Source organism: Dromiciops gliroides, chromosome 4, assembly GCF_019393635.1.
Source record: "Dromiciops gliroides isolate mDroGli1 chromosome 4, mDroGli1.pri, whole genome shotgun sequence".
NCBI classification, from domain to species: Eukaryota; Metazoa; Chordata; class Mammalia; order Microbiotheria; family Microbiotheriidae; genus Dromiciops; species Dromiciops gliroides.
Window position 1 is genome coordinate 245962757 of NC_057864.1, and position 214296 is coordinate 246177052.

Genomic DNA, 214296 nt, shown 5'->3' on the forward strand with positions numbered 1-214296 from the left:
GTAGGTATGTGATTGGATGAGTATGACTGAATCTTCATTCTGACTGAGCTGAGAGCTGATTGGTGGGGTTGCTCATGTCCTGTTTCCTCACCTTCCATCTCTCCCTGGGAGACCTTTCAGAACTCTGAAAGGACTTTGTTCACACATCTCTTATGCATTTAGTATACTCTAGTTTCTATTAGAAGCAATACAGGTAGAGTGCATTCTAAAAGCCAGCCTTGGAATCAGGAAGAACTTAGTTTAAGTATGGCTCCTGTGACCCTAGACCCCTTGACCCCAAACAAGTCACTTAACCTCTCAGTGACCCACAGAACTCTCTAAGACCATGAGTTACAAGACAAGTTACTAATTTGTATTAGTGGGTAGTTTCCAGGCTAGGCGTCCTCACACTGATGAAATCATAGGCCTGGACCCTGCCCTTCCTGCCCTCCCTGCCCTCCCCACAAAAGGCCAACACCAAGCTTCATATTAGTTTTTTTTTGGGGGGGGGTGAGGCAATTGGGGTTAAGTGACTTGTCCAGGGTCACACAGCTAGTAAGTGTCAAGTGTCTGAGGTCACATTTGAACTCAGGTCCTCCTGTATCCAGGGCCGGTGCTCTATCTGCTGCACCACCTAGCTGCCCCTGTATTAGTTATTTTCATACTGGTCTTATCATCCTCCATTAGACTATAAGCTCTTCAAGAGCAGAAACCTCCCTCAGTTTGCTCATCTGTAAAATGAGGGGTTTAAAACTCAGAGATCCATTCTGTGATTTATGTTTATAATTTCTCCTGTAGAATCTAGCACACATCCTTGTACACAGTTGGCATTGAATGAGTATTTGTGGAATCCAACTGAGCTAAATTGAATTGAACTGTTTGTTGTTTGTCCTTCATTTTCCAAGAGGACCAGTGACATCTCGGGTGATGTCTTGACTCATGAGTGAATTGGATTTGAGTGAGGCAGAGTTGCCATGAGCATCACCTTCTATCGTGATTGGAGTCCAGTGGCAAGACAAAGTCAAGACAACTGATGATGGCTCAGGATGCAGTGGATTACCGTGGATTACCTTCAGTGTCTGATCAAGCTCTAAGCTCCACAGCACCTGCTCCAGTCATCTGCATGGCCATTGGAACAAATTGTTGTTATCTGCCCATTCTGCTGGGTCTTCACATGCTTGGGGTAGATACCCCCCAACAGGTTTGAGACCCCAACCTGCTTTAGCTCATCCGTCAGTTTATGTCCCTGTATGCTGCAGCTTCTTCGACCCACGAGTGAGAGTTGGGTAGCAGGTAGACACCAAAGGTGGATGAATAGCCCTGAAAGGGCCTGGCAAGCCCTCACATCAGAGGTGCCAGTCCTCCTGCAAAGCAGATACCTCCTGCACATACCAGTGAACCACTCGAACCTAGCTGGGAGGGCCCAGGAGTACAGAACTAGTTTGGCAAAACGGCCAAATCAGCCCGGAAGAAGGAGACCAACACAGTGACTTCTTCTGTCCCTGTAACCCCTCTTCTCCACTTAAGGAAAGAGAACCATATCTGAGCAGTCACCTTCTCTCTGTAGCTGAACTAGCTCTAGGGAAAAGCTAAGGGAAGAGCTGAGGTCCAGAGAGGTGGAGGGATTTGCCAGAGCTCACACTGGTCAGCATTCAAACCCGGGGGCCTCTACCCCGCTAGCCAATCCTCTTTGTATGGCACCATACCATCTGAAGTGAGCCCTGTGTTATGTTTTGAGCACCTCCATGATAGGCAGACACCTTTCCTTTCTCTACGGAAGGCAAGGGTATAGTCATTAGGGGTCAGAGCCTCATTCTGGAGCCATTTGATGGTTAAATGGTCATTTCTAATCAATGAGGTCTAAATTAAATTGTTTCTAGGGCAGAAAACAAACAAAGCCAGCTCCCTTGTCTGGGAGGTAGGGGGGTGGGTGGAGGAAGAGGGAGAGGATAGTCCATGGCCTTGCCCCTCCAGCTGAGTCTTGGCTCTCGGGGCTGGTGTCCCCAGTGAAAGTTAAAAAGAAATGTGCCTCCCTTGCATCCCGGCTAAAAATAGCCCCAGGCAGCAGTAACAGCAGCAACCACGTTGTTGGAGCTGAAATGAAAGGAGGAAGAGAGAGATTCAGATGTTTTTCTTTAAATCTAAAAGCAGTTCAGCAGTTGGAGGAGAGGAAGGGGAGGGAGGAGGGATACGGATAGGGGAAGTGAATGGAATATATAGAAATCCAGAGTACCGTGGGGGTGGGTCTCTCCTACTGTCACTCTAGATAGGGCAGCTGGCCATCCTGGGTGTGTCTCAGGGTCATGTGGATTGTGGGGGGAGTTCTATTCAGGAATCTCTAGTAATTGGGGATGGGGATGGGGGTCTTTGTAGCTCCAAGAAGAAATTGAGGGGGAGAGAGGGGGACAGGAGGGAACAGAGTGGGGCAGAGTGTCCACTTCCATGAGTCTTCCCACTTCCTCCATGAAACCTTCCCTGATGACTCCAGCCCGCAGGGACCTCTCCCTCCTCCTAGACCACTTTCCCATACACAGCTATGTATTGCTGATTGCCTCTTTATGTGTGTATCTCCCTCAACTAGATTGTGAGTTCCTTCCTTTGAAGAGGCAGGCAAGACAGCTGAGAAATTTCCCTGGAAATTGGAAATGTAAGGACAATAATTTAGCATGTAAATATGATTCACACTGAACAAGGAAATTGAGAGAGAGGGAGAGGGAGGGAGGACAAGGAAGAAGAGGGGGGTTGGGTTTGGGGAAGGGAGGAGACATTTAACTATAGCAACTCACTGTGATCTCTCTCTTCTCTGAACTTATAGCCTAAACCTGTTTAAGCCCATTCAGTCCAATAAACATGTATCTAGACAAGGCTTGGTGCTTGTTGCAAGAGATAGAGAAATGAAAAAAGACAAAACCAAAAAAGACAAAACTGTTTAAGTGGGCTAAGTAGATAGAGCCCTGGAGCTCTACATGTGTGATTTAGCATTCCAAAGTGGCTGGCTATCCCATGCAATATGGGTGGTAATTGGCACCCTGACTACTTCTGGTGACACAGAATACATATATTCTGTTTGGGGCTCTTTCCATTAAGGAGAGGAAAAGGAAGGAAGGAAGGAAGGAAGGAAGGAAGGAAGGAAGGAAGGAAGGAAGGAAGGAAGGAAGGAAGGAAGGAAGGAAGGAAGGAAGGAAGGAAGGAAGGAAAAGAGAGGGGGAGAGAAATGGTCAAAGGATATGAACAGGCAGTTTTCTGATGAAGAAACCAAAGCTATCTATTCCCATATGAAAAAATGCTCTAAATCTCTAATGATTAGAGAGATGCAAATAAAAACAACTGTTAAGGGCTAACAATTTTAAATCTCACACAACTCTGAGGTACCACCTGACACCTATCAGATTGGCTAAAATGACAAAAAAGGAAAATAATAAATGTTGGAGAAGCTGTGGGAAAATTGGAACACTAATCCATTGTTGGTGGAGCTGTGAACTAATCCAACCATTCTGGAGAGCAATTTGGAATTATGCCCAAAGGGCGATAAAGCTGTGAATACCCTTTGACCCAGCAATACCACTTTTGGGTCTTTTTCACAAAGAGATCATGGAAGGGGGAAAGGGACCCACATGTACAAAAATATTTATAGCTGCTCTTTACGTGGTGGCAAAGAATTGGAAGTTGAGGGGGTGCCTATCAACTGGGGAATGGCTGGACAAGTTGTGGTATATGAATACAATGGAATACTATTGTGCTGTAAGAAATGATGAGCAGGAAGAGTTCAGAGAAACCTGGAGGGTCTTACGTGGGCTGATGATGAGTGAGATGAGCAGAACTAGAAGAACATTGTACACAGTAACATCAACATTGAGTGTTGATCTACTGTGATGGACTATATTCTTCTCACCAATGCAGTGGCACAGAAGAGGTCCAGGGAACTCATGATGGAAGAGGATCTCCAAATCCAGGAAAAAAAAAAAAAGAACTGCGGAGTATAGATGCTAAATGAACCATACTATTTCTTTTGGTTTTGAAGCTGTTGTTTTTTTCTATTTTGAGGTTTTTCCATCATTGCTCTGATATATATATATATATATATATATAAAACCTATATCAGATTACCTGCTGTCTAGGGGAGGGGGGAGGGAGGGGAGGGAGGGAGAAAAATCTGAAATTGTAAAGCTTGTATAAACAAAGGTTGAGAACTATCTTTACATGTAACGGAAAAAAATAAAATACTTTATTAATTAAAAAAAGGAAAAAAAAAGAAAAGGGGGAGAGAGAGAGAGAGAGAGAGAGAGAGAGAGAGAGAGAGAAAGAGAGATTGCTGTCCATTCTTGAAGAGGATCAAAATGACATCTCTATGTTGAAGCCAAGGTACAATGTGTCTGATGGTGGCTGATAAGACCAATACTAGCTTGGAAGGCTCTGCCACAGGTCATTTGGAATGGGGATATCTCTAAATTTGTACATCTTACATTTCTTTTGAGCTACTGCAATTCTGCTTTGCTCATAGAACACAGTGACTTCTTTGATGTGGGCACACCATGCTGAGCAGTCCTATGCTAGCATCTCCCATGGCACATAATCAATTCCAAAGAGACCTTGAGAGTGTCCTTGTATCACTTCTTCTGAGTACCATGTGAGCATCTGCCTTGTATGAATTCTCTGTAAAATAGTCTTTTAGGCAAATATACATTTGGCATTTGAACAATGTGGCCAATTCATAGATGATGAGGTTGATGCATGTATCACTAGAGCTAGCTCAGTGTTTGGAAGGCTCCAAAAGAAAGTTTGGGAGAGAAGAGATATGATCAACTCATTGGAGTTGCACTCTCTGCAGCAGAGTTTGAATGCTTAGCAGTTTAGCTCAAGAGAGGAGGACCTCAATGTCCAGTACCTTATCTTGCTCAGTGATCTTCAGAATCTTCCTAAGACAATTTCCTGGAATGGCACTAGTAGACTGTCCAGGTTTCATAGGCATACAACAATGAGGTCAGCACAACAGTTCTGTAAACCTTCGGTTTGGTAGGCAGTCTACTACCTCTTCTTTCCCACGTTTTCCTTCAGAGCCTCCCAAACAATGAGCTAGTTCTGGCAATGTGTGTGCTTCATCATCTATGTGTACACCAAAGGAAATTATATTGCCAAGGTAAATGAACTTATCCACAGCATTCAAAAGTTTTCCATTTGCTGTAACTGATGGTTCCATGGATGGATGGTGTGGTACTAGTTGATGGAGAACCCATATTTTCTTGGTGTTAATTGTTAGGCCAAAATTACCACAAGCAGTAGAGAATCCATCCATACTTTCTTGCATCTCAGCCTCAGAGGCCCCATTGAGTACACAATTATCTGCAAACAAAAAAATCATTCACCAACCCTCCCTCTACTTTAGTCTTGGCTTGTAACCTTTTCAGGTTAAATAATTTACCATCAATGTGGTAGCTGACTTTGATGCTGTTTTCATCCTCATTGAAACATCATGCTAAAAAGTATGGAAGCAAGCACGCATCCCTTCACTCCATTGGTCATTGGGAAAGTTCAAGAGCATCATCCATTATCCATGCAAGCATGCCATCATGAAACTGACATAAAATACTGATAAACTTCTCCAGGCAACCAAATTTTGCCATAATTTTCCACAAGCCCTCATGACTGACGGTATAAAAGGCCTTGGTCAGATCTACAAATGTTGTATACAGACCCCTGTTCTGTTTCTGGCATTTTTCCTGGAGTTGTCAGGCAGCAAACAACATATCAATCCTTCCTTGACCCTTTCTGAAGCCACGCTGGCTCCCAAGTAGATTATCATCTTCTGGTTAAAGGATCAGCCTATTAAGGAGGACTCTGGCAAGAATCTTGCCAGCAATGACTAAGAGAGAGACCCCACCTTGTGATCGTTACAGGATGACCTATTTCCTTTTCCTTTATGAAGATGGACAATGGAGGCATCCTTGAACTCCTGGTGGATAGCCTCTTTTTGCCATATACCCTGGAAAATTTCATTTAGCTTTTGTATGAGCAGTGGACCCCCCCCCCCGCCTTATAAATCTCAGCTGGAATAAAATCAGCACTAAGTGCTTTGTCATAAAAGAGGAGCCTAATGGCATTCAAAATCTCTTCTTCAGTTGGAAGTTCAGCTAGACAGGGATTGACTTCAATCTGAGGTATATGGTCAATGGCTTTAGCATTGATTATGACGGTCTAAGGAGAAAGCAATGCAAGTGTTCAGCCTATCTCTCCAGGAACATGTCCTTATCACTAATCAATGTGATTCCATCAGCACTGGGTGATGGAGATACATCATAGGTATTTGGCCATAAATAGCCTCCAGGGCATCATAAAAGTGTTTTGGATTGTTATTATCCATGCAAAACTATGTTTTGTCTGCCTTCTTACTGAGCCGAGAATCCTGCATCTCTCTAAGTTTTGCTTACATTTTCCTTTTGATGAAGTTAAATGCTCCCTTCTTAAAGAAGGATGAACTACCCTGCTGATAAAACCTGTGGAGATCTTGTTTTTCATTTAGCAGCTTCTGCATTTCCCCATCGTTTTCATCAAACTAGTCTTACGTTTGCAAGTGTTCTGGGCCAGATGAGTAAGTGTTGTACACCAAGCCTCTGAAAGCTGCTCACTTCTTTCCTACTCCACTGTTTCCAACCTAGTGTTGGCTCAGCTTTCCCTTCAAGTTAGCAAGGAACTGTTCCTACTTAGAGAAGTGCTCTAATGTGTTGACATTAAGTCATCTGGTAGTTGTCTTGCCTTGCCATATTGCCTTGTCACTCTCATATCCTGTCTATCTCTTCTCCTTACAATAACATAGTCTATTAAATGCCAATGTTTGCTGTAAAGGTACATTCATGAAGTTTGTTGCATTTAGGTAAATGGAAGACAGTGCTGATGATAAGGTCATGAGAGACATAAGTCTTCAGTAATAAGTGACTGTTGCTGTTCCTGTTTCTGACTTCATTCCTCCCAAGGACTTCCTGCCATGTTTGCTAATCTGTGCCTACTCTGGCATTAAAGTCACCCAGAATTATAAGTTTGTCTTCTTTTGGCATATTGATGGTGAGGATCTCCAGGTCTTCAAAAAATTTTTCTTTGACCTCATCAGGGTTCATCATTTTGGGAGGATATACACTGATGATGGTAGCAAGGTGCTTTCCTGCAAGTGAAAGTCACATTGCCATGAGCCTATTATTCACTCCTTTTGATAAGCATACAAGCTTTTTGAGTAGATTAGTTTTGATTGAAAAACCTACACCAGATTCATGGTGCTCCACACCACTGTGACCACTCCAGATCCAACTTCTGTAAGCTGGCTTCCATTTGCCAGCCTTGTTTCACAGGGTTGCTATTTGGATGCCATACCTGCTGAGTTCTCTTGCAACAAAAGCTGTTTATCCTTCAGGTCTACTAAATTTTGTGTTGTCCATAAGTGTGAGCACATTCCATGAACTGATGATAAGTGGAATCATCTCCATAAAAGTTTTTGTACATTTGTTGGTGTTTTGACAGCAGGGTGGGATTCCCCATCTGCTTGCCTTCAATAAGCAAGTCAGGGTTGGGTGAAGCAAACAAATTTTAGAGCACCTTTTCTAGTCCCTTCCTCATGACAGGAGGTGAGCAATGTGGCCTTTAAAAAAAAAGTTGCTATTTGGGGGCAGCTAGGTGGCACAGTGGATAGAGCACCGGCCCTGGAGTCAGGAGGACCTGAGTTCAAATCCGGCCTCAGACACTTAACACTTACTAGCTGTGTGACCTTGGGCAAGTCACTTAACCCCAATTGCCTCACCAAAAAAAAAGCTGCTGATACACCAAGGAGGCTGCCAAATCCCATTTCTGCCTCAGTCTAGTGAGAAGATGACCCTAAGGCCTGGGCTCCCTGTGTGTAGAGTGGTGAGCACAGTTCCCAGTGTATCTGCGCCTGCTGTTTCATTACTTGTCTGTCACCACAGGGCTTTGAGGTAGGTAAAAATGGTAAAATGGTATGGATTATGTCTTTTGATTTAAGCATAAATTAGATTTAGGTGAGGCAGACAGAGTAGTCTGAAGTCATCTACCTCATTCTCTCTTCCAGAGTCATTGGAGTCCAGTGGCAAGACAAAGTCAAGACAACTAGTGATGGCTCAGGATGCAATGGATGACTTTGGCATCTTCAGTGTCTAAGCATTCCATAGCACCTGCTTTAGCAGCCTTAATGGCCTTTGGAACAAATTATCCTCATGTACCCATTCCACTTGGGGATGTCTTCACATGCTTGGGATAAACACCCCCCTACTTCACCAAAGGATTTAAGACCCCTCAGTTACCCTCATCCTGGTTTAGCCTGTCTGCTGAAATGGTTTACTGGGGTCCATGGCTACTACATGCTGAAGCTTCTTGAAGCCACAGATGAGAGCTGGGTGAATCAGGTGAACCCGAAAGGTGGAAAGCAGCCCTGAAAAGGGCTCAGCAAGTTCTCATCCCAGAGGTAGTAGTCTTCCCTGAACACACCCTATATCCCTAAAAAAGAAGGAAGAGAGAAAGGAAGGAAGGAAGGAAAAGGAAAAGGAAAAATATACTAGAAGGACCAGGTGCATCACTTGCTGCAAAAATTTTTATAATTTTGTTCTAATTTTCCTATCTGCAAATTCACTTTAAATACAAATAATTACAAACATTCTAATTTTACTTTGAAATAAAAATTTTCATCTTCCTATCTCCTTACCTTACAGATAAAAAAATAAAAACACACCCGTATCAATCCTTCAAGGCATTCTTAAATTCCAGTCCTTAAGTATTTCTACGTGCCAAGCACTGTGCTAAGAGCTGGGGATACAAATAGAAAATTGGTTATAGTTCTTGCTTGCAAGGAGATTACATTCTACTATGGGAAGACCACATGTACAAGGAAGTGGGAAGTTGTGTCTAGGAAGTACTATTTCTGGTTTGGAAATGTATGTGGATGGTGAGTGGAGCTGGTTGATTGGCATAACCTTTTCAGGAGCAATGGGGATATTAACTTAATTTTGCTTCTAGAACTGGAAAGCAGGGTAGGGGTGGGGAGGCAAGGGGGTGCTTGAGAAGAGAGCCAGGGGAGTAAATACAGCATGGTGAAGCATGGTTAGAGTCAGACTGATATAATGGCCATTCAACAATCAGGAAAATAGGGTCTCATAAAATACTGAGCTCTTCACCCTGACTACATCTGATAGCACTTAGAGACCCACCAGAAGTCTCTGGTTGCATGTCTTCTATCAAGAAGCCAAAGTGCCTAAGTGACCAGGCTGCAAGCTCAGAACTCCATGAGAAGTACTTCAGCCACAATGCACTATTGTGTGATCACTATTATCTGGTGCCAGGGAACGTGAGGTACAGTGAAAGGAAGCATGGATTTAGAATCAGAACCCCTAGGTTCAAATCCTACCTCTGATATTTTCTACCTGTGTAACCATGGACAAGTCACTTAACTTCTCTGGGCCTTAGTTTCCTCATCTGTAAAATCAAGGGTATGGACTAGATTGCCCCTAATGTTCCTTCCAAATGTGTGCTTCTAATTCTGAATGTGCTGCATAAAACCTGCATGAGCCTTGGTACATCACCTCTCTGAACCTCCATTATGTACACTGGAAAGCCCAATGGATGAAGAATGCCTGTTGTATACACTATTATATAAGCTGAGAGATAGTTTGCACATTTGTTGGTATAAAATAAGTACTTGTTGATTGACTGACTGACTGCATAGTAAGTCTGATCTCAAAGTTGGGAAGATCTGAGTTCAAGTTGTGATCCTGGGCAAGTCACTTATCCTCTAAGTGTTTAAGACTATAAATTGTTGGGTTTTTTTTTCTCCTTTTAAGTAGTATTTTATTGTTCCAATTATATGTAAAGACAATTTTTAACATTCCTTTTTAAAATAAAATTTTGAGTTCCAAGTTTTCTCCCTCTTTCCTCTTCTCCCTCCCCTCGTCCCTAAAATGATAAGCAATTTGGTACAGGTTATATATGTGCAATCATGGAAAACATTTCCAAATTAGTCATGTTGTGAAAGAAGAAACAGAGCAAAAGGAAAAAAAATAAAGAGAAAATAGTATGCTTCAATCTGCATTCAGACCATCACTTCTTCCTCTGGATGTGGAGAGTATTTTCTATCAGTCACTTGGAATTGTAAGATATAAATTGTAAAGAAGGTCCTTGCCTATCTGTATAGTTTCCTTAACTGGGAGTTCCCAATGCAAATAAAATTACAGGTCCAGTCCCTCACCCTATCATATGGGATGGATATACAATTCATATAGTTGGTCTGTGCATTTATCTTGGGCAGGCACTGAATATGGATAATGAATGGACATAGGCATTTTAGTCCCTTTCTTAGCATAATTCCAAATTGTTTTCTAATTGTTAATTAGATTATTTAATTAACTAATAATTGTTAAACTAAGTTCTACCAACAATCAATTAATATGCCTATCTTCCTATATCTCATCCAACATCAACTATTCCAATCTTTTATCACTTTTGCCAATTTATTGAGTATGATATGAAACCTCATGGTTGTTTTGATATGCTTTTTTCATATTATACATGACTTAGAGTAATCTTTCATTTGGTTTTTAATAGCTTGCAATTCTTTCGAGAACTGCTTATATCCTTTTTGATCACTTGTCTTTTGGGGAATGGCTTCTAGTGTTATATATCTTATATTGTATATCTATGTCTCTATGTATGTATACTTGTATATATATGCATATGTGTGTGGATGTATATGTATATATACACACATGCACAAACACACACACATATGTATCTTAGATATCAGACTCTTATTAGAGGTATTTGATACAAATGTCTTTTGCCAATCAACTATTGCCTTTCTTATCCTAGTTGCATTGATTTTGCTAGTGCTTTTAAATTTCATATGATGGAAATTATCTATTTTTTGTATGTGTGGGTACCAAGCAAGTGAAGAGAATATGACAACTCCCACCAAAACCAATGATTCATCTCAAATTTCATCTATGCTTGCTCATCTTGTGGAACTCTTGATTGTGTACTCCCATTATTCCTCCATATTGGATTTACTTAGTGGTTCTTTGGTACATTGGGTGGACTCCCCCTGTGAAGAATTTACAAAAAAAAATTTAGAAAAAAGTCATCCAGGGGGCAGCTAGGTAGCACAGTGGATAAAGCACCGGCCCTGGATTCAGCAGTACCTGAGTTCAAATCCGGCCTCAGACACTTACTAGCTGTGTGACTTTGGGCAAGTCACTTAACCCCCATTGCCCCGCAAAAAAAAAAAAAAAAAGAAAAAGAAAAAAGAAAAAAGTCATCCACATTAGAGAATTTGAATTGATTGTGACTGGCATAGTTGGAGAAAGAATCTACTTTCTTATTTGTTTGTTTTTGTTTTGGTGAGGCAATTGGGGTTAAGTGACTTTCCCAGGGTTACACAGCTAGTGTCAAGTGTCTGAGGCCAGATTTGAACTCAGGTCCTCCTGAATCCAGGGCCAGTGCTCTATCCACTGAGCCACCTAGCTGCCCCAAATGTATCTACTTTCATGAGATCACAGGTCCATTCAAGTATAAGTAAAATGAAAGGACTGAATTAGATGATATCTAAGGTCTTTTCCACCTCTCAGTCTTATGATAAATTTACAATCTGGTAAACTTAAGTTTAAGATAACTGAGTTTATGCTGTCTTATTTTCATTAATAATATTTTCATGTGTGTACTTTTACTCTTCCATTTTAACTGTATGTGCCTTGGAGGCCAGGACTCTGACTCCTACTTCTCTGTATTCCCTAGGTTACCCAATATTGTGCCCAAGACATTGTAGGTGGTCAATAAACATTTCCCAATTGGTACATCTGACAGTAGAAATAAAGCTAAAATGGGCATTAGAGGTCATTTGGTGCAACCCCCTTATTTTATTTTTAAAAAATCCATTTTATTGATTTCTTTGGTGGTGTTGACATCAGCCATTTCCCACCCTCTGAGACCTCATTTGAACCCTCCCTTTTTAAAAAAGAAAAACAATTGAACAAAGTTATCTGATACTGAAATCTTGTCTAACAATGTAGACAATATCCTGTCCCCCATCTCTTTGCAATGAAGAAGAATGTATTCTTCCTTCTATTTTCTTCAGGACTTTTACCGTTTTATTTTTTATTACTCAGAGTTCTACTTCATTTTTTGGTAATCTTTTCATTTACATTGTTGTAGTCACTGTATAAATTACTCTCTCCATTCTGCTTTCCCTGAGAACAGTTTGTGTCAGTTCATGCAAATTTTCCTAGGTTTCTCCAGATTCCTCATTTCTTACTATACAATACTAACCCATGGTATTCATGTACCATCATTTTCTCAGCCATTTCACAGTAGAAGGGCTCATACTTTATTCAGCCCCTTCATCTTACATATGGAGTCTCATTCTACAGCCTATTCATCAAAGTGAACAAGTTTCAGAGGCCAATGCGGGATACTGGGGATAAATAAGATGTACCTGGGGCCAGAGGCTGGAGTTTGGGGTTTGGGCTGTCCCCTACAAATTAATTGTCAGGGCTAGTTTTATTAAGGTTGGAGATAGTAGATAGAGTTATAGAGGCCTAATGTTGTAGGGCATAGAGAGCCAGGCTCAAAGCCAGGAAGAACTGAGCCTCCTCCAACACATACTGATTGTGTGGGTCAAATAAGTTCTTTTTTTTTTTTTTTGGCGGGGCAATGGCTTGCCCAGGGTCACACAGCTAGTGAGTGTCACGTGCCTGAGGCCAAATTTGAACTCAGGTCCTCCTGAATCCAAGGCCAGTGCTTTATTCACTGCACCACCTAGGTGCCCTCAAATAAGCTCTTAGTGATTTTGACAACTCTTTAAGACTAGACATTAGAGAGAAGGTTTTTAACTGCATTGCTAGAAAGTTTCCTTACCTGGGAGTTTTCTGTATCAGTGAAATCATAGGTCCAATCTATGGAGGAATTATTAACAGTGGCTGATTGGAACAATTGGCAATTTCCCTGGAAACTAAAAAAAAAATTGAAAATGGAAGAATAGAAACATGATACATAATTATGACGAGGAGATGGGAGATAGGGAAGAAAGAGGAAGGGAAGAAGGAAAGGAACCTTATCTTAATGGGAACAAAATGAGACTTAGAGGGACAGGAAATCAAAATCTAGGTCTGTCTTGCCTAATACAGGATGTCTGCTGACCTTACTCCATATCCTCTTGGGGTGGTTAAGTGTTAGTTGGTGTAGTTTCATTCCTAAGAGTCAGAGGACAGGAATGACCCAGTAGAAGGGAGACTTACTCTAGTGTTTTTGTTGTTGTTCAGCCATTTTTCACTTGTGTCCAACTCTTTGTGATCCCATTTGGGGTTTTCATGGCAAAGATACTGGAATGATTTGCCATTTCCTTCTCCAAATAATTTTACAGATGAGAAAACTGAGGCAGACAGAGTTAAGTGACCTGCCCAGGGTCACACATCTAATAAGTGTCTGAGGACAGATGTGAACTCAAGGAGATGAGTATTCCTGACTCCGGGCCAGTTACTCTATCCACTGAACCATCTAGCTGCCTGCTGTAGTCTTAGAAGTCCTGAATTCAAATCCTCCCTCTGATGCATGCTACCTAAATGGTTTTGGACAAATCACTCAATCTCTCAGTTTCTTCTTTTTTAAAATGAAAAGTTTTATTAAATGGCCTTTTAGGTCCCTTCCAGCTCTAGATCTTTGATCTTTTGAATCTGCCCCACTTAGTGGATATTATAAAGATCAAATGAGATTATGGTTATAAATATGAAAAGCATAAAGTACTTTTGTAGTGGCAAAGAAACAGACACAAAGGAGATGTTAATTGATCAGGAATTAACTAAACAAATTATATGATGGAATATTACTGTGCCTGCCATAAGAAACAATGAACATGAAGAATGCAGATAAGCTTGAGAAGACACATGAACTGATACAGAGCAAAATAAGCAGAACCAGGAAAATAGTAGATATGACTATAGAAATGGAAAGAATGAAAAAAAAATTAAAAACTGGATGCTACATAATCATAATGACCGACCTTAGCCCTGAAGAAGAGATGAAAAGACTCATATCCCTCTCTTCTTTGTAGACCATGGGTGTGGAACACTGTCCAACTCAGTCAATGTATTAGTATTGCTGAATTGATTTTTTTCTTTCTTCCTTTTTAATTCTTTGTCACAAGTAGTAGCTGTTTGGGCAGGAAAGGGGGAAAGGACACATTGGGAAATGAAGGTTATGTAAAAACCAAAGGTATACATATGTAATAAAAACATAAAGTGTTATATAAATACAAAGAATAATCAATAGCATTATGATTTTCATCTTAATGAGCCTGCATGTCCATGAAGGGTCAATGCCCTGGTAACTCTGGAAAAACACTGCTGACAAACTCGAGAACATGGCAATGTGAACAGGCTTAGCCTCCCCACCCAAGCACATCAAATTTCTGGCATCCCAGTCCTAGATCAATATCATGAGGGAGGCCAAGTTTGTTTCTGGGTGAGAGGTGAGATGGGAGGTTGGGAAGGAGGAAGTGGGTAGGAGGTTGAGGGAGACAGGAATCCAAGCTATCTGGGATGAGAACAAAGGCCAACCACTGTATAGCAACTCACAAGGCCTGAGCAGAGCAGTTCCACCACTCTCATTGTGAATATGGGTCATTTAATTACTCTGGACCTTATGCATTCAAGATATGAAATGGGTGTTCAGGTCCCTTCGCCTCCGCCTGATATGGAAAAAGGATTCCTGGAGGAAAGGGCCAGTGGAAATTAGAGGGTAAGGAGAGTGAAGTAAAGGAAGAACTAGTTTTGGGGGCCTGGAAAATGAACATGAGGTGCTCTCTAATCCCAGAGGTCAGCATAAAAGCAGGAGAAGAAGTTCATCTAATTTTGAGTATCAAACTGATCTGGTCAAGAGAAACCACAAACTTCTGGAACTAGCACAGTTTTCTAAATTTCTAAATTATTAAAGGTAGCTGAATCAAATTTTTTTTTTGTGGGGCAATGAGGGTTAAGTGACTTGCCCAGGGTCACACAACTAGTAAGTGTCAAGTGTCTCAGTTCAAATTGGAACTCAGGTCCTCCTGAATCCAAGGCTGTTGCTTTATCCACTGCGCCACCTAGCTGCCCCCCTGAATCAATTTTAAGACTCCAAACTGGAATGAATATGTGACTGTTCTTGGGGTGGGTAGATCTTACCAGGTTTCCCTGTTACACTGACTTCTGAGTCACATCTTTCAGGGGTGACTTAAATAGTGCCTGATTCAGCTTTAGATCCTCAGGCATCATGGTCTAGGGTTGCTCGAGGAAGTCACCAGGCTCATGCCAGGGGCTAGAAAATGAAGTGAGACCATACTCATAGTCAGAACTGTACTTTGGGTTAATTCAGTTCAGGTGGGTGAGCTGGTATTTGAAGAAGACCCTGTAAAATGAGGAAGATGGGGGCAGCTAGGTGGCGCAGTGGATAAAGCACCGGCCCTGGAGTCAGGAGTACCTGAGTTCAAATCCGGGCTCAGACACTTAACACTTACTAGCTGTGTGACCCTGGGCAAGTCACTTAACCCCAATTGCCTCACTAAAAAAAAAAAAATGAGGAAGATGGATCTTCCAACAATGGAACCTTGGGGGTGACGGTTAGTGGTAGTTGGGACTTGTCTCTGGTGTACCTTGAAGTAAGATGTGGGGATACTGATCACTATGGGGAGGAATCTCACTCCTGGGTGTCAGTGCCCTAATCATCTAATCAATCAATAAACATTTATTAAGTGTTCAGTAGGTCGCTGACCCATTTCCAAGTGCTAGTAATACAAACAAAAAAGCAAAAACAATACCTGCCCCCAAGGACCTTCCATTCTATTTTTTAAAATTTTATTTAGTATCTTATTTTTCCCCAATTACACATAAAAACAATTTTTAACATCTATTTTTAAAACTTTGGTTCCAAATTTTCTCCCTTCCTCCCCCCTCCTTTGAGAAGGCAAGCAATCCAATATAGATTATACATGTGTAGTCATGCAAAACATTTCCATATTAGTCATGTTGTGAAAGAAAACAGACAAACAAAACCTCAAGAAAAATAAAGTAAAAGAAATATGCTTCAATCTGTATTCAGACACCATCAGTTCTTTCTCTGGGAATGGACAGCATTCTTGATCATAAGTCTTTCAGAGCTGTCTTGGATCACTGTATGGCTGAGAATAGCTAAGTCATTCACAGCTGATCATCCCATAACATTGCTGTTACTTTGTACACAAAACATTTTACTTTAACATCAGCTAAGGTAAGTCTTTCCAAGTTTTTCTGAGAGCATCCTCCTCCTCATTTCTTTTTTTTGGGGGTGGGGGGGGCAATGAGGGTTAAGTGACTTGCCCAGGGTCACACAGCTAGTGTCAAGAGTCTGAGGCCGGATTTGAACTCAGGTCCTCCTGAATCCAGGGCTGGTGTTTTATCCACTGCACCACCTAGCTGCCCCCCTCATCATTTCTTATAGCACAATAGTATTCCATCATAATCACATACCATACGTTGTTCGGTCATTCCCTAATTGATGGGCATCCTCTCAGTTTTCAATTCTTTGCCACCAGAAAAGAGCTACTATAAATTTTTGTACTATATGTCCTCTTCCTTTTGTTTTTTCTTATCTTTTTTTTTTGGATACAGACCTAGTAGTGGTATTGTGATATCAAAGCGTATGCATATTTTTATGGCCCTTTGGGTATAGTTCCAAATGGCTCTATAGAATGGCTGAATCAGTTCACAACTCTACCAACAGTACATTTTCTCCGTATTCCCCTCTAGTATTTGTCATTCCCCTCTTCTGTCTTATTAGCCAATCTAATAGGTATGAGGTAGGTCCCCAGAATTGTTTTGATTTGCATCTCTCCAATCAATAGTGAGTTAGAGCTTTTTAAAAAACATGGCTATAGGGGCAGCTAGGTGGCACAGTGGATAAAGCACCAGCCCTGGATTCAGGAGGACCTGAATTCAAATTTGACTTCAGACACTTGACACTTACTAGCTGTGTGACTCTGGGCAAGTCACTTAACCCTCATTGCCCTGCAAATATATTTATATATACACATATATAATATGTAGTGTGTATATATATACACACACATGGCTATAGATAGCTTTGATTACTTCGTCTGAAAGCTGTACTTATCTTTTGATCACTTATCAATTGGGGAATGGCTCTTACTTTTATAAATTTGACAGTTCTCTATATATTTGATAAATGAAGCCTTTATTAGAGAAACTTGCTTCAATTTTTTTTCACAGTTACTATTGCTAACTGTATTTCCTTCCATCCTGCTTTCTCCGCGCTCCCTGTTTATCCTTTTCTCTCCTTTCACCCTGTCCCTCCTCAAAAGTGTTTTGCTTCTGACTACCCCCTCCCACAATCTGCACTCCACCCCCTCTTATTCCCCTCCCCTCCTACTTTCCTGCAGGGTAAAATCGATTTCTATACCCAATTCCCTCTTTGAGTCAATTGGAGCTTCAATTCTAATAGGAAGTCTCAGAACCCAGTGCTAAGAACAACTCTGCTCCTACCTTTTGCCACTTTCCTATAAATTATGACATCTTCTAGATTTCCTCTTACTCTTCTCTGCCTCCACAGATGTAAATAAATAATTTCCAACTGTCATAAAATCATATTCAAAATAAGACATTATGTTCTTTGAAAAAGAAAAGTATTAATCATAGCAGTAGTAGTTGTAGCTGGCCAGCATTCACAGCTTTATGTGACATTATCTCATTTGATATTCATAACACCCCTTTGAGGTAGATGCTATCATCATCCTTATTTTACAAATGAGGAAACTGAGGCTAAGAGACATTCAGTGACTGGTCCAGACTAGTAAGTCTGAGGTAGAATTCTAACTCAAGTCTTCCTGATTCCAAGTCCAAACACTTTGCCTGCTGGAGATTCCACTCCCAAAGCAGAAGAGTCATCCTTAGGTGTTTCAGAGATGGTCCAGAGGCTGGCTCCATACTAGGGAGGTAGTAAGAAAAGGTACCAGAGGCTGTGGACTTTTATTCTTGTGTAGCCTGACTCCTAGTTTGGGGGTGGAGGGATGGGGGAGAATGAGGAGATGCACCCACTTTGTCAGCCATCTTCTGTACTGTGCCACTAGCTACTGAGAAGGTTTGGAGGGCTGTTCCTGCTCCATAGTGGCCTGGGACTCCGATCCATAGTGGGCAGATGAAAGCTTGACAGATTGACAGCAGGATGCCATGGAGTCTAGGTCTGGGAAAGGATAAATATAAAGTGGCCGGCACAGTACTGGACAGAGGCCATATGAAACACAAAGTACATTCCGGCCCCTGCATAACAAACTGTACCAGTCTTTTCCAGGGTTGGGAGGACTGGATCAGGGTGGCCAGCGAACAAGGTTCTTGCTAGGATGGCTAGAGACTCCTCCCCTCACCCCACTCCAGTCCCAGGCAGAGCAGGTCCTGCTGTTCTCTCCTCCCACACCAACCCCGCCTCACTTCACCCTCAGACTGCTGTGGTCCCCTGTGGGGCTCCAGCATTTAGACAAACCATGACCTAGGTGGTAGAGGAAGGGAAGGTGAGGAAACAGTAGCTAGGGCCAATGAAATTCAAAATAGACTTAGTAAGTAGAGCTGTCCAAAGGCAGAGTGGGCTATTGTGATCTGTCGGCCTGGCCTCTTACACACACACACACACACACACACACACACACACACACACCCCTGCCATCTTTACGCAGCCTCTGCACTAGCTATCCCACATCCCTGCAATGCCTTACATTTTACACAAGTCTTAGATCAGTTGCCCTAATTCTGGTGTGAGTCTTACTCTGAGGAAGGGGGCTCTCATTTTTCTTCTCTGCCTTCTTTACTTTCCTCTGCCTCATAGAATCTCTCTCTTTCTTTAGGGAAGCTCAAGTTCATGCACTGCTTTTTACATGGAGCTTTTCTGGATCCTCCCAAATGAGAATCCTCCATCCTAAATGACCTTGGATTTGACCACTTTCTAGATGTTTGTTTTTATTCGCCTTATAGTTGTTATTGAATATATTTAAATAGGTAACTGTCTCACCCATTAAAATTTAAACTTCTTGAAAGAAGGGATTGTTTCATTCGCATATAGTCAGCTCTTTTTTTTTTTTTTTTTTTGGTGGGGCAATAAGGGTTAAGTAATTTGCCCAGGGTCACACAGCTAGTGAGTATTAAGTATCTGAGGACAGATTTGAACTCAGGTCCTCCTGAATCCAGGGTCTGTGCTTTATCCACTGCACCACCCAGGTGCCCCAGGAGGCTCTTAATAGTTGTTGATAACGTATCTTGCCACTGGACCCAGATGGCTTGGGAGTAGAAAGTGAGCTGGTGACTTTGAACAGCCCTTCCTCAATTCAATTCAGTGCAAGTCATGGTATTTGTCATGGTCCTATTCAGGAAGGAAGGACAAACAACAATAGTTGTTGACTGATTGATTTGCTGTTACTGGACATGTTTGAACAGAGGATGGTTGACCAGTTTTTAGAGATAATGTAGAGGGGCTTCCTATTTGAGAATGTTAAATTACATTGTATAAAGTCCTTTGCCCGGACTTACATCTGGCCTCAACTGCTTACTAGCTGTGTGATTCTGGGCAAGTCACTTAACCTCATCTGCCTCAGTTTCCTCAACTACAAAATGAAGATAATAACAGCACCTACCTCCCTCCAGGGAGGATCAAATGAGATCAGTGCTTTGTACCAGTGCCTGGCACATGGTAGGTGTTTAAAACATACCTGCTTTCTTCTTTCCTCCTTAAAATGCTATGATGCCAAAAGCCTAATATAGCCATAGTACTCTGGAAGGTGCTGAGGATACAGAACAAATTGGAGAAAAATGAGAGGACCGGGCCTTAGAGTCAGAGTATGCATGACTTATTTACACTAGAGTAAGAGTGACTGATCTAAGACTTGTTTGAAATCTACCTCTGCCATATGTTCTGTGGGACCTTAGCCAAGTCACTTCCCTCTTGGAGTCTCAGTTTCCTCTTCTGTGAAACTAGGGGGTTGAATTAGGTGATCTTTAAGGTCCCTTACCATCAGAAAATCCTGGATTTGGGTAATGTAGGCACGTGGCAGTGCTGGCTATTGAGAATATAGTAGCAGAGGCCAGCCAGGCCAGGGGCCAGGTTGGTGCTAGAGCTGAGATTTTGTGGGACTGGAGGACAGAAGCATTGAACCTAGCTTAATCCATCCTGATTTTCATGACTAGCTCAGGTCTTTTCTCAGAAGCCTTTCCTGCCTATTCTTCTTAATTCCTCTGAGTGTCTATAAATCTGTCTGGGACCCTCTTCTTTATCTCTGTCTCTGTCTCTCTCTCTCTCTCTTTTTGGTGAGGCAATTGGGGTTAAGTGATTTGTCCAGGGTCACACAGCTAGTAAATGTCAAGTGTCTGAGGCCAGATTTGAACTCAAGTCCTCCTGAATCCCGGGCTGGTGCTCTATCCACTGCGTCACCTAGCTGCTCCCCTCTTCTCTTTTTATATATATATGTCTCCCCCATCCATTGGTTCTTGAGCTTCCTGAAGGAAGGTACCCTGAGTCTGTTTCCTCACAGTATCTAATGTGATGTTGGGCACATGGTTTTGTGTTTAATTGATACTTCCTGATTTATTTTCTTGGTTTGGAGCAAATGGACCCTGAGGAGGTCAAGGTCCCAGGCACTCTTTCCCTAATTACTGAGTTCTTGTTCAACACCCTCTCTCTCCCCCCACTCCCCACTCCCCCACCACAGGATCTCTGGCCCAGAGCCCAGGGAAAGGATGAAAAAAAGTTGGTGCTGTCTCACTCCATGAATATGTCTGGGTTTTTAGGAATGCCCATCTGATTTAGAGGCAATGGGTGGTAGGGGTGTGGGGGTATGTGTCTGGAGGTGGGGACTATTCTAGCATAGTCCTTTCTAAAGCCTTACAAAGAGCCAGCTCTCCTTTTGGCTAGCGGTAGGGGAGAGGGAGTGTCCCCAAACCCTTCTAAGGGGCCTGAGTCTGGGCTGCCAGATACTTCTCCAAACCTCTACCCATGCCCCAGAGAGAGGGGAAGTCCATGATTTTCACATGGGCTGAAGACATTGTGTATGAAAGAGGAATTTTGAAGGGGATTTTAGGAATGGCGATGACAGAAATTAGAGGCCTAGAAATGGCTCATTCTACCCACCCCACCCCCCACTGCTGCCCAATCTGATTTCCCACAGATAGTCATATTGTTGTTATACCCTATTATTCCAAGGCTCCTCAGCCCAGAGCTGAAGAATTCCTAGTCTTCCTCCCACCCCAACCTCTCCAGTACCCTTCCCCATATTCACAGGGAGAGTTGGGGATGAGTGGAAGAAGGCAGCCTTTATAGAATCAGGGAAGGATAGAGCTGCAAGGGACCTTCAAGATATCTAAGGTAGGGGTTCCTAACCTTGGGTATGTGAACTAGTTTGTTTTTTTTAAGACTGATAATTTTCCAATATAATTGGTTTCCTTTGTAATTCTACATATTTTATTTTGTACATTTTAGAATATGATTTTGAGTAGGAGTCCAAAGATTACCAGAGGGGTCCGTGGAACAAAAAAAAGGTTAAGAACCACTGATCTATCACAAGCCTTGTGTTTTACAGGTGAGGTGCTGAGACCCACAGAAGGAAAGTGTCTGGTCCGTGGTCATGCAGATTAATTATAACCAAGTGGCATCAGGCCTAGCACCCAAGTCCACAGATTCCCAGTCTTCCATACTTCCTTCTCTCAGCAGGTCTGCTGTGGCCCATCTGTTCTTGCCCCAAGTAACGCCTGCAGCCTACAGACAATGTTAATCTAATACAAACAGGCATTTGGCCCCCATGATGCCATGGGCTCCTTGCCACCTAAGAGTAGGGATGGAGTTGGGGGAAAGGGAATCTCCCAGTGAAAGGCTAGAGCTTAGGGTCAAATAGGTAGGAGGAGAGAAGTGGGGCACCTCCTGTAATTCTCATCTACCCCTCCCCAAACTGGCTCTTCGACAAGGCTGCCAGGACTACTCTGCCAGGGTTAGAGTTTCCTTGTGGGCCGAGTGCCCAGGCTCCCCTCTCCACATCCCCCACCCCCGTCACCACCCTCTGTTCCCCCACTCATCTCCTGCCACTCCCCGCTCCCTTACTCCCCCCCCCCCCCCTTCAGGGCTACAGTGCCGTGGGGGCGGCTGTACTCTGAGCCAGGCACAGTGCAAGCTGCGAACACAAACAAGTGAGAAGCTGATGTGAGCAGCTGGGCTCGGGGCCAGGGAGCCAGGGCTGGAACACAATGTACCGAGCAGGGAGCGAGTGCAAGAACAGCCTGACTCAGCAGCTGGGGAAGCGGGTGTGCTCGCTCACCAGATAAACCGCTCCTGCAGCCTGCGGTCAGCTCAGCTCCTAGACCCAACATACACACAGCAGTCACAGGCGGAGCTGCCGGGTGCAAGTTCCTGGACCTCCTCTGCTCTGTTCCCCGGTACCTTCTTGGAAGTCCGTCGTCTAACCCCCATCCCCCCCCCCCCACTCCACCGGGGTTTGCTCCCCGCCCCTCTACCGGACGGTCCCCATGTCCCCCGCCCAAATTCTCGTGCTAGTATAGTATGTACCTACAGACACCTCAGGAATGTACAGTACTCCCTACCTGAAAGGAAAACACATAGGTGCAGGCCATCGTCCCCAGCCCCCACCACTCCCTTACCGTCCCCCGCCCCCTCCTCACCAATCAGTTTTGTTTACCAGCTTATCGGCAGGCAGCTTTGGGCCACCCAAGGCTACGGGGTGGTCGGGGTCTCAGCACAGACTGATCTACCTGCATCAATGAGAGCTGGGCTGTGCCTGGGTGGAGGTGATCATTCCGGTGATCTTAGTTATGACTTAAAGGAACCTAGGATAGGAGCACACAGTTCCTCTGTTTTGGGAAAAGAGAAAGAGGTAGAGATAGGGAATAAGAGAGGGGTTGCTCTGGGTAATGGGATTATGCTCCATGGGCACTCATTTGAGTCCGAAAAAAGGACAAGAAACCCAGATCCAGGAGACCTCGCCTCTTTCCCTTCCCCCCTCCCCCAGTCTTCTGATTACGCTTGGCTTAGAGGTTCTCCCCAGGTCTCAGAAGCTTATGGATTCTCCTGGAAGGGAGAAAGAGGTAGAGGGGTGTGGCAGAGCTGAGACACTCTACTCTTTTGACTTGTCCATGGTCCCTTCCCAAGGCATATGAAGAGCCCAAGACGTGTGACACCCCAAAGGACGTTCATGTTGTCACTTCCCTCCTCCCCTCGCCCTCAGCCCCTGGAGTTCTCTGCGGTCTGGCAGAAGGACAGAACCATTTTGAGCATAACAAGGGGGTAAGAAGCTAGCTGCTCAAGAGGAGCCTTTGGGCTGCCAAAGGCAAGGCCAAGGACACACATGGGCAGACAGAGGGATAAGGAGGAAGGAACTGCCCTATGGTACACCTAGGCCTGCTGGGGTGTCTGCAGGGTGCCCCAGGGGACATGCTGTACTCAGAGAGGTGCCAGGGCTGGGTAGGGAGGGGCTCCCTTCTCTGCCGAGTTCCAGGAAAGGTGCTGGCTTGCTCTTGGGCCTCAAAGGGTGGGACTGGAGAAAGGACAACTTTCAGAGACTATGGAAGAGCTTTATTTCACCTCTGGCCCCTGAACTTGACTTTGTACTGCGTCCTCCTACTCTTTCTCCTCCTCAGCAATGATAGTGGTTCTACCTGACCTGGGTATCCAATAACCCTGAATAGATGGCAGAGAAATATGTGACTATCCCTCCTTTTCATCTGACCTTCCATCCACATGTGCATAATCACAGACACCTATCATAGATTTAGAATTTTAAGGATCATTTATTCAGAGTTGAGTGGGACCTCAGAGACAGCCTAGTCCTGTGCCCTCCTTTTTACAGATGAAGCCCAAAGAGGGAGAGTGATTTGTTCATGATCTCTCACAGAGCAGGGGGTTGGAACCCAGGTCCTCTGACTCTTGTCCTTTCTTGCTTAGAGATCATCTAATCCAAAACCTTCCTTTTACAGATCAGGAAACTGAACCCCAGAGATAATCTCCAATTCTCACCTTTGCTCCTCTTTCTCTAGTTCCTTTGGGCAATTTCTTAACAGACTTAGTCTGGCTTGTTTAGTCCCTTGTTACTGCTGATAGCCAGTGGATGGGGGATCCCTTGTTCACTCCTGCCATTTGCATATCAATCAATAAGCATCTATTAAGCACCTACTATATACTGGGCACTGTGCTAAGTGCTGGGGGTACTAAAAGAAGCAAAAGATAGTCCTTGGTGTCAAGAAGCTTAACAGAGGGAAGGTGCTGGAATTAAGAAGAGTTGGGGAAGGCTTCCTGTGGAAAATAGGATTTTAGTTATGACTTAAAGGAAGCCAGAGATGTCAGTGGTCAAAATGGAGGAGGGATAGTGGTCTAGATATGGGGAACAGTTGGAGAAAATGCCTGGAGCTGAGAGATGGAGTATTTGTGGAACAGCCAGGAATTCAATTCGTGAAGAGCAAACTCTCAAGGAATAAGGTGTAAGAAGGCTGGAAAGGTAAGATGGGGTTAGATTATGAAGGGCTTTGGATGCCAAACAGAGCATTTTGTATTCCATCCTGGAAGTAATAGGGAGCCACTGGAGTTTATTGAGTAGGAGGAGTGAGTCAGATCTGAGCTTTAGGAAAATTGATTTAGTGGCTGAATGGATTGGAGTGAAGAGAGACTTGAGGAAAGCAAACCCACAAGCAGGCTATTAAAATGGTGCAGGGTGGGGGGTGCAGCTAGGTGTTAAAGTTGATAAAGCACTGGCCCTGGACTCAGGAGGACCTGAGTTCAAATCCGACCTCAGACACTTGACAGTTAACTAGCTGTGCAACCTTGGGCAAGTCACTTAACCCTCATTGCCCCCACCAAAAAAAACCAAGTGGTGCCAGGAGTGAGGTGATGAGGTCTTGTACCAGAATGGAGGCAGTGTTAGAGGAGAGAAGGGGGTGTATTCCAGAGATGTTGCAAAAGGGAAATTGACGGGCTTTGACAACAGATTGGATATGGAGGGGTAAGAGAGTTGAGTGAGGAGTTAAGGATAACTGCTAGATTGGGAGCATGAGGGACTGGGAGGATGGTGATGCCTTCTATAGCAGTAGGGAAGATAGGAGGAGGGTAGGGTTAAGGGAAAAGATAATGAGTTTGATTGTGGATGTGTTGAGTTTAAGATGTCTACCAGGGGGCACCTAGGTGGTGCAGTGGATAAAGCACCGGCCCTGGATTCAGGAGTACCTGAGTTCAAATCCGGCCTCAGACACTTGGCACTTACTAGCTGTGTGACTCTGGGCAAGTCACTTAACCCCCATTGCCCCACAAAAAAAAAAAAAAAAGATGTCTACCAGACATTGAGTTTGAGATGTCTGAAAGGCAGGTGGAATTTGAGATACCTCTTTGCAGCAGAAGTGCTAAGTGTTTCCTTCTTTATGGTTACTAGAAAGCCCCCTGAGACCTTCTGTCTTTCAGTTCTGTTATTTCTCTTCAGAGTGCTGCCATTTGTCATCTAGGGCTGTGTGTATTTGAGAATCTACCAATCAGAATTTAATTTCAGGCTCCCAGCCACTGGCCAAGCCTGTCTCCCTTTGACCATACTTTATTTCAAAGAGGACTAGTCACATGACTTTGGCATAATGGAATTGGTTCCCCAAGGAGATAGATAGATACATATCCTAGCTGGCTACTTACAGTGTTTTTCCTCATCATAGAACCAAAAAGTAAATAGGATATAAATAATGAGACAAAGCATAATAATTTTAAAAAGCAGCTACAAACCTTCCAATCTCCTAGATCCTGGAAGTTCCTTAGATTTAAGATTGCTATGGATCCAAGAGTTCTGGACATATATGATTTGAGTCTTCCCATGAGAAGGTGAAAAAGTATAATCATACAGTTCCCACAGGATGTTCGATTCACATTTCCCTAAGGACGAGTCATAGGTCATAAATCCCAAACTTCTGGAGTCAGAAGCTTAGCTCATTCATGTCACAGGAGTGTGGATCTGGTTCCTAGTTCACAACTAGGACTCAGGACAGATAGTACTTCCTCATCTCGACTTACTGGTCATCCTCAGGGTCCTCTGGCCTTGTCTGGCCACAACTAAACCACCACAGGGTGGGGGAGTTGATTTGGCAGTTGATCCTAGCCAGCAGCCATGTCACCTTTCACTCTCTGGTCCCTTCTTTTTTAATTCTCTTAACACAAAGATCTTGATGCTACTTGAGGTAGGAGAGAGGGGTAGCTGAAAATCAAGAGGGTATTGCACTTATGTGTCTTGAAACTAATCAAAAATAGAATCACAAAACCAGAAGGGACCTTCCCCCCCAATTGTCTCATTTTGTAGAAGAGGAAACTGAGGAATACATAATGAGAGTTGCAGGGTTGGGACTAGAAACTGAGTCTCTTTACTGCTAAGTACCAAAGTCTCTCTCAGAGCATCACCCAGTCATAAATTTCCCACCAAGATCAAGAAGTCTCAAGAGTCATAACCAAAGTCTCTTTTGATGTCCATGGGGTGGGGGCAGCTAGGTGGCACAGTAGATAGAGCAATGCCCCTGGAGTCAGGAGTACCTGAGTTCAAATAGGGCCTCAGACACTTAACACTTACTAGCTGTGTGACCCTGGGCAAGTCACTTAACCCCAATTGCCTCACTTTAAAAAAAAAAAAAAGGCCTGATGTCCATGGGGAGAAGTTGGGGAGGTAGGGGCAAGATGATAGTACAACTAAATAGATTCAGAGCTGGCTAAACACTCTGACCAAAAGAGAAGTTATTAAGGGGTTGATGTCAGTCTAGAGAGATGTCTCTACTGGAAAACCCCAGGGACCTGAGTTTGGCTCCATTCTATTTGATCAGATTGATCTCCCTAAGGTGCAAGTCTGATCATGTCACCTACCCTTCCGCTATTTAATCAACTCCGGTGGCTCACTATTGCCTCTATGAATCAAATCTAAAACCCTCTGTTTAGCTTTTTTTTTTTTTTTTGTGGGGCAATGGGGGTTAAGTGACTTGCCCAGGGTCACACAGCTAGTAAGTTACAAGTGTCCGAGGCTGGATTTGAACTCAGGTACTTCTGAATCCAGGGCCAGTGCTTTATCCACTGTGCCACCTAGCTGCCCCCCTCTGTTTAGCTTTTAAAGCCTTTCATAGGCTTCTTACACCTTCCACCCCTACCATACCCCCTAGACTATGTGTTCCAGTGATATAGCCTTCATTGAGTACCTTGAACACAACCATCCCTCCACTCTGGACATTTTCACTGGCTAGGCCCTAGGCCGAGAATCCTTTCCTTATTTCCACTTCCGGGCTTTCTTGGATTCCTTCAGGTTTCAGCCCAAGTCCCACCTTGTACAAGAAGCCTTTCATGATCCTCTTTAAAACCAGAACCTTCCCTCTGTTGGTTATCTCTAATTAATCCTATAAATATTCTACTTGTACGTAGTTGTTTGCATGTTGTCTCTTTCAGGTAAGACTGTGAGCTCCTGGAGAACAGTGACTCTTTTTTCTTTCTTTTTTTTAATTTGGCCTTTCTTTGTGCTTAGCATGGCTCCTAGTATATAGTTGGCACTTAGTAAATGTTTATTGACTGATTGATTTGGCTGAAGGCATAGACGATATGTTTAATCAGATTTATAGATGGCATAAAACTAAGGATTATAGCATAACACATTGGATGGCACAATCAGAATCTAAAAAGATTTTGATGACCTTTAAGTATGGGTTGAATCTGAGGATATAATGTAATAGATACATATGTATGTGTATTCATAAATGTATAGAGATATTCATGTGTCCATACACATATGTATGCATCTGTTTATATATATATGTAGATACATGCATTATGCAAGCCTACATACACACAAACAGATACACACCCTTACACTTGGATTCAAAAAACCAGCTGCACCAGTACAGGATAAAGAAGGCATGGCTAGACAGCAGTTCATGTGAAAAAATCTGGGGGTGTCAGAAGACTGTAAGCTCAACATGAGTCAACAATATGATGTGGTAGCCAAAAACATCTAACGCGATCCCAGGCTGCATTAAGAGAGAGGCACAGTGTTCTGAACATGGGAGGTGAGAGTCCTGCTGTCCTCGGCTTTGGTCAGACCACATCTGAAGTCTTGTGTTCAGTTCTGGAAGGCATATTTAGGAAAAACAAAGACAAACTGGACCGCATCCAGAACAAGATGACCAGGATGCTGAGAGGACTGGAAACCAGGCCACGGGAAGATCAGTTGAAGGAACTCATGAAGTTTAGCCTGGAGAAGAGACTTAGGGGGAAAGGATACGATAACTGTCTTTCCATATTTGAAGGGCTGTCATGTGGAAGATTCACTCTGCTTGCCCCAGAGGGCAGAGCAAAGAGTAAAATTTTCAGAGAAACAGATTTTATCTCCTTGTAAGGGAAAACTGCTGACAGTGAAGTCTCTGAGCTAAGAGGGGGCTGTCAAGTCCCCTCCACTGGGGAGACTGGACACCAGCAATAATCTTCTCCACTGAGAATCCCAGCAAAGTAGGGGTGGGGGGAGTGGTTGTGGTGCACTGTGGTGGGGGGAGTGGTGAGGAATAGCAGCCAGAAACCAACTTGGAGATGTACCAGGTAAGGCTTTGACATTATTGACCCATACCTCCTGATCTACTGCTTAGGGACTGATCCCCTTGCCCTAACAAATTCCTGCTTTCCATGCAGGAATTCCTTTCCTTTTTTTTTTTTCCTCTCTTATTACAAACGATCAGAGCACAGTTCATTACTTATCCTTGGGACTGAATTTTATCACTTAGCATTATCTGTATTTCATCTCTCCCAACTAGACAATAAGTTCTTTGAGGTGCTGAGCACAAAGAAAGTGGTCATTTCACAGATACTGCTAAATGCAGGGCTCAGTACTCCATGCTCAGGTGCTCCATGAAAGACTTATTTGAAAGATTACAGTCTTTAGTAGTTGGGAAAGACTAACACCTCCCGTTTATCATCGGGCAGGGAGAAACACACCATCCTGGCTGATACAGGCCTCCTAAGAGCCTTGGAAAGAGCCTTGGAAAGGGGGAAAAAAAAGTTTGTGAGTCAGCCGCTTGCCCCTCCTCTGCTTCTCCGGCAATCTCAGTATGGACAGGACCAAATGAGACCCCCTCACTGTGACCTTCCCAGTCCTGAAGGCCACCCTGATCTTGAACCCTGCTCCTGCTGATCTCAGATCCTTGTGGGAGTTGCCCTCAGTTCTCTATCTGTGTTCTTGGACAGAAAGCTTTGCCTAGGAGTTACAGAGGGAGGGGCACAACAAATAGCTTACTCCTTCCTCCAACAGCAATTTGATCCCTTATGCTGGTGACATGGACTTCTGGGATCTGATTCCCAGGTTAACCTTTCTGGGACTCAGTCCCTGCCTCAATATCCCCACAGCAGAAACGAGTAGAAAAGTGCAGGAGAAAGGTGTCCTCTAACTTGTGACTTCCAGCCTCTCTTCTTCCCTGGGTTCCCTCCCACTTTCCACTCTAGGTCCCCTACCCCCACCCCCTAGAGGTTGCCATGACAACAGTGAGGTCAGAACGAGGGGTGGGACCTTTCTCCATCCTCCCTTTCTAAGAGAGACAAAGTTCCTTTCCCCACTTCCCCACCAGCCTCTCCCCAGTCATTCACTCAAGACACTGAGGGTGGGAGTGGTCTGCCTACTTAAGGGCCCCTTCCTTGGTTCCCTATTAATTACACTGTGGTGTAGGAGGTCCCTGCCACAGCAGCTGTGGCCGTGCAAATTGACTCTGCCAGGATAGACCAGTTGGGACTGCTTCTTGCCTCAGTTTCCTCATCTGTAAAATGAGAATAGTAAAAACCTACAGTACCCGAGTCACAGAAGTGTTGTGAGAACAAATGAAGTAATGTTTGTAGTCAAGATAGTTGTTGTGACCCGAAATATAAATGCCATCCTTTTGCTTCCCGAAGCAAGTCCCTTCCCCCTCCGTGGGCCTCAGTTTCCTGAAATGGAAATTTCTAGATTCTCAACCAGGTCTAAATCCAATGAACCTATCTATGAAAACTGGGATAGTGGGGTGGGTAGAGTTGTACCTATGGGGACACTGGGTTTGGGGGTCCTTCCACGTTCTTCTCACCGCCCCCTCCACTCTCCAAGTCGGTAGACTTGCCAGAACCAAACTGTCCCCGAAGCACCCCTAACCACAGAAACCATTCTCCTAACCCCAACTCTAATTGGGGCACGAGCTACACTCCTGTGGGACACACCCCACACACGCCCTAGCACTGGGGACACTCGAGTTTCCCCCTCGGGCCTCACAGCCAGGCCAACAGGGAGTGGGAGTGGGGTGTGTGCGGATGGGGGTGGTAGGGAGGGGTGCCGTGCCCGCCTGGCTCCCTCTCCCTCACTCCCACCCCTGGCCCCTGACACCATTTCTCCCGAGGGGATGGAGCGTAGAGTGGAAGGAGTTAAACAAGGTGAAGGAACTGGGCGCGGGGGATGGGATACAGTGAAGGGGGGAAGGCGGAGGGGACGAAAGAGAAAGTGTGAGAGCGGGGGCGGGAGGGGGGGTGGTGAGCAGAGAGAGACAGAACATCCTGTGCCCGTCGCCGGATACAGCGCTGGAGGGAGGAGGGGGCGCGGAGGCGGAGGTAGACAGAGACTGGGGGGTGGCGGCGACTGAGAGATGGAGGGGGCAGGGGGGGGGGCCACAGCCACCCGGGGCTGGGAGGGGAAGGCGGGAGGCCTTGGGGCCCCGGAGATGCCCCTCCAAGCCCGCCTTCCCACCCCCGCCCCATCCACACACTCCACACCACACCCTCGGCTCTCCTCTCACTGTAGGCTCCTACCCCCACCTCTGCGCTTACTCCCCCATCCCCTGCGGCTCCCAGTCCAGAGCTGCCGCCTCCCTCCCCATTTCCCCATCCTGCCTCCTCCTTCCTCTGTAAGGAGAAAAAGCTAGAAAGCGGGCCCCAAAGCCTGGCTTCCCTGGGAAACGGGTTGTTGAGTTGAAGGGCAAGTGCCAGCTGGAAATTTGGCTCTGCCGCTTAATTACTCTTCACCTTGAGCAAGTCTCAGTTTCCTCGTCTGTAAAATGAGGGGATTAGCCTAGATGACCTTCCAGGTCCCTTTTGGCTTTAGAACTTTGATCCTTTGATATGTGAGGCTGAAATAGAGTATATATCGTTATACCCACTCTACAGATGAAACGGACTTTTAGCAAACAAGCAGCTTTCAAAGATTGGCCGGGTAGTAGTAAGCTTTGGTGGTGGCTTGCAAGCCAGGTCTTCTGACTCCACAACCCCAACCAATAAATTGGTTAATTACCCCCCCTCCTCCCCCTCCCCTCCCCCCCACCCCTGCCTCCGACTTTATTCTCTGGCCCCCATGGACTCATGTGCTCATCCTTCCTGGATTTCAGTGGCTATAATACCTAAAATCTGTTGATTCATTGATGAACTGAATTGGCCCGCTAGCCGGAGGGGGCTTGGAGATTGGATCTGAGTTAAGGTACAAGGAATATAGGAAAGGATTATATAGACAAAGAGAGTCATAATCTAGATATGTGCTAGTGGGGTTGTCCTGTACAAAAGAAAGCAGACCCAATAATGGGTTTTATGGGAGGAGGTTTTTGGAGGAGCCCTGTGGTTACTTTTCTGTCAGGCTGAGTTGCCTTAAAATCTCACAATTCAAGGGGTCTTCTGAACTCCCCAATGTTAGAGGTATGTGGGGTTCTGAGCAGAGAGGCATGGAAATGACCCAGTAACAACAGATGGGTTAAAGGAATTGGGATTACTCAGCTCAGGGAACAGAAGGCTCCCAGGAGCCTTCTGGGATCTGAATGCTGTAAAGAGTCTTCCAGTCAGGGACATTCCTGAAAGGGGAGAAGGGCTCCCACCAGCCCATCATATTCTAACTTTACTCAACAGTGGTATACTGAAAAGAATACTGGGGGGCAGCTAGGTGGTACAGTGGATAAAGCACTGGCCTTGGATTCAGGAGGACCTGAGTCCAAATTCAGCCTCAGGCACTTGACAGTTACTAGCTGTGTGACCCTGGGCAAGTCACTTAACCCTCATTGCCCCACCCCCCAAAATAGGTAAAAAAAATATTGGATTTGGGGTTAGAGGACTTGGGTTCTAATCTTGCATCCAATTAAATTGGTTGACAAGCATTTATTATGCCTTTTTTTTTTTTTGGTGTACCACCTGCTTGGGTCTCAGTTTCCTCTGTAAAATGAGGATTAATGATTGATACCTGCTTCCCACCTCATAAAGCTCTTTAATTATATTGGAAATGTAAACTATTACACAAATGGAATTTGCTTAAAATGAAGATGAAGGGGGAAAGAAATCCCAAAAGAATATCCTGAAAGTCTTATAGATAAGAAAAAAAGAGGCTCCCCTTTTACCCTGGTGATGTGGAGTGGGTGGAAATGAGCTGGTTTATGGGGGTAATTGCTGATAAATATTTATATGGGCCTTAGGCATTTGCCCCTTTTCCCTCCCTGGCTACTACCCAGAGTCTCTGCCTAGTGGTTAGCCAGAAGAAAAAAAGAGGGGGGGCAGGGAAAGGAGAAGTGGGTGGGAATGTGGGAATCACAGGGACATTGGGGTGTAGGGTGGAGGAGACAGAATTGGACTGCATTTGAAAATTTCAGGAACAGTGTGTTACTGTCCACCGGAGGCTCTGAGCCTCCCTTGTAACACATAAGACTTTAAAGCTCTTCACAGTCTGGCTCCAGCCTACCTTTCCAGGCTTATTGCATATTACTCCCCTTCGTGGACGCTATGTTCCAGCCAAATTGGCCTACATTCTGTTCCCTGAACTTGGCAGTCCATCTCCCCCCTCCATGACTTTGCACAGGCTGTCCCCCTGGCCTGGAATGCCCTCCTTCTTCAGTTCGGATCCCTAGAATCTCTAACCTACTTCAAGGCTTCTATGGGGGACTCTTCTTGATCCCCCTAGTGCTACTGTCCCCTCCCTCAAGTCCTAATCTGCATATATGCAGGCATCTGCTTCAAAGTGCCCAGGCAGAGTATAGCAGTAGAGAATATTCTAGACTTGGAGACAAAGGACTTGAATTCAGATCCCACTTGCCGCTGTGTGACCTTGGGTAGATCACCTCTCTAAACCTCAGTTTTCTCATCTGTATAATCTGGGGATCAGACTAGATGGCCTCCAGGGTCCCCCGCCCGTTGCTGTGTTGTTCCTCCCTGGTAGAAGATGAGCTCCTTGAGGGCAGGGGAAATTTTTCATTTTGATTTTCTATCTCTTGTCTAGAGGCAGTGAGGTGGCACCATGGATAGAGTCCCAAGGCTTGGAGTCAGGAAGACTCATCTTCTGAGTTCAAATCCAGCCTCAGATACTTATTAGCTGTGTGACCCTGGGCAAGTCACTTCACCCTGTTTGCCTCAGTTTCCTCATGAGCTGGAGAAGGAAATGACAAACCACTCCGGTATCTCTGCCAAGAAAACCCCAAATGGGGCCACAAAGAGCAGGACATGACTGAAATGACTGAACAATAAAAACAATCTCTAACATAATAGTAGGTACTCAATAAATGCTTGCTGCTTTGGACTCAAAGTGACAGAGTGAAATCTCCTGGAATTAAACATGTGTACACGTACAAAAGATAATATCAAAAAAGTGTTTCTCCTCGTGCTTCATTGTATGTTTTACCCTAGTTGACTGTTCACCTTACCTAGAGTTCTAGCTCTGTTGGGACAGCTCTGCTCCCCGGTCCCTCCCAGGTTCTGATCAGATGCTTTGCCTTGTCCCTTGAAGGAAGAAACAGGGCAAAGGGGCTTCAGGTACGGAGAAAGGGACTCTGGAGCGCATCTGATCTAATCTGTCTCCTTTAAAGAAGGGGAGACTAAGGCTGAGCAATATTAAGGGACTAAACACAGGTCTCCAGACTCAGCACCCACTCATTCTATTTTTTTAAAGTTTATTTTAATTTTATTTTTTCGGGGCAATGAGGGTTAAGTGACTTGCCCAGGGTCTAGCAAGTGTCTAGCAAGTGTCAAGTGTCTGAGGTCAGATTTGAACTTGGGTCCTCCTGAACCCAGGGCTGGTGCCACCTAGCTGCCCCACCCACTCATTTTATCATCCAATCTTAGCTCTCCTCTCCTCCAACTTCCCACCTCCCCAAGGCCCACTATGATATGGTGCAAAGTCACCTAAAGAGAAGCTTGTAAAGGTCAGGCAGGTGAAACTCTACCTTGATTCAGCAAAATTCTTACATTTTTTGGTGGATGGCAGTGACTACTATGCTGGGAAATTGGGCCTTAAACTTGACTCCATCCTGTTAGTGTGGTTCATCCCATAGTTTACAACTGCTAACAACAACTGGTTTGACCTTGGGCAAATCACTTAACCTCTCTCAACCTCAATTTTTCTTATCTGTAAAATGGGGATAATGATAACATTTACCTCACAGAGCTATTGTGAAAATAATATATTCAAAGTACTTTGCAAACCTATTGTTGCTGTTCACTCCTCTTTGACCCTGTTTAGGGTTTTTTTGGGGGGGGCAGGGCAATGAGGGTTAAGTGACTTGCCCAAAGTCACACAGCTATTAAGTGTCAAGTGTCTGAGGCTGGATTTGAACTCAGGTCCTCCTGAATCCAAGGCCAGTGCTTTATCCACTGTGCCACCTAGCTGCTCCTTGTTTGTTTGGTTTTGGGGGGGGGGCAAGGAAACTGGAGTGGTATGTCATTTCTTTCTACAGCTCATTTACAGAGAAGAAACTGAGGCAAACAGAGTTAAGTGACTTGTCCAGGGTCACATAGCTAGGAAGTGTCTAAGGCTGGGATTTGAACTCAGGTCTTCCTGACCCCAAGCCTGGCTCTCTATCCACTGGGCCACCTAGCTGCCTTTGCAAACTTCTGTAAATAGCTGTATAAATGCTAGCTATGATGAAGCTGTTTGGCCTTTCAGTGTCTTCATCTATAATTGAGGGGGTTGGACTGAATGGCTTCTAAGGTACCTTTCAGTCCTAAATCTCTGCTGCTGTGATCACTGTCTCACCAGCAGGTGATTTCGCTGTTGTCTCCTCTGCCCCAGACCTAGTTGGTTTGGGGTTGGCTGGTTAGGGATGCTCAGAGCTGCTCATCCTCCCCCTCATGCTGCCCTAATGGGAGAGACCAGCTCAAGTTTAAGTTGATCACCCTCAACCCAAACCTTACCCACTGCTTCCTCTCTTCCCTTCCTTCTCAAGCCAACTCTTCCCTCTTCTCCTTTCCCCTTCCCAAACACTCTGGGAGGGGTCCTCTTCTTCCACAGTGCCACACTGGCAGCCTAGGGAGTGGGAAGGAGAAAGCGGAATGACTACAACTGAAGGAACCTATGAGTGGCCCTGGGAGCTCCCACCCAGTCCGCCAGCCCTTGGGTGTGAGTAGATGATGAGTACCATCAAGAGCTTATGGGGCTCTGCTGCCCTCTAGTGGCAACAGACCAGGAAGACCGAGCTGGCTATGGCCCTATCAACTTCTAAAAGGAAGAGAGATTGATAATAGGGCCCAGAGCTGGGAGGGACGCTATGATAGAGACCATCTACTTCACATGCCTTATTTAATACAGAGAAGTAAACAGAGGTCCATGAAAAGGAAATTACTTGCTCAAGGTCATACAGGTGGTCATTTGTGTTATGTCTTTAAGATTCCCCTGGGTCTAGTCCATTGGATCCTCCCTCTGCCTCCTGTAGATCTTAGCTGGCCCCACCAGCTCCTCTCCTCTTCCCCAGCCCATGGTTCCCCACCCTTTAGAAATCATTACCCATTGATTTCCCTAATTTCCAAGTCCAGGTTTCTTTCCCACTCACTGCGGGGTGGAGGGGAGGCAGAGTCCCTCCCCTAGTTCCCTTTGTTGCCTGAGTTCCAGGTTCCTGGGTTCTGGGTTTCACTGGAGGTTCCGATTCCGGAAGCCTCTGCCTGGGGTGCCTGTGGTCCAAGCTCCCCACCTGAGGGGGAGCTGGCAAGCATGGATCTCATGGACTTTAGACTCCGAAAGGGTGTGGTGGGCCTGGCCACAGGTGCCGGTGCCATCTACCTGCTCTACAAGGCCATCAAGGCTGGCATGAGCAGTCATTCATCTGTTTCAACATCTTCACCCGTCTGCATTGCCCGTGAGTTCTAGGGGCTCCTGGGAAAGGGCTCTGTCCCAAGGGGGACCTTCAAACACAGCCGCCTTCTACAAAGGGAGATCACCAAGGTGACTCCTCCAAGCTCTCGTCTTCTCCCTTTCTCCTTCCTCCTTTTCTCTGCTGGTACCTGCCCCGCAGCCCCCCAGGCACAAGTTCCCATAGAAAAGGCTGGCCAGGGGTCCCCAACAACTAGAGCCAAATCAACCAGGGGATCTCAAAGCATGACCTGGTAGGTCTCTCCAAAGTGGTTACCACCTAATATGTGCAGCCCTCCCCCTCTGCCTAGTTTTGAGCTTTACTGAGATTTCCATTGGAGAATTGGCACCAGCAACTGCTCAGGAGAATCACTGCTTGCACCATCACCTATGTTGTCTGTAGGCTTTGGGGAAAGCACTAAAGAGGAGTTTCCTTTACCAGAAAAGCCAGCGCTTCCCCCAACCTAGTTCAGATCAGGTGTATCCTCCCTCCTTCTCCCAGACTCCCTCACTCATCCTAAGGCCTGGGGTTGGGGGTGGGGTGGGGACTTCCTAGGCCTGGCCATTGAGCGGGAGCGGCATGGAAAGGACTCTGGAGAACTTCGAAGACTCCTCAACTCCTTGGAAAACAAACAGGATGAGTACTCCAAGGGAATGATTCTTCACAGCATCACCCGGTGTGTCTACTTGTTGGAAGCCGAAGTGAGGAGCGACCCAGGGAGAGGATGGGCAGAGGGAGAGAGAAGGAGGGAGAAAGCTCTCACCCCGGATGTCTGGGAGTGGGTGGGACCAGGATCCTGAGTGGCCTCTGCACTTCTGGCCACTGGTCTGACACCAATTGGGACCACATCCCAGGAAACCAAGGTGATGGGGGCAGAGGTTAAGAACCGCAATTCCTCCCTCCCAGGAGATGAGGGGCAGGATTCCATTTTGGTCCCTAGTCTTTGCATTAGGGAATGGGAGTGGCTGGACCTGGCCTCAGGCTGCCCCTTTCTCCCCTCCTCCTTCCATGCCCCTCCCACCTTTCACCCAATACAGGCCTCCACCTGCACCTTTGAGGACATCAGGTTGGTGGGCTCCCTGCTTGATGACAAGGACAACAGCGTCAAAATCCAGGCTCTCAATGCTCTGAAGGCTTTCTCTGGCATAAGGAAGTTCAGGCTTAAGATCCAGGTGAACCCAAGGGCAAGTGATGGAGGGCAAGTCTTGGGAAGACTCCAAATCCCCAGAATGCTTGGATACGTGGCTTGTTTAAACACTATAGATTTATACAGGCAGTCCACCCCTGTACCTTTTTTTTTTTTTATAAAGCTTTATAAAAAGCTTCATAGCCTTAATAAAAACTCTTGCGTTCCCGAGGCCTTTGAACCTGGGCTTAAGGTGGATCAGAGTCTCCCATGGCAACACTGGGGAGGGTGAATAAGGACCATAATGACAGGGATGGAGGGCAGGGTGAGAGCTCCAAATAGCAGCAAGGATGGTGAGAATAGACTGGAAATATGATTGGGGGTTGGCACTGGTGCCAGGCCCTTGTATGAGTCATACTAAAGTCAAGCATTTTTTACCCGTCTCCAGGATATTAAATTCAGCTCAACAAGTGTTTTTCCAGCCTGCATGTATGCTCAGCATTGTGTAAGGGTCTGTGAGAAACATAAACGAAATCTAGGACACTGTTTATTGCTAAGAGCACTTGAGGGAGACGGGATATAAGCTAATGAAGCAGAGAACAATAAATAGGAAGGCCTGCTTAAGTGGTCTTCAACCTTTTGGAATATTGTAGAAATCTTTCACAGTTCACTCATTTAGGCTGTGTCAGACTCTTGGTGACCCTATTTGGGGTTTTCTTGGCAGAGACACTGGAGTGTTTTGCCATTTCCTTCTCCAGCTCATTTTACAGATGAGGAAACTGAGGCAAACAGTTTAAATGTGAGTTGCCCAAGGTCACACAGCCAGTTAAGTGGCAGAGCCAGGATTCAAATCTAATTTCTCTTGACTACAAATGGAAACATTGTGCCACACATGCCTCTTAATACTTTTAAATTAATTTGAATTTTACTTGTTATGGCAGCATTAACTAACATATGTTGGAAAAATGTCCATACATTTTTGTTGTTCAGTTGTTTCTGACTCTTCATGTCACCATGTGGGGTTTTCCTTGGCAAAGATCCTGGAATGGTTTGCCATTTTCTTTTCCAGCTCATTTGACAGATGAAGAAACTGAGGCAGACAGGGTTAAATGACTAGTCCAGGGTCACAGAATTAGCAAGTGTCTGAGGCTGGCTTTGAATTCAGGAAGTTAAGTCTTTATGCTTCCAGGCCTCTGCCCTCTATCCACTGCACCACCTAACTACCATACATATAGGTGTTTATATATTACTCAATCTACAAAAGGTATGCTTCCTTATTTATTATTCTGAATCACAGGGTGTGGTTTCTGGACATTAAAATAAGACCAAAATATCATATGAATTACCTGACTCCTTGCAATAGTTTCAAGCCTTATAGGGCTTCCACTGTTCAGGTTGGGAACCAGGGTGCTCTTATTTAAATGCCAGTTGATCAATTCGTACAGATTATGTGTGGCCATGGTGGGGGTCAGAGAAGAATAAGATCAGAATGGGCTGGTGTACTCAAGGGAGACTTCCTGGATGTGAATAAGAACCTGAAGGGATGGCTACGACTTGAATAAGCAGAGAGGATGGGAAGGAAATACTCGGGGAATTGCAGGGTGAACAGAACTTCAGAATGTCTGGGCTGGAAGGGGCTTTTTAGGATTATTCACTCCAATCCCTTCATTATATGCGTGAGGAAGCTGAGACAAAGGTTACCATTGATTTGGCTAAGGGCACTCAGTGAGTTAGCGTCAGTGCCAGGATTGGACCCCAGCTCTTTGGATTCCTAGAAGAGTATAAAAGAAGTATATGTTTGTGAGGTGATCTATTTATATCAAAAGGCACGTCTCAGGAACTAGTAGGGCATTAGGTTTTATAGATGGGACAGCCTTGGATAGAGTCATAGTGGATAGAGTGCCAGGCCCAGAGTCAGGAAGATCTGAGTTCAAATGTGACTTTAGATACTATTTGTGTGACCCTGAGCAAGTCCTTTAACCCTGTTTGCCTCCGTTCCTTTATCTGTCAAATGACTGAAGAAGGAAATGGCAAACCACTCCAGAATCTTTGCCAAGAAAAATCCCAAGTGAGATCACAAAGAAACTTGAAACGACTAAACAACAACAATATTTTATAGAAGAGTATACAAAATATTTAGGGATTGGAATGCCAAGCTGATCCTGATAGGACTAGGGCATTTTGCTGAATTTTTGAGCAAGTGACAGGATGAAAACAGTGTTTTTAGGAAGATTAATTTGACTGTGAATGATAATGTGGACTAATGGCTAGAGAGCTGACCTCAGTTTCAGGAAGACTTGGACCACCTCTGACACAAACTGCCTATGTGACCCTGGGCAAGTTGTTTAACTTCTAAGTGCCCCCAGACAACTCACTACGACCAAATGCATTAGTAGGGGGATCTCTCTCTCTCTCTCTCTCTCTCTCTCTCTCTCTCTCTCTCTCTCTCTCTCTCTCTCTCTCTCTCTCTCTCTCTCTCTCTCTCCAGTGCAATGAGTGATTTGCCCAGGGTGACACAACTAGTACGTGTCAAGTGTCTGAGGTTAGATTTGAACTCAGGTCCTCCTGAATCCGGGCCTGGTGCTTTATCCACTGCTGCCCCCTGGGGATTTTTCTCAAGGGGAATTCCTTTTACCAATGAAATCACACACATGCTAGATGCAGAATTTGGTTGGGGTGAACCTCTTACTCTCTGCTTATCTAACTAGGGGGGCAGTGTGATACAATGGAAAGCCTCAGGACACAAATGACCTAGCTTCAGATCTTGCCTCTTCCTACCAACATGACTGTGTCCCAGCTTCTCAGCTATAAAACGAGGGGACTGGGCTGGTTGGTTTTTGTTGATCTATGATCCTCTCATTCCCACTCATCCTTCAAGCACCATCCTAAATCTCACTTCTCCTTTCCTGCCCACTTCAGTCCTTATGTATCCCTCTGAGGGACTTAGTGGTCTGCATCTACATTTGCCATTTAGAATCCATTGTCTCAGGATGTGATCTGCTTCATATATATGTGTCCTGCTTTCCCAGTTGGACTGGGACTGTTATAACTCTTGGTATTCCCCCACTGTCCCAAACATAGTATTGAGCATGTGGTTACTGAATAAATATCTCTCTGTTCATTTAAATGGTCTGTGTCATTATATTCCACTTTAGATGTTTAATTTTGAAAAGATATATATGTATTTGTATTTATTTTGTTAAATAGTTTCTAATCACATGTAAAAAGTTTTTTAACATTAGTTTTAAAAATTTTAACCCCTCTCCCATGCCTTGAGAAGACAAGCAATATGATAATGATTACATGTATGAAGTCATATAAAACATATTTCCATATTAGCTATGCTGCAAAAGAAAACACACACAGAGAAAATCCAAGAAAAAATTTAAATTAGGCTTCAATCTGCACTCCAAGTTCATTTAGTTGTCTCTCTTTGGAGGCAGATCTCATTTTTCATCATGAGTCCTCTGGAATTAGACTATGAATTCTTTTTTTTTTGGTGGGGCAATGAGGGTTAAGTGACTTGCCCAGGGTCACACAGCTAGTAAGTGTTAAGTGTCTGAGGCCGAATTTGAACTCAGGTTCTCCTGAATCCAGGGCCGGTGCTTTATCCACTGCACCACCTAGCTGCCCCCCTAGACTATGGCTGACTGTGTGAGGTTCCTGTGTCCTGCACCCAGAACTGTCAACATACAGTAGAGAGTCACCGGGGTGGGACTAATAGTAGATTTTGAGACAGAAGACCTGAGTGGGAATCCCTGCTTGATTGTTGGCTTTCTGATCCAGGAGAGGGAGTCTGCCAAGTCCTGCTTTAAATCTGCTCCCATCAATTGCTCCGTTTTCAGAGTGAGCATTTACACCTCCAAAATGGGCTAATGTTACAAACTAGGGCTTGATTTGGTGTAGATTTAATAAAATAATGAAGAAAATATTAATAATGCAGATTCAACTTAAAAGTATCTCCTATGTATATTTTCATTTTGGGAGAGCTGGTTATTCAACATCCATCGCACACCCTTGCCTTGGGGGCCTTAGTTTCTTTGATCCTAAGAGGTTGGATTAAATTATCTGTAAAGTCTTTTCCATCTGTAAGTACTGTGATCCTTCCCCCCCCCTTTTTTTTTTTTGGTTCAGACATGATTTCTCCATGTAGGAAGTTGCCTGATGAGGTAATTCCTACCAATGCAGATGGGCAACTGTCTTGTAACTTAGAGACTTAGAGAGTTATTTGGGCAAGGTTAAGTGACTGGCCCAGGATCACACAGCCATTATAAGTCCAAAGTGGATCTTGAAGTCTTCTGACTCTAAGGCTGGCTCCCTAACCACTAAGTAGTACTGACTCTCTATGTGTGATCTTATAATAGTTATAATGTAATAATAAAATATAATAGCTATAATAGTAAATTGTAATAGTTACAATGTAATAATAATAATAAAAAGGCTGGGGTGTTCAGACACTGGAAGACTGTTTAGAGAGATGTATGCATATTTGTATAGTCAGGGAATGGAGTGGTCCAAACAAGAAAGATTGGGAATGAAGACCCCAGTGGGATTTGCTCACCCATTTGGGCCTCAACTCCCTTTTCACCTAGCTTCTGATGTTTTGCCTTGGCCTTGCCTTTCTCAACAATACCTTTTAGCTTAGACATTTTGGTCCTACTAACTTAACTTATGGGAGACTGGTAGGATGGATGGCTGGGGTAATGGAGTGGAAAGTGGTAACTTGGGGAGGCATTGAGGGCATCAAGAGTTGGAAGATCTGATCTCAGAGTCAGATTCCTCTTTCTTCTCCCCCAGGAGCATTCCATCAAAGTCTTGGAGCTGATCTCCACCGTGTGGGATTCTGAGCTGCACATCGCAGGCCTGAGGCTACTCAATGGATTGCCTCTACCTGACTTTGCTCACCCACAACTCCGTCGGGTAATGCCTGCCCTCATGGAGATCTTGCAGACAGACAGCATCCTGGCCCAGGTACCTGAGGACCACAAGCGTGAATGGCACCATCTGCCCTCAGCCAGCCCCTCCCTGCAGCATATGCGACAGGCACTTACTTATGACACATTCCCCACCTACCCTGTGGCCTTTCCCTCAGTGGTAAACTGAGTCACTTCTCCTTTCACTCTCCCCAGTTCCCTCTGCCCACTCCAAACTCTCACACTCAAGTGTATCTCCCTTTCTCAGAGCAGTGGCTTTGGAGTTAAGAGGACCTGGATCCAAATTTGCATGTGTCACTAGCTCTGTAAACTTGAGCAAACTATTTACATCTCTCTGAGCCTTGTTTTCCTCATCTGTAAAATGAGAGAATTGGATTAGATGGACTCCAAGGTCCTTTCTGGGCCTAAATCAATGATTCTATGATGATAATAATAGCTAGCATCCAAATAATGCTTTAATTTTGCAAAGCACTTTACAAATATCTTATTTGATCCTCACAACAACCCTGTAAGGTAGGTGCTATTATTATTCCCATTTTACAGATGAGGAAACTGAGGCATGAAGAGGTTAAGTGGCTTGCCCAGGGTCACACAGCCAGTAAGTAACTGAGGCAGGATTTGAACTCAGAGCTTCCTGACTCCAGGTTCAGCGCTTTATCCACTGCTCCACCTAGCTGCCCTAGGTGATATTCTCCCCTCCCCCTTCAGGTCCAAGCAGTTCGACTCCTGAGTCATCTGGCCCAGAAAAACGATCTATTATATGACATCCTTAATTGCCAGGTAAGTCTATTCTCAGCCCCATATGGGAGCAGGGCAGGGAGTGAGGTTGGAGGAGTCAGGGAGCAGGAGGATGGATTGTAGATTCTATGGGTGTGGGAGGAGAGTTGAACAGATCATTTTGCCCATCCCTCCTCTCCCCATAACGCACAGTACTAAAACCATTCTGAAGAGGAAGTCTTGTTTAGAAGGAGTTGCCGCTGAAGGCCTAAAACTTGGGAGTTTTCAGGTGGAAAAGAGAGATGCTTTCTCCCCCATAGCTAAAGCTCTGTGAAGATGGAATAAGGGAACAGGGGCTAGACTTACTCTATTTGTATTTTATTTTTCCCAATTACATTTAAAACAAAAAATTTTTACATTCATTTAAAAAATGTTCTTCCAAATTATATTTATATTTTATATATGCCACATTTACATAATATTGTAATGTATAATTTTATATACATTATATATAAATTATATTTTTATAGACTATAACATTATATAATATTTTATAGATTGCATATTCCCTGCCTCTTCTCTCTTCCTCCTTGGAGAAGGCAAGCAATTTGATACAGATGAAACACATGCAGTCATATAAACATTTCCATATTAGCCATGATAAGAAAACTGAGGCAGGCCGAGGTTAAGTGACTTACCCCAAAGTCATACAGCTACTAAGTGTCTGAGGTTGATTTGAACTCAGGTCTTCTGACTCCACTTCAAAGGGCTTTATCATGAGGAAAGCCCAGCGTAAACCTTCAAAGACTCTAGAAATATGACCTAATTCTTTGCCCTTCTCTCTAACCTTTCCTTCCCACTCCACCCTCCACCCCCATAGGTGCATAGTAATTTCCTGAACCTGTTCCAGTCCACACAACCTGGGAGCCTGCTGTTTGAGGTGCTAGTGTTTGCAGAGCGACTGAGTGAGGGTCGGAGTTCTCCCCATTACCGAGCAGTGAACTGCAGTATAATGAGCAGTCTTTGCATGAAGCGCTGTTTGGGGATGAGTCCCGCCTGGCTGACCGGCTGCTGGCTCTGGTCATTCATCCAGAGGAGGAGGTGCAGATTCAAGCCTGCAAGGTCATTGTCAGCCTGCAGTGCCCTCAGGACTTTAGCAGCCGACCCCCTTCCTGCCATGCAACCTCTTCCTACTTTAATGAAGGGGACGCCAGTTAAGGAGAAACCAATAAATGTCATATGGGAGAGAAAGAGAAAAAACAACCAACAACAAAGAAAGTGGGGTGGGGAGCGGGCATACTCAGAAGAGGCAGCATTTGTTCCGAATCAGAGCTGGAAAGAGCCTCTCAGAATTCATCTTGTCAGACTCCAGTCCCCAGGGAAGAACAACACATGTCATCCCCCTAAACATTTTTCCTCATTAGCACGAAATACAAAGAGCACTGGATTTGGAGTCAAAGGACCTTGGTTCAAATGTCGGCCCTGCCCCTAACCTTTGGGTGATCTTGGGCCTGAGGGTGGTACAGTGGACATGGGTTCCAGTCCTAGGTCTATCACTGTGTGTGTATGTGATCATGGGCAAGTCTCATCATCTCATCTGTGAAAGGAGGGGCTTGGTCAAAATGGCCTTTTGGGTGGTCACCAAGTAAGTCTATAATCTTGATATTTTCTCCAGGAGGGAGGGAAAACTAGGAACTCCAGTGGTCCCCAAGTAACTCAGAAATTCATAGATAAGAAAGTACCCTCCATCCCCTCCCCCAGCTCCCAGACACACCCTTGTGGACAAATTATCTTATGTCTTCCTGAAGCTATTTTTCTTTTTTAGAGATTTAGATCACTTCCCAAATTTGCAAATATAAAGTTGGGGCTTGTGCTGGGGATACTGCACATCCATGGACATGCACTGCACAGGGGCACTGTACATCCAAGGACATGCACTGCACAGGGGCACTACACAATCATGGACATGCACTGCACAGGGGGCACTTCACATCCATGGACATGCAGAGAACTTGGGGACTGGACCAAAGGATTCGAAGGCCAATCCAAGATCATCAAATTTATAGAGAGAGCTAGAATAGAGACAAAATACTTCAATCGTATTTTATAGAGCAGGTGACTTGTCAAAGGTCATACAGTTGAGTTAGTGGCAGAACTGAATCTACAATCCAGGTCTTCTGATTTATAGGGATACTTTGTAGCATCACAATGTTTCTTTCTTATGGGTGCTGGGTTGTTCTTGGTGGTTGGTTGTCTTTCTTTCTGGAAGAGGACCTATGACATCAGGAGGGTGATGGCTTCATTTGCAAGTGAATTCGATTTAAGTGAGGCAGAGCTGTACAAAGTCATCAGCCTCTCCCTTCCAGAGCCATTGGAGTCCAGTGGCAAGATGTAGGTCAAGATGACTGGTGATGGCCCCCGTCGGTCTTCAGAATGTTAAGGCAGAATGGTGCAATGGAAAAAAAAAAACATTTAGATTTGAATTCAGAGGACCTGTGTTCAAATCCTGACTTTGGCACTAACTACCTTTGTTCACTTGGGCAAGTCGAAACCCCTGTTGGTCTTGGTTTCCTCAACTTTGAAAGGAAAAGGGTTGCATTAGATATTCTTGAAGGCTTACTGCTTTGAACCCATTAGCCTAAGAAACCCAGACTTTGGGGTATAAATGACTATTCTACGCCTTGGGGCATGAGAACGATTCTTAGGAAATACCTCCCAGAAAACATTCTCTCTGAATCCATGGCTTTCTTCCTCTGAGTTCTGCTCTCCTCTGCAGATGGAGCCTTGCCCCCCCCTTTTTTGGTTGAGGCAATTGGGGTTAAGTGACTTGCCCAGGGTCACACAGCTAGTAAGTGTTAAATGTTCTGAGGCTGGATTTGAACTCAGATCCTCCTGAATCCAGGGCCGGGTACTCTATCCATTGTGCCACCTAGCTGCCCCTGGTAAGGGCTAAAATTCTAGCTAAACTGTCTAAAATATCTTAATGAGTGGTCGCTAATAAATTATAAGCTTTAGCAAGAGTTAGACTTTTAAGCATTTATTAAGGAGAATAAGAATTTGGTAAAGAGAGAGAAAAGGCCTAGATTCCTATTTATTAAAGGGATGAGTGCATTTTTAGCTCGCTCTCCACCAGAGTCCAAAGGAAAAAAACCTGAGACAGAGCGCCAGTCTCTTCCTTCCTCCTCCCACTCGCCCGCGTCACTTTCTGATGCCAAAGAAAAGGACTCCTGGTCTTGCCCCTCAAAAACCCTTCGCTTCATGGGTGGAACTCTTCTACAGTAGGTCTCCAGCAGGTGGCGTCATTCCAATCGTTACACCCCTTTTAAGGACTCGGACTGAATTTGAGGAAGGAAAGCAGCATAGATTTAGGGAAAGATCCACCTCAGAGTCCCCATATCCTTTTTGTCCCCCAAGACATCAATTCTGATCTCTCTTCAGGTGATTCACCATTCCTTCAATCTACTGAACTCTACCCTCCATTCAAATCATGGGCCCTCGGTTGTTGTGTTTCTTTTACTAACCAACTGTGACAATATATTAGTTCAAAGTGTAGTGAGAGCTGTCCCTTGCACACATAACATGAGGGTATCATTGTGTGGCTCAAAAGGAGGTGCAATAGACATTTCTAGCCTCTCCTCCCTCCAAGGCAGACTTCATTTCCTGCCAAGAGGGGAAGCAGGAATTTGGGTCCAGAAGCTTGGCCACTCTGCTCTCCTCAGGGGATATCAGCCTAGAATATACATGTGTGATGTTCATTTTCAGTTAAACTTCTGATTGCCAATCATCAAAAGGGAAAGGAAGATCCAAGCTTTAAAGGCAAGGCTTGACTCCCTATCAAATAACAGTTCCAAAATGAACATATACTGCAGTTAACAAAGAAACCTATTTATACAAGCTGACAGCAAAATGGAAATCAGAGAAAATACACGGAGGAGAAGGAACTCTCCCATTGTAAAGTAACTGTTCAACCAAGAGAGAGTACCAGCTCTCACCCAAGGGGAAGTTCTCTGAAAGCTCTGATAGGCTGAGGATAGAGACATGAGGGAGACTGTCTGCTCCTGTCATGTTAGATACATCCCATAGTCTTTTCCTTCAGCCACCTGGGGTGGCATCTTCCATCTTCTCTCTCAGAGCTAGATGTCAGAAGTGCCCAAAGCCCCAAAAGACAGAAGAGTCCAAAGAAGACTTGAAGAGAGTTGAAGGGACAGGAGCACTGTGTCTGTCTGACTCTGTCTGTCTCTCTCCTCTGTATGTCTGTATCTGTGTCTCTCTGTTTCTATCCCTGTCTCTGTCTCCATCTCCATCTCTGTCTCTCTTAGCTAGGTGGTGCAGTGGATAGAGCGCTGGCCCTGGGGTCAAGAGAATCTGAGTTCAAATCTCACCTCAGACACTTACTAGCTGTGTGACCCCGGGCAAGTCACTTAACCCCAATTGCCTTAAAACATCTGCAGCATTCTCCAGTTGTCCTGATATATATCTTGCCACTGGACCCAGATGGTTCTGCAGGAGAGAGTGAGGTTGTTGACCTTGCACAGCCCTCCCTCACTTAAATCCAATTCACTGCATCATGGTCCTCTTTGGGAACGAAGGACTGACAATAACAACAATAGCTATTTCTGTCTCTATCCATCTCCCCCTCCTCTCTGCCCCCAGTCTTTTCTCCCTCCCCCTTTCTTCCTCTCTCTCAAACTTTACCCATCCACCCAGAGCCTTACATAGTTGCAGGGTATTGTTTTCAGTGAGAAGCCTCATAGCAATGGGCTTTGGTACTTGGCTTACAAAGTTAAAAATGTATTAAATGGTATAGTAAAACTGTGACAAGAAGGTCCTCTTCTCACATAAAAACCAGCATACCACTATTAAGAAAGGGGGTATGAGGGAACATGTGTGACCAGGGTAACTCAAACTTGCACCTGCAAAGTCATTGATGTCCTCCCATGAAGTCATCAGGTAAGCTATTGGTTCACTGAGCTGGGTTCTCTGCTGATCTGTGCCACAGAATTCTCTGGGCATCTCAACTAACACCTGCTGCTCAGTGCTGGGTGTCTCCATTAAGCTGATGCTGCTCTTTTGCTATCATCTGCTGGTTTTCATCTGTTATTTAAATCCTTCTCCACCGCCTTCATGTGTATTTGTGGTGGGGTGTCTAATGGCTCTTTAAACGATAGCTCCAGGGACTTTTCAGCTCTTTAGTGTAGAAATCTTTAAGCATTTAGGCTTGTCTTTTTAAATTGACTTTGTTATATCACTTAGGGTTTAGAAAATTTCTTCCAATATTTTCTTACTCCTGTCATGCCAGTTTTGATCCATGAAAAAGCTCACTTTGGGAAGCTGCACTGGAAGGATCTGGGTTTATTTGGCAACTCTTGTTCTATTTTACCACCAAAATGAAATTTCTGCCCTCCTTGCAAAAGAAAACAAGAACAGTCCTTACCTATTCTATTTTTTGTGTGGGGCAATGTGGGTTAAATGGCTTGCATAGGGTCACACTGCTAGTAAGTGTCAAGTGTCTGAGGCAGGATTTGAACTCAGGTCCTCCTGAATCCAGGGCCAGTGCTTTACCCACTGTGCCACCCGGCTGTCCCTATCAGTTATCTTTTAAAAATAATGCAGAATAAAGGATAGCCGGGTGGCACAGTGGGTAAAGCACTGGCCCTGGATTCAGGAGGACCTGAGTTCAAATCCTGCCTCAGACACTTGACACTTACTAGCAGTGTGACCCTATGCAAGCCATTTAACCCACATTGCCCTGCAAAAAAAAAAAAGATCACTGATAGTGGTGTAGGAATTACACTCACCAGTTGTTTGTTTCAGTATCCTTGGATGTGGTTCACCTAACCATGACAACTGGAACTAAGTAAAGAGAGCTAGATGCTCTCTTAGGTAGAAAATGTGGACAGGAAAGTCTTGTCAACTTGAAGAGGCTAAAAGAATAGAGCTTTGTTTGGAACTCTGATTGCATCTCCCTATGAAAGGTAGGTGGCACAGTGGATAGAGCACCAGGCCAGGAAGACTTTAGTTCAAATCCAACCTCAGACACTTAATAGCTGTGTGACCTGGGCAAATCACTTAACCCTGTTTACTTCAGTTTCCTTATTGATAAAATGAGCTGGAGAAGGAAATGGCAAACCAGGCCAGTATCTTTACCAAGAAAACCTCAAATAGGGTCACCCAGAGTCAAACATGACTGAAATGACTGAACAACAACAATGGATGGTATGGACATATCCATTAACATCTTACTGAGATCATAGTGACTCAATAAGACTTTTTTTGCAGGGCAATGAGGTTTAAGTGACTTGCCCAGGGTCATATAACTAGTAAGTGTGAAGTGTCTGAGACCAGATTTGAATCAATAAGATGTTAATGGACATGTCCAAACCTTCCAGAGGAGAGCTAAAACCAATTCTGAATCCCTAAGAGGGGATGGATGAAGACTGTGTGTCCTCATACTCTCTGCCCAGGGAGCTGATAATCCCAGCTAGGTAGACATTGTGATAATGTTTCTCCACCAAGTGGTTCAACACATCCTCTCAACCCCTTGCTTCTAGAGCTCCTTCTTCCTCTAATTGGAGATGGTGGAGGATGGACCATGGAGAGCTCCTTTCAGATCCTCCTTTTAAAAAGCACACCTAGGGCAGCTGCCTCTTTGTTTCCTATCTGGCCATGCTCCCTCCACTCAACCACCTAGCTCCCCAAGATTAGGGGATGTGGGCAGGGAAAAATTTCTAACCAGCTTTTAAAAAGGACCAGCTCAATTCTAACCCTTAAGTGGGCAGTAGCTCAGACTCACTGCGCTCACTCAATTCCTCTCCTCCCTTCTTGTGTTCCTCAAACTTTCCTCTTTCATCTGCCTGTTTTTCAGAGCTTCCTTTCATCTTAAACTCCTTAGCTGCTAAGTCTAGAGCTAGGAAGCCGAGGTGTCTACTACATGACACCTCTTTTACCCAGAGGTCATTTCTCCATTCATTCTTTCATTTGATATTCACTCAGTGCCAATTTAATTCAACAGACACTTATCAGGTAACTATTATATGCCAGGTACTGTGCTAAATATTGGGAGATACAAAGAAAAAATGAAACCACTCCAAGCCTTAGGAGCCTACATTCTCCATGACAGGATCACATCCTTTTCTAGTTAAACATGTCCTCAGCAGTGTCTTTGATCTCACTGAACATCAAGCTATATGTTGATTGAATTCAGAGTATCTTCATAGAATCACAGATTTAAAATAGAGATAATATCAGATACCATCTACTCTAACCTTCCTCTTTTTACTGATAAGGATGCTATGTTCTAGGGAAGCTGTTATTTGCCCCCAGTCACACAGGTGGTAGGTAGCAGAGACAATATTTAGACCTAGGTTCTCTGACCCCCAAATGAGTATACTTTCTACTGTATCAGACTCCTTCTTTGTCAAGTTCTTCATAAAATTTCTCTCCATCCTTTGCAAAATATTCTGGTGCTAAGCTTGGTGGCAAATACCAGTAATCTCAGCTATCAAGGAGGTTGAAGCTGGTGGATCTCTTGAGCTCAGGAGTTCTAAACTGCAGTGGGCTAAGCCAATCAGCCAATCTGTACTAAATTCAGCATCAATACGGTGGGCCCCTGGGAGTGAGAGGCCAATAGCCTGTCTAAGGAGGATCAAACCTGCTCAGGGTGGAGATGGAGCAGGTTAAAACTCCCATGGTGATTAATAGGGGGATCAGGCCCATGACTAGCCCCTACACTTCCATCCTGGGTAAGACTCAGTGTTTTTTTAAAGGAAAAGCTAAAAAAAAAAGGAAAAGCTTGCAAGCAAGCTGAGTTTAACTTCATGATGACTTATTTGATTATTTTTATCTTTGGATACTGCAAGAAGCCATGGGCAAATATATAATGATTGTTGTTTAAAAATTATTTGTTTTTAATATCTTTTATATTTTACATCACCTAAACTTCCCTGTTTATCTCATTCCCTATCTCTCTAGAAAGGTACTCAATGTCCAAAGTAGATCAGGTACGGGACAGCTATTTATGCTTCCATCAGAAAAAAGAATGCTTAAATATTGAAAACATTGATATTCTCCCAGGATATTGATACTTAAAACATGAAAGATTTGGTGTGACTGTTGAGTAGGCATTTCACTTTTAATTTAGATCTTCAGTGAGCCAGCAACTTACTAAAGGTCCAAATCTTTGAGCAAGCTATAATTACATATGGTGCATCTTTGTCTTCCTGGTAGTTTTAATCTTCCTGTTTTAAGAAGATAGTGTATTAGATACAAGAAGATTCTCCCATTGGACAACCAGCACCTGGATCCAGGAGCTTCTGACTTCTTGAACTTACAAAATGTCTGTCAAGGCTAGAAATATATCCATCTCAGAATCATCTTTTCATTGAATGTGTTCAGAGAAAGAAACATAAAGCCGAAGAGGTAGTCAGTTAGGTCTGGGCTCAGTCTTGCCTAGAACATACTTTTCACTGCCATATGTGAGCAGCTGTTATAGTGAGTGAGTGCTATAGTGAGTGAGGTTAGGGGCTTACAGGGCAGCTTCTCTTTTTAATTTTTAAAAATTTATTATTGATTTTTCACATTCTTTTCTTTTTAAATTTTGAGTTCCAAATTCTTTCCCTCCCACCCTCTCCTCTACTTACTGAGAAGGCAAAGAACAACATATCATTTATACATGTGAAATCACACAAAACATATTTCCTTATTAGCCATATTTTTAAAAGCAAGAAAAATAAAGAAAGTAAGGAAATTATACTTCAATTTGAACTCACAGTTTATCAATTCTCTCTCTGAAGGTAGATAACATTTTTTTCATCACTTTGGAATTGCCTTGGATCATTGTATTAATCAGAGCAGGCAAGTCATTCTCAGTTGATCATCATTACAACATTGCTGTTACCGAGCACAATGATCTCCTCATTCTTCTCACTTCACTTCACATCAATTCATACAGGTTTTGCCATGTGCATGTCTTCCCCTTCATTGAATCCAGGCAGGAAAGAGAGTGAGTTGCCTCCAAAGGAGTCTCTTGTCTGCTTCTCAGTTCAGGTTCAGCAGCTAAACCAGAAGGTCCATCTTTACCTTGAGATGAGGAGACTGGAAACATGCTCTGAAGTTTACATGAGATTGCATCAGCTGGGTACACTGTTCATTTTCATAAAGACTGGTTCCATTGGCTAGTCAGTCTCCAGTTACATTTCTATATGTACATGATCTCTTCCCCCCATTAAAACAGAAGGTCTTTGTGAGTAGGGGTTGTTTCATTCTTTGTACTTATAACCCCAGCACTTAGCAGCATGGTGCCTAGGACATAGTAGGGACTTAATAAAAATTTAATAATTGGTTAATTGAATATAACTAGCCAAACAGGTGAACTTTTGGGGGTTAGTTTTAAAATAAAAAAAAATAACATTTTGGTATTCAGTTGTTTTAAGTAATGTCTGTCTCTTCCTGACCTCATTTGGGGGTTTTCTTTTTTTCCCTTTTAAATAATGTTTTATTTTTTCCAATTACATGTAAAGACAATTTTTAATATTCTTTTTAAATAAAATTTTGAGTCTTCCTGACTTCAGGTCCTGCACTCTATCCACTGCACCACCTAGATGCCATATACAACACAGCAAAAATAATAGGTCTCATACCAGCTTTTTAGCAGGTGTCAAATTTCTTTATGCATACACATTCATGACACACAATGCAAAAAAAAAAAAAGCCAAGGTGAATTATCTTTTATTTCAACTCAGCAGAAAGTTTTCAGCATAAGTCTATTCCTCCTTCTTTATGTAATGCTTTTTAATGGATGGGACCATACCTAAATTTCCTATTCATGTTTGAATAGTTTTGTTGTATTTTTGTATGGATGTGAAGAATGGCAAGAAAGCCGGTTTGGCTAAACTGTAAAGTTCAGGAAGAGGGTTAATGTATAACAAGGTTAGAGAGGTAGGTTGGGGACAAATTGTGAAGGTTTTCCCTCTCTCCCTTCCCCCCTCCCTGAGGTGGCAAGCAATCAGATATGGGCCCATATGGTAACGCATTACCGTAATTGTAATTTTGTACAAGAAAACCTGATTAAAAGAAAACAATTAAAGAAAGTGAAAAACAGCATGCTTCAATCTGTGTTCCATCAATATCAATTCTTTCTTTGGAGGTGGATAGTATATTTCATCAATAGTCCTTTGGGGTCATCTTGGATTATTGTATTGTTGAGAATAGTCAAGTCATTCACAGTTCTTGATCAAACAATATTGCCATCTCTGTGAACAGTGTTCTCTTGGTTCTGCTTACTTTACTATATATTATTTCATACATGTCTTTCCAGGTTTTTCTGAAGTCATCCTCCTTGTCATTGCTTATAGCACAATAATATTCCATCACCGTCAAACACCACAGCTTGTTTAGCCATTCCCCAATTGATGGGCATTCCTTTGACTTCCAATTCTTAGCCACCACAAAAAGAGTTGCTATAACTATTTTTGTACAAATAGGTCTTTTTCTTTTTTGGGGGGATGTCTTTGGGATATAAACCTAGCAGTGGTATTGCTGGATCAAAGGGGATGCACAGTTCTATAGCCCTTTGGGCATAGCTCCAAATTGCTCTCCAGAATGGTTGGATCTTTTTGTGAAGGGTTTAACTGCCAATCAAAGGCATTTCTATTTGATCCTAGAGTTGTTGGGGAGCCACTGGAGTGTGTTGAGTAGTGGGATTCAGAGGGGCACTTTAGTTTGTTTTTAGTGAGGCGATTGGGGTTAAGTGACTTGCCCATGGTCACACAGCTAGTAAGTGTTAAGTGTCTGAGGCCGGATTTGAACTCAGGTACTCCTGACTCCAGGGCTGGTGCTCCATCCACTGTGCCACCTAGGTGCCCCCTAGAGGTGCACTTTAGGACAATCAATTTGACAGCTGTGTGAAGGATAGATCAGAGTAGGGGAGAGACCAATTAGGAAGCTATTACCATGGTCCAGGCAAGAGGTGATGAGGGCCTGATTTAGGATGGTGAAGAGAAGGGGACTATAGGAGAGAGGATGAGGAGACAATTTGGCACCTGTTTGGATATTAGGATTAGTGGAAATGAGGATTTGAAAATCATATAGTTTGAACGAATTCATGGCTAGAAGGGTAGTGATGCCTTTGAAAGAAAGGACAGTAAGGAAGATGGTGGGTTGGAGGAAGTAATGAAATATGCAAGGTAGATCACAATCCAGCCATGCCTACTCATCTTATGAGGATCTATCCCATCAGAAGTGAAAAGTTAGGAATGAGATTCTTACTGATCATTGACCCAGAGAACAGGTCTCACCCTTTGAGGGGCATCTGCCACAGTCAGGAAGTGATAAGGGGTAAGGGAGTTTTTCCCAATGGCAGCTTTATTATACTTATCTATTAGGGAAGGGGACAAACATTTATTAAGTGCCTAATTTATTAATTTATTAAGCCAGGCATTGTGCTAAGTGCTTTTCAAATATTATCTCATTTGATATTATCTGATATTGTTCAAATATTATCTCATCCTCATATCAGCCTTGGGAGGAAAGTGCTATTTTTTTTGTAAATGCTATTTTATTTTTTCCAATTACATGTAAAGATAGTTTTCTACATTCATTTTTTAAAATTTAATAAAGTATTTTATTTTTTTCCCGTTACTTGTAAGGATAGTTCTCAACTTTTGTTTATACAGGCTTTTACATTCATTTTTTAAATAAGATTTTGAGTTCCATATTTTCTTCCTCTCTTCCTCCCCTCCTTCCCCCCCCTCAAGACAGCAGACAATCTGATATCCATTATACATGTGCAATCATGTTAAATATATTTCAACATTGGTCATATTGTGAAAGAATTAACAGAACAAAATGGAAAAACCATATACACACAAAAGAAAATAATCAGTTTGATCTGCGTACAGACTCCATAGTTCTTTCTCTGTATGTAGATAGCATTCTTCATCATGGAGTGGAAGGTGCTATTACTATACCCATTTAATAATTGAGGAAACTAAAGTGACTTGTCTATAGTCATTAGGCTAGTCTAAGGTCATATTTGAACTCAGGTCTTCCTGACTTCTAGCACTGCAATATGTATCTGCCAGAGGGCTTTGGTGCTATATTTTAGTAAATGAAAACCTCAGTCTTCCTACACAATCAATTAGTCAGGATTTATTGAGCGCCCTCTATTGGAAAGAGGATATATGGGTCCATGAAGATTTAATTAAGCACGAGGTGCACAAGAATGTCAGTGAGTGGTACGGACAGAAAGTTCTCACAGAGTTATGGGGAAGGATCTCTGTGATCCCTGACGGTACTTAGAATGCCTTGAAGGGGGAGGGGGGAGGGGGGAGGAGGAGGAAGAGGAAGAGGAGGAAGAGGTTTAAACTGCTAGCAGCCAGCCCCATCCATATCCAGTGCCGATCTGATACCCATGGAGAAAGTCCTAGTCTTGATGGGATTTGCCCTAGTCTTGGGCCAAAAAACATTTTTTTTTTTTGAAACTGAAGGTGAGGTTGTTTTTATATCTCTTATAAAAAGATTCTGGGGGCAGTGGAGGGTTGAGCTGAGAGCAATCAGCCACTGATTGACTGGGTACTGAAATGTGTGTGCTGTGCTAAGTCAGCCATGCATAAAACATTTAGGATTCACTCTATAAAAAGACTGGTTCAGAGTTAGTCAGCTTGCTAAACCAACTTTCATTTATTTATTTATTTATTATTAGATTTTTTGGGTTTTATTTATTTATTTTTATTTAAGTGCCTACTATGTACCAGGCACTGAGCTAAATGCTGGGGATACAAAAAGAAGCAAAAGACAGTTCCTGCCCTCAAGAAACTCACAATTTAATGGGAGGGGGAAGCACTAAAGAGGCCTTAGAGATCTTGGAATCCAGGGGTCTTTAACTTTTTTCTGTGTCATGGATTTCTTTGGTGTGTTGGGGAAGTCTATGGACCCCCTGTTAGGAAAAAGCAAAATCATAATTACAGAAAATACTAAATTTCAGTCAGAGGTTAGTGAAAATAGAGATGTCATTCCCCCCGCCCCAATCTATTCCCCTCCCCATGCAAGTTCATGGACTTCAGATTAAGAACTCCTGTCGTAGTCCAAAGTCTTCATTTTATTGAGGAAGGATCTGTGTAGGTAGTCAGTGACTACCTTGTTCAAATTCAGACCAAGTTTTTCAAAGGACGTTGCTATCAAGTCATAGGAGCAAAATTTAGGAATCCAGCCTGTCCCAGATAAGTGACTCAGACAAGTGGGCACCTTCAGTGGCCACCTTCTCCAACTCTGGTCTTCAGCCTTAAGTTTCCAGGTCAAAGGAGTCAAGGGTCTTGGTTAAGGGTCTCCCAGGCTATAGTGGAGAAAGCTCTAGATGTGGAGTAAGAATAGTGGGTTTGGATCCTGTTTTGGAAATTTACTAGCTGTGTGACTTCAGGCAAATCACTTAATTTTTCTGAGTCTCATTTGCCTTATCTGTAAAATGGGGCTAAAAATGGCCATACCACCTATCTCATAGAGTTATTGTCATGAAAATGCTATATAAATCCTAAAGCAATACACAAATTTTTGTTGTTCGGTCATTTCAGTTGTGTCTGACTCTTTGTAACCCATTGAGGGTTTTCTTGGCAAAGCTACTGGAGTGGTTTGTAATTTCCTTCTCCAGCCCATTTTACAGATGAGGAAACTGAGGCAAACAGGATTAAGGGACTTGCCCAGGGTCACACAACTATCAAGTGTCTGAGGCTAGATTTGAATTCAGGAAGATGAGTCTTCTTGCCTTCAGATGTACCACCTAATTAACCAAATACATAAATGGTTTATAATAATTATTATTGTTTATAATTATAATAATCCTTTTATTACTTTCACCCAATGCCCAGTTTTCCTTTCAACAAGTGTGTCTATTCACTTCTTCTCCATCATCATCTCTCCCCCATAATTTCCCTCTTCCTCCACCCTCACATCAGTCTATTGTTTGAATTTCGTTGATTGCCACCCCTGACAAGGGTATTTCACAGAAGATCTATTATCTGTCTTCCGAAGCAGCTCAACAGTATTGAATAGACTGAAGGTGGAGCTGGGACTCCATGAAGGGGAAAAGAAAGGTGGAGAGAGCAGGAGGAAGGGGCTGGGTAGGAATAGCTAGAGATGGAGACCATGCATTTAAAGGTAGGAGAAATCTATAGAAAACTGGTTGTGGGAGGCACCTCCCTTGCACCCTATTCCCCCACCCAGGCTCAAGAGGGAGTCCCTGGCTATGGGGGGTAAGGAGAGATGTAATTCCCATGTCATTACAGGCCAAGGGAGAGGAATGTTACCAGCACTCAGATTGCAGAAGCAGCTGCTATATCATAAGCTTGTATAGAGGCATTAATTTCTGTGCTCTTGAAGGGAAAATGGACATACTATGTTTGCCACAGGTGGATTACCATGAGGCCTATCTATCTCTGGGGCATAGAACTGGCTCTCCCCTGCTGGGGAGGGCCACAGCTAGTTGGGAAAAAGAGGTTGACTTTCTCCCCTATCTCCTTTTGTTAAAAACAAATAAACAAACAAATACATTATATATGTATATAGATGTATGTGTATCTGTGTCCATGTCGATGTCCATGTCCATGTCCATGTCTGTCTGTCTGCCTATCTATCTATCTATCTATCTATCTATCTATCTATATCCATACAGTCCATAAACTCTGTATCTCCCTCAGTCAGAAGGATGGTTGGGACTGCTTTTCTCCAGGTTACTCTTTGGGACCTTCCTTTGCCTGTAAGGGCTGCCTTTAATGTTCCTTGTAATAGGAAGTGGGTTACATAAAAGGCTGGGGAGGCATAGTGTGTGATTTTTCTGCCCCACCCCTCCACTCCTTGCAGCAGCATCTCCAGAACATCCACCCCTAGGAAGATCCCCAAGACAGTCCTGCTTAGAGAGTACTGATGCTCTGAACTGACCAAGGGTCAGACCTTTGTTGCTCGAGGTGAGATGGAAGTTCTACTTTGTGATGCTTCTACCTTAGAAAGGGGAAATGGAGGAAAAGGGAAGAGTAGCAATTGTTCAAGCAGGTGGTCCAGGCTTGGCCATGGCTGGCCCTGCCCCTGAGAAGACAGATTTCTGACTGCCCTGAGATGTGACCTCAGGCTCCCCTGTCTCCCTCCTGCAGATGATATCAGACAGCACCTTCCTTTGTCCCTGCCACTAGAGCCTGAGTTGCAGATCTATAGCTGCTCTTTATGTGGTAGCAAAGAATTGGAAATTGAGAGGATGTCCATCAGTTGGGGAATGGCTAAACAAGTTGTGGTATATGAAGGTAATGGAATACTATTGTGGTGTAAGAAATGATAAGCAGATGAATTTCAGAAAAACCTGGAAAGACTTACATGAATTGATGCTGATTGAAATGAGCAGAGCCAAGAGAACATTGTATCAACAACCTTGTGTGACAATCAACCATGCTAGACTTAACTCTTCTCAGCAATGCAATGATCCAAGACAATGGAAAAAGACTTATGGTGGAAAATGCTCTCCACATTCAGAAAAAAAAGAACTATGGAGTCTGAATGCAGATTGAAGCATACTATCTTCACTTTTGTGGTTACTTTTTTGTTCTTATCCTTGTTTATTCGTTCTTGTGGTTTTCCCCCTTTTGTTTTGATTCTTCTCTCATAACATGACTAATGTGGAAATATGTTTAACATGACTGTAATGTATAACCTTTATCAAATTGCTTGCTGTCCTCAGGAGGGAGGAGGGAAGGGAGAGTGGGAGAAAAATCTAGAACTCAAAAAAATATCCTTACAAGTAATTGGAAAAATAATTAAAATAAATAAATTTTTAAAACACCAGATTCACTTTAGAATGTGTCAGAGCCAATGGACAAGTTACTTCCTTGCTTGTAGTCCTGGTATTTCATCTGTCAAATCAATTCATTGGTGGGTTGGCCCAGATCCAGTAGCTTTGCTATGAAACTCCAGTTGCTGGATCAAATAGTTGCTCTATTTAGCATTCAAAGCCCTCCAAGACCTTGCTTCCTCCTCCCTTTCCACACCTTCTTCCCCAACACATATTCTTTGATCAGTATCTTGGCTGTTCCATTACTCCATCTCTGCATTTTCTCTGACTGTTCCCTATGCTTGGAATGCTCTTCTTTTGCTGCTCCAACTACTGAATACCCTGGCTTTTTAAAGGTCCAACTAAAATCTCACCTTCTACAGTCCCTTCCCCCTGTTAATTATTTTATATTTATCCTGTATGTACCTTGCTTTGTAAATGTTTGTTTGTTGTCTCCTCCAATAGATTGCAAGCTCCTTGTGGGGCAGGGACTTTCTTTTGCCTCTTTTTGTATTCTCAGTACTTAGCACAGTGTCTGGACCACAGTAGGTACTTAGTACATATTCACTGGTATGATTTCTAATGGTTCTTCTGACTTTTCAGAGCTCACCAAGTGTTTACCTGGTCAGTTCTGTCTTTGATACCCATTCACCTAAGATCAGGAAAGAAGAAACACAATAGAGACAGAGGAAATGAAACACCATGCATTCACAGCCACATGAGAGGTTAGGTGGGGAGTGAAGCAGCAAGTCCCCTCTCTCTTCACCCTCTCTCTCTCAATGAGAGAGGATTCAGGAGGGATGTGAGCACTATCTTTAAATATCTGAAACATTTTTCTTTCAAAATACTATTCTCTTTGAATCTAGAGGTTAAAACCAGGAGCAATTGGTAGAAGTTGTAAAGAAACTAGGTTATGCTTGATGTCAGGAAAAAAATTCCCTAACAATTAAAGCTGTTCAACATAAATGGGATGCCTCAAGAGTAGTGGGTCCCTTTCCCCACACTGAAGGTCTTCATGCAGAATCTGGATGACCATTTATGAACTATCAAATAATAAGCATGTAATATTTGCCAATTACTGTGCTAAGCACTGGGGATAGAAATATAGCCCATATATACTCTGAGAATCCTTATCTCTCACTCTCACAGACAAGTCTTGGGTTCCGGAGCAAAGCAACATCTCCCACTCAAAGTGTTAGGGGAATCCTTTAGGGGTCAGAGGTAATTCTCTGATGCCATCAGCTTGAACCCTCATTGATGTGTTTCACCACAAGATTATCAGTTGAGAACCAATTAGTCAGGACAGCTAGGTGGCACAGTGTATAAAGCACCAACACTAGATTCAGGAGGGCCTGAATTCAAATCCAACCTCAGACACTTGACACTTACTAGCTGTGTGACCCTGGGCAAGTCACTTAACCCCCATTGCCCCGCAAAAAACCCAAAAAACAAAACAAAGCCCCAAAACAAACAAACAAAAAACAAGACAAAACAAACAAACAGAAAAATGACAAGCAGGATTGTTTCAGAAAGGCCTGGAAAGACTCATATGAACTGATGTATAGTGAAGTGAGCAGAACCAAGAGAACATTGTGCACAGAGACAGCAATATTGTTTGATGAAGAACTATGAATGACTTAACTATTCTCAGCAATACAATGATCCAAGACAATCTCAAAGGACTAATGATGAAAAATACCATCCACTTCCAAAGAAAGAACTGATATTGATGGAACAGACTGAAGCATGCTGTTTTCAGTTTCATTTTTCTTTTATTCAAGTTTTCTTCTACAAAATGACTAATGTGGTGATGTTTTACATAATTGCATATATATATAACCCATATCTGATTGCTTACCACCTCAGGGAAGGGGGAGGAGAGGGATAAAAATTGGAACTCCTAATTATAAATAAAGATGTTTATTATTTTTAAAAATAAAAAATGCAAAATCACAAATACAAAAAAAAAACACAAAGAAAGGCATATTTATTAAGGTGGTATAGTAAAGAGGCAGCTAGGTGCACAGTGGAATAAAGCACCAGCCCTGGATTCATGGAGTACCTGAGTTCAAATCCAGCCTCAGACACTTGACACTTACTAGCTGTGTGACCCCGGGCAAGTCACTTAACCCCTAATGCCCAGCCAAAAAGAAGAGTTGATACAAAACACCCCTCACAAAAGTTTGGAGACACATTCTCCCACGAGGCTTAGAGAGTAACATGTGGTAAAAGAGTAACTCATAACTTCTGATTGTTAAGAAGTCCTTTTCTCCCCAGTGTAAGGGTGCCCAAGAACTTCCCTTAAACATGGTGAATCTCTATTCATTCAGCCTCAGCAATTAAGGAAGACATTGCCACCACCAGCTGCTGCCCTCCCTGGGGGGAAGAATGCTGGGATGCTGGTAAAAAGGCGGAAAATCCCCCAGACTCTTTGAAGTTTGCAAGGTCTTCCTCTGGCCAAAGGTGGGGAAGAGGAGACCTAAGACCAAAGCTGGTGCCTCTTTATCCTTGTTGACAAGGTAGTTCCTTTTTTGGGGGGCGGGGAAGACAGGTTAGGAGGGAAAGTATGGGGAACATCCAATGCAAAGAGAAGAATACTGGAAACATAGTGTCTTTTTTGGGGGGATCATAAAACATTTGCAATGTCATCATACAGGGAAGATTAACTTTTTTTTTGCTTTATAATTACCATCCCTTCATATTCAGTTCAGACCTATGTCCTCTGTGTATTCCTTACTGAAAAAGTTCTTATTGAGTTGGAAGTATTATTTTCTCATGTATGAATGTAAACAGTTTAACCTTTTAATGTCCCTCGTGGTTTCTTTTTCCTGTTTACCTTTTATGATTCTCCAGGGTCTTGTATTTGAAAGTCAAATTTTCTATTCAGTTCAGGTCTTTTCATCACAAATGCCTTAAAGTCCTCTTTTTCATTGAAGTCCCATTTTTCCTCTGAAAGATTATACTTAGTTTTGCTGGGTACATGATTCTTGGCTGTAGTCTCAGTTCCTTTGCCCTCTGGAATATCATATTCCCTGCCCTCTGGTCCTTTAATGTAGATGCTGCTAGATCTTGTTTTTGATTCCTTATTGGAGCCCCACAGTATTTTAATTCTTTTTTTCTAGCTGCTTGCAATATTTTCTCCTTGACCTGGGAGTTCTGGAATTTGGCTATAATATTCCTGGAGGTTTTCCTTTAGGGATCTCTTTCTGGAGGTTATCAGTGCATTCTTTCAATTTCTATTTTAGCTTCTGCTTCTAGAATATCAGGGCAATTTTCCTTACAATCTCTTGGAGGATGGTTGTCTAAGTTCTTATTTTGGTCATGGTTTTCAGTAGTCCAATGATTTTCAAATTATCTCTCTTGGATTTATTTTCCAGGTCAGCTGTTTTTTCCAAGGAGATATTTCATGTTCCCTCTATTTTTTCATTCATTTGGATTTTCTTTACCATGTCTTGATTTCTCGTAAGATCACTAGCTTTCATTTGTTCAATCCTAATTCTTAGGCAATTATTTTCATTGGATAGTTTTTTATCCCCTTTTCTATTTGACTTTTCAAACTGTTGACTTTTTTCTCATGACTCTCCTGCATTGCTCTCATTTCTCTTTCCATTCTTTCCTCCCTCTCTCTACATCTTCCTTCTCTCTCCTACTTTCTCTTCAAAGTTCCTTTTGAGAGCTTCCATGGCCTGAGACCAGTTCATATTTTTCTTGGAAGCTTTGGATGTAGGTACCCTGAGGTTGATTTCCTCTTCTGAGGGTGCACCTTGATCTTCCTTGTCACTGAAGAAACTTTCTATAGTTCTGAACTTTCTTTGCTTTCTCATCTTTTACTTAACTTTTAGTTCCCCAATGGAGGGCCCTGATTCTTGTCTACACTACTGTACCTAGCTTCAGAGAGTCCCAGGCATTTTGGTTTGAGGGAGGGCAGGTTTTTCTCTCACCTGGCCTGTTCTCTGGTCCGAAGATAACCTCAAGCCAACTTGCTAATTAACCAGCCAGCAGAGCCTGTGCCCCTCCCCCACCTGGGCTTCCCACCACTCAGGATTTCTTCCTAGTTCCCTGCTGGGGTGGGTCAGCCAAATTCCTCCCTAGGTCCTGCTGATACCCCTGCACTCCACCCCCCCCCACTCCTGACCAGCTGTTCAGCCCTCTCACCCAACTGCAAGCTCTGTTCCAGAAGATGCTGGTGCTGCAGCTGATTTGGAGGCTTGTGGGTTAAGTTCTTCTAGTACAGCATGCCTGGGGTCTCTGTTGGCATGATCGTGGGGTTGAACTTTACTCGCAGTGCAGCATGGCCCCCTTTAATCTATCTTTAGCTGGAAAATAATCTCAGCCCATATTTTTGTGGGTTTTTCTGCTCCAGGGGTTCTTTTATTGCTGTTTTTGGGGTAGTTGTATCAGGAGCTCTGTGCATTTAATGTCTTTTCTCCGCCATCTTGGCTCCACCCCCTCAAATATAGTGTCTTTTGCAAGGAGTAATAAGTAGACCAAAATGACATGTGGAAAGGAGTAGAATGAAAAAAGATTGGAAGGATATAAAGGGTCCAGGTTGTGAAGAGCTTCAAATGCCAAACAAAGGACTTTATATTTGATCCTAATAGGAATAAAGGAACCACTGGAATCTATTGCACAAGGAGGCATGATGTACAGACCTAACACTATAGAACAATCACTTTGGCAGTTTGAGTAGAGAATGGGTTGGGAGTATGAAGAGACATGTGAAGAGTCCCATAGAATACTTCTACTGCAATAGTTCAGGAGAGATGTAATGAGGGCCTGAGTTAGGGTGGAGACTGCATGAGTAGAGATAGGAAGATAGATGGAAGAGATGTCATGGTGGTAGAAACAATAATATTTGGCAACTTACTGGACATGTGGGATCATGGAGACTATTGAGTTGAAGATAATGTTTCAGGCTTTGGTCACTGGGAAGATATGACAGAAATTAGGAAAATTTGGAAGAGAAGAAAGTTTTGGGGAAAATAGAATGAGTTCTCTTTTGGACATGTTGAGTTTGAGATACCTATAGGACATCCAATTCAAAATATCCAACAGGCAACTAGTTGGTGATGCAGGACAAGAGAGAGAATAAGGAAAGATAAATAGACCTGGGAATCATCTTCCTATAGATGATGGTTGAACCCATGGGAGCTGATGAAATCACTAAGTGAAATGTTGTTGCTCTTGTTGTTTGTCCTTCATTCTCTATGAGGACCATGACATCAGGAGGTTATATCGTGACTTGCAATTAATTAGATTTAAGTGAGGAGCAGCTAGGTGGCACAGTGGATAGAGCACCGGCCCAGGAGTTAGGAGTACCTGAGTTCAAATCCGGCCTCAGACACTTAATACTTACTAGCTGTGTGACCCTGGGCAAGTCACTTAACCCCAATTGCCTCACTGAAAAAAAAATTTAATTAAAAAAAAGATTTAAGTGAGGGAAGGCTGTGCAAAGTCACCAGCCTCACTCTTTCCTCTAGAGCCATCTGGATTCAGTGGCAAGCTATTCATCAGGATGATTGGAGATGGCATCATATGTTTGAGGCAATCAGATGAAGTGACTTGCACAGGGTCACACAGCAAGTAAGTATCTGAGGTGAGATTTGAACTCAGATCCTCCTGACTCCAAGACCAGTGCTCTATCCACTGCTCTACCTAGCTGCCCACAAGTGAAATGTTATAGAGAGAAAAGAGAAAAAAAAGAAAAGAGAAGGTCTTCGATAGAGCTTTGAGGAGCATCTGCTGTTAGTAGGCATGATATGGATAAGGATCCTCTAAAAGAAATAAAAAAGGACCAGTCACATAGGTAGGAGAAGAGCCAAAAGAAAGTAGAATGATTAAAACCAAAGAAGGAGAGCATATTCAGGAAGAGAATGTAGTGTCAAATGCTATGCAACAGTCAAGAAGGATAAGGATTTTTATTGCTTGTGAACATATGCTTAGCACAGCTCCTGGCACATAGGGATGGAGGAACAAATTTGAATTGAATGAATCTCAAGAGAGGAGGACTTGCTGAGTAATGGTAGTAGAGGGAGAATCTGGAAGTGGTGATGGAGTGTGTGGGGTGGTGGTGGTGGGGGGAGACTTTTCTGACTCTGCCACCAAGATCATCAAGTAAGGGAGTGTAAGTGAAAATGCAACCAGTACTGGAGAGAGGGGCAAGAGAACTAGTAGCACCAAGAGAGAGCCAAGGGACAGCTAGGTGGCACAGTGGGTAGAGCACTGGCCCTGGATTCAGGAGGACCTGAGTTCAAATCTGGCCTCAGACACTTGATACTTACTAACTGTGTGACCTTGGGCAAGTCACTTAATCCCAATTGCCTCACAAGAGAGAGAGAGAGAGAGAGAGAGAGAGAGAGAGAGAGAGAGAGAGAGAGAGAGAGAGAGCCCAGTCTGAATGAGTGCTAATAAATGGGAAGACTGAGAAAAAAACAGGTTTAAGATGAAACTTCTATGTCACAGAAATTCTAAATGGCACAGTGGAAGGAGTAACTAGATCTGGAATGAGACATAAAGGGGTTGGATTTAGGGAATAGGAATGAGGGGGCAGATAGCAAAGGCTGGGGAAAAGAGGTTGTTCCTCAGCAATTGGGTATTTGGCATCACAGGGATAGAAGAGTATAAGGGGATGGAATGAATTCAGGTAGAGTAACAGCAAGGCTGGCTAATGAAGATAGTTCATTAGAAGGTTCAAGGTCATTGATTTTTGTGGATCTAGTCTTCAACTACTTGATCAACTATGTTGCTGTGAATTGAGGCAAGCCTGACAGTGTTATTTAAAAAAAATATTTAATTTTTCCCCAATTACATGGGAAGATAATTTTTGACATTCATTTAAAGTTTTGAGTTTCAAATTTTCTCTCTCCCTCTCTTACCTCCCACCTCTGTGAGATGGTAAGCAATTTGATATAGGTCATATATGTACTATCATACAAAACATATTTCCATATTAATCATGTTATGAAAGAAGACACAGATAAAAAGAAAAAAACATGAAAAATAAAGTGAAAAATAATATGCTTTGACCTCCATTTAGACTCCATCAGTTCTTTCTCTGGATGTGGAGAGCATTTTTCATCATGAGTCCTTTGGAGTTATCTTGGATCATTGTATATTGCTAAGAATAGCTAAGTCATTCACAGTTGTATTCATCATACAACACAGCTGTTACTTGTGTAGACAATGTTCTCCTGGTTCTTCTCACTTCATACTTTCATCAGTTTGTATAAGTCTTTCCAGGTTTTTCTGAAATCATCTGCTCATCATTTCTTATAGCCCAATAGTATTCCATTACAATCATATACCACAGCCATTCATATTCAATCATTCCCCAACTAATGGGCAATGCCTTAATTTTCTAAATTCTTTGCCAACTCAAAAAGAGCTGCTGTAAATATTTTTAAATAAAAAGTCTTTTTCCCTTTTTAAAAATATGTCCTTGTGATACAGACCTAGTAATGGTGTTTCTGAGTCAAAGGGTATGCACAGTTTTATAGTACTTTGGGCATAGTTCCAAATTGCTCTCCAGAATGGTTGGATAAGTTCACAATTCCACCAACAAACAGTGCATTAGTGTCCCAATTTTTCCACATCCCTTCCAACATTTATCATTTTCTTTTCCTGCCATATTAGCCAATCTGATAGTTGTGAGGTGGTACCTCAAAGTTGTTTTGATTTGCATTTCTTTAATCAATAGTAATTTAGAACATTTTTCATATGACTATGGATAGCTTTGATTTCTTCATCTGAAAATTGCTTGTTCATTCCTTTAACCATTTATCAATTGGGGAATGACTTGTATTCTTATAAATTTGACTCAGTTCTGTTATATATTTCAGAAATGGGGGCCTTTATCAGAGAAGTTTGCTATAAAATTGCTTCCCAGCTTTCTGTTTTCCTCCTAAATCTTGGTTGCATTGATTTTGTTTAAGCAAAAACCTTTTAATTTAACATAATCAAAATTATCCATTTTATATCTAGCAATGCTCTCTATCTCTTGTTGCTCATAAATTCTTTCCTTCTCTATAGATCTGTCAGACAAACTATTCCTTGCTCCCCTACTTATGGCATCACCCTTTATGTCTAAGTCATGTACCCATTTTAACATTATCTTGGTATGCAGTGTAAGTTATTGGTCTATACCTAATTTCTGCCATACCGTCTAACAGTTTTCCCAGCAGTTTTTGAAGCTTGACAGTGGTCTGACCCTAGACTTGTGGTTTGGTTGTAAAGCCTAAAGGATAGGTAGGAGGTGGTTTGTCCCAGTCTGGAAGGCCCTCAGAGAAGAGAATCTTTTTGGACATGGCCACTGAGATTTCTATAAATCTCTCAGTGCTCTTCTCACCTCTCTAAGACTGTAAGGTGCAGAAATTTCCTTATCTGAGAGTTCCCTATATGAATGAAATCACACGTACAATACCTATGTACCTGATAAATACCTGTTGCTTTGGGTGTAGTATGGGAGTCAGTGACTCTATTACCACCATTTGTAGAGATCTAGAGCTTCTGAGATTTCCTAGAGTACACTTTGTGGGAGGGGGCATAATCAGCCAAAAAGGGGAAAAAAAATTTTATAATTGCTTCCAATATTGGAACTGGTCTCTGAATCCAGGACTGGGCAGTCTTGGACCAAAGATTACATATTTTTAAAGAGATGGTTTATGAACTTTTAAAAGGGGGAAGTAGTAATACAGAGAGCTAGCATGGGTCCACAAAAATTAAGTTATATCAGAGTTAGCCCACTTTCCTTTTTTACATGATTGCTGGACTAGTAGCTCAGAATAACTCTATAGACACAGATTACTTAGATTTTAGTGAAGCATTTGGCAAAGTGTCTCATGAAGGGAAAGATGTTGGCTAAGTGATAGTACAGTTAAATGAATTTGGAACTAGTTGACATCATTGGTACATTGACATGTCAACTAGAAATGATGTGTCTAGTGAAGTGTCCCAGGGATCAGTGCTTGGCCCCCTGTTATGGAATGTTTTTACTGATAATTTATACTTATCAAATTTGCACATGATGCAAAACTGAGAATACTCATTACCTTGTCTGAAGATGGAATCAATATCCAGATAGATCTCAATAGGATGAACCATAAGCCAAACCCAATAAGATGCAATTTTTTTTGGTGGGGCAATGAGGATTAAGTGACTTGCCCAGGGTCACGCAGCTAGTAAGTGTCAAGTGTCTGAGGCTGGACTTGAACTCAGGTCCTCCTGAATCCAGGGCCGGTGCTCTATCCACTGCACCACCTAGCTCAATGGAAGTCTTTTAATAGAAGCAGGATCAGCACAAATGAGGTATAACATGCATCCCAGGTTTGGGGTGGCATGTATTGGTTGGAGTGACTCCTGCTTGACTGAGAGACCTCTGAGACCCCAATGCTGACACACATATGCTACATATATAGAGGGTTTTTTAGAGGGTAGATTGAAAGCAAGAACTGGGGAGTATTGTGAGAGGCAAATGTAAACTACTGAATGGTTATCAGAACCCCTGGGGTTTGATTACTCTGCTCAGTTCTTCTGCTCGCTATGGTTAGTCACAAGGCATGATTTGTCTTCACCTATAATCTTTTTGTTAATTGATTTGTGTAAACTTCCTCTGAACACATCCTATCTTCTTCCTCCTGGAATTGGCAGAGGCCACCCTGTTGTCTCTATCACCTCTACCTCTTAAAATTCCACAGCTAGGTGGTGTAGTGGGTAAAGCATTTTTCTTCCTTTAAAGCTCTACTAAGGTGTCACCTCTTCCACGAAGTCTTCTCTGACTTCTCCAGCTGAAAGTGGTGTCTCTCTCCTCAAGTCTTCCCAGAGCATACTGTCTAGATCTTTCCTTTGCTCCTCTCACATTCTGCCTTGTATTGCTAGTCTTTCTACATTCTCTATCCCCCAATAAGAGAGCTCCTTGAGGACAGGGACAGAGTCATATTATTTCTATTTATAATCTTTTTTTGTGTGTCCACAGAGACATGGTCATGGAATCATTGGCAGGAACCAGGGTTCTGTATGTTGGTCAGTCAGTCAGTCAAAAAACTGTCAGTATGTCAGAGATGCTCAGCAGTTTTGTTTTTTAAATACAATTCCACAGTTTCATAACATAAGTGATTTTAAGTTTCAATTTCTTTGTAATCTTATAGAGTGAGGTTAAACTTGAGAGTGAGAGCAAGCACTTTTGTTTGTTATGCAACAAACTCTAAAAATGCTTTCTGTTTTTTTTTCCTGGATATTTACACTGGTCATGGTGAATTTTGTTACAATGACACATTTAAGATGTATCAAGTACTATGTAACATAATGGATATACAATTAAAAGGCAACAAAACACAGTTCCTGCCCTCAAAGAAACTTACAATCTAATAGGCTCACATGCTGAGACTGGTCAGGCAGACTCATAAATTTCAGGTGCTCCTGACATTGAAGTAGGGGACACTGTTTCCCACCTTTCCCTTTCCCCCATCTACAACCTCTCTGCCATCAGTGGAAAGCAACAGTCCACCATTAGGGCACTACCTGGGCTGGCGAGTGGTGGGGTTCTGTGGAGTTAGTGAAGGGTCAGTCTACTTTGTTAGAGTGTGTCACAGAACAGTGGGCAGGTATGGGGAGACTGGGCAGGCAATCAGAGCCCAAGTTTAAGGAAGGACATAGACACACTCTGCTTACCAGGCAAGAGGGGAAAAGGGGAGGCAGTGACCGGCTTCCCCTGCCTTCCTTCCTCTAGAGAGAAGTTGAGATTCCATTGGCCAGTCAGGTTCTTCATCTCCCAGGTTTCCTTTGTTCCTTTTCTGCTTTCAACCATGAGTTTTTATTTCCCCATTTAACTTGATATTTTTGCTATTAATGAGTTGTGGCCAGAGCTGGAGTCCAAAGCAGGCAGATATGAGTTCAAATCCTGCCTTAGACACTTTCTAGTTGCACCATTTAGGGCACATCATTTAACCTTTCTTTTCTTTTTTTTTTTTAATTTTTTTTAGTGAGGCAATTGGGGTTAAGTGACTTGCCCAGGGTCACACAGCTAGTAAGTGTTAAGTGTCTGAGGCCGGATTTGAACTCAGGTACTCCTGACTCCAGGGCTGGTGCTCTATCCACTGCGCCACCTAGCTGCCCTTAACCTTTATTTCCTCTTTAAGTGCTGTATAAATGCTAGGTATTATTATTGTTATTGTTATTATTAAAAATAACTTGTTAGCCAACAAACCTGAGCTGTTTCCACAGGTTGCTGAATTACCTAGAGGGATTGAGAGAGCTCTGTTTGTTGGGGAGGGAGGGGTAGAGGGACCGAGGGGCAGAGGATAAAGAGTCAAGATTTACGTGTGGTGGAGGTTTATGAAAGAGAGTATGCTGATATGCCCACATCCCTGGACATTAGAGTACCTAGACTTCTTATCTTTTCTTTTTCTAAAAGACTGTGAGCCACAAAGTAGCTCCGTTGGATTAGATTAGGAGATCTTAATCTTTGCAGGCAGTTGGATGAAGGCTACGAGCATCCTTCTTAAAATAATGATTTTCTGCCTACTGTTTGTAATGAAAGGAAATGCCAAATTTTAAAGGTTAGTAAAAATAAAGATGTAATTTTTTTACTATCTGAGTCATAGATGACTCTTCCGTGTACTTTTTAAACGACCCTTAAATGAGATAACATCTGAGTTCCCTTTTAGCTCTAGCATTCATTTATTCTTATTCCTTTTCCCTTCCCTAGAACCTTCACTGATTCCTAGTGTCCCCCTTTTCTACTTGCCAGCTCAGAAACTTGTCCCGTCTTGACCTGGTCTATTATTCCACCCTTATCACTACCATGAGTAGAGATGGATGAACTAATTTCAACAACAACACAGACCTAGCCCAGGAAGGGTTTGCTAGATATTCTTTAATTAAAAGAGAATCTGGTGGGTTGGTGGAAAAAAGCTAGGGAAAGGTGAGGAAAGGTGGGGAAAGACTTCACTCCTTTGAACGTCCAATATCACGGCAGACACCAAAGTTGGTGTTAGTGATGGTGCCCACAATGGTCTTGTCCACCTCGCAGGTCAATCCCCTCTCACAGGGACACTTGAAGTAAACTCCGTAGAGTGTCTGTGGGAGACACAAGAGCTGTTACATCACTGGACCCACCTGGGTTCAGTCAGTGGCTTAACAGCCCCTCCTGGATCAAGGCTAGTGCTCCCCACTCCTCTGACATGGGGGCTACTGAGGGGAGGTAGAACCAACCCATAGGAAGCTCCCCCCCAAAAAAGAAAAACACTCCCCTCTGTTCTGTCTTAACTGATAGCATGTAGTATAGGGAAGATAGAACATTTGGAATTATTTGGAATTAGAGATCCTGGTTTTATTGCCTCACTAAAAAAATGGGCCTCACTAAAAAAAATGGTGTTTTTTTTTAAATTAAAAAAACCAAACAAAAAAACCATAAGGTAGAACCAGGTGATCCTCCTTCTTGGGGAAGGACCCTCCCATTTGCTACTCCCTATTCCAGCCACACTCCAGCTTCCACTCCTCACCCCACACCCCTCTACCATCTTCTTTCCTTTTCCCACCCTTGCCCAGAACCTTCCTCGGCCACTCACCAGGGGAGAACATTCACTGTTCTCACGGGCTTTATCAGTACAACGGGCCACGCTCAGAACACCAGATGAGTGGCAGCATTTGCTCTTACACTGGGCACTATTCAGGCACAGCTCCCCATTTTCCTATGAGAAAGCACAGCCCCAACCACCTCCAGTCAACCTGGTGAAAGTCCCCACAGAACTACATATAAGCAGGGATCTCGTCAGGAAAAAAGAATTATGCACATAAACTTGTAAGCTCTATCTTCATTAGTGATATGTTCTGAAGTCCTAGCTACTCTGATCAATACAGTGATCCAAGTCAGTTCTAAAGGACTCATGATGAAAAATGTGATCCAGCTCTGGATAGAGAACTGATGAATTCTGAGTACAGGTCGATGTTTGGCATTGCTGCACATATCTAATGGATATTATTATTGCTTCCTTTCTCAATGGGAGGGGGGCTGGAGGGAGAGAAGAATCTGGAACTCAATTTAAAAAAAAATTAATGTTAAAAATGATTTTAAAAGACTTTTTTAAAAAGACATTTTTTGGGGCAGCTAGGTGGCACCGGCCCTGGACTCAGGAGGACCTGAGTTCAAATCCGGCCTCAGACACTTTACACTTACTAGCTGTGTGACCCTAGGCAAGTCACTTAACCCCAATTGCCTCACCAAAAAAAAAAAGACATTTTTCTCAAGTCTAGATCATCAGCAAAACGACAAGTCCAGTCTTCATTTGCAGCATTTGCTGCTTCCCAAAGTCTAAATGCCCACTCTAAAAAATTAATATTTGGCTCTCACAAGCCAGTTAGAACTGCCTCCAACACACTCTTGGATATAGGCCAACACATTCTCTAAAACTTCTTCCAGGTACAGATTGAGCCCATGACTCAATAATTTTCTTCTTCTTTGATTTCCTGTGCTCAAAATACATGCCCAACCTGCAATGATGGAGACTTAATTCCTTCCCTTGCTTCACTTCCTTCTTTCCCCTCTAGGTCCAGATCATTTATATGCCATCTATGACTTCAGGATTAGAAGCTCTGGTGGCCAGGTCTTGGTTCAATATTTTACCTTTCTGCAAGCATCCTGGTCCATTTCTGTCATATATGTGCTCTTTAGTGCCTTAATGCTTCCTAGGTAGAATCTGGAGGTTATAGCTGGCCCTGCCCATAGGCAGAATTGGTGGCTGTCTATGTGTTATGACTTGAGGCCGGTTTCCCAACCCCCAAGCAAATGCTATATTGACTCGTTAATGACCTTCTGAAGAACTATGCCTTTTGATTGGTTTAAGGAAGGTTTAACCCTTGAGTACTCATTTATACATTGACCTGACCAGGAAAGGTTTATCAGCTACCTGGTACTTTGGGGGGAAAATGACAGAGGTATAGAGCAGGCTAAGTTTTGTTGGGGAGGAAGAAGGGAGAAAATTCTGAAGCATGGGCCCCTGCCTCAGGGGGTGACCCAATTTGAGCACCTGGGAGAAGGGTAGAGTGTTGGAAACTAAAGTTTTTCTGGGGGAGAAGCATACCTGTTGAGGTAGCTGGATAAAGTGCTATGGTACAGCTTAGGTATGTGGTGAACCAGTGGGGTTTGTGTAAACACTCATCAAGTCAAATTGGACCAATGTTGATTCTTGGTAAGACTGAGTGCTGCAGGGTATATGCTTGGTAAGGAATCATGGTGCAGGGTAGGCAGCGTGATGCAGTGCAGTTGCTTGCTATATCCATGAGATATAATGTAGACAACTTGGTAAGGCCACAGACAACAATGTAGAAACTTGGTAAGGCATCGTGGCATTTTGGAAGTAAGAGGACGTGAGTTTTAGCCCTGGTTCTGTCACTGATGGACCATGTGATCTTGAGCATATTATCTCCCTTTCTCTGCTCCTCACTTTCCTCAGTGAGGAGCTTGGACTATGTTACCCCCAAGATCCTTTTCTTTTGGCTCTTTCCTTTTTAGAGGGAGGTTCTGCTGAGGGTCACCCAGCTCTGCCCAGAGATGGGAAGTATTTGGTCAGGGAGCTTGATAGCCCAGTCTCAGCCAAGGAAACCTGCCTTTTGAGACCTCAGAGGAGGTAGGAAAGTTTCTCTTACCAGGTTGATGATCAGGCCCCGAGGGTCTGGGGCTGCATAGGCTACAGCCAGGGAGATCAGCAACAGGATAAGAATCTTCTCCATGGTAAGTGGTGGACTTGAGGAGTCAGAAGACTGAGACTGGAGGGACCCTGTGGCACTGATAAATCCCTTTCCTCCTTCCCTTGTGATCAGCCTCCCCCAATCCCATGGTGCCTCATATCTTCTGGTATGCAGGTGTACAACAGGCCAGAGATAAGCTAGGCAGACCATGAACTTGACCCATGGGACCATATGGCAGTGTTCCATGGTTCATGGAACACTGGCCCCCTCCCCATTTCCCAGATGTCCTTGAGATAATGTTGTCCATCCTCCTGGTATAGGGCAGAGCCCCCAGCTTAGCCTCTGAAGTAGACCAAATGTGCTCGAGTCACAGATGTCTCCCATTCCTGGAATGCTGTTAGACTGCACAGTGGAAAGATCTGGAGTTGGGAAGACCTGAACTCAAATCCTACCTTGGGGAGTTACTAACTGTGTGACTATAGGCAAGTCTCTAACCCTCTGCTAGCCTTAATTTCCTCATCTGTAAAACAGAGGTGACAATAAAGAGAACAAACAGAGGTGAGGCTATAAAATGTAGGTGTTGAATTCATATGACCCCTAGGGCCCCCTTCTGGCTTCAAGTCTATGATCTCATGAGGGGCTTTACTTACTGTTCGCTTCTGGGCCCAAGTCTAGGAGCTTATGAGCCTATCCTCCTCCTTGATCCCTGGTTTCCAGGGGCTTAAGGGAGTACAGAGTCCCTCAGTTCTTTGAGTATGACTTGGGGGGTTAAGTGCTTAAATTGTTGTTCTTTGCTTCACCACTCCAGCATCAGAATTTTTCAATTGTCTTTCCTGTGCACTCAAGGCTCTTCAGTCTTGTGGGCAGACAGCTAGCTAATCTCATCAACCAAATCCTACCGAGGTGTTAATGGGTCATTAGGTAACCCACTCTCACCTCCTGTACACCCAGCCTTAACCCAGAAGTAGGATTTTACTGGTAGGGATTTCGGTTCCTGCGGGTCCCACTTTTGGTCCCACTTAGGATGGTAAGGGAGGGTGGTCAGGGTTGGTTCAGGTGTCTGACTCCTTGGTGAATCTAACAGTTGGAATTGATACATTGTTTTGTTGTTTATAAAGTGATTTCCTCACAAAATAAAAAAAATAGCTATGAGGTGGGAGAGAGTATTAGAGCTAAGAAGATCTGGCTTCAAGGTCTGCCTCTGACCTTAAGCAAAGTCTATATTGGCTATACTTTTCTTATCTGTAAAGTGAGAGGGTTAGGGTTACATGGCCTTGGAAATTCCTTCCAATTCTAAATCTATGACCCTGTGACCCATTTTATAAATCAGGAAACTAAGACTCCATGGGGTTCATTGACTTGCCCAAGATCACAGCTATTAAGTGTTAGAGCAAAGACTTAGACTCATCTTATGATGTCAGTCAATAAACATTTATTAAGCACCTACTACGTGCCAGCTCTGTAGTCAACACTGGGGATACAAAGGAAGGCAAAAGACAGTCCCTGCTCTCAAGGAGCTCACAGTCTAATGGGGATTTGACATGCAAATAACCATGTAAAAACCAGATAAAGATGGGATCACTGGAGATAATCAACAGGTAAAAGACACCAGCATCAAGAGGGACCATCTTGTAGAAGGTGGGATGTTAGCTGAGAGGCAGAAATGAGGAGAGAGAGCATTTGAGGCATCAGGGACAACCAGTGAAAATGGAGTTGGGAGGAAGTGTTGTGGTCTGAAGGAAAGAAGACTATTTTCATTCAGAGGACTGCAGTTAAAATGCTCACTCTGGAAAAAAAAAAGGAACAAACTCCCAAATGCTCACTCTGGCACCTGTGTGACCTTGGGAAAATGACGTAAACCTAATGGGCCTCAGTTTCCTTATCTGTAAACTGAGGGTGGTGGTGATGATGGTGGACAAAATGAGCTCTGACCCCTTCTAGTTCTAAATCTATGATACCATGACTCCCCGTCAGGCATTCTTTCCTTTATATCATAACGCTATTGCCTCCCCACTCCCAAACCTTTCCTCTGAGTGTCCTCTTAAAGGGTCCCAGAGCCCAGTGTAGGCTGGGCCCTTGGTACATAGGCTGAAGCAGGTGAACTCCATTGATCATTTGGCAAGGGCTCTGGGCACTGGGAACATAGCAGCTGCCATTCCTTCTCTTTGTTCAGTCCTGGGAACTGCCCAGCTTTACCTCAAGGTCCAAGTGCAGTAATAATTAATAGGGTAACCTCCCTTATGTACACCCCAATCTCTGTATGTGAGAATGCCCTAGATCTGGCTATCTTCCCCATGATGTGTGTGTGCATAGATCACAGGATCATAGATTTAAAGCTGGAAAGAGACTCAGAGACCATCTGGTTCAACCCCTTCATTTTACAAACAAGGAAACTGAGACAAGGAAGATAAAATAATTTGTCCAAGGTCATAAGGGAGGTATAATTCTAGAATGTTTTCTTTTTCTCTCCTTCTCCCCTCCTTCTATCTAGTCCTCGATTTGTGTTTCTCTGTATTCTCAAGGTGTATATGTTTTTGTCTGTCTCTCTGTCTCTGGGGATCACCCCTTCCAAGCAGCTTGTCAGGTAAGGCTAGGGAAAGCCTTTAGGTGCCATCTTCTGCCACTCTGCCTCTTCTATGCTATTCTCCTTCTTTCTTGTCTGTACAAGTTACCAGCTTCGGGGTAGCTAGGTGGCACAGTGGATAAAGCACTGGCCCTGGATTCAGGAGGACCTGAGTTCAAATCCAGCCTCAGACACTTGACACTTACTAGCTGTGTGACCCTGGGCAAGTCACTTAACCCTCATTGCTCTGCGAAAAAAAAAAAAAAAGAAAGACAAGTTACCAGCTTTACCAGATGGTATTATTTTCTTTCAGCCTGCATATTCACTTCCATTTTCTGAAGGCAGGTAAGTGGAAATAAAAATCATTGCATGGAGGAAGACGGAAGGTCAGGTTCCGTCATGTCCTATCTCCGTTGTCACAAATAAGGGACTATCCTGGGAGACCTGGTGAGGAGAGAAATGAACACATCTTCTGCCCCTGGTCCCACCTCCTGTTCCCATTGGTTGCTTAGAAATTATTATTCTCCTAACTCTGTTTACTTCTCTGTCCTAACTGAAGAAAACATTGTCTTATAGTTTTATAGGATTCATGTTTACACATCCCTTTTTGCTCACCCATAAAACAAGGGCCTAAAAAAATGTCTCAGTCAGCAAATACTAGACTTACTTGCCAAGTGGAGAGATATTGCAGCTGAGACCAACACAGGTTTAGAATACGAACTCACTTATGAAGTCCCATGGAAAAACATGGTGGAATACTATGAGTAGTATTGCCTCATCAAACAGAGAAGCTATGTGGGGGGTAAAAAATTCTTTAAAAACTTTATAAGAAAACGTGGTGGGGCAGCTAGGTGGTACAGTGGATAAAGCACTGGCCCTGGATTCAGGAGGACCTGAGTTCAAATCCAGCCTCAGACACTTGACATTTACTAGCTGTGTGACCCTGGGCAAGTTACTTAACCCTCATTGCCCTGCAGGAAAAAAAAAAAAAACGAAAAAAAAAACCCAAAATATTGTGGGACAATGAACCATGATATACTTAACTCTTCTCAGTAATGCAATGATCCAAGATAATGCCAAAAAACTTATGATGGAAAATACTCTCCACATTCAGAAAAAAAGAACTATGGTGTCTGAATGCAAATTGAAGCATACTATTTTCATTTTTGTTGTTACTTTTTTGTTCTTATTCTTGTTTATTCTTTCTTGCATTTTCCCCTTTTGTTTTGATTCTTCTCTTACAACATGACTAATGTGGAAATATGTTTAACATGATTGTAATGTATAACCTATATCAAATTGCTTGCTGTCCTCAGGAGGGGGGAGGAAAGGGAGGGTGGAAGAAAAATCTGGAACTCAAAAAAAAAATCCTTACATGTAATTGGAAAAATAATTAAAATAAATACATTTTTAAAAGGGGGAGGAAACAAATTCATTTTAGAGTGTAGCAGAGCAAATGAACACCTAGAATGGAAAAGAAAAAATGAAAATGCAAGGAGCCCCCATGTCTTAGGGAGTCATGTGGCCTCAGAATGGAGAAGGAGGCCCTACGCTCTCCCTCTTACCATATGGTTTCACCAGATGCAGTGAGTGAAGGAGTCACCTGCTTCCCCATTTGAGAATGCAGCAAAGTGAGAGCTAGTGCCACTCGGGTCATTTTGAAGAAATCAACAATTTATGTTAGTCAGTCAATACAAAGAAACTCCTTCCAAATACTTGGTAGGCTAGCCAGAACCAGTTACAGAAGGTCCATGCATTCTCTAATCCTTACAGTTCTCCTGGAAACAGCTTTGTGGAAATTTATTTTGATTTGGGGACCCTACCTTTGGTCTGAGATTAGAAAGACTTAGGCTCTCAGGGTCTTTTCTGTAGGAGGGGCTAGTGCCCCTCCCCCTCAGCTTCAGCTGAGCCAAAAAGCCCCGTGGGCTGAGAAGCCAGGTCAGACAGCTGGGAGGATCTATCCAAGAGATCCTGGGCTCATCCAGGCTGGCCTCTGGCATAGCCCATGCAGAGGTCCCTGGGCACACAGCAGGGGCATGGGCCCCTGGAGCCCTGGGTGTGGTACACATGGGATGCTTGATAACTGCCCCACAGCCACCCCCACCCCCCAGGGTGGCTGGCGGATTAGCTTGGTGTGTGTGGGGACACAGGAAGGCCGGAGATTTGAGTGAAGAGAAGGAATATATATAAACTGGAGAGTTAGACAGTAGGGGGGCTGACAAGATTAAGGAGGACTCCAGAGACTAGAGACCCTGAGATGAACAGAACAGAGAAGGACACAGGAGATTAAGAGGACTGGGGAAGAAGGGGGCAGCTAGGTGGCGCAGTGGATAAAGCACCGGCCCTGGATTCAGGAGTACCTGAGTTCAAATCCGGCCTCAGACACTTGACACTTACTAGCTGTGTGACCCTGGGCAAGTCACTTAACCCCCATTGCCCTACACACACACACACAAAAAAGAGGACTGGGGAAGGAGAAAAAGCTAAGAGCAAGAAAGAACAGAGGCTGATACGGAGCACGGGGGCTTTTCTGTGAGGAGGAGGCTAAAAAAGTTCCAGGCGCAGCAGGTGGAAAGAGATACACTGGAACACAGTCAGGTTGTACATTTTATTTCCCTGTATTTTTATGTTTAAATTGTATCTCATAAATAAACTCTGCTTTGATTATTTAGTTAAGAGGCTTCTTAATCTTTTGCTTATCAATTTTGGGAGTGGAGCAGTGTGGAGAAACTTTATAAACGGCCCATATTAAATTAATAGCAGTCAGATAGCCAGTTAGTCAACAGTCCCAGATTAAGTACCCCACTCAGATTAGGTCCCCCAAATTAGGCAAGCTAGCTAAAATATTCTTACATTTGAATGGTGACCACAGCAGGACTTATGGCCCAATTATAATTTTTCTAAACTTATCATTTTTCATATAGTTATAATTTTTCATAAGTCCAATTATATAATTTTTTTCAGATTAGATTAGCTAGCTAATTAATTATTTTTTTACAGCTTCCAAGTGTTTGCTTGGATGACACCAATTTAGCAAACTGATGGGCTCTGTGCATGTGCCAGACTCTCATTACACCTCACATTCCACAATCCAGCCAAGCTGACCAAAATATTTGAAAAAAAAATTACAGACTCCAGGTTAGGAAGGTCTGTTGAGTTGCTTAGAGCCCTGAGAAGTTATGTGATTTAATTGGGGTCACTAAGCTCTGAGAAAATAATGGATTTTTTAGAAGTATTGCAGAAACTGTCCCCCTTGCTGGTGAAGAACCAGGGATTTAAAATATGAAATACAGTGATATATACATATATATGCAGATATATACACATATGTTGTTCAGTCCTTTTTTAGTCTTGTCTGATTCTCTGTGACCCCATTTGGGGTTTTCTTGGCAAAGATACTATAGTAGTTTGCCATTTCCTTCTCCAGCTCATTTTAGATGCGGAAACTGAGGCAAACAGGGTTAAGTGACTTTGTCCAAGATCACACAGCTAGTAAGTGTCTGAGGCTGGATCTGAACTGAGGAAGATAAGTATTTTTTACCCCAAACCTGGCACTCTATCCATGGCACCATCTAACTTCATATATATATATACATATATACCCACATGTACACAAATATATGTGTGCATGTGTGTACACACGTATATATTTTATACAATATACACACATGTATATGTGTTGTATGTATATACAAACATGTTTTGTCTATTATGTATTCTATATGTATAGGTATATATTTATTATATATGTGCATGCATGTGTGTATATATGTGTGTGTGTGTATATATATATATACACACACACACATATAAAGCTAATGTATTTTCACTCTAATACTACAAGTCACTGGGAGGCTAGAAAGAAGGATGGTAAAAAATAAACAAACAAATAAATAAATAAAAAGAAAGAAGGATGGTATTTCTTTAGTTCAAATAAATTATTTTCTAGGCTAATAGTAAATAGAATAGGAGGTCACTAATTTGAACATAATGACCTTTGTGGGCTGCATATTGATTTAGGTTTAAAAAATAATCTTATCTATATTTTATTCTATTTTTATTTATTTTGTTAAATATTTACCAATTATATATTAATCTGGTTTTGGGTCCACTTGGGAGTGTCGTAGGACATTTGTGGTTCACAGTCTACATGTTGGACACCTCTCTTCCAACCATGTTTCCCTGCCTGAGGAATTAAGAATTAGGGGTAGGGGGCAGCTAGGTGGCACAGTGGATAGAGCACCAGCCCTGGAGTCAGGAGGACCTGAGTTCAAATCCGGCCTCAGACACTTAACACTTACTAGCTGTGTGACCCTGGGCAAGTCACTTAACCCCAATTGCCTCACTAAAAAAAAAGAAGAAGAATTAGGGGTATGGGAGAAGTATTAGAACAATTTTACATTTGACCATAGTACTTTCATTGTAGTCCCAACTTACCTAGCTAACCCTATATCTCATGAATTCCTTTTATCTGTGTGAAGTTTCCATGTTCCATGACTTTGCTTGTTCCATTCTCTACTTTGGAATGATCATTGTGTTCGTCCTTCAAGACTCAGCTCAAATATTACCTGTTCCATGAAGCTTTTCTTTTTTTAAAAAAATAGTATTTGATTCCCCCCCAAAATATATGTAAAAGCAATTTTCAACATTCTTGTTTTAAAATTTTAAGTTCCACACTTGACACTTACTAGCTGTGTGACCCTGGGCAAGTCACTTAACCCCCATTGCCCCACAAAACCAACCAAACAAAAACAAAACAAAACAAAATTTTAAGTTCCAAATTCTCTCTTTCCCTCTTGCTCTTCACCCCCTCATTGAAAAAGTAAGCAATTTGATATAGGTTATATAGGTATATAGGTCATGCAAAACATCTTTCCATAAACAAATTTCCATATTAGTCATGTTGTGAGAGAAAACATAGACCAAAAGAAAGAAAGAAAAACAAGAAAGCTAAAGAAAGTTTATAAAAAGTATGCTTTGATCTGCATTCAGACTCTATCAGTTCTTTCTCTAAAGGTGGATAGCAGTTGATCATCATACAATATTGCTGTTACAGTATACAGTGTTCTCCTGGTTCTGCTCACTCCACCTTGCAACAGTTCATGTAAGTCTTCTCAAGTTTTTCTGAAGGCACCTTGTGCATCATTTTTTCTTGACTTAACATGTAAAGATAGTTTTCACCATTCATTTTTATAAGATTTTCAGTTCCAAATTTTCCCCCTCACTTTCTTCTCTCCCAACTCCTCAAGACAAGAATCAAGCTGATATGTTTCCACGTTAGTCATGTTGTGAAAGAAAAATCAGAACAAAAGGGGAAAACCACAAGAAACAAAAAAAAAGTGGAAAATAGTATACCTCGATTTGTATTCAGACTCTATCAATTCTTTCTCTGGAGGTGGATAGCATTTTTCATAAGTCCTTTGGAATTGTCATGGATCATTGTATTGCTGAGAAGAACTAAGTCTATAATAATAATTGATCATTGTACAATGTTAGTGTTACTGTGTGCAATGTTCTTCTGGTTCTGCTCAATTCAGTCAGCATCAGTTCAAGGAAATCTTTATAGGTTTTTCTGAAATCTGCCTGCTCATCATTTCTTACAGCACAATAGTATTCCGTTACATTCATATACCACAACTTGTTTAGCTATTCCCCAATTGATTGGCATTCCATCAATTTCCAATTCTTTGTCACCACAAAAAGCTGATATAAGTATTTTTTTTACATGTGGGTCCTTTTCCCTCTTTTATGATCTCTTTGGGTTAGAGATGTAATAGTGGTTGCTGGGTCAAATAGTATGCACAGCCCCATAGCCCTTTGTGCATAGTTACAAATGCTCTCCAGAATGGTTGGATCAATCATGAAGCCTCCTAAACTGAATCCATCTTTCCATCCTTCCACTCCTTACCTGGTCTCTCCCAGTACTTTGTACCTATCTTATGAAGTGACATTTTATTTTACATTATAATTATTTCATGTTTACATATTCTATAAAACATTAAAACAAATACTATGGATTATAAATAAATACATTTATAATTTTACAAATTTCTACTTTGTTAGGTTATAACCTACTTGAGAACATTAATTCTCATTTAAAAAAAGTTTTGTTAGTCTTTTGTTTTTGCATCAGATATTTGCCACCTGATTTATCTACCAGATATACCTCTCCTGATATTCCGATCTTTCTTAGCCCATCAATGAACTTTCTCTTATGAAAAAAGAAGAAAATTAAACAAACTAACCACAATAGCAACTACATCTGATAATGTATACAACATTTCATACACATAGTACCCTACCTTTTTGAAGAAGGAAGAGAGGTTGCTACTGATCTGCAGTGAGAGAAGAAGGCCCTCACTGGGAACTATTGTTGTTTGTCCTTTGTTTTAGAAGAGGACCATAGGGGCGGCTAGGTGGCGCAGTGGATAGAACACCGCCCCTGGAGTCAGGAGTACCTGAGTTCAAATCCGGCCTCAGACACTTAACACTTACTAGCTGTGTGACCCTGGGCAAGTCACTTAACCCCAATTGCCTCACCAAAAAAAAAAAAAAGAAGAAGAAGAAGAAGAGGACCATGACATCAGGAGGTGATATCATGACTTGCAGTGAATTAGATTTAAGTGAGGGAGGGCTGTGCAAGATCACCAACCAAGGTCTCTTCCAGAGTCAACTGGGTCCAGGGGCAAGACGACCCAGAGATGGCCCCAGATGTTTAAGGCAATTGGGATTAAGTGACTTGCCCAGGGTCATGCAGCTAGTAAATGTCTGAGATGAGATTTGAACTCAAGTCCTCCTGACTCCAGAGTCAGTGCTTTATTCACTGTGCCACCTAGCTGCCCCCACTGGGAACTAGCCATCCTGATAGAAATATTTTCCTTAGTATTTCATACAGGTTTGGTATAAAGGAGCCACTCAATAAATACACATTGGTTGATAGTAGAAAAAATTATAATACAACTAGAGCTACTCTGAAATGTCACAATCCATGGATTTTCAGAGAGCTGGGAATCTCTAGCACATGGACTTGCATCAAAAGTACCAAAGACTGGGGGCAGCTAGGTGGCACAGTGGATAGAACATTGGCCCTGGATTCAGGAGGACCTGAGTTCAAATCCAGCCTCAGACACTTGACACATACTAGCTATGGGACCCTGAGCAAGTCACTTAACCCTCCTTGCCCTGCAAAAACAAAACAAAACAAAACAAAAGGACCAAAGACTGATTCATCTCTCCATTCATGCCTGTAGTTATGAAAGGGCAGCCTGGCTTCTGCCTCCATTCAACTGAAACTGCTCTCACCAGGGTCACCTGAAATCTTTTAATTATCTAATCCAAAGGCCTTTTCTCAGTCCTCATCCATGTTGACCTCTCTCTGTAGCACTGTCATTGTCAATCACACCTTTTTCCTGGAATCTCTCTCCTTGCTTGGCTTCATGGAAGTATAGGATCATAGATTTAGGACCAGAAGGGATCTTTGAGGCCATCCAATCCAACACCCTCATTTTAGAGATGAGGAAACTGAAACACAGAGGGGTTAAGTGAGGTAGTAAGTTGCAAAGCCAGGCTTCCAACCCAGATCCTCTGACTCCAAAACCATTATGTTGCTTCCCTGACACAGTTCTTTCCTAGTTCACCTTCTACCTGCCTTGCTGCTGTCTTTTGGTTTCTTCACTGGATTCATCTTCCTCCACCCCCCAGGTTTAGTTGAATCCTAAGACTCTCCATTGCACTCTTCTTTCTGTATACTCTCTCAGTGATCACCTGCATATCTTAAGTTTCAGTGACTACTTCTATACCTATGAATACCAAATCTTTTTTTTTAGGTGATCAAAGTTAAGTGAATTGACCAGGGTCACACAGCTAGTAAGTATCTGAGGTCAGATTTGAACTCAGGTCCCCTTGACTATAGGGCCAATACTCCATCCACTATACCACCTCGCTATCCCATGAATCCCAAATCTATTAGAGCCAACCCCAATTTCTCTCGGAAACTCTTGTCCCAGTTATCCGGTTGGCTTCTGGATTTCTCCATAACTGAAAACCCAACATCTCTAAGAGTGAATTCCACATCTTTTTCATTTCCTTCCAACATTCTTCTAACTTCCCTATTTCCATTCATGATACCACCATCCTTCTGGGAACCACATACACATATAAGGTTCAAAACATCACAGTTATTTTTTGTTTGTTTTGGGGGGGGCAGGGCAATGAGGGTTAAGTGACTTGCCCAGGGTCACACAGCTAGTATCAAGTGTCTGAGGCCGGATTTGAACTCAGGTCCTCCTGAATCCAGGGTCAGTGCTTTATCCACTGCACCACCTAGCTGCCCCCTGTCACAGTCATCTTTGACTCTTCCTTCTCTCACATTCTCACATTCCCTACATCTGATCAGTTGCCTAGTCCTCTAAAACTTAATTCCACAGAATTTCTTGTACCTAGTCACTCTATTTAGTCCCTTGACAATACTTGCTTAGATTATTGTGATAGTTGTTCCCCTCCCCCTCCCCCTCCCCCTCCCCACCATAGATTTAGAGCCATTAAAGGCCATTTAGTCTCACCCTTTATTGCAATAGTCTTTTAACCTGTCAACTTCTCTCTGGCCTTTCACCATTTCAACCCATCCTTCACACAGCTGTCAAAACAACCTTCCTAAGGCATAAGGGTGGCCATGCCATTTCCCCACTCAAAAACTTTCAGTGGCTCCCTATCAGCTCTAACATGAAATATTAACAATGGCAATCCCCTCATTAGTACTATATGTTTATTATTTTATTTGTTCTTATAAAAGCCTGAATTCTATGAGTATTGTCGTCCCTGTGTAACAGATGAGGAAACTGATGCTCAGAGAAGTTAAGGAACTTGCCCATGGACACCCACATCATTAGTGCCAGTGGTAGGTTGGTACCAGTGTGTGGATTTAAAAGTCAAACATAGGGAACCACTGGAGTTTATTGAGCAGGGAAGTGACATGATCAGACCTATGCCTTAGGAAAGTCTCACACCAAAAAGATATTAAACTTTTGATGTAGCAATATTTCAACTAGGTCTATAGCCCAAAGAGATTTTTAAAAAGCTGAAAAGCACTTATATGTACAAAAATATTTATAGGCATGCTTTTATTTTTTTTGGCAGGGCAATGGGGATTAAGTGACTTGCCCAGGGTCACACAGCTAGTAAGTGTCAAGTGTCTGAGGCCAGATTTGAACTCAGGTACTCCTGAATCCAGGGCCTATGCGTTATCCACTGATAGGCATTCTTTTTTGATGTAATAAAGAACTGGAAATGGAAGGTATGCCCATCATTTGGGTAAGAACTAAACAAGTTGGGGGCAGCTAGGTGGCATAGTGGATAAAGCACTGGCCCTGGATTCAGGAGGACCTGAGTTCAAATCCGGCCTCAGACACTTGACACTTACTAGCTGTGTGACCCTGGGCAAGTCACTTAACCCCCATTGCCCCGCCAAAAAAAAAAAAAAAGATTGCACCTTGCTTGCAGTCATGCAAAACATATTTCCATATTAGCCATGTTGCAAAAGAAGAGAAAGACCAAAAAAAAGAAATTTAAAGAAATTTTAAAACAATTTGCATTGAGTCTCTATCATTTCTCTCTTTGGATAGTGAATGTCATTTTTCATCATAAATCCTTTGGGATTGTTTTGAATCATTGTCAGATACACCATTTAGAAGGGAGAGGGTGGGAATAGATAAGTAACTTGGAGTTGTCCTCTCACCTTGTGGGTGTACCTGCTGTTTATCTCTCATTCCAACCTTGCCTCCTATAGGTAGAAGTCCTCTTAGGGCAGACAGACCTTGGTAAGTAAAGGGAATCATTTAAGTTCCATCTTCCTCATTTTACACAGGCTTCTTTGGAAGCCTGACTCTTTCCATACTAAGTGCTTCCCCTCCTTGGACCAATGAAGGGGTTTTTTGTTGTTTTTTTTTTTCAATTTTTTCCCCAAAATTACATACAAAAACAATTTTAATGTCGATTTTTTTTAATGTATGAGGTATTTTATTTTTTCCATTACATGTAAAGATAGTTCTCAACTTTTGTTTATACATGCTTTACAATTTCAAATTTTTCTCCCTCCCTCCCCTCCCTCCCCCCCTCCCCTAGACAGCAGGTAATCTGATATAGGTTATATCTATATATCTCTATACATATACATATATATACACATACACATATATATACACATAATAACATTATTTAATGTCGATTTTTAAAACTTTGTGCTGCAAATTCTCCTCCTCTCTCCCTCCTCACCCCTTCCCAAGAACACAAGCAATTCAATATAAGTTATAGATGTGTAGTCATGTAAAACATTTCCACATCAGTTAGGTTGTGAAAGAAAACAGACAAAAAAACCCTTAAGGAAAAGGAACTAAAAAAAAATTATGCTTCAATTTGTATTCAGACACCATCAGTTCTTTCTCTGGAGATGGATTGCAAATTCCATAAGTCCTTCAGAGTGATAACATAAATTTGAGATGGGTTCAGTTAAATTCAGTCATGTTATTTCCTACAGCTCTGCTCAGAAGCATATGAATAGGAATAAAGGATGTGGATGGTAGAAGTGAACCAAGTTGGGGCTTAGAAAGGCTTGAGTGTCCATAGAACAAGAGGCAAGAAATTTGAAATGAGTGAATAGACTAGAGTCGAACTTGTTAACTATAGGTTTGAGATTGGGAAGGGAACAAATGAAGTTGCCATAGGGGTGATTGTTTGGTAGAGTAATTAGGGATGGAGGAATTAGATGTCATGGTGAGAATGCAGAATTGGTTTAGGAAAGGTAAGGCATGCAGACTTCTGTTTCCAGGTCAAAGAGAAAGCGGCTGTGATTACTCACAAGCCAGGCAGGCTGAGAAGAAGCCCAATCACCCCCTGGGCCACGCTGTAGCACAAACAGTGTGTCCTGGAAGTAGCGCTACACTTTAGGAAGGAGTAAAAAGCCAAGAAATAGTAAGCCAGCATGAGTAGGCAGAGAAAGCAGAAGACTATTGAAAACTTCTTTGGGGGAAAGGTAGACCACAATACATCCTCAGAAGAAGAAGAAGATAATAACAGGGTCAAAGCTCCAACATCCAAAGCTTCCAAGAAAAATATGAACTGGTCTTAGGCCATGGAAGCTCTCAAAAGGGACTCTGAAGAGAAAGTAGGAGAGATAGAATGAAGATGTAGAGAAAGAGAGGAAGGAATGGAAAGAGAAATGAGAGCAATGCAGGAGAGTCATGAGAAAAAAAGTCAACAGTTTGAAAAGCCAAATGGAAAAGTAGATTAAAAAAACTGTCCACTGAAAATAATTGCCTAAGAATTAGGATTGAACAAATGGAAGGTAGTGACCTTTTGAGAAACCAAGACACAGTAAAGCAAATCCAATTGAATGAAAAAATAGAGTGCAATGTGAAATATCTCCTTGGAAAAACAACTGACCTGGAAAATAAATCTAGGAGAGACAATTTGAAAATCATTAGACTACCTGAAAACCATGACCAAAACAAGAGCTTAGACACCATCCTCCAAGAGATTGTGAGGGAAAATTGCCCTGATATTCTAGAAGCAGAAGCTAAAATAGAAATTGAAAGAGTCCACCGATCACCTCCTGAAAGAGATCCCAAAAGGAAAACCTCCAGGAATATTATAGCCAAATTCCAGGACTCCCAGGTCAAGGAGAAAATATTGCAAGCAGCTAGAAAAAAAAGAATTTAAATACTGTGGAGCTCCAATAAGGATAAAGCAAGATCTAGCAGCTTCTACATTAAAGGACTGGAGGGCATGGAATATGATATTCCAGAGGGAAAAGAAAGGTAAGGCATGCAAAGAAATGGAGTGATAAAAGATTTTAATTTGATCAAGGAATTCCCAGAGTTTTTAAAAAAATACCTGTGCAAGAATATCAAGGGAACTAATAAAGGTGGGCTAGCCATACCAAATCTGAAGCTTTACTTTAAAGCAGCAGTCATCAAAACTATTTAGTACTGGCTAAGAAATAGAGTAATGGATCAATGGAATAGGAGACACAGTAGTAAATGACTATAGTAATCTACTATTTTACAGACCCAAAGACTACAGCTTCTGGGATAGGAACTCAGTATGTTACAAAAACTACTGGGAAAACTGGAAGATAGTATGGCAGAAACTAGGCATAGATCAACATCTTACACGGTATAATAAAATAAGGTCGAAATGGTACATAGTTAGGGGCAGCTAGGTGGCGCAGTGGATAGAGCACTGGCTCTGGATTCAGGAGTACCTGAGTTCAAATCCAGCCTCAGACACATGACACTTACTAGCTGTGTGACCCTGGGCGAGTCACTTAACCCCCATTGCCCTGCAAAAAAAAAAAGGTACATGGTTTAGACATAAAGGGTGATACCACAGGTAAATTAGGAGAGGAAGGAATAGTTTACCTCTCAGATCTATGGAGAGAAGAACAATTTATGACCAAACAAGAGATAGAGAATATTATGAAATGCAAAATGGATGATTTTTATTACATTAAATTAGAAAGGGGGCAGCTAGGTAGCACAGTGGATAAAGCATCAGCCCTGGATTCAGGAGGACCTGAGTTCAAATCCGACCTCAGACAGTTGATACTAGCTGTGTGACCCTGGGCAAGTCACTTAACCCTCATAGCCTTGCAAAAAAAAACCCCAAAACCCAAAAAACCCAAAATACTTGATACATTAAATTAGAAAGTCCTTGTACAAACAGAAGCAATGCAGCCAAAATTAGAAGAGAGACAGAAAGCCGGGAAACAATTTTTTACAGCCGGTATTTCTGATAAAGGCCTCATTTCTAAAATATATAGGGAACTAAATAAAATGTATAAGCCTGCAAGTCATTCCCCAATTGAGTAATGGTAAAAGGATATGAACAGGCAGTTTTCAGATGAAATCAAAGCTATCTATTGCCATATGAAAAAATGCTCTAAATCACTATTGATTAGAGAAATGCAAATTAAAACATCTCTGAGGTACCACCTGACACCTATCAGATTGGCTAATATGACAAAAAAGGAAAATAATAAATGTTGGAGAACTTGTGGAAAAATTGGAGCATTGTTGGTGGAGCTGTGAACTGATCCAACCATTCTGGAGAGCAGTTTGGAACTATGCCCAAAGGGCTATAAAACCATTCATACTCTTTGACCCAGCAATACTACTATTAGGTCTTTTCCCCAAAGATATCATAAAAAAGGGAAGAGGACCCACATGTACAAAAATATTTATAGAAGCTCTCTGTGTGGTGGCAAAGAATTGGAAATTGAGGGGATGCCCATCAGTTAGGGAATGGCTAAACAAGTTGTGGTATATGAATGTAAAATGATGAGCAGGTGGATTTCAGAGAAACCTGAAAGACTTAAGTGGACTGATGCTGAGTGAGATGAGCAGAACCAGGAGAACATTGTACACAGTATCAACAACATTGTGTGAAGACCTATTGTGCCAGACTTAACTCTTCTCAGTAATACAATGGCCCAAGATAATTCCAAATGACTCATAATAGAAAATGCTCACCATATCCAGAAAAAAGAACTGTGGAATCTAGATTCAGATTGAACCCTACTTTTGCTACTTTTTTGGTTTTGTTTTTTGAGGTTTTTCCCTTTTGTTCTGATTCTTCTTTCACAACATGACTAATGCAGAAATATGTTTAATGTGATTGTACATATATAACCTATATCAGATTGCTTGCTGTCTTGGGGAGAGGGGAGGGAAGGGAGGGAGGGAGAAAAATTTGAAACTAGAAATCTTATAAAAACAAATGTTAAAAACTATCTCTACATGTAAATAGAAAATAATAAAATACTTTTATGGTTAAAAAAGAACACCTGTGGTTGATGGCAAGGTTGTGTGAACATTTCTTGCTGTTGAGGTGAAGCAGAGAAGTATATCAGTGGAGAAGATTGAGGAACTGATTAAGCTGTTTAAGGGGACATCTCTATGAATGCTAAAGTCCTCTAGGGAATGAAGGGATGAAGAGAAGACTGTGACCCGGGTGCTAAATTCTTTGCAAAAAGGAAGGAGAATGACCTGAGAGTGAGTCAATAACTACTGCTAGGTTTTCTATTGAGTGATAAATTTGGATGGAATGAACCTCAGTGGAGGAGGGTTTCCTGAGTAATCACAGCAGAGGGAGAGTCTGGAAGTGGTGATGGGACATTCCCTCCAGGAAAATTCAGGAGGCATGAGAGAAAGTACAGCCAATGCCAGAGGTGATTAGAGAAGCAATGTCTTGTGGGGTGTGCTGACTTTATGTGAATACCAAAAGACAGAAGGAGCATGAGGGAAAGAGGTAGAAAATGAAGGGAACTTCATTAATTAAGGAATGAGAATTCCAGAGGGCAAAATGGAAGAAGTGGGAATAGATGTGGGACATGGGAAAGAACAGCAATGAGAAGTAGAGAATGGAGAAAGATGGTGATTACTTGGAGGTGTTGTTGAAGTCAAGAGTGTGATCATGTCCACGCTTACTGTAGCAGGGGTGGAATAGAGAAATAGATAATGGGAAGTGAAGAGATTGAGGAATTAGGAGGATCAGGGAAGATTTTCCCTAGATAATACTGTAACTCTGGCCACCTTCTGCAGTACCAACTACTCTTTTTCTAATACCCTCTGACTCACTGGCCCTGGAGGAAGAGTCAGAATATTCCTTGCTCCCCATTGCCAAACTTTCATAACCAAATTCCTAGGAAAAGCAATCTGCACGTTTTGCCTCCTACAATCTACTCTATGACAGGTCTGCCTCATGATGTCTCAGCTCCAACCTCAGGGTTTTTTTATTTCTTAAAAAGAAACCTTACAATCCAAGCTTTTGGGGGAAAACCCATTATTTGACAAAAACTTCTGGGAAAACTGGAAAATAGTATAGCAGAAACTAGGTATAGACCAACAGCTCACACTATATACTAAAATAAGGCCAAAATGGGTACATGATTTACACATAAAGGATGATATCATAAGCAAATTAAGACAGCATGGAATCATTTATCTGTCAGATTTGAGGAAGAATTTAGAACCAAAGAAGATATATAGAGTAAAACAAAATGTAAAATAGATCATTTTGATTATATAAGATTAAAAAGCTTTTGCACAAACAAAACTAATGTAACCAAGATTACAAGGGAAGCAGAAAACTGGGCAAGAATTTTTGAAACAAATATCTCTGATAAAGGCCTCATTCTCAAATATATAGAGAACTGAATCAAATTTATAAAAATACAAGTCATTCCTCAATTGATAAATGGTCAAAGGATATGAACAAGCAGTTTTCAGACAAAGAAATCAAAGCTATCTATAATCATATGAAAAAAAATGCTCTAGATGACTATTGATCAGAGAAATGCAAATTAAAACAACTCTGAGGTATCATTTCACAGAATGGCAAATATAACAAAAAAATGGAAAATATTGGATGTTGGAGGGGATATGGGAAAGCTGGGGTGCTAATTCACTGTTGGTGGAGTTGTGAAAAGATCCAACTATTCTGGAGAGGAATTTGGAACTATGCCCAAAGGGCTATAGAACTGTGCATACTCTTTGATCCAACAATGCCATTGCTAGGTTTATATCCCAAAAACATCCCCAAAAAGAGAAAAAGACCTATTTGTACAAAAATATTCATAGAAATTTTAAAAAACAAAAATATTAACAGCAGCTCTTTTGTGGTGGCTAAGGATTGAAAATTAAAGGAATGCCCATAAATTGGGGAATGGCTAAACAAACTGTGGTATATGATGATTATGGAATATTATTGTGCTATGAGAAATGACAAGCATTATGACTTTAGAAAAGCCTGGAAATACATGTATGAAATGATGTATAGTGAGGGGAGCAGAACCAAGAGAACACTGTACACAGAGACAGCAATGTTGTTTGATGAAGAACTGTGAATGACTTGACTATTCTCAACAAGACAATCCCAAAGGACTATTGATGAAACATACTATCTACCTCCAAAGAAAGAACTGGTATTGATGGAACACAGACTGAAGCATGATATTTTTCACTTTCATTTTTCATTTTTCTTTTAATCAAGCTTTCTTGTACAAAATGACAATTATGGTAATATTTTGCATAATCATTCATGTATAACCCATATCTGAGAGGGGGGAGGGGAAGGAGAGAAGGAGGGATAAAAAATTGGAACTCAAAACTATAAATAAAAATGTTTATTACATTAAAAATGAAACCTTACACTCATACTAATTACCAAATTTTAAAAACTAGCTATTGTTTATACTGAATTAAAGGTAAAAAATAAATAAACCGGGGCAGCTAGGTGGCACAGTGGATAAAGCACCGGCCCTGGAGTCAGGAGTACCTGAGTTCAAATCCGGCCTCAGACACTTAACACTTACTAGCTGTGTGACCCTGGGCAAGTCACTTAACCCCAATTGCCTTACCGAAAAAAAAAAACAAAACAAAAGAAAAAAAACCCCACAAAACAACAATGGACCCTACATTCCCTTCTTATGCTATGCTAATTTTACAGAGTATAAATCTATTAAAATTGAGACAGCAAGTAGTGAAGGGAGAGTTTCTTAATTGACCGGGAGTACTTTAACAGGAAACTGTTATCAAATGAGAGAATTGCAATTATTTACATGTTACTGCTCCAGTCCTTGCTGTCTTAGAGGGAGGGAGAAGGAGTAGTCTACCTTCCTGGAAGTCAGAGTGTTAAAATAAAGGCCTCAGGTGGTAAGAGAAGTCAGGGAAGGCATTTCAGAGGAAGCAACACATGAGCTGAGCCCAGAAGGAAGATAAAGATTTTGAAAGACTGAGATAAGGAAGGAATATATTCTAAATGTAAGGATGTATGTGTGAGTGGGAGGGGATGTGTATGTAGGGGGTGTCTATTCCAAACCAAGTAATGTAATCACAGAAAGACCAGACAGCAGTTGGATGAAATTGATCAATTGGAAGTGTAAACTCATCTAGAACAAGCCCTTAATCAATTTGAAAGGAATAAAGTGTTTTGATCATTAGATAAAGACAGAGGACACCACACAGGAAATATCATGTGATTGGCTGAAAGAATCAGACACATCTCTGGGCCTATGCATAATATAGCATGCCACTTCTGAACTGTGGATTGAGTAGCCAGTAAGTGAGGATAGAAGTGGAAGAGCTCTACCCAAGGCCTTGAGAGGAATTTACTTGTGGGGAGGAGAGTGAGTTTCAGAGATCCATCAGAGCTATCAGAGTTTCCACCAGTGACTGGAATGGGTAGCAGAGTTCACTCAAGTCAGCAGTAGTGGTCACCAGAGCTTGAAGTGGTCTATGAAAGAGGAAGTTCCTGCAGTCATCTGAAGAAAGGAAATTTCAGGGATTGTGACTCTTGATGATGGAGAGAAGTGTCAGTTGTGGGAAAAGGCACTGGCACTTGGGACCCAGCAGAGAGCTATACCCGAGGGTAATTTAACGAGGACTCTATGAAGGAAGAAGATTGACAGGAATCAGGAAATGTGAGTTTTCTCTTTGCCACACACCATCTCTACATATGTACCTCAATATGTTTGTAATGGATTGTGTCAAAAGCTATAGAAAAAAAATCAAAGAAGATGAGGACTTAGAAGAGAGAAGAGATTTAGTGCCTAAGAGATCACTGGCAACTTTGGAGAGAGCAGTTTCAGCAGAGTGAAGGGGTCAGCAACAAGTTAGCAGAAAGGGGTTAAGAAGTAAGTAAACAGGGCAGCTATGTGGTACAGTAGATAAAACACCGGCCCTGGATTCAGGAGGACCTGAGTTCAAATCTGACCTCAGATACTTGACACTTACTTGCTGTGTGACCTTGGGCAAGTCACTTAACCCTCATTGCCCCACCAAAAAAAAGGTAAGTAAACAGTGAGGAAATAGAGACAATAAACATAGACAAATATTTCCAGGAATTTGGAAAATGAAAGGGAGGTATAGCTTAAGGGAATGCTACGGGAAGGGTTTTTTAAGTGGGGGTGGAGGGGATATCTGAGCATGCTTGTAGTCATTGAGAAGCTAGCCAGTAGAAAGGAAGAGATGAAAGACAAGAGAGTGAAAATTAATGAATGAAGAGACAAGTTTTTAGAGGATGTGGGAGTGAGTGGGATCAAAAACATGAATAGAAGAGTCAGCTTTGATAAAGAGGAAATCTACTGCTTCCTCAGAGACTAAAGCAAAGGGGGAGATGCTGAGTTAAAATGTAGAGGGGTTTTGAAGTGTACAGAAGGGGAAGTGAAGTTTATGAAGCGTGATCTTCATTTCCTCAGTAAAGTAGGGGGGGAAGGTCGTTTTCTGAGAAACATGTATGGGGTTAGCACTGGAAACTGTAAAAGGGAAAAAGCTTGGACCATCTGCTTTAAAATGCATTGATAGAAAGTCAAGGAGAGCATAAGATGATTACTATGCATCCTTGAGGACTCAGTTGAGATGAAATACCATGAAATTATGCTGTACTAAGGACAGATGTATGACCCTCCAGAAGCATTCAACAGATCAGAAGTAGAAGCAGAGAAGCTGAATGGTGGGAACAACTCAGGATTGAAGTGGCAGGGCATGAATAGTGGAAGAATAAGGGGTCAACAAAGTCAAAGATGGAGAACAGTGAACAGTTTAGCTTATTAATTAAAGGGTCCAAAGGAAGGGAAGTGAGGCCAGAGTGTTCAACTGGAAGAAAGGGGAGAGAAAAGGAACTCAATTTCCAGATCAAGTCCCCTTGTCCAGTGGGATTTAAATGACTGAATTTCGGCCCTCTGTCCTGGAAACGAACTATTTTGATTGCTGGGTAAGTGAAAACTCACCGACCCACTATTTCTATCTGGCCCCAGACAATATCTTACATTCCATCCTGCCATCCAACAAGAAATCTTTATTTTTTTCTATTTCTTTTTTTGTTTTTGTTTCTTTTTTTTTCTAACAAGAAATCAATGCCCAATGTGTCCTTCTACCTAATGTGTATCCTCACTTCCTTTTGACTTCTTGCCCTTACTTGGGTAATAATAAATTCATTGCTACCATTGCTACTGGACAGAGTATGGCAATCAACTGCTCCATACCTCCATTCACAATCTGTGATTTTGCAAACCAAAACTTTCCTTGCCCCCCCAGTCCTCTACATGTGTTGTACCCCTTATTAGAACATAAGCTCTTTGGGGGCAGAGGCTGACTCATTTTTATATTTGTAGTCTCACTGTTTAGCATATTATCTGCCACATCATTTGCATTTAATAAAATGCTTCTTCATTCATTCACAGTAATAATGAAGAATATATTTAGGAAGGGTGAGGCAGAGAGAGATGGAAGGATAGGAGATAGTGATTAGAAAGGAGAACTTCAAACTTCATGATCATGGATATGGGTAATAGTGAATTCTAATCTCTGGGTCAAACCCAACCTGGTCAGCTCTGGGAAGTCTTGGCCTTCATATTGACTAGTTGAAGGGTTTGGGGAAGAATTTGAGTTATAGGGAGAGCTACTGGATCAGTCAGATGCCTTTTCTGTTTCTAGTGCCCCATGATATCTGGGTGCTTTCTGTGATTGTAGGAAAATGATATAGGATTAGTGGGTTGCTAAAGATTGACTCCATTTCCAGGATGTCACCTAGATTTGCATTTCTTTATTTGTGTTAACAACAACATTAATAATAAAAATGGGGGGGGTCAGCTAGGTGGAATAATGGATAAAGCACCAGCCCTGGATTCAGGAGGACCTGAGTTCAAATCCGGCCTCAGACACTTGACACTTACTAGCTGTGTGATCTTGGGCAAGTCACTTAACCCCCATTGCCTAGCAAAAACAAAACCAAAAGCAAACAAAAACAAACAAAAAATAATAATAAAAATGGTAATGATAACGACAACTAGCATTTATAGCACAGATCAGAAATAGGAGCAAAGAAGCCTAACAGTGGGGATAACTGTCAGGCAATGTGCTAAATACTTTACAGTTGTTACCTTTTTTGATCCTCACAACAACTCTGGGAGGTAGGTACAACTGTCCCCATTTTACAAGTGGGGAAACTGAAGAGTACAGAGGCTAAGTGACTTGCCCAAGGTCACACAGCTAGAGTATGGGGCCAAATTTGAACTCAAGTCTTTCTGACTTGTTGTGCCTTAATGCTTTCTTTATTTACTGAGCTACCTATCTGCCTGTGTTGTTTCTCCTCAGGAAAATGAACTCTTTCAGGGCAGGAACTGTTTTGATTTTCCTCTGTATCCTCAATACCTAGTAGGTGCCTGGGAAATGCTGACTGAATGAATAAATTACCCGTTTTTCAGCCATTTCATCTGGATGTCATTAACTCCATCAGTAGGAGGCATGAAGTTAGACATCAAGTGTCAGAGGTGCTTAAATGTGAGTCCTGGTAACTTCCTTCCCTGAAGAGATTACCACCATTCCAATCCATCTGGCAGTAGACAGGGTGCCCTACAGCCCTATTCAGGGGAATGAAAGTGAATGGGACCAATTAATCAATCAACAGAGAGACAGAGACAGACAGACAGAGACAGAGAGAGAGAGAGAGAGAGAGAGAGAGAGAGAGAGAGATGTTCCCAGAATTATGGCAGGAATTATGGTAGGGTGCTGTGGGAATATAGAAAAGAATCATATAAAAATGTTAGATTTGGAAGGGGCCTTTGTGATTGTTTAGTTCAATCTCCTCATTTTAGAGCTGAGGAAACTAAGGATCAGGGGTTAAATGACTTGATAAATTTCTTAAGCAGTAAAAACCAAGATTTGGTTCTACTCAAGGTCCTCTGACTCCAAGTCTAACACTTTTCCCAATTAACATTTCCCCCACTTCCTCTAATATCCCCCTCCCATTTCATGGGAAATGGGGGAGTGGTATGGATATTCAAGAGTCATTTAGGAATATGCTAGAGATCATATTAAGCCTTAGACTTATCCATTCAACATTCATGTGATCATAGGATTTCAAGCTGAAAGGCACCCTAGATAGAAATCACTTAGTTCAATCCTTCATATTACAGATGAGGAAACTGAGTCCCTCAATTTAACAAAAAGTTGTACCCTGTGCATGGTAGCGTGCTAGGTGCTGAGGAAGATTTTAAAAAAATGAATAAGACTCTGCTCTCGGGGAGCTTACAGTCTACTCAGAGAAATGAAAAAAAAGAGAAATAAAAACAATCCACATTAGAAAATGACAAATTCGTAAGAGGATTATAGAAAGCTCTGAGATCAGATGAACCTATCATCCAAGCACTTGCGTTGTATGCTGCCTTTAATCTCCTTTAGAGTGAGGGAAAGAAACTGGAAGATTGAGCAGCAGAAAGGAGGTCATCTTCAAAGGGAGAACAGAAAACCAGGGACCTAGAAGGAGTGATTAGAAAATAGTGCCGACTCTCAGAAGATTCGCTGCTTCAAGAAGAAAAGGGGAGATGATTTCAAGACGGTACAGTGCTCCTCGTGGTCTAGGGAAGCTTTGCTATTGCTTTAAAGGGAAGGAAGGGTGGGGAGTAGGAAACAGGTTCCAGTCTCATTCTCCCCAGTTGTTGCTAAATCAACTCACTCAGGATTGGCCGCGGAAAGGGGAGATAGGTGTTGCATGTGGGAAGTGTCAGCACAGGACTCCCCAGAATAAATCTCTTGGGACGCTGAATGGGATGGGGACTCCCTTTCCAGATCCAGAACCAATTCAGCAAACACTCCCCCCTCCCCTTTTCTTTCCCACTGGCCAGTTCCTCCCACCCTCTGTCAGGTCCTCCTACCTACCCATAACTCTCCACTCTAGCCCCTCCTGCCCGTGTCCACCGACCTGAAAGCTGTTGGGCACTGGCCGTGGTGCTGAAACCGAGGTCAAGTCTGAAGGCGGAGCCGAGGTTGAGGATTGGGGCGGGGGCGGGGACGAAGGAGGAGCAGCAAGGAGGGCGGAGAAGAGGGCCGGGGCAGAGGTGGGGAGATACGCGCTGGGGAAAAGCAGACCCAGCTGGGCCTAGGAGAAGACGTATAACAGGAGGATCGGCACAGGAAACCAGGACAATCTCCCCTGCTGAAACCCTATGACTGTCTGCCTCTTCTACCCCGCCGATAGCTATGCCTAGAGTGGAACCTCCCATGGCCATCTCCCTGCTCTACTCCACAACTCACCCTTGAGCTTTCCCTAACCCAGGCCAGGGGCGTGGGCTCAATCCTTGGCTCTGGTCCTGAAGATACCCCTCAGTCTCTCTCCTGTAGGTTCCCCCTCTCTACCTACGTTCCATGACGAAGCTGCTGCCTGCCCAAGAGGCAGCCAAGATCTCTACCACACTAACTATGTTCGGAATGGCCCGGGCAGTGGGGGTCATGTGGGGTACCCTCACTATATGCTTCTCTGTTTCTGGTCATGGCTTTGTTTATTCAACCCTACTGATTGGTGAGACAGTATCAACACACCCCAGGCTGGCTACTTGGCCTCTTCTCCCACTGTGTGGGCAATGCTGACTTCAGAGCTTATTTGCAAGGGCAGCCCCCTGGAATCAAGACCCATACCCCTGGTCCTTTAAGACATGCCATGTTCTTTGTGGCTGTTGCTGATGTTTCTCATCATTGGCTCCACCATCTGCTTCAGCGGCTCTTTTTGTCTGCAACACAGCCTACTGTCTACAAGATCTGTGCCTGGATGCAGCTGGCAGCTGGTGAGGGGGCAGGGGAGGGGGCAGCTGGGGGCACCTTACTCCATGGTGGGAGGGAGTCTGGGTCATTGCATCTATGGTCATGTTAGAGGTTCCACTCCTGAGACTTGGAGGCAGTAATCCTATGCAGGGAGGGACAATTTTAAACAGCATTAGGATTCTCATTCAAATCCCTAGCTTTAATCAACAAGTATTTCTTAAGTGCCTACTAAATGCCAGGGACTCTGCTAGACACTAGCTCAATTACTCAGTTACTGAATGTCAACAGGCAAGTCATTTTTCCTCTCTGTGCTGTCATTTATTATCTGTTAAAAACGGAATTATACTTGAACTAATTGTCTTGCAGTGTTCTTGTGAGGAAAGCATTTCTTAAACTTTAAACTGTTTGATTATTATACCACTAGGAGTTCCTGACTGAAGAAGTTAGAGCTGCAAGGGACCTTAGAAAACATGTGGTCTGGTTTCCTCATTTTATCACTCAAACATTTATTAAGTGCCTCCCATATACGGGGCCTTGGAACTACAAAGACAAAGGTTAACAGTCATATCCTCGATGAACTCCTATTCTATTGAAATGAGGCAAGTGAAGCTCAGAGAAGGGAAATGACTTACCCATGGTCAAAACATTAATTAATGGCAAAGTTGGGACTGGAACCCAAGTCTTCTGACTGACTCCCAGACTAGTGCCTTCTCTATGACATCAGCACAGACACACAGACACACATACACACACACACACACATACTCACTCACCCCAAAAAGAAGTCAAGGTCTTTTGTGGAGCTACAGAAGAAAGGACATTGCTCTCCCCTGTTCAAGGCTAGCCCTCAGCAAAAGGATAAGATCCAGAATGTTTATTTGGGGCCTCCTGAGCCTCACTGAAAACAGTGCCTTTTCCTTCTTGCCTCTCACTATCTCAGGTGTCCTCTGCCTTCCAAGTCCTTTCCTTCCCACCCACCCCCCCCCAAAAATCTGCTCTGGGAGAAGATCTGACACACGGATTCTTTGAGTATTGTGAATGTGTCTCAGAGTGTCTTCCATCTGAGGGGTTTGCTGTTGAAGCCACTGCTCTAAGTATGGGATGGAAGGCTCTGGACTTGGCTCAAGGTATTTTGGGCTTCAGAGAGAAGTTGGGGGAGAGCTAAAACTGGTAGGAGGCCCCTGACCAGCTAGTGAATTATAGAAAGTGATGGGCTACTCTGCTGGGGTAAGGGTTTTCTCTTCTCCCTTGGCTTCACTCTTAGGCGAAGTCTCATTGGCCCCTGAATTGGCCCCTGATCTTCCTGCTCCCCCTGGGTGGCACAGGACCCTCCCCACTTGCCCTATGATATCAAGGGCATAGTAACTCCTGTGCCATTGCTTTCTTATTTGGAGTATGAAGATGACTCCTTGCATGTTAGCTATTATTATGAACTCCAGATATAGATGCTTTATCTAAAATGGAAGAATATAAAGAATAGTGGACCAGTCTTGAATATCTTAGTCAAGAAAATTAACCAGTGATAGAAGATGAAGTAGAAAGTAGCTAGCAGGTCCGAGATGAAAATGAATCAGTGATGCTGTCACACTTTCTCTTTCTGTATAGTGGTGAAGAACTTTCATGAACAGGCTTACATCACTATGGGAAGGCCTGTTATGGGAAAGGGGCAATGTCTAGGAAAAAGAAGCAAAGATAGAGACAGAGAAAGGGTGATTATGGCTTTGGAGTTTGGTGGTAATTTTTGTAGCAAATGAGTTTGGGCCTTAGCAAATTTGATGCCCAAAGAAGGGAAGGAGGGATCATACTGTGTTGGAGCTGGGTCGAGGGGCAGAGGAGGGCAACCTCTGGTTGATACACCTAGGATGCCTTATCCTAGCAGAGAGAAGAAAGGAAAAAAGGAAAGAAGGTAAGAAAGAAGGGAGAAAGCAAGCATTTATTAAGTGCCTACTATGTGCCAGCCACGGTGCTATTATTATTCCCTTTTATACTTGAGGAAACAGAAGGAAATAGAGGTCAAGTGACTTGTCCAGGGTCACACAGCTAATAAGCATCTGAGGCCATAGTTGAATTCACTTTTTCCAGGTCCAAGCAATTTATTCACTGTGCCACTTGGTTGCCTCTGCATAAATCAAATAGACAGGGTCATCTACAAGGTATAATTCTAGGGGCACCGGGAAGCTCTTCTTCTCAAAATATCTCCCCCAACCCGGTACCTCAGTGCAGAAATGCTACCATAGTGTTTCACCCATTAAGATAACAGGATTCAAGGGGGCAGCTAGGTGGCACAGTGGATAAAGCCACTGGCCCCTGGATTCAGGAGGACCTGAGTTCAAATACGGCTCAGACACTTGATACTTACTAGGCTGTGTGACCCGGGCAATTCACTTAATCCTCATTGCCCCACCCCCCAAAAAAGATAACAGGATTTAAGGCTGGGAGGACATTTAAAGATTGTTGTTTCACAGGGTTGCTTCGAGGAAATTAAGTTCAATGCAAGAAACATTTATTTTTTTTTTGTTTTTTTGTTTTTTGTTTTTTTTCAGGGCAATGGGGTTTAAGTGACTTGCCCAGGGTCACACAGCTAGTAAGTGTCTGAGGCTGAGTTTGAACTCAGGTCCTCCTGAATCCAAGGCTAGTGCCTTATCCATTGCGCCACCTAGCTGCCCCAAGAAACATTTATTAAGCACCTGCTATATGAAAGGTGAGAGAAGGGATAGGGTAGTGGATGATGCTGGCTTTGGATCTGAGACTCTTCAGTTCAAGCATCACAGGAGTTGAATGTGATCTCTGTGGGTCTCTAGCAGTTCTCTAAGACTAGAAGGTTTCCAGTTTCTGTAGAGGTAGTTCTAGTCCCCACATCACAGGCTTCAATGTGCAAAGCTAGGCATTGGGTTTACAAAACAAAAAATAGTTCCTGCCCTCAAGAAACTTATATTCTCCAAGTGGAATACAACATGTACCCAGATAAATAAGTAGAACATAGTTTGAGGAGAGAGAGGACATCAAGAGAGGCACGTGGATAGAGAGCTGGAGTTGGAATCAAGAAGAGCTGAATTTTAATTTTAGCCCAAAGACATAGCCCATGTGATTATGAGCAAGTCACATAACCTCCAGTGGCCTCAGTTTCCTCATCTACAAAATAAGGATAATGGCACCTACTTTGTGGGATTGCTGTGAAGATTAAATGAGAATATATTTAAAGCATTTTGCAAATCTTAGCATATAAATGCTAGCTGTTATTTTAACCAATGAGTAAACATGTATTAAGCACCTACTATGTGCCAGACACTGTGCTAAGTTCTGGGGATACAAAAAGAGGCAAAAGACAGTTCCTGCTTTTGAAAAACTTACAGTCAAAAGGGGGAGATCAGAAAAAACGGGAGAGACAACATACAATTATGTACAAAGTAAGCTATATTCAGGATAAACAGGAAATAATTAATTGAGGGAAGGCACTAGAATTAAGATTAACTAGGGGAAAATCAGAAAAAACTTACAGTGGGAGGAAGTACCTCAACTGAGCCTCAAAGAAAGCTAAGGATTCTGAAAGTCATTGGCGAAGAGGGATTGTAGGAAGGAACAGGGGAGAGCCTGTATCGAGGCATAGAGGTGAGAAATGAATTGTCAAATTTGAGAAAGAGTTAGGAGGCCAATTTGTCTGGAATAATGTGAAATCAGTTTGGGAAGGGAGGCTGGAGCCAGACTGTAAAGGGCTTTAAATATCAAGGTGAAGAGATCATATTTTTATCCTATAAGCAATAGGGAGCCATGGAAGATTCTTGGGTCAGGGAGGGAAATAATCAGATCTGTGCTTTAGGAAGATTATTTTGGCAGCAGGTAGAGGATAGTTCAGAGTAAGGAGAGAATGGAAGGAGGAAGACTGAGCAGTGGTCCAATTGCTAAGGGCCTGAACTAAGATGGTGGTCCTGTAAATAGAGAGTCAGGGAAGGATGGAAGAGATGTTGTGGAGGTAGAAGCAAGTCTTGGTGGCTGATTGGATAAGATAGGAAGAGTGAAGAGTGGAGGATGTTTCTTTGGTAGTGAGCTTGAATATCTGGAAGGATGGTGGTTACCTCAAAAGGAATAGTAAAGGGGGCAGCTAGGTGGTGCTGTGGATAGAGTACCAGCCCTGGAGTCAGGAGTACCTGAGTTCAAGTCCTGCCTCAGACACTTAACACTTACTAGCTGTGTGACCCTGGGCAAGTCACTTAACCCCAATTGCCTCACCAAAAAAAAAAAAGGAACAGTAAAGTGGCCAGCTATTATCCTACCAGAGATTTTTGAGACTGGTTCCCTGTATATTGGGTCACAGAAAGTTAGATATAGAGGGCACCCTTGGAGATAAAATGGGCCATCCTTCTCTTTCACAGATAAGGAAACTGATTTCCAGAGAGGTTATTTGATTTGCCCTAATTCACACAGTTAATTAGTGCCAGAGTTGGGGATAGAACTCAGTCTTCCTAGATATCTTCTAATTAGTGTTCCTGACATTCCTGAGCATCATCTTCTTCCTCAGTCTCTCTTTTTTTTTCTTTTTGTGAGGCAATGAGGGTTAAGTGACTTGCCCAGGGTCACACAGCTAGTGTCAAGTGTCTGAGTTCAGATTTGAACTCAGGTCTGCCTGAATCCAGGGCCGGTGCTTTATCCACTACCCCACCTAGCTGCCCCCTCAGTCTCTTTTAAAATGTGAATACCTATAGGGGTGGGAGTAGTATTTTAAATACCTATGCCTATACTATAAATGACTATATTGGATTAGTTTTATCTATGTTTGGAGGGATCTGGGGAACATGAGGGCCATGAAAGGGGGAGATTCTGGGCACCAAAACTAAATTTCATCACTATTGTGCCCACGGCTAATCCTGCTTTAATGTGAGTCAACATAGTTACCAAGTGAGAACATGATACTTGGGTGCTGAGGAAGGATGAGATGGGGGTCGAATGAGAATTTGTACCTTCTCAGTGTGTGAGAAGACTTAGGTTGGAGCATCCAGCTGAAGTCAGGGGACCCTGAGGGCTTTGAGGGTCATGATCTTAGAGGTCATCCAGTCCAACTCCCTCAAGTTACAGATGAATGAACCGAGGCCCAGAAAAAGGAAGGGACTCGTCCAAGCCCACACAGCTCAGTAAGCAACAGAACTAGGATTCAAACCCAGATCTTCTGACTCCAAATCCAATGTACTCCCCTATGGCCATGTAGTATATATTGGGCTGTATATGAGGCCCTACATATTACCATGGAAGGAAAGGAGGAAGCTGGACAGTGGTAACCATGGGGGAGGGGCAGAGCAGGAACCCTATCCTAGCTCTGCTCAGCTGACAGGATTGGGAAACATGGATGGAGCTTTGTGGAAGGGAAAAGAGGTAGATTCAATTTGGGTTGGTGGGAGGAAACACTAAACCAGAGCTAGCTGGGCTGTGCTCTGTGAAATATTGATGAGGGAGAAGGAGGTAGGTGGCATCAGATTCCACACAATGGGGGAAAGGAGAAGGGGAAAAGTATCAGGCACGGATGAAGGGAGAGGGAGTGGAGGAAGTGTGCTCCAGAGGCAAGGTTGTTGGGGCCTGCATTCATCTTTAGTTGGACTAAACTCAATTAGCATAAGGAGGTTTCCCTGGTCACTAAAAAAAAATCTCTCCAAATCCTTCTATCTTTCTTAAAGCCCCATTATTTCTATGAACCTTTCTTGATAACCCCAGCACACAGGGCTCAATCCCTCTTCCAAACTCCTATACCTTTGCCCGTCTGTACCATTCACTGAGTACCAACTCTGCCACTCACTAGCTGTTTGCATTTGCTAAGACACCTCCCCTCTCTGAACCTCTGTTTCTTCATCTGAAATCTACAGATAAAGATCCTTGCACTCCCAGGGCCTGAGACTCAGAGAGAGGATGTAACTTGTCCAAAATATACAGTAAGTAGAACCAGGACACGAACGCAGGATTCCTGACCCCTAGGCCAGGGCACTTTACCCTGTTCCCTAGTCATTTAGTGTTTAGGTCTCAACTCTCCAAGTAGACTTTTTTTTCCTAGAGGGCATTACCCATGTATCTTCTTTGGTTTTTCTCATACCACCCAGGGTTGGCAAATTAGTTGCTCAATACATGATGCTAGATTGATAAAAACCAAAGTGACCTCTAGAGCTACCAGGCCCTCAGGGATCATTTTGTCCAACCCAAACCAAAATATAACTCCTTTCTATACGTAGTAGTTATCCAGGCTCTAAGCTGAACCACCCTTGGTGTTGGGAAATGCACTAACTCCTGCTGCTGTTCTTGTCATGCCCAACTCTTTGTGACCCCATTTGGGGTTTTCTTGTCAGAGATCCTGTAGTGGTTTGCCATTTCCTCCTCCAGCTCATTTCACAGATGAGGAAACTGAGGCAAATAAGGTTAAGTGATTTGCCCAGAGTCACGCAGCTAATAAAAGTAACTGAGGCCAGATTTGAAATCAGGTCTTCCTGACTCTAGGCCCAGTGTTCTATCCATTGTACCATCTATCTGCCCCCTAGGCACTACCTCCTAAGGCAGTCCATTTCACTTTGGGGACAGCTCTGATTGTTTTTCTTTTTCTTCTTACCAACAGCTTCCCTATAATTTATAGACTGAGAGCAGAAAGGGATCTTGAAGGGCATTCAATCCTATTCCCTCATTTTATACATGAGGAATCTGAAAACTGGGAACATCAAGTAGCTTGCCCCAGGTCAAACAGGTAGTGAGTGGGAGAGCAAGAATTTGAACACAGGTCCCCTGAAACTGCATCTACCACTTTTTCCATTCTCTCACACTCCCACCTATTGGTCCTGGTTTTGTCTTTTAGGACCAAGGAAGACAAGTATAATATCTCTTCCATATCACAATCCTTCATGCTTTTATTTTTTGGTGAGGCAATTGGGGTTAAGTGACTTGCCCAGGGTCACACAGCCAGTGTCAAATGTCTGAGGCCGTATTTGAACTCAGGTCCCCCTGAATCCAGGGCCGGTGCTCTATCCATTGTACTACCTAGCTGCCCTGTCCTTCATACTCTTAAAGACAGATGTCATGTTCCTTCTAAGACTTCTCTTCTTCAGCACAGACTACATTATATCCAGCCACCTCTATCATATTGGTACACCTTCCCCAGGTCGGTCTTTTTCCTGGGGAGTATGGGCAGTCCAAGAGATGACTGAGCTGCTTATGCCAGATGGTTGGGGTTGGCATCTCTAGCTAGACCTATGCATGAAATAGTCTACATTCTGCATCTCTAAGAAGTAAAGCAGCAATGGGGAGGGATGGAGGGAAAGGAGTGAATAAGCATTTATTAAATGCCTGCTGAATGTGAGGTACTGTGCTAAACACTAACAACTAATATTTATATGGTATTTACAATATGTCAGGAACTGTGCTAAATGTTTTGTAATTATCTCATTTGATTCTCACAACCGTAGGTGCTATTATTAGCCCTATTTTTCAGTTAAGGAAACTGAGGCAAACAGGGTTAAGAGACTTGCCCTGGTTCACATAGTAAGTATCTAAGACTGGATTTGAACTCAGGTCTTCCTGGCTCCAGGCCCAGCATTCTATGCACTGCTGCCTGTAGACAACTGATGTTGGGGCCTAGGCAAAGGAGGTCAAACACAGCAGGGAGGGGTGGGGAAGGAGCAAGAGGAGGAATTGTGGAATAGCAAGAAGAGAAGTTCTAAAATCTCTTCTGTTTTGACATCCTGGGATTTAAAATAACTGCACTTTTCTACAATTTTACCTCGTAAAAAACCCATATGTAGCCTATAATTTGGTGTTATTTTTCAATACATACTTATGCGTATTTTTCCTTTCAAAAAGAATTCTGTTTAGGAGTTTGGCTTATGTTTAGGCCCTGAAGATACTTAGGATCGTGTATTTCCCACAAGTCATTTCTATATTTTAAGAGATACCCTAAGAGTCAAATCGCATACAAGTTCACACTCTCTTTCACAACCAAGCTGTTAGGTTTTGTGTGATCCTGACTGTGGTACCTTGGTACTTGCATTCTCTGCAGTAGAGCTGAAATGTTTGGCTTTTCAGCTCTAGAAAGGACCTCAGTGTCTGGTACCTTATCTTGTCAAGTGATCTTCAGAATCTTCCTAAGACAATTAAAATGGATGCAATTTAGTTTCCTGGCATGTCACTGTCCAGGTTTCACAGGCATACAACAATGAGGTCAGCAAAATGACTCTGTAGACCTTCACTTTGGTAAGCCATTTAACGCCTCTTCTTTCCCACACTTTTTTTGGGAACCTCCCAAACACTGAGTTAGCTCTGGCAATGCATGCATCAACCTTATCATCTATGTAGCTGGCCACATTCTTCAAATGCCAAACACATGTTTGCTTGAAAGATTATTTTATAGAGAACTCACACAAGGTAAGTGCTCATATGGAGGTCAGAAGAAGGATACAAGGACACTCTCAAGGTCTCTCTGAAGAACTTTGGAATCAATTGTGTGAAATTGGAGACACTGGCAAAAGACCACTCAGCATGGCACGCCCAGATCAAAGGAGGTGCCACGCTCTGAGCAAAGCAGAATTGCAGTATGTGAAATGTGCAAATTTAGAGACATCACCACTCCAAATGTTCATATAGACTATTTGTGCCTGACCTGTGGCTAAGTATTCTGAGCATCAGTCAGACACCACTGTACCTTGACTCCAACAGTGATGTCATTTTGGTCCTCTTTGAGAAGAAAAAACCGACAATCAATCAACAAACCATGATACTTGAACTATTTCTTTCTGGATGATTACAATATTTTTTTATTTGACACTGAAGCTCGATATTTTGGCTATGTCTTTCCTAGGAATTATCCTTTGTCGGGGTTTCTCTCAGGGGGTAGACTCTATTTTTACTTTGTCTTCTGGTTCTAATAGGTCTGGACACTTTTCATTTATGATTTCTTGAAATATAATGTCCAGGATCTTTTAAAATCATGGTTTTTAAGGAGGCTGATGATTTTCAAATTGCCTCTTCTTGACAGCTTTCTAGGTTAGTTGTTTTTGAAAGATGAAACCTTTCATTTTTCTTGCCATTTTTTCATTCTTTTGATTTTGTTTCAATCTTTCTAGTTGTGTTTTAGTCATTAATTTTGTTCTATTCTAACTTTAAAAGAGTCTGTTACTTGGGTATGGTTTGTGTTCTAACCTCTTTATTATACTTCCAATGATTTCCTCCAGATCTTTTATTTCATTTTTTATATCTCATTTTATTTTTTCTAGATATTCATATAGTCCTGGTGCAAAATTCATTTTTCTTTCTTTGAGTTTCTCCTTGCAATTATTATAGAGCTCCCTCTTATTTTTTATTGTATTTTTTAGTATCTCTAGAAATATTATAATTCATTATAGTAGTATTTGTGATTATTCATTTCTCTAGCTTTAATTCCTGAATTGGGGCTTTCTGCTAGGTCCAGGCTTCCTCTCTTCCTGCATTTTTTTAGGTGGGGTGGTCTTCTCTGCTTAGTTTCCACCTGGGTCATCTGACTTCCTGCTTTGACTTTCTCCTCCTAGGGTTAGGCTTCCTTGAATTCTTGAAGTTCACAGTACTGGATCTTTAGGGCCCTTTATGTTATCTCAGGACAAAGTACTAGAGACCTGGGGACCCCTAGGCCTGAGTCATCTCAGTGTGTGCCTTGCTGCACCTGGACTGGTTGCTGATACATGTGATAGTCCAAGTTCCCCTTGTGGGTTTCCCACCATTCAGGGGAGTCCTTGCTCATCTATTGATATGGGTATCTCTGGCCAATCTCTGGTTACACTCACAAACTATCCTGCCTTGGTGTTGAGAAGTTTACAGCATTTTTGAGGGGGAAGGAGTCACTTTATGGTTTTGCAATAGTATGAGAGTGTGTGGTGTTTTGTTTATCCATCCATCTTGGTAGGAAGGCTGAATGCCTGCTTTACAAAAAGCACCGTCTTCCTTTCTGGCAATTTAACCCCTGGGTTTTCTTTTTGAAGTAGTGAAAGTTGTTACTTGCTTGAGGTAATTAAAGGCATTGGGAAGGACTTTTCCTTTGACCCTCAAAACAACCCTCCTAGGCAGGAAGTACAAATATCTCTATTTTATGAACAAGGAAAATGAGACTTAGAGAAACTAAATCATTTAAAGGTCTCCCCCCCAACACACACCCAAATATCTTCCCCATCATGCCTGAAATTCACTTCTTGACTTTAATACATGCTTTTTGGGGGGAGGGGGAGTGAGGAATGAAGATTGTGACTTGTCCAGGGTCACACAACCAGTAAGTGCCAAGTGTCTGAGGCCAGATTTGAACTCAGGTCCTCCTGAATCCAGGGCCGGTGCCTTATCCACTGTGCCACCTAGTTGCCCCAATACATACTTATTAATAGCTCAGATATGAGGTGATGAGGGCCTGCCCCAGGGATGTGACAGTATCAGAGGAGAGAAGAGAAGGGAGTGTATGTGAGAGATGTTGTAAAGGTAAGATCTATAGGTCTTGGCAACAGATTGGATATGGGAAGGCAGGTTAGCCTGGGGTACTGGTGTCCTTAACAGTAATAGGAAAATTTGGAAAGGGAGAAGTGGGGGTGGGGAAAGACAATGAGGTCAGCTTAGGACTTGCTGAGTTTAAGATGTCTACAGGATATCCAGTTTGAGATATCCAATAGGCAATTGGAGATGTGAGACTTGATGTGGGTGAAAACCTCCATAAGTTTGTTTCCTCATTGTAAAACTGGGACAGAAAGGTCTATGTATACTATTTTGAATACTATTTTGCATACTATTTTGTATACAATGAATACTATTTTCCATGTCAAATGAAATAATAGCTGTGGGAATAAATCCTTTATTTCTAACTATCCCTTTATTTCTCTCTTTTTCTTGCAGCTACAGGTTTAATGATTGGCTGTCTGGTCTACCCAGATGGCTGGGACTCCAGTGAGGTAAAGCGCATGTGCGGGGACCAGACAGATAAGTACAACGTTGGCGCCTGTACATCCGTTGGGCTTTCCTGCTCGCCATGATCAGCATCATGGATGCCCTCATTCTCTCACTTCTGCATTTGTTCTCGGTTACCGGCAAGACAAACACCTCCCCTCTGACTACAAAGGCAGATGGAAATGGTAGCATGTGATCCATTTATTCCTCATTCCCACCACTAGCTGCTCTGGGGTCGTGGTCCTTCCAAAACTCCTCAAACATTAGCCAAGCTCATTCCTTTGACCTTACCACAATTAAGACTGAGGTCAGATAAGAAGTATTCTTAACTGTCCACCTCCTAACAACTCTCAGAATGCTAGGAAAGTCAGAGATGAAAGGGGGAGGACTATGGTGCAACCAAAAAAGAGTGACTGATTCAGTCAGAGAACCAGAATCCAAATACTATTTCTGGTACCTAGTACCAATTTGACTATGGGCAAGTCATTTCATTCCTTTGTTTTCCTCATCTCTACATAATGCGGGGGGGGGGGGGGGGCGCCTGGCCAACGAGGGCCCACGTCCTGGAGCCTGCACATTGTATGAGCCTGCTTCTGGAAGTGTGTGATGACATGGAGTAAAGGGGCATACAGCTCTCCAGGGTGTGATAGGGTATCTCGCGACTACTCCCTAATGCTTACTGCCAATAAGGAAGAGGCCCTTTCTTGGGTACTGAGCTCAGAGAGTCATTCTATATATTGTGGCCAAGCAGGAAGGAAACAAAAGCAAGTTTCTCCATTGACGTACCAGTTCAGCTGCAAACCAAAAAGGCTGTTTCAACTAATGGTAAGCAACAGGAGACAAGTCCCAGGATAGTTTGGCATGCTCCGAGTGGGGGAGCCATGTTTCCTGAATTCTGTGGCATCACACCGTTCCAGAAGTATGCTCATATAAGGCTCCTGCTCCCTGGACTGGTGTCCCCACTGACTTTTGTCATTGTTCATCGTATCTGACTCCTGGTGACCTTATTTGGGGTTTTCTTGCAAAGATACCTGAGTGGCTTGCCATTTCCTTCTCTAGTTCATTTGACAGGTGAGGAAACTGAAGCAAACACAGGTAAGTGGCTTGCCCAGGGCCACACAGCTAGTAAGTGTCTGAGACTAGATTTGAATTTAGGAAGATGAGTCTCCCCGACTCCAGGGTAGGCACTCTATCCACTTTGCCACTTAGTTGCCCTGTTAATAATCCCTCTTTATATGTAAAACAAAGGACTAGATAGATGACTTCTAGAGTTGCTCTCAGCTCTAAGTCTATGATCCTTTGCAAAAAATTAAGGACATTATAATTCAATCTTTTTTTTTTCCAGAGAAGGAAGTGAGGTCCAAAGAGAAGCAAATTGGTCAACACCACACAGGAAATTAATGGCAGACCTAGAACCATTTTCTGCTTTTGGCAACATCATATTGCCTCTTGGTTTAGCACGTGCTTCTCCAGGAACCAAGAAGTTAAACCCAGCAAGCCACTACCTTTTCCCACCTTGGATTATGATGATGCAGAATCTGAGGGAACATTAGTGTTCTTCTGTTATACTTCTCCAGCTGTAACTCCATTTGCAAGCTCAAGAAAAGTCAAGCATGAACACTTACTCATGTCCTCTCCCAAATCCTCAGATGAAGTGTTTGTGACACTTAGAGAGCTAAGTGATTTAAGGAAATCATGATTTCCTTCCAGTGCCTCAGTCATCCAAAGTGAAAGAGATGTATGAGAAAGTAGGTCTGGGCAGCTAGGTGGCACAGTGGATGAAGCACTGGCCTTGGATTCAGGAGTACTTGAGTTCAAATCTGACCTCAGACACTGGACACTTACTAGCTGTGTGACCCTGGGCAAGTCACTTAATCCTCATTGCCCTGCCACTCCCCCCCTCCAAAAAGAAAGTAGGTCTACACCATGATGAGATTTAAGCCACATTGGGAATCTCTTCTTGGGGGCAAAGGGAAGAGAGCCATATACTTGAGATTATGAACACTGATGCTAATTGCTGGAGTAGAAAAAGTAGGAGGTGAGAAACGAGCAAATTAGCTAGGTTTTCTTTAGCTAGTAAACAGTCAACGTTCGATTTAGAAAACCCTTCCAAAGTCAGCTAGGTGGTGTAATGGTTAGTGTTGGACTTGAAAATCAAGAAGCAACTGACTATAAATTCCAACCTCAGATACTTACCAGCTATTTGATCCTGGGCAAGTCACTTAACCTTTGCCTCAGTTTGCTTATCTGCAAAGTGGGATAATAGCAGTCTATTTCAAAAGGTTGTAAGGATCAAAGAACATCACTTGACAAACCTTAGAAGTATATAAATGTTGGCAGTTATTATATTAAAAGCTAGATGTTTGCAGAATCATGTAATTAGAAAGGCAAAAGACTTGAGGAAACCATTGTTGCCTGATCCATGACCCTATTTGTGGCTTTCCTGGCAAAGATACTGGAATGGTTTGCCATTTTCTTCTCCAGTTCATTTTACAGATAAAAGAAACTGAGGCGCACGGGGTTGTCTTGCCCCCAGGACAGATTTTAACTCAGGAAGATGTCTCTAGGCTAACCACTGCAGCACCTAGCTGCACCAGAGCAGACTAGTATCCTTATGTAGGTAAGAAGTTTTGATTCCCCACATCCCCAATAGAATACTTGGGTTGAAAAGAACCTGAAGAGGTCATTCTGTCCAGCCTGCTTGTTTTCCATGTAGAACTATTCCAGATGAGAATTAAAAAAAAAAAAAGACCTGCAAAGAGTCAGCTGGGGGGTGGGGCGGGGGAGGAGATGCATACAGTACTGGTTATTTGGGAATTGTAGAACTGAAGGTCTGGAGTCCTGGGTTCCAATCTTATAAGGTACTTCCTCCCTTGAGGCCAGTTTACACATCTGATGAGGTTAGAATAGAGGATCTATAAGGAGTCTTCCCCCTTAAATTATTTGATCCTGGCTCTATTCCTTAATGGGGGACGATGGGCAAATCACTTCATCTCAGATGCTCTGCTCCTCCAAACTTGTACTCCCGTCTCACAAAGTGCTTTGTGAACTGCAAAGGGCTACAGAAATGTGAATTGTCATTATTTCCGCTAAGCTACAGAGCTTCTATCTCTTATAGAAATTCCAATGGTTTGCTTTGTGGCTTCCCTTTCTGGAGAGCCCTATAATAATATATATGGGTTTAACTACCTATTTCCCCCATATGCATGCACTTCGCCAAGGAAACCTCATGTTTTTTCATTAAGTATGGCTGAAAATCAGCTGCTCTTCTTTTTTCAAACCTCTTCAATGGCGCCCCCCCCAGTTCCTTTCTTAATTACATAAGAAATGACTTTGTAAGAGATAGTATAGAATATTGGAAAAAGCAATGGCATTGGAAGAAAATCTGGGTTTTGACCCAGGCTTTATTACTATTTACCACTTGTATGATGTTGGGCAAGGTAATTTCCCCATTTTGGCTTTATTACTTATCCATAAAATAAGGTTAGCCTAAATGACCTATTAAGGTACCTTTTAATTCTGATTCTAAGGCTTTGTGGTAAACATAGATTCCCCCCCCCCCCCTTCTTTTCTCTTACAGAGGAAGTTTGAAACAGTTCAACATCCAGGGTAAGTAATTCAACTGCAGGCCAATCTATGCACTTTAAAATGACAGGCCTTTCTTATTAAATCACGAAAAGCAGAGCCTCACATCTTGTTTTATTCTCTTTCCATTATAGAAAGTGGAAATAGCTCAAATAACCATTTGTTAATATAACCTCATATTAATCTGAGGAAACCATGAGCTAGTCTTCTTTGGATTCCAAGTAGTTGTCTGGAGTAAAAGATACCAATACTGGAGGCAGCTAGGTGGTGCAGTGGATAAAGCACTGGCCGTGGATTCAGGAAGACCTGAGTTCAAATCCAGCCTCAGACACTTGACACTAGCTGTGTGACCCCGGGCAAGTCACTTAATCCCAATTGCCCCACAACGCCTCCCCCAAGATACCAATACTTAAATAAAAACAAAAAACAGGTACCATACATGGCACTTTAAGCTACTAAAATTTGGGGGATACCCTGGATTTGTCAGGTTGGGGTGAGGCAGAAATACAGATTTCTATCTGTTTTGCTGTGGCCCAGGGGAAGAAGGTGGTTGGCACATGTGGGATTGGGAGTAGAAGCTTCAGCTCCTTGTTTCATATTACAGGATACCTACCTGCTTCTTGGAAAGAACCTACCACAAAACTTCAATATAAGGTTACAGAATCTGATCCTCAGATAGAACTTTTATTATTCCTTCCCAACTTCTCCATCTTCATCTACTTGTGTCCTTAAGTCTCACTGCAACATGGAATTAGAATATGGGATTTCATCATGATTTGGAGAAGACACTGCCCCCCAGTGATGGTGCTGATTTTGAGGTGCTACAGAAGAACTGAGGCTACTTCTAGAGAAGGGCAGCCACCAGCTGACAGAGAGTGCTGGGCTGGGATTTGGGAGACTTCGTTCTATCTTTGTCCAGCTCTACTACTAAGCAGCTTCTTTGGATGTTTCCTCATCTGTAAAAGGAGGAGCCGAATTCGCTCGCTAACGTCCCTGAGAGTGGGGCTGCTTAAAAATAACACGTAGAGAAATTTTATCTAGACTTACTCCAGTGGAGACTTTAGAGGTGACTTTCCGGATTATTCAAGTGCTGATTATCCAGTTTTGTGGGATCTGGGGACCTTTTGGCACCCCCAAAGTCTTTGCCCCCCCCATCTCTGGCTTATTTTGCTGCTCTAAAATGTGGAACTGATATAGGGATATACTAGTAGGCTGAGAAAACTCAAATCAACCTATAGGAATAACTAAAAAATCTTGGAGTGTAAAAAGGTTCATTTTACTTTTGCTAACTTAGAATTAACCCCCCTCCCCCATTTAGCAGGGATATTTGAGTTGACTATTCTTGATAAACTGGCAGATTTATATTATTCTTATAAGCAGATAAGGTCCATGGCATTGCTACCCACATTAATGCAACCAGAAGCTGTAATTGGCTACTGGTTTTAGAAATTAGTCTGGACAAATTCATTTCCATGTACAAAATAAAACACAATCCTTGGCAGCCATCAATTAGCACACAGGATGGAATGACTTACAGAAGTCTCTAGAAGGTCAGAAATGCAGGTTTAAAAACATTGCTTTGTATGGAGTACAATGACATACTTTGTTTGGTAGTCATTTCTGGGTCTGGGGAAGTGGCTTAGAGTTAACAGTGCTCGATTGATCTGGTTACAAAGAATTCTTTGAGGTGAATAATGCTGGTTATTTTCTCTAGCTATCGTCCAGGGAGCAGGACTAGGGGAGTAACGGCCGAGCTAAACTGGAAATTCTTCCCAATTCCTTTGTTCAAACACTGATCACTTTGTCCCAATCCTTCAAAACGTGTGCAGGAGCAGGCACATACACTCAATGCATGCACCTGTAGGAACTGCTAGGAAAGAAGAACAGAGGGTACTCTGCCCTCTGCACCCTCACTCTCCTCTTGCTAGAGAAAGGCCTTATATCCAGGTCAAATAGATTCTGAACGAATGTGATTCCCAATATTTTACACATCAGAAATTCTACTCATCAATTAACAAGCATTTATCAGGCACCCACTACATGTCAGTGAAGACACAAAACAAAAATTTCTGCCCCCAGAGAACTTCTGTTCCACAGGGGAGGTGCACACAGAGAATAGATACAGGATTATCTTGAGGCAGGGCACTAACAGCTGGGAAGGTTAGCAAATTTCATGTAGAAGATTGCACATGAAATGGGTCTTAAAAACTAGGGATATTAAGGGGGTGGAGATAATCTTTCTCTAAAGGAACATTAGTATTACATTCTCCTGATTAATTTGTGCCTGTGGCCTTCCCCAACCCCCTACTCAAAACAAAAAACAAAACCTCATTTAAGATGTTATTTCCAGAATTAAACAGATAATCTAGCAGGGTGATCTTTTCTGGAGCCAACATATTCACTTATTTTCTTTATCTCATTTAAAAAATTTAGGAAATTCTTGTAAATTTTCATTGTGGTCCTGCTTAAAGTACAATCAGCAGATGGTATCTAGTTACATAAATTTGGGCATTTCCCCCTCTGTGTTTCTCAGTTACAAAATAAATGAGCAGGTGCAGGGGTGTGTGTGCACGATTTACTGTTTTTGTATATGGCCCCCTTCTCAGAATGTCTTTAAATGCCTAAAATACACAGAATTTAAAAAGAAAACAAGCATATTAAAATATAGTTACCACAATGTTGAAAGTTCAGACACCAGTTCTCCCCCAGGCCCCTTTTAGCTCATATATTCTAGGATTATAGCCAGAACATACCACCTATAGGCCTGCTGGTATCAAGTTTGATTAAAGGACAAGGGTATTTGAGATCCAAATCCAACCTTGTAGTCAAAAGATTTTGGTGGAACTGAATTGGGCTGTTGTCAGATGCTTAGTCTAGCTTTCCCTTGGACCAAAACGTGATTGCTTACTCATGACATTTTCACAACTTTGCAAATTATGTCCCTCTTCTGTCCTCTGCAAACCACTAATATACCTTGTTATACTTCTCATGGCCTGTCCTATTTAAATGGCTTTTAAAAACAAGGTCTGGGGGGCAGCTAGGTGGCACAGTGGATAGAGCACTAGCCCTGGATTCAGGAGTACCTGAGTTCAAATCCAGCCTCAGACACTTGACACTTACTAGCTATGTGACCCTGGGCATGTCACTTAACCCCCATTGTCCCTCAAACCCCGCCCCCCAAAACAAGGTCTATCCTAAAGTGGAATCAGATTCCAATATACTTAGACACTAATTAATTACCTTGCAACTCTTTCTGGGAGTCATATGGCAACATTCTTTGATAAATCAGATTAGAATTAGGGTGACAAATTAATGAAGGCTGCTGAGAGAAGTGGACCAAAATCCACATAATTTGCAGTAGTAATACTTCCTTCTAAACAGAGGTTCCTGATGTTTTTTTCATCCTTGTGCTTTTAGGTTTTCAGTAAACCCTTATTCAGTACAAAAGTAAATTCTAGCATTTACCATGCGCATTTTCGCATGAGAAACCAATTAATTTCAACAGAACATTATCAAATATTCCCCATACCTCCAATCTTTTTATACTTCCTGGGTGAGATATGTGTATCCCCAAGTTGAGACTCTCTGCTGCAGAGTTAAAATATTAAGAAACAGATGAAAATGATTCAATACATTGAATCCACTTCCTAGCCTAAAACCAAAGACCAGATTATCATTGCCAACGCAATGAAACCAAGCCCATTTAACTTAAATCATGCTAGCACATTTTAGAAAAAGCATATTAACTGATAAAGATAAAAGATATATTTCCATACCCAATAATTCTAGTCTGCAACTCAAAGTCCATCGAGGTTTTTTTAATTTTAGAAAATGTCTTTTAATAAACAAATTAAAATTTTCTGACAAGTTGTTCCCTGACAATAAACTTTCTGTTCTAGCCAACACAGCATGTTTTGCCATTTCACATACCTTATATACTATCTTCATACCAGTCCAAAAAAAAAAAAATTAAACTAGAAATCCTTATTAAAGCTTTTGGTTTTCCTTATTAAAGCGCACCCCCCCCCCCAAACCAAACCCAAACCCAAAAGTTAAGTTAATCAAGTGGCAAATAGCTTCAGCTAGGTAGCAGAGTGGATAAAATGCCAGGCCTAAAGTCAGGTCTCAGACACTGTGTAACTGGGAAAATAACATTTTGCCTCAGTGTCCTCATCTGTAAAATGAGATGTGAGATGGAGAAGGAAATGGCAGACCACTCCAGTTTCTTTGCCAAGAAAACCCCAAATGGGATCACAGTCAGACATGACTAAATAACAAATACACTTTCTCAACTCTTGCCCCAAGTCTAAAGCCTCATGATGAAGCAAGCTAAATTGCAGAAGTTGGAATTAAGGACTCACTGTCTCTGTAAACTTTACCCTATAGTTTAATGACTACAAACCTCCATTTTCAAATTAGTAATATAGGGTTCTTTCCTTGTTCTCAAGGATGGGACTTGTTTTAATGATGTGATTAATCATGCATGTAGCATTTTCTGAAAGGTAACTAATATCAATCCAGGTATCTGTTTACCTAGAGCTCCCATTTTCCCTCCCATTAGCCAAAACATTGTTTCACTTCAAGATTGATTCCTCCTAGGGGGCAGCTAGGTGGCGCAGTGGATAGAGCACTATTCCTGGATTCAGGAGGACCTGAGTTCAAATCCAGCCTCAGACACTAGACACTTACTTACTGTGACCCCGGGCAAGTCACTTAACCCTCATTGCCCTGCAAAAACCCAAAAAGGTTGATTCCTCCTACTGTAATGATTAGAATGACACCACCTGCTGGAGACTTATTGTAGAAAAGCTGTGCCATGAGATGAACGTCTCTGAGGGCAAGACCATGCGTCTTTTCTTTGGCGTCAGGAAGTGACGTTTGCTGGTGAAAGGAAGAAGGGGGAGCCTGGCGCTCTGAATCGTCTCTTTCCTGTGGACTCTGGCAGAGAGCAGAGCTAGAAATGCGTTCTCCCTTTAATAGATAGATGAAGTAGGCCTTTCTTTCTCTCTTTACCAAATTCTTATTCTCCTTAATAAATGCTTAAAAGCCTAACTCTTGCTAAAGCTTGTAATTTATTGGCGACCGCTCATTAGAGATTTTAGACAGTTTAGCCAGAATTTTAGCCCGTTAACACTACTTTTCCTCCCCCTTCCATAATTCAGTAGGAGCAGCTCTGATAACAAACAAAACCTTCCTAGAAACATATAGGTTATTAAATAATTTGTTTATTGTATTACATTTACAAAGAAAACAGACAGTGCACCCAAGTAGAAAGAATAAAAATGTATTTTCCTTCAGGGTTGTTGTATTGTTGCTTTTTACTGACAGCGAGTACAAATCCTTTAGTGAGCATTTTATGGCAATTTCAACGTAGGATGAAAGCTCAAGAGAGCAAGCACAGGGGGGCACCTGGAAGACTGGATTCTACAATTACCTCTTTACATCTTCTAATCCATCTGGATCCCTAAGCAAGTCAGGGGGGAAAAGCCCTTTATTTGATAGGGAAACATTTCAGAAATTAAGTTGCAGGACTTATCTTACCACCATGATAAAAAAGTTATTCCTTTTGCATCAGACTATTTGTTGAAAAGTACAGACTACAGTTTTCCTTAACCACCAGAAACACCTTTAACTCTACTGTTATGGCTTAATGGCATTTAAAGAAATATAACTCAAGTTCTAGTTTATCATCATGAAAAATACAGATAAACCTGGCAACCCAGGGAAAAATTAAGCTGCTGAATGATTTCCCTGACATTATGAATGCTTGGTAAGCTTTATTATTTTCTTTATTCTTCACAGATGTACATGGGTAGCCTGGCTCAGAAATCCCCTAGAGAAAGGACATCATCTGATTTCATTAGCATCACCAAATCACAAATCCGATTGACTTGGCTAGCCAGACAAGGCTATGTAGGGAGCAGTGCTTACATCTTACACGGATCACATAGTGGCATCATCGTTTTCTTGCCATTAGATTCCAAACTCAAAGAAAACCAAGCGTGTAACAGGCTAACAGTTCTAAAAGCATTTTCTCTCCAGTTCCACTTGCTTGGCTTTTTCTACATCCCATAGTTCTGATGCAGGATCCATCCTCTGTGAGAGCCTTGATTCCCAAGGCCCTTTGGTCCATAATGAGGAAGAGCTGCTGTGATCCCAATCCCGCTGAACTTTGGCTTTTGGTTATGACTTGTAACATCAGGGGGCAAATCTGGTAGACCCATTTTTAAACTAGCAAATTCTATGAAGGTTTTAACTTTTTCTTGTAAAAAAAAAATGTTTTTTTAAAAAACCCCACCCCCTCCCACAAGCCTTAAATACATCCCAACCTTCCTGAAGTTATTGAGGTTCAAAGCTTACATTATACTCTAATGAGCAACCACCTGTATGCTGATACTAGAAAATAGCAGCAGAGAATGGCTATCTTTTTTGGGGGGTGGGGGAGGTAGGGTGGGATGGTGGTAGGGTGGTGGTGGTAAGGCCACGCTTCCCCCCTCCTGGTTCTTGTGTATTTGTGTTATGCCTAAGCATAATGCCAAACCTCTTAAGAAGAAGCAAAGCCAAATAGAGAAATGGACTTCAAGGCCAGAACCTTGGGTAAATTAATATTGGTGAAGATTGAAAGTACCTCCAAGGAGCTGTTTGGAAAAGAATCAGAAGCTCTGGTGACATCTTTTTCTCTTCCCAGAAACAAAGGACCTAAAACCCAGAGCTCTTTCATAGTTAGTCATCCTGAATTCTTTAACTATGGGGGTTTCAATTCAAGCAGAATGAGTAAAGTGCTGGCCAGGTTTTAAAATAGCAATCAAATCAATACCTCTACCCCTCCCCCTCCCCTTAAAAAACTACCCCCAAACCCAAACCCTCTGCTCTCAGGAAAGCAGAAGTCGTGTAAGGAAACGCTGCTTACAAAGACCACCGCCTGTCTGGAGCCAAAGGGCACACCTGCCTTAGGAAGGATTTCGAGTCAATGGTTCCAGTTTCGGTTCTATTTCCACTGAATCCACTACAGTCAGACTGAAGATGTGGGCATATGAGAGTTAAAGTTACATGAGTAAATATGGAGAATGATTTGAACAGTGGTAAAACAGTACTAAAACTTGGTCTTGATCGCTATAGCCCATTTCAAAGATAGAAGCCAAAAAAAGTCAAAGGAAAAAAAATGTGACTGTAAATAACACAAACCATCCAGGAATAGGATGCACTCTTAATACAGCATGGTCAATGTCTTTGCTGCACATTAAATTAACACCTTTTTCTCATCCTTCTGCTGGCAATAGAATATGCACTAGAAAATTTGACTCTTAGAGTCAGTGAGTTAAAGATAGGCTCACACATCTTCGTTGCATTCTTTAAAAAGGATGCTTATAATTTAAAGGAGAATGTTCTAATGGAAGAGGGAAGATAGAAGATGAGGGGCAGTTTCACATTCCAGTCCAATAGTCTTTGGCAGAGAGAGCCCAACCAAGGCAAAACTCACTCAGGATGCCCAATGGCTGTGGGGATTCCCACAAGGTCAAGTAAGCAAACCCAAATGAACATATTAGATTAAAAAATAACAATAATCTAGGAAGCCTTGAAGGAAGAGCTTCACCCTGGAAAGGGAAAGGAGGATGCTTGAAGGGGGACAGGAGGAGGATTAAGGATGGCAAGGAAAGAGAAGGAAGGAGAAAATCTGGAACACCTGGGTCAGTGTATTAATCTCTGCTGCAAACCAGAGTCCAGAGGATTATGGTGTTGGATCAGTGACTTTAGGAGTTAAGCCAGGGGTGCCTGAGACACTCTGCTGCGGTAGCTCGCTTCTCAGGAATCAGCTCCAACATGGGCAGTAAGAAATCCGTGAATCCTGCTGCTTCTTCTTGAGACCACTCATACTTCTCCACCAGAACTTCGAAAAGGCCCCAAGGCTTCAGTTTAGTGATGTGTTTCAGGTCGCCTGGGGGAAAACAGAATAAATGAAAACGACTAGTAAGGATAGATAGACAATGTCTCACTTTCATGTAAATCTATTTTCGAATCCAGGCTGAGGCTGCCAAGAATCCATGGCTACAGGCTTTAGACTCTTTTTTAATGAGCACCCAGAAATCAGTAAGTCCTATACTCTCTTTTGCCTCTCCTTAAACATCTTTACCTAATCAGAGGACTCATATTAGTTTGTGACAAGTATTAATTCTAGTTTTATCATATACCTAATTTGGTCCATAAATTTCCAAGAGCTACTCAACCATCTGTATTTTGGTACAAATATTAATTAAGTACTTATGTCAGGTACTGAGAATAAAAATACAAAAAAGAAAATAAATGGTCCCATCCAACACAATGAAGATGGGAAGGATAAAAAAATATTTTGTATTCCTTCTAACTATAAACCACAAGACTGCATAAAAGTCTTGGGAAGTAGAGCTAACGAAATCTTTTTTTTTTTTTTAAATCTTAGCAGATCAGAACACTGGGCCAAATGCAGTAAGACAACAAAGTTAAAGTGCAAAAGGGCTTCCCAAGCCAGTGATAGCTAATGTGCTCTCTGGCCTGTATTAAGAAAGGCATAACTTTTAGAAATAAGGAGGTGCTAGTCCTACTATAGTCTACTTGGCTCAGAAAACACGGGAAGTACCCTGTGCAAGTCTTAGGCACTACATTTTAATAAGGACGTAGATAAGTGGAGAGCACCCAAGACAGTGAAACATCTCAAGTTTATGCCTTATACATGCTAGAAGCAGAGAAGACTAGAAGAGGCAGGAAAAGAAGGGAGGGACGTGGTAGCTATCTTCACCTATCTCAAAGACTGTCAAAGGAGAGCTGTCAAATGAGAGAACTAGACCATCTCTCAGAACCAGAAACAAGAGGTAAGTTACAAAAACTGGGCTCCTTTGGAAGATAATGGGTTTTTCTTTTAGGCAAGGACTAGATGAACACTTAGCAGTCATGTTCTGGAGGGAGAAGAAGGAAGGGAACAGTCATTCCTACAGCACCTACTACATGCCAGGCACTGGGCTAAGTGCTTCACAAATATCTCATTTGAGCTTTACAACAACCCTGTGAGGCAGGTGTTATTATTATCCCTGTTTCACAGCTGGGGAAACTAAGGTAGACAGAGTTGAAGTGACTTGTCCTGGGCCACACAGCTACTTAAGTGTCTGAGGTTAGATCTGAACTCAGGTCCTCCTGACTCCAGATGAGTCTTCAGGTATAGGTTGGACCAGATAGCCTTGAGGTCCATTCCAATTCTGAAGTTCTGTCCTTCCCCCAACTTCTTTAGAGAGGTGGGTCTGGAGGGGTAGGGGGGATGGTGTTTTCAAGGATACAGAAAATGAAATGATACAGGGGGAAATTTAGGTAATGTAAAAACAAAAGATACTAATAACTTAATAAAAATTTATATATAGTTCAGTCACGTCTATTCTAATACTCTAGGGCTCACATCAACACAAAGTTCCCTTAAAAAAAAAACCGCTTAGTTTGTGTAAAAAATTGCTAAATTTTCAGAGACAAAAACAATGCGATAATAAAACCCCGAGTTTTATTTCACAGCAAGGTAACATGCCATCCAATTCTGCAAGATAAATGGCAAATGATTCCTCTCTTTAAGGTACATTTCCATGCAATAGTTTTATGTTGTATTGGGGATTCTTCCTCCAATCTCATTTTCAACTTTATTGTCCTATAATATTACTAACTATTAACTGGATTTGATAATATCTCTCCTTTCCAGGGAAAGTAGTATTTACTTAATTATTTGCTTGTCGTTGTAGATTTTCTATTCTTTGTATGAATCAAGAAAACCCTCTGAAAGCCCAACATTTAACTAAACTCAAAAAAGGTCTACATCTAAGATAGAACAAAGCTTTACAGACTTGCCCTCCTTTACCCTGAACATTTTACAGACGAGGAAACTGAAGCCCAGAGAGGGGAGATGACCAGTTCAGGTCCTACAGCTGGTGAATGAGAGACGTCAATGAGCTTCATATCTCATAGGTCAATGTTGCTCCTACTCTGCCATGCTATTTGAAGGCAATTATAGGAAGAGATCAGAGGACAGTACAGGGAAATTATATACTGCACTAGGTACAGATTTTGCACTTTTTGTTCGTTTGTTTGAAGTAAATTTCTAAGCTTTCACACGCGTATACATAATACATATTTAGTTGCAACTATGGCACTGGAAACAAATTTCCAACTTTTCAAATCATACACTCTTTGATCTCTTTCCCCAACCTCCTACTTAGTATAAATGAAAGGTGACAATGCCAACATTCATGACCTCCAAGTTCCCAGTAACTTATACACAAAGTATTATCTCTCGGAGTGCTGATGACAGAGAAGAAAAGCAATCAGTATTACTCTTATTTTCTGATAAACTCCCCAAATTTGAAGCTTAAGATTAGAGGTTCAGGGATCTGGATGGAGTTCAGAGGGAACTTGGAGGTCAGGTGGCTCAATGTGCATATTTTACAGAGAAAGAACCTGAAGCCCAAAGAGATTAATTTTTAATTGTCACAGGTCACATGACCTTAAGGAGGTCCTTAAGCCTCATGGCAGAAGTCACAATGAAGGCTCTCTGAAGGCCAGTTCAGGATGGGATAGGTGAGAGGAGATGTTGAGCACAAGCACAGTGCTCTTTGCTGGCATTCTTTTCCAATGGATATAGAGGATAGGAACTTGACAAAGTCGCTCCTTTGACCCCATGGTTTCGTGGGGGGCTACACTTACCTTTTGGATTTTCAAAAAACAGTTCCCCTAATGTCAGGGGCTAAACAATTTCACGTGTCTTTTACCTTTTTTGGTGAAAAACTCCTTGGAATATTTTCCCGCCACAATGAGCTTGCGAGGCACCTTCCCCAGCAGTTCTATGATCAATGCAATGTGATCTGTGTGTTCCAAACATTTTAAAGAGGAAAGAAAAAGACATCCATAACAGGGCTACGGTTGACCCGCTCACTGCTGAGCAGCAGATGCAGTTCTGGAGAACAGTGGAAAAGAGCAGCATGCAAACCTCTATCCTTGGCAGAGTTTCGAATGCCCACTTTCATCTCTCTTTGTAAGGGAGGGACTCGATCCAGCTGATGGAGAGTCCCAAGAGACACACAGCCAGGTACCCATGCTAGGGTTCCCTGTCTGGCGGCTAGTATGACACCTGGGTGTGAATGCTCTGCTTCCCGCAGCTGTACGTACTTCCCTGATGCCTGCATGGAAACTAACATGATTCAATACTACCTCTGCGATTGAAGAAGTCCTGTGAATATTTCCCACTGAGGGCAAAGCGTCTTGGAATTCTGCCTATCAGCTCTATAATATGCGCAATGTGGTCTAAAACAGAAGGGCAAGAAGAACAGCATCAAGGGCGAGCTGAGAACAAACTTTACTCTAGAATTATTTTTTCAAGGGCTATTGAGAGGTAGCTACAGAACACATGCTGGGGAGTGGGGACCAGAAACACAGAGCACTGGCAAACCAGGACCATTTTTACAGTGGCTATGCATTTCTATTTTGAAATATCTCTCATTGGCACAGCTGACTCAACATATCATGAAGGTAAATACTCAGTAAGTGCCCTATTTTTAGGCAAGGTAGGAGAATAGTTTTCCCCTCTATTTGAGGATGATTTATAGTATTGTATAGCAAAGCTTCTTAAACTGTGGGTCACAACCCCATATGGGATCATATAACTGAATGTGGGGGTGGTGAAAAATTTGGCAACAGTAGAAGATTATGTATACCTATTTTATACACCTATATACCCAGGGCTATGTAAAAGTTTCTTGGGCAAAAAAAGGTCGCAAGTGGAAAAAGTTTAAGAAGCCCTGCTCTATAGAACCCTGTGCAGTCAAAGTGTAGAAAACTTAAGAAAAATCAATTCCGGGAAGGAATTTCTCTCTTTCCAGGTAAATAAAAAATAGAAAGAGATGTCATGTACATCTTATACAACAGCAAAAAGTGCCATAGAATAGTAAGGGCTTTTGAACCAATGGCAGAAACTTTTTGCTACTGAAGGAATTGTGGGCAGGGTACTGGCTGGGACACAATGTATCGGCTATTTCATCCTTAAGTTGTTCTTTTATGTTTAATAAAACACTCTGTTTCTAACTTACCTGTTATCAAAAGGATTAACTTTTCCTCTAGTAAATTCACACACACACACACACACACACACACACACACACTCTCTCTCTCTCTCTCTCTCCAACCTCCCCCCGCCCCCAAATATATAAAGTCTTGTCAATTTGGAAACAAAATCTCTCTCAAACTCCAACAGATTCTTCTAACATACCTGACAGTGACAAAATATTTTCCTATCTGGTTATGAAAGACACTATTGTCCCTTGATGTGATCCTCTTCAGAGGTGGGGAAATCACATGGTAGGGAAGGGAGAATCTGCTTTTGGATAGCTATAGAATCTTTCAAAACAAAATAGCTCATTTCCAAAGGCCTGAATCCAGGCGAGATTATGAAAATATGACCTCAAAAAATGAAGGTTAGGAGGTAGCAACAAATAGTCAAGGGCTTGCTGCTAGTACTAAATGAACTGCGTTTTTAATATTTTTTACTTTGTATCATTCATGAAATAGTATATGGACTCAAGTTTGTTGGAGGGGTTTATAATTAGCTTTAGAAGAAATGAACTGGAACTTTCTAGTTTTATTGACAACAGGTCTATTTTTTTCTTTCTTTATCATGGGCTTTCTATTCATGGATATATTCCATTTTTAATTAAAATTTTGGGCATTGTAAAGGTTTTAAGCACCAGGTAAGCTGAAGAGATTCAATGCACCAAAATTATAAGTACTTGTTTATAGGAATGACTAGGAAATTAAGATTAAAAAAAAAAAACCTCCCTGCCCAACACAAGGATAGAAGTATTTCTACAGTGCTATGTAAATGTGCAGTTCCTGGTTTTTTGAATGAGGAAATATTCAGCATTTATCAGATGAAGGATGGGACCAATCCAGAGGCTGATTCTGTAGTGATTCCCCTGGGAAGCTTTTAAGTTTACATCTAAATAAAATATATCTGACAAGCATCATTCCTGTCTTAGTGGAACTGAGAACTTGGCTAAGGCATCAGCTAGGACATTTTGGGGGCCCCTAGATGCACAGCATGAAAAGCAAGAGACTGAGTTGGGAGAAGGGCACCCTCTTTTACATTTCAGAGAGAATTGTTAGTACTCTCTCTTATGACAAACTGATAATGCATAACACTGCATAGACTACATAACAATTTATAATGGAAAAGAATAATGGAAGCTTAGAATGAGGGACCTTACTATGTAGCTTTTAAAAAGGAAAACCTTACAGACTATGCTGATACCTAAAGGAAATAAAGCACATTATAGAACAGTAGGGATATAATGATTACACTAAATAAAGTGATATATGTGTGTAGATTGCCAAATGTTGGGAAAGCCTTTGGAGTGACAAATAGCTGGTGCTCTCAAACTTTCTAGGGATGTCAATAAAATCCAATACTCCATAGAAATCCTACAATCATTTCTTCAAGGATCTATGATTTCACTCAGGTAGGTGAACTCTGAAAAGTCTCCCAGCTTTAACAAAGTCTCCATGAGTTGCCACTGCCAAAAGAACTTATCACATGGAGCTTCTGTAAACTCAGCAAGGCTGGGCCCCAGGGCAGGCCTGCATCGGCCAATTTGGTAGGAACTCCCAGAGCATTTGCTGCATTAGCAAAGCCTTCAAGAGTCTAAAGTCACCTCCATGACGCAAAGAGGTAAAGTAGGACATTAATGGAGGATAAAAATTGCACATAAGTTAAAATAAAAAAATTCCTGCATACAGAACCTTTGCTACCTTAGAATTTCATAAGATGCCGCTAAGATATTATCTATCAATATATAAACCTGCTAAATAATAGCAAAAGCATGATAGAGCTAAAGATTAAAACTCTGCTGTTCCAAAACTGAAATTCAATTTGGGCAAAAACATTCTACAAAGGAAGACAAGATCAGTGCAAGTCAAAATTGAAGCAATCTGACAATTTGTAAGACTCAGACTAACCTAGTTCTCCCTACTCCCCCATAACCTCTAATAAGAACTAACAGTTCTTTAAATGAATAATCCTTTTCTGTGTTCCCACCTATTCTGGGATTTATATCAAACACATGGGTCCGTAAGCCTGGCTGTAATCACTATTCACTCCAACCCAGGGGGCTTAAAACCTGGCACCTTTTTGATTCTGAAAAGATTTGATCTTTTCATCACCAATGGAGTTCACAAATTCTAAAAAATAACTAAAAATTACCGACTACTGGGCTGCTGGGTTATGTATCCAAAGAGGGACTCACCTTCATCTCGAGTGTACTCTTCTCCTGAATGAGGTTCAAACAGATAGTCTCCTGTGGCTAATTCAAAGGCCTAAGGAAAAAAAGGATAGCAGCATATTAAAGCATCAAAGAAAAGAGAGAGAGAACGATTAGGAAGAGGAAACTGTGTTGCTTAATTCTATTTGGAGCAGTTTTAAACACTTTTGCTTGAAAATCCTGCAAATGCCTTTTTAAAAAAATGCCAATTCCAAAAAAGAGCTCCTTCTACAAACCTGCATCTTAGTCAAATGGATGAGGTAAGAGCATGAACTCTGTTAATGCTAACATGTCATTCCATGCAAACACAATGAGTAAATAACAGCAGACAGCCTTTTGAGCTTCCCCTCTTGGACCAGAATCTTTGGCATGTGCTGCTGCTCATCTTGGATGCTTAAGTCATTCTAATTTTTGTGAGACAGGCACTGTTTCCCAGAGTCAGTAGTTTTTTGTTTTTTAAAATTCGGCAGTCTTACCAACTATATTCCTTCTAGACAGTCAGCGATTAGCATGTCACAGTTTTAGTTTCTGAAATGGTTTCATATTCCAGCAAATAACCTCCAGGCAGCAAATTCCCTATTTCCTAGTTCAAAAGAAAGTTATGCCCTGTACAATTTTTTTTTTTCAGTGTATGGTTCTTAGTTCTAGGCCAGCAGGTTTTCAATACCAAGCCAATAACTTTTTTAAAAAGAGACTTACCAGAAAAAGCAAAATACTTGTCAGCGCTAGAAATATCTTGTAAACAAATAATTTTAGTATTGGAAAGAGCTTCAAGATGCCATTCTTGCCTCTGTAACCTCCAAGAGGGGCTACACTGAACCTGGCCAGACAGAGAACGATGAACTCTTTTCTTAAAAGTCTCTGTTAATGTGTTCTACTTTAAAGACATTTGCCATGACTGTTTGCTTTCACTAATCACTACAGAAACAAAAGGAACAACAGGAGACTGATTTTTCTGAAAGCAAAGCCAAGTTTAAAAATACCATGAGATTAAAAGCCAAATGAACTGGGGCTGGATTAGTACTGTTGGGTTTAGAAGTCTGAACTGTTTTTACTTGGGGTTATCTGACTGACCATTTCCTCTGAGTGTTAAATCACACCACAATATTTTATCCATTCTCACAATACATCAGGGCAGTTAACAGACTTTTTACAAATAGGATAGCTGGAGTAAAAGGTGACTAAATCAAATTCCCTGCTCATTCTACTTCACAGTTACAGTGGCAGGCGGGGGCCAAGTCAACTCTAAAAAGCCAAGAAGCTTGACTCCCAAAGTCTAGCAATCTAACCTTCTTACTTTTTCTCAGCCAAAATTCTCTTAAGGAAAAACTGAACCAGATGGCAGCATGAAAAATGTTACTTCAGAATTTGAAACCAAATTAACCCAAACATCCAGGACCAGAAATTAACATGCAGAAGCCACATGGGACAGTATAAACGTAGGAGGAAAGTCTGATACTGCTTAGAAGGCAAACATAAATATGGGGTCTGAAAGTGCCAGGCAGTGATTCCCCAGAAGAAAATAATGACTCCCCCATTAACTCCTTTTCTCTAAGATAACATGTCCAACAATATTTATTAGTGGCTTGACTGTCTCACCTGGTAGTTAGGAGGTAGTCTCAGATCTGTGAGTCACGGGGTAGAGTCTTTTAGGTTCCACCCTGATGCTTTATCCCTGGAGAGGGCTTCCCAAGTTGTAGTTGTGTTCAATATACAAAACTTGAGGGCCCTGATTTTGGTCTTAGATCTGACAATATTTAGGAAGGGCTGGAGTGCTGGACATGTTATCTTGGAAAAAGGAATTAACAGATGAGTCAAATTTTCCTTTCTTCAACAATCCCTACCAGAGGGAAGTAAAATTCCAGAGTAAGGCTGGAGGATGGAAGGATAAAGTCTGTTTAAAAGAAGGAAAAAAGGAAGTTTAGTTTTCCACTACGAATGCAGAGCACTCTTTTGAAGAGGCATCTGAGGAGGAAAAATAGTTATTACTATTAGGAAAAGCTAACAATAAGGTCCGGTGTCTTGTTGACATCAATTAGCTATAAAAAAGTGAACGCAGAATCTATCTTTAACCTTATTAGAATTACTAGGTTTTATTCAAATTTTGTAACAATATAAAATATAGAAAAGACACTCCATATTGTTTATTTAAAAATATATCATATCATATCAAAATAATCCAAAATGTCTGCTGTAAATGACCTGCAAGCTATCACCACATGGGATATCAAAGTATGGGCAGTTGTTTGGAATTTCCTAACAATTTGGACCTTTGCTGAGAGAGAGAGCAGGAAGCCAGGTTTCTGGATGTTGCAATGGGGCAGCAGAAAGAAGATAGAGAAGCAGCACTTCTTTCCAGGTTTAGTGACATGAAAGGGAAGAGAAAATGCTCTTTTCCTCCTACACACACCCTCTTGGATCTGGTAGTCCTTACCCGAACACTGTACAATGGTTCAACTTGATTATGGACTGGCTGAATTCAGACAATGCTAGCATTCCTTTCCCCACCATCTTGTTTATTGAGTATTCCTTAATTCTGGGGATTTGACTTCAAGCTACCAGTGGTTTGTTAATATAAATGTTACAATTGAGGAGAAAAGGGGCATTATTGGGGGGAGAGAAGAGAATCCACATTGACCAGAGATTTTTTTTCTGAGAACTACTGCAGATGAAAAGGGAATAACACAAAGCCAAAAAGGGGAACTAGGAGTAATCTGAGAGGAAAAGGTTGACTATTTGAAGTTCCAATTTATTCAATCCTTGTCTCATGAGGTGAGGGAAGGCTGTCGAGATTGTGAATGAAACTCTTTCTGTACTGTCTAAATGACTGGAACTCCAGGTGCTGGAGCCAGAACCCAGGCGGCTCTTTTGAGTCCAAGCTACTTTTCCCACTGAGCCTCTATCCACACTACAATTACCCTCCCTATAATCCCTCCCCTGTACATCCCTGTAACCAAACCTGGATTCAGGACCCAGGGCTGCCAGCATTCTTCCACCTCAGCTACCCTCAGCCCACAGCACAGGACAGCTTTTTCCGCCTCTCTATTACTCAGCTGTTTTAAAAGAGAACCGATTATGCTCCTGAACCCTCCTCTCCAAAGGCCTGGAACCTAATCTTCATTAAAGACACTTGCTAAAAAGAAGAAATCTGCGAACCTCTCTGGTATGTAGTGGGCCACACAGAGCAGCACAGAAAGCTGTATCTCAGAATGGTACTTGGTAAAACTGGATCCTACCATTTGGTGTTACTATTGCTAAGGGTAATATTCAATGAATGTCATTTTACTAGGACTTCAGAGAGCAATGAGAGCAATGAATTTAGGAGAAACATTCTTTGGGAAGACTTCAGCAGTGACAGCAGTATGGTGGAGACTTGGAGCTAAATGCTAAGTATTTAATAGAGTTTCAAGTGTTTTAGAGCCCTTTCTATGGGAGATAGTCATTTCCCATACATATCAGTGCCTCCCCCCCAAGAGATTTACTGGGGTACTAATAGTGAGAGAAATAAAAACTACTGGAAAGAACAGTTTTTTGAGTCTGACAGGTCTCTATGTGGAAGAAAAAAATGATCAGAAGGGATTTCACTGTAGTGCCAAACATTGTGACACAGGGAAACCCTAGCAAAAGAACAGACACTGACAAGATCTTTTTACTCTCTTCCCTAACCATGACACCATTCATGACTGGAGGAAGGACTTGTTAAGCAAAGTGCTTTCTGCAATCTCCTCTAGTTACTGAGAAGTGCAGTTCTACTGATAGAGCCTGACAAAAGTGTCAACATTCGAGGTTGCAGACATATTAAAGGGTGAAGGGGAGAATGGAGTGGTAAGATGAGAGGATCAGCTCAACAGAGAAACTGGATCAGAAGGGAGACAATTTGGGAACATAAGTAATGCTCCACCTTAAAAAATTCTCAGGTTTACTTGCAAGTAAAACCTGTTTCTGTTATTCCTATGTGCACTGACTCCAATGTTTAACAGTCTAGGGAGAAGTCTGATTTAACCTGGGTGCCCAATGCTCTTCCCTGTTTTTCCATTACTTTTCCAGATATTCAAGAGCCCTACTTTTTCAGATTCATTCCTTAAGTTTTATCTGATGGCTTTCCAACGGTCCTTTTGCTTGTCATTAAAATAGGGCTTTTTGCTTGCTTGCTTGTTTGTTTTGGGGGTGGGGGTGGGGGCAGAGGGTGGATGGCTCTGGGTAGTAGGAGTCTGTTGGTTGGCCATGATAATGGCCATATTAATTTATGTTGTTCTCTTAGAACACAGTCTTCCCAATTCCCTAAGGGGTACAAGTAAGATCAAAGCAGATAATGCAGGAACAGAGCTTAGGTGAGACCTGAAGTGGCCCTGCTGGGCAGTCAGCCTAGCAGCATGGATTAAAGTCAAACCAAACAATCAAGAGTTTACTATGACTTTTTTGAAATAAGACTTCCCGAATCAATCACATGCATTTTGTAAGAACCACTAAGAATGACTCCCTAATCCTCAACATTATATTATGGATGTATGAAGATGTGAGTGCAAGAAGGAGACGTCACATTCATTACAATGAACCAGATTTTACTCTTGCCCCAAATTGTACCAGATTCTCGCACTTAGCAGCCACAGAATGATCGCTGGCTTTGGTTGTAGAGGAGCAATGTGTTAATCATCCCATCAATCTAGTTAATAAATCTTTTTGTATTCATGACCACATAAAGGTCACGTTAGCTTTTGTCTTGGTTCTTTGTGAGTAACAAACACGATTCTGTCCATTTCCAAAGATATTATTTGCCTATATCTTTGATCTGAAAGGCCGCAGAAAATCAATATGGTTTCAGAAAGCCAGTGTTTTAGTAAGCTATAGCTAGAAGAGAACTGAGACATGACTCTCAACTGGCTGGCCTATCTCCTTTCTGTATTTTCCTAATCTTAGTGATACAGCCTAGAATATTAATTCGAAGGGCTGAGGGTGTTGGGCTGATGACAACAACAACACCCCCTAAATTGAACTACAGTTTTAGTACCATATAAAGTGCTGCGAAGTTACTTCATAGATCTAGAAAAATGACAATATTTACCTGAATGAGATTTGGAAAGTGTATTACAAACCTTAATGCATTACAAAGATACTACTTAGTTATTACAAAGGAGCAAAAGGTCAAGAATATCAAGGGATATAATGGGAATTGAAGGGAAGACACCAGGTCTCAAATTTTATTACAAAACATGAATCATTAAACCAGAAAGGCAGAGTGGCATAGTAGATACAAAGACCTGAGTTCCAAGTCCTGCCTTGGACACATTCTGCACAAGTCCCTTAACTTCTTGGTGCCCCCAGGCAACTCTCAGTAATTATTCAAACTATCTGATACTATTTAAAACACCAAACAAAACAGAAAAGTTAACAGGCCAGGCAGATGAGCTACACTAGGAGCAGTTAGCCATAGTAGCCTAGTTTTGCATAAATCCAAGAACAAAAGCTTCTGGACCAGACTCCTTATTCAACAAGAATTACTCAGAAAAATGGAAATATCTGGACAGTTCTAGAAGGACACCCCACACCACATGCTACAAATAATATCAAGACCTAAATATAAAAAGTCACATCATTAAAAATGAGGAGGAAGACAATACCTTAGACAACCATGGCTAGTTGGAGAATTCTTAAACAAATAAGAAAGGTGATCCTTAAAAGCTAATAAGACAATTGTGATTACAAAAAACGCTTTTGCATAAACAAAAAAAATTCAGTTGAAATTAGAATGGAAATAGTAAAAATGGGAAAAATCTTCAAAGCAAATCCTCTGATAAATGTCTGATAACCAAGATATGTAGGTAATTAATACAAACATACAAGAACAAGTGTCATTCTCCAATAGAATCTATTAAGTAGAGAACAGTTTTCAAAAGATGTAATGCAATAAATATCCAAATCAATTAAAATGCAAAATAAAAACACTGTATGAATTTTCAACTCATACACAGAAAATTGGCAAAGATATAACAAAGAACGAGAATGGTAAATGTCAGGGCTGTGGCAAGATGGACATACCAATGGTGTGAATTAGTCCAACCATTTGGAAATAATTTAGAATTATACCCAAAAGTCACTACATATATTCTTTGATTCAGAAACAGCACTACTAGGCATATATACACCAAAGAGATCAAAAACAGAGGGAAAGGTCCCAATATACACCAAAATATTTATAGCAGCACTTTTTTTTTGGGGGGGGGGGGGGGAGCGGCGGCAATGGGGGTTAAGTGACTTGCCCGGGGTCACACAGCTAGTAAGTGTCAAGTGTCTGAGGCCGGATTTGAATTCAGGTACTCCTGAATCTAGGGTCGGTGCTTTATCCACTGCGCCACCTAGCTGCCCCCTATAGCATCACTTTTTATGGTGGCAGAGCAAAAACCTCTTCTGTGGAAAACAAAGTTGGTGTTGACTGAATGAGGATAAAGTTTAACAAATTATGGTCTATGTAATGGAATATTACTGCACTGTAAGAAATAATAATTCACAGTGAAGAAGAACAAGAGGAGTATTTTATTCGAGAACCACTATGTAAAGGAAAACAACAGAACTGTCACCGATGCAGTGTGACCTCAGAACTGATGCTAAAATTATACTAATACTTTCTCTTGTCAAAGAGATTGTGAAGTATTTTTAACAATAAGAACTCAATTGTCACTCATGGCCAAGGTGATTTGCTCCACCTGACTGTTTACAAGACAGGATTCTATCTGAAGACAGTGGAAAAAACATTAGGAAGTGACAGTGAAGAATAAAGAAAAATGAAATGGGAAGAAGTGTATCTCCACTCAGATGTCTAAGCTCAGTGTTTATTTGCATGGTAATTTGACCATGCTTGTGATCCTCCCTGAAGGGATAGAGTGGAAGTAGTATAAAATCTGTCAGGAAATAGTAATGCAATGTTTCAATCTAGGGATCATTCACCAACGCCCACACAGTACAACTCAATATGACCATTAGATGGATCACTCGCCAAGTAAGTACAGCAACAATTTGTGGTACCATAAAATAAACAGATTTCTTAGCTCTGAATGGTAAAAATGTTTGTTATGATTTAAACCAAAGGACATGAGTGTCAGAACCTTAGCTGCACAGAATGCAGCAGCTTCCAATGACATCCATGGTCTTTGAAATGGAATTCCAGCAATACCAACAGGGAACATGAGCTATGATAGCTACTCCCCAGCCACAAATCAGCCTAGGACAGGCGCTGGGTCAGTAAAATCTAATTGTGTTTCTCATAGCCTTTTTGTTGTTGTTGCTTTTATAATGTTCAATGACACTCGTCACTGTTACCACTTCAAGTGTCAAAGGAAAAAGGATAATGACAGTGGGAAGGGCCTTCAAGAATTTCTGTTCATCATCTTTCATAAAAGACAGTGAATCTAGGTCTCATTCTGACCAATTAGGATAAATTGACTGGGGAAAGAGAAATGGATGGGGCTCTAAGAGAAAGTGATGATATTTCGTACTATGCTTGGAGAGATTTGCAAACACTTAAAAAATTATACTATTATTTACCATTCTTCTTTTTGTCTTCCTACAAAAGAATTCCCATCTTCTCATGGAAATGCTATGAAAAAACATCTTTCTACCATCATATCATATATTTAAACCTTCACTCTATTAATTACCATCTTTAGAAATTCAATGCCAATATAGCCAAGAAATTAAATACTCTGAAGGATTGGTCATATTAGTGCTGTGGCTCTTAAATATACTTACTGATGAAACCTTACAAAGGCAGGCAGTTCAGGAAGGTGAACTGTGTTGCAAGCATTTTTCAGAACAAGGAGTTGGAGACAGAGAGAGTATAACAGAAGCATTTGAACCAAGTCTTACAAAATTCCCTCTACCACCCTGCAGTTAATGTTTATTTAGTTCTTTCATCTTACTGGGAACTTGTAAGGCAGAGTGAATGCATACAAAAGAAGTTTCTGATAGAGCTCTTAGATTCATACCTAAATGACTAGGTGCTGTCAGTCACTAAGTGTCAGCAGTTATGTCATAAACCATCATATGCAGATCCTTATTTTGATTGATCTGTCTGATATTCTAGGACAAAATATAGTCAAATGGGACCCCAAGACTTACCATACATGCTGTGCTCCAAATGTCGGCAGGAGTGTTATAACCAGATCCTATTAGGACTTCCAGGGACCGATATTGCCTTGTCTGAATATCTTCAGTGAAATGTTTATGCTGACGTAAATGAAGCAAACAGGAAAAGTGCATTAGAATGAATGTGATTCTTAGAAAGTGACATGCGGATCATATAATGATAACTTTTAAAACTTTTCAAATAAAGTTTTATAGAAGAGCTGGGAGAAACTACATAGAATATCATTTGAAGCATGAGGAAGAATCCGAGTCCCTAAAATGTTAAATATCTTGCCTAACATCACACAGATAGCAAGAAGCAGAGCTGGAATATCAATCCAGGTTCTCTGACTCCAATGCCAGGGCTCTTTTATGTACTCTCATTCCTTTTTTAAAAATTTTTAATTATTTTTGTTCTTTTTTGCGGAGCAATGAGGGTTGAGTGACTTGCCCAGGGTCACACAGCTAGTAAGTGTCAAGTGTCTGAGGCCGGATTTGAACTCAGGTCCTCCTGAATCCAGGGCTGGTGCTCTATCCACTGCACCACCTAGCTGCCCCTATGTACTCTCATTTCTTAAGTTATAAGTTGGTTTTCTAAATTCTAAGCAACATTTTCCTTTAGAAATACAAATTTAGATTAAACAGTTGGGAATAAACAGGCTCCTTTTTTTTTTTTGGTCAAGGCAATGAGGGTTAAATGACTTGTTCAGGGTCACACAGCTAGTACATGTTAAGTGTCTGAGGCCGGATTTGAAGTTAGGTCCTCCTGAATCCAAGGCTGGTGCTTTATACACTGAGCCATCTAGCTGTCCCCAACAGGCTGCTTTTTAAAGAGGAAACTAAACATCTCTCAGAATATTTTTTTTTTAAAAAGCTTGATAATTTGTAGAGAGTCCTCAAGTACATGACACATGAAAACCTGAGATCTTAGAAATCAATGGTGATAACATGCTAATAGATACTTAGGTGCTAAAGAAATTAAAAATAAGGACTGAATCACTGTGGTTCCAAATGAGGGAAAGTACTTATATAGGAAGACAGTCTTGACCTGAGATATAAAATTAAGATGTGCTGAGAAAGGCTACAGGTAGCAGAATGAGTAAAGATCTGAGGTAGGATGAGGAAGAGCTCATGTTGGATGTATCCAAGAATAGAAGGAATAGAAGAAAAAAATCTTTTATGGACAGTCTCTCAGATAGGATGTGATTGGGTTGGAACCTAGCTGTGGTACAGGAGATGATGAGCTGGTTGACATGGAAAGAAACAGATGAGTAGAATAAGCATAGTATGGTCTTACATATATGTGTATGAAAGTATATGCATATGTGTGCCTATGTATGTATGTATACACACATGTATCCATACTTAATTATGGCCTTCTTTAGTGTGAGGGAGGAAGAAAAATAATAAAGTAAAAAAGTACACAGTGGAGAAAAAAGAAAACCAACAAGGAAGCAAAGAAAAAAGCCAGGCAGATTTGAAAAGTGTGTATTATTATATAGGTTTATTTGAAATGGAAATTTATTGTTTTCTATTGAATCCTCTCCTATGTTCTGCTGTGTACATAGTACTTTTTTTTCTTCTCGCACTTTGTATTTAAGTCTAAAATAAATTTTAAAAATTTATGGGAGTATTGGAGAGGAGGAAGGTGGATGAGGAAGGTCACTGGGGGAGGAGGAGGAAGGAGAAAGAGGGCTCATGTTGGTGAAACAGAGATGAAAAGAAGATGAAGGAAAATGACTGCTAGGATGAGGGTTTTCAAGCTGCTCTCCTAGCCAATAGAGATCTATCTTGAAAATGGTGTTATGGCAAGTTTAACATGGCAGCTATATTGGCAGGAATGCTATCTTGAAAGGCTTTGCAGTAATACAGGCCAGGTGTGCCAGTGAAGAGGGTGAACTAAAGGAGTGATCACAGAATCACAAACCAGAGAATCAAATCTAAGAGATATGAAGAGAAATGAAATTGGCTAGATGTGACAATCCACTGGGTACAACCTGGTAAATTACTGAATATGGGGACAAAGGAGAAGAATGAATCTTAAAACAAATAAGAATGGTTGGGAATAGCAGGTCTTAGTGGGTAAATGATCATTTCAGTCTGACACAGTGAGTTTCAGGTGATGAGAGTATACAAGTAGAGATACACTAGGTGATACAGGACTGGAGATAAGAACTCAAGATGAAGATTTGGGTGTGACAGCCACAAAGATTATTATTAAAGTGATCAATGGTAGATGTGTACTTTAAGACATTTAAGAGCAGTGGGCTAGGATTAACTAAGTTTTACATTGTATTTAAAAAACACAAATTATTAAGATTTGATAAGCTAGTTTCTAAACTCTTCCCTCAGTGTATTAAAACACTACCCATAGCAGACATCTAAATCTCTTGAATACCTCTCTATCAAGTTTATTATGTCAACTGCAAGCAATTGCTTGTAACTGACACATCAAGTGGGAAGGACAATGCACATGTGACTAATCCTCCAAGGTCCCCTCACCACTTGTCAGGCTTAGAACATACTCAATTCCACAAGAATTGATTAAACACAAAGAGTGGGGCAGGCCCTGTGCTGGGGGCAGAGTTAAAAAGATAAAACCCAAACCCTGTACAAGGAGACTGCATTTTATGTTGGCAGGAAGGGTGAGGTTATGAATATAAGTTAGTAAATACAAACTCTATAAAACAGATAAAACAATTTTTTGAGTACAAAGTAATCCTCCCCCCGCACTCCCCCGGGGGTCACAGAGCGGCAGAGGAAGCCCTAACAACAAGCCTCTTGTACAAAGCAGCGAGTACCTAAGCTGAGCCTTGAAGGCAATTAGGGATTCTAAGAGGGGGAACCATGTGAGTAAAAGGAAAGACAAAATATCATATACAAGGAAAAAAACAGCAAAGATGCTCATTTGGCAGAGTTATATTTCTAGAAAGCTAGGCTGGAGCTAGAATGTGAAGAACTTTAAATACTGAACAGAACAATTTGTATTTAATTCTGGGGCAAGAGGAAGCCACTAAGATGCCTGTGCTACCAGAACCTGTGCTGGGTGGAGCATGGACTAAAGAGGTGAAAGGCCAGCTACAGGGAGACTCAGCAGGGAGAAGTGAGGAGAGCCCACACAGTGTGGCTCTGGTTTGAGTGGAGAAAAAGGGGGAAGGCCGTGAAAGAGCCATAGAGGCATCATCTATCAGATTTAGCAGCAGACTAAGCATGGAAGATGAATGAGAGCAAAGTGAAAAATGCCTCTAAGGCAGTCAATCTAAAGTCAGCAGAAGAACCACAATTCTGTGCCTCCCACTCCTGCCATCCCCTTTCTCCAGACAGAAATGAAGTCAATGAAGAGAAAGGGTTTGAGGGGCACAGATGAGCTCCATTCTGAGGGTGCCAGGGGGATGCCCATTGTCTCACAGGTGGTTAGAGAGAGGGAACTTGCTTGAGCTCCCGAGAGGGCTGGAGTCATATTCCTAGAGAGGCTAAGAGGGTTATCAGGAAGCAAGCACATTTAACTCACCACCCAGCATGCATTTCCAAGATCAGCAATCTTCACTTTGAGTTTTTCTGCATTTTTGGGCTCAAGGGGATTAAGAAGAAAATTCCCAGCAGAAGATTTTCCTGAAGACAATATGTACAAGTTAACAAGAAAAATAATTATCAACCTAGAAACAATACCATCTGTAACAAACTTTTCACGAGATAACAAACACAGCCCCTGATTGATAGCTATGATATCTGACACAGGAAGAGCATATAGAATTGGAAGTCCTCTGGATACTGAACTCAACACCTTTCCCTTGGAAGCAACTACCACACCCACCAAGTATTCAATGGGTTCTACTTTTCCCTGAATGAAGGGTGACACATTTCATCATCAGTGAAAAGCATCCCCTCTCTATAGTCCCCTTCAGAGATCATGCTGGTGGAAGGTGAAAACCCCTGAAATGGATAGCTGGCTGCTTACACACTGCAACTGGCTCTGCAACGTCTGTGTTCACCTCTGGGAGACAGCACAGGTGGTTATGCTTCAGCTCCAGCAGGAACAACACATGTTGTCGTTAAAGGAAAAAAAAGTGTTTTTTACACGCTTTGGGCTACCTTGGGTACCTTTGTTATCCAATGGTCCATTATTTTCGTTTTCATCTTCAGAGGGTATCTCTGCCCGGATGCTCTCTTGCAGCTGGCTGATCTCCTGTTCACTGAATGATTGCTCTACTGAGTGATCCTCACTTGAAGATGGCTGATACAGCATGGTTTCTGATACCCCAGAACTCAGAGCTGTACAAGAGTCTGTTACTTCTTGAGATGTACTGCCCTCGCCATTTTGGGCATGTGGGAAGTTAACTTCTTCCTGTTTCAAAGGCTGGGCATCACAATCATTGGCATTATGATGATCTTCCTTAAGCCTCACTGACTCTTCATTATTGCATTCAATAAAATTAGTTATTTCAATCACTCCATTGCAATTGATTTCTGACGAAATATTCTCAGTATTGCTTTCCATTGAAAGGGTCTGCTCAGGGACAACGACACTTTCCTCTTCTAGGAAACAACCACAAACACAAAAAAGGGAGAACAGAAGAGAAATTTTGATTTAAAAACCACTTCTAATATCTATAGCCTGATAAGAAAACAAGAAAAATTTAAAATTCTTTTCATCAAAGGAAAAGCATCATCATCATCCATACCAATCAGTAGACTATACTAGTAGTTTTCAGAGTGTGGCGTGGTGTGTGTGTGTGTGTGTGTGTGTGGTGTGTGTTGTGTGTGTGGGTTCTCTGAAAATCTTTCAGGGCTCCACAGGGTCAAAATTATTTTCATAACAATATTAAGACGTTTTAATGTTTTTAATATCGCAACTATTGATAGATATAACCCATGTAGACAAAAGCTCTTTGGAGGGGGAAGGTTTTCAATTTTTAAGGCCCTGAGACCCAAAAGCTTGAGAACTGCTAGCCTCGACTTACTATAAAAAGGTGATACTAGCTGTGTAACTCATGGCAAGTCACTTAACCTTCACTGCCCCGAAAAAAAAAAAAAAGAAAAAAAAAAAGAAAGAAAATGAAACTAAATTCAACATTAAGATCTAAGGCAACCTAGAAATTCCCAGAACAACCCAACGATGCAATATGATAAATTATCTTGATGTCTGTAATAACGTTATTTTTGTAAATACTGGATCATACCAAGTTTTTCTTGGGCTTCTTTACTTGGGGGGTTCTCTGTCAAGGCTCTCTCAACAGGGCTTTCAGTGTCTTCCTGTTTGTCCAGCTGTTGTTGTCCAGGGCTTGACTCTTTTTCCATTTCCTCTATTTCTTGCATTCGTTTCTCCAGTAACTCAGCTTGGCGCTTTTGCTTCTTCTTCAATTTCTTCTTCTTATTCTTGGACATTTTGTCTGCCTGTAGTGTAGAAAGAAAGTGCTCTAAGGTAAGGACTAAGCCATTATCACAGACATAGTCATCTGTTAAATTTTGTTTCAATTCTTAATTCTCACTTCCCTTTCTTCAACAAGGCATTTCTCAATACAGCTTCATCATTCACTTTAAAGAATGGTGACCGAATGAGTACAAAACTTGGCCTTTGAATGATCCAAGTCTTTTGTTTTGTCTATGACTCATGAAAACAGGGCAACACCAACTGCATGTGAGGGAGCAAAGGGAGTCATGCAAGAGGATGCTGAGTAAGGACAATTTTAAATGGTTAGAATACAACCAAACCATTATCCCAGAGAAAACTTCCTTGACCATAGGACTAGCGTTAAATAAATAAATGTATCATACTCACTGGTTTAGGTTGGGGAGCAGTACTGACTGGAAAAAAAAAACACAAACAAAAAATAAAATCTAAGTACATACATTGGTATCATGACCCCAAATCCCCTAGGTACCAGAAATCTCTATTATATGTCTGTGAAAGAACTGACAGAGGAGTACATGTTTGAAAAAAACCTGTTTAAATAAAATGAACAAAGCCTATGCATATGCTGCATTACTGTATTTAACAATTAAATACTGCATATTACAATTGTTTTTCTTAACTTTTTAAAAGATAAAATTTTTTCCTGTGCTGAGGTAGAAAAAGAAAAGGAGGAAAAGAAACAAAGAAAGGAAAGGGGGAAAAAGAAAGAAGGAAAGGAAAGAAACAAGTCAAGGAAAAATTAGAGTTAGGAAGTCCTCCGACACCATTTGGCTGCCAACATAGAATAAGGGTAGAGTTAAACAGTAAATATAAGGTAAAACCTATACTTAAGTACAAAATTCAGGTAGTTTCTCCATTAGGTACATTTATTTGTGACCTATGACGAAAGATTCTCTGACAAAACAATTCTAATGGTTATTGATTAAACTATTGCAAAATCCATCTGGAGGCAAAAAATCCCAAGAAAGTAGATTCATTGGCAGAACTGTATGTGTGTCAGGTTAGCTCTCCACTCAACCTAAGGCTAAGGAGCAACCCACCAACTCGAATATGACGTTCCTTGAAACTTATTTTTTTTAAATAATCAGCAATTGTAAAACCCCAAGTGCTATAGATAAATCCCAATTATTCCTTAAGAATATAAATTATTGTTGTAAGATAAGATGCAAACAAAAAGATTTAACATGACATCAGATCATAAGAGAATTAAAACATTTTATAGCAATCAAGAAATCAGTTTGGATTTGGGGTTTTTTTAAAGGCTTATTTAGATAACTTTTCAAGGAAACAGTCTGGCAAAAATGGTCCCTTCTCCCTTTTTTGGTTTCTTGTAGGGAAAAGTATTTTGTTATAATTTAAATGGGTTTCAGAATGTTCTACGTTGTAAAAGGATGGGAAGAAGACTTAATTCCCTATACAATGTAGAATATTCTAGGTGGCGCAGTGGATAAAGCACCGGCCCTGGATTCAGGAGTACCTGAGTTCAAATCCGGCCTCAGACACTTGACACTTACTAGCTGTGTGACCCTGGGCAAGTCACTTAACCCCCATTGCCCCCAAAAAAAAAAAAAAAAAAAAAAAAAAAAAGAGAATAAAGCTTTTTTATGTTGTAAACTCTTATTGAAGGCAGATCCAAAAAAGAAAATCCACCTGCAGAGCCAGAAGGTGGGGGTGCTCCAGATCTCTGCCATTCTGTTGCTTCTGCAGCTAGCCTTCGGATATATTGCTCATTTACAGAAAGAAGGATGTTTTCTGGTTTGATATCAGTGTGGATAATACGGCACTTGGTATGTAGATAATCCAGTCCCTGCAGAACCTGAGATAAAAGAGACATGTTGGTTAGAAGATGGTACAAGAAATTATTTCCTTGAATATAATTTTCCAACTACGAAGAATAAAATTATGGTTTAAAATAGTCACAAAGAAAAATAAATATTACTGCAGTAATAATGACAAGGATTTTGGGACAAAAGTTCATTTTGGGCAACGTATTTCAGGGTTGATGGGACATGGGAGCAAATGTGTGTGTGTTCAAGTTCAAAATGCCACATGTGTGGTTGTCCTTCATTTTAGTTGTACAAATTAAAAGGGGTACCAGAGAATACAGATTTAATACCCCAACCTGCCAATGGCTTAAGTCACAGAATTTCAGACCTGATCTAATCCAACCCTTTCATCTTACAAAGGAAGCTGAGGTTTGGAGGAGTGAAGCAATTTATTCAAGCTAACAGAATTAACCAGGAGCAAGTCAGGACAAGAACAGAGGTCTTTTTATTTCCTAATGCTACACTCAACCGTAGCCCCTCTTCACAACACATACTAATCTTTTTGGCAACCAAGACTAAAATTCTCTATCCAGGATTTTTAAATGGCCAGGATATTAAAAAATGTGATGAACATACATGATGTTCTTCGATGTTCTTAAAAAATGGGACTGTAAACTAGAAATAATGAAATTCAAACAACAGCAACAGAAAGCTGGCATACTAATCACAGAAATGTGGAGGAAAACAAACACATTCTCCATCCAGGAACATAGTGTCTAATTTTGTAAATTCAGTAAATGCTTGATTGATCTATAAAGACTAAATTGTAGTTACTGATGAAATCAATTAGCTAATACTGACATTATCCAGGCCTCCGAGAAAAACACAACAAACACATGTTAAAGCATGAAGGGTCCAAAACATAAGCTTTAACTTGGACATACTGTTTTGAGTGGAATATACTGTGCAAGGAACGTAGCTTAGGTATATTTTCTGTGCCATAACAAAATGCATCAGTAAAACTTTTAAAATATGAAGATGTTTTATTAATTGATAATTACAATTTAATAAACCAACACTTCAATAAAATATATATTCATTATTTTCTATAAAAACAATTAATATTTTCTATAAAGGAACACCCTCTCATTTCTTAGCCTTTTTTTGTATCAGATTCCCTTCTAAGAATGTCTATTGCTTACTTTCATAATCATATGAAATGCTAAATTAGGAAAAAAATTATTTGTACTATCCAAGTTCACAGACCCCGTGAAATCTCCCCTCCTAAGAGGTCCATGGACCTAAGATGAAGAATCCCTAATTTAGATGATCTTTAAGGTCCTTACCCACTTTGAAATGTTAGTCTAGAATGCTGTAATTAACTTATATCCCTCCCCTATAATAAAGAGGAAGGGGAAAAAAGTTAAACACAATTAACCAAATTATTTTTTAAAATCATATATGTTGTGACTCCACACCTATAGTCTCTCACCTTTGCAAAGTGGTGGGGGTGGGGGTAAGTGTCTTCTCCTGACTTCTTTAATATGATGCAAAATCAACACATTTTCATAACAATACATAAAATGATTTTGAAAACTAATAGCTCCTTACACCAGGGAAGATTTACCATAGCAAAATGTTTAAATACATACTTGCTGGATGATTGTTTTGACACATGGAAGTGGAAGTCCCTGATAATTTGACTTGATAATCCACTTGAGCAGATGATGGCCCAAAACTTCAAATACCATACAGATATCTTTTGAGTTGATTAAGGATGTTAAAAAAAAAAGAGAGGAGGCAGCTAGATGGCACAGTGGATAGAGCACCGGCCCTGGAGTCAGGAGTACCTGAGTCCAAATCCGGCCTCAGACACTTAACACTTACTAGCGGTGTGACCCTGGGCAAGTCACTTAACCCCAAGTGCCTCACTAAAAAACAAAAACAAAACAAACAAAAAAAAGAGAGGCACACTGGTACATCAAGAGACAGAAAGCATGCTAATCACAGAAATGTGGAGAGAAAATAAAACACATTCTCCATCTAGGCACATAGTAGGTGTCTAATTTTGTAATTCAGTAAATGCTTGATTAATCTATAACGACTAAATTGTAGTCACTGATGAGATCAATTAGCTAATACTGACATTATCAAGGCCTCCAAGAAAAACACAACAAACACATGTTAAAGCATAATGACAATGTGTTATTGTGATAGTGACACTAAAAAAGTAGTGACACTACTTTTATCTTTGAAGGGGAGAAGCAAAGTCCAAAACATAACATAGTTAAGGAAAAAGTGCTAATGAGGCAGAATGACTGTAGGAAGATCAGAGGGAGACTGAAGGGTAGTAAATGAGGAAAAAGAAACATAACTGGCACCTAGTCTTAAGATAGCTGAAAGACAATCAGAGATGGATAATGGGAGGGCAAAATGAGGCAGACAAGAAAAAAAGAAAACAGATGGATAACTGCAGAACTGTGGTTATGATTTATGATAAGTAAATATCACTGAAGGATTCAATTCCTCCCTTGAACTTAAAATCTAATGGACTTACTTCTTTGTGCAAATTTTGAAACAAGGTTATGTTCTATATTTGTTTTAGCAGCTTGTAAAAGAACCTTTATTTGCTTAATTTAAAATGAAATAATAGGCAGTTATTTGGAATTATGAAATATTGAATATTTCATTTTATTTATATCTTGCCTAATTAGTCAAAGAATACAATATGATTTTTGCCACATGCATTAAACACTGGAGAAACTCCATCTAAAGGCCTTCATACCTCTTCAAAATATAATTCTCTTGATGTCTCCCTTCCTGATACACTATTTAAAAAATCTACCTAACAAAAAACCAACACCCCCCCCCAAACAACAAACTACCTACAGGGTGGCTTCAGTATCCAACTAAAGCTCTTCAAGAGAGGTAACCGATCTCAAAGGAGCAGTTTTTCCTGGAGACACTAGAAACTTGATTTGCCATTTGTCCAGAAACTGGCATAAACTTTAAAATCCTCAACACCAATGTTGTATACTTTTCCTCCCATGTCTTTTCAAATTCCTTTCTATGCCTATCATTACCACCCCTCCCATACCCCATTCTCCTATCACCCACCCTGCCTCAGCTTCTGTCCTGTCATCTGCTTCCCTGGGAGAGAAAAGAAAATAATTCTCACTGCAGTAATATGTGAAGAGAAAATACTGATGAAAAATTTTAAAATGGCTAGTAAGATGTCTAGCCATTTCACCCCTTTGATCCATTTGTGCCAACTAGTTAGTGAAGATGCAGATCCTTAGACATGGAGTTAGAAAAACGAGTTCAAATCCTACCTGTGATACAAGTTATGTGACCCTGACCAAGTCACTTAATCTATGTCTGCCTCAATTTCCTTATCCATAAATGGAGATAATAGCACCTACCTCCCAGGGTCATTGTGAGGTTCAGATGACACAATATTTATAAAACGCTTTGCAAACCTAAAAGTGTTATGCAAAAGCTAGTTATATTATAACCTCAATATTTTGTTGGAGCTTTCAGGATCCTCTATATAATAAGTATCATTTTATACCTTGGATCCTTACTTTACCCCAAACAATTTCAGTTCTTCACAAATATACACCCTGCAATAACCTTACAAATAGATTCCTGTTCTTTAGTAATCTTGCTTAGATGCTGAATTAGTCAGGAGTGTTGATATTAACCCATAAAGATCAATCCTCTCCAAGAAGCTTTCCAGTTCTAAAATAGTATGATTCTCTGAGCTATAAAATCTAGAACAATTCAGTTTCTCACCATAAAGGAAGGGCAAAACTGGATTTGTTTGTAGTTGGGATGAAAATATCAACAACCAGCCAGAATGAAGACATAGACAGTTAAAAGTGTTCAAAATCTAGATGACTGCCCTAACCAAAGTAGAACTCTGGATTCATATTCAGAAATGATTTACCATCTAGATTCCTTGGGGAAAAGTTTTATACCTAGATATTTCTGTTATAATTTGTAGGTAAAAGAATCACCTAGTTTATTTCCTGAAAAATTTTTCCTTCCTGTGTACATCTTCTTGCCTGTTTGGTTGTTAAGTTTTACTTAAACGATATAGTTAATGATATAGAAAAATAATGAAACAAAAATCCCAAAGACAACAACCTGAAAACCATACCACTTCTCTCCAAACTGTACTCTAAAACCAAATTCATCATGTGAAAACACAGTGTGCAATAACTTTCTTAATTCATAATTCACATGCCTTATGTGTGCTCAGAAGTCAATGAAGAGTAACAGTTTTATCGAAACTAGGTTTGGCAATAAATATATGATGTACCAATACGGCTCTTTTCTCTGGTCTGAAACAGTTACTATACAGAAAAATTCATTCCCATAGTAATTTCTTGAAAGGATACGAGTCCCATTCACTCCTGAGATTTTGAAGTCATCCAAAAGTTGAACCACCATCTCTCTATTTGGATCATTGGGATCTGTATTGCGAACCTGTATGTACAAGAAAGATCGTATTTAGTCAAAAGAAAGGCAGACAAGGAATGATTATCTTGATCTGGTTTCCTTTTAAGCATTTAATAAATGATATATAATGACAGATTTCTAAAGGTCTTACTGAGAACATTTAACCTCTCTGATATCAGTAATGTTCTAAGCAAGTAGTCAAATGGAGTCCTCAAAGAAGCAGAACAATTTCAAGAACTCTTCATAGTTAGCATCTACACTAAAGGGTATTTCATGTTAACTTATCAACTAAGTTTAGTCCAAGGACCATATTAGGACCTCTCTAGTCTTTTAAAATTAGGAAGAAACTTTGCACAAAATGAGGTATCCAATATATATAAATCTTCCAGACCCATTTTCTTAGATTAGGCTTGTCTTATGAGTAAATATATAGCTTCATCTGGGGATAGTTAGAAGAGAAGGGAATTCTCACACTAACCCACTGTTGGTGGACTTGTTAACCAGACCAACCACTCTGGAGAACAATTTGGAACAATACTGAACACCCATCAAATGGGGAATGACTAGATAAGCTGTGGTATATGATGATGAATGTTATTTTGCTATAAGAAATGATGAGCAAGGGGGCAGCTAGGTGGCTCAGCAGATAAAGCACAGGACCTGAGTTCAAATCCAACCTCAGACGCTTGATAGTAGCTGTGTGACTGGGCAAGTCACTTAATCCTCATTGCCCAGCAAAAACAAAACAAAGAGTAGGCAGATTTCAGAAAAACCTAGAAAGTTATATGAACTGATACAAAACGAAGTGAGGAGAACCAGATCATTGTACACAGTGACAGCGATACTATACAATGACTAAGTGTGAATAACTTAGTTATTCTCAAAAATAAAAAGATGTAAGACAATTCTGAAGGACTTACGATGAAAAATGCTATCTACTCCAGAGAATGAAATAACGGTGTCTGAAAACAGATTAAAAAATCCTATTTGTTTTACTCTTTTACTTTTTTCATTTTTTGGTCCATGTTTTCTTTCACAACATGACTAATATAGAAATATATTTTGCATGATAGCATATGTATAACCTATAAAATTGTTTGCCTTCTCAATGAGGGAGGAGTGGAAGGGAATATGGAACTCAAAAATTTAAAAAAAAAATGAATGCTGAAAATTATTTTTGTGTAATTAAAAAATAATCTCATTTTTTTTTGAAGAGGAAATTTTCTTTCCTAAGGGCAAGAATGCACATATCATTTCTTTAGACCCTAAGCATTCTTCATTTTTTCTTTATATAAAAAAGTCACTGCGAACAACAGCTATCCAATGTGACTCCCATCCATAAGAAACTTTCCAGGTCATATTTTGGACTTGTATCACTTTTCATAACCAGAAAACTGGTGGAACACACAACCAAAGAGAGTCTCATTAAATATAAACATAACAGCAAAAAGGATAAAATAATTGAAGTAAAGAAAAATTATATTTGACTAATCTAATAGTGGGGAAAGAAATGAACTCTTGATGAAGGATAATATATAAATCAAATTAATTTAGAATTTCAAAAAGTCTTTACAAATACCAACCATTAGAATATCAAAACTAGTGGGTATGCCTTAAAGCTAATGGAGTTATTTTATGATAAATAAAATTACCTGCCTGGCTCATGAAATTTATTACTCTAAGAAGTGAGAAAGAATGAAATCATTTCAAGGGCTTGGAGAAATTTAGGAAAGACTATAACGAGGTACTAAGTGAAACTTAAGATGTTTAGGGGGAACACTGCTAAATATGTAAGGTTGTCAGATAAGTCAGATTTAGCATTGGTCTTTTCTATAGCATGTAGTCCTTGATTCCTTTTCCCCTCTTTATACTGTCCTCTTATACTGTATTGAAATTCTAATTTCATAGTGGATCTCTTGAAATTGTGCCTTTTTATCAATGCAGTATTTCATAAAATATCTATAGCAACTCTTTTATATAGGGACAAAGAAATGGAAACTAAGTGGATTCCCATCAACTGGGGAAATGGCTGAATAAATGATAGTATGTAACAGAATACTATCACGTTATAAATTCATCATGTGAAAAACAGTATGCAATAACTTCCAAACTTTTATATATACAACATATTTATGTTTATATATTTATGTGCATTTACAAATACATTTACATGTATTTGCATGTACAGCATATTTATGTTTCAAAGAAACCTTGGAGGACTTACATGAATTGATGCAGAGTGAAATAAGAACAATTTGTACAATAACACTAATATCGTAAAAATGAACCTTTTGAAAAACTTAAGAATTTCAATCAGCGCAATAATCATGATTCCAAAAGACCAATGATAAATGATGCAGCTTACCTCCTGACATAGTAAGATAGGAGTAATATGTCAAATGACACACATTTTTGGATATGGCCAACGTGAGAATTTATTTTGCATTGGGAAGGAGAAAAAAGAAATGTTTGATAATGAAAAATTAAATTTAAAAATTTAGTTTTATAAAAACCAATCATCAAGTTGACAGCCAATTGTATAGCTAGCGCTTTGTTGAATATAAAAAAATGTATGACATGGCTCCTGCTCACAAAAGGTTTATAAACTACTGTGGGAGATAAGATCAACATGCATGAAACAATTATCAAACAATTCAAGATAATACAAATAGTGGTACAGAAATATTTTTCTTAACAATTATATTGTTTCCTCTCTGCAAAAGCATTGTGATAGGTGCTGAAGGAGAGGGAAAGTTTAGATAATACACAAATCCCTGATTTCACAGAACAAAGTCTAGTAGGAAAATGCTGCATATCTACAAACTACTTTAATACGAACTAATAATACATAACTGTATCAGAGAGGTACAAAATGCTATGTGAGTTCCAAGGGAAGAATGATAGGGATTACGGAAGGCTTCATACAGACAAAATGGATTTGGAGTTCAACTTCAAAGGATGGCAGGACTTCTATAGGTCAGGAGGGAAAGAGAGGACCTGCCAGATAAAAATGACAATGACAGCAAAAGAGGGACCTACTAATTGGTAAGGCCAACCTGTCTATCCCATCCATCCTAGCTTCTTCAGCACACTATCATATCTTCAGTCTAATTTTCAATCTCTATTCAACTACAGGTTCCTTCTCTGCTACTTAAAAATGACTTATATGGGGCAGCTAGATGGCGCAGTGGTTAAAGCACCGGCCCTGAATTCAGGAGTACCTGAGTTCAAATCCGGCCTCAGACACTTGACACTTACTAGCTGTGTGACCCTGGGCAAGTCACTTAACCCCCATTGCCTGCAAAAAACAAAACAAAACAAAAAAATGACATATCTTTAAAAACAAAAACTCTCACTAAATCTCACCATTTCTGATATGATCCTATATAGAGTGTTCCCAAAATCTTAGTACGATTTTAAGTTTTCATAGCTGAGAACTTCACTAAGACTTTTGAGATCCTATCTTCCCTTTTTTTCATAGCCAAACTTCTTGAAAAAGGAGTGTGACACAGTACTTCCATTTCCTTTCCTCCCAGCCTCTTAAATCCTTGCAATCCAGCTTAAAATGTCATCATTTAACTGATACTACCCTAAGGTTACCACTGACTCTTAATTGCCAAGTGTAATAGCTCATTCTTGAATCCAGCTTTCTTACCATCCTTGCAGCATTTGCCATTTCTCTGATCTATTCCTCTTCTCTCCATTCAGGGTTTTTCCAATACTCTCAGATCTCCTCCAACTTGTATCACATCCGGTGAATGTGGTCATGTCACAAACCTGTCTCTTTCCACTATGCTCTCACTTGTTCACCTCATCAGCTCCCATGGGTTCAATCCCTTTCTGCAGATGACTCCCGGAGGTAGTCTCTTGTCCTGAATTCATACATGTCCCCATCATCCAGAATACACTAATTTCTCTTCCATCTCTCAGAATCCCAATCTTCCCCAATAAGTCACATCCTAACCTTCTCTCTGTAGTCTTTTAAGATACCTCTAGTTAGTCATATCTCTCCTCTTTGTCAAAAACTGCCTTTTATTTATTAATTTATGCCCTTCTTATATCTCCTTAGTGGAACATAAACTTCTTGAACGTAGAAGCTGTCACTTGTTTCCCTAGACCTTAGGCTGGCATTTTATCTGTAACAGTCCTAAATAAATAGATATTCTTTGAATTTAACCAATCATCAGTGAAAGAGGAGGTTGAATCCCCCCCCCAAAAAAAGAAAAAGACCTGTTTGTACAAAAACATTTATAGCAGTTCTGTTTGTGGTGGCTGAGAATTGGAAATCAAAGGCATGCCCATTAATCGGGGAATGGCTCAACAAGCTGTGGTATATGATGGTTATGGAATATTATGCTATAAGAAATGACAAGCAGGATGATTTCAGAAAGGTCTAGAAAGACATGATGTATGAAATGATGTATAGTGAAGTGAGCAGAACCAAGAGAACGCTGTGCACAGAGACAGCAATACTGTTTGATGAAAAACTACGAATGACAACTTTTCTCAACAATACAATGATCCAAGACAATCCCAAAGGACTAATGATGAAACATAGTATCCACCTCCAAGAAAGAACTGATACTGATGGAACAGACTGAAGCAGGCTATTTTTCACTTTCTTTCTTTTTTTTCTTTTAATCAAGCTTTCTTGTACAAAATGACAAATATGGCAAACTTTGCATAATCATACATGTATAACCCATATCTGATTGCTTGACACCTCAGGGGGGGGAGGAGGGATAAAAATTGGAACCCAAAACTATAAATAAAAATGTTTATTACATTTTAAAAAAAGAAAAAGAGGAGGCTGAATCATATTCTCAAAGTGTGGGAGCTAGAGGTATTCTGTGGGGGCTTAAGGAGAGGAATAAAGGCTGAGAACAGCCACTGTGAGAAATGAGATATAGTACAGTGTGAAACACAGTAATCCAAACTATACCACGGCTCCATTAAAGGGTAAGCTATGTTTTTCAATAATAATGCCCACTAAATTACTGGCTGGAAGAGAAAGGTAATAATGAAGGACAGAGTAAGCAGAGACTGCTTCATGGAAAGGCAGGAATTGATCTGAGCTGAAAGTATAAGTAGGATTTGGATAAGCCAAAGGGAGAAAAGTATATCTGATCAGGAACAATAATATAATAAAAAGGCAGAGGGAGTAGAGAAGACAATGGAATCAATAATTTCATGGGGAAGAGTGAAGACAGAGGAAAGAACACTCAATCAGCAAACTGAGGACCCTGCTTCTAGTCTTGGTTCCACCACCATGTGACTTTGGGGGCTCAATTTCATCATCTATAAAATCAAAGGTTAGATTTGATGATCTTCAAATTCTGAGAATACCAAAATATTTTCACTGAAAATAGCATTAAACCACATCAAGACAGCCACACCAGTATAAACCTTTTCCCTCTTTAGGGCTAGGCTTTTGTTATAGTTATTTATTTTGGTTTCAAAAACAAGTACCTGTTTATGTAAATAAGGGCATAAGCCTGTTAAAGATGTCACTGGGACCACTTAAATATTTTCAGCATATTCAAAGTCTGAGTAAATTTTAATTTGTCCCAGAAATATTCTGGATGCTACTCTATAAATAGATGCCAAGAAAAAAATCAAAATGTTTATATTAGTGAATCCATTAGAGAGCTTCTTGCCTATAGTGGATTTTAGAGGCCTGTAGGTTCAATGAGTCAAAAGGGTAACATGGAAACCAAAAAGGCTAATATGGTCTTAGGTTGCACTGAAAGGCCTGGAGTCCAGGACTAGGAAGCTGCAGTCGCACTGTGCTCCACCTTGGCCAAACTACAGAGTAAACGTCCACTTGTGTGTGATGTTGTAGAAGGCTTTTCTGTTTGGATTATAGGTTGGACTCCATGGTCCCAGGTGTCCTTTTCCAACTCAGATTCTGTAAGCAAGGGTCATAGGTATAATTCCCAGAGACACCAGGAAGTCATATTAACCAAAGCCAAAGTTACGCTGGTTCTGCTAATTCAATCAATCCTAAATATATAAAGTTAATTGGTATTTATAAGGTTCCATTATATGCTACATTTACATAAATTGCTCACTTCAGCAAAGTTCTCTGAACTCCCTTCTCTCTTACCTGCTGGTCACAGAAATTCAATAAAAACTACAGAAAGTTCTCAGATCATAAATTTAGAGCCAGAACTGAGTTCCAGAAGTGATTTTGCTCAAGGTCCTCTGATTCCAGAATTTCAGACCACTAACGGGTCCAACAACACAATATATGTAGGTGCTCCTTTTTTAGAGGATAGCTGGATGAGCTAAAGGAAATCATAGCGCATGCTTAATAGCATTTAATAGCCCCTAAGAAGCTAGTGAGAGATCACACTTCCATTACAAATAACTTCCCCACTAGCTTATACAAGTTTCCTAAAATCCCACCCTTAGCCTTGCTGCTACTCATCCCCCCTCCCCCCCCTCCCTGCCCCACCCCAGCCCCACATATTACTTTCCCTTTCTGTAAAATGGCCAGTTGTAAAAGGAAGGATTGCATTTGTATTTTATCAGACAGTAGAGAGAACCCATACCTTTAGAAACATTCCTCCAACTTCACACTTTACCTATATTAAAACAGAGTTTTAATTCATATGGAAAGATGTCTATTTTGCTTTCTTGCCAAAGTCCAATATCTAGTTTGTGCAGGGCTTGTGCTTGGCACTGGAGACACAATGTTAAACTAGCAACCAGCAAATGCTGCCCCTAAAAGGTGCAGGAGGCCACTTATTGTTCAAGCAATTATTATAGATTAGAATGAAGCAAGTGAACAGAAGATGGTCAGAGTGGGATGCGTGATTGGGAGAGACTGGGATCCAGACAGGAGAATTGGGTCAGGATTGATGCAACAGGTGACACCTGAGCTAGGCTTGAAGGAAGAAGACTTTAAATCAACACAGATATAAAGTCTGCTCCATGCATGGGGAATGTCTTGACAAATGCATGAAGCTAGAAGAAGACAACACAGTAAGACCAGGAGCCAGGTAGATCCATGGTATCCAAAAAAACCTTTGCTGGAGTATCAGACTCTCAATAATCTATAATACATATTTATATGCCTCAAGGAAGTCAAAGGCAGAAAGTGCCCATATATCAAGATGCATATAGTAACACTTTCTGTAGTAGTGAATACTACAAATAAAGTATATATACATCAATTAGGAAATGGCTAAACAGATTATAATACAAGAAAAGTAATATTACCATCCTGTAAGAAACTATGAACAAAGAATTCAGAAGCATGAGAAGACTTACATGAATTGACATAAATTAAGAGCCACGAAAATATTCAAGACTTCAACAATTTAAATGAAAACCATAAAAAGAAATGATGTTGGGGCAGCTAGGTGGCGCAGTGGATAAAGCACTGGCCCTAGATTTAGGAAAACCTGAGTTCAAATCCAGCCTCAGACACTTGGCACTCACTAGCTGTGTGACCCTGGGCAAGTCACTTAACCATCACTGCCTGGCAAAAAGACCCCCCCCCCCAACAACAAAAAAACAAAACAAAAAACCCAAACAAAAAAAGAAACGATGTTGTGTAATGATAATGACCAAGACTGGCTTTGAAGATGAAAAAAAATGCCCCCTTCTTATCTTCTTTGCAGAAGTGGGGAACTATGGGTGTGAAATACTCTCTCTGTAAAAAGTATACACACACACACACACACACACACACACACACACAGACTTGGCTGGTGTATGGATTAGTTTTCCTGAACTGTTTTCTTCCCTCTATCACAAGAAAGATTCTTTAGATAGTAACAAAGGGAAAAATACATTGGGAAGTTAAGGTGAAATGAAAACAAGAAATGTCACTAAAAATACATTTTTTTAAAAAAGTAACATGTCAAGAAGGGAGCCAAGAAACAAATCATATTATTTTTCATATGCTGAACATGCAGATAATTTTTTTCTAACTTTTTTTCCCTTTTATTCCTTTAGCTAGGTTGAGATCTAAACATTGAAAAGAGGTCATTTAGGCAAATTCTATTATCAAACACATGCATGGAGACTTAATACTCACCGATTTGAGCAGTCTGATTTCATCCAGGGCTGTTTCGGTGTAATGTTCAGCACTCTTCACAACTTTCATTGCCACAAACTTCTTCCCCCTATGGAAGAGACAGAGCCAATTAATCCTAAAATAGGACAAAACCATGTTAGAATTGGTAGAAGTTAAGAGGACTATGCAAGATCACTATCAATACCAATGTGGCTTTCCCTCTGTAATCAAATGCTTTCTATCTGAAGTAACTAATACCCACCCTAGATATAGAACAGTCAGATTTTATTTACATCTCGTCCTCAGGGCTCTGTTTCTTCCTCTAGATTTTTTCTATATGCTGACTTCCACCATCTTGATGCCTACCTTTACCCTGAATACAGCTACTATGATAGAGGTGGATGAAAAGCAGGCAGTATATACCAATGGCACAACACTATGAGCTCTGCTACCTTCTTTCCCATGTGTAAACACGATGATAAAGTTGCAGCCTAGTAATATATGGCAAATAATACACTGTACCTTTATATCATGACAAAAGTAGATCATACAGAAATAAAGATCTCATCATAACACTTATATTTTCTCTGGTCTAAACTGTGACATCCTGGGGGCTATCATTTAATAGCTTTTTCAAGTCCTGGAAAAACCAAACCAAACAAAAAACCCAACACATGATAAAAGTAATTATTCATAAAAGAGAAGAGGTTTGCTCACTGATAATCTGAATATCTGTGTGCTGATTCTGGAGTCCCACTGTTTAACACCGTCAATACTTTTCATGAGAAAAAAAATTTGTACAGCCAAACAACTCTATTCTAGAGAAAAATTGTAATTGGAAGAGGAAATACTAAAATAGAGCATTTTAATTTTTCTACTTCTCTTGTTTTGGATACCTGGTACATTTAAAAATTAATTAGTGCCAGAGGGAAATAATTTTTTAAAAATTATACATTTCACGTTTTCAGGAGGTCAAAATACTTCATGGTTCTTTTTTCAATTACCTATTGTCTTTGAGGTTACTGTAATTCCCACTTTATAGGAAGAGAAGCAGTGGTTATTTGCCCAAAGTTCATAGAGTGAGAACCCAGTGTTTTGTCCAGAACAAAAACAAACAAGATCAAGACAATGACTACACTGACTCCTAAAACTTACTGAATGTCCCATGATAGCCATACTGTTGAAAAATGTCCCCAACCCAGCTTTCGGATCACATGGTATCTGCCATTGAACAGGTCTCCAATTTTCACAAGATGATAACCTCCTAGAAGAAATAAGGGCAGAGATTGGAGAGGGAGAAAAGTCAACTTCCTTCCGGTTTACAGATTTTAATTAAAAGGGGGATGAAACACTCATTCTTTGTAATACTTAGAAAAAGGAATCTAAACCCATTCCTCTCTCCAAATATCTGTATACTTTCAGAAGTTTCATTAGGATGACATAGTAGAGAATCTTCAACATCTCTGTAACACACATACACAGAACAGATGAAATCTTTGACACACTACTGGTTAGAGGATATCAGTAAGCTACATTCCATAAGAAATGCTTTAAAAGTTACATCAGTGGGGCAACTAGGTGGCGCAGTGGATAAAGAACTAACCCTGGATTCAGGGAGGACCTGAGTTGAAATCTGGCTTCAGACACTTGACACTTACTAGCTGTGTGACCCTGGGCAGGTCACTTAACCCTCACTGCCCCACAAAAAAAAGTTAGGGGTCTATCTAGTCCAGGAATACTTTATGGAAAAATGATAGTTGTTCCTCAAACCACAAAAGATTGGTTTTACAGACCTAGGATTTATCAAAAGATAAATATAGATCTCTTAAGGCACTGTAAATGGAACTGTGAATTGGCCAAAGCATTCTAGGAAAGCATACTACTCAAAAACTATTAAATTGTAAATACCCTTTGACCTACGAATATACATATTTATAATGGATTTGGGGGCATTTTTTGTCTTCCTAATTGGGGTGGGGAAGGGAAGAATTCAGAATTGAAAATTAAATAAAATTGAATTTTAAAATATTTTCTGAGCATATATCTCAAACACTCATACTTTTCATTAGTAACCCCATACTGCATTAAACCTATCCTAAAGTTCTCTTCTGGCATCCAGTCTTAGGGAGAGATAAACATGGTCCCAGAGATTATAACCAAGGAGACCATATACTTCAGCAGTTTCTACCCAACTGGAAAGACTTCAAAAGTAAGGACTCAGTAGATTGTGTTTATTGTCTAACCAGCCTAAGTGTGGAAAGATTCCTCACCAGAAGATATCAATAATGATTTCTTTTGGCTGCAGCAGTTTGACACCTATCTCACATTCCTGAAAACGTGGAGCTTTCAAGTATTTAAGTTTAGATCTATTACACACACCCATACCTTCTGGTTATGGTAAAAAAGAAGCAATTATTTTATCTTCCTGGTGATGTTATGTGGTTTTGAATCATAGAACTTCTTGACTTTGGAAGACTCAAAATTACAATCAAGCCAAAGGACAAAGGGAAAGATACATGGGGAAATAAGCAGGCAGCAACATTATATACATACATGCATATAAACACACACACAAAAACATACATACACACACATATGTAGAGATATAGATATATATAAAGACACACACACATCAGAAAAGGAGATTTGCTGGTCATAGATGGAGCATGAGAAAACAGATTTAAAGCTCATTCTACTTTTAGCATATTACAAGAACCAGAGAAGTCTTCAGTGGGTAGGTTGGATTTTCTATGAAGGATGTAGGGAAGAGAGACATGGACAAAGTTGAAAGGGCCCATGAGTTATGACTGGTATCAGTGGAGGCAATACCTATACTTATTTTATTGACTTATTATCTGATAACATTTAGAGGAAAGGAGATAAAAGTTTTCTTGCATAAATATGAATCTACTTCTTCTACCTTCAAATGGAATCCATTTAGAGAATACTTTAAAAGTAGGAAAATGGAATCAAATAGGTACAATGCTATAGTACCTCCTCACATAAAAGGTCTTACCTTTACAATAATCATTAGGATCCTCTTGTTCATCATCATCTGATCCCAGGATTTCTTCCTCTTGTTCTGGCAGATCATTCTCAGAATGAGAGACGGGGCCTCTGTGTTGAGTTTCAGGTCTAACAAAGAACAAACCATTTTCAGTTCAATTCCATTTGAAGGTAGAAGAAGTAGATTCATATTTATGCAAGAAAACTTTTATCTCCTTTCCTCTAAATGTTATCAGATAATAAGTCAATAAAATAAGTATATTCTCCGAAGGTTGGTATATGAATAGCACTAGCATAATAGTAATCTTTGAAAAATACAAAGAGATCTAAACCTAGTTGGAGTAGGTGGTGATCTAATACATAATCTAATACTGATGCCACATTTGGATAGGAATATCATTTTCTTCACTGTAAAAAACTCCTTTTATAGCATTTCAATGCTTTTATCATAGTTTTAGTGCTTTTTTATCAGTTACAGTACCTCACTGTAGCCTGCAAACCCTATGTACTGATATTTTTACTCTCTTTGGGCAGAAGCCAAATTAGATATTACTTACTGCCCTGGCTGATTATAAATTACCTTAGTAAGAAAGAAATCACTCTCAGAGATTTCTGACAAATCTAACACCAGAATATAATACTAAAGAGATGAATAGCGAAAAGCATACAACTGATATTATTCCCTATAATATTAGAAGCTGTTTTCTGTAGGGCAGATAGCAATGGTTGCAGTAATAAAACCATTTCATTTGGTAGGCTTTTTGTTTGAGTACTTCGATTTTCACTGCTGAGGAAACCTCTTCCTACCAGTATGGAACAGCAGCTGCTCTGTAACTCGCAGGAGAAGTTATCTAAGGGCTGTGGGAAGTTAAATGATTTGCCTAGGATCATACAGCCCCAGAAGAGTCTAGTACACAGGTCTTCCTCACTCTAAGGCCAGCTCTTTATCCACTATGCCAAGAAGACTCTTGGCATCTAAAGATTGTTTTAAATGTTCATTTTAAATAATTATGAGGGCCCTTCCAACTCAAAGTCTTATATTTAACCAATAAGTTAATATGGTAACAGGAGAAGATAATTTCTGTCTTCAAGAAATAAACAATCTAGATGTATTATATTAAATGGCATAAGAATCAGAAAACACAAATGAAAAAATGTACACATACAAATTACATAGTGGGGCTGTGGAGAGAAGAGAACAATAAGAATTAGTCAGGGGGCAGCTAGGTTGCACAGTGGATAGAGCACCAGCCCTGGATTCAGGAGTACCTGAGTTCAAAACCAGCCTCAGACACTTAACACTTAGTAGCTGTGTGACCCTGGGCAAGTCACTTAAACCCCAATTGCCTCACCAAAAAAAAAAAAAAAAAAGTAGCCAGAAGCACTTAATCAGGAAAGGCATCCTAGAGAAGGCAACTTTCAAGAGGTCAATTATCTTAAGGGAGTTAATGAACATGTGGGAGCAAATTTGAGAAGAACAAGACATAGGGCATTCCCACCATGAGGGAATGGGATCAAAACAGTTATGATATCTAGATTTTCCAAGTTTTATCAGAGGGTTCACAAATAAGGTTGGCTAGATCAGTGGATTTAAGTTAGGAAACAGGAGGTGAAGATTAACAGTAGTTAAATTATGAACTTTGAATACTAGGATAAAGAGTTTGGATTTGATACAGAATATGATAAAAAGAAAAAACCAAACCAACAATTATTTTTTAGAGTAAGGAAATTAGACATCACAAGAGAAGTAGTATAACTTGGTAACAGATTATTTTTTTAGAAGTTATCCTGGATACCCAAAGCCTCCTTAAATCTTCACAATTTCTTGGCTTCCTCTCACTCCTGCCCTGTTCTCATCTGCTCTGAAATTCACGTGCACTGCAAATCCCTATATTCCACCATCCCAGCAGACAGGAAGATACCAGCAGTACCAGAAGTTTCTAACAGACTGCAAACTGAAGACACTGAATGAGACAGCACACTCCTTGTAACTGTCACCCTAAACTATTTCACCAAAGCATTAGGGGTGTAGGGAAAGTGAGAGTTACCATCTGGAACAAGAGGTATTCCCAACTTGGGGTGGGGGTTCGGATACAATGTTGACAACTTTATTGTAAAACATGGGTTGCATCGACGTTATATAGAACATGAGGAGTATCTTCCACTGTGGCACAGAATCTCAAATCTTTCTCAAATTTGTAGGATGGCTCAGCCCTGAGCCATCTTGCCCATTTATGTTCACCTTCAACTATCACAAAAGCAAGCAGGTAACTTTACTCCTTTCTCCTTTTACTATATCACAACAGCAGGAACATGTTAATCACTAATAAAGTATTTGTTTTAAGTAAAAGAGACTTTTTGCTGACAGATACAGTAACTCTTCCAGGTAAAAATTAAAGGTTTTTTAAAGGTCATTTAAACAGTATTTACATACTGATACCTTGTCTTCTTAAATTAAGCTCCTGGCTAAAGAAATAATGTCCTTAATGTTTTCAGTACAATTTACCCTGAACAACCTACTATAATCCTGCACAAGACCCCTGCATTTTGCCTCCCCAAAGAAGTTACCAGAAATATTCAACAAGGCACACATACAATGCCAATATCCTATAATCTTTAGTCTAAATGGAATAAACTTCTGTGTTACTTATTATGTGTTATTACCAGACCTACTCACTCAGTATCAAGAAGCCCAAGGAAGTACACAAGGCCAAAACAACAAAACCCAACAAAACCAAAATTTCAGCAAATCAATTCTTTTAGACTAGGCTGTCAAATAATAATGACACCTCAGTCATGGAATCACTCCAAGTAGAATGAAAATAGCACTGAACTAGTAATTCCCATAAGAAGAGTGCGACGCCTTCCCAGCTGTCACTTATAGCTGTGTGACCTTTGGCAGCTGCTTCTTTTCTCCTTTGGGCTTCCAATTTTCTCATCCATAATATTGGAGAGGATACCTGACTTACCCTCCCTAAGAGGAACGTTGAGAGGATTCAAATAGTTACAGTTTGTAAATGCTTTCTAAATTATAAAGTGCTCTAAGAATTTAAGGATAAATATTATAATAAATTCATTGTAGCCCAGATATATGATTGAATTTCCCATAATCTAGGCAGATCCTGGCAAGCACAAAATACCTGGCATAAAGTGCCAATTTATCAGGTTTCAAGCACTGTTAAAATCAAGTCTCCTGAAAGGAAATAAACACTCATATAAATAAACATCACCTCATCTTTTCATAGATGCAGACTATCTTATTGCAGGAAGACCAAAACGAAAAAACAAAGCCTCAGCTGCTTGTTTAATTTAATATGTAAACTATTCATTAAAAAAAAATCTACTAAAAATATTCTACAAAGTTAGTATACTGTGAATTGGAAACCAAGAGCCTGAACAGCTTCCAAAAAACATTGCTTCATATAAGGACTTTAATTTCTTCATTTCGATATCAGTTTCTTACTCTTGCTAATTATAAGACTTGCATTTGTAGCATGATTTTGCTGTACCTAAAATCGTATTTGCAAGGGCGGCAAACATATAGACCTGCACTTCTAATACAATCCCAGAATCAGCTTTTGTGAGCTTTACACAACGTTGCCCTGTTCAGAAAATGACATCCCTTGCTCTTCAAAAGGGATCAAATAAGAAAAAAAATTTTAAAAGAAAAAAGTAATCTAACATACCTGCGTGAAGCTCGGATTCCCATTGGTAGAAGCAGGCCAAAAGATTGCTGAATAGTTTAGAAAGAGCCATCTAACAATCAAGCACCAGCTTGTTTAATCAGTCAACGTGCACACGCACACCACTGCAGGCAGAGGACTGTTTTTTCCTGCACATAGCAGATCTTGTGAATGAAAAGAGATGTCTCCACACCTAGCTGCAGATGCACAGCACTGCATTGCAGGTGAGGGAACTCACAGTACAACTGAAGGGCTTATCCCTTCCTAGGTCAATTTAGTTATCTGGCTTGAGTAAGTCCTCATCTTTTCCTTCTAATTTGTAGGAACTATTAAAAAAATCCTACAAATTTCTGCTAATTTTTTTCTTAAATAGGAACACCCACCAATGTTTGATTTTAAAAAATTCAATAGTCAAACAGGATTCATTCATTGCCTCTCTAAGGTTTTCCCCAAAAGCAGAAGTCCAACTTCTTTTATGAGGGCAATTAAAATTTAACAAAGGAGGCTGTCTTCTAAAATGACTCAAAAACACCATCCAACAATGCCAAAAAAAAAAAAGCATGCCCAAACCTAGAATTTGGTACAACGCAGGTTTGCTTTGAACCCAAATTACAGAATCAGTCATTAGAGTTGCAAGAGATCTTTTACATCATCATCACCTCTGATGCCCTCAGTTTAAAGAGAAACAAGGGCCATACCTCACCAAAACCTGGTTTGATCGACACCATGGGTTCCCCCAAACCACGTTATAGCCAATTCTACAGAGTACTTTCATGAATCCTGAATTCTCATATTTACGATTTCACATGGGCTGGCAATTTAATGACTACTTGATGAAAAATGCTATCCACCACCAGAGAAAGAATTGATGAGTCTGAATGCAGATCAAAGCATACTATTTTTCCTTCACATGACTAATGAGTGTGTAATTTAAAATTCTAAATGTGGGTCCTAATCTGTTCCCCCAGTTTTGGAAAGATATTGAAAGATAGTAAAAGAGAAAGATTTGAGAACAGAATTTCTACAACTTGGTAATCCTATCTTTCCTCAACTCCTCTGTCTTGTCCTCTGCCACCACTGCCACAAGTCAGAAACCAAAAGAGTCAGCGCTCTCTGCGCAGGCCCTCCTTCCGCCTTCCTCCTTCCTGTCACCTCCCAGAAATGGGAAGTTCTTCAAGCTGGTTGGTTGACTGGGCCGGAAATTCAAAGTTTTTTTAGATTCTGAGAACCATGTTTTTTTAAGTACTCTCAAGTACCAGCCAGATGTGCTAAGAATCTAGTCAACTACTAATCCAGTCAAATCAGCCAGTAATCCACTCTGGTGGGCTCCTGAGTAGCTGCCAAATCTCATCTATCACATTCCATTATCTTGACCGGAGGAAACATGTTTTGCATGATTGCACATGTATAACCTATATCAAATTGCTTGCCATCTCAGGGAGGGAATTTGGAACTCATATTTTTTCCAAATGTTAAAGACTTTTTATATGTAATTGGGGGGAAAAGTAAAAAAAAAAATATCTCTTTTTAAGTCTTTATGTTGGGTTGTTTACATTCAGAGGCAGCTGTGTGGCTCAGTGGAGAAAGCTGGATTTGGAATCCAAAGACCTAAATTCAAATCCAACCTTAGACACCTTTCAGCAATGTGAAGCCAGGCAAGTCACTTAACCTCTGTCAGCCCTAGTTTCCTTACCTGTGAAACAGAGATGATTATAATAGCACCTACTTCCCAAGATTGTGATAAGAATAAAACGAGATAATATTTGTAAAATACTTTGCAAATCCTAAATCACTATGTAAATACCAGCTTAAGAAAATGAAGCCATTTTTAAAATGGCAAAAACAAAACTGATCTTTCTAGTGCCTAAATCATTCCCTAGGAATGAATTAAGCAAATATTTGGTTACAGCCCCAAGAGCTGTAACATATCTGTAGCAATCATTTACTAAATCAGGCTCTAAACACAGAAAAGATACCAATTTCTGTTCTGTGGCTTATAGAAAGCTTCAACTGATACTCTGGTGGGTTTTAATCACAACCTGAGGCTCTACAAAACCTCTTATTTCTATACTTATTTCTATAACTGCACCTGATGATTACAAATAGCTCTGGAGGCACACGACTATAACTTTAAGTACTACTAGCTTAAACCTATCATTCCCAGGGAACAACTCTGGTAATGGAAAGATCTATAACTATTTATTTGGGGGGGGGGGGGAAGGGAGAAGAATTCTGCCTCACCTGAGAGAACTAAGAGATGTCAAAAGATATTTATGATAAGATTGTGCCTGGCCACACTGAAATTCTTTTATATCTTTATTTCTGATTAATCTTCAATTACTAATTGTATTTCAAAATACTGGTCACTTTAACACTTCCATTTCCTAATAAAGAGCCTTTAAACACTTGAATCTTTTTGCAATACAAATATTTTATGCCTGAATTTCAGAAAATAGTCAACAATAGTTGGCATTTATATAATGCTTTATACAAGAACTGTGTATAGGGCAGCTAGGTGGCCCAGTGGATAAAGCACTGGCCCTGGATTCTGGAGGATCTGCATTCAAATCTGGCCTCAAACACTTGACGCTTACTAGCTGTGTGACCCTGGGCAAGCCACTTAACCCTCATTCCCCCCCCTCCCCCCAATAAATGAATGAATGAATGAGTAAATAAGTAAATAAAGAATTGTGTATAAATGGCAAGTGAAGGAACTTGCAGGAAGGGTTACTTTCAAATGTGAACTGCTTTGTAAAATGCTCAATTGGGTGGAGTAATCTCTCTAACTAACCCTGCAGGAAAATAGGAGGGGAAGGGGATAAAGAGACAGGGGCAAAAAAATGAAGGGCAGAGTGGGAGAGGGGACAGACAGAAGCAAATCCCTTTCGAAGAGGGATAGGATGAAAGAAGATGGATAATAGAATAAATATCATGGGGAAGGGAATAGGATGGAAGGGAAACAGTTAACAATAGTAATCATGAAAAAGAGAAAAGGGGGAAAAATTGTACAAAAAATATTTATAGCAACTGTAACGATTGGAATGACGCCACCTGCTGGAGACTTACTGTAGAAAAGTTCTGCCCATGAAGCGATAGTCTTTAAGGGCAAGACCAGGAGTCTTTTCTTTGGCATCAGGAAGTGACGCGGGCTAGTGGGAGGAGGAAGGAAGAGACTGGCGCTTGCTCTCTCTCTCTTTCCTCTGGACTCTGGTGGAGAGCGGGGCTAGAAATGCGCTCTCCCTTTAATAGATAGAATCTAGGCCTTTCTCTCTCTCTTTATCAAATTCTTATTCTCCTTAATAAATGCTTAAAAGTCTAACTTTTGCTAAAGCTTATAATTTATTGGCGACCACTCATTAGATATTTTAGACAGTTTAGCTAGAATTTTAGCCCTTAACACAACTCTTGGTGGAGGCTAAGAATTGAGAATCAAGGGAATGTCCATCAATTGAGGAATGATGGAAAAAGCTGTTTTATATGATTGTAGTGGAATGGACTTGTGCTACAGGAAATGACAAACAGGATGATCCCCGAAAAACCTTGAAAGACTAATGAATATCGATGTATAGTGAAGTGAGCAGAGCTGAGAGGAAATTGTGCATAGTGACAGCAGTATTGTTCAATGAGTAATTGTGAATGACTTAACTAACTCTCAGCAGTACAATGATCCAAGACAATCACAAAGAACTAATGAGGAAGCTTACTATGCACCCCCATAGAAAGAAGTGATAAAAAGAACACTTGTGGATTGTACATATATAACCTGATTGTGATCTTGGGGAGGGGGTAGCAAAGGGAGGGAGGGAGAAAAATTTGGAATTCTAAATCTTATGAAAATGAATGTTGAAAACTACCCTTACATGTAACTGGAATAAAATAAATATTGCTTTAAAAAAAAAAAAAGATCAAACATAAACCCTTCATTTATAGCACTGTACAAGTCCTTATAAACTGATCCCAATCTAAACTTTTGTAGCTGGGCATTTTTTCACATTAAAGTCATTACTCATGAAATACCTCCTCCCAAATTATCTTGTATCTTCTTTTATATGTACACATACACCCACACAAAATAGTAAAGTTTATGGCACTCTTATCTAATCATTTGATTGTTTCACAGTACTCTGGAATCATAAGAATACAATTAATTTAACCACTACTTTTTTTAAAAAGCTTGATTAAAAGCTGCAAACGAAATGTGAAGAGTTGCTATTTATTCCTCAAATGTATTGTCAATTTTAATTTTTTAGTCTTTTATTTTTTTATTTTTTAAATTTCCCACTAGATTTGAAACTAGGCCAAATTAGTAAGATTTTACTGGAGGGGAGGAAGGGGGGAAGGAATCTCAGAATCTCTTCAATTAAATAAATGCCAATTTCAATACAGTATTAAGACAACCTTGTTTCATCAAAAATAATCCTGAGATATCTTAGAACAGAAGTATCAAAATCACAGAAGCAACCCACAGAATTCCTGAGTGAATCTGAAACCAGATTAAAATGTAATTAGGAAATGTTTTAACAAAGTAAAAAACAATAAAACAAAGATTATGTTAACATATGGTTTTCTAAGTTAAAATGCAGCCTACAGGGACATGTTTCTATTCTGAGTTGGCCATCACTGCCTTTGAGAACCCAGCATCTTTCCTACTGAAATATTTTATATTGCTAGTTATTTTGCTAGACAAAGTTCATTTGCAGAACACATGAAGTGAAGGAATAAATTTAGGTCACTGTACTATAATGACTAAACAGTAGAAAGGAAAATGAAACTTATTTGAAACTCAGGGGTCCATTTCATTTCAAGGGCAGAACCACAGAAGTCAAGAGTTGGAAGTGAGAACTGCAAAATTTACTGAGAACTGATTCCCCACCCAGTCCCCTCTTTCCCAGGCAGGTGAATTGCCTGGGGCTGACAGTCATTTCCAGACTCTGGATGGACTTATGGACCTTCCCCCAAGCAACTTATCCCCTCCCAAAGTTCCCCACCTTACTCCCCGGGCTTTATGTTATTATGTAAAAAGGGTCCACCTACAATTAAGTAGTTTCTATTCAGAGTCAGTAAGGCCTATACTTAACTTAGGAGCTGTTCTACTATTTCTTTTGTCAAAATCAATTTACATTGATTAGCTATAGGTCACTCTGGAGCAATCTTTTGGTTCCCTTTTTGTTCTGTTACCCCATTAAAAACCCTGTTTCTGTTCCCATCTTTGGGTATTCCTAGCTTCCGAGCTTTGCGATACCACGAGCTATAGTTCCTCTGCCCCTGATTAAATACCTTATTTCTCCTATGTTGATTGTTTCCTTAATTTCCAGGTGAACATATGGGGGCTCTTTCCGAGATTTGCAGACCATGTCCAGCCAGCCAGATGCTTGGCGCCTGCAGGAATCTTTTTGTGTTTCAATCTGGACTCAAATTCAGAGGCCTGGCTTGGGTAAGGGTCTCTCAAATTCAGAACTCAGTCCTTTTCGCTTGAGAGTTCCTAAAAAGCTCTTTGGTGGGGGGTTGGTTATGTCCATGGATGATTTTTGTAATGGGTCTGTTCTGCTATATGATAACCATCCTGTCTCAAATGATGCTGGGTATGCTATCACCTATGCAGAAGAGGTCATTGACCCCTTCCTTCAGCTCTTCAGCACAACAGGCTGAATTTGAAGCCCTGACTCAGGCTTGTGAATTGGCAAAGGAAAATCTAGTGAGTATTATTTACCAGATAGCAGGTATGTGTTGGGGGTTTCGGGATGTTATGGAAATATAAAGGATTCTGATGTCCTCTGGCAGTCCTACATATCTAAAAGATTGCCTGACTCCCTTTTGTTGGTTGCAGCAGCAGTGATTGTTAAAATGCCAGGACACTCCCTGAAGATTCTCCCCATGACTGGGTTAAATGCCCTTGCTGACCCTGCATGCCAAGCAGGCTGCTTGGAAAACCCCACTCCTTATAGTCTGTCTTCCTTTAATAATAGTTGGACCTGGCCCCAAGTTAATATTGACCCCCAGCAAAGCTTGCTGTAGTCAAAGGACCATGTCCAATCGCATCCTAGACAACTAAGACTAGAAGGGGTGTAAAAGGATAAAACTCTGGGCTCTGGTATGGGTCAAATGGATGCCCAATTCTCCCCAATGACTTATGATGGAATACCTTCACTTTTAAAGTCACTGGAGTCCTGACAAACTGCTTAATTTAATCTGCAAATTTGGTGGTAAATTGACATGACCTGCATATGACATTTATCAAACAATGTCCTAGCAAGTCCTTAGAATCTCCCCTAGGAAATTTCCTTCAAATCTGGCAGATTGATTTTATAAGTTTGTATTATATGGTTTGCTGTTCCTCCCATTGGGTAGAAGCTTTCCCTTATAAGAAACGTTATTGCAACAGCTGTAGCAATACTAATCAGAAAAGATTTTTCCCACCTGGTGGAATTCCTAATGGAGTTCTACTTCTTTTACTGGTATCAATTGTCTCACAATTGTTAGCTTCCTGGCAGTACTTCATCATTACACTATGATTACCACCCCCCAATCCTCAGGTTTGGTAGAACTTATCCATTGGAATCATTAAGTTTCAGCTTGGAACAGTTTATGGATGGTTTTGCCATAGCCAAAGGCCCTTTCTTCCTAGTTCTTCTGAACCTTAGGGCAACCCCTTTTGGTAGACATTCTTTTTCATATTTTGAAATCATCTCTGGGTGTCCTATGCCTCTCTTTTCTCCCTCAAGTGACTCCCTCCTCCCATTAAGGCCTCCCCTGTGTCCTATTGTAAAGGACTCACCCAGACTTCATCACCTTAATTATCTTGTGGTCAGTCATGTTCTAGTGGTTCCAACCTTAATTCCGTCTAACCAACAGTAGGACACCTGGATGTTGGGCCTATTGCGAAAAGGACTTCCCTACCAAGTGCTCGCTGGCCAACCCTTGGCTGAAAGGAATTGACAGCTGGATCCATTATCACATCTGAAGAAGACTCCGACCCCTGAATGGATGGCCAGACACACTACCAACAACACCAAGATTCACCTGACCAGGAAAGAGAAGCAGACGACAGTGTAGACTGCTGTCCAAGATATCCAGACCTGGCCTGAGGATCCTGTTTCATGCCCTAACACTATTTTTGGTCATCAATGATTCATTGACCCAGAGGAAGGAATGAGAACTGCAAATTTACTGAGAACTGATTGCCCGCCCAGTCCCCTCTTTCCCAGGCAGGTGAATTGCCTGGGGTTGACTCTCTAGGTCATTTCCAGACTCTTATGGACTTATGGACCTTCCCCCAAGCAACTTATCCCCTCCCAATGCTCCCAATGTTATTATGTAAAAAGGGTCCACCTACATTAAGTAGTTTCTATTCAGAGTCAATAACGCCTATACTTAACTTAGGAGCTGTTCTATTATTTCTTTAGACAAAGGTTCATTTACATAATTAGCTATAGTCACTCTGGAGCAATCTTTTGGTTCTCTTTTTGTTCTGTTACCCCATTAAAAACCCCCCTCCTCGTATCTTTGGGTATTCCTAGCTTCCAGGATACCATGAGCTATAGTTCCTCTGCCCCATTAAAGGCCTTATTTCTCCTATACTGATTGTTTAATTTCCAGGTTAACAGAAGAAACCTCAGAAACTAATCTAATTCACATCTGAACATGAATCCCTTCTATCTCGGACAAGTGGAGATGAAACCACCATTTTACAATGGCTAGTAAGGAGAAACCTGCTATATATCAAAATAGTCCAATTCTACTTCTAGACAGCTCTAACTGTAAAGACGTTTTTCTTTTTTATCCAAGCCAAAATATGCCTCACTCCTTCACTTCCATAAACATCAAACATTCATGGACTGTGGCATAAAGACTCCTAATTCTTCCCTCTGAGACAAAGCAGAAATTTGGGATCTTCCTTTTCTTCTCCAGTCAAAATAGTCCTTCAACTGAAGCTCACAGGGCAGTCTCCAGTTCCCTCATCATCTTGGTTATTCTTTAAATATATTCCAGCTTGTCAAATTTCTTCCTAAAATGTCCCCAGAATTGAACCCACACTCAATATGTGCTTCAACTAGGATAGAGCAGATCAGGACATTAATCTTCCTAATTCTGGACACCATGCCCCACACCTGATGTGGCCTAGGATCACTTCAGCTTTTTGGGCTACAGGGACATACTGTTAACTCACTCTGAGTCTTGTAGTCCACACTAAAATCCCCTCATCTTTTTCAAAGAAACTACTGTTCTGCCATATTTCCCTGGACTTCCTGGGGATGATCTTGTTTGAACCCAAGTATAGGACTATATACATTTATTTCTATTATTCATCTGATTTGATTCAGCCCATAATTTTAGCTTGCTGAAACCTTTTATCTCCTATTGTGGAACATAAAAATGTACAGATGAAACTGAAGGAGGACAAATCAAACAGAACAGCTCTGAGAGTACTGCTGTAGTGATCTAGTCTAGTCATCGATGAAAATAGAACATTGCCCTCTTTCGTGCCTCAGGACCTGAGGTGCTCTAGAAATAGAAACAACATTCGAAAAGCTAAATGTGGAAAATCTAGAGCCAGATCTGACCAAATACATAGAAGCTATCTGCTGAAGGTGACTTTTTTTTTTAGCGGATCATTTTTTTTCAAGATATTTAAAGAGGACAAAATTCCAGAAGGATAAAAAAACACCTAAACAGTATCATAAGCATCCAAAAGAGGCAATGAAGAAAACTTCAACAGCTACTGAGTCATATTCAGTAAGAACGGTTTATATATGTATCAAGAACAAAAACATGAGGACATAAGTTTCACAACTTAACAGATATTTCAAATAGATGACATCTTCAATTGACAGGTGTAGAGAAAGATGATACCAATTCTCCATATGGTTCTTAGTTATAAGAAAGTATTTGACTTTACAGCACACAAAAAAGGGCCTTCCATCAAATTATTTCCCTTACATATCAAGATCCCAGAAGATTTCTTAGTAGAGATGCAACCAGAGAGAAAACATGACTATCAAGCAAGAAGGTATATGCTGCTCAAAGGTGTTTTAAACTGTCATAGGGGGTGTGCTATGTTACATCTGAAAGAAAGAGGGCTTTTCAATATATGGTTCCAAAATGCTTCAGCTCCATGGTATAGCAGATAGAACACTGAATCTGGATTCAGGAATTCTCAAGTTTCAAACATGACCTCAGACATTTACTAGCTGTCTGACCCTGGGCAATTATTAAGTCACTTAATCTTTGTCTGCCTCAGTTTCCTCAATATAAAATTGTTACGAGGATCAGATGAGATAGCTAATATTTGTAAAGCATTTGGCAGAGTGCCTGGCACATAGTAGGTACTTGATAAATGCCTGTTTCCTTCCTTCCAATGACATGTACTAACTGCATTACCAGAACCACCAATACTGTCTTCTCAACTGAGATCCAGGACACCCAAATGAAAATTGTTCTAGCAATGTACAAATGAAAAAATCAAGTCTTGATGTGCATTTGAATAGGAATTCATTAGTAGATTGCTAGCCATTCCCCAATTGACATAAGGTCAAAGAATATAAACAGGAAGTTGTCAGAGAAAGAAATCAAAGCTAGCAATACCCATATTTTAAAAAAATGCTCTAAATCACTAATAATTAGAGAAATAGAAATTAAAAACAATCTGAGGTACTACCTCACAACATCAGATTGGTCAAGCTGACAAAAAAGGAAAATGATAAATGCTAAAAGGGTTATTTAAAACAAAACAAAATATCAATTCACTACTGGTGGAGCTGCAAACGGGTCCAGCCACTATGGAATGCAATTTAGAAACTATCCCCACAAAATAGGAAATATATGTATGTACCATTTATGTAGTAAATACAAATATTCTTGACCTAGTAATACCACTACTAGGTTAATGCTCAAAGAGATCAAAGGAAAAGGATCCAAGGCTGTCCAATTAGTGTGAATAATGACTTCAATGGTCATGTATATTCCAATTCACACTTTCAATATCATGATTACGTAAAATATGATAACTGGGTTCCAGCCAGAAAAGTGAAGTGCAAATAGGAATAATGTGACTACTTCAAAGACTATTCACACTAACCAGGACCTTGCTACCCAGAAGCCCAGTGTTGATATAAAACAGGAAATTATTTCCTATTTGGTCTAATCAATTATAAGTCTCTCCATAAATATGTAGGTATGTATGTGTGTGTGTGTGTGTGTGTGTGTGTGTGTGTGTGTGTGTGTGTGTGTGTGTGTGTATATATATATATATATATATATACACACACACATACACATACATACATACATACATACACACACACCTGAGGTTTACAGCCTCGCCCAGTTGGTTTGAAGAGCAAAATTTTGCCTACTAAAGCATTTAAAAAAAAAATTTTGAAGTTAGGAAAAATCTATAAACAAAATATATGCCCAACAATTGAAGTACTGCTAATGAAGAAGTGGAGAAATACCAGACTAAGGAATAATGAGCATGAAGAATTAAAAGAAAACAGGAGAGGTATGTGAAAAGGGTAGAGAGACCAAGAATATGTGCACCTATGAAAAAACAAATAAAATCAACACTAAGAGGTAACAAAATTGTAGTCAAATGTAACAGTCAATGCTAGTAACTATACTATTAATCATTTTCCAGGAATTTATTTTGTTTACATTTTGGCTATTAGTTATAAAGGTGTTCTATCTGACAAAATAGAAAAATAATTTTTTGAAAAAAAGAAACTCAGCAATACAATGATCCAAGACAACTCTGAAGGACTTATGAAAAATGCAATCCATCTACAGAGAAAGAACTGATGGTATCTGAATACAGATTGAAACATAATTTTTTTGTTAGTTCCTTATCTGAAGTTTTGTTTTTGTCTGTTTCTTTCACAACCTGGCTAATGTGGAAAGTTTTTTCACGACTACTCATGTATAACTTATATTGAATTGCTTTGAGTTGGGGGGGCGGTTTGGGAGGGAGGAAGGGAAGAGAATTTGGAACACAAAAAATTTTTTTAAAATGATGTTAAAAATTTTTTTACATGCAATTTGGGAACAAATTCAAAATAAATTAAATGAAGTATGTGGGGTGGGGGGGACGGAAAAAAAAACCTCAGGACTTGTTTCTCAGGGTATGTTATTGTAACTATTGGCCTACATAGATAACTGACAAAGAGTTCATCCCTCTAGCCTCTCAAATCCCTTTTTGGAATAAATGAATGCACAACAGGACTGAGGGTGGGAAGCAGGGTTTGTGAAAGATTAAGTCTTATGGAGTACAGGTATAGCCGTCATAGCCAAGAATCTGTACAAGGTAGGAACAGAATCTTAAGATTATAGATTTAGAGCTTGAAAGGGAGATTAGGAGCCATCGAGTTTCAACTTTACAACTGAGGGAACTAAAGACCAGAGAGTTAAGGATATTGCCTGAGTTCACACAGATAGAAGAGCTAAGACTTCAAGTCACTAATCCTAATAAAAGCATTCTTTCCATTGTACTGTGTGTTCAATGCTCTGTTTAAAAGACTTCTTGATAACAGTTCATCATGCATATAATCATTCGCAGTAGACAAACTACTTAGCTCATAACTGCATGAGGTAGATAAAATGTCATTCTCTTCATTTAACAGGAGAAAAACTGAGAACTGAAATCAGACAGTTAATAACATAGAAGATGTGGGATTCAAACCCCAGTCTTCCAAATCTGGTGCTCTAGCAATCCAAACTGAACCAACATACTCAATAGTAGTGCCTAAGTTTCTACTACAGAAATTAAGGTTGTACTCACTGGAACCTAAAAAATCTATACATATAAATAAATGTTTCATGTGGCTTCCAAGAAAGCAAAATTTGGGCTAATTTTAGGAGGTAATGGGAGAATTATCTAAACCTGGGACAAATTCTACTTTGTAGCATCAATGGCAGAAGAAACAGACAAGAGGGTCACAACAGGAGAAGAAAAAGAAAAGCCAACATGGTGGTAGCAAACAGGAAACAGAGAAGAATAGGAATGGAAGGAATTACTAAGAAGTCTTAAATTTCTATTAATTCAAAACACTACATAATGGATTTCTACATATCAATTTATAGGACTTTATTATGTTGGAAATTCCATCAAGTTTCAGCAACTTGGATGATGTTTATATTTTAAAACCTTTCTATAAAGAAAAAGTGTAAATGTTTTAAGTTTAGATATAATAATTACGAGTTTTCTGATCATCCTCGTTCTGCTTACTGCTTGTGAGACCCAGGATAAGTCATCTAAGCTCTTTGAGTCTTAGTTTTCTTATCTGTAAAATGAGGGAGGGTGGGTTAGATTAGATGATCTCTATGGTTCTTTTTAGCTCTAAATCCCATAATCCTATAGATATTAATTCTCCCTTAAGACTAGAATTAGCCTGTATTTTTCAGGTCTACTAAGTAGTATTTGTATTCCTATGAAAACTTGTTACTCAGATTTGCTTTTCAACCAAACTAATGGTTATTTTACTGGATTGGTGTGCATTGTTCACTGGAAGAAACGTGAACGGGGTCTAAAAATGGAATTCTGTAAAAGCTAGATTTGGGGGGCCCAAGACTCACAGACTATTCCAGGCTGACTCCCTTCTAAGACAGTCCATCCTTAGTCCTGCCAACCTAAACCCTGTCCCTTTTTTGCAACCTTCCACATCTGGAATCTTACATGTTCAAAATTCTGGTCCTACATTGAAAAAGAAAAGTGCTTCCCTGTCTGTCATATTAGAAATGGGTAACCAATCAGATTGTACCCAAATAAGAACCCACCCCTCCCTGTAAAAACCATGGCCCCGGCCCATGGTGGAACTGTCCTGGTTCATGAAATGACTGGAAAATAATGTATCAAATCTGTCAACCAACTCTTGCAAGGTGGAGGTCTGAAAATTCTAAGATCACCAAGCCAGAGATCTCCCAGAGCTGTTTTGCCTGATTGCCCCTGCTGGTGATGAAGCGCACTGCTTTTACTATAACTGGCAGTTCTGAGTTTTTTTTGTGAAAATCTCCAAGTGTCAAAGCAGCTGCACCCCTTGCTTTAAGACTATTCACTTCAAGTAAAATTCAGCGTGAGTCAGGCCTGTCTTAGTACAATCCTGACAATAAGGCAGTATCAATTTTTTGTACGACAATTTTGGAAAGTAATTTGGTGATATGCAATATGAAACAACAAAACTCCTTAAATACTTCGATCTGGCAATTCTATAGCTAAGACTTTGCCATTTAAAAAAATTACCAAAGGAAAGAAACTATATATAATATATATACACATATATATGTATGCATAGTCTTAGCTGCAAAAACAAAAGACTAAAGACAAAAAACTAGAAACCCCTTAACTGGAATGAGCCTAATAATTATATTTTTTTTGGTGTGGGGCAATGAGGATTTAAGCGACTTGCCAGGGTCACCACAGCTAGTTAAGTATCAAGTGTCTAAGGCCGAGTTTTGAACTCTGGTCCTCCTGAGTCCAGGGCTGGTGCTTTTCCACCTGCGCCACCTAGCTACCCACACAAAAATTGTTTCTAAAAAATGTAATATAGGGGCAGCTAGGCGGCGCAGTGGATAGAACACCCGGCCCTGGAATCAGGCAGGACTCCAGAGTTCAAACTCGGCCTTAGCACTTGATACTTAACTAGCTGTGTGGACCCTGGGCAAGTCACTTAACCCCCCACTGCCTCACTTAAAAAAAAAAGTAATGTAATAGAGTGCCATTAACAAAACAAAACAAAACAAAAACAAACCCACATACCTAACAATGCCAAGTATAAGGAAATATGGGAGACATATGCAAAGGGAGACTAACAGAACTAAAATTAGACATACAAAAGCTTGGTATAATAAAAGAAAACCAAGACAAAGGGAGCAGAATTTAAGATAGATCTAGAAAGGGACCCAGAGCAAACATCTTTCAGTTTTTATTATCTCTTAATTTGGCTCTACTTCATTAAATGCTAAGGTAGGTTTTAAGATTTTTTCCCCTTATTTTGTATGCTTGGTTATTAAATTTTTATTAATGGTTAAGTTTAATAAAAAAGTTTTCTTTAAAAATATGGCATAAGATTGCTCCTACAGGATGGTCCTCCCAGTTATAACCTTCCAAAAGCTATGTTGCTCATTTATTTAGTAGTAGACACCTACTAATTAAGGTCATTCAAAACCAGTATCAATATACCTTAAAAGATTGTGATGTTCTTTGCAGATGATGTGATGAGATACTTGGAGAATCAACTAAAAAACTACTTGAAACAATTAACAACTTTAGCAAAGTGGCAGAATATAAAATAAATCCACATAAATCATCAGCATTTCTATACATTTCATTAGTGAAGATAATTCATAGTGACTTGTGCTAATTAAGAACTTTACAAGTTTTAATAAACAGCCTAATGAAGTCTCTTTCTTATTCTCATTATTTTATATACATCTGTAAAATTTACCATCATTTTTGATGTTCAGGTTTATCTGCTGGCCCTGCCACCAAGTAATACTTTGGTTCTGATCTCATGACCCAGAAAGGCCAGGATTCCCACAGGCAGAGGATCAACTGAAGGAGAAAAGTTAATTTTCCAACCCAAATATGTTAAAAAAAAAAAAAAAAGAAAGAAAAAAGAGAGAAAAGAAAGAAGAAAGCTAGCTAGCTATTTAAAAAGCTAAGCACTAACATAAACTGCTAATACATGATTAAATTCAAATAGATACATAATTCAGACCAGAATGTAAATCAGTACAGTAAGAAGGTGCCTACAAATAGGCACCTTTTTTCACTAGTCCTTAACCAATACCAATGGTATATTACGACCCATCTAACCCTAGTTTTCTCTGTTTAAAGAGAATTTCTTAACTTGGGATAAGACCCTCCCCAAAGGGCTTGTTTCGGCATTTCAAGCCATATTGGCATCAAAACCTCCTTCAGGTGTTCTCCTCAGGAGTCAGCAGCAGCTTCTCTCTGACACAGCCACAAAAGGACAACCTTCGTGGGATTTCTAAGCCCTCTGATTAACTAGGTCAAAGAAGTCTAGCACCAGAAGGCGTAATTGGACATATAGTTCCAACCCATTCACTTTACAGATGAGGAAGATATGGTCCATAAGAGTTAAAGTGATTTAAGTAAGTACACAAAGCAAGGCAGAGTTAGGGCTAGAATTCAGTTCTGTCTCCAGAGTGATGTTTCTTCCACTATACTACCATGCCTTCTTTCCCTTTTCTCTTAGGTTCCTTTATTTTCACCTATCAACTTGCTGTTGAAGGTAATATTTTCTTCCCTTATAATAACAAAGAGAGAGATAAGAGTTCTATCTATGATGCTGCTAAAGTGCAGGTTCAAACACTTCAGCCTCCTCCTCAAACTCCAATGGTTCCCTATCCCCTCTAGAATCAAATACAAAATTCTCACTTTGGTGTTCAAAGCCCTTCATCATCTCCTCTTCCTCTACTCCATCTCTGAAATCCCTTCCCTCAAACACACCTGCTTCCTTGAACAAGCCATCCCAGCACCCAGCTACAGATATGTTCACTTGCTGTTCCTGATGTCTGGAATGTTCTCCTTCCTCACCTCTACCTTGGCCTCCTGGAATTCCTGGCTTCCTTCGAGTTCCAGTGAAAATCTCACTTTCTAAAAAGTGCTCTCCCCCCATTCCCTCTTAACTCTCATGCCCTCCCTCTGTGGATTAGCTCCAATTTATCCTGTCTCTAGCTTGTTTGTACATAGTTGTTTGCATATATTGTGAGCACTTTTGAGGACTGTCTTTTGTTTTTGCTTTGTATCCCCAGTGCAAAGTGCCTGGCATATCACAGGCAAAATCATTAAGTGTAAAATTCCGGGAAAATCCTTAGGTTGCCCTCCCAAACCCCAGGGAAACTGAGCATTCATTGGATTCATTATTTTTTCTTCCAAAGGCAGAAAAGCTAAATATCAGGGAAGCTAGGAATTACATAATGGACTTTTTCTAATAAGAAATTAGTCATTTTTCCTTCCCAAATTTAGCCCTCTTTCTGACTTTTCTATATCTACAATTATCATCACTAATCTCAAGAGTCGACTGACTCGTCCCACCTTCCTCTATATCCTCATCCAGATTATTTCTATGCCCACTGCCACTTTCCAATATATCTTGGCTATCACTGCTAGGTCTTCTTAAAACACAGCAGTTCCACACTACTAAAGTATAAATCCCTTAGTTTGCTATTCAAGGTCCTTTATAATATGTCTGCAACCTATTTTTCTAGTCTCATCCCCCCACTACTCACATATACTCTTTGCTGTAGCCAGATCATAACCGCTGGCTTCTCCCTGGCTCCCTAAACATCTTTTGAGTTTCTGCTTCAGTGCCTCTATCCTACCTGTCAAAATCCTAACCATGTTTCAAAAGCCTCCAATACTACCACCATCCAAGTGGACGTGATCTCTTCCCCATTCTAAACCCCTAAGGCAGCATGCTGCCTCTCTAGAGCACTTAACCATAAATAAAACATATGATTTGTGTACTTATCCCTCTCTTACTGGATTGTAAATTTCTGAGGTGAGATACTGTATCTTATTCGTCTTTGTATCCCCCACAATACACAGTAACATTTCCTTCAACTTTTATGGAAGGTGCTCACTTGAATGAAAGATAGGATTAAATGCAAACTCTATGATGAAACTTCTTATTAGAAACAGACTTTAAAAAGAACAACCAAATTTGAACAGCTATACTAAGGCTTCCAAAAGAAAACAAAGTGACTTTACCACAGGGCCCTATGTTGAGGCAAGAGTGAAATACCGTACCACAAACCAAAAAATATTCATTTAGTGCCTATTTGTGTTATAAGAGGATAGTTACAGAAAATCTCTGTCCTAACTCTCCGTTTATCATCTAAGACAGATGGAGATGTAGCCTAAGACAAATGCGGGATCTGACAATATTTAAGAATATGTGAATAGGGGCAGCTAGATGGCACAGTGGATAGAGCACCGGCCCTGGAGTCAGGAGGGCCTGAGTTCAGATGTGATCTCAGACACTTAACACTTGCTGGCTGTGTGACCCTGGGCAAGTCACTTAGCCCCAATTGCCCCCCACACACACACACACATATGTGAATAGAAGAATGAGAATTGTGAACCCAGTCTGACAATAAGATAGTCAAATGAAATCTATTTTGGGATTGGGAAGCATTGATACCTAATTGTACCCTAAACCTAGAAATATTAGCATTAAGTTACTTGATACTACTCTTTTAATATTAATGCCAGAAAGCAGAAATTATAAAGCATGCTTCCTGCTAACCTCTTACTGCAGGAACCATAAGGAGAATCCTAAGTGAGATGGAAGACCATTTGCACAAGCCTAGAAACAACAGCCCCCAGAAACACAAAAGGCTGCTTTGTAGTTTAAAAAAAAAAAAGTTCTTAGACTTCTAGAAGGAATCACAAGTAGACCAGTTTAGAGAGACATGTTGAATTTATTATATACTTTAGGGAAAATCAAGTTTTACATAATCTACAGTTTCATGGTATAATCCTCTTTTTTCTGTTCCATTAGATATGGAAATGCTCATTTTACTTGATATTTAAGTTTAGAATTTTGTTTTAATTCAAAAAGAAGTAAAAAGAAAATGAGAGCCCTTCCAAGTAAACTTTTAAGACCAAGTGTGAAGACCCAACAACAAAGCAGAAGACCTATGGCTGCCCTCAGGTTGTTTTATTAGTAGTATAATGGCTTAGAAAATAGGTTGCCCCCAGTGTTTGGAAAAGAGATCAACACAGTAGTGACCTTTTAAAAAATAAAATCAAAAGAAGTCTTAAAAATGATAGAATCCCGCCCTGCAAAGTTAACAATGAACTACAGGTCGAAGGAATGTATAATAGAATATATGCAGGGGGGGGGCAGAGCCAAGATGGCAGAGGAAAGGCAGGGACTTCCCTGACCTCTCCCCAAAACCCCTCAAAATACCTTTAAATAATGCCATAGGACAATTGTTGGAACAGCAGAACCAAAAAAAGGACAGTCTGAAATAATTTTCCAGCCAAAGAGAGCTTAGAGGGTCAGCAGAAAAGGTTTTACAGGAGTGAGAGTGGAGAGCTCTGAGCAGACCCAGCCCCAGCGAATCAGGCCTTGGAAACCTCTGACTCAACCGTGGCAGCAGCTGCTTCTGGAACGCAGCCCACAGACAGAGGAGCCTCAGACAGACCTCGCTTCTAGGGCCTTGGAGTCTTCAGTGTTAGTGGCTTCTTCTGAGGTTCGGCTCACGAACTGGCGAGGGGGTTTGGTGGTTGGCTGGGGTGAAATGGCTGCAGCCTCTGCTGGAGTTGGGGCAAAGCACCCAGGTTCTGATCCACTGGGCTGACTCAAGTGGCGGAGGCCCAGTGGGGTAGGGGCACAGGCACACCAAGCTTCCAACCATAGAGAATCAGATCTGAATCAGACATCTGCTTCTGGGTTGAGATGAGCAGGCAAAGAAAGCAGTGGACTATAGAAAGATTTTTTGGGAGCAAAGTAGACCAGAATACACCCTCAGAAGAAGATAATAAAGTCAAAACTCCAACATCCAAAACTTCCAAGAAAAATATGAATTGGGCTCAGGCCATGGAAGTGCTCAAAAGGAACTTTGAAGGGAAATAGGAGAGATAGAAGGAAGATTTAGAGAAAGAGAGAGAAAAGAATGGAAAGAGAAATGAGAGCAGTGCAGGAGTCATGAGAAAAAAGTCAACAGTTTGAAAACCCAAATGGTAAAGGAGATACAAAAGCTCTCTGAAGAAAAAAATTGCCTAAGAATTAGGATTGAACAAATAAGAGCTAGTGACTTTATGAGAAACCAAGACACAATAAAGCAAATCCAAATGAATGAAAAAAATAGAGGGCAATGTGAAATATCTCCTTGGAAAAACAGCTGACCTGGAAAATAGATCTAGGAGAGAGAATTTGGAAATCATTGGACTACCTGAAAACCATGACCAAAGTAAGAGTTTAGACACCATCTTCCAAGAAATTATCAGGGAAATTGCCCTGATATTCTAGAAGCAGAAGGTAAAATAGAAATTGAAAGAATCCACCAATCACCTCCTGAAAGAGATCCCAAAAGGAAAACTTCCAGGAATATTATAGCCAAATTCCAGAGATCCCAGGTCAAGGAGAAAATATTGCAAGCAGCTAGAAAAGAGGAATTCAAATATTGTGGAGCTACAGTAAGGATAACACAAGATCTAGCAGCATCTACATTAAAGGACGGGAGGGCAAAGGAACTGGGACTACAGCCAAGAATCACCTACCCAGCAAAACTGTGTATAATCTTTCAGGGGAAAAAATGGGACTTCAATGAAAAAGAAGACTTTCAGGCATTTGTGATGAAAAGACCTGAACTGAATAGATTATCTGTCTTTCAAATACAAGACCCTAGAGAAGCATAAAAAGGTAAACAGAAAAAATAAATCATATGGGGTATTAAAAGACTAAAGGTGTTTACATTCCTACATGGGAAGATAATACTTCTAACTCAAAACAACTTTCTCAGTTTTAGGGCAGCTGAAAGGAATATACTTAGAGGGCACAGGTATGAATTGAATATGAAGGGATGATATCTGTAAAGCATTTATTTTTTGTTTATCCTTTTTTTTTGTAGGATGGGGTGGCTTATGTCTGGGGCTGGATTTGGGCTTCGGGCCTCCTGGGTCCAGGGCTGGTGCTTTGTCCACTGTGTCACCTAGCTAACCCGTGATGACATCTTTAGAATAAAGTTAAGGGGGACAGCGAGGTGGAGCCTAGCTGGAGCCCTGGAGTCAGGAGGACCTGAGTTCAAATCCGGCCCTCAGACACTTTACACTTACTAGCTGTGTGACCCTAGGCAAGTCACTTAACCCCAATTGCCTCACCAAACAAAACAAAACAACAAAAACCAAAAACCAAAAAATAAAGTTAAGGTTATTGGAAGAAAAGGAAAGGAGAGGTGGACTGGGAAAAGAAGGCTCACATAAAAGGAAACAAGAAAAAGCTTATGGAGTGGGAGGGAAGATGGGGAAGGAGCAGGGGGAGTGAGTGAGCCTTACTTTAGTCAGAATTGGCTCAAAGAGGGAACATACACACTCAAGTGGGTATAGTAATATATTTTTCCCTTAGGGAAAGTGGTAGGGGAAGGTGAAAGTGGGGAGGGGGGGAAGAGATGAAGGAAGGGAGGGCAGATTGGGGGAGGGGGCAGTAAAAAGCAAAACACTTTGAAAAGGGATAGGGTGTAGGAAGATAGAAAAGAGTAAATATCAAGGGGAGGGAATAAGATGGAGTGTAATACAGTTAGCAATAGTAACAGTGAAAGAAATGATGAGCAGGATATCAGAAGGATGCAAACCATTAACAGGAAGAACTGATGGTATCTGAATACAGATTGAAGTATAGTTTTATTTGTTAGCTCATCTTTCTAAAGCTATTTTGTCTGTTTTCTTTCACAACCTGACTAATGTGAAGATGTTTTGCATAACTGCACATGTATGACTTACATTGACTTGGTTGATTTCATAGGGAGGAAGAAAATTAAAACAAAGTTTTTTAAAAATCAATGTAAAAAATGGTTTAAAAATTTTTTACATGTAACGGGAAAAATTCTAAAATAAAAAAGGTGAAAAAATAAATATATGCAGAGCAGAATTTTATTGAAAGTCTAAAAGGTACAGCACTAAGCAATTTATTTCTTCAAGTCACTAATATTCAATGCAATCATTCTCTTCACTATGTTAAGTGCAACAATTTTATAGGCTACTAAAATGTATCTTGTTAGAGGTTTTAAATGTTTCTGGTAGTCTTTGGACAGCTTTTTAGTATGGACAGGCATTATGGCAGACTGGTAGACTGACCAGGAAGACCTAGGTTCAAGTTCCACCCCTCACATATATATATATAGCTGTGTTGACTCTGGGCAAGTCACAGTCTTTTAGTGTCCCACACAGTCCCCTAAAACTATAAATAGTACAACAGTTACTGATCTGTAATGATACAACAAGGAGTTTCCTCAACAGGAGTTCCTTAAGCCAATGGAAATATAGGTCAGGACCCCACAGCCACACCCCACCAAAACAAAACAAAAAACAACTATTACAGGCGGTATGGGATAGTAGAGAAAAGACCTAGGTTTTGAGTCGGGAAAACTTTCATTTAAGCTTTGCTTCTGAGACACAGTAACTGTGTCCCAGACAATTCTCAAAGACTAAAGCTTACAGGTTAAGTTGCACATCTAGGTTTGGTGGAAGGAACTTCCACACCGGGGGTTCCCCAAACTGACAAAATCACAGGTCCTAACTAGTAAAACAAAAATGTGGAATGCCAGGTTACATTATGGTTACTTTTAAATAGTCAGTATCTACTTACATTAAAGAAAGCAATGGCACAAATCTACAACCCCCTTTATCTTATCCTACCTACTGCATTTATCCATATACTATCTACTAAATTTCAAGTGTATTTAGACTCATTTATTGTAACCCCTTTCTCTGAAGGTAGTTAATCAGAAATTATTCTTTATTAAATTAATAGAAATAAGAGTGTTAAAGGATCTCTTACTGATTGGTATTTCAGATTCCCTTAGCACCCCAAAAGTTATTAGTTACCTTTGTAACATCTTATGGAATCAGCCTCAGTAATAAGGCTATCCCTACAGCAATTACCATATTTACTGGGACCTCCTGGTTTTAATCTGCAAGATTATCATTGCCCCTCTCATCAAATTAACTAAAGGGGCTTCCAACTGGAGACCAATTTTGGTTTTTTTTGTTTGTTTTGGGTTTTTTTGCAGGGCAATGAGGGTTAAGTAACTTGCCCAGGGTCACACAGCTAATAAGTGTTAAGTGTCTGAGGCCGGATTTGAACTCAGGTCCTCCTGAATCCAGGGCCGGTGCTTTATCCACTGCGCCATCTAGCTGCCCCCGCTGGAGACCAATTTTGAAAATGTAGTCTGTAAGCCTTCAACAACAGGATTTTTCCACATGTCATAGCCAGAGATTTTTCTGACCCTTGCTCCAAAAACCATCTGGGAGACAGACACCAAGGTATACAACATTTGGTGTGATTAAACATCAGATCTGATTTATAATTAGAACCTGGAACATGATTTAGTCTACAAGCTTTTCTATACTGATCTCTCCCATGGCTAGCAAATTCCCTCTTCTTGCTCTCCATATTCTTCTTAGTCTCAGCTCTCTCATATTGTCTCTTTCTATACTCCAATATCAAAACACTCTATTGGGAAGCATTTACAGTTAATAGTTCCTGGGGGAATATTTCAAAATATCTGTTACCAGCTGTTCTCCAAGCACAACACTGCATCCTCTACTATGTAGGTACCCCCCTCCAACCCCTCATCCTCCACCAAGCCTAGGATACATTTGCATCTAATATCTACTTTTCAGAAATCCTTAGCTTCCTTTTCAAGGCTCAGTTCAGAGACCACTTCCATTTAACTTTGCATGATTCTATTACTCCTCCCCCTGGATTACTCTCTCCCTCATCCCCCCACTTTGTTCTTGCTTCCATCATTCTTTACTTTGTCTTATCAATCAATAAGAACTTATTAAGCACCTATGTAACAGGCCCTGTGCTATGTGCTGATTAATTCTACTTATCAATGTAAATTTTTGACTCTCCTAGTAAAATATAAGCCCCTTAAAGGCAGGGGCTGTTTTTTGACTTTGCATCCCAAAGCATTATACATAGTGGAGGTTGGTAGGGTTCACTAACTAAATGAACTAGGAGTTTCTACTTGGAACCTGAAGTTCAAAAACATTTTAGCCTCTAAGACCTGGGACACTAAAACTCCAGTAAATCAGTTAATCCAATATATAGTTAGTAATACTATTCATATCATACCTTCTCCAGTTAAATGAGTTATACTGGGACGAGAATAAGAGGTACTAAATAACCCACTGGATCATCTAAGATTTTATTATATCTAGATTGTATCTGATTTAGAAGACTAAAAAGAATCTAAAAATAACCTCCCCACACAGGTTAAATAACAGGATATGCCTAAAGATGCCCTGGGTTTGGGGGGATAGTCTGATTAAGAAAAAAAATTACTGTAGCTGATCCACAAAGTAGATAATATATAAGAGAAGTACAAGTATAGCTAAACATATTTTATATCTTTTCTTGATGTTTGGTGTTAAGGAATTCTTGAAATATGTCCGTCCATTCATTAATTCTTAGGCATGTTGATGGGTTTAATTTACATGAACAATACTATAAATAAGGACAGCCTCTAACCTCAACATAGTAAATGCCAATCAAGCAAAAAGCATTTATTAAACTCCAGTTACTACATTCCCATGCATGTGGGAGAATAAAATATTTCCTACCTATGCAATTCTTAAACATAGTCCTAACAAGTAATTACAGAATACTTAGATATGCAAGTAATCATTTTGTTTTAGTAATACTGGTGGGCACTTAAATGCTTATCCTCTAAAAATAACATTTCAAAATTTTCCTTGTGTGTATATAGAAAATCTTTATTATTTACTAGCATGCTAGAACTTCCTGCTCTTTCTAAAGAAATGTCATCTCAAAAATCTGTAAAAGAATAGATAAATGCCAATTGGCCCTCTTGTCCTATCCTCTCAATCTCCTCAGAATTAAATTTCTCTTCCAAACAGTAACTTGAAGCTTCTAAGTGTGGTAATATGTGATTAAAATACCTTCTCAACAAGGCCACACTCTATTTTATGTAGGTCTTTCATTCTAAAAAGAGGTTAAGCTGTAACTTAACTGTAATAAAATTAGATTGTATCTGAAATTGATCTGCTCCACACTGGGTCCTTGCTGGTTAAAAAGTGAATATTAAAAAATATGAAATAATCACCACGTATACTTTTTATTTAAAAATTAAAAGCTGAAGCTAAAACTTTCTCCAACTCTGTGTGACCTGGAGGCTTTCTAGAAAGAACAGCATTTCTTCAATTCAGATAAACTAACCTTCACTACCACTCTTCCTAGTCCAATTACAGAATGACAAAGGAATTAGGTGATGAAGTTTTTTATCAACTTTAAACTTGACCCTAAAGCTTTTTAAAAAAGCTTTTGCAAAGTAAATTATTGGTCAAAGTTCCTCCAGGACCTATTTAAAATTTAATTACTGTGTGAAATTCCACTTTGAAATTAGGTTCTAGGAAAATAATTTGAAAGGATGAAATCCTGTTACATCATAAGATGCTCTGGCAAATGGAAACCAAGAAAAAAAGTACTACTGTGCTACATGCACAAACAACCAAATACTTAAAGAGAAAGAAAAGCAAGCAGAGCAATTGGGTTTTGAGATATAAACAATTGTGCCTTAAATATTTATTATAACATGAAGATAAAGTTTGTTACATGTAGGTTGGCTATTTTCTAGTTCTCTATCCTGTTCCTAATATGTTCTAAGAAAAGGACTAGAAGTTAAACAGCCCAAGGACAAAAGGTGACTAAAAATTAGAACGTGAGATATGGATCTGGTTGCTGCTCAATGAAACTTCAGTTATGGAATCTTTACTGTGGGTACTCCTCCACCAATACCTAGCACAACCTCTCTTCATCCCCATAGATAGGTTTCATTAGATTCAGTAGCCAAAAACAGTCAGACAAGAATGAACCTCTCCAAATTTGGTTCTCAAACAGATATATTACTACCAATTGCTATAACCTTTACTCAGTGCATACTACTGACACATCTTCAAGGACATAAGGTCACCATCACTACTCGATGAGAAACTGGAGTTGATTGGAGTTTAGTTGATTCCACTTTCTCACTTCCAGTTTCTCAAACACTTGAAATTTGGCCTTCCAATATCAAAGGAAAATCTTCTCTCCAAAGTTACCAATGATTTTCCTAATTGCCACTTCCAATGACCATTTTCTTAAGTCTCCATATTTCCTGATCTCTGTTGATCAGAGGTTGCCTTCTGCATACTCATTCCTGCCTCAATTTTCAGGATAGTGCTCTAACATGGTTTTCTTCCTACATGTCAAACTTATCTTTTCTGGTCTTCTTTGCAGATCTGTCATCCATGTTCTAACCTGATGAGTTTGGGTGTACCCTAGGCCTTATCCTTTCCTGGTGGATCTCATCACCTCCCATGGATTCAACTATCATCTCTACGCAGATGACTCCCAAATCAAAAATCTCTCTTCTTTCTGAACTCCAGAACTGACTGCTTGATATCTCCACCTGGATGTTTCAAAGGCATCTCAAACAGAACTATCTTTTCCCCTAAATCTGTCCTTCCTACTGTCTCTATTTCTGGCAAAATCACCATCAACCTATGAAGTCACTCAGGTTTGCAAGCTCAGCATCAATCTTGACTTCAACCTCCTTTACTCTCCCTGCCCCCATATCCAATTTTTTTGGTCCTAAATCAATTACACCTCTTCAGCATGGCTCAAACCTTTCTCTCTGCACACTAAAACCAACCTAGTCAAGGCCCTGGATTATTCCAATAGTCACCTAATTGGTTTCCCTGAATCCAGTCTCTCTCCAATTCATTCCCCACACAGCTACCAAGCTGACAGTCTTAAAACATAAGTCGATCAATTAACAAGCATTTATTAATTCCCTATTATGTGTCGGGCACTGTGCTAGGTGCAAGAGATACTAATACAAAAATGAGGGGCAACTAGGTGATGCAGTGGCACCAGCCCTGCATTCAGGAGGACCCGAGTTCAAATCCCGCCTCAGACATTTGACACTTACTAGCTGTGTGACCTTGGGTAAGTCACTTAACCCTCCATTGCCCGGGGGAAGAGGGGGGGGGAATGAAACCCCTATTCACTAGGCACTTAAAACTTAACGAGAAATCACATGTATAAATATGTATACAGCATAAATATAAAGTCAATAAATACACATGCCTGTGCAGTAAAGAGAAGGTAGTTTTGGGGGGAAAATGTATTAACAGTTCAGGAGGAAAAGGAATCGGTAAAAACTTCACATAGAAGATGGTGCTTGAGTCAAATCTTAAAGGAAGAGAGTGACTCTGTACAGCAGAGTGAAAGAGAGGGTATATTCCAAGCATGTGAACAGCAAGTACAAGATCAGAGCCAGGAGATAGGGCATCGTGTGTGAAGAATGGAGAGAATGCCAGTCTGGTGAATCACAGAGTGCCAGAGGAAGAATGGTGTCCAGTGAGGCTGGAAAGGGGCACTGAAGGACTTTAACCACTAAACAGAGTTTCTATTTGTTCTCTAGAGGCAAGAGAAATGCTTATAAGAATAGAAGTCACACCATCAGATCTGCACTTAAGGAAATTCACTTTGGTAGCAGTCTGTAGGATGGACTGGAGAAGAGAGAGCATTTTAAGAGGCTATTGCAAAAATCTAGGTCAGAAGTGATGAAAATCTGAAATGAGATCACAGCTGTGTGAGTCAAGTGAAGAGGTTGAGAGCAAGAGATGTGGTGAAGGTAGAACAGCTGGATATGAAGGATATGGGAGAGTAGGAGTCTAGGATATAATGCTATGGTTATAATCCTGAGAATGTTAGGATGATGGTACCTTTGACAGAAATAAGGAAGTCTGGAAGAAGAGAAGGTTTAGGCAGAAGAGATAATGAGTTCAGTTATGGACATGCCAAGTATAATATGGCTCCAGAACATCCAGATGGAAATATCTAAAAGCAAATTGGAGTGCAGGAGTGAAACTAAGTAGTCTGGAGTTGGATATATAGATCTAGGAGGTCTAATTATGCCACAATCCTCAGTTACCCACAGTTTAAAGTGCTTCTCCATTGCCTTATTTGTTTTTGTTTTGTTTGTTTTGCAGGGCAATGAGGATTAAGTGACTTGCCCAGGGTCACACAGTCCATTGCCTTTAAGATAAATTTCTAAGGCCTCTGACTGGCATCCATCACAATATGGCTCTAGCCTACCTTTATAACTTAGCACACCTACCGCCCCATGAAAAGCACACTATGCTCAAGCCAAAATGGCCTACTAACTTCTCTGCATACTACATTCTATCTCTGAACTGTGTCTTTGAACAAGCCATCCATCCTGCATGCCTAGAATGCTCTCCCTCTTCACCTCTCTCTCATTTGAAGCTCAACTCAATAGGCTCCCTCCAAGACTTTCAATTATTACTGCTCCCCCCCTTACCACATATTTTAAAAAATATATCTTGTATCTATTCATCTGTAAACACGCTGTCTCCCCTTAGTAGAATATAAGCTCCTTAAAGGTAAAGACTTGTGATAGGACCACCATCTACCAAGGATCCATGCCAAGGCACCCCTATAATGATAGTGCTAGTAGTAATGGTAATGGTAGTTATTATTTCCATAGTGCTTTAAAGTTATAAAGCTCTATATAATCACATACACAATCTCTTGGTCACCTCAACAACCCTTGAGTTGGAAGATATTCTCCCCATTTAACAAATGAAGAAACTGAGGTATAAATGGTTAAAAGTGTCTGAAGATTTCAAATTCAGGTCATCTTCCAGACTCCAATTCTAGCACTACGTTATACAGCTAACAACGTGATCCCATTATCCACATGGGTTCAACTGTAGACCACACTTTCCAAATATAGTTTCTACAAAACCTGAGTACTAGTCTACTCACAGTATATGCTTTTTTCCTTTTTGAAAAGGAAGATCTCAATTTAGGAGTATAGTTTATTTTTCAGACCAACTAGAATTTAGTCTGAACATTTCCTATTTAATTGCACTCATTTTCAATCAAGTAAATATGTGCTTTCCTGTTATTCAAACTTAAAAAACATTTATAAGTTTTGATAAATCACATTTGCCCTCATTTTACAGACAAGCAATTAAATTCCCAAAAAGTGAAGTAACTTGTCCAAGGTCATACAAATACTGTGACACAGATGAAATTAGGACCAGGGTCTCCCAATTCCAAATCCATTCTTTCCATGGCACCACATTGACACATGGTTTTTGTTTATACTACAAAAGAATTCTTAGTTTTACAAAATTAATCACAAAGAGTTCCTTTTTTTTTTTAAATGATGGTGGGGGAGGGAGCTAGGTGGCACAGTGGATAGAGCACCGGCCCTGGAGTCAGGAGGACCTGAGTTCAAATCCGGCCTCAGACACTTAACACTAGCTATGTGACCCTGGACAAGTTACTTAACCCCAAATGCCTCACCTAAAGAAAAAAAAAAAGATATGGGAAGATAGTGAAAAACTGGCAGAAGGCTAAGGCTAGTTTTGTTAGATTTCCACTAATCCACTTATTTTCTTTCCCCCTGATTCTACCACCCTCCTTGTATACCAGTACTATGTAGAATAGAACTGTACAGAGCCAGGAATGAAGACCAAACATAATATAACTTAGAAAAACAGGAATAAAAACATAAACCTTAACTGACAGGAGTAGAAGTTACACATTTTAAAACTTTCTGAAACAAATTAAATCAACAGAAAGTCGTTGCATTTATACACACATTTATATAAACTGAAGTACCATAATGATAACTGGATTAATACTACTTTTTTTCTCCATAGATCAACTTAACTGCCTACTGTATGTACTATATGGAGAACACTATGCTAGGCTTAGAGAAGCTACAAAGATAAAGTGAAATAAAGGAATTTACATATATCAAAGACAAATAATTGTTATCTATGTAGAATTAACCCTAGGATTTACTTATGCCAATAAAGAAGTATATAGGGGAATGGCTGAACAAGTTGTGGTATATGAATATAATAGAATACTATTGTGCTGTAAGAAATGATGAGCAGGAGGAGTTCAGAGAAACCTGTAAGGACTTGCATGAACTGATGAGTGAGATGAGCAGAACCAGGAGAACATTGTACACAGTATCATCAACATTATGTGTTGATCAACTGTGATACTCTAATCACCAATCCAATGGTACAAGAAAGTTCCAAAAGACTCATGATGGAAAAGGCTCTCCAAATCCAGGAAGAAAAAAAAAAAAGGAACTGTGGAATATGGATGCTGATTGGACTATACTATTTCTTTTGTTTTTGGTGCTGTTTTCTTTTTTGAGGTTTTTCCTTTTTGCTCTGATTCTTCTCATATAACATGACCAATGCAGAAATATGTTTAATGTTATATATATGTATAACCTGTATCAGATTACCTGCTGTCTAGTGGAGGGGGGGAGGGAGAAAAATTTGAAATTGGAAATCTTAGCTAACAAATGGTGAAAACTTAAATAATTTTTTTTAAAAAAGAACTATATAACAGGATAACCTCAAAATAATGCATATAATGATGTGGAATACACACTATGAATATAATATATATGAAATTACATCTCTTTCAGGCTAATGTTAAAAATAAACTGAATTCAAACAAATCTTGAATTTACTGTACACATATAGTCTGCTTAGAATGGGAAATAATACCAGAAAAAAATAATACTAGAACATGTCTTCTTACTTCCAAAAATAATATAAGCTCCTCAATGGTAGAGGCTGGCTTTGTTTTCCCCTTTGTTATCTCCAGAACAGAGTACGGGCAAATAGTAAGCATTTAATAAACACTTGCTGATTAATTCATAGGTATCATATTCTCTCTGCCTCATAACTTTGAAGTATCTAGGGTGGCTATTATCATCTCCACTTAAGATTTGGGAAAACCAAGATATGGGAGGGTTTATATGACTTGCCTACTCATACTGCAGCAGCCAGTGTCTGAACAATTTTTATCTCTGACTCCCTATTCTGTTCCATTAGGCTAAAAAAATGGTTTTTGATAATTTGTATATGAATCAAAGTTAAATATATGTATGTTATGTGTTAATATGTTAAAGCACTTCACAAAGGAAAATGAAAATACTCCTTAAGTTGAGTGTTGAAAGCAAAGCAAAACAAAAGGCTAAGATTACCCATCATTATGACCCAGCTACACCAAATTGGAAGCTGCTTATTGCTTCCAAAAAAAAAAAATGGGGGTGGGGGGGGAGGCTTCTGAAGACATCTTTCTGGTCTTGTTATTAAAGAAGGCAATCTGACAAGTTCTCTAATGGGTTCTCAACACATCGTCTAAAAACCAGTCTACAAAACAAAAAACCTCAACCCCCCCCCACCAGTGGCACAAAAAAAAACAATAACAAAAACTCAAATGGAATTAATATCAACATAGAAAATAACAAGGACTACAATTAATATTCAAGAATTTGCCTACACCACAATAAAGAGCTAATTTTCTGAATACAAATCGTTTATTTTAAAATCTGATTGTTATGGACCGTCACACTGAAATAAACTACATCAGAAAGCAGCTCTACTATTCTAGAATCAGCATTTCTGTATGTTTCCCATGACAGGGATTATTTCCCAAGACCAGGATTATCCATTCCGGTGGGGGAAAAATTATAATCTGAATCGGTATCACAAATTTCTCATTAGTAACTTTCATATTGATATTTTTCCATAACTACCTATATCCAGTGACTTGGTCTTGTTTGTATTTGAGGAATAAATTTTTTTAAAAACCACAAATATTGAAGTCCTACTATACATTGCAAGATAATAAGGTATGCAAGGAGAGGAGCCCAAATAAAGCCAAAGATTGCCCCTGCCTTCAAGAAGCTTACAAGATACGTAGTAAGCACCGACAGAAGTGTGCTCAAAAAGGTTAATTTCATATCCTCAACACCTTCATAAACCCTGCAAAAAGAGATGAATCTGATCTTCCCCGCTTGCAAGATGAAGAATCCACCCTGAGGATTCACCCTAAAAATATCTTATTGGGCCGCCTACTCTACCAAGGCACTGCGCAAAATGATGGGGAAGACCAGCTGGCCGAGGAAGGCACACTAGGAAGCAGCACGATACACACAGGTTAGCAGAAATTTCTGCGATTTACAAATGAATGACTAATGATCTACCAGTTCCCGGTGGGAGGTCAGAGTTAGGGAAGAGAGAGATCTCTCTAACTGCCAACCAGCCTGCCCTAGTCCGGGTGCCACAATCCCCTTTCTCCAACTGGCCAAATGTGACTAAGCCAAGGGTCCTTAAGAGACAAATTAAGGCAGAGGAGAGAAGGGGTGAGGGATGGAGGAAATCTCTTACACATGGGAGAGAGCGTCGGTCCCTCGCTGGCTAGGCCATGTGCTGCAGCTTAATGCCCGACTACAGGCGCATAGCATTTAAGGTCGCTGGGGAGAGGGAGAAAGAAGCGGGGTGGGGAGGGGGTTGGGGGGCGGGGAGGGGCAGAGTGTTTACAGGACTCACTTCCTTTGGGCTTTGTCCTTCTTGGCCTTGGTCCGTTTCTTTCGGGCCTGGAGCGCAAGCACTGCAGGAGAGAGGAGTTCATGAAAGGGGAGCGCGGTGGAAGGGTGGGGACCCAGGTGACGTGGAGCGCGGACCCGGGTGGGAAGGGCGGCCAGGTGAGGACACTGCACCGGCATCAGGGGTGGGGGTGGGGGGGGTGGAGGCGGCGGCGGGGTGGTCCTACAACCAGAAGAGGAGACCACGGGGAACACAAGGGGGCCCCCAGATGGAGGAAGGGTCTTAGGCCGGGGCAGTGAGTGTGGGAGATGCAGGGCGCGGGACCGGGGAGGGCAAGGAGTCGAGCCGAGCCTAGCCTTGGAGACCCGGGGCCATGCAGAGGAGACTGGGAGAGGAGGGACTGGACCCCGCGGTGCGGACTGGGAGGCTGCGGAGGATAAGGGGTGCCGCCAGCTCAAGGAAAGGTGGGGGGTGCACGCCCCGAGACAAGGCCTTCGGGGGTCCGATGAAAGCTTGGAGTCTCCAAGCTGCCCTCGCCCCACCCTGGACCGGCGAGACAGCCGTTGCCCTCCCCCCACCCCGCTCCCCGCGTGGTCCCGGCCGTCGGAGGCCGCTCTGCCGCTCACCTTTCCGCTCCATGGCTAGACCGGTAACCGCCAAGCGCCTGCGCACTTCACGGGCGACTGGCGGCTACTCCTGCTCCCGCCGTAGCCCGAAATCGATGCCGCGCACGCCCCGCCTCCGCGTCTCGCGCCTGCGCGCTGGGCGCGGGCCCTACCACCTGCTCCTCATTCTGGGGGGTGGGGGGGAGGAGGAGAGCCGGGAAAACATGAGAATGAGGGACCGAAACCAGAGGGCTGAGAGAGTGGTGGTCTTTGCTAACGTACTGGCGCCTCCCACAGTCCACCAACCCGGGACTGAGCATGCTTCAACGCTATTGTGGGGATGGGTAATGAATGACTGGGATGCAACATAAATGCTGAGTCAGGCCCTGAGGCTCTTTTCCTGCCAATGGTTACCGTGCCTCAGTTTCCACGTAAGTAACCGGGAAATTACACCTGCCCGGTCTACCTCGAAGGGCTATAGAAGATAAAAGGAGATAACAAGCGTCAATTCATCTTGAAAAAGTAAAGCTCATGACATAAAGGCGAGCTCTTATTTTATTGGGTAAGGGGAACAGAAAAGAGAAGGGGAAGAGAGCCTCAAAGCCTGAGAGCGTTATGTCGCACTCCAATCTTTCATCTCCCTCTGCTCTCTAGGGGAGGACCCCATGTGATTAGAGTAACCAAAAGCAAAACTAAAAAAAATCTGGCCATAACTTCACTTGGTAACTTTTGTGCAAAATACTGGCCAACCTGTGTGATTTGGTAGGGTGCTGACCCAGATATACGTTTTCTGTTCAATAATTAAAGTTTCAACCACGGAGCCTTTTAATAGCAATATTCCTTTAAGGTAAGGTGGGATTAGAGAGAAACTAGCAGGACAAACACTGCCTATTTCATCATTTTGCCCAAGGCTGGGATGGCTGAGATGTTTGGTACACATGATAAACGAAACTATGAAAATAGCTGACAACCGACCGTAATGGCGCCTCCCATTTGTGCAATGCTTCTGTCATGCTCATTATCTTATTTGACCCTCAAAACAATTCAGGGAAGCAGGTTTTATTTTTTTTTCTTCAGACTCGAAAGAGGAAGAAAATGAGGTCTTAAAGAAGGTTAAGCTCTGTTGGGGGGGGGGGTGAGGGAATGTCAGACCTGTCATTTCATTGGTTAAGAAGTTTCCCCGTGAGAAAATTCCCTCTCCTAATACAAATAGCAATGGTCCTACAATTTATAAGCTTGGAGAATTGGACTAGGGTTGTGATTTACCAGTCAAAGAGATGGTATTAGTATATGCAAGAGAGGGAGCTGAATCTAAGAAGTCCCATACCAGCCCCACTGAATTAATCTAAATATGCTTTTTCATATACAATAAGGCTTTTACAGAAATTCAAACCTCCATGGTTGCTAAGGTGAGGCAAAGATTCTCTGTACAATGAAGATAAAAATACTTGTACCATCTAACTCATGGGATCATTTGTAAGGAAGATGCTTTGTAAACCTTTAAATAATATGGTAGCCAATTGTTTTCTACACTTCTTCAGATTTGGGGTAGCTAGGTGGTGTAGTGGATAGAGTGCTGGGTTTGGAGTCAGGAAGACCAGAGTTCAAATCCAGCCTCAGACACTTACTAAGCTGTTTGACCCTGGGCAAGTCACTTAACTTCTACTTCTAACTCAGTTTCCTTAAAGTAAAATAGGAATAATAATAATAGCACTTTTACCTCCCAGGGTTTTTGTGAGGACTAAATGAGATGATAATTGTGTAGTGGCAGCCTAGTAGGCCTGGGTCCAGTTAGGGATACTGACGGTGATGAGGACACTGACCATGAGAAATAATACAGTTGTTCAGCTTGCTGGGCTCAGTTAGAGGGTACTCTTTCCTTGGAAAAGCAAAGCAGTTAATTAACCAGATAGTGGTTAAGTCAAACAGATAACAAAGCAGACAAGTCGTGAGCACTCAGAAAGTTGGGTGCCTTGGAATTTATAGCAGGAGTCTAGTTGGAACGCAGGTGTTCTTGTTACATGACTAGGACCAGGTAGTGGCAATAACCCCTCAAGCACACCCGCTCCCCAACAGCTGTAACTTTTCAGTTTCAAGTCTCCCCCAATCCCCCTATAAAAGCATTGTCTTGGGGCAGCTAGGTGGCACAGTGGATAAAGCACCGGCTTTGGATTCAGGAGGACCTGAGCTCAAATCCAGCCTCAGAAACTTGACATTTACTAGCTGTATGACCCTGGGCAAGTCACTTAACCTCAATTTGCCTCACCCAAAAAACAAAAACAAACAAACAAAACATTGTCTTTATTCTGTCTGATGGAGGAACATGCCATAAATTTGCTTCTCCCCAAGAGGTGAAGTTCATACTTTTTCTCCTGTCCATATCCCCTTGTGCCAAATAATAAAAGCTTTTACTTAAACTTTGATTGGATTGTTTGTGTGAGTAATTCTTTGATAGAGGGATATTTTCAGATCTAGTTTCTGGATGACAGTTGTAAATCACTTAGCGCAGTGCCTGGCACACAGTAAGTAAATGTTAGCTATGATGATTTTCAATGTGGTATCCCTGGGGCAGCTAGGTGGCGCAGTGGATAGAGCACCAGCCCTGGAGTCAGGAGTACCTGCGTTCAAATCCAGCCTCAGACACTTAAAGACTTACTAGCTATGTGACCCTGGGCAAGTCACTTAACCCCAATTGCCTCACTAAAAACAAAAAACAAACAAAAAAAAACCAATGTGGTATCCCTCAAGAGACTAATTGAAAGAATCCTGGACAAAGACTCGGGATCGGTGGGTTCAAGTCCCAATTCTGCTGCTTTTTAACTGGGGGCCATCACTTAGCTTCTTTAACCTTTGTTTATTCATCTGTAGAATGGGATAAGCCTGTTTGGTTAGAGTACTGTGAGAGAAAGACAGTACCAAAAGACCATACAAAAGATCACTCACCCTGCTCCAGGATGGGTTAGCTAAGTCCTAAAGTAGTCAGATAATTGATTAGTAGCCTGACCAGCAGCCAGTCTATCGAGACCAAGGAAAACACCAACGCTCCTGAGTACCAGATCACACTGCTCCCCAAGTCCAGTTGGATCCAGTACAACTCCTTTGTTAAGAGAGAAAAATGGTATCAGCTAATGTCTCTGCCTCCTCCGCTCCAACTACTGACCTCCCTGGCTTCCTTTAAGTCCCAACTGGACTTCATTGACTTTGGTACAGAGAGTGAGACTCACTCAAGCCCAATTCACATTCACCCATTTATCCTATGATGTCACTGGTCTTCTACTAAAATGAAGGATGAACAAGTGCCTACTGAAATCTCACCTACACAAGGCCTTTCCCAACCCCTCTTAATTCCAGTGTTTTCTTTCTTTTAATAATTTCTGTTTATCCTGTACATAACTTGCTTTGTATCTATTTGTTTGCATGTTGTCTCCCCTTTTAGATTGTGAGCTCCTTGAGGGCAGGGACTGTCTTTTGCCTCCTCTTCTATCCCCAGTGCTTGGCATAGTGCCTGGCACTTAGTAGGTGCTTAATAAATGTTTATTTATTGATTAGTAGATATCATGCCTTTGTACCAGTCATCCAACCAGGACACCAAGGCCCAGACAGTCTGGGTGTCTTGCCATTTTCTGTACTACTACCCACCACTCTCTACTAGGACCTGAACCTCTAAAGATCCTCCCCTTCGGAGCAGCTAGTTGGCACAGTGGATAAGGCACCAGCCTTGGATTCAGGAGGACCTGAGTTCAAACCCAGCCTCAGACACTTGCTAGCTGTGTGACCCTGGGCAAGTCACTTAACCCCCATTGCCCTGGAAAAAAAAAAAAAAAAGATCCTCCCCTTCCCCACCCAAGAGTATCTGGGGACTGGCTCTGGGAGGAGCTACCCTAGATATATCAAACTGGCCCCAGACCTTGCTTCACCCCATCCAGCCCTTTCCCAGGATACTGGACAAATCTGGCTAACCTCTGTATGCAAATCCAGCGCCCCTCCCCCGTCTTTACTCCCACACACAAAGCAACAAGCAGCAGTTTTCCGACTTTTGCTCAGGGAACAATAATCAAATCAAAATGGAAAGAATATGAGACTCTCTGTCCTATTTCTCTCCCCATGACTGCCTAAGCTTAAATTCATTTCTATGATCACCACTCCCCCGTAGAGGTTGTATCTCCCTTGGTAGAAGGCAGAGATGGCCTCACTTTTGTATTGTGTCCCCAGCAGTAGTTCAAACATATTGGGTGTTTAAGAAATGCTTGTTGGGGGCAGCTGGGTGGCGCAGTGGATAGGGCACCGGCCCTGGATTCAGAAGAACCTGAGTTCAGATCTGGCCAAAGACACTTGACACCTACTAGTTGTGTGACCCTGGGCAAGTTACTTAACCCCAGTTGCCTCACCAAAAAAAAAAAAAAGAAAGAAAGAAAGAAATGCTTGTTGATGGACTGATCCTTTGAGTTGAAACGAATGTCAAATATTGAATTTGAAGTATGTGAATTTAAGAAGCCTTTTGGGATACCTCAGATAATATATGTAACCTATTGCTATGTGAGGTGATAAGCACCTCAAAGGGAAGGAGGCCTATAGTGCAAATTTGTTGGAAATTATAAATCCTCAAACAAGGTGGGAGTCAAATTTTGGAGCTATAAGCCTTGAGTCAGGAGATCTCTAGAACAGAGAAATGCTTAGGGTGAGTTCTTTTAAAGGCCAGCTCATATATTATATTCCCTGATTCCTTCCACAGTCACCCTTCTGTCCCCCTCTCCCCAACCCCCATTCCCTATTCAGCACTTTGCTTTCACTTTTCCTGTATTCGTATATGTGTCATATTTCCTTATAGGATTGTAATAAGCATGAAGACAGGGCCCCAGTCATTTTCTGAGGACTTAGAACAGTACTCTTAATTAAATAAATGCTTCATAAACATTTATTGAGTGAATGGATAAATGTTGGAAGGCCATGAGGAGTATCCCAATGAAGACCCCAGAACTGAGAGGGTACAAATAAAAAGGGGTCATGGACTGAAAGATTTGTGTGTGTGAATATCCAATGTGTTACAGGTCAAGGCAAGGCATTTAGGCCTTACTACATGCCAGGCATTGTGCCAAGCTCTGGGGGTATAAACACAAACAAAAGGAAAACTGATCCTGGCTTCAAGAAGCTTACATTCAATACACAACACACAAGGAGCTGAAAAGTGGGGAGAGGGAAAGGAACAAGCATTTATTTAATGCCTACTATATACTAAGGATTCTAGATCATATCTCATGTGGTCTTCACAAAACCCTGGGAGGTCAGTGCTATCATTATCTTCATTTTACAGTTGAAGAAATGGAGACAGACAGGGTTAAGTGATGCCCAGGGTCACATGGTAAATGTCTGAGACTGAATTTGAACTTAGATCTTCCTGACTTCAGGATCAAGGCCCTGAAATGGGGGGGGGGGAGAGGGTGAGGGAGGATGCAAGAATGAAGTGGGATAGATTGGAATAGAGGATGGCTGGCTTCTACCTCTTCCCAAAATGGAGGCCCCAAGAAGAACTCACCAACAAGAAAAGGGAGCCTGTATGGCAGAAAGTGATTCACAGGTGAGAAGGCTACAGGGAAGGATGGATATTTCAGCGTGAGGAGGCTCCAGGTGCTATGGGACGTTCCAAAGTTAACTAACACTGAGGCACTGTGTTCAAGGCCAGGGAGTCAAGAGTACTGCCAGGAAGAGAATGGTCACTATTATAACCAAAAAGTCTTAAGCTTAGTATGTTGGGTGGGGGGATCTTTCCATGGGACCATTCCTTCCAATATTTGATAGAAAACAATGAGAAAACAGGATTTGCTTTATTAGCTGTATAACCATGGGCCTGTCATCCAATCTTCCTGAGCCTTAGTTTCCTCCTCTGTACTTACCCCATTAGAGTTGTGAGACTCACCTGAGGTAACGGATGCAAAGAGATTTTTAGACTTTAAAATTTAGCTTTATAAACATCACGGGGTCTGTGTTGTTTCTGGAATTTGCTTTCGAAGCTCCCTTGAGGGGTTTAGCCATTCTATAGGCAAGGGGTATCTTGCCCATGGAAGATAAGAAGCCCAATGATGAAGAAATAGGAAACTCCTGGGGTTAACAGAAGGGGACTTCATATGGAGCTGCTTGAGGAGATGCTGTAGCAGCAGGCTGAGACCTTCCACTTAAGAAACAGAAGGATGGGGGGGGGGGCAGCTAGATGGCACAGTGGTTAAAGCGCTGGCCCTGGATTCAGGAGTACCTGAGTTCAAATCCGCCCTCAGACACTTGACTTACTAGCTGTGTGACCCTTAACTTAACCCCCGTTGCCCCGCAAAAAAAAAAAAAGAAAGAAACAGAAAGATGGAGGTTCAGGAGGCACTTGCATCATCCAGGTGGGAACGTGCTGAGCTTGGGGAGCTGAGCTTGACCGAGTTTGCATCCCAGTGCCACCTGTCACTGGTATTTTTCCACAAAGGATACTGAGGAGGCATTGTCTTGCAATGAGTGCTAAATGTGGAGGACTGAACTTGACATCACCAGACCTGAGTTCACACCCTACTAAGGACCTTGGGCAACTTATTGGGCTTCAGTTGCCTCATCTTGAAAATAAGGTGGGGAGGGGAGGGGAGGGGAGGGAAGACTGGATGCAGTGACCTCGAAGGTCTGTCTAGCTCTAAACCTGTGATCCTTTGAAGGAGGATTATGTTATGGTCCATTGTATAGAAAGAAAGAAATTAAGGGGGTAAAGATGGAGAATTATTCTTTAGACTTGGCAGCAAGTCTTATGTGACCTTAATAAATTTCAGTGAGGCAGTTAGGCCTCCTCCCAGAGGGAGGAGAGGAGGGAGGAGACATAGGTAAAGCCAGGGTGTAACCTCTAAACCCCAAAGGAGTTTTACCCACCCCTGAGTCATTGTCAATCAATCATCTATCAACAAACATTTAATAAGCCCTATTTAGGTACCTAGCACTGGGTATACAAAAGCAAAGAGGAAACAGTCCCAGAGGGAAGACACCATGTACACAAATAAATAAATACAAAAAATATATATAAACACAAAGTAATGGGGGTAGGGGTGGGAAATGAACTTTAGTTGGTGATCAGGAAAGATTTACTGTGGAGATGGCTCTAATCCAGCCTCAGACACTCACTATCTGTGTGACCCTGGGCAAGTCATTTAACCTCTATTTGCCTTAATCTACTAGAGAAGAAAATAGCAAACCACTCCAGTATCTTTGCCAAGAAAACCCCATGGACAGTAAGGCCTATGGGGTCAGACAGACTGAACAACAACAATAGCAAGGGATTCTAAGGGGTGGGTGGAGTTGATGAGGGGGTGTATTTTAGGAATGAAGGTCAAACTATGCAACCACAAGGAGCCTAGAAATGGAATGTTGTATATGGGTAACCAAAAATAAGCTAGTTTGGCTAAAAGACAGAGTGGGTGAAGAGGATTCTATTTTTCCTACCACAGTATGTTTGTAAAAGGGCCCCAGTTCTCTTTGTTTACTCCTTAGTATAAAACAATGTGTAACCCAGGGTTCAGTCCTGGACATTTGCATAAGATTCTCCTCATTGGGGGAGAGTGGAGACTTCTTTGTGCTTCTTGCTTTGAGAAAGGACAAGCATAGTTTGAGGTTCTCTTTACAGAGAGGTAGCTGAAGGTAGAGAAAGACTCCGGGAAGAAACTGGCATGTTCTACAAGCACAACTCTTTTCCCAGCTTGCCTCACTAGAGACTTCAGGGTATTTCCTCTTGGGTTGAGAGATTGGGTCTTTGTTTCTATGTGCCCCTGTTTCTCTGTCTCTGTTGAGTTGAGCTATGTTGCTCCCAGTGGAGAGCTCTGTGTATTATCTGGTATATTCCAATCTGTATCATTTCTGTGATTTCTGTTTGCTGTTAGCTCAGATAAATGAGTTTGTTTGCTATTCACTATTTGCAATGATTTTTGAGACCATGGGGAGGAGGGGAGTCAAGTCTTCAGATACAGCTTGGGACACTTTCCAGCTAAGGAAAAGTGATCAGGAAAGCAGTATGAACCTAAAAAAATAATTTCCCCTAGACTAGAATATTTAGGGGGATAGATAGATTATAATTCTACCCTACGAGAGCTGAGTAGGCCAGCCAAATGGCTCTAATCTCCTGCTCTCTTTCCAACATGGAATCAAAATCTCCTTTGGAGAGGGGTGGATAAGATTCCAAAGATATTTATTCAAGCGTCTCAGCAAACTGCATTCAGAAAAACCTATGCAAATATATACATAACTACCTTGGCAAACACATAAACCCTATAGATCTGGCAGGACTAAACGGCTACTAGATAGACATTGTATAATGTGGCATTTCCCAAGTCAGGGAAAAGGTAGCCCTAGTTGCTGTGCCATTGATTATCCTTTAACATCAATAAAATATAATTAGGTAAATTTTCTGCATGAATTGTGTCTCTGTTCCTTAGATTCATAAATGGATGGTTATAGGCACACAACAGGAAGAAGACAGATAGGGGAGCCTCAGAAGTCCCTTTTCTATTAACAAATTCAGTCAATACAGTCTCTACTTCAAGAGCAAAGAAAGTGGTCTTCAAACTTTTTTCATCATGCACCCTTATTTATAAAACATTTTGAGCACATGCCTACAATATGTTTAAATTCATTGTGGTGTACCATTCTGAAGAGCAATTTGGAATTATGCCCAAAGGACTATGGGACTGTTCATACCCTTTGACCCAGTGGTACCACTGCTAGGTCTGTATCCCAAAGAGACCATAGAAAAGGGAAAAGGACCCACATGTACAAAAATATTTATAGCAGCTCTTTGTGGTGGCAAAGAATTGGAAATCGAGAGAATGGCTAAACAAGTTGTGGTATATGAATGTAATGGAATACTATTGTGCTGTAAGAAATGATGAGTGGGAGGAGTTCAGACATACCTAGAAGGACTTACATGAACTGATGCTGACTGAGAGGAGCAGAACCAGGAGAACATTGTACACAGTGACAGCAACATTGTGTGATGAACAATAGGGATAGACTTGGCTCTTCTCAGCAGTGCAACGATCCAGAACAGTTTCAAAGAACTCATGATAGAAAATGTTCTCAACATCCAGAAAAAAGAACTGTGGATTATGAATGCAGATTGAATCATACTGTTTCTACTTTTGAACTGTTTTCCCCCCTTCTTTTTTGAGGTTTTTCCCTTGTGCTCTGATTCTTTCACAAGATGACTAATGTGGAAATATGCTTAATATGATTGTACATATATAACCTATATCAGACTGCTTTCCATCTTGGGGAAGAGGGAGGGAAGGGAGGGTGAGAGTAAAAGTTGGAACTAAAAACAAAACAAAACAAAATTGTTGTGGTGTTCAGTCATTTTAGTTGTGTCTAACTCTTTGTGATCCCATTTGGGGTTTTCTTGGGAAGGATACTAGAATAGCTTGCATTTCCTTCTCCAACTTTTTTTTTGCAGGGCAATGAGGGTTAAGTGACTTGCCCAGGGTCACACAGCTAGTAAGTGTCAAGTGTCTGAGGCTAGATTTGAACTCAGGTTCTCCAGAATTCAGGCCTGGTACTTTATCTACTGTGCTACCTAACTGCCCCCTCCAACTCATTTTACAGATTAGGAAACTGAGACAGACAGAGTTAAGTGACTTGTTCAGGGTTACACAACTAATAAGTATCTGAGGCCAGATTTGAACTCATAAAGATGAATCTTCTTGATTTTAAGCCCAGTATTCTATCTATTGTACCACCTCACCATATTTGTATTTACTTATTTATAAATTATATGCATATTCTATTGTACTACTAATAAAGTACATTATAAAACTTACATAGAATAAGGAGGGTTATTTAAAAAAAAATAATGGACATTGAGGCAGCTAGATGGCGCAGTGCATAGAGCACTGACCCTGGATTCAGGAGGACCTGAGTTCAAATCCAGCCTCAGACACTTGACACTTACCAGCTGTGTGACCCTGGGCAAGTCACTTAACCCCAATTGCCCTGCCCCCCAAAAGAAAAAAAAATAGACATTTTTATTTAATGTTTTGAGTTTCAAATTTTATCCCTGCTGCCTTCCCTCAGGTGATAACAATTAGATATAGGTTATATGTGTGCAATTATATAAAACATTACCATTAAAATAAGGAGTTTTAAAAGGAGATGATAAAACAGAAATATTTGATCTCAGGGTCAAAAAGTGAATCAGACACCCTGTACTTTAGGAAAATCACTTTGGCAGTTGTAAAGAAGATAGAGGGATTGGAGAAGGGAGAAGCTTGAAGAAGAAGGCTCCTATAATGATTCAGTGGAGAGGTGATGAGGGCCTGAATTGAGGCAGTGGTTCACAATAGTGGTTGTACAGGGAGAAACAAAAAGACCTGATAATGGATTGGATGCTGCTATGAGTGAGTGAGCAGCACTAGGCTTGTGAACTTTTGTGACTGGAAGGTTGACGGTGCCCTGGATTGTAAAAGGGAAGTTGAGGGGAGGGACGGGAGGAGGATAATATAATGAGCTAGAGCTTTGATCTTGCAAACAAGCCACACTTGCTCATCCTAGAAAGCTGAGAATGAGGGCTCTTACTCCCAATCACTTAGTCACTTGGTTTCTAACTCTGAGCAAAGAACCCATGCTCCAAGGGGGTGATGTGGGAGGCAGAGGGTGGAGATGCTGAGAGGCAGGATAAGCAATGATTCCCTTGGCACCTAAGGAAAAGTCACTGAACTGTACCAGACAACAGAGAAGAGGGAGCATTCCAGCTAACCCCGCTGAGGAGTAATCAGTTGGTGGGGCACAGCAAGCCTGGCCCAGGCATGGCTTTTCCCCTCACCTTGGCCAGAGGAGACTCATGGACTTCAAAGGGTTCAAGGGAATTGGACTTTTTCCTTGGTGTCCTTGTAGCCTCCCCAGAATGGTTGACAATGGTGTCTGAGTCAGGAGCCAAGGACAGAACAGATGTGATGACAGCAGATTAAAGGTTTTACAAAGGGCCCAGAAGAAAAGGTGATCTTTCTACTGGGGGACATCTTGAGGACTCTGGCAAAAAGACTTCCAGGAGTTGTGAGTTTTGCTACCTGTGCTCTGTATATTTGAGCCCTTTCATTCTCAGACTCTATATACGTACTTTCCTATTTGACCAACTAGGTAAGGCTATAGACGTCAGGCATATATGGAGAGACTTATAACTGATTAGGTAAAACAGAAAATAATTTCCTGTAATATATCAACAGTGGGCAGCTAGGTGATACAGTGGATCAAGTGCTGGGCTGGAAGTCAGGAAGATTCATCTTCCTGAGTTCAAATCTGGCCTCAGACACTTATTAGCAGTGTGACCTTAGGTAAGTCACTTCAACCTGTTTGTCTCAGTTTCCTCTTCTGTAAAATGAGCTAGAGAAGGAAAATCGCAAACTGCTCCAATATCTTTGCCAAGGAAAGCCCAGATGGAGTCATGAAGAGTTAGACAACTGAACAACAAAATATCACTTTCTAAAAGTTGTTTGGCTGATTGATTGATAGCAATTGATAATCATGGTGGGGGAAGGGACAGGAATAATAGTACAGTAAAGCACGCTAGTGGGGGTTTGTGAGATATGGTATTAAAAAAAAAAAGATATCCAGGGGCAGCTAATGGTTCCGTGGTAAAGTACTGGCCCTGGATTCAGGAGGACCTGAGTTCAAATCCAGCTTCAGACACTTGACACTTACTAGCTGTGTGGCCCTGGGCAAGTCACTTAACCTTCATTGCCCAACCAAAAAAAAAAGATACTCCAACCAATTCTCTAGAACCATGAGGGGAGACATGGTGGTCACTCTCTGGGAAGCAGCAGGCTTTGGTAATAGTCTAGACGTGAGATAATGTGGTCTTGTATCAAGATGGCAACATCGTCAGAGGACAGAAGGGGGCAAATATGAGACATTCCAAAGGCAAAATTGACAGCTGTTGACATCACTTTCATCACCACTTTCTGTAATCTTCAATACACTGGCTCCTTCCCTGCTGCCTACAAACATGCCCATGTTTTCCTTTAAAAAACACACCAAACACCCCAACAAAACAAAAACAAAAACAAAAACAAAAACAACAAAACCCTCTTCACTTAGGGGCCCAGTCCCATAGAGCTGGACAGCCCCAGTCCTAGGCCAGATGGGCCTGAAGGCCTCAGGATCTCTAGGCTAGCTAGGATGGCAGCCGTTAAGGGCTAAACAATGTTCACACATATTCTGGTGGCCTCTTTTCCGTGGGATCCTTGGCTGCCTTTAGATTTGGGATAGAGTTGTAAGTTTTACTGGAGGAGCTTTTTGAGTTGTGGAATCCCCCCTGCTACCTGTCCAAGGCTGACAGCCCTTGGAAACCTGAGCCCATAGGTTGCAACCTAAGGGATTACCCGTCAAAGGATGAACTGGACCCAATGTGAGCAGTGCAGCTCCTGAAGATGGTGGGAACTGATAGTTCCTTCTGTGGGATCCCCATGGCAGAGAAGCCCAAACTGCGGCCTTCCTGGAGTTGGCTTCACACTGGCCCTGAGCTGCTACATCTCCAAAATCACTTTTTTCCCCTTCATGTCCTGCCAGTCTCCAGCCTTTCTGTACTCTTTTCTCAGAGTATTAGAGCCCTGCTGCCCATTTAGTTGGCCCTGACCTAATGTGTGTGCCACCTGGGGTGCCAGCCGACCTCTTCTACTAGTTCTGCAATAATCCCTTGGCATCCTCCTTGGATCCCAGTGCTTTCCCCCTTCCTGGCATCACCCCTTCAGTCCCCATGGTGCTCATCTATTTGGAAGAGTACTGCTTAGCTAAAACCTTCTTCTGGGTGCTACCTGGACTCCTTGTCATTTCAGTGGCAGCTTTCCAGGGTCTTGTTGCCATCTGCACCCTCCAAAATTACCTTGGGAGTGAAGCGCAGGAGCAGGCAGCCTCTTCAGGGAGAGGTCACCATTTTAGGGACCAGGAGAGGAAGTCAGGAAGGCCAGAGTTAGTAGAAAGAGTCCCAGTGCAGCTGTGCTCAGCCAGTGGGGCCTGCCTCCTGGAGCTGCTGGGGGTCATGAGTCCTCCTGACCAATGGAGTACTTCTTGTCTTGCACAGCCACTCTTGCCTACCCTGTAGACACCATGTTGACCACCTGGTGATTGTGCTGGGTAATTCTGTCAGTCAGCTAACCTGTTTCTTGGCCCTGGGCATTCTCTGGAGATCATTGTCTCTTGCCATGAGCCACCTTTCTTGGCATTTATGTCATGGTGCTGGAACCCCAGCATTTAGAGTTCTTATGGTGATACCGTGAGTTCTGTGCATAAGCATCTTTTCCTATGTGAGAGTGTCAGTGAAGGCTAAATGGAGCACTTCTATTTTCAGGTGTCACCATCCAACCAGGTTCTCCATTGGGGGCTTTTGCCATATTCCTCCCTGCAAGTGTCTATGAGGTCTTTCACCAGAGCCAAGACTGCATAGACATGTGTAGTCTCTGATGAGCACATAGTGTTTTGGTTTTCGTTTGTTTTGGCTTTTTGGTGGAACTGCTTTTCCTTTTCCCACCATGACTCTCCTGGGAGTAAAGTAAGTCCATCCCTCCTGAAGCAACATGCACCTTATTCCCTTTGGTGGGCTAAGCTTTGTCCCTCACACAGTTTCCATCTCTCGAGGATGGACCAGGGGCTAGTACAGTAAACAGAAACTCCACCCCTACCTTCAGGCACCTTTTTTTTCCCAACCCCAAGATAGCAAACCCTGAGAGTAAAGGCTGAGGACCAAAAGAGGATTCTGATGCTGTCTCTCCTGGGGAAGGGTTTCCCCCTTTGGCCCTCCCGGAGTCAGGTGTCTTTCTTTCTACTTTGTCCTGGTTCTCCTCCTATCTGTCAGCTCCTCAGCTTTCTGGTGAGTATTCATCCATGTCACGACAACTAAACATGGGTGAACCCCAAGGTTCTAGCTGGCTCTTCCTCTCTTCTCTCGATACCATCTCAATTGGTGATCTCATCAGCTCCCATGAGTTCAATTATTATCTCTCTGCAGATGATTCCCAGATCTATATATAGCCAACCCTAGTCTCTCTCCTTAACTACAGTCATTAATCTCTGACTGTCTCTTGGACAGATGCCTGTAGACATCTTAAATCCAACATATCCAAAATAGAATTCATTATCTTTGTCTTCAAACCCTCTGCATTTCCCTATTACTGACAAGGGTACTAGCTTCATCCCATTTAGCCGGGCCTATAGTTTTGGTGTCATCTCTGATTCTATTGCCAAATCTTGTCCTTTTGACCATCATAACATCTCTCCTATATGCCCCTTCTTGCCACGAATGCAATCACAATCCTAGTTCAGACCCTTATCATCTCTTGCCAGGACTATTGTAATGGGTTTAACTGGTCTTACCTCAGGTTTCCTCTCATTCCAATGCTTTTTTCCACTTAACTGACAAGGCGATTTTTCTAAAGTATAGTTACAATCATGTTGCTTTCTTGATCAAGGACTTTAAAAAAAATTTTTTTTTATTTTAAGTGAGACAATTGGGGTTAAGTGACTTGCCCAGGGTCACACAGCTAGTAAGTGTTAAGTGTCTGAGGCCGGATTTGAACTCAGGTACTCCTGACTTCAGGGCCGGTGCTCTATCCACTGCGCCACCTAGCTGCCCCGATCAAGGACTTTTAGTGGCTCCAGAATCAAATATAAAATCCTCTGGCATTTAAAGTTCTTTACAACCTGGCCCCTTTTCTACCTTTCCTGGACCCTTATACCTTACTCCCTTCTATACATAACAATGGCAATGATCTCCTTATAATTCCTTAGATGTGACATTCCTCCTCCCACCTCAGCCCCACACTTTTTTACTTTGTTTCACCTGCCAAAAATGCTCTGTCTCCTCCCCTCCACCTCTTATTTCCTCTTGTATCATTCAAGTATCAGCTAAAATCCCACTTTCTTCCAGAAGCCTTTCTCAAAAATAAATAAACAAATAAATGAATAAATAAATAAATAAAAGAATGAATAGATAAATAACCAAATAAACAGATAGATAGATAGATGGGTAGATGGATGGATAGATGGATAGATGGATGGATGGATAGATAGATGGATGGATGGATAGATGATAGATAGATAGATAGATAGATAGATAGATAGATAGATAGATAGATAGATAGATAGATAAATTCTATATTGGGGGCAGCTAGGTGGCACAGTGGATAAAGCACCAGCCCTGGATTCAGGAGGACCTGAGTTCAAATTTGGCCTCAGACCCTTGACACTTACCAGCTGTGTGACCCTGGGCAAGTCACTTAACCCTCATTGCCCTGCCCCCCCAAAATTGTATCTCAGAAACCTTTCTCAGTCCCCTTTAATGTTAATACCTTCCCTCTGAGAATATCTCCAAGTGACCCTGTAAATATCCTACTTTTGTATGTAGTGTTTGCATTTGGTCTCCCCTTTGAAAACAGGGGTTTTTTTTGGATTTCTTTGTATCTCTAGAACTTAGAACAGTGCCTGGTCCATAGTGGGCATTCACAAATGCTTACTGACCAACTGACTGACTGCTGTAGCTGCCGAGGTCTTGGCTAGTTTGCTAGCTCTGAGGGACCCACACCTGGTTCAGAAAGGGGAAGGTTAGGAGCTTACACAGAGCAGGAAGTGGGGGCAAAGTGGGAGGGTGTTGGGTGAGAAGGGTGCGTGTGGTGGTATTGGAGAAAAATCTCACAGGGAAGAGAAATCTTCTAATTGGTTAATCACATATGTGTTGAGGTCAGTCTTCCACTTTGGACATTGCTGAGTTGAAAAAGAAATCACTGAGGTGAAGAAAAAAAGGGAGAGATAGATAGGGCATGTGGTTTAATAATGCTAAGTAACATTTAGATCATCTGTTAAAATTTGCACAGTGCTTTGCATATGTTCTCTCATTTAACCCTCATCACAGCCTTGTGAGGTAAGCTCTATAGGTTTACAGTTGAGGAGACTGAGTTCTAGAGAGTTAAAGTGACTTGTCCACAGTCATTTTAGTCTACTATACACTAAAATAGTTTGCCTCTTTAGTAGGAAGATTTGGAGTCAGGAGACCTGGGTTCAAATATTGGCTCCAACTCTTACTTCCCAGCTGGTTGATCTCAGTTGAAACCACTTAACCTTTTGGAGCCTTTGCTTCCTCAGTCATAAGATGAGGATAATAATACTTCTACTACCTATCTTATTTTTATTTTTTTCCTATCTTATTTTTTAAAAATTAAATTATATTTTATTTTCAAATGAAGATTCACCTTTTTTTCTCTCCCACCTCCTCTCTGCCTCACTTCTACATAACATTGAGAAAGTGAGAAAAACCTATATAGTTGAAGATGGCAGAGTAGTAGGAAGAAATACAAGTATCACCACCCCCTCTCCCCCACCATGTTACTCCTCCAAATAGATCTAGAAAACATATCAGACCAAATCCTGATGGGGAAACTCAAGAAATAGTCACAGTGAGTCACTTCTCCAGCTCAGGTTAACATAGAGAGACAAAGGCAGATGGACACTATGGAAGGGGTCTGGCCAGAAGGACTCCAGTGCAAAAGAGAGGCTGTTTACCAGGGCAAGAGGAGGTCTCACACCTATAGGGAGGCATCCTACAGGGAACAGGTGCTAACTGGTAGCTTTGTTAGCCACTACCCAGTTCTGGGTAATAGATGGAGGCTGGACTGACTTGCACCTAGTGTTCCAGTATAAGGAATAGTCTTGGGCCTTACATAGAGGAAATGTTGAGAGAGGAGCAAGTTGAGAAGCAAACAGTAGCTGTGGACCTCTGACCATAGGATCAGAGCTGGGTCTTAGTTCCAGCTTCTAGCCCAGTCTGATGCTTGCAGAGGAGTCCCAGACCAAAGTGGGGCTTGCAGTTCTGTCACTCTGAACCTGAAAAGCTTTCCAAGTTGTTGATGGTAGTTGATTCAAACAGCAGTCTATAGAAACTCTAAAAGGAATAAGTCTGCAGACCGCTTCTTCAGATCCAAACCCAGGTCAGGAAATTGTAGAGCTCAGACCAAGGGGGCAGCAATCAGTCTTTGCCCCGGAAAAGACTTTGAGAGTACTGAAAGCCCAAGCTGTCCTGGAAATCCTAGAATAACATAACACTCAATATCCCAAGAAACCAATGACAAGACTAGCTTAGACCTTTCCTGTAGAAGTGTGCTAAGCCTGGTTCTAATTTCTAGTCTGCAGTCAAGAAGTAGCCTGGAAGGGGGCAGCTAGATGGTGCAGTGGTAAAGCACTGGCCCTGGATTCAGGAGTACCTGAGTTCAAATCTGGCCTCAGACACTTGACGCTTACTAGCTGTGTGACCCTAGGCAAGTCACTTAACCCTCATTGCCCTGCAAAAAAACCAAAAAACAAAAGCAAAAAAAAAAAGAAGTAGCCTGGAAGAATGAGCAAACAAAAAGAGAGTCCCATAAAAAAAATCACACTTTTATTATAACAAGAATACTCAAGACACATACCCAGAAGAAGGGAATGATCCTTATCCGTTGGGATAGCCTTTTTTTTTTTTAACTGGATTAGTGGCCATTTAAATCTAATTACATATGTGTCTCTTCCAGTGGACAGAGTTGTGGGTAAATGAATAAAACCCCATTTACCCACATAGCACTTACTATATACAAAAATCACCATTCTGTGTACTAGGTTACAAGGAGAAGACAGACAGCTCTACCTCTTGAGGAGCTCACATTCTATTAAGGGGGACAATACATATAATAGTTTTCAGTTGCAAATCAGATTGAAAGGTTCAGGGCTTAAAAGCAAGGCAGATAGTAATGCATCTTCCTTAATATAATTTCCATTAGGACAATCCCATCAATTTCTGATGTTGAGTCATTTGAGAATTGGTGTTGAACCATGGACTTTGGCACAGAGAAATTTTTTTCTTGGGTCTTCACTAAGTGTGGCTGCTGAGGAGGTGGGGGCCTATAGATATAATACCAGAATGCATCTTCCTAAGGGTTGCTTTCCTGGAAGATGGAATTGAGAGGCAGGCAAGAAGAAACAAGGTATAAAGAATTATGATCCCATCTTTTGGCTAGAATTAAAAAAAAAAAACACCTCGGCGCTCACACTGGCCTCTGGGGTTCTACAAATGGCATGGTGCTCCACCCACTGGTTGTAGCCGTTGTCATGGCGCTGGCACTTCACATCATCACCACTCACCTACATGGGCCTGGCAAAATTATAATGATTGGAAGCCTAGTGAGGGCAGTCATATGACTGTCAGAGCACCCAGCCAATTGGCTGGGGGCTGTGTGTGGTCAGCCAGGGGTCTGCTGGGAAGAAGGGAGGGTTTTCCGCCATACTAGCTTGAAGCTGGAAGGCGACAGGATGCTGCTGTCTGTTCTCAGCTGATTCCTGGGCGGTAGTGCTGCTCAGGTTGTATAATTTCCCTTCCCCCATTTTATTTCCTTTCCCTTAATCCTACTGATCCTGTTTGGGTTTTTTTAAGTATGTTCTCGTTAAATAAATCCTGCTCTGTTTTGAGGGAGGCTGTCTCCTTCCTTGCCCCAATATTGTGGTGAGCCACTTAGCTAACACTCCCCAATTAAAAACTGGTCCCCATAAAGGCTAGAAACAAGGCATGGGGAAGGACAACACTATTCTTTGACAGGACTCTTGGGCTTCTCTGTCCTTCCATGACAGTTGGTATTTAGTTGGTGGTGAAGGTAGTAAGCCCCCTTCTCTACAAGGATTTCTGCCCTGGATGACAACTATGGGAGCCAGGCTGGAAGCAGACCCAATGCTGTGGGTAGAAGAAGAGATACTGTCTTTACTGGTGGATGAAATTAAAATGGGGTCCTTCAAGAAGCAGGTCCTCACAGGCACTAAAGGAGGCAAAGTACCATGGCTGGGAATGGAGGCCTCAGAGTCTCAACCTGTTTGTGAGAGGTGCTGAGGGAACTGGCTGAGCACAATATTTAATGTGCTGTAGTTGTTTGACTAGAATCCCCCTGTGTTCTACTCATTTTATTGGAGGGACCCTCTCATAGTACTCAACTTATAAAAAAAAAGCAACACTGGGTAAAGAGGGGTGGTATTACAAAGGGTGAACATCTGTTGAATAGTATTTAGAGACTGGTATTAGGTGAATAATTGCTTTGCAATAATGGTAGAGCAAGTGATATTGACATTTTAGGGAGCTTGAGGCCTTAGAGGTATAATGGTGGTTTGGTGTGGTCATCCTCAGATGCCTGACAAAGGCTTAGTTGGGTACTTATTGACCGAGACTTCTGAAAACATGGGCACCAATAGGACATACTGACTTGAGAAGAGAGGCTACTCCACAACCTGTTATAGGTCTTCTCTCTTCTAGGATCCACTTGAAAGAAAAAGACTTGTAGGATTTCTTATTTATTTATTTATTTATTGCAGGGCAACGAGGGTTAAGTGACTTGCCCAGGGTCACACAGTAAGCGTCAAGTGTCTGAAGCCGGATTTTAACTCGGGTCCTCCTGAATCCAGGGCCGGTGATTTATCCACTATGCCACCTAGCTGCCCCCTAGGATTTCTTTTTTTCCATATAAATATTTTATTATTTTCTAATTACATTTAGAGATAGTTTTCAACATTTTTTTTGTTTGTTTTTTTTGAGGGGCAATTGGGGTTAAGTGACTTGCCCAGGGTCACACAGCTAGTAAGTGTTAAGTGTCTGAGGCCGGATTTGAACTCAGGTACTCCTGAATCCAGGGCCGGTGCTCTATCCACTGCGCCATCTAGCTGCCCCACGACATTTGTTTTTATAAGATTTCTAGTTTCAAATTTTTCTCCCTCCCTCCCCTCCCCCCACAAGACAGCAAGTAATCTGATATAGGTTATATATGTACAATCACATTAAACATATTTCTACATTAGTCATGTTATTAGAGAAGAATCAGAACAAAAAAGGAAAAACCTCAGAAAACAACAACAAAAGCAATAGAAATAGTATGGTTCAATCTGCATCCATGTTCAACAGTTCTTTTTTTTTTCTTCTAGATTTGGAGAGCATTTTCCATCATGAGTCCTTTGAAACTATCTTGGACCATTGTATTGCTGAGAAGAATCAAGTCTATCATAGTTGATCAACACACAATGTTGTTGATACTATGTATGATGTTCTCCTGGTTCTACTCATCTCACTCATCATCAGTTCATACAAGTCCAACCAGGTTTCTCTGAAATCCACCTGCTTTTTTTTTTTTGGTGAGGCAATTGGGGTTAAGTGATTTGCCCAGGGTCATACAGCTAGTAAGTATTAAGTGTCTGAGGCCAGATTTGAACTCAAGTACTCCTGAATCCAGGGCCAGTGCTCTATCCAATGCGCCACCTAGCTGCCCCTGCTTATTGTTTCTTACAGCACAATAGTATTCCATTACATTCATATACCACAACTTGTTCAGGCATTCCCCAATTGATAGGCAATCCCTCAATTTCCAATTCCTTGCCACCACAAAAAGAGCAGCTATAAATAATTTTGTACATGTGGGTCCTTTTCCCTTTTTTATGATCTCTTTGGGAAAAAGGCCCAATAGTGGTATTGCTGGGTCAAAGGATATGCAAAGCTTTATAGCCCTTTGGGCATAGTTCCAAACTGCTCTTCAGAATGGTTGGATCAGTTCACAGCTCCACCAACAATGCATTAATGCTTCAATTTTTCCACAAGTTCTCCAACATTTATTATTTTCCTTTTTTGTCATATTAGCCAATCTGATAGGAGTCAGGTGGTACCTCAGAGTTGTTTTAATTTGCATCTCTCTAATCAATAGTGATTTAG

At 41.1% G+C, this 214296-nt stretch overlaps 4 protein-coding genes and 1 long non-coding RNA gene across 10 annotated transcripts; 2 read left to right on the forward strand and 3 right to left on the reverse strand.

The window, feature by feature from the left end:
* Positions 1-10682: 10682 nt before the first annotated feature.
* LOC122726616 lies at positions 10683-14158 on the reverse strand. The gene is made up of 3 exons (XR_006352806.1): positions 14015-14158; positions 12874-12967; positions 10683-11065 (listed from the first exon to the last, which is right to left on the reverse strand). It is a non-coding gene; the product is annotated as an uncharacterized LOC122726616 (long non-coding RNA).
* A 21798-nt stretch (positions 14159-35956) lies between these two features.
* On the forward strand, positions 35957-44293 carry ARMC12 (armadillo repeat containing 12). Its single transcript, XM_043962980.1, is given in 7 exon segments — positions 35957-36101; positions 36651-36796; positions 37133-37267; positions 42019-42192; positions 42864-42935; positions 43753-43873; positions 43876-44293. Coding segments are annotated over 7 exon segments (1008 nt in total). The 3' UTR covers positions 44091-44293.
* Positions 44294-70531: 26238 nt separating this feature from the next.
* On the reverse strand, positions 70532-73458 carry CLPS (colipase). Its single transcript, XM_043963038.1, has 3 exons — positions 73318-73458; positions 71241-71363; positions 70532-70749 (listed from the first exon to the last, which is right to left on the reverse strand). Exons 1-3 carry the CDS (start codon positions 73399-73401, stop codon positions 70618-70620), a joined length of 339 nt encoding a protein of 112 aa, XP_043818973.1. The 5' UTR covers positions 73402-73458; the 3' UTR covers positions 70532-70617.
* A 24208-nt stretch (positions 73459-97666) lies between these two features.
* On the forward strand, positions 97667-109618 carry LHFPL5 (LHFPL tetraspan subfamily member 5). The gene is given in 12 exon segments (XM_043999657.1): positions 97667-98157; positions 98160-98183; positions 98185-98235; positions 98237-98266; positions 98268-98388; positions 98391-98431; positions 98433-98468; positions 98471-98534; positions 109372-109479; positions 109482-109538; positions 109541-109590; positions 109592-109618. Coding segments are annotated over 12 exon segments (648 nt in total). The 5' UTR covers positions 97667-98118.
* An 8596-nt stretch (positions 109619-118214) lies between these two features.
* Positions 118215-193682, reverse strand: SRPK1 (SRSF protein kinase 1). Of its 6 annotated transcripts, none has more exons than XM_044001368.1 (16): positions 193572-193682; positions 192949-193009; positions 158123-158241; positions 156262-156370; positions 155128-155215; positions 147020-147107; positions 144269-144375; positions 142501-142666; positions 141217-141242; positions 140618-140831; positions 139530-139970; positions 138949-139049; positions 135432-135539; positions 127305-127374; positions 123783-123875; positions 118215-120943 (listed from the first exon to the last, which is right to left on the reverse strand). In XM_044001368.1, the coding sequence occupies exons 1-16, from the start codon at positions 193582-193584 to the stop codon at positions 120759-120761; spliced, it is 1989 nt and encodes a 662-aa protein (XP_043857303.1). In that variant the 5' UTR covers positions 193585-193682; the 3' UTR covers positions 118215-120758. The 6 variants fall into 6 exon arrangements, 5 of the variants coding, with proteins under 5 accessions (XP_043857303.1, XP_043857304.1, XP_043857302.1 ...); XM_044001369.1 differs by having other exon boundaries at positions 139539-139973; XM_044001367.1 differs by having other exon boundaries at positions 139530-139973.
* Positions 193683-214296: the final 20614 nt, after the last annotated feature.

What these genes read in the sequence shown, in the direction of transcription:
- SRPK1 (XM_044001367.1), bottom strand. An exon ending in CTCAGGAGTGAATGGGACTC is followed by an intron (nt 144,376 to 147,019) that starts GTATCCTTTCAA and finishes TCAACTCAAAAG; the next exon opens with ATATCTGTATGGTATTTGAA. An exon ending in TTTGGAGCACAGCATGTATG is followed by an intron (nt 127,375 to 135,431) that starts GTAAGTCTTGGG and finishes TTTTTTCCTTAG; the next exon opens with GCCTTTGAATTAGCCACAGG.
- CLPS (XM_043963038.1), bottom strand. Translation starts at nt 73,401, where the DNA reads ATGGAGAAGATTCTTATCCTGTTGCTGATCTCCCTGGCTGTAGCCTAT. An exon ending in GGGGCCTGATCATCAACCTG is followed by an intron (nt 71,364 to 73,317) that starts GTAAGAGAAACT and finishes GCTTTCTCATAG; the next exon opens with GAAAATGGGGAGCTGTGCCT. An exon ending in ACAGTGAATGTTCTCCCCTG is followed by an intron (nt 70,750 to 71,240) that starts GTGAGTGGCCGA and finishes TGTCTCCCACAG; the next exon opens with ACACTCTACGGAGTTTACTT.